Source organism: Octopus sinensis, linkage group LG2, assembly GCF_006345805.1.
Source record: "Octopus sinensis linkage group LG2, ASM634580v1, whole genome shotgun sequence".
NCBI lineage: Eukaryota > Metazoa > Mollusca > Cephalopoda > Octopoda > Octopodidae > Octopus > Octopus sinensis.
In genome coordinates this window covers 84,385,412-84,656,015 of record NC_042998.1, presented here as the reverse complement: position 1 = coordinate 84,656,015, position 270,604 = coordinate 84,385,412, and the positions used below count along the sequence as shown (strand labels likewise).

The following is a 270,604-nucleotide window of genomic DNA, read 5'->3' as shown; positions in this document are numbered from 1 at the left end:
AAAAGGATCCTAGAATGTATTCTTTGAGAACATTAGTGTTGGGAAGTAGATGAGGGGATATTTTACAGTTATATACCAGAAATTGATACTAGTTAGGAATGTAAATGTAGAAAATTTGATGAGTTTGATGTTTTATTCTTTAATCATGCAGATTAGTGCTAAAGTTAGCTTTATTTCTCCTTTGCCATACTACTAAGTTACTGGGATGTAAACAAACCAGCACTGGTTGTCAAGGTGGAGGTGATAAAGGCAAACAAAAAGACATGCACACACATACACATTCATATGTACATACATACATACATTCATACATATGTATATACATATATGCATATCTGTGTATGCACTGACATACATGCATACGTGTATACATACATACATACATACATTCACACATTCACACTTCTATGTATATACATATATGCATATCAATGTATGTACATACATGCATACATGTACATATACATACGTACATACATACATATATACATACATACATACATACATTCATATACATACATACATTCATACATACATACATACATACATACATACATACATACATACATACATCATACATACATACATACATACATGCAGTTGCAAAGTGCACTTCTTAACCACATAACAATACCTGCATCTAATAGTGATTATTTAATTTCATTTGAATTGTCACATATTCATTCACCTGAGTTTTTATTTGTTCCAACTTACCAAATTTAAAAAAAAAAAAAAATTGTGAAATAAATCATGTGACCAACAAAATATTTGAGTGAAATTCCTAAACTAAGCAATTCATTAGACCGGAAATTTTATCAGAAAATCAGTTTGTAACAATATTCTGAGATACAAACTATTATTCATTAAATGTCACAGTAATCAGTCACAAATTCATTGCTCTCAATCTGAAGTCGATCACTGTAAAAATCACCCGTGCGTACAAACCCACTACCTTCTCACTTTATACTTTCATTAGATAATTATGAAGCAATTCATGCGTACCATGTGGTCATGTGATGGGGAACAAAAATTACTTTGTTCTATGGCTTTCTCTTTTCTCGTTTTCTTTTTTCAGAATGTTAGTTGTGATTTCACAAAAGTATAATTCAGAATGAGAGCATTTAAGCTTCAGATCCTCAACATTAAAACAGTTCTTAATATAGAAAATTAGGCCACCATGTTTATTTTGTTTTCTAACAGCTTGACTGTGAGAAACAGGTATAGCTATCTATTTTTAGATAACTTTCCTCAAAATCTTCAGGTATGTAGCATTCCAGAGAGTACATTATAAAATATTTAAAATTTATTTTAAAACAAAAATTTGATTGTGTGTGTGTGTGTTGCTCAATACCACATAGATGAGAAGGCAATGCTTAATACATGTTGTACAGGATATAGCTTTTATTAAAATTGAAGCTGAGGGTTTGTCTCAGGATTTGAGTTTCATGTTGCTGCAACCCTCTGGCAAAACAATCCTCTGAGATTTCCTTGAAGATCACAGTGGCATGAAACTTAAGATGCAAGACAAACTTTTGGCTTAATCTCTATATTATAATTCTGAAATACAAAAAGTTTGTTTGTCTGGTTTTGGCATTGAGAACAGGTTAAAGGCCACTAGATCCTGTCAGATTGACTCCAAAATTTACAGGGACATGTAAAATGAGGTGAGGATGCAAATGGGCTAGGTTAGAAATCCCCATCTTAAAAGGTGTCATTGCTAGGGCCAAAAACGCACACTTTGACAAGTCTCCTCTCATTCTTTTATGTGTCTGTCTTTCTCCATCTCTCACTCTCTTTCCTCCCTTCCTTTCACCTTCTCTCTATAACGTTGTTTCACAGCGTCTACCTCCCTTCCCTTCAATTTCTCTCTATAACGTTGTTTCACAGCATCTACCTCCCTTCCCTTCACTTTCTCTCTATAACGTCTACTATCTTTCCTCCGCCACCTTCGCCAATGCTGTCACACACTCTCTCTCTATATATATGTCTGTCTGCATTCATAGAGAGAATTATCATCGCCTCCACCACCACACAATCATGAGAACAAATATTATGAATCAGATATTTATTGGGTTAATTTATATATGTGTGTGTGTTCTATATATAAATATGTATATATAATGTATATATACAAAGTGTATATATCTGTATTTATATGTATGTATATATATATATATAATTTGTATACATTTGTATATAAAATGCATACACACACACACATATATATAATGCGTATATATGTACACATATATATATTTAATGCGTATATATGTGTGTGTGTGTGTGTGTGTGCATTATGTGGTCGGTTGAGCTGAAAATATGCACACCTATGTTAAAAGTGCTGGCGAGTTTGCATAACAACTATTTCTTTCCTCAAATGAAAGGCGTGACCTCTAGGACAAAATTCCTCATCTTATAAAATGTGGTCCGAGTAGACCCAAATGAAATCGGGTTATATTAACCAAAATGTGAAAAAGGGTCTAAATGGGGCTGGAAGAGGATTAAAATTTACAGGAGTGGGTGTTTAGGAATTCTCTGTTACATCAAGCTAAAAAATTTGCACCAGCCTTTAAATTGTCAATGTGTTGCCGTCCATGATGAAGAAGTTTTGAATGCTTGCCATGGTGAGTCTACTGTCGTGAGAAAGAATCACTTCAAAACTTGGTGTTTAGAAATTTTCTTTTACATCAAGTTCAAAATTTTTTTGTCAGCTGTTAAACTACCGTTACGTTGCTGTCCATCGTTAAGAAATGCCAGCCATGGTGACCCTACTATCCTCAGATTCTATCCCTTCAAACTTTGATTTCCAATATTTTTTCATTTTTATTCAGCTAGCAAGTTCGTCTGTCCCTTTTTAATTGTTAGTGTTTTGCTATCTGCCTTGAAGCAGACCTTTCCGTTGTCACTGCCTGATATTTATGATTCATCTTTCAAACTATTTTCTTTCTCAACTTTCTCAAGATCTTTTGTTGTTTATAAATGGGAGAGAGATAGATAGAGAAAGATAGAGAGTAAGAGAAAGCGAGGGAGAGTCCGAGAGAAATGAAGAGTAAGAGAGTGGGAAAGTGAGAGAGAAAGGAGAGAGAAACAAAGAGGGAGAATGTGGTGATAAAAAACAGAAGGGAAGCAACAGAAAGTAACAACCACACTCTTACCCGCGCGTAGAGCCAGTCACCTTAAGCTAGTTATATATATGTATATATATTTCACTTTTATATTATACTATGGAAGACAGCAGGGAATATAATTTTTGTACTTGTTGAATTTATTTACTGATACAGTTGCACATAGGGTAAATGTGTTTAAAAGTTGTGGTTTCTTTGGTCTGTTTGTTCCCAAACAATGCATATTTTAGTGCTGTTGACACCGCCAGATTGGATGATACTGCCCAGGTGTTGAAACCATAGTGATATCGGTGGGGCAGCTGATGATGGAGGTATGTTAGATTGTTGGTATGGCTAATTTTGTATATGTAGAATAGAATTAAGACACATCCTTTTGATATATATATATATATATATATATATAGTGAATGGAAGAAATGGAGTTGAACGAAGATTGTACAGAATTCCTTTTATTACATTCTACACATGTTTCAAAGGCCACAAATTTCCAAATTCTGATTAAATAAGGGTACCATATTGTGGCTTTCTCTTCAGGAAAAAACAGGAATTCCGTTGACAGAACAAAACAAAACAGAGGCGCAGCAACGCAATTCGAACGAGGACGCTCCTTAAGAGCCCATGGCTAAACCCTTGTTCAACGGAATTCCTGTTTTTTCCTGAAGAGAAAGCCACAATATGGTACCCTTATTTAATCAGAATTTGGAAATTTGTGGCCTTTGAAACATGTGTAGAATGTAATAAAAGGAATTCTGTACAATCTTCGTTCAACTCCATTTCTTCCATTCACTAATAATATTAAACTTCAATTATCCGCACCAACGCACGGTTGCAACACCAAATGGTCTTATCTCCAACCGTGCTTTTTTCTGCTGTGATTTTTGCTACCCAGGTATCGGTTAAACTTTTGAATAATCTGTAACAAGAAAATTCATCTTTCTATTTCAACAAATATATATATATATATTATATATATATATATATATATATATATATATACATATATATAATTATAAGATCCAGGGATTTAAGTGTAGGAAGTTTGTAAGCTTCAAGCAGTCCATGGTAGGTGTAAGAAACAATATTCAAGAACAATGATAATTCCTTAGTGTCAAAGTTTGTAAGCTTTGCCCAAATCAAAGTTCGATAAGCTGAAAAAATTTTTATACCACAAGGTTAGAAACTTGAGTTGCCATGAATGCGAATAAAAATCCAAGTTGAAGGAGTAGAGCAGGTAAAATCCAAGTAACATGTGTATCCTAGCTAGCAGATCCTCTGATGTAATAATTACTCAATGAGAGATATTAAGGTAGGTGTTCGCCAGGCCGAAGATAATTATATGAAGGCTACATTGTCATTAAAGAATCTCAAGTTAACTTACCAAAGATATCTTCATATAATTAAAGTATCTTTGGTCTGGTGAGTGGATATCTAGGAACCCCTCATTGGGTAATTATATAGCCTGAATTTTACCTGCCCCATTGCTTCAATTTGGATTTATATATATATATATATATATTATATATATATATAAAACCATTCGAGCATGGTCGATGTCAGTACTGCCTGACTGGCCCTCGTGCCAGTGGCATGTAAAAAGCGCCCACTACACTCTTGGAGTGGTTGGCATTAGGAAGGGCATCCAGCTGTATAAACTTTGCCAGATCAGATTGGCGCCTGGTGCAGACTCTTGGTTTGTCAGTCCTCAGTCAAACTGTCAGTACCCATGCAAGCATGGAAAACAGACGTTAAACAATGATGATGATGATGACGATGATTTATACATACATACATGTATATATATATATATAGCGACGTACGTACAATTTGGTCTCTTATATGTAAGTATATATTTATCTAAATCTTGTATGACTCTATCTTCTTATTCTTTTATTCTTTCCTTCTTCTATCAGCCCTTTCATGCTTATTTCATTCATTCCGCTCTTCGTTCTTTTGTTCCCCCTCTCTCACATTTCATTGCCTTCTCTTCATGCTCACTTTCCCTCTACTTTTCACTTCACTGTGTCCCTGTCCTTTTTTTCGTATATATTCACTGCTTTCTTCCAAGGAATCTAATGCTCTTAGCTTAGATTTTCCTTGGGGCTGGCCAGATTGGCACAATCTCGAATATAACCAGCCAAAATTGTTTTCTTTGTATCATCTATCTGGATGTTTTGTTGTCCCTTTCATGTATCACCTAACTGTCTGGATGTTTTGCGTTCTTGTCTCATTTTGTATTTTATATATACTCTTTTACTTGTTTCTGTCATTTGACTGCAGCCAAGCTGGAGCACCACCTTTAGTCAAGCAAATTGACCCCAAGACTTATTCTTTGTAAGCCTAATAGTTATTCAATCAGTCTCTTTTACCGAACCGCTAAGTTACGGGGACGTAAACACCAACATCGATTGTCAAGCGATGTTGTGGGGACAACACACAAACATATACACACACAGACACACAAACATATACACACACACACATACATACATACATATATATATATATATATATATATATATATATATATATATATATTATATATAATATATATATATATACACATATGTGGCAGGATTCTTTCAGTTTCCGTCTACCAAATCCAGTTACGGGGACGTAAACACCAACATCGATTGTCAAGCGATGTTGTGGGGACAACACACAAACATATACACACACAGACACACAAACATATACACACACACACATACATACATACATAATATATATATATATATATATATATATATATATATATACACATATGTGGCAGGATTCTTTCAGTTTCCGTCTACCAAATCCACTCACAAGGCTTTGGTTGGGCCAAGGCTCTAGTAGAAGACACTTGCCTAAGGTGCCATGCAGTGGGAATGAACCCGGAACCATATGGTTGGTAAGCAAGCTACTTACCACACAGCCACTCCATCCTGGTGAGCTCATATTTTATTTTTAAAGGCAGTGCTCCAACATGGCTGGAGTCTAATGACTGAAACAAAAAAATATATATATACACTATGAGGATATTAAAACCTCTTATAGAGATAGTTTTATCCAAGATACCCTGGTTTGATATGTTTCATTTTGAAGAGATATTTCTGTTGGAGTACTTCAATTGAGATCAAAATGTAAACTTTGTAATGTCCATTTTGCTCTGAAGATCTTACACACAGGGTACTCAAAATGCAAACTTATACCATAATATATGTTTTGTAATTTAAATTGAGTGTGAAGTGAAACAATTGTAGGCAATATTAAATAATTAATAAATTAATTTATATCCATTGAATTTCACCATTTTCAAACTTATTAACACTGTGTTTAACCCCAAAAGTGAAACCAATTGGTAAGATCAGCCATAATGGATATATAATACTGTGCACCTGGATTAATATACTAACCATACTGACAGGTGTACAAATGCATATTTTCCTGACTCAAGGACTCTTAGATGGCTAACACACACACACACGCACACATGAGTATGTACATGTGTGTATGTATGTATATATGTATGTAGGTGTGTATGTATCTATTCTTTAACACCTGATAGCTCATTTAATTTTCAAGTTTTTGTTTCTTTTAGATGAAACTTACTAAAAATAATGAGGGGAGCCAAACTAAACTTGAACAAAGGAAATTTATCTCAAAGCTATATTGGAAGTTTGAAAATGTAGTCAAAGTGCAAGTACACTTTAGGGAGTTTTAAACAGATCCACCAACACCACTCACATTAGAGGTAAGTTTAGAGCAGATAGAACTGTTCAGAATGTCCACAAGAGACATTCTAGAACACCATGTTACATTGACAAACCTCACAAAGCAAGAAAGGGCACTAGAAATGTATTGCCAGTTTTCAAGAAAATGTGTGACAAGCAAGCCATGAGATAGGGATCTCAAAATTAAGCGCCCATTGAATTTTGAAAAGTGTTATTGGAAAAATTACACTCCAAGAACAAGCTGGGTTTTCAATGATGATGATTCAGACTGACGAGTGTCATTTTGAAGAGTGTACTTGGTAAGATGTATTGAAGAGTTGTGTAGAAGATGTGTTCTTTCCAACAAATGTGGCTACATTTAAATTAAACGGTTAGATTAACTGTCACAATTGTACCTACCATAGACCTGACACTACATATATTGGAGGAACATCATGTTAATTTACCAGGAGTTAGAGTACGGTGTGGCTTATAACCAAAAGGATTAATTGCACTGCTCTTTTTCAATAGTTTTGTGATTGTTTCCATTTACTTGAATTTGCTGAAACAACCTGAAATGCCAAGGATTCAAGAGGAGTTTGTTGATGTGGAATCTTATAGATTCCAGCAAGATGAGGCACCCCTGTACCATCATAGTAATGTAAGGGCTTACCTTGACAAGTTCATTGGACCTCACAGCACAAAGCTATTTTATATGGGGGTACTTAAAAGATAAAATTTACTGTACAAAGTCGGCAACAGTTGACAAATTTTGGTTTGTCATTCAGTGAGAAAGCTCACAAGTACCAAACAAAATGTTTCTAGATGTTTACAATTCCATTGCTATGTGATATAAGCTGTACCTGGAGCAGAATGGACATCAATTTGAAAACAGGCAATAATAATAGAAATCAAATTCTGTATGTAGATTCAATTGAATTTTGAAAATGAAATGCATTTAATAAACATTAACTCTATAAATATACATTTTTGGGGAAGATTCTGCTTACATATTTAATTTTTGACCGAAGGTTTCTTTTTATCCCAATATTTATATGCTATTATTTATAGCTTTATCTGCTACAATTAAAAACAAATTATTTCACATTCTCTCAAAGTTTCTAAATTCTTACACACACACACACACACACACACACACACACATGTATGCATGTATGTATGTATCTATGTATGTATGTATGTATGTATCTATGTATGTACATTGGTGATGAAAATAGAGTTATAATTACTTTCTGACTTACAGCTTTTACAAATTAGTAAGGCTGAAGTTTAAACTGCTTTGTGATTTGAAGAGGAGCTTTCATTATGTTCAAGTTGAGAATTAAGAATTTCTGTCAGAAAAGTCTTGCTAAGAACCTCCTAAATATATTTCAAAATTTCACCATGATATTTCAAGGGCAGTCTGTTATAGTTGTTTTTTAGCGACAGTACTGGAGGGTATGTAACAATTACTTGACTGTTGTTACTATAATCATGCATACACAGATTTTCCAAAATATTTGTCATAGCTATGCCTTTTGTACAGAATATTTCCAGTTTCACCAGTCATGTAGCATATCTACATTCAAATTTAAACATCCTGTCATACAATATGATTTACAGTTTAAACAGGTGTGTCATATCACTTACTAAACTATCTTTCCAGTCAAATTTAGCTCTACTTTATAAGCAAAAACCACAAGTAGCTGTGAGCTGTCCTGCCTTATGAATGGAAGTGTTTAACTACATTGACTGGAAGATCCTTTATCAGACCAGAACTTAATATTAACTGATCAAAAAGAAGCTCCATATCTTACTTGAAAATCTTTATCTTTTAAAAAGCCTATACACCTTCAGGGACTGTATAAATCCCAAGAGTGAAACTTACTCATCATATCCACATTTTACAAAGCATATTTTAGAAGGAATAAAAGGCAAACCACCAGATAGACTATAACCCAATCCAATGTTGCCTTACAAAACTTTTGCCTCTCGTAATAGCTTGCCTATATTTGTATGTGTTTAATAATGTACCTAATACAGAAACACACACAGAGTCAGAGAGACATACACACTCATACACCCACACACATACACTCAGAGACACATACACATTCGTATATGTGATGTCATCATCATCATGGTATAAAACGTCCTTTACTATTTCATACATATTGAATGCGCGAACACACACACATTAAGTGAAACAATATTATTGTCTTATCACATTAGAATAAGAAGTGAAAGAATAAAAGTGAAACAATGTTATATCACACAAGGAAGTCAATTTGTAGACAGAAATTACACACCCCATTTCAGTGCATAAAAGAAAAGAGGTTGTGTGAAAGAACTTGAGTCACTTTAGGATATCTTTTTTCTAACGCATGAATGCTCAGTGGCATGTTTCAGTTCTCATTGGTTAGTAATGAAGGTTTATTGCCTGTATCATAACGGTTTTTGATAGAGGAAGAAATGTAAATAGTGTATTTGTTGCCAGTGCTGCTGGACTGGCTCCTGTGCAGGTGGCATGTAAAAAACACCATTTGAGCGTGGCAGTTGCCAGTACTGCCTGACTGGCCCTCATGCTGGTGGCATGTAAAAGCACCCACAACACTCTTGGAGTGGTTGGTGTAAGGAAGGGTATCCAGCTGTAGAAACTCTGCCAGATCAAGGCTGGAGCCTGGTGCAGCCATCTGGTTCGCCAGTCAAATCGTCCAACCCATGCTAGCATGGAAAGCGGTTGTTAAACAATGATGATGATGAAGTAAAATAATGTTCTAGGGAGAACGTACAAATAGCATGAAGACAAAGATATTCATGCACGACAGAGAGAGAGAGAGAGTGAGAGACAGACAGAGGGTGAAAGAAATAGACAAAGACTTAAAGAGAGGAAGTATTGCAGAGAGTGTAAATGGAAAAGAGAAGAGATAGAGAAAGAAAAGGGAGAGAATCACTTGAAAACTTCAGAAGTCAAAGGGAGAGAATTGATTGAAAACTGCAGTTTTTACAGAAAAATCTATGTGAAAAACCCGTCAGTTTCTCACATTATTTGGGAGCTCTGGGCAAAATGTTATAGTCCATGACCATCCTTGGCACATAAGGAATGTGTATGTAAAGTTTAGTGAAAATTGGTTGAAAACTATAGATATGCATATGTACTACACACACAGACGCACACACACACTTTATTTTATACATATATATAGATCATCATCATCATCATTTAATGTCAATTTTCAATACTGGCATGGATTCGACATTTTGATGAGAGCTGGCAAGCCAGAGAACTGCACCAAGCTCCATTGTCTATTTTGACATTGTTTTTACTGTTGTATGCCCTTTCTTATACCAACTACTTTACAAAGTGTAGTGGGTGGTTTTAATGCAGTACCAGCACCAGTGAGGTTCGTTTTAGCATGATTTTTATGGTTGTATGCTCTTCGTAACACCAACTACTCTACAGAGTGAACAGTGTATTTATATTATACGAGCAAAACACTAATGGACAGTGCTCAGTTGTCAAACATTTAAACCAAATTTTCTCAAAACAACTTGTCTGACCGTCCCATATGCCTCCCCTTTGAGAAACACTGATTTAATCTAAATTTGAGACACCAGCAAAAGAAGAAATAAAGATAGACTCTTTTTCTATTCCAAAAAATACTTTATCGATCACATTCTCACCTGGAATCGACTTTTATAATTTTTTCAAGACTTATACACTTCCTGATACCGTCGGGTATATACATATCAAATTTGAGCACAATCGGATGGAGGATGCCTGAGATCCTAGAAGACACACACACACACACACACAGACAGAACAGATTTTACATAATAGACTAGACATAAGTTTCATAAACAACAAAATATAAATATCCATACTCCAACACTTGAAATGTACCTGTTATAACTCTTTATCTCAATTTGAATGTATGTGAGGGTATTTAGAATGACCAAACTTATTTCTGAAAATGTGGTAAGCACTGATGCTGATCATAGTTTAATCAATAAACATAGGAGTGAGGTAAATGCAGTAGAAATAGGGGCATCTGTGAGGCCCCATTTAAGTGGCCCTTCAGAAATTATACCTCCTTACTCCCTGTAAATTATACTCCCTGAGAGTTCATGGTATGAAATTCATTGTCATTTCTCCGATTTAGTTGCCAATGTAATGTATTTAGTTTAAAATGCAGTTAAAATGCCCCAAATAGACAGCCTTTAAGAAAATAGACCCCCTTAGGACATTCCTTGGGATTAGGGGAGTTGCTGGTTTGAATTTCGTTGTCCTTGCACCAACAGTCTAAGAGGGGTTAATGAACATAAAAACGTAACAGACAGAGAAACATTACTCTGATTTATAAAAGTATTGTATTCTATCATATATCATATTTGTATCATGGAGAATTGTGTTTTTTAAAATCTGGACGTTTTTGTATCTTTTATTTTTTACTTATTTCAGTCATTTGTAATTGGTTGCAGCCATGGTGGGGCACTGACTTAAAGGTACTGACAATTTGACCCCAGGATTTTTTTTTTTTAAAGCCAGGAACTTATTCTATTGGTCTTTTTGCTGAACCACTAAGTTATGAGGTCATAAACACACCACAAACACCAGTTATCAAGTATTGGTGGTGGAGAACAAACAGACATAAAGACTCACACATCTCTACATATATATATATATATATATATATATATATATATATATAGGTGCAGACATAGTTGTGTGGTAAGAAGCTTGCTTCCCAACTACATGGTTCCGGGCTCAATCTCAATTTGTGGCACCTTGGGCAAATGTCTTCTACTATAGCTTTAGCCCAACCATGCCTTTTGAGTGGATTTGGTAGAGGGCAACTGAAAGAAGCCCATTGAATATATATATGTATATCTTTGTGTATCTGTGTTTGAATGTCTATGTTTGAGTGTCTCTGTTTGAGTGTCTCTGTTTGTCCCCCCACTATCGCTTGACAACTGATGTTTGCATCTCCATAACTGAGCAGTTCAGCATAAGAGACCGAGATAGAATAAGTACTAGGCTTACAAAGAATAAGTTCTGGGATTGATTTGTTCGACTAAAGGTGGTGCTCCAGCATAGCCACTGTCAAATGACTGAAACAAATAAAAAATATATATATTTGATATACATATCAGGCTTCTTTCATTTTCTACCTATCATACCCACTCACAAGGCTTTTGGTTGGTCTGAGGAGAATTTCAAAACTTAATCTTCAGACTAGACAAAAAAGGTGTTAAACATCTTCATATTGGAGATTGAACAAAAAAAGTAAGATCATATTAACAGTGTTAATAAATAGCATTGCATTCGGTTATAGAAGGCTGGAAGCAGGGAAGAGCATCAAACAAGCTGAATCTATTCTACCCCTTGATGGTGCTTTAAACAAGCTGCTACAAACTTGAAGGGTCTGGAGGAAAAGGCACAATGAGACTGGTGAAAGTTGCATCATTAAACTGTTGCAAGTCAACACTTGCAGGAAAAAACATGAGTAGGGAAGGAATTCCAGAAGGTCAATATTCAGGGTACAAATTTTTAAGTTATATAATAATAATGAAATTATTGTATACAGTGCTCAGGTGCACCACAACTTGTCAGAAAGTGCATATAAAGTGTATGCAGTAATGTACAAATGTCTGGAAAGCGGACAATGTATGAGTCAGATACATGCTTGTGTGTGTATGGAGGGGAGGAAATCAGGTGTAGTGTTGGCAAATCACAGGAAGCATGGAAATTTTGAAGGATACAGTGCTCCGACAACTAACAACTGATGCTGGCACTTTGTTCCATGCTTCAGCAACTCTCAGCAACTCTCATCGGGTCATAGTTTGTTTATATTGTTGATTTATTACATTCTTTCAATACCAATACAGAACCTGAAAATAAACCAATGAATGTCTTATCTCTAAATTCATCATCATCGACATTATCGTTATCATCATCATCATCATTAATGCTCACTTTCGCTTGTTTGCATGGATTAGACAGAATTTATTGGGGCAGATATTTTCTATAACCAGTTGCCCTTCCTGTCACCAACCCTCACCTGTTTCCCAGCAAATGATTATTTTTTCATGGCCAGACATGTTTCCACAGGATATTGGAAATAAATGACACTACATGAATAAAAGTGACGCTTATTTGCATTTATCATGCAAAGTCAAAGGTGCCACACAGTGGGACTGAACTCAGAACCATGTGATTGGGAAACAAACTTCACAAGCAAATTACACAGCCACAATTCTTTCTGTTAGAATCATTAACTCTTTAGCTTTCAGATTTCTTTGTCAAATGTAATTAAAAATTTTTTTTTTTATTTCATTTCATCTAGTTTCAGCTCACAAGCTGTAGCCATGCTGGGGCACCGCCATTTGGTGTTGCTTCATAATTTTACTTCCGGAATGCCTTTAGCAATTGACATTTGGTGCATGAGGGAGTTTGATGCAGCTGCCCTCATCTGCACCTCCTGTCACGAAGTTGGCTCATCTGGGACACCTGACAGGAAGAGGTCCAGCTTTATTTTGAAGACACCTACATCCACCCTATGCAAGTCTCTCAGGACCTTCATAATGCTTATTTATTCAAATTGTTTTAAATCAATCATGCATTGTCTTGTAGCTTCAATGGTGTGTTTGTATACTTTTAGAATGACACTGCATGGTAGGTGTGAGAGATTGGATCTGGTGAGTTTTAACAGAAAATAGGTAGAATATTTGTGCCAGATATGGCCAGATTAAATGCTAAAGGGTTAAGGATAATAGAGTGATATCTTTCCTAAGATGGTTGAAATAAGTATCAGAGATGCTTTGCCCCACACAGAAACTACAGGAGCTACTCACAGCTATGGCAGGCTCTTCAGGTGGTGACTAAAGACATTGTAAAGCTGGAAACTCTTTCTGTATCATCAGCAGGAATTTCAGGGTTACAAGGATTTCTGCACATTTCATCTGAGTAAGGCTATGAGGACTGAATTAGTCATTACCAGTGGAAGGGTTCTATATGTATTCTTATGCTACTCACAGCCACTTTAAGTTGGTTTCAGCTACTGTGCTTGTTTCTTTGGTGGCTTTCTTCAAATTGAATAGGAGCACTGAACCAGTTGACAACAAAGGTTTGTGACATGCTAGTTCTGTATTTATAAGATATTATAAATACTCATACTGTTTGCATAACTGAGCTAAAATATCAATGCTCACATTTGTCCAATTGTCACCAGGAGAATACGCTACTATTTTGAACAAAGAAGAAGAAACTCAATGTGCTCTGAAAAATTTCTTTTGTTGCCACTGAAATCTCTGTTTTAAGTGAACCGGATCCCTCTTCTTGAGTGACACACTGCTAGGAAAATAAAATTTACTGAATTAGAGAGAAGGAGAGAGAGAGAGTGAGTGTGTGTGTGTGGTGTGTGTGTGTGTGTGTGTGTGTGTGTACATACATACATATGCATCTTTTATCTTTTACTTGTTTCAGTCATTAGATTGAGGCCATGCTGGAGCACTGCCTCAAAGAATTTTTAGTTGAATGAATCGATCCTAGCTCTTATTTTTGTGAAATCCGGTACTTACTCTATCAGTCTCTTTTGCTGGACCACTAAGTTACAGGAATATAAGCATACCAGCACCAGTTGACAAGCGATGGTGGGGGACAAAACACACACAAACACACACACACACACACACACACACACACCACACGCACATGATAGGCTTCTTTCAGCTTCCGTCAACAAGATCCACTCACAACGCTAGAGCTGGCCCGATTCTATTACTCTCTCTTTTACTCTTTTACTTGTTTCAGTCATTTGACTGCGGCCAAATTAACCCCAGAACTTATCCTATGTAAGCCTAGTACTAATTCAACTTGTCTCTTTTGCCGAACCACTGAGTTACGGGGACATAAACACACCAGTATCAGTTATCAAGCGATGTTGGGGGGACAAACACAGACACACAAACACACACACACATATATATACATATACATATATACGACAGTCTTCTTTCTGTTTCCGTCTACCAAATCCACTTACAAGGCTTTAGTCAGCCTGAGGCTATAATAGAAGACACTTGCCCAAGGTGCCACACAGTAGGACTGAACCCGGAACCATGTGGCTGGTAAGCAAGCTACTTACCACACAGCCGCTCCTGCGCCTATAGGAAAAAATAGTAGAAGATGCTTGCCCAAAGTGCCACGTACATGCCTGGAACCATATGGTTGGGAAGCAAGCTGCTTACCACACAGCCACGCCTGCGCATACATACATACATACATACATAATACATACATACATACATACATACATATACATACATATCGGCAACCAATCTTGAAATAAACTGAATAAAACGCAGGAGTGGCTGTGTGGTAAGTAGCTTGCTAACCAACCACATGGTTCCGGGTTCAGTCCCACTGTGTCATCTTGGGCAAGTGTCTTCTGCCATAGCCCCGGGCCGACCAATGCCTTGTGAGTGGATTTGGTAGACGGAAACTGAAAGAAGCCTGTCGTATATATGTATATATATGTGTATGTGTGTGTTTGTGCGTCTGTGTTTGTCCCCCTAGCATTGCTTGACAACCGATGCTGGTGTGTTTATGTCCCCGTTACTTAGCGGTTCGGCAAAAGAGACCGATAGAATAAGTACTGGGCTTACAAAAGAATAAGTCCCGGGGTCGAGTTGCTCGATTAAAGGCGGTGCTCCAGCATGGCCACAGTCAAATGACTGAAACAAATAAAAAAAAATGGCATACATACATAGTATCGAAAGTTTCCCTAGAAAGTCAGAATTGAAACAAGAGCACTCTATATAGTCAAAAGAGCTGAATATTATTACTAATATAGTCTACCGACTAAGTTAGGGATTCCTAAAATTTCGAAGTCCGTATTTGTGGTTTGTGATTGTTCAGGTATAACAACTTAAATGGATAAATTAATAACTTTATAGGTCGGATAAATATAAGTGTTTGAAGGGAGACAATCCTAAAACTTTCTTTCTAAAGTTATTTCCCTTTACCTTTGTTTTTAAATATTTTCCGGGAATTTGTGTGTGATATATGTAGCAAGTAAGATGTAAACGATCTGACGAATGTGTTCTAAACATATATTTGTTACTTTTCGCAGCTACTACTGATCATTATCCTGCCTGCTTTTAAAGTATGAGCAGTCATGTAGCTTTTCTACAAGAGCCTTTTCTGCCCCCTCCTTTCTCTCGTACTTAAACCTCTCACGTCTAACATAAAGCTGTCATCCCTATTCCTCAGGTTTTATAGTCTTGCGAATTGCATGGCGACCTAGTAATGATGCCATGAAAAAAGCACTTAGTACATACTGTAAAGCGATCGGCGTTCGGAAGAGTATCCAACCATGGAAACCGTGTTGAAGTAGACACTGGTGTGCGATGCAGTTATAATGGATGGCAAGGTTTATGATATTAGGAGAATATCACCTTCCTCCATTATCTCTTTGTGTTCTTCGTGTAGTTCAGTCTCCGGCAGGCGAAGAAAGAAGACTTCAAGTATAAATGCAATTTACATCTGGTTTATTTACAAGTTTCACAGGATAGGTGAAGTGTGCTGCTCTCAGCAATCATCTTTAGCTCTGTGTGTTGTGTAGTAACTCCGATAGTGCGGGCACATTGCCTCTGGAAGTACAACATACAGACAGGCCTAGCCAATGGAGTTTGCTCCAGCCAGCGCTGCTGTTAAGAGGCGGGAAGAGAGGCGGCAAAAGAGAGCCAGCAAAAGAGAGCCGGCAAAAGAGAGTGAATCTGTTTCTGTTTTGCCCTTATATACAGTTTGCCATTGGGAACCTGGTTGTGATCTCGTGCATGGCAAATGAATGCAGGTGAGGTGTCGCTCCAGTCTTGGAGATGGCAATAGCTGCCGCAAGATCTCATCCAATATGGCGCTGACTGCTTGTGCTGCTACACAGTCTTCAGATTCTTGATACTACTTAAATACAGAGGTCTTGACACATCTACATAACCCTAACTCTAACCCTAAACCTAACTAAACCTAAACCTAACTATCCCCAATCCTAACGAGTGTGCACTGTAAAAACATATCATTACGTAGATGCATCAGGACCTCTGTATTTAAGTAATGCCAGATTCTTTGGGTCCTGTCAAATCACACAACCCTTGCATAGTGTAACATAGACTTTAAATGATGATGATAATGATAGTCATAATAATAATAATAATAATAATAATAATAATAATTGTGTACAGTGCTCAGGTGCACTACAACTCATCTAAAGTGTATATATAATCAGGTGTAGTTTCGGCGGATTTCGGAAAGCATGAGGGCCTTAAAGGATGCAGTGTCATGGCAGTCAACAACTGACGCAGGCAGTTTATTCCACGCTTCAGCAACCCTGAGCGTGAAAAAATGTTTCCGAAAGTCATGGGAGCTGTGTTGTTTTCTGACTTTGTAGGCATGTCCACGTGTGTTAGACACATGGAGATCAAAAAGGTGTTCAGTGTTGTTGTTGGTGAGGTGGTTGATAACCTTGTGGGTGTTTACCAAGTCCGTCGCCAGACGCCGGAGCTTCAGTGAATCCATGCCCAGGGAAACAAGGCGCTCAGAATATGGTAGGTGTCTGATGGAGGGTATGCGTTTGGTTGCACGTCTCTGGACAGATTCCAGGAGGTCAATGTTCTGAGCAAGATAGGGATTCCCAACTGATGATGCGAATTCCAAGTGTGGTCGTACCATAGCTGTATACAGTTTTAAATAGATGGCTGGAGAGCGGCTAACAAAAGTCTTGCTGAGTGATGCCAAGACACCCTCGGCCTTCTTGACAATTTTAGAGATATGCTTTGTCCAACGCAAATCACTGCTGACAGTGATGCCTAGGTCACGCTCGCAAGAGGATTTCTTGATATCAGTGTTGTGGAGGGAGTATGTGGACGCAGATGATATACATAGATATATACACACATGATGGCCATTTACCCTGTAATACTGGAGCAAAGTGGTTGATCCAACCCATATTATCCAGATTATGATACAAATACCATTATTTCAACACATATAAACATCAGCAAATTACCTCTAAGCTACTGACTTCTGATGAGTTCATTAATTGCTTATTACTTTCTAAAGCGGCAAGCTGGCAGAAACGTTCGTGTGCATGGAGAAATGCTTAGCCGAGGTCGACTTTGCCTTTCATCCTTTTGGGGTAGATAAATTAAGTACCAGTTGCATACTGGTATCGATCTAATCGACTGCTCCAAAAATTTCAGGCCTTGTGCCTAGTGTGCAAAAGGTTATTTTCCTTACTCAAGCACAAAACTGATCTTTGAATAGAATAAGTTGTTTGAATATATACCTTTATATTTAATAAAATATCAAGGCCCTAAGCACTTTAAAGATTTTGGTGCCCCCATAAAAGATTATGTAATCTAAAATATAAACAATAACAAACCATAAAATAAATTTTTAATTTTCAAAACGATACAAAACAATAAGAGGGAAAATAATGTTTATTTTTGTATACTTCCACTTTATTTATATTTGAAAAGTTTCCTCCTACTTTTTTGAATTGCAAAGTCTTTGATCAGATCCTCAAAATTAATTTTAGGTACCACATCAGCATCTATACTTAGTAGAGATAATGGCATCCCGAATATTATTTTAGCAAGTTTAAAGTGATTTCTTTTGTGCTGTAAACCATTTACTATTTCTGTGGTGCCCCTTCCTTCTCTTGATGCCCTAAACACGTGCTTATTTTGCTTAATGGTTAATTCAGCACTGATTTTATTGAAACTCTGTGAGAAATGAAAGGCAAATTCAACTTTAGGATGATTTATCCCAGAACCAAGAAGACTCGTAGTTTACAGTCTTGTCTTTTGTTGTGTTTTTTATGTATTAATGGTCACTGTAAAACATTTGACTGGAATGCTTCAGTTTTGTTAAGCTTTTCTTTCATGATTAATTGTGGCATAATTTTAGCAAAAGTAGAATGAAAATCAGGTTAGATCTCCTTCTTTTATCATTTACCTTGAAGTGAGGGGCAGGGGATTGGTAGAATCATTATAATACTGGGCTTGCAGTTCTTATTCTGGCTCTTTACACTGCAAATTCCAATCTACCAAGGTCAATTTTACCTTACATTCTTTCAATGTCAATAAAATAAAGTACCAGTTAAGCACTGGGATCAATATTAACAATTAATACCCTTCCCTTCAAAACTGTTGACCTTGTGACTAAGTCGAAAACAATTATTTAGTCAAAAGTATGGGGAAGTGGATTGACAGTTTCATTAGAGTGCAGTTTATGTTAAGAGTTGAATCCTGTCAAGGTCCACTTTAGCTTTTAGCCTTCTGAGGCTGATAAAATAAAGAGCCAGTCAAGTGCTGGGGTCAATATAATCAACTGTTTTCCCCTTCTCCATAGAATTCCTGATCCTGTACCTATGCTAGAAACTATTTAGTATAAAGAAGTGTGGCGGTGCATCCAGCTGTTGCAGGCCATTCCTGAGTAACGAGATTGTACATTACAATCTCATTACTCAGGAATGGCCTGAGTATTTTTGTTGTCGCATCATAGCAAAGTTGTGTTATGGCATACTCCAGCCAATCAGGGCTGGGTGTGTATGAATACTCAGGGCAGTTCTCTGCCCAAGAAGAGAAGCAGGAGTTTTAAATCAGTTAGCGGACAGACATCAGAAAAGTAACATCTCTCTTTCAACATGGAATAGTCTCTTTGTTTTACACACCAACTTTGCATCAGCTAACTCTGAATTATATCATATTTTAGCTTGCAACATCAGGAACAGCATCTTTGTTTTTCACATCAACTTCTTGCAGCTAACTCTGAATTATATCGGCTCTCGACTCACCGCTAAATCCATATTTCTAATGTAAGTGATAACAGCCTTTTATGACTCGCACATACACAGGCTAGACTGTTACTACTTGTTAGCGCTCGTTAATTAAAAAATATTTTCGTTATAAAAATTGCCTTCTGATATTTTTCCTTTTACTAACTTTTGCACCACAAATTAGTGCCTGCCCTCACTAAATTGATGGCATTATAAATGCACTCACACCAAACTAGTGACCTCTTCTACATTGGTGACTTTTTAAAGATAAACTGAGTTGAAATTCTACAAAAGTCAACAGTGCTTTTTTGTCCTTCAAAAGCACATAAAATGTGTGTATGTCATTGATTTTAATTTGGATAGATGACACAAAATTTGATCAGGTGATTAGTCAAAAGAAATCAAGAGATCATTTGAAAGGAATACAATATCTCATCAATAAACATTGGCTTTCAAAAGAGGATGACCTCAAATGAGCTTGATATCATTAATGTTCCAGTTAAACTGCTGTGGTTGAACGCTTACAGGAAAGATATGAGCAGCATAAAGATTCCAGAGAGATAAGGTTCTGGTGAAAAAGGAATGTGCATGATTAGTGCAGAACTAGCAGTGTAGTGGATGCAGTATAGGTGATGAGAAGTGGAAGCATTCTTGCTGTTTTCTTAGATCCCTGTAAATGTTTTCCCATGGAAGCATCTGGGTTTTTTACTTTCCTAATCGCTAGTGGTTCACTGCCTTTGTCATCTTCTGATATGTTAGAACTCCTAATTATCTTCCCTATCTTGAGGGCAGGAGCATTTGGAAAGGGCTTTGCAGTTTACCCCAGTTTTATCTACATTGTTGATATCATTAATATTCTGGGGCAATTTCAACATCAGCTAGGTTTGCCTCTTATCATCATAAAGCTTCATGAATCTGAAGTTATGCCATAATATCCACTTGTAGGGTTGAACTCTTCTTTATATAGATCTTCTGCAAAGTATCTAGCCTTCATTAACAGGTCTGGTTCAGATAACAGAATATCTCAAGATTTGGCTGAAGTGAGCAAAAGCAGTGTCTGTTTTTCATTGCATTTTTTTAATAAGTAGCTGTAAGTTACTACCTTCCTCATCTCTGTTTCTTTCTATCAATTGGCTTATTTTAATACTCTTGATGAGGTCATTGCAGGTGTAACTAGTCAATTTTTTCTTCACTCTGTTTCACAGAGAGAGAGAGAGAGAGAGAGAGTGGGGGTGGGGAGAGCCCTGTAGTTTAACCTCAGGGTCTATTGGTCAGTGAAGCTAATGTGTTTTTAATAATTTGTGGACCAGGAACAAAACATTTGACTCATATATTCACAAACAGCATTTAATGTTTTACTGTGACCATTTGACACCAAACGAAATAGAGTTTCTGCCTTTGGTGTCAAAACCATGTTAATATCTGTTAGGCAGCTGACGAAGACATTTCCCCAGTTGTGTTATATTGGATTTCATTCAATAATTCTGATTGTTGTTATTGTCTACTAGTTTGCTTTCTTGTTGTTTATTTATTTTTTGTCTTGATGTATTTCAGTGGGATTATAGCAGTTCTTAGGGAAGAGAGGGAGAGAGAGAGTGAATGTGAGTAGCACGTTTATACATTTAATTTTACTTTATCACATTTTCCTTATAATCCTAAAGAGTTGATTGACAGTGAATTATATGATAACAGTCTTTAATTCATAGTAGAATTAAATGGTAAACAGGAAATATATTTACTGGAACACTTGAAGAAATTATGTTAGCATACTGATTATAAATTTTGGCAGCTTTCCAAAATTGAGTCGCAAAATGTAATGTACCTTTATGTGGATTCAGTGCAAAATATATTAATAAACAACACTGATCATCAGTTAAATCTGAAATATTATCAAAATTTCACAATGATGATGATGACGGCGATGACGACAACAACGACAATGATAATAATAATAATAATAATAATAATAATAATAATAATTACACAAGAAGGGACTACACAATAAATTCCATGTAGCCACAACAGAAGTTGCTGGAAAAAATAGTGGGATTGGCTGATGAAAGGATCCCTAAAAAAAGGAGACCAAGAGCACTATACTGGCAGTGCAGAACCAAGCTTTTGTTTGGAGGGTCAACTTTAGGAATGAGCAAGTGCCTCCGCTGTGCCACATCTGCGATAGAGTGGATGAAACTATTGGCCTAGATTTGCCAAAAACCATTACAAGTAGTGGCGACATGACCAGGTAGTGAAAGTGCTACATTGGAAACTGTGCGAAAAGTGGGGGCTAGAGAGAGGCAAGACGCCGTATGAGCACAAATTGCAGAGAGTGGCAGAGTCAGAGACTAGCAAAATCCTCTGGGAGTTCCCAATTCAAACAGATCAGGTGCTACAGCATAACAGACTGAACCTAGAGGTGGGGGACAAGGTGCACCACATATGCTATATAGTTGACATTGCGTGTCCCTTTGACCCACAAATAGTCAAGAGAGAAGACGTAAAGATAGATAGATACAACCCTGTTAAGTACGAAATAGTCCAGCTATGGAAAATGAAGAAGTTGAAGGTAGTGCCAATTATTGTTGGGTCCTTGGGAACAGTATCAGAAGGCATCAAGAGGAATATAAAAGAAATTGGAATAGAGTGTCCAGTAGAACTGTTACAAAACTTTTGCCTCCTTGACATGGTCAGAATAATCAGAAAAGTATTAGATAGCTGAAAAGAACAGATAGCATGGTACTGTAGGCTGCAGGTAGTAAGCCTGCTGTGTATGCAAGACTCAAAGAGCTCCAACAGAACCTGTGATAAAAAGAAATTAAAAATAACAATAATAATAGTAGTAATAATAATAATGACTGAAACAAGTAAAAGATAAAAGGTAAAAGATATTAGCATAACTAGGACTGCATCTCAAAAAACTATCCTTTTTCTTAAGGGCCAGAAGATATTTCTGCTCCCAGTAAAAGATATTATCTTAACTAAGACTGCATCTCAAAAAACTATCCCTTTTCTTAAGGGCCAGAAGATATTTCTTCTCCCAGTAAATGATATTAGCATAACTAAGACTGCATCTCAAAAACCTAACCTTTTTCTTTAGGGGCAGAAGATATTTCTCCTATCAGCAGCTGATACTCTATAAAGATCAAGCGTTGTCCACAATAGAGTATTACACCCACATGTGGGTTTGTGCTGCCCAGGGCTGGATTAAGACTCATATGCCCTTGCATGTAAAAGATTTTGGTCCTGCATATATATATAATTCAAAATACAAACAATGATAAACCATAAAATAAATTTTTATTTTTCAAAATGAAAGAAAACAAACAGTAATATGGAAAATAATTATTTTTCTTTTTTTTTTTGGTTTTACTTGTTTCAGTCATTTGACTACAGCCATGCTGGGCACTGCCTTTAGTCGAGCAAATTGACCCCAGGACTTATTCACTGTAAGCCTAGTACTTATTCTATCCATCTCTTTTGTAGAACTGCTAGGTTATGGGGATGTTAACACACCAGCATTGGTTGTCAAGCAATGTTGGGGGGACAAACACAGACACACACACACACACATATATATACACGACAGGCTTCTTTCAGTTTCCGTCTACCAAATTCCCTTACAAGGCTTTGGATAGCCTGAGGGTATAGTAGAAGGCACTTGCCCAAGGTGCCATGCAGTGGGACTGAACCTGGAACCATGTGGTTGGTAAACAAGCTACTTACCACACAGCCACTCCTGCGCCTAATGTCTATTTTTGTATATACTTCCACTTTATTTATATTTGAAAAGTTTTCTACTTGTTTTAAATGCAAAGTCTTTCATCAGATCCTCACTATGACACCACAAACCCTTTGAAATTATATTTCCGATCATGTAAACTGATTTGAATATTACTTTAGCAAGTTTAAAGTAATTTCTTTTGTGCCATAAACCATTTACCATATCTGTAGTACCCCATACCCTGCCTTCCCTTGGTGCCCTAAGCATATACTTATTTTGCTTAATGGTTAATTCAGCACTGGTGCAGCTGCCACACACACTGACATCTTGGATTGCAACCAAGGAAAAGTTACCCAGCTGACTGGCACCCAGTTGCTAATGGACACATTCCAGCATCTAGCTGTCTCTCACCTCTGTCTTTTTTTTTTATCTCTACCACAATGGTCTCTACTCTTTGAAGCTAGCTGGTCTTGTACCTCTATAACTCAGGCACCCATGTCTCAATCATCTCTTCATCTCTTAGCATCCTTGGTGCATCTAAATACTTTTTCCTTACACTAACCATTATGCCCGGTCCTTCATCCCTAAAACATTTTCTCACTGGAATTTCTTCCCTGCTTACATCTTTCAAGCAGGTGTTGGCTTGTAAAAGCTTAAACCAGACATTAATGGCATCACTCACATTAGTCTCAGAAGGCCTGCAAGGGTCACAGCATCTGTCCCTTTCCTCAGATTCAACAAGTAAACATATGAACACACACACACACACTCACACACATACACACACACTATTCCCATAACATCTTTTGCTATATTTTTTTGCAATATACATTGAACACCATACTTTAAAGATTCAAAATAGAGCTAAAATGGTAGGACAGACGGGTAAAAATCATCATCATCATCGTTTAATGTCTGTTTTCCATGCTAGCATGGGTTGGACGGTTTTACTGGGGTCTGGAAAGCCAAGAGGCTGCACCAGGCTCCTGTCTGATCTGGCAGTGTTTCTACAGCTTGATGCCCTTCTTAATGCCAACCAATCTGTGAGTGTAGTGGACCTGCCAGGGCAGGTGGCAACGACCACAATCGGTTGGTGCGTTTTACGTGCCACCGGCATGGAAGCCAGTAAAAGTGGTGCTGGCATCAGCCACATTTGGATTGTGCTTTTTATGTGCCACCAGCACGGGTATCACAACTACAATCTCCATTTGATTTTTATTTTGATATTGATGTACTTGACTCAATAGGTCTCCTCAAGCACAGCAAGTCGCCCTACGATCCAAGGTACTTTTGAACGGGCTGGGGCTGGTTATGTGAAACTGGTGTAGGATACAGCCATGAACTCTCTTTATTTGCCAGGTCTTTGCAGTCACAGCATATCTCCAGAAGTTTTGGTCTTTTATCATTGCTTCTGTGAGGCCCAACGTTTGAAGGTCATACTTCACCATGCTTATCTCAGTATTATTCCTCACATACACATACATATATTCATCATATTTCTAACCAGCAGAGAGTCATAAAAGTGACTCAATGGCCAAAACTTTTGGGCATACACCACTTGCTAAACTGAGAGTTTGTAAATGGAATGAATGAAACTCTCACTCTTCGAGTCACTTTTGTAACTTTCTGTCACTCCAAAAGAATACGAGGCAGTGACAGGACCAAAAATTAACCAAGGAAAGTCAGTGGGCCTGCAGCACCATGCCATCCAACAATATTGTGGGATGCTGAATAGAGGAGCCAGTTAAATTGCTTGGGGTCTGATTTGGTTCAGATGTCCAGTTAGAGACATACTGTGATGAGGTGATGACCATAGTGGCCAATCTCACCTAGAAATGGACTGAGAGAAAGCTATTCCTGAAAGGTCGGGCAGAAGTGGTGAATGCTTACATTGCATCCATCATATATTACCACCTGAACATCATACCCTGCCCTAGTTTTTGTCTGACCAAACTGAACTGCATACACTTCTGCTTTCTGTTGACGGGACACATTTCACTAGTTAGGCACTTCACTTGCTGTCAACACCTACTGAATGGAGGAGTGGGCAGGCTGTGGCTACTGATATGCAGACATGCACTGAGGCTATGGCATCTCTAGCACTTTTTTGACAGTGAGCACAAGTGGTTGCCATTTGTCAGACTCACAACTTCTCTCTTTGAGCTGCAGACCTGGATCAAGTGCAATCTAAGGCAGGGTGCCTGGTACCTAGTGTGTTGTCAGGTACTCATAGTCCTCTATCAGTCAGGCAATACAGTTGGGGAAAATTCTAAACTAGTGTTCTATAGAGGGTTAGTGGTGGGAAAGTGTGATGATGTTCTTAGGGAGATTCTGTGTCAATGAGAATCATTTTAGAGGATTTTCAAGCTGGGGCCTATGGACAATTTCCAGGAATCCTTGATCTGGCACTGCTGTCAAGGGGTGGGAGTGCAGTTGGAGATAAAATCTACAGGCATGGAAGTCCTGTTCATCAGGCTTGCCTGAAAGTGATGAAACAGCTCTGTACACTCTTGTCTAGTGCCCGAACATTGCTGACTTGTGAGTTTATGTCGAACACCTGCAGTCACAAGTAGGACAGATCCAGCTATTGGCTAAGTTCATTGTGAAGATTGATCCACTGCCTTCAATTTGGCTGGGAAGGGCAGGTAGTGTTGCTCTGTCTGATGGCTTTAGCGAAAGAGGCTGTTTGGCAAGGCAGCGAGCTGGCAGAAATGTTAGCACGCTGGGCAAAATACTTAGTGGCATTTCGTCTGTCTTTACATTCTGAGTTCAAATTCCGCTGAAGTCGACTTTGCTCTTCATCCTTTCGGCGTCGATAAATTAAGTACCAATTGCATACTGGAGTTGATCTAATTGATTGGCCCCTAGAGTAGAAAAGGAAGAGGTTTTGTAGTGAACCAGAGTGAAAGGGCTGAAAACAGATACTTTCCTCATTGGCTTAGCTCTCATCAACTTTTTCAAGTTTCACTTGAAAAGGAAAGTGAGGGTAGAGAGAGAAGTACTGTTCCCCACCCTTGCAATTTTGTTACAAGGTGGGTGAATGTGACAAGAATGGTATGAGTGAACAGGCCTACTCTAAACATGTGCCAGTAGACAATGTGTAGAGGTTACTTGTCCTAGTGGTCAAGGATTTGTGAGGTTTCCATGAGCAGCCCTAGGTAGTGTCCTTCTTTTGGGGTATTATTCTTTGTTAAAATTTATATATTTGTAAATTTTACTTTTTTATACACCTTTCATGTAACCCCACATTGTATTGTCCTGTACTGACCCCAACGATTTTTATGAACCTTTTGTGATTAATGAAGAAAACATTATTAATTTCATTTATTCAATCATATATTGAGTCCTCTTTATCCTATTTGTTCCACCAATCTATCTATCTATCTATCTAGATAGATAGATAGAGACAGAGAGAAAGAGATAAACAGATAGATAAAATAGTATTTTACTCTATTTTTTTTGTATTCAAGTGGTCTTTTTTTCCTTTTTGTTTTGCACCTATGTGCTTGCTTTTGTTAGTATGTGTGTGTACAAGACATATACGCGTATTAATCAATATTGAAATTTAATGCATCTATTGTTTGTTTTTTTACCTTTCCCTATTATCTTTTGCTTGTTTAACGTATAAAAATTTTATCTGAGCGTCAAAAACTTCTAAAAACAATAAGATAATATACATGTTAAGTAATATATCTTGAAACTAATGACTCGCTGCATACTTGAATAAGAGTTGGTCGGTTCGTGTGCTTAACGCTATGCAACAATAGCAACCAGCTGATTTAATTCTCAGTTCGTTGTCTTCCCGACAAGATCTCTATTTTTTTTCGGCCAGCCGCCCGTCCCTCTGGAGTGATTTCAATAAGAATCTTCTCCCCTACATAACGTGTGCGTATATTTTCGTCGTCAGCCACTGAGAGGAAACACGATTTACTTCTGCAGCTTACTTTTTTTTTCTTCTTTTCTTTCTGTATTTAACTCTCAACTGCGTTAGCAAGTAGTTTTACCTCAACCTTTATTTCTTTATTCTCTTTCGTATCTGGCAGCAGTAAAATTTTTTTCCATCCTCACTAAGTTATTTAGTTCCCTATAACAACCAACTTTATCTGGCGCACTCGGCCTTTTATAATAATTCCAAGTTCAAAACAAAAACAAAACAAGGCAAAACAAAACAAAAAACATTTGACCTTTTAGATAAGAAATTTAAAGCGACCGTACTGCAAAAAACAAAAACAAAGGAAGAAAGAAAGAAACTAAAAAAAGGAAAACGAAAATTAATGAAATATTTCAAAATCGCTAATCATAATATAAAAAAAAAACAATAACCATGATACAGTCACACAACTCATTGTGAGAGGAAATTTTGTTTTGGAGCCTCCGATGTGATAATTTACCGTACATTTACCGTGCTAGGATTACTGAAAAACCTTACATCTTTTTTGAAGGGGACGACTAACAGAAAACGAGGATTGAGCAGTGAAATTCTTATCAGTGAGGATACTAAGCTACCTGATGTAAAACTTATAATAATGTCTGATCTCTAGGGAAACCCTGGAAAACAAAATAAGGTAAATATGATATTTGTTTCGGAAGATTTATTTTTTATTCTCCTTTACGTTTTATGATACCTCAGGCACGTCGCAAATTCGTTTGAGAATTTGTGTTCGCACTTGCATTTTATTTATTTTTGCGCCTTTCAAGAACTTCGATAATTAAAAATTTTTTGTTATTTTTATATGAAGTTCTGTTATCAAAGTAAGGAAATTTTGAAGTTTATTGGGCAAAGTTTAGGGCCGAATAAAGGAGAGGGGGTGAATACTCTTTTGCGGGCTTCTTTCAATGTAAATAAGTTTTTAATGCTCAACAAGTTGACCATTAAATTCTTTGATGCAAAAAGAGTATTAATGCTTTATTAATTCCCTACATATTTCTGGTTCTCTCATCTACACTAGCGAATTGACGAATTAATCTATTACAAAACAAAATTTAAGTATTATCAGCATTGCTTGGAAGTGAATGAGTTCAGGTTTCGATACCTGTGGAGGTAGTTATATCACTTTCAATATCCTCGAGAAACTATGTAAAAAGAAAAAAATTTTTAATTGGAAAAATTCTTTTATTTTTAGCTTTTATCAAATTTCTTTGTCACCTTTTCGTTTTTCTTTTCTTACAGTAAATGCATGCGCTATTTAAGCTTTCTAATATTGACTCACAAAATATGTAATTCGTAATAACGAAACAAAATAAACGGAGAAATATTTGTTTAAATGTCTTATCAAATCGATAGATAACAGATATCTTACTCGGTATTAAGTGTGAGAGTGTGTGTGTGAGAGAGAGAGAGAGAGCGTATTTGTCTGTGAGAACGAGTTTGTGTGCGCGCGCGTGTTTGTGTGTGTTTGTATGAGAGAGATACTCTCACAGACAGAACTCGTATTTTCCGCTTGATAAATCTTGTTAATTGCTGTATATACTTAAACATACACTGAGTCATTCTATCTGTTTCTCGGTGTCGTTAGAAGATTTTGTTGTTGAGACAAAAGATTTCAAAGAAATAAAAGTTTAAACAATACAACTCTACGAATACTAAATGATGATTTAAGAAAAAAAAAAAAAAAGACTCAGATATTTCAATCGGTGAAGTTAATTTTCATACAATCATTCAATATTTGTTGCCGGCTGAAAACATAGGAAACAGCTGTGATTCCTAAAACTAGACAAGTTATAATAAAACGACTTATAGAAATTGATATGAGAGAGAAAAAGATATGTATGGAGGAAAGGGTTTTCAGACTCTTGGATATCTTCATTGTATATTTTTCCTACTCAAGTTATTAAAGTTGCTATTTGGGCGATAGGAGTGAGCTAAATCGGAACAGCGGTAGACAAAATGCTTTAGGGGTATTTCGTTAGATCTCTAGACTTCTAGTTCAAATCCCACCGGGATTAACTGCGTTTTGTTTTTCTTCTCTCTCACTTATCTTTCCAGGACCAGCAAAATATATACCTGTTTATATGATTAATTAATGCACTCGCCCAAAGTGGGTGACTTTTAGGCCAATATTAAATGAAACCAGTTTGGAATAGCTTCCTTACTACCTCCATGGGAAAGAAAAGGGCACGGAATTGGATGGGTGGAGGGAATGTATAAAAGGCTGAATAAGAAAAAAAAATAACAATCGTTCTTCTCGTTGCATAAAACACAAGGAACACTTAGATGAGATAGAGAGAGTGGGAGTGAGGAAACGATCACCCTATTCCTTTTCCTTTCTTTGAGGTAGTGAAGGCTATTCCGAAAGTCCGTCGAAATCACTATTCTTCTATTTTCTTCGATTCAACAGCATAATCTAGAAAGCAAAGAAATAAGTATTTATCATGCTTTGTTAAACGAGAACACTAATTTACATGTAGCAAAGGTGGTGGGGTTCGGGAATAAATGTCCCATGCCTCAAGGGAAAGGAAATCGGTTGTCTTTTTTACCTTCCTTACCGTTTTCTCCCCCCCCCCCGTATTTCATACAACGGTAATTATGATTCTGAAAAAGTTTCTTTAAAAAATTTCAGTTTGTTTCCATTTTGTCTTCCTCTCTATTTCCGTAACTCTACCTTCCCCACGAAGGACATCCATTCCGAAACTCTGTCCGTCGTATAGAGTATATATTTTCAAATTTTAAAACAGAATATTTAACAGTCTTTTATCACAAAGTTACAGCTCCAAAGTAAATATAGACTTTGATAGATAAGGTAAAATTTCACAAAGGATTGAAACAAAATTAAAAATTCATCTAAAGATGAGGGCTCGATTCTAAAGGGAAGTCTGTTCTCGTTAGAATCTGTAGGTTATGGTTTAAATCATATCCAGTCTTTCCCCTCTTCTGTTTAGATTATTGCTGCATATTACAATTCGATTTTGAATGTTCGTGCAGGGTGGGGAGAACACGATTTTCTGACCTCCATAGAGACTGTATGGACTGATGGTGTGGGTTGGCCACATTGATAGAGTAGCAGACGACAGCCGAAAGGTCGGCGGCTTGTATTCTGCCATTGGCTCTGCTTTCTGTTCGTGACTAAAGCAATTGACATAGAGTCCAGTGTTTCTCAAACTGATAAATACTAGCTTACTACCACTATTCCAAATAGGTGGAAATTTTGCCATTTCTCCACTGCTCAGCATCGAGAAGACAAAGTAGTTTGCATCAATATCTGTTCTTCAGGCATTGAGGTTGCGTGGATTTTAGTCGCCCTGTACAGTAAGCCATTTAAGTCCACCCTTCTTCCTTAAATATGACATACCTTCGACTACAGCAAACACACGTTTATAAAGCATCTGCCCTGAACACTCTGCACACCCAACGCTATACCACTGGACACTGAGGAAGTTTGAAACCATTTGAATTTTATTAGAGTAATTTGTTTTCTTTTTGAATCCCATCAGCATTCCACTTGTGTGAAATGCACTGGACTCGTTCGCCCGACTTCAAACAGAATATCGCATGATGGTCACAAATCACTACTCCGAGGTAGCACTGTACGGTAAATAAACTTGCGGTTCGCTGGTTTGACTTTAGCGCAATTAGTTTTTCCCGGGCACCATGAAAGTGAAAGTATTTACTTGATCAAAAGTAGATATTTTCCAGCGCAAAAAGTAGGAGTGTGTTCTTACAAAATGAAACTATTAAGGAATGAAAGTAAAATAGTGAATTGTTGAATGCTGGCTAAATACCACTAAGCATCCAGCGTGATTGTCATTCTCTGTTGATGTTGAATCCATCGTATGTATTAAATTCCTAATTAGTGTATGCAAAGAATCGCTATTAATTACTCGGATCTTTTCATTTAACTAGGAAAATCTGGCCTTCAAAATGAAAAGATCCAATTACTCTATATCAAATGATAATGGATTAGAGAGCGACGAACAGCAAATACAAGAGGCACTTTCCTGAAAAACTATGGCTTTCTCCATCACAGTTATTGTGGTGATAGCGAAGCCATTTTAAGGCCGCAAGCAAGTCAATGCTCTGAGCTCTATATTAGTTATTTACTGGTCTCAAATTTTGGCACAAGGCCAGCAAGTTCGGGGAAGGGGATAAGTCAATTACATTGATCCCCAGGGCTCGACTCCCGAAAACATGAAAGGTAAAGTCGACCTCAGCAGAATTTGAACTAAGAACGTAAAGACGGATGAAATGCTGCTAAGCATTTTGTCCGGTGTGATAGTCATTTATTAACAGCTAGCTTCAGTCTGATTAAATCAAATAGGACACCTGTACCTGTGCGCCCCTACCATCCCGTGACAACAGCCCAGTGTATCCATGTCTTAAGACGGTATTGATAGTTGTACTGAAGGTGTCGTAAGAAAGTCGTTGCGAATACATTTTCTTCGAGGAAATTTGTCTCTTATGCAAGTCATTGAGCTATTGTATTGTTTGGAAGAGTGACATAGCTAGCATCAAAATAAGTCTCTAAAACAAATATTTTTTACTTTCCCCTTCAATAACTGACTTTTTTTTTGACAAAGGTAAAAGAAAAAAAAAAGCACGTTTTGATGTAGAAAACCTCTACTTTCGACAAGGTAAATGGTTTAAAATTCATGGAGCTCTAGAAACTAAGAATCGATGATTTTTTTTTTTTTTCGTTTTCCTTTTGGTCTGTGTTCCACAACCAATTTGAGTCGAAGGACTCTTCAGTATTATTAATGTTGATACAAGGACATATATTTGCAGTGCCTGAACATAGCTGTTCGAATCGAATAATACATGACTAAGGCGATCTTTGAGCTTAGCTCATGGAGAGGAGTGGTGGTATCTAGTTTCATTTTATCAACCTTTCGGACCTTAGCGTACCCCTAATTCCTAATACCTATTTCCATCGCTATTAAGGTATCACTTAGTTTTATCAATCAGGAATGACAAAAACGAAAGTCCGTCCTAAACGCAACGGTCATCAATGACCGATTCTTTTTATTTCATCAACTCCAGAAGAATGAAAGGTAAAACTAACATCGGCGAAATTTGAACCAGGAATTTCATTTAAAAATTACTATTTCTTAGATGCCTCAAGCTCAAGATCACCACTTTTGGAGGATTGTATAGTCGGTTATAACGGCTCTAGTTTATTTTATTTTATAGATAAAAGACTGAAATTGACTTCTAACGGGATTTGAAGTAAATACTGTAAGTCAGTTTTATTAGTTCTCTGCGGATTCTGCCATCTATTGCTATCATCGCTAGTGATCAACTTTTGGCTGATGTTAAAATGGTTTCTGAGTGTTCCAAATATTTTTCCTAATTTTCAAATTGACTGAACTGATTCCATTTCTCGTTCGAATGTTTGCTACTACCACAGAGATCTGCACCCGTGATCGGCTTCACTCATGTTCTATGATACAAAGTTACTGTTTTAAAAATGATCTAAATTAAAGCCTTCCATCAAAATTTCATTTTAAATTATTCCAAGCATCAACTTAACCGTGACAGCCATTTTAATAAATTGTTTATTCTGAAAATTAATTGAATGAAAAGCGTCTTTCAAGAGAAATATAGTAAACAAGACGAAATATCTCAACAGATCGATTCTCATCATCAACGCTGCGGCGTATTCTTTAAGGAAATATCTTAGTAATTCTCAATTGTCTCAACCTCCTGAGTGATAAACAAGTACCATAGAGACAAACAGTTCAGTACTGCAAACAGCGGATATGATATCAGAGAGTGAGGGGAGGAGAGAGGAGAGGAAAAGAGAGTATTCACTATAGCAAATAGCAAACAGTATTTTTTTCTTTTGTTTGTCATTTGAATGCGGCCATGCTGGAGCACCGCTTTTTAGTCGAACAAATCGACCCTAGGACTTATTCTTTGTAAGCCTAGTACTTATTCTATCCGTCTCTTTTGCCGAACCGTTACGTTATGGGGACGTAGAAACGACAACATGTGGTTAAAAGTACTCCGTCGGTTACGACGACGAGGGTTGCAGCAGATACGATCAACGAAACGGCTTGCGGGGAATACGAATCTGTAAAAAAAATTGGCAAAAATAGACATTTCTAAATTTCCACCCCCACCCCCTTTTCCTTCATTTTAAACTTTTTTTACAATTTTTTTCCAAAATATGCGGAAAAATATGGAGATCAAGATTCTGAAAAAATTTTCCAAAAATCCTTGTAAAATTTTTTTCGAGTTTTTTTTTTCCTCCTAAATATGCGGAAAAATACGGACATCATGATTCGGACAAAAATTTCAAAACATTTCTGTACTTTTAGGGAAAAAAGTTAAAATTGAAGAAGTTGGGGGAAGGGGGAAAATTTCACAATGCCGTTTATCCGGAACTTCCGTATCCGAAAACGGAGATTTTGGCAAAAAATTACAAAAATAAACAAATTTGGGAGAAAATGGGGGGCGGGGTTGAGTCTTTCCAAATTCTCTTGAGTGGTTTTGTTTCCAGGTTCATAGGAAGGTCTTGAACAGAAAACAACAAAACAGTGTTTCTGTTGCGTGCCTTCATTAGACAGTTTATTAAAGATTAAAATCAGAATGAGGTGTTGTATGCTTAGGCGTTCATTAAAGTATTTATTTATGCGCCCTTTTCCTGTGGGGTATGTGTTCCCCCAACTGGACGGGACGCCAGTCCATCGCAGCGTTCCTCAAGAAACCGGAAGAAAGAGAGAAAGTTGGGGCGAAAGTGTACAACAGGTATTTTCGCTCAATAAACACATACAACGCTCGGTCTGGGAATCGAAACCGCGATGCTCCGACCGCGAGTCCGCTGCCCTAACTACTGGGCCATTGCGCCTCCACATATCCAAGTAGGTATGTTTTATTTGGGCCTCGTATCTCTTTGTCTAGGGTTTATGTATTAGTGGGCAGTAATTAACTGCAAACATTTATGGAGCAGGTCCACGTCGGTAGAGAGGCAATTGTTAATTGGTATAAATATTCAAGAGATATACGTGTGCTATGTGGTTTATCGACAAGCTTGTGTAGATTTGCACAATTTACAGTTTACACAATTTGTTAAATGTCTTCCACAGTATTATCCTGTCCAATTCTTATAGTTTAGTTTATTATTGAGCAAATCATAAAATAAATCAAAAACATTTTGCAAAAAAAATAAAAATCAGATTTTACAATTATCCTTTTGTTACATCAGGTTCATATCACTTATTTCCTTTCAAAGAGAACTATTCTTCCATATTCCTGCTGAGTTTCCGGTAAATAATGATCTCTACGATTGCAGTAGTTTCACTTTCTCGTTCTTAAAACGAACCTTGTCGTTTTGACTCATTTCTCAACTTTTAAATTGTTTAGATTAAAGTAATAATAAAGTAAATATATCTGAAATACTTTAATCATGCATAGGTTTGGTCAATAACCAGCTGTTACTGGGTAGGTTCGATAATGATATACCAATTGTATATTAATGTTTGCAGAATTTGGGCACAAATCCAACGAAAAGTTATGAATGTTGTTGGAAGAAATAGAAAAAAAAACCCCAGCGAACCTGTTACGGCAAACGTAGAATTTGAAGATGACTCTCCCGTTACCCCACCTCTGTATGAAACATATATAGGATTGTCAAGGGAATTCTACATACCCAACTTCTTCCCAGCATCTGGGTGAACTCTATGTGGAGTTGTCATGCCCCAAACAAAACTAATATATTTAAGCTAACAGCAGCGTACTAACTGCTGAATCGGCAGGGTACGGTAGTCAGCCGTTCATATCCTATATCCAGTTGTGGTGAGATTGTAAATTTGTATTACAAAACGGGAACCCCTCTGTTGCTACATTTATATTGAAGTACATAGTCTTTGTATCGCCTGGCATGATGAAGAATTTGATAAAATGATTTTGTCTCTATTTAGTTGATATTTGGACCATATTAAACATGAAATTTTGGAAGATTTTAATTTAGATCACTTTTAAGTTTATATTATAGAACCAGGAGTGGTCGCAGGCGGATTGGTATCCAAACAAACCACTTTCCGTTTATACTATTTTGCGGTTAAACTAACTTTTTAATGTATATGAATAAAAAGGAATCATTGTTTTCTTAAGAACCCGAGTTGAATCGCAACATGGTTTCGATTCCCGCTTGTCATGTTAGGAAGAGACCTGAATGACACAACTTGATTAGAGACGAATATAGAGATGAGCGCTTGACCTCCATAGAATGTAGCCATTATACTTATCTACCCTTTAGTTTTTGAAGGCTCAAAATTATCAAAACTTTACTTCAGATTATATTTTTCGTATTTGTTACGTACTATTTGTGTTAGTGACTATCATCCTTGTAAATCGAACTACTTTGACCCATAGTGTTTCATTAAGAACCAAATATGTCTTCTGTAAGACTTTGTTAATTTCGTTTTCGTTATTAATGAAATGTGACGTATTTATTCAAAAATAGATTTTAATGATATATTTCTTGTCTACGGTTTAAAAAAAGTAAAATATGGCGACGTATTTACGGAAAACTATTCATAGTTTTCACGTGTACTCCTATTTACAACTGTACTTTATATTCACCTTTGTTGCTTTAATGCTGAGCCTCAGGCCAGCACCAATGGAGCCGATCTAGGATTAAAAAAGCATTCTAACCGTGACCGTCCTGTCACTTTACGAACACAGTGATGAGGAGAGTTGGGTTATTAGACTAAAAGACAACAACGTGTACAACTTATTAAAATTCTAATTCCATTAATGCAGCCTACTACCACTGAATCCTATTTATATTTCTCTTGGTCAAGTTTAATCACAAGATAGTTATGTTAAGCGAAACTACTGACTGGTGAACCTTACTTTGAAATTAGTGGCTTTTCTCCTCTCGTTCTCCCTCTTGCCGTCCGTTTGTTCGCTAAAACAACATGATGCTGTCATAATACTTTTCTGAACATAACTACCATGTTAGTCACGTTAATTTATTTTAGTATCTATAAAAGACAAAAAAAATTGCTGCAAGCAAGAAACCCTCTAAATGTTAGCGATAATTTGACAAGTGTACATGTGCGAGTATACACAATATATGACGTTAGAAGACTTTTATTTCGTTTTTTTTTTTTAATTTCTCTCTCTCCAACTATTTATATCTGTATGTCTGTTTTTCTTTTTTCCATTCATCTCAATTCTACATTTTATTGTCTGCTTTTTTTTCAAACCACACTTTCTCACTCGTCTATTTTTATACACCGTTTTGATGTTAACTCGCACTATTTGTCTAACCGTCTTAAGGCATGGGCACACGGTGTTGTTGCCCAAGGGCGAGCACGAATCAAGTGACCCAATGCTAATCTGTGACTTCTCGATAAATACTCTAGGGCCTAGAACATTGCTTTGCCTCAGGGCCTTCCGTGATTTTCATTCTTTTGTGCTCCTTATCACCAAATGGTATTTTCCAAATGTTCCCCAATCGTTTTGAAAGAAATAGAAGATAATTTTGATCAGTGGCTTAGCTATAGTTTCTGCGTGGTTCTAAGACAACTGTCCTTTAGATGAGAAAGAAGACGGGTAATTCTTACCCTTAATTTTTTTTTTGCAGTTTTCTTGTGTTTAATACATTGTTCTTTTGAATATTGCCTAAAATTTTATAGACTTCATTAAAAAAAAAATCAAATCACTAGATGCCGATTGGAAACTTCTGCATATCGTTTTTGACCTAACTTTCTCTGGGTGCAAGGATGAGGATTTTTCACATCCTTTACTGACGAAATTTTGTCTGCTTTTAAAATCGAAAATAATTGTCAATGAAAAAGAACCCAGTGAAAAGAAGCTTAAAGTTTTAAAACCAGCACAGTAATATAGATTTGCTTAATTAATGAATGTATAAAATGTAAGATCTGTTTGTTTTCTCCACACTGATGCCCTCTCCACAGGTTCTTTTTCAACTCGCTTGTGGTTTCTAAAAGGTTTTTCACCCTTAGTTTATACAAACTAAAGCTGGCCGCTTACAATGTCTTTTCCTTTTTCTTCTTTATTTCCTCTATCACATAAGCTATATACGGTATATCTACTTTTAAAAGGACCCTCCAAGAAGAATTAAAACCTTAGAAAGAGCGTGATACAAAATTACTCAAAGCCACCAGCCTTTAATGATGACTGCCACTAAAGATTTCTTACACAGGCACAAGCATTCATTCGATATTAGTGTAAGTGTCAAATGAAAACCCTAATATCGAAAGAATGCCTAGGCGGAATATAACTAAATTTGTAAGGGAGAAAGGTATAGTCGATTAGTCAATTCAGTACGTGTCTGGTGTATTGATTTTAATGTCCTTAGGATGACAGATTCTGCTTTAGTTTGATTTGAACTGAGAATATTAAAGATACTAAATATAGTATAACGGAACCCATGTAACCACATTCTGTATTAATTTCTTATATCAAATGGCAACAAATTTGAAGATTCATAACTGATGGAATTAGTTCTAAAATCGTGCCTAGTTAGTGCCGATCGGAGAGGATACCATCATAGTATTAACCTCGGATGGCGGTGCTGAATTCATCCTATTGTTACCATATTTCTGGGATCTTTTCCTTTTGTAACAAAATTTCTAGGTAACTAAAAAGTTTTAAACTTCGTATACTGGTAGAATGTGTTTATAAAACATCATTTTCTCTTGGCTTTATTGAGAAAATTCTATAGGTTGTAACATATTTCGTCTAAAATTTCTTGCATTTCGGCAATTTTAACCAATCACTGGAGTCCATTTAGGTAAATAACATTCTGTGCATAATGAATATGTCCCTCCTTTAAGAAACAGATTGGGTTTATTTACATTTGTGAAGAAAAAAGATACCCTCCCCCCACCCCTAACTCTAACCCTAAATCTAAAATAGATTGAAACGCAATAGATCGATACTAGGGTTATAATTATGGGTGACAATTTCATACGACACCGCTATAAAAAAACTTAGCAGTGTCGTATGAAATTGTCACCCATAATTATAACCCTAGTATCGATCTATTGCATTTCAATCTATTTTAGATTTAGGGTTAGGGGTGGGGGAAGGGTATCTTTTTTCTTCACAAATGTAAATAAACCCAATCTGTATCTTAAAGGAGGGACATATTCATTATGCACAGAATGTTATTTACCTATATGAACTCCAGTGATTGGTTAAAATTGCCGAAATGCAAGAAATTTTAGACGAAATATGTTACAACCTATAGAATTTTCTCAATAAAGCCAAGAGAAAATGATGTTTTATAAACACATTCTACCAGTATACGAAGTTTAAAATTTTTTAGTTACGAACAGTTTTTCTTGTACCGAATGCCACTTAGAAGGCATTGGTCTGCCCAGAGTTGCCCCAGTGTAAAAAACACCAGTCCTATGTTCCCTGGCTTTAAAGATGTTGATTCTAAGTCAAAAACCTTTTGGATACATCACATCACTTACGGCACCAAGCATTTCTTTCCTCCTCCTACTGCTCTTCATTTCTCTGATTTTTCCAATGCAGAGCAAACTCTGCCTTTGTGCATCTTTATGAACACCTGGGTTACTGTACATCATTCTGTGCACATATATAAGTCTTTCGTGGAGTTTAACATTTTGTTCCTAAGTATATATGTGTTTTATATTGTATTATATTACCTGGTTGGGTAGACGAAACGGCTATCCACGTCTGTGTTACCTAGTACACATCTCAGCAACTCGTGGGTGGTAGTGGTGAAAGAGAAATGTAAATAAATCCTGCCACATACAAAACTAAATATTGTTAATATTTTGTCTAGTGTTCTGATTCTGCTTTTTCTGCCATACACCGTAAAGAATGATGATTTTTTATTTTACCATGAAGAGAATGAAATCTGCCGAGCAGGTGAAGGTATGCTAAAACAATGTGACAATGTGATTCCAGGATGAGAGCCAAATAATTGTTGTTTATTCTTTTGAAAAAGTACCAAGCATATATTAGGGGAAGGCCGTTCGATTTCTTCCTGTATATTTTTTTCTTATTCACCATTCTGTGATGCACTTGAGCACATCATCAGTGATAATTCCTGGAGTTCGATGACTCCAGGTTTCGAGTTTTTCAACAATGACGCTCGGCGCTGGATTAACCATTAAGGAAAATAAGCACATGTTTAGGGCATCAAAGGAAAGAGGGATACTACAAATATGGTAAATGGTTTACGACACTAAAAGAAATCACTTCAAATTTGCTAAAATAAAATAATATTCTAAGTATAGAATGTTCTAAGTATGGAAGCAAATGTTACATAAGATTAAATTTGAGGATCTGATCAAAGACTTTTTACTATTAAAGAGTAGAAAACTTTTCAAATATAGATAAAGTGGAAGTATACAAAAATATTTTTATTGTTAGTTTTATTTCATTTTGATAAATAAAAAATTATTTTATCGATTATTGTTTATATTTTGAATTGCATTAGAGCACCAAAATCTTTTAAGTGCTTAGGGCTTCAGTATGGCCCTGATGACATTCGTACCCAGACGACCCAGCCAAAGTTGATCAAACTTGGCAAGGTGTGGTTCCATAATGTAGGATGCAGAGATTTTGCAAGCCAGTTCCTTTGCAGAATACGTAACATGTTGGGCATCACAAAGACCAGTAGGTGAAATGCCATCAAGTTGGTTGTGGAGTCAGCGGAAGTTGTCTCAAGGTGACTGTTGTGAGTTCTAGAAAGGGTTCTGTTAACTGGGCTCAGCTTGACGCTTGATCATCTTTGATTTGGTCACTTGGGTGAGGGTGTCTAATAATGGAAGACTCTAACACCCAATGACTCCAGAAAACTTCACTGACGATGTGTCCAGAAACATCAATGGATGAGGTATGGTGGTAGTGGTGGAGAAATGTATAAATGAAGAAAGTCAGTTGATCGACCTAATACATGGTTGGTACGTTTACGTGTGTGTGTGTGTGCCACTTCGAAAGGGTGACTGGTAATGATCTGGCTCTGGAATCATTTGAAGATTTGGAAAAGACAGACTAAAATCTAAAATGCCTAAAGGTGATGCCGAAATTTCAGTAACAGTTACATAAATGTTGAAGAGGTAAACAAATAATGCATTGCTCTTTATAACGTACATCTACGACGTCTCACTCTCTATATTCTGTCCCTACTATAACAGCATCTGCTTCTATAAACTTCTTAGTTGTCTACCTCTTCTATCAAGGCTCACTTGGCATATTCGCCTTTTCTCATGTCACATCTCCTACGTAGCCCTGTCTTTATTAACCTCCTACTTGGTCCAATATTTCCACTGTAGACCGTTAACCTATTGAAATTCCCTTCTCATCCGTTTTACCTACAGACATTGTTTGATTTATATACGTTCAAGGTGAACATACCAACTTTATAGAACTCAACGATCTCAGAGGGCTTACAAAGGTCATGGGCACAGCTCCACCTTCAGACGAAATTGAAAAAAAAATACTTAAGTCCGTTAGTAATAAATGCATAAAGAGTGCATTGGAATGTCTGGCAGACTTACAGGAAACCAGAATCTAAGATACACTACATGCACTTGAGTAACAAGAGCACCAGACAGAATTCAGTGGTGTCGGCCGTGAACTGTCGACCATACACTGTTCAGATGGCTCACGGAAGTAGGATATCTTCTTACCTGTCTGACATGATGTGTTGGATGCCAAGTGATAAAACATAGTGACTAGGGTTAAGAAAGAAAAAAAGGAAGTTTTAACGAATCTCCCTCTCACCACACGTTCTTATATACCTCATTCTTTCTCTCCATCTTTCCTCCTTTTCTTTCTCTCTATCCTCTTCACTCTTTTTCTTTATATGCATTCTTCCTTACGGCAAGTTGATTCAGAAATCTCTAGCATCTAGAATATAAAAAATTTAACTATTTTGTTACAATTTTGTTTTATATATTTTAGAAAAATGTTAACAGTATGTCCGTCGTTTCCTGTCTCAGTTGTAAGATGTTGTCCGTCACTTTTTAGTCCTTGCTTTCCATCACCTCAATGATATTGCTTCCTATCACTTACAAAACCAGAGTATCATGGATTTAAAGTCCTTGCGTTTTAAACGCACCGATATCTCGCTGAGTTTGGTCTCCGTGGCTGATGAGAGGATTTCTGTTTATTTGTCCTTTTCCGTATCTATGCACACACACACACACACACACACACGTGTGTGTGTGTGTGTGTCCGTGTGTACATGCGCACGTAAATTCATTTACGGCTGTTACTTGGAATCGAAAATGACTTAGTAACATGTAGTAGGCTTTCGCTGATTGCTTTAGGTCTGTATGTAGTCACGTTCAGACAAAGACATTGTCTCGGCCCCCCTAATCATGGGCCAGCAGAACATCCAGGATGTAACAGCTTGCAGGACAGAGAATCCCAACAGAATGGTTGATGCTCGGTTTCAAGTGACTCGACTGGAGCAACGTGAAACAGTGCTTCGCTCGAGGACGTAACGCGTCACTTGGTCCAAGGGATTGCGCTCTATATTTTGTATGTGTGTAACTGATTATTGCATTTAACTCTGATAGGCTATATGCAATAACTAGTAATATATTGTTCTCCAATAATAATTTTTTTTTCTAATTTTGTCATGAGTAATTTTGAGAGGAGCGGCAACTCGATTACATTGACTTCGGTACTTGACTGGTACTTTATTTTATAAACCCTGAAAGGATTAAAAGCAAAGTTGCCAATTGTGATATATGAACTCGGAACGTAAAGTCGGAAGAAATGCAGCTAAGCATTTTGTCCGCGTTTATATTAATAATGATGTTGATAATAATAATAATAATAATTATTATTATTATTATTATCATTATTATTATTTCTTTATAACCATGAGAATTGACAAAAAGATCAAGGACGATACATTGTGAAATTACATAAAAGCGTGTAAACATGGAAAATAAGACCAAAAACGAAATTCAAAAACAAAATCCCCTCAACAGACCTCCGAGGGCTACACGTGGTAGTGTCACAAAAACACTGTGAACTCTCTCAGCTGTCCTCTCCTCTATCTTTCAATAAATTAAGAGGCAACACTTCCTTCTCCACTCTCATTTTTCTTTACAAGTGAAATTTGAAAAAGTTGAAGGCTTGACTAAATAGAAAGGTGTCTATCTTTAGTCCTTTCCGTTTCGTCCACTATACAACCTCTAATTTCTTTTTTATAATACCAAATATATAAAACTGCCAATGTATATACACAAACACTCATTAGAAATGTTTTTTAAACCAATATATAAATCGCTTTTGTCTGTAGCAATAATCATTCTCGTACTTTATTTTCTGCCTGACTTTCACTTTACTTCGTCTCGCTATGTTTCTTTTGATGTTAATCTAGCAATCTCTTGACATACCGATATCTTTTTTCTTTTTGTTTTTTGTTTTCTTTCTACGTGTTTATTTATATTTTTTGGCGCAGCCCGCCAACCGTCTTGTTTGCTCTGCTTTGTTTCTCTCTCTCTCTCTCTCTCTCTCTCTCTCTCCTGTCATATTCTCTGCATCTTTCTCTCTCCTCTCTTTTTCTCTGCCTCTCTCTCTACCTCTGAAATCAAATCCCTCTTTCAACAGCTGAAGGTCTCTGGCGAGGAGACAGGAATTAATATGATACCACTTGAAAGTTTCATCTACCAACTCGGTTGCAATTTAGAACTGGTTTGCTTGGAGAGAGACTTGGAAAATGAAAATAAAGATAATATTGTATTTACTAAGTTTGTGTGTATATGTTTGTGTTAGGAGTGAGGTACAGCAACAAGGGATTTCTTTATATGTTGAAGGAAGGATTGGCTGATCCCACACAGTGGAAGTCGTTTCGCTGACGTCACGTTTTGGCAACCATCTTTAGCAAAATGGTAAATAAAACCGAGACACAAAGACGGTTTTATTTTAGTAAGAGTTGAGGCTAACTTCCAATCGTTATGGAATACTGTGAAGACACAATATCGCTATTTTGAAGGTTAAATTCTTTTTTCTTAGATTAAATCCTTACTGTTTTCATTAATGATTACAGTGATGATCTAAACCAGTGTTTCCCAACCTTTTTTCCCGGCGCCCCACTTTTTCATAGCAAAAGTTTTTACGCCCCACCTTTTCCCATATCCACTCACATTTACAAGTACATGTGGGCCTACTTACAATTGAAAAAAAATCAAAAAAAATTAAAAATTGTATTCAAAATACAAAAAAAATAGTTTGAGAATTGAAACAACAGGCACTGAAAGTGCATAACACCCAATAAATCGATAAAATTATTACGATTTCTCATGTTTTTAAAAAATGTCAATTTATAAAGAATAAAGAAACACGTTTTTTCAGTTCAATTATTTGACGGTCAGCTCGACTAATTTAGTGAGAACCCTGTGCCTGGTGCATACAGCACAAGTTTTTAATTTGAGGAGACAACTTTGTTAATTTCAGTCGTAAATCGCCACGTTTTGTAATCTCAAGCCGGTTCTCTTCTTGGCTTCGAGCAAATTATCAACTGCACTAAAACCACATTCGACCAAATAAGACGAAGGGAAAGGAATCAGTAGCTCTCTCGCTGATGTAGAAATTTTAGGATATTTTCTTTCAACCTCGTCATATAGCCACATCTTTGTACCTTTCAATTTAAACAAAGTCTTCACTGATTCATCATGTTGTAATTCTGATAACTCTTCTTGGTATTGGATTGTAGCATCAGAAACGTTAATCAGAAGCGGTTGAGTTAACCAAGAAGGAAAATTCATTGCCTTTAAATCGCAAAATCTGTCATTGAAATCCTTTATCAAGATATTTAAATGATCAATAATTACAATGCCAGCATCATTCGTTATTTCACATTTACTCAACCAGTAAAGTTCACTGAAATTTCTTTTGGAAAATTTCTTTTTCCATAATTCGAGAGCTGTAATAAATCCAAAAATCTTTGCTTTTGCATCAATAAGTGTCATGTTTGCACCTTGAAGTTGTTTATTCAAGTTTCCAAGTTTCTCAAATATGTCTGTCAAATAACTGACAAATGCTTTTCCATCCGTTGTTGACAGCAATTTCATTTCACATTTATCACTAAGAAAGTCGTTAATCTGATCAAATAATTCCATGAACCTCTTTAAGCAGTTTCCACTTGATAGCCATCTTACTTCTGTATGAAGCAATAATTGAACATGTTCGGCACTTTGATTTATACAAAACTGCTTAAAAAGACGTTCAGATTTAGAATTTCTTTTAATGCTGTTGACACACTTGATCACACTTTGAAGAATCTTGTTAAGAACAGGGGACAATTTCTTGGCAACCAAGTTTTCTCGGTGTATTACACAATGGACAGTCAACATGTTTGGATTTTCATCCTTCATCATTTTTAAGCATCCCGTATTCTTCCCCATCATGGCAGGTGCACCGTCTGCCGCACATGCCAGTAAGTTTTCCTTTGGTATTTTGTTTGCATCCAAATAATGTTTGATTTTGATGTAAATATCATTTGCAGTTGTGGTGGTTTCAAACGATTCGCAGAACAGCATCTCTTCCTGAAACTCCTCGTGGTCAATATACCTCACATAAGTCAATAACAGAGCCTCACTGTCCCGGATTGTGGATTCGTCCATTTGTAATGAAAACTTATGCAATTTTAATTTCTCAATGAGCTGGCTTTCAACATCTTGCCCCATTTCATCTATTCTGTTCGAGACAGTGTTATTACTGAGTGGCATAGTCCTGATATCTCCATCATCTTTTTGTAATACAGTTTTTAAGAATATTGAGATAGCAGGTTTAATCAGTTGCTCTCCAATAGTGTGATTCTTTCCATGTTTTGCTATAAGCAAGGAGATTTCGTAGCTGGCTTCAAGGGCACGAGTATGAGGCGCTTGTTTTGCATGAAATAGTGAAGTGAGTTTTGTTCGGTTTTTAAATTTTTCTTTCAATGATTTGAAGTATTCCAAATCTAAATTAGAATTATTAGGATGTCTTACCTTTAAGTGCGCTTCCAGCCTACCTGCCTTCATTGACTCATTGCTCATCGTCTGATTACATAATAAGCAAAACGGTTTACGCTCATCATGCTCATCAGGAATGAATCCAAACTTCAAAAACTCCACCGCGTATTGACGAGTCTTCTTCTTGTTTGGTTTGCTCATTTTCAATAGGGCTAACAAAAGACTAATTGAGGCAAACTAATTGAGGCAATTGATTGGCTTATCTGAATAGTAAGTTTATTGCTCAGTGCGGGATCTTCTTTGTCTTGCTGGGGTGCGAGAGTTTCCGATGTGGAGGCTTCAAAGGAAAGACGGAATCTAAGGTTGTGCCCGCAATGACCGCTCGTCATGTACAAATATTTTCACAGCCCACGTCTATGCCCCGCGCCCCACCTGAATTTTCTCAGGCCCCACCAGTGGGGCGTACGCCCCACCTTGGGAATCACTGATCTAAACGAAACCCTAAAGAATTCGATCAGTCTAGTAATGGGAGTTTGTATTGACAAGAATCAGTTTGGATATATACAAAAGGGAGCAAATATCAGCTTCATATCCCACATATAAAAAAAAAACAAAAACAACTTTAACATACTTTTCAAAGATTTGCTTTTTTTTTTTTTAGCACCGCCACCACTTGAATGTAGTTTGCGTTGTGATACATTTCATATCGTGGAAATGAAAAAGAACGTTTTCAGAAAAAAGCAGAAAGGAAATTTAAATTTGATAGTTCAAATGTATAGTCTGTCTCAACTAAACCTTATTTTTTCAGAAAAGTAAAAAAATTTTTTTCTCCTGTTGAAAGGCGCTAGGCAGATCGTTAATTTCCACCACCTCCACCCCTAAGAAACATCAACATATACTGTTTATATCCTGCATCTTTTTATCCCATGAAAATTTCAATGTTTAAGTCTCTTGCTTCAATATTATTTGAATAAGCCTAATGATTTATTCATAAGCAACTCGGATAATATATTCTTTTAGCCCTATCCTATGACTGTCTGATGAAGAGGCAGCAACAATGTGAATTTGGTTTCAGTTCCAATGCTTGGCTCCTACTGTTACTTGTGTTTACATGACTATGCTGTGAGGCCATGTATTTTTTATACAGATTTACATACTTTTACTCCTCAATATAGGGTCAATGAACAGAAAAAATATGAAGGCACCTGATCTTAATATTGTAAATGAGTACCTTTCCCTATAGGAAAAAGGTAGGTATGATCAAGAGAACAGGATCAATAGAAGCTTCTCTGTAGTGGGCTGTGAATTTGGTGTTAGTGAATCAACCATTTGTTCCATTTGTGAAATGCACAGAGACGATTCATTTATCAGTGTTTTTTTGTTTTTTTTAGCTAAATCCCTGTCAGAAATGAGTGTGTGTGTGTATATATATATATATATATAATAAATATTAGGGAATGAATCCAAAATTACAGGGAAAAATCAGATTTAGGGTTAAATCCATTAATTTATATTAAAATTTTATGTTTTGATTAAGTCTTTCCTTGTTTGGTTTTAAAATAGTGGTTTTGTCTCGAATTATATATATATATATATATATATATACACACACACACATACATACATATACATGAGGGGAAGTCAAAAATTATCCACACTTTTGCCATAACATATCTTATTGTTACACTGCCTTCTGCGCATGCGTGCTTATAGTTGGTGCTATTGGCTTTACAGTGCAAGCATGGCCGATCCATCAGCAATGTGCACCAAAAAAGAATAAAGAGCAGTGATCTGAGAGATGGTAATGGTGAACTGGTTCAACATTACCATCTCTCGAGCTTGCTGAATCTTCTTGTCAGTTGTAGAGGTTGATGAGTGTCCTGCTACCTCTTCATGCATCATGCTTGTCCATCCACTTTTAAACTTCTCAGTTCACTCATCTACACTTCTATGTGGTTGTGCACTGTCCCCGTGTTGTACTAAAAGCCTCTGATGAATTTCAGCAACTGATACACCTTCCGACCAGAGAAATCCGATCACTGCTCTTCGTTCTTCTTTGGTGCATATTGCTAGTGGAGTGGCCATGTTTACACTGTGAAGCCAGAAAGAATAATGGCACAATTAGGCTCAAACTTTGATCACTTGACCACAATAGTAACAACTATAAGCATGCATGCGCATAAGGCAGTGTGACAATAATAAAAATGTTATGGCAAAAGTGCAGATAATTTTTCACTTTCTCTTTATTGTGTGTGTGTGTGTCACAATATATGGATTCAAGTAATCCAGTAGTACTTACAAAAAAAGTTCCTTAATGTATCATTCTACAAAACAAAGTATAGTACAATTTTTGGCATTAATACAGACATGTAAGTAATTTATTTATTATCAGATATAATAATATAAATATTTACGTGTTTTTAACTTACAAATCAATTTGTCATATTAGATTTTTCTTATTGTTAAATAAAATTTCGTCAAACTATTTCTCTGTCATTTATGACTTTATGTATATTTGGTTAATGAGAGATGGAAGATAAAAGAATTTTTATTAATCACATGGGTGGGATACAAAACAATGGGTTCAGGAGCATCTGGTGGTGCAGATGTGTTTTTCAGGTGATAGATATAACTTGTTAAAATAACAGTTCCGCAATGTATCTTCTCAGTTTGTGTAAAGAAAAGCAGTGAAATAAAGGATATAGCTTCATCAAAATGAACACACAATACAGTGAAAAAAGTATTAATGCTTATTTTGCTGTATTGTGTGTTCATTTCTGTTTTGCATGTTATTTTATTATTGATCTTCTATATAAATGAAGCTATATCCTTTATTTTGCTGATTTTGTTTACACAAAATGGGAATATACATTGTGGAATTGTTATTTTATTGAGTTATATCTACTTATCACACAAAGAGACACATCTGCACTGCCGGATGCTCATGAAACAATTATGTATCCCACCCATGAGGGATTGATGCTAGATGGCTCAAAACAATTGTAGTGATTAATAAAAATTCTTATCTTCCATCTCTCATTAACCAAATACATAATGGACATTGTGAAAGTGGTTGTTCTTTATCAGTGAGCTACCAGATATAAACCATTCATTTTACTATCTAATAACATATATGTATGCATGCATGCTTTGTAATGGTTCACTGGTGTTCAGAGAAACTGTCAATGGTGGAGTTTTTCTGCACATAGTCTGCCATTTGCAATCCCTTAGAAAAGCATTTCCTAATCTTTTTAATTCTTGAGGAATCCTTGAAATACATTCCATTCCTCAAGGACATACTTTCATGAGTGAATGTCTGTTAGCTGTTTTCATGAGGGAATGTCTGTTAGTTGTCTGTGTATTTTGAAAATATAATTTGAGATTAGACAAGCTATGTTAACACCTGAGAGTCTTAAAAAACATGTTTATTCATAATTTTGTTTTACACAAGTATAATTAATAAACCAAAGTGAACAACAGTGCTATATATTTTTTGTCTTAAATTTCTAATTTTAAAATATTTTAATTTTTGTCTTTGTCATGAAATCCTCAAAATTTGTGAAGCACTGTTTTGTAATCAAGCAACCTTCTAGAAATAGCAGCCTATTCTTCTTCATATTACATCCTACTGTTTTAAAAAAAGGGAATGATGCTTTAAATAAGATTGGCTTAGATACATTATCTGGAGAAAAATAAAAACTGATAATCTCTGAAGGTGGTTATTAGTTGGTAATGGTTAATCCAAAGTTACACTACACATCAATACTGAAGCAAAATAAATTTATTCTTTATTCTGATATCGTATTTAGAGGAAATGCATTTCAATGATCTTATCTCATGCTTGGTTACAAAACTCTGAGAAAACACCTTAAACTTGTGATTTTAATGGAAAAATTGACAAAGGCAAGAATTTATACATTCTTTCCTCTATTCTCATTTGTGTAATAATTTGTTTTGAGTTTTAAAATTTTATTTCTTTATCATATTTAAAATTAGTGTTTCAAAATAAGTGCTTATCCTAAATTAAATTTCACTTTCAATTTAGACTTCTGTTTGGGTTGACTTAGTGTATTTATCTATGGCTAATAAACTTTAGTTTTCTTCTTGAGCAAACTCAAAAGGTCTGGTTGCTTCACAACAGTTTAAATATTTCCTTTTTGTCTTTTTACTTTTCATTGTTTCCTATTGCAGGGCTGGTGGATTACCAGAATTGTTAGTGTTGGACAAAATATTTTATGCCTTGCAAAATACTTTATGCCTTCCTACTTTTTATTTTCTAAGATCAAATTTCACCATATTTAATTTTGCTTGTCCTGTTCTCAAGGTTGACAGAACAAAGTAAACAATTAAGAGCTAAGGGTCAATACAATCTTTTAACCTCTCAGTCTTAAAAATTGCTAGCCTTGTGCCTACATTAGAAACAAACATTTTTTATTGTATTTAAATTTCTAATAACTTAATTTTATGGGGCAGGTGGAGAGCAATATCTTCAGATGGAAAATGTCAAATATTTCTTGTACAAATAATTAAAAATCACTGTAGTTGACATGACTAACAGTATTCCTTTGAGTGATAAGAGTTGATATTGGAAGGTACCTCTCTTCAAAATATTAGAACTAATGGTTTTTTGGCAACAACAAGACTATATTGGATCTGACATTCATTGAAAGCTACTATGTTTAAGATGTGTTCATAACAGCTACAAGGAAAAATTCTTTGTGAAATTTACTCTGTCCCTCTGTTCTGAGTTTAGATTCTACCAAGGTTGATTTTTTTTTTTCTTTCATACTTCCATAGCTGATAAAATAAGTGCCAACCAAGAATTGGAGGTTAATTTAATTATCTGTCACAAATTTTTAAAAAATAGTTTTAACATTTTTCAAAAATTTTTCTCGTAATTCTAGAGATAACAGGTTTGGCCACAGCAAATGATGTTCTTTACATGGATGTGAGGTGGGTTTGTATTTATAGTTTGGAGTTATTCACATTTTTTTCTTAAAATTCTGCTGGAAGCGAATCGAAATCCCAGTAGTATAACTTTGCACAGATGATACGCATTATAATCTTATTCATCGTACAAAAGCAGTGAAAGTGTTTATGTAGGTAGGTAGATAGATAAATATGTAAATAAGTAACAAATGTGAAAGGAAAACAAACGCAACATAATTTGTTTGGAGTGAAACTGAGTGAAAGACACTGGGAGTGGTAATGGCTATATATTGCAATTTGTTACAGGATAGTTTCAACAGGGATGCGATGAAACCTAAAAGTTATGACAAATAGAAGCTATTTCTTTCTTTTATCTAAACAGTTGGACAACTTTTTGTTGTTGCTGCAGTGCTCATGATTTGATTTTATATTTGTTTTTCTGCATCAGCCTGTTGTTATTAATGAAAGCAGAACTGCTATTACTACATACCATATCATATCATATCCCTTTCTGTACTGCCAGTCCTTACCTCCTCTCCCCTGAACCACTCTCTATTGACATCTATCCCTCACTCATATCATTGGCTTATTCACCAATGACTACTTTCACTCCTTAATTCCTCTAACCACCTTTAGCCCTTTTTCTATCCATCACTTCCATCCTTTACCACACACATTCTTGTAGCCATTACCCACCCTTCCTGATCCCTCTGTTACTGAGCTCTCTTTTATTCAGCTTCTTGTGTTTCTTGTCACTATTATTTTTATCTCTCTGGCTTTTCTCCTACTCTTTCTGTCTTTTACTTGTTTCAGTCATTTGACTGTGGCCATGCTGGAGCACCACCTTTAGTAGAGCAAATCGACCCCAGGACTTATTCTTTGTAAGCCTAGTACTTATTTTATTGGTCTCTTTTGCCGAACTGCTAAGTTACGGGGACGTAAACACACCAGCATCGGTTGTCAAGCGATGTTGGGGAGACACACACACACACACTTATACGTATACATATATATATATATGACGGGCTTTGGTCGGCCCGAGGCTCTTCGGTACCGCTCATCCATATAAATATAATGCAGGAGTTAATGCTGCATCTAATAATAATAGTAAACACAAGTTTGGCTGAAAGGGAACAGTTAATTATATTAATCCCAGTATTTAACTAGGACTTTTTATCAATTTTTTTTTATCAATCCTGGGAAGATGGAAAGCAAAGTTGATTACAACCAAATTTGAACTCAGAATGTAAAGAGCCAGGAAAAAAAATCTGCAAAGCATTTTATCAAATGCTGTAGTGATTCTGTCAATAATAACAATAGCATTCATAATAATGATTTTTAAAATTCAAATAACATACATAACATTCTAATTTATTATTCATTCATGCATATGTGTGTGCATGGACACACAGATGCATGTGTGTTGTTTGATACTTGGAGATATGTGCTGGAGGTGAAGTTTTTTCATCCAAAGTCAATCATATCATAGTAGACTTCCAAAGCCAAAGGTATTCCATCTATGTCCATCATACTTTATTTTCAAACTATGCATATACAAGTCTATATTATATAGACTTGTAATAAATAAAAAAAAAAGGAAATTTTAAATAAACGACAGATGAAAAACGTATATGCATAAGACACCGAGGGTCACCAATTCTTCATCAGTTATCAGCCAGAATGGTAATACTCAGTTTTGCACTTTCATGATAAAACTGAGGGGATTCCCATCTGCGTATTACCATTCTGGTTGATAACTGAAGAAGAATTGGGGACCCTCAATGTCATCATCATCATTGTTTAACATCTGTTTTCCATGCTGGCATGGGTTGGATGATTTGACTGAGGGCTGGCAAACCAGATGGTTGCACCAGGCTCCAATCTTGATCTGGCAGAGTTTCTACAGCTGGATGCCCTTCCTTTTGCCAACCACTCCGAGAGTGTAGTGGGTGCTTTTACATGCCACTAGCACAGGGGCCAGTCAGGAAGTACTGGCAATGACCTTGCTTGAATCTTTTTACACATGTCAGCGGCACAGGTGCCAGTAAGGCGATGCTGGTAACGATCATGCTTGAATGGTGCCTTTTACATGCCACCAGCACAGAAGCCAGTTAGCCGCTCTGGCAATGATCACGCTTGGATGGTGCTCTTAGCACCCTACTAGCACGGGGCTCAATATATTTTTTGTGTCGTTTATTTACAATGCATTTTTCATTTATTAGTAACAGTACGCAACACACACCAGACATTTAAGTGTTTATATTATCTAGTGTCCTGTTCTGTCAAAAACAAAAATTTCAGTGTGTGATTTAAATGAGATTTGGTTGCTATTTGTAAGGTGCTATTTCAGATTCAGCAATCACATACAGACCCCACCTTGATGGGGTGTGGTAAATTACAAAGATGTTAGTTGCTAATCACTGTAATATAATGACTGTAGCATCAACAGGAAAGGAGTAAACCTGATTTTAGAAATAATATATTATAGTCATAATATCATTTGAGGGATTGGACGGTGGTGATGGCACCTGATTAAGCAGATCTATGGTTAGAGGCATTACAGTGATGCCCATCCCTGCCTACATGGGCACAAACAGACCTATATTTAAAGACATTCCAAGGACGACCATCCTGTCTTCAAGGGAACAAGCAGACCAGTGATTAAAGATATTCTAGATTTCTAGGAATTACTAAGTTATCTTTTTGAGCATTGCATATCTAGGACTACCTTATTCAATGTTTCCTGTATTTTCTTTTTAGATGGCAAGATGTAATTATAAGGAGGATTTGGCTGCTATTTCTAGCACCTCAATTATATTGAGGTTCCCTTGCTATCTTAGGATAGTTTACCATAGGTAATTTTTTTTAATCCTCCAAATGTCTGATATCAATGTTTTGGTGACACGTAAAAGTACCAACCGATCGTGGCCGTTTGCCAGCCTCCTCTGGCCCTGTGCTGGTGGCATGTAAAGAACACCCACTACACTCACGGAGTGGTTGGCATTAGGAAGGGCATCCATCTGTAGAAACACTGCCAGATCAGACTGGAGCCTGGTGCAGCCTCATGGCTTCCCAGACCTTGGTCCAACCCATGCAAGCATGGAAAACTGACGTTAAACGATGATGATGATGAAGTGACCCAATAAAATGGTCCCTACAAGGCTGCTTAACTTGGCAAAAATAGCAGCTAACTCTCCCTCAGAGATCACACCCTACTATCTTTAAATTTTATTTCAAAAAACAAAAAAAAAGGTAGTATGTGGTTGTAACAACTTTTTGGTCATAGGCCTGCATGATCAAATTGGCCTAGGGTTAAACAAAATAACTCGGGTACTGAGCATTGGCTGACTGGGTTATTTACTAACTTAAATCATTTAAGGTTAACGGTGTATTGTAAAGTATTTAAAATTAGAATTTGATTATCTCTTTTCTCCAAACCATTAAGTTATAGAGATGTAAACAGACTTGGAATATTTATATATTGGAGACCATTTGATCAACTTGTCCTTTCAAGGAGTGCCCCAGCATGGCCACAGTCCAATAACTGAAACAGCTGAAAGCATGAAGTAGTATACTCATGCAGGTTCATATAATTAAATTGCACATTTACCATTTATGTGAAGACCATTTGTCTTTTAACAGGTGTCAACTGATAAAAGAAATATACACCAAGAAGAATGTTTGTGTGAGAGAGAGAGAAAGAGAGAACTGATATATCAGTCTCCCACTTCCATTTGTTTTTAATATGATTCCATATGTTATCTAGGCCACTGTAATCTTCATCGGGAATGCATCAAGTAGTTCTATGTTTTTGTAGAAATGAAAGTAAAAAGATAAAGAATACATACAATGTGATTGCATGTGTTTATATACACTGTGTGTGTGTATGTATGTGTGTGTGTGTGCATAGAATGTGTATATTGTAGTTGAATGTTTATGTATCTCTTCACACAGACACATGTATATATATATATATATATATATATATATATATATATATATATATATATAAGGATCATAATATATATAAGGATTATAATATATACATAGAAATAAATATTCATATAGATACACATAATACACACAAGCACACTTACAGTTTTGCTATAATATTTTTGTTTTATATTATTTTTTTTTTGTTTCCATAGAGATGTGTCATCAGACATATGGGGAACCCACCTAAGCTACACCTATTATGATGAATAGGTTTGATACTCCAAACTATTTTTATCTTGTGCTTGAAAACTCTGCCAGCATCTAAGTTCCTGCTCAGCTAGCATTTTGGTTGGTTCTCTTGAAATAGTTACTGAATTACAAAAGAAACAAAACAAAAGGGAAATTGGCAGATTTTTATGGCAAACTTCTGTTAATCTTATTACACATGCTGATTTGGTTTATTTATCCACCATATGTGAAAATAATTTCTACTGTTCATTGAGTAGATAGGAATAATAACTAGATGGTGTTTTGATATTCTTCATTCTCTCGTCATTATTTTGTGATGCAAAGATTAGTATATATACTAATTCAAGATTTTATCATATATCAATACTTTGTTATTGATAATGAAATATTGAGGAAGTAATTGGTTTATTTATTAAATGAGTACTATTAGATATAATTGAGCTTAGAGGAATTACTCAAATCAGTCGATAGGTACAATACTTAAATCATGTGATGCATGTGATGCATGTGATGCACCATTTAAGACATTTTTACAGGCGTCATTCAGTACAACATTATTTTGACATATCCTTGATATCATTGAGTACATATTGATATATGTGCATACCTCTCTCTCTCACTTTCTTTCTCTCACTTTCTTTCTCTCTCTCTCTTTCTTTCTCTCACTTTCTTTCTCTCTCTCTCTTTCTCTCTCTCTCTCTTTCTCTCTCTCTCTCTTTCTCTCTCTCTCTCTCTCTCTTTCTTTCTCTCTCTCTCTCTTTCTTTCTCTCCCTCTCTCTCTGTATATCTACTGGTATCTATAGATAGGTGTATAGATGTGTGTGCACATGCATTAGAAAGGGCATCCAGCTATAGGCACCATACTAAAGCTGACACTGAAGTCTGATGCAGCCTTACAGCTCACTGGGCCTTCTCAAACTTTCCAACCCATGCCTGCATAGAAAGTGGACATCAAATGATAATGACATGGATCTAATGGTAAGCATACACTAAGCATATGGTCTAGTGATTAACACTTTCAGCTAATGATCATAAACTTGTGAGTTTGAATCTTGGACATAGCAACACATTGTGTCCTTCAGCAGTGCACTTCAATTTCTTTGTATAAGCCAACTCAGACTGGTACAACATGAAAATGAGTGTTATCCTAGTGCTGGTGCAGCCTTTTCATCTTTCAGCTGTTACATCCTTGATGTTCCACTGGGGGAGAGTAAAGATGATACTTGTGATTACATAGCATCCTTAAACAATTAGCAAAACCATGGTACACGCTACCAAATGATAATCACTTGTGAGTGATAGTCTTGTTTGTTTTTTTTTATACAAATGGAGGCATGGCTATAAATACTAAGCACTTACAACAATTTATTTTGAAGAAAGTAAATATTCAAGCTGGTAACAGATTGTAAACCTGGTCTGAAGTAGGCCAACAATGAGCTGTTGCTGCTTTCAGTGTTGTTGTCGTTATTGTTTATTAACCTTCGACCTCTATATTCAATCAACTGAGGTTGATGTGATCTGTGACGTGGAAGTATTTGATTGAACAATCATTTAGTCTGTATCTTAATCATAGTCCTCTTACAATTTTTATAGAAAATAAGTCTTAACATGCAGGACTCTGGATATGTGGTCCTGTTTCAAATAGGAAGTCTATGACGATGATTATCTTTTAATATATATATTTTTAACTAATCTGAAAAACTGCATTTCAGTATGTCATACTTGATCCAGTTTCGTCTCATTTTTCTTTTATCCTCTTAGCTTTAGTTTATTCATTACTTCTGTGTCTACTTAGATTTACTTTATTTCTACTGTGTAAACCATCCATTAACCTTTTTTTCTTATGCCATCCATTTATATTAAATGTCCAAATCACTGTAGTTTTTTCTTTTACCCCATTTATTATGAATTTAATTAAAAATATGGTCATTATTAAACTGGGGTTGATACAAATTAACATGAAATTTTGATAAAAAGCTGTAATTTAAATCGCTTTAAAACATAGTTTGTATCATTTTGCTGACCAACTGTTTATCAGCAATTCCATAATGTGTAGAAGGCTCAAATTAAGTATAAAATAATGTTTCTCAAAATTTCTTGTAGATTTTTTTTCCTATAAAATAACAGTTGAATTATGAAGCATATATATATATATAATATATATATTTTTATGTGCCCTTTTCAAGCCTATCCAGGTTCATGGGCCTGGTTTCCCGGTTTCTATGGCATATGTGTCACGTGGTGGAAATGAACACAATTATCAAACTTTTATTCATAAATCCAATTATTATTTCGTTCTTTTGTACATTTGTACCCAGAAATTTTCTACAACTGCATGCCAGGAGAAATGGAAAAATGAGTAATTTTATCTCCAAAACATTCTATCCTGCAATAAATGAAAAAGTTCTTAATATTATACCAGAGGCACTTAAAATGACTGAAACAAGTAAAAGAATTTAAAAAATACCAGAAAAATGTTCCCTACCTCTAAACCAAGAAGGTTCTTTGAATATATACGATGTATTTTAAGGTTGAATAGTAATCCCATTTACGTTTGTGTAACAGATATTTTGGTTGGATTATATAGTCATTGGTGTTACATTACTTTCTATATTCTGTAACTGTCACAATATACTTTTCTAGGCCTGAAATTTTTGTGGGGAGGGGCCAGTTGATTAAATTGACTCCAGTACACAACCCCGAAAGGATTAAAAGTAAAGTTGACCTTGCCAGAATTTGAACTCAGAACGTAAAGACAGGCGGTCATAATATGCAAACATTTCTCATGGCACCAGTACTCTGTTTACAGATGCTTACATTTTTTATGTTTTCTGTGAATTTTTCACAGGTCCAGCTAATTATTATTATTAGTAGGATTATTACAGCATTAGACAAAATGCTTTGCAGAAAATCTTCCAGCTCTTTACATATGGAGACTAAATCCTGCAGTGGTTAGTTTTTGTCTTTCATTCTTTTGAAGTTGAACTTGAATCTGTTGGTTGTAAGGTTATTTTCTTTCAATCAGAAATTGATTACAAATGCTGAAAGAATCTAAAATCTTTTTCTAATATTAAGAAAAGGCAGATAAGTTGATATTTAGAAGTTTTGATTATTGGCCATAAGCACACTAAATTATGTTACTAAATAATTTGATATGGACCCACTACTTTCTATCAATATCAATTTCTTATACAGAGCATGGGTGATAGTAGTCAAATACCCAGAATTATTGGGGAAAGGATGGAAATACGCTTGTTCATGCTACTAAGGGCATTAGAAACTCGAGTGATCATAACTAAGAATTGGAATTGGGTTGTGTGCATGATTTTTATCTTTGATTTTTATTATAGCTATATCAGGGATTAAGTGGAAACAACATAGTTGTAAAGACACTTCAGCATTTTCAAAGATATGGCCACCTTTCTAGTGTGGGTGCCTTGATAAAATACATCAAGTACACTCTGTAAAGTGATTGGTTATAGGAATGGTATCAATCCATATAAACTAAGCCAAAAATGAATCGTACAAGTGAGATATGGTTCTCCCAATCTGTGCAGAAGGGCAGCAGCTTCAAATAATTGACTCTGCCACAGAGACCCATCCAATTCATATCAGACTGGAAAGAAGATGTAAAATAATGATATGAAGAGAGGGATTAAGAGGGTTGTAAAGATCTACCCATCCCAAGGAGGTTTATTTGTGAAAACTCACAATCAATCATAGTGATATAATATTGTGTGTTTTTATCATTGAGTAAAACAGTTTTTGGATATCTAATTTAAAAAGTTAATTTTTCTTCCTCTGTTTTATTGGAAAGGTAAAATTGAATTATTTTTGTCAGTGTCCGACAGTAATTAACAGTGTAGTGTAAAGAAATCCAATTACTTTAATGACATCTTAAATGAATATGTATTCTGAGACAACTAGATTTAAGTGTCAGTCTGTTTAATTGTTCACTGAGACATGAAGGTTAACAACTCTTGTAATTCCTATAATTATACATGATTGACTTTGTGAATGGAATTAATTTCTGAAAGTTCCTTCTAAGTACAGTTTTGATTTTTTTAAAAATAGAATGAAGTTTTATCAATTAATTTCTCAAATAATGTATCAATGTATTTGTTTCTATTGGCTAGTGAGTAACGAAAGGCAAGGCTAATCTTTGTAGAAAATAATAAAACCCTAAGCTACATTATATAAAACAGGACTGCACATCATATTAGCCTAAGTGCATGTATTGTTTTCCCATGTAGCTTATTGAGAATTTAGAAATAACCTGTTTCTAAGAAAAATAAGTAATGTGTGTTTGGATAAGTATTAAGCTGTTTATATGATTAGAGGAGTGAGACACACATCTTCTGATTAGTCACGATACATTGATTTCTTAAGTTTCAACATTGATTAGTTGATTTACATAACACTTAATATTTACTTCATATATATGAAAAATCAGTCATATAAAATACCATAAAGTGTATGAATAAATAAATTCTATGTAAGAATTTATATCTAGATTTACTTTAGAAACTAGACGCAGGAGGGGCTATGTGGTAAGTAGCTTGCTTACCAACCACATGGTTTCAGGTTCAGTCCCACTGCGTGGCACCTTGGGCAAGTGTCTTCTACTATAGCCTCAGGCCAACCAAAGCCTTGTGAGTGGATTTGGTAGATGGAAACTGAAAGAAGCCTGTCATATATATATACATACATATATATATATATATATATCTATATATATCTGTAAATGTAATATCTGACAATTATTTGGTAGCCATAAAACTCTGAGTTTCAGATGCCGGGGTGGAAATTACAGTAATTTTCCTTTGTTTAACGGTCATTTTTTCCGATGGCTGGATAACTGAAGAGATGGCTGTTGTTTTATCATGGCTACTGAATAATTGTCACATATTACATTTACAGATAAATTCCTCTATTTACATAATATAATATCAAGGTCTCTTTCATTCTTTTGTTGTCTTACCATTTTTATCAATATATATATATATATATATATATATATATATATATATATATATATTTATTTATTATGTATATGTTTGTGTGTCTGTGTTTGTCCCCCCCAACATCTTTTGACAACTGCTGGTGGTGTATTTATATCCCCATAACTTAGCAGTTCGGCAAAAGAGACTAATAGAATAAGTACAAGGCTTACAAAGAATAAGTTCTGAGGTCGATTTGTTCGACTAAAGGCAGTGCTTCAGCATGGCTGCAGTCAAATGACTGAAACAAATAAAAAAAAAATACCATGTGAGTTGTGAGGCAGACCTCATATGCACCCATGGGTATTTAAGCAATGTGCTCGTGGACAGTTGATGGGTTGGATGTGATACCGATGAAAGAGCAATAACTCTTGAAATTTGCATTTACACCCGTTACCTATGTTTTCTATTTTCAATCACATTGTTTACATAGACATCGTAATTTACAGTGCTGGCTCTGGGTTCTGTGGGAAATCTACAGGTGTAGTTGTGGTTTTGTGGTAATAAGTTTGCTTCTTAATTGCTTGGTTCTGGGTTCAGTCCCACTGTGTGACGCTTTGGAAAATGTCTTCTACTATAGCCTTGGGCTAACCAATGCCTTGTGAGTGGATTCGGTTGATGGAAACTGAAAGAAGTCCATTGTGTGTGTTTCTGTCCGTTTGTCCCCTATGACCACTTGACAACTGATGTTGGTGTTTACATCCTTGAATTTAGCTCTTCAGCAAAAGAGACCGATAGAATAAGTACTAGGCTTAAAAAGAGAAATTCGTCAAGGTCCCAGCATGGCCACAGTCTAACAACTGAAAAAAGTGAAAGAAAAGATAAACTTAAAAATAAATTAACTGCACTGCTAACACAAGATAAGACACAATATTCCGAAAAGCTCTACCTGCGACGATTTCATCTCAATCGAAGGAGAGGAGCTTTCTCCATCCGGGTTGCGGATCCGTGGAACAAGCTGCCAGACGAGATGGTGAAGATGCCGACGACCGCTTTGTTCAAAGTCTCCCTTGACCTCAAGTGGCCTGAACTCTTTACATGAACACCACCCTGTACTTAACTCCATGTCCCCCTACATGGCCTTGCTTTTTGCTTTTGAGCCAAAAAATTAACTAACTTAACTAACTAATATTGACTTGTAAACCTTTATTATACTTGGTAGTATATTGTTGCAAAATGAAATACTGTGCCTTTACTAGTGTTATGTAGTGTGCAGGCAGGCAGGGCCTTGTGGTTAAGAAATTTGCATTGCAACCACATGGTTTTGAGTTTAGTTTTACAGCATGGCACCATGAATGCTATGGCCCTAGGCTGACCTTGCAAAGCATTTTTTCCAAAGTGATATGTAACCCTTTTGGATTTTTTTGGTTATGCAGCATCTAGCCAATCTATATTGTCTCTGCTATGGAAAGAAAGGAAAAAACAAAATGAGAAGAAAAAGCTAGCTAAATGTATTGAAATTTATAAACGGATAAATTCACAAGAATTCTAAAATTGTGGTTGCTTTTTTTTTCCTGAGAAATGAGATTTGCATTAAACTTGTAGAAGAGTTTACTTTCTACATTAGCCATGAAGTGTATAATGTTTGGTAATGTGTTTGTTTATTCTGTAACTGTGTTTACAGTATTTTATAAACACCTGTCTGTTCCATATTACTTTGTAATGTCTGACCAGTTATGTAAGTTCAGGAAAGATAAATGGATTATGAATTAATTGAATTAATAATCTGTCAATTCATAATTTGATTCATGGGGTTATTTCCCTGTTGTAGATATCAAACTGCGGTGAAGCACCTTGTTTGTTATGTTGGACATTAGTAGAATATCCTATTCTGTTAGCACTAAGTGGCTGATAAATTATCTTGTGGAAATAAAGTAGCAAAAATAAAGACTTACAATATCTAAACTTGAAATAAGGAATGGCAAGTGATCTGTAATGTAATAAGTAATGTGGTTAGCCAACAAGCAATAGGTATGTGGTTTGATTACCATCGGTGGGTTTATTGCTCTATTCTGTTTCAAATTGCTGTCTATGAAAATCAAGAGAATAATTTTATCTCAGATGAAATATGTTTTCTATTCATTATTTTCAATATTTTAGTATGGAATAGGTTTTGTTGAAGCAATTAAATTTACATTAAATGTTTTACTGTTACTAATGACTAAACAACGAGGAAGGAGTGGAACCTGTCACTAAACTATGTAGGCAGCATTTCAATCTTATAGTTTTGTGTGAATGTTTGTTTTCTTGTGCATATAAATGTCTTTGTGTGTTTGCTACTTGGGTTATTCAAATAAGAAATTGCTGGAAAAAAGTGGGGTTTTTTCTTTCTTTTTTCCTTTTGTTAATTTCAGACTTAGATTCCTTTGTTAATAACATTATATATGTTTTTTTATTCGTCCTCCCACTACATGATTATTTACTGTCTCTTGGGCTTTAGATAAGGCTCTCTATAACTGTCCTTTATGGTGATGTCACATGAAGCAGCTACTGCAAATAAGCGCTGTATATCAATATTTTCCACCTGCACAGCTTGAGACAAATCCTGGATATCAAATGAACTGAGTTGCCAACATTGAGGCCCTGGTTTGTGTCCAAATACACAACCTTCTCATCTTACTTTAAACAATCAGTCTTCCACTGGCTGGGTCACTTACACTGCATGTCATAAAAGAATATAAAAAGACCTGCCGTATGGTGAACTAGCCTCTAGCAAGTGAAGACAATTTCAAAGATGACATGAAGTCCTTTACATGAATGTTGAAAGGTGTGAGGATACAGTAGGGATCATTCCTACTGGAAGCTGGAACTAGGCAAGGGTATAAAAGGACAAGAGAAGAGGCTGATGAAAAAAAAGACAAAATTAATGAATAAACTTCACCAGGACAAGACTGGCAAAATAGTGCCTTCAAATGCAGTGATTATAAGAGGGCCTGTCACTTACATGTAAGTTTCTACAATCAAAACAAGACTTTGCAGATTCATGGTTTCATGATACTAACAGACATCTCCAATATCCTTATGTCTGTATTACTTATGTCTTTGTCATTTTTCTTAAATGACCAGAATTGCCATTAGGAAGGAAATTTAGCCATGAAACGCTGCTTCAAAAACTGCCCAAAATGGTAATGATGACTACTTAATTATTTGGCATTGGCAAGAGATGCATGCTATGAAACACTGATTTGGTTATAAAATTAGATATGTGCATCTCTTCAACTTATGCAAACAGTAAATAAATACATACATACATCAAAAATAAAGCCAAATAAAGTCACTATAAACAACTGCTTAATCTAAAATTGGAATCCTATTTTCTGCTTCATTCTGGCACCATTTTATAAGTTTGGGCTAATTGCTGTTAAGAATCATCTTATCTTGTTTATTTGATCTCATTGCAATGTTGTTATTGTAGTTGCCACTCCTCCAAAAGAAGTTTAGTGTTGCAATTTGATTTGAAGTGGCATAATGGTTTCAACTGGAATTGACTTGAAAGATTTGAAACTTCTACAGAGAAACTTCTCCATGCAGACTATTGCCTCCAGCAAATATGGCAGAACAATTTGCATTCCATTCAGAATATGGTTCTACATTGAAATCAATGTTCTATTAGAACCATCTCATTGCAGACACTTGTCGCTTTTATATCTCTCTCAAAACTTTTGCACAACAGTGCAATATGTACTTGAGGAATAAGAGATGTTAATTTGGTTTTATTTATACATTCTGTTTGCTATATGTAGGAGTGTGTGTGCAGGATTATACAACACCTGGAAATGGCAATGTTGTTTTGTGCTCTAAAAGAGAAACAATTACAAAACCAGTGATATGATGTGAAGGTAATATTTTGCATCTTTAACTTTAGATTTTTAGCCTAAATGTAATTTCTATTTTAGAGAACATCTGGCTCATTTGTCAGGCTTCCAGCCAACTGGTAATTAGATTAAGAGTGCTAAATATTCTGTTAGAAAAATTAAGAAATTTACCTATATACCATCTCCAGAACTATATGTAGCCGGTTTATTAGGGTTCTAGCTGACAGTCCAATCGCCATTTTCTTTGTCTTTTATCTTTTCACTTTTAGTTTCTCTTCCATTTTGCTTATCTTTCTCTTTTCTGTTATCCTCCTTTTTTTTTTTCACTCTTTTCTTTCTCCTTCCCTCTTCTATCAAACACATTGTGTGTGTTTGTGTGTCACACAAACACTAGCACAGGCATGGCTGTGTGGTTAAGAAATTTGCTTTCCAGCCACACAGTTTCAGGTTCAGTTCCATTGTGTGACACCTTGAGCAAATGTCTTCTGTATAGCCCTGGTCCAACCAAATCCTTGTGAATAGATGTAACGGACAGAAAAGAAGCCCATCATGTGTGTGTGTGTGTGTTTGTCTCCTTGTTTAGACATTGTATGATAGCTGCAAGTGAGTGTTACTATTATACATGCAGTACCATTCATTTCCAATATTCTGTGAAAATATTTCTGGCCATGGGAAAATATTACCTTGCTTGGAAACAGATGAGGGCTGGCAACAGACAGGGCATCTGGCCATAACTTTGCCTCAATAAACTCAAACTCTGTCCAATCCATACATGGGAAAGTGGACATTAAAATTATTATGGTGTAGTATGCCCTGTGTGTGTGTGTGTATGTGTGAATGTTAACATTTTGCTTGTCGACTCTTGAGTGAAATGGTGATGTTCACATTCCATGTTGAAAATATGTTCTTTGCTTTCATGGGTTGGAGACTGAATGAGCATCTGGGCATAAACTCTTGCCTCAAAATCAATTTCTGTCTGAGACATATTGGCATGAAAAAAATATATGGACATTAAACAAACATCATCATCAGTGCTTGTGCCTCCTATCAGGCATTCACTGACAGGGAGAAATAAATAAATCAAAACTGAAGTGTGATTATTAAAAAGAGAAAAGGAACTCTGATGTAGAGTTAATATGACAGACATAACTTAGTCTAGGAATGTCAGTTCTGTACATATCGGTATTTGCAGTTCCAGTATGGATTTGTGCACTTTGCTGCACAAGACAGTTTTAGTATATTGTAAATGTGGATGTAAGAAGATGGTATCCTTTGCTATTCTTGTATATAAGGCACAGGCTGGTTGTGTGGTAAGAAGCTTGCTTCCCAACCACATGGTTCCGGGTCCAGTCCCATTGTATGGCACCTTGGGCAGGTGTCTTTTAGGCTTGTGAGTCACTTTGGTAGACAGAAACTGAAAGAAGCCCTATTGTAGGTTTTTGTGGCTGCGTTTTTCCCCCTCCCACTGCTTGACAACCAGTGTTGGTGTGTTTATGTCCCCATAACTTAGTGGTTTAGTATAATATAGAGAATAAGTACCAGGCTTTAAAACAAATAAGTACTATGATTGATTCATTCAACTAAAAATTCATGGCAGTGCCTCAGCATGGCCACAGTCTAATGACTGAAACTAGTAAAAGATAAAAAATATGTAATCATTTTACACTTACTTTATATATTGGCTGAGTCAGACAGGTCATGATGGTCTGGGTCATTTCTTATTCAAAGTGACTTCCTTCCTGGATGTATCATTTATACATTCTATTTTTGATATGACTTCTATGGCTAGATGCCTTTAACACCAACAACTTTACAGAGTGTACTGAGTGCATTTCATCCTGGTACTTGTACGAGAGAGATTGTCATGTCTTTTCAATGACTCTTCTAACTTTATCCTCCTTCTCCAGATTGTCTTTAGGTCTGTATAGCTTTTACTTTAAAGTCACTAATCATTAGCATATGTTGAATGGTACATTCTTCACCAGAGGAAGACTTAACTTTTCCAACTGTCTGTCTATCTTATTTCCTGGTGAATACAAAGTTTAGCTAGCTCCCATGTTTGCTTGATTAGTTGGCTGGCTGGCTGGCTTCCTGAAGTTCATGTTGCAAATGATGAATTCAGTTACATAACAGGAACCTTGACTTGTTCTCTGTACCACATAACCATAGCCTTCATGTATGCCAGTGAAGCCGACATAGTGGTCTTTGTGTTCATTTAAATCACCAGCATTGATAATGAGGTTGTTGCAGAAAAAAAGCAGTTCTCTTCATTTGCCAGCCCTTTTTGTGGTGCATCTGAGGAGGTAACTGTTATTGTTGGTTTACCTGTGACTAATCTAAGCTTAATCTATTACTTATGTATGTATGAACATGCATATGTGAGCATACATGCATGCATATATTTGCATTGTATATACACATGTATGCATTTGCACATGACCAATGTCTTCAGATAGGCACAGACATGACTACATGGTAAGAAGTTTACTTCCCAACTACATACTTCTTGGTTTGGTCCTACTGTGTGGCTTCTTGAGGTAGTGTCTTCAGACCCAAGTTGACCAAAACCTTGTGTGTGGATTTGGTGGATGGAAATGGAAAGGATCCAATTTGTGTGTGTGTGTGTGTGTGTGTGTTGCATGTTGCCTCAACTACTTTATCCATTTCTCTGCTAACAATATGCCAATGTCACTCCTCCTATCTGAAAACTTTCCATCTTTGCTCTTGTAGCATAGCTCAGTGATATCCTCATTGTTTGAGAGATATATTAGAAATAATGTCATAGCAGATAAGTTAACTTTTGGCTCCTATTTGGACCCTGTTGTGCACTGCTCTGATTGATTGGCATTGGCATAGTTTGTCTCTTGACTTATTTCACGCCAATGTGTGAACCAACCAATCAGATCACGTGACACAGTCTTTTGGATTTTCTCCTGGAGCCTCTAGCATGTTATAAAAGGCCCTAGCATTCACGGTATCTATCTTTGGTTTGAGTCCTTCTCAGGACTAACCTCTGATCACAGAGCGACTCAGCCAGTCCAGTTCCAGTGACAGACAACATGCAGCAACTCAGGACCGTTCTCCACCATCGCCATCGTCGACTTCAACGATGCGTACACAACATTCGCCCAGGATAACTTCTCACTGTTTGTGACTACTTCACCAAGGTTAACAGTCCAGAACTACCTGCAAGAATTCTATATCAAGTAACCCAGCACAGCATAATAGCCACAACCTCTACGCAACACGTATCGTAACCGGTTCTGCCTCATGACCTCAACTTCTTGTACAGGACTACAACTATTGTGTGACCTTACTACGAACTGGTAAATTAACTCCATCTTGTCTGAAATATCCTGAGAGACTCATTCTATGCTCTGTATTGTATTCTATCTCACATGCAAGCACCCTATTTGTACTTCAGTCGCACACACGAACACACAGACACAACCACTTGTTGCATGCACTCAGACACTACACTCTGCTAGCACTCACACACGCTTTTATCACTATATACACATCTGTAAAATAAAGTTCTTTCTTCTCTCAAACAGTAGAATGGTTGTGTTTTTCTTCCTTACTCTTTACTGGCTCTCATATTCTTTATACCATGTATTCGGCAATATTCTTCTGTAGGGCAACCATATGGCGTTTAAAAGACATTTCTGTCACCAACTCCTTTACGTACGGTCGTTTTACTACACTCTCTAGGCTGAAACTGTCCTCCAATTTTGTCCCTTGAATACAACACACATTTTTTTCCCCTGACTTTCATTGTTCCAATGTTAATCATGGCAGTCCTTAAGTTTTAAACTTGACAGGAAGTGGTCTGTGCCCAGTGGTGAATGGGTAGATCTATATTTGTTTTCTACATCTGAAATAAAGTTTGTGCAGTCATTTCTCATAACCAGATGGGGTGTCCCCCAATTCAATTCACTTTTATTCCTTTTCTTTGTAGTGAATTTCTACAAATAATTATTAATGCCAAGATGCAAAATATGGCTGTGTGGTGAAGAAGTTCACTTTTCAAGAATGAGGCTTAGGGTTCAGTCCCACAACCTGGTACTTTGGGTAATTATCTTTCAATATAGCCCAAGATCTTGTGAAGGAATTTTCTAGACACAAACTGAGCAAATCGTGTGTGTGTGTGTGAATGTTTACAAAACTATTAAGCTACAAGTAGTGGCACTGACGTCACTGTTTATGAATCAGCTATAAATGGTGACATCATTATTTGTGTTTGAGCTGCAACCAATACAGTTTGTTGATGATTTCTTATCAACAAATTTATCTGTGAATTTCTTGCTCTTCGTTTCCTCTGAGATAAAAGAAATTCCTTACTTGAAAGACAAGTACAAGTTGATAACAGGAAGTGCATCTGGCCATAAAAATCACATCTCAAATTTTCTCATCAAAATCATACTAGCATAGAAACATGGATTAAATGAAATGCAAAGATAGATGGTGGCAGTCTTTATTGCCTTTTTTTTTTAAGTGGCAATGATTGAAACAATCTATGCTTCCTTGGCCTTATAAAAAGCAATGTTGCTCTTGACACCAGCAAACCTTTGACACTGTGAAATGCAGAAGGGCCTCTCAGATAATTGTACGCCAAAATTTACTTTCATCTTTCAACAAAAGTTTTCCATCAGACAATTCCGTCACTTAGAGAAGCAAAACATGCCCTCATATATCTACTGCCTCTGTAGCAAATGACAGAGAAATACAGGAGAGGTTCAACCACCTCAATACCTGTCCACTCACCCAGCTCAAACCTCTGCATCACCTCACTTATTCTCATCACCCACAATGTCCCTGAAAAGCATGACCCAACACATCTTTATTATCTCGCTATCACTCTCTTTATCTTACTATCTAACTCACTCTCCTTTCGTTTTCAACTGGGGTATCATGTATCTACTGTACAGCAAGTTACTTATCTCTGTCCCTTTATACCCTTAATCTCTCATTTAGCACAAAGCCACACCCTACTCAATACTATGCCCCACTCTCTGTTGAGGCTCTCTTGTTTTACAAAGTACTTGGTAACCCTGATGGCGCTGGTGCTATGTAAAAAGCACACAGCACACTTTAAAGTGGTCAGCATTAGAAAGGGCATCCTGCTGTAGAAACCAGGTCAAAACAGACAACTGGAACAAACTCCTGGCTTTGCTAGTTCTTGTCAAACTATCCAACCCATACCAGCATGGAAAATGGATGTTAAATGATGATAATGTCCTTTTTTTTTCTTTTTCTTTTTGCATTTTCATTATGATGAAATAAGTCAACCTATTAAGAGAGGCAGAATTATCTATCAGACTAATTACAGCAGGCATTAAAAATGAAGCTCAACATATTTAGGCTCTAAACTTCATTAGGCAAATATGTATTAGCATAGGGCCATAGATTGGCTCCCATGCTGGTGACATGTGAAAAGCACCTATTGAGCGTGATCGTTGCCAGCATTGCTTTACCGGCATGTGCTGGTGGCATGTGAAAAACAACAGTCAAGCGTGGTCATTGACAGTGCTGCCAGACTGGCTCCCATGCAGGTAGCATATAAAAACGCCTTTTGAGTGTGGTTGTTGCCTGAACCTCCTGACTGGCCCTTGTGCTGGTGGCATGTAAACACATCCACTACACTCTTAGAGTGGTTGGTGTTAGGAAGGGCATCCAGCTGTAGAAACTCTGCCAGATCAGATTGAGCCTGGTACAGCCTCTGGCTCACCAGTCCTCAGTAAAACTGTCAAACCCATGCCAGCATGGAAAGCAGATGTAAAACGATGATGATTATATATATAGAATGTGTGTGTGCGTGTGGTTCAAGTTTGATAAACATAGGAATGTTGGTGGTGTTATAAAATGTGAATGTATACAAGGGAGTAGCTGGTACCATATGTATGCTTGTATGGGGGTGAGGATGGGAATCCTGTGCATGCAATTTTCAGAATGATGTTGATGCAACAGCACTAGTTTCCAAACAGGTACATCATGGCAGATATTTGAAAAATGGCAATGGTAGTGGAATTGTGTGGGTGCACAGCAGGAAGAGAATAGGTTTTGCATATGCTATGAAAAAACATGAAAACCTTGGGAAAGAAAAAAAACTCTAAGGTAAGTAATTAAGGGACATGCTAAATTAAATATAAAAAAGTTAACTAATTAACTTCATTAATTCACAGATGAGTATATATACACACTCACACACACACACACACAATTTTTATAATGTAGATTTGCATGGTTTAGGTTCTTCAGAGTAAAAGTGAAATATTGGGAAAGTGAGAAATTAATTCAGATAATTAGTTCATTTGTCTTCTGAATAATTAAGCTTGCTTATATTTCTGAAACCAGGCTGTTAAAAATGTGACTGATAGGAAAGTTATTGACCCAAGAACTAAGAGATAAATATCTTCCATTGGGAGGCCCTCCATTCTACTTATGAAGTCCAGAGATTCTGTTTTATTTTGCTTACTATGTATGCACTTTTGGTTGTCATTGCTGTCTTTCTTTACTTATTACTGCTTTCTGTCATCATTTGTATCCTTTTCCAATGAGTTGTATTGCACCTGAGCATTGTATACCAGCAGCTCATTATCATAAAAACATTGATTTTCTCCAAGTTCTCCAGGCCCAGAAATCAGCTGTTATAGTTTAACCGTAGCTCAGCACTGATCAAATCCATCAATAATCAAAATATAGTCCAGATGTGATCATTGTATTTTTCTTTCTATTTTTTTTTACTTTCAGATTCAGTATATTTTTGACCACATTATCCCAAAGTGTTCTTAACTTTTTATAAGACTTTTAGATTTGGCTGCTATTTCTAGCAGGCTGAATGACCAGGTAGAAGTTCTGGTCATGGATTTTATGTCCTAGATTTTATCGACGTTGTACCAACACAACAGATGTTATGTTGTTATTGCTGCTGTTGTTCCTTCATGAATAACTATTTTAAACATTAGTTTTACAATCAATACTGGTTTCCAGATATGAAAACTTTATTCATCTGACAATATGTACTGCAGTTTGTGATTATGGTGATAACAGTACTTAAGGAATGAAAAATAAAAAAAAAGTTTATAATAAAAATGAAAACTGCTCTTTTTTAGGTTTTCTTTTGCTAAATTGAAAAAAATGAAGTGGTTAGTTTTGACATGAATCTTTTGCAGATGTTTTATTTTAAAGCTGCTTGTTAGAATATAGTTTTGTAGATAGTTTTTATTCTTCTTTGATGAATAGTTGTGAGACTTAGAAGTTAGCATCATAAATGTAATTTCAAGTTCAGTTCCACAGTGTGACATGAACAAAATAATCAGTTAAAATTGCTTAAAAATGTTGCTCATAATAATTGGTTTTAGCAACAAAGTTCCTTGTGCAAGTGTCTTCTGCTATAGCCTTGGGCTGACTAATACCTTGTGACAGAGTCTGGCAGTCAGAAACTCTCTGGAGCTTGTTTAATGTGTGTGTGTGTGTGTGTGTGTGTGTGTGTGTGTGTGTGTGTGTGTGTGTGTGTGTGAGAGAGAGAGAGAGAGAACTTTAAGTTAGTTAAAATAGGGTTGACATGTTTCAACTTCTAAAAGCCAAATCCATTGCAGTTTCTGTTGAGTAAAACATATTCTAATAAACCTAAAATTCATTTATTCCCAATCACTGCTTGATGCTGATGACATATATATATATATATATATATATATATATATATATAAACAGACGTTAAACAATGATGATGATGATATATATGTGTGTGTGTGTGTGTGTGTGTGTCCGCATTTACTTTCCCAGGTCAGACGGAGTTAATTGAGGCAGATTTTCTTTGGTTGGGCGCTCTTCCTGACACCAACTCTCATGTTTCTGTGGGGTAGTGGAAGTGTATGGCACTTTTTGCATGACAGTGACACACATAACTATCATGTTATGTCAAGACAAAGAAGCATGTGCACGCACACAAGCATAGATGCAACGAGCTTCTTTCAGTTTGTCTCTGCTGAATCTACTCACAAGAGCTACTGCAGGCGTGGCTGTGTGGCAAGAAGTTTGCTTTCCAATTGCATGGTCCCAGGTTCAGTCTCACTGCGTGGGTAAGTGACTTTTCGTGATTTTATAGGCATAGGAGTGGCTGTGTGGTAAGTAGCTTGCTTATGAACCACATGGTTCTGGGTTCAGTCTCACTGTGTGGCAGCTTGGGCAAGTGTCTTCTACTATAGCCTCGGGCCAACCAAAGCCTTGTGAGTGGATTTGGTAGATGGAAACTGAAAGAAGCCTGTCATAGATATGTGTGTGTGTGTGTATATATGTATATATATATGTGTGTGTGTGTGTGTGTCTGTTTGTCCCCCCAACATGGCTTGATAACCGGTGCTGGTGTGTTTACGTCCCCGTAACTTAGCAGTTCGGCAAAAGACCAATAGAATAAGTACTAGGCTTACCAAGAATAAATCCTGGGGTCGATTTGCTTGTCTAAGGGCGGTGCTCCTGCATGGCCACAGTCAAATGATTGAAACAAGTAAGAGTTTCTTTTCTTTTTTTTTCTTTAGAATGTTTGGGAGATTATTTATTGATATATTAACATGTGTGTCTGTGTGTGCATAATGTAAACAGAATAATAGACAGGCCGTTATGAAAACAATGTGTATGTGTGTATAGGCATGGATATATCAATGATGGAGAAAGTGATTCTATAATGAGAAGTTAGATGAATGTTCATAGACATATGAATGAGAAATATCAGTTCATAGCCACAACTTCTTGATACAGTATTTCAATCACTGTGTGCAATTGACTATGATGCAGACTCGGTTGTGGTACGTGTTGTATGAAGTTATAGTTGTAATGCTGCTACCTGGGTCACTTGTACAGGAGTTCTTGCAAGTTGTATATTCCACTGTTAACCATGGTGAAGTAATTCACAAACAGTGCTATGTTGGAGCCTGTGCAGTCTTACTTGAGCTGTGTACATAGAGAGCTGATGTTGATGATGTTAAGAAGATGATGGTGGCAATGAAGATGGAGGTTCACTCACATGTCTTTGGTTGACCTAGAGCTATTGTAGAAGACACTTGGCCAAGATGCAATGTAGTGGGATTGAAGCTAGAATCATTTTGCTGGAAAATGAACTTCAATCCCATACAGTTATGTCTGCCCCATTCCTAAATGAGAAAATATAATTTTGAAGCAGTTTCTCTGCAACAAATTGCTCATAATGTTGTTCTACAATCAATATGGATTTCAAAATCTTCCTTTTGGTGACATACTCTCATAGTTGTGGTCTATTATATATTGCAACTGAATCTAGCATGCAATTATCTTGAATAAATATATATATTACATCATAATCTATATATTTAGAAAATATTCTTAGTTTATAAATAGCATAAAAAAAAACATAAGTTAGACAGGAATACTATAAAATGTGTCTAAGTAAGCACCTCATATCTACACATCTTAAGGTAGCTTCATTACCAGTGTTTCATCATCAACATCATCATTTAACATCCACTTTCCATGCTGGCATGGGCTGGACAGTTTGACTGAGGACTGGTAAGTCAGGACACTGCACCAGGCTCCAATCTGATCTGGCAATGTTTTTATAGCTGGATGCCCTTCCTAATGCCAACCACTCCGAGAGTGTGGTGGGTGTTTTTTTACATGTCACTGGCACAGGAGCCAGTCAGGTGGTACTGGCATTGGCCTCGCTCAAATGGTACTTTTTACGTGGCACTGATATGGGTGCCAGTCAGGTGGCACTGGCATCAGCTTTGCTTGAATGATGCTTTTTATGTGCAACTGACACGGGAGCCAGTCAGGTGGCACTTGCATCAACCTCACTCAAATAGTGCTTTTTACATGTCACTGACATGGGAGCCGGTCAGGCAGCACTAGCATCAGCCACGCTCGAATGATGCTTCTTACGTGCCACCAGCAAGGGTGCCATCAGGCAGCACTGGCATTGGCCATACTTGAATCGTGCTTTTGCAATATGTAAGACTATCCTTTTAAACTTTTTGACATCAATCAGGCAGAGACTACCCTTATGACACATGCTTCCTGTTTTAAAGGGATGTAAACTAAAATGTTCCATCAAAATTTCATGTTATCTACCAAACGCCTGCTTAATGATGAGTTATTTTACTGAATTGTTCATTAATTTCAAAATTAATTGAGATGAAGGTAGTTTATTTCAGCAGAAATAATAGTCACAAAATGGTTAAAACTTTCTTCTCACTTACATTAACTTGCATGTTCCTCAGGTATCTGAAATTACTCTGATCATTTTCATTCATTCTTAAAGCTTAATACACTCCTACAATAATAACACCATCTGCTACTTTTCTCTTCAGTTTTACTCAAAACAATAATTTACTCATTGCGATAGCATCACCAGAGCTGCCACACATGTTTTGCAGTAGGGTTGCATCAACATAATCAGTAATATTTTGATTTTGGAGTTGCTAAATATAATTAACTTGAAACAGAATTGCATTATTACTCTTCTATCTCTATGAATATTTGTGTGTGCGGGTTTGGGTGCATGTGTGTGTGCGTGTGTGTGTGTGTGTGCATGTGCGTGTGTGTGCGTGTATACACACTCACATACATACAGGCACAGACATGGATATGTGGTAAGAGTTTGCTTCCCAACCACATGATTCCTGGTTCAATTCCATTGCATGACACCTTGAGCAAGTGTCTTCTTTGCCTCACACTAACCAAAGCCTTGTGAGTGGATTTGGTAGACAGAAACTGTGGCGAGCTGACAGAAATGTTAACACCGGGTGAAATGCTTAGCAGTATTTCATCTGTCACTACGTTCTGAGTTCAAATTCCGCTGAGGTCGACTTTGCCTTTCATCCTTTCAGGGTCAATTAAATAAGGACCAGTTATGCACTGGGGTCGATATAATCGACTTAATCTGTTTGTCTGTCCTTGCTTGTCCCCTCTGTGTAGCCCCTTGTGGGCAGTAAAGAAATAAGAAACTGAAAGAAGCCTGTTGTATATATGTCTGTATGTGTCTTTCTATTTGTTTGTCCCCAGCAACCACTTGACAACCGGTGTTGGTATGTTTACATACCCATAACTTCGCAGTTTGGCAAAAGAGGCTAATAAAATAAATACTAGGCTTTAAAAAAAAGTCCTGGGTGAACTAAAACTCATTGACTTAAACCCTTTAAGGCGGTGCCCTAGCATAGCTGTATTCAAATGACTGAAATGAGTGAAAAGATTTTTTTAAAATAAATAAATTTATATATGCTAGCGAGACCCTTGAATATTTCACTTAATTAATGGTAAACGTTTTGGGTTATTTACTCTTTTACTTGTTTCAGTCATTTGACTGTGTCCATGCTGGAGCACCACCTTTAGTCGAGGAAATCAACCCCAGGACTTATTCTTTGTAAGCCTAGTACTTATTCTATTGGTCACTTTTGCCGAACCGCTAAGTTATGGGGACATAAACACACCACCATCGTTTGTCAAGCGATGTTGGGGGGACAAATACAGACACACATACACACACACAACGGGCTACTTTCAGTTTCCGTCTACCAAATCCACTCACAAGGCTTTGGTCGGCCCGAGGCTATAGTTGAAGACACTTGCCCAAGGTGCCATGCAGTGGGACTGGACCAGAACCATGTGGTTCGTAAACAAGCTACTTACCACACAGCCACTCCTATGTCTATTTCTGAAAACTTGATCCAAAAAATCTGAAAGCATAACCTGTATTGTATTTGTATCAAAAGATAGCCATTCATCTGCAAATAATTGAAAAGTGAATGAAATTGGAATACAATGGTTACTTAATGCATTTTATATACTTTATATACAATCTTATAAACTTAATACACAGCACTCTCCCTCTTTCTTTCTCACTCTTTGCCTTACCCTCTTTTTCTTTCTCCTTTTTCTTTCACTCTTCGCCTTTCCCTTCAACCAATCACATGAAAGTGTTACAGATGGGCTAAGTAATGGAGGATACTTCAAAAAAAAAATTACACATTTCACCCCCCTCTCCCCTTCCTCCTTCCCTCTCTCCCCCTTCCACTAATCATATGGACGTGTTACAGACAGGCTAAGTAACAGAGGAACAAGCAGAATTATAAGATTGTGAAATATTCCTATGTAGGTGTGTGGTAGGAAGTTTGCTTCCCATCCACATGGTTTCAGGTTCAGTCTCATTGCACTACCTGGAACCTTGGGCAAGTGTCTTTTACTAAACTTCTAGAAAACTAACCCCCTGTGAGTGGTTTTGGTTGAAAACTGAAAAGAAGCCTGTCATATGAGTGTGACTCTGTTTGTGTTACCTTCTTTATGTCTTGACTTTGTGTGATAGTTGTAAACAAGTGCCACCATTATGCAAGCAGAGTCCTTCATTTCCAGTCTTCTATGAAAACCTGGTCATAGGGAAATATTGTTACTTGGAGACAGGTGAGGGTTTACAACAGTAAGGACATCGAGCTGTTGAAAATCTATGACGAGAAATTGTGCTTGATTCACACAAGCATAGAGAAGTGGGCATTAAAATGATTTCACATGTGCACACATACATCACATACATACATACATACACCACACACACAACACACACACACACACACACACACACACACACACACACATGCACACTCTGCATGCACACACACCGCACGTGCACACACACCACGTGCACACACACACCACACGCATGCCACACACCATACATACCCATATTCTCAAATTGTTTGTCTTCTATATAGTGAAAACTGCATCTTGAGCATTTGATGTACCAGTCTTAAACAGATCCTTATTGTTTCCATTTCAAGACCTATTTAGCTTATTCTCAATTTTATCTCCAAGTCGTCACAACTAAGATAACATTTCACTATTCTGTGTCAGGAGTGTTTATTGAGCGAAAACACCCAAAGCTTCACGAGGCTCCGGCAGTGGGTGGTGGTGAACTCTACTGTACTCTTTCACCACAACTTTCTCTCACTCTTTCTTCCTGTTTCTGTTGTACCTGTATTTCAAAGGGCCAGCCTTGTCACACTCTGGGTCATGCTGAATCTCACCGAGAACTATGTTAAGGGTACATGTGTCTGTGGAGTGCTCAGCCACTTGCATGTTAATAAATGAGCTGCAACGTCACTGGTGCCAAGCTGTATTGGCTTTTGCCCTTCCCTTGGATAACATCGGTGGCATGGAGAGGGGAGGTTGGTATGCATGGGCGACTGCTGGTCTTCCATAAACAACCTTTCCCAGACTTGTGCCTCGGAGGGTAACTTTCTAGGTGCAATGCCATGGTCAGTCATGACCGAAGGGGGTCACAACAACACAACAAGTATGGCCTGTTATTACCCCACATTGAACAACAATATTAGAGGTGGGTGGATTGCATCTTTAAGTCTCCTCTTTGGTCTTATGCTCATTTGAGATGTTTTGAGCCTTCATGAAAAGCTTTGTGAACTTACGAAGGTGATTTTGAAGCTCTTTCATAGTCCAGGTTCACAAATACAGATTCATCTGAAATGGTATATCTAGTCTGAGCTACAAATACGCCCTGCATCACACAGTTTGCAAGAAATAGCAGTCAAATTTCTCTCATATCCTATACTATAGGTGCAGGAGTAGCTGTGTGGTAAGTAGCTTGCTTACCAACCACATGGTTTCGGGTTCATTCCCACTGTGTGGCACCTTGGGCATGTGTCTTCTACTATAGTCTCAGGTCGACCTAAGCCTTGTGAGTGGATTTGGTAGATGGAAACTGAAAGAAACCCTCATATATATGTATATGTATATATATGTATATATGTATATATATATGTATATATATATATATATATGTGTGTGTATATGTTTGTGTGTCTGTGTTTGTCTTCCCAACATCACTTGACAACCGATGGTGGTGTGTTTACGTCCCCGTAACTTAGCGGTTCAACAAAAGAGCCTGATAGAATAAGTACTAGGCTTCCAAAGAATAAGTCCTAGGGCCAATTTGCTCGACTAAAGGCGGTGCTCCAGCATGGCCACAGTCAAATGACTGAAACGAGTAAAAGAGAGTAAAAAGAGTATTCTTTGTAAAGACACTAGAGTATCTAAGTAGTCTTAGATATATTAGATAAATCAGAAAATAGATGGTCATGCTTGGATTGATTTTGATTATAGGTCTCTTCAGTCAAGGTCGACCTAGAGTTAAGCAACAGCCATGTCTACATCTACCTTGTCATTGTCATCTTCTTTATTTCTGAACCATACGTCTGTTCATAGCACTGGCACTTATTTGGCTTCTATAATATCTAAAAATTAGACTAAGTTGCCCATCTGTTGCAAGTTTGTTACTCAATCTCTGTTCTGCACTAACAGAATGTAAACTCAAAGCTGCAAGCCACCAAAACTGTTATTTTAAACATTTCTAAACATTCAGTCAGTTTGTCATACCATGTTCAAGCTACTTCTTATTTGGTGAAAAGACTGTGTATATACTGGAACAGTGTGTGCTAAATGTAATAATCAAGTAAAACTAGACAATACTCTGATAAAGCAAATGCTCTATATTTAAATGACAGAATTATGTTTATAAATAGTACAATAGACAGACACATGTATTATAAAATGTACTAATAGCTCATCTTGAATACAAATATCTGTTTTTATGATTGCTTCCTTACTGTTGCATAAGTAGATAGCAGCATTTCTATCATGGCCCTAAAAAATCCTTCAACTTTAAAATCATTACATTAATTATCTATAATTAATGAACAGAAAACAACTCTTTGTGATGTTACTTTTGCTTGAAATAATAATAATATCTTTACACAGTTCTACTTGTTGGCGAACCTTTCAGCTATGTTCATGCATTCTACCTTAACCAATTTAGTTTTACATGAGGTTAAATTACTAAAGAAATGGATCCTGTTAGTATTCATGAAATGAAATGGTATTTACATGAATATGGTATTTGTTAAAGTTAAAAAAATTATGGTGTTAGTCTTAAACTAAGAATTGCTGTTAGTATATTAGTTTTTCTCATCAAGGCGACGAATTGGCAGTCTTTGGAGCTTTAGATAGAATGCTTTATGTAATGTGTTTTGTGTTGAGTTTTGCCTTTCATTCTTCCAGGGTCAGTGTCTCTTCTTCTAACTAAAATATTTTTAAAAATGGAGTGCTCCAGAAGAGCCACTGTCAAATGCTGAAACAAGTAAAAGAATAATCTTTTCTACTCTATGCCCCAAATTTTGTAGGAGCGGGGTGCCAATCGATTAGCTCAACCCCAGTATGTAGCTGGTACTTAATTTATCGACCCCAAAAGGATGAAAGGCAAAGTTGACCTTGGCAGAATTTGAACTCAGAACATAAAGACAGACGAAATACCGCTAAGCATTTCGACTGGCATGCTAATGTTTCTGCCAGCTCACCTCCTTAAAAGTAAAAGAATAATAGAGATATAAAGAAGGTGGTGGAAATATGGCTCTTTCAATCAGTACTGATCCTTCTATTCCTCTGGGGATTAGATAGCTGTGAAGATAAGGTATTGAACTGTTTAATTTTGAATTGATTTCTGTTTCTGGTATTTTAATGTGTTTCTGGGAATGACACACACAATTCTTCAGTCTTGGTTTAATCAGCTGTTTATGGGTACCAGATGATTATCTGAAAAAGGGATACCTCTGATATCCATTTTGTCAACAAAAAGTGACATCAGAACCATCCATAGACTGGTGTCCTATCCATATATATATATGACAATTTGCAGTTTATATTTGCAATATTCCAAAAATATTTACTGGTTAGGGTGAGGTAGATCTTCTTTTGACAATAAATAAATTAATTGATTAAACAAATCAAATTTTGATTTCTTATAATTTATTTTGAAGAAATAAACATTGTGTTGTATATAATTATTTTTTGGTTCAATTTATTTTAAAAAATTCAGTTAATACAACTGTCTGCCAAAACATTAAATTTAACTTCTGTTTACTACTTAGCCTAAATAATTGCTTACTTGAAGGCAACTGGGAAACCAGACCAACGTACTTTCTCTAATACAGAAACAAATTTACAGATATATTATTTCAAGAAAACATCATCATTGCTGTTTTAACATCTACATTTCTATGCTTGTATAGCTCTGACAGAATTCACCGAAGCAGGTTTTCTAAAGTTAGATGCCTTCCATTGCCAACCCTTACTTGATTCCAAGTGAGGTAATATTTCCACATGGCTAGACATGTTTCCATGAAAGACTCCATTTGAATAACTGATGCTCATTTATAACTATCCCATGATGTCAAGGCACACACACACACACACACACTTTTAATTTCTGTCCACCATATCCATTTACAAGGTTTTAGTCTGCCAAGGGCTGTAGTAGAAACTTGAAGGTACCATGCTGTGAGATTGTTTCCAAGCCATGTGATATTGGGTTCAAACTATTTAACTACAGTCTTGCCTTGCATAAACCATTACTTGCAACAATGTTTTTACAAAATATTTTCCTTTTTCTAATTATTACATTCTTTTCTGTAAGTTTATACATAACCTATAAGTTCTCTAAGTTTAAATATAGTCTATTATCATTCCAAGTCTTATCATATCTAAGTTTGTCTGTGAAACCTGCAAAGTGCTGATCATTGGTGTAGTTGTTATTTTAGAACTGAGAATAGTAAGTAGTATTTATTGTACATCATCATCCTCATTTAATATCTGTTTTCCATGCCGGCATGGGTTGGACATTTTGATAGGAGGTGGCAAGCCAGAGGGCTGCACCAAGTTCCAGTTGTCTGTTTTAACATGGTTTTTATGGCTGGATGCCCTTCCTAATACTAACCACTTTACAGTGTGTAGTGGGTGCTTTTTATGTGATGCCAGCACTGTAACACCCAGCAAAAATATTATTCTGTAGAAATAGAAGTCAAAACTCCCTCAAGTAACTCTTGTCTTAAAGGAAGGAAAGATGCATTGAGTATTTACTCAATAGATTGTTGTGACTAAAATTCCTTTGACTTTAGATTCGCTTGATCAGAGTTGTCTTGTGGATAAATGAAAACAGATGCAGTTTTTAGTTATTCCACCTTGCTCTCCAAGTTGGGTTTGAATTTAATTTCATCACGCTTTGGTCCATAAAATATCTTTGTCATTTCTTTCAAATTTGTGACCTTGTGAAAAATCATTATGCCAATGTGAAAAGTCATTGCAGACTTGTAGCCTTGGTCAATTCTGCTCAGTAAATATAGCAATAATATTACTTACTGATCAAATGTGATTGTTAAATTCAATACCTTTTTGATACACAGAAATAAGACCTGCTTCATGTCAACTGGTTTTGATGCTGGTCACCAGGTTTTATATGAAGGTGAATGGCCTAGTGGTGAGGATTTTATACTCAAGATTATAAGATCATCGGTTCACTTTCTAGTCCAGGTGGTACATTGTGTTCTTGAGGAAGACACTTCATTTCATTCTTGCTCCAGTTCACTTACCTGCAAATGAGTTGCAGCAGTAGCTGGGAAGTTAACTCTGTGAGAGACTGATGTCACATTCAGGTGTGTGTCAGGTGAATGTCATAGTCTCATTCACTTGTGTCACATTCAGATGTGAGTGGGGGTAAATGTCATAATCTCATTCACTTACATGACCTGGAAAGTAAGTCTCCAAGTTTATATTGTGAGAAAATACTCATCTTAAGATTCTGTCCTCAGATCCTGTGATTTTCAGTTTAAATTCACTGATAGTTTGTTTAGTTACAATTTAATTACAAGGAGATAAATAAACAGAAAAGGAAAAGAAAGGAACAGGATTAAGCAACAGATGGGAGCAAAACAAAAGGTGCACACTCTAGAATAAATGGTATGTTTAGTTGTACTCCATAGTCATGACTGCAATAGCACTGTTAAGGAGAATGGTCAGTGATACTTAATGCAGCAGCCTCTGTACCACACAGGGCTCATTTCTCATTTGTTTAGGGAGATTTGACTGTTGTATTCAGCAGATCAAGCTACACTGTAGAAAACTTGATATTATAAGCCATTGTAAGTGCTCCAGTTTTCAGTCCAATGTTTGTGTGGACAGGAAAATGGAAACCCAAAACTTCTGATATTTATATATTTTTTCTGCCATAAAATTCACTGGCAGTAAACGTTTATATGTATACATGGCTAGACACCAAGAAATATCTTGGAATTATTTTTCCTATCTTCTAAATTTTATTTTCATTCTATGTTTTTGTCTGCAATATGAAATTTTTTTTATTTAAATGTTGTATCAGAAATTTATTTATATTTCATTATCTCAATTTACTCACAGCATGCCAAGACACTTCAAATGATTCATCTTAATTAAATGACGGTACCTACATATGAGGTATCAAAAGTTGTATTATTTCTGAAGAAAATTAAGTAAATCTTTACTGAACATTAGTTACATCTTGTTTTAACATTTGTGTTTGAATTTTCTCAATTTTTTTTATTGTCATAATAAATTTTACACCTGTTTTATAAGTTGGCATGAGTATTTGTAGAATTTGTTTTCTCTAATGTATTTTGTTAATGTTTTGATAGCTTGATCTTCTAAACTGTCTAATTATCTTGAAAAAATTATTTATAATATCCTGTAACCCACTGTATTTATTTTGGGGTACTATCTTGAAGATTCTGTCTTCATGGAGAGATTCTAAGATGTAAAATGACTTAGGCCTATGGGAGGATTTTAGTTCAATATTACAAGCCTAATGACTCAGTCATCAATTATACATGGCAAATCTCACCAGCTCATACTAATGTATATGTTCAAGCTTGCATGCACATAAATATGTACTCTCCATGTACATAAATCCAGGTATGCAAGCATGCAACAGATTTATACGCACGTGTGTGTGTGTATGTATGTACAAGTATGTATATGTATATATATATATATATATATATACACACACACACACACACACACACACACACACACACACACACACACACACACACACACACATGAGCATACATTTATGTTGTGTATGTACATATATGTATTCATGAACCCCTATGCACATGAATGTCTATACATATAGGCACAGGTATGGCTGTGTGGTAGGAAGTTTACTTCCCAACCACATGGTTCTGGGTTTGGTCCTACTGCATGGCACCTTAGGCAAGTGTCTACCGCTATTTTCCCGAGCTAACCAAAGTCTGGTGAGTGGTTTTGGCAGATGGAAATGGAACAAAGTGTGTGTGTGTGTGTATTTGTCCCTCAACACCATTTGACAACCAATGTTTTTTTCTTATGTCCCTGTAACTTAGTGATTCAGTATAAGAGATTGATAGAATAATTACCAGGCTTAAGAAAACTGAGTACTGGGTTGATTCGTTTGACTAAACCCCTTGAAGGCAGTGCCCCAGTATGGCTGCAATTTAATGAGTGAAACAAGTAAAAAGATGAGATACATGTTCATATGGCACATCATACATAAACATTTATGTTGAAAGTATGTACAAATATGTATCTTTGTATATATGCATATATATGCAGAAGCATACATGCATAGATGTTCATATGTTTGAAAATGTGCATTGCCATATGTACAACTCATGTTCTCACATATGCTCATGAATGCACATTCACTAAGATGCATTTGTGTGCACTGCTTAGTAAAAATAGCTCCACTATGCACACATGTCTCTACTGCAATAATATTGTGTCTAAAATTTCATTTGTGATTGCTATAAGGCTGTCACTAACCTACCTACATTATGTATATTTATATATATTCAATCAGTTTGCTAGAAACAAGGACCAAATCTCTTTCAAATTACACTCTGTTATCTTAACGGATACACTAGATATTGTGGTTCCTGATATATGAAAAGTCATGTTTGGATCATCTTTGAAGATGAATTTACTTGATCAGAATTGACGTAGGTTTGAATAATGCTGCCAAGTGGAATGTACTTAATCTTGCTACATTTCTTAATGTTTATCTATGTCAAAATTAGGTTTTCTTTTACACCTGTAGAAAAGATTGCAGCCACTTAGTCCTGTTTTGTTTTTCTTTCCTTATTTTCTGTAATCACTCCTAATCCATTCACCCCAGCTTAGTTAAATATAATGATGATGATTTGGCTAATAAGCCACAAAAGCTCCAAAGCAGACAGACAGACAACATAATAGGACAAAATACAAACATGATGGTGATGGGGAGAAAAAAAAAGGTAACAAAAATAACAAATTTCTAACAAAAATATTGTCCAATGGGGGTGGGGAAAGCTGCAGGACTAATTAACTCTACAAAAGCCCTCGATGACTGACCACCAAGGACAAGTACTCTCTCTCACCTGTAGGTGTCATTTTCTGGCACCTACAGGTGCATACTCAGAGTAGATAATTTTCCAATTTTGGATAGTCCGTTAGATTTTCCTTGCATTTTACCAATGGTTCCTTTATTGATCCCTTGAATAAGAATGGTAAAGTCCTCCTTAGTGGAGTAATTAATATTAAGGTATTTATAAAATAATTTCTTGCATTGAGAAGCAAAATCATGAATTTGGAAGCATGTTATGTAATTATTTGATCAGTATATGACTAGTTCTTCTTATCACACACCCACCCTCCACTTGATTTCATATGGCCTGAGAAAATAAAAGGATGTAATTAAATACCACAAGGTATTTAATACTTTTTTTCTTTCTACTGCTGCTCATACCACATCAACACCTTAGTGTCAGGAATAGTAATAATCCTTTCTAATATAGGCACAAGGCCTGAAATTATGTGGGGAAGGGGATAGTTGATTGGATCCAGTACTCAACTGGTACTTATTAGGTTGACTCCAAAAGGATGAAAGGCAAAGTCAACCTTGGTGGAATTTGAACTTGGAACATAAAGACAGGTGAAAGCATTTTGTATGGCCTGCTAAACAGTTCTGTGAGCTCACCACCTTAAATAATTCTTTCTACTATAGGCACAAAGCCTGAAAGTTTTGCGGGAGGGGTCTTGTTGATTATATCAACGCCAATGCTCATCTGGTACTCATCGATCACAGCAGCATTTGAACCCTGAACATAAAGCTGGAAGAAATGCCAAGCATTTTGTCCAACACAGTAATGATTCTGCCAGTTTGCCATTTTAATTATAATTATGGTTTCAAATTTTGGCATCAATGGCAACAATGTTTGATGGTTGTAGGCCCGTTACATCAACCTCTGTGTTCGACCAGTACCTATTTTATCAGCTTTGAAAGGTTGAAGGGCAAAGTTAATGTAAAGAGTCAGAAGAAATACCACTAAGATTTTGTCTGGCGCGGAAGCAATTTTGTAAACCTGGTTTACCTCATGCACATACAGAAGGAGAAGCAAAGTTAGTTAATTTCCAGTATGTTACCAAGACTAATTCCTCCAATTCTGGAAGGATAAAGTCCAAAGTCAACCCAGACAAGATTTGAACTCAAAAAGATATAGTCAAATATAGCAAAGCATTTTCTCTAAAACTTGGCCAATGCTGCTACTCTGCCTTAGGGTTGTTTGTACAAGGATGATCATGATCATCAACAACAGAGTTTCTTTAAATTCTTACTTATCTCTTCTCTGTCAAATTTCTGGTACAAAGTAAGAAATTCTGTGAAGGAAAGAGAACAGGTAATTTGTTGGACCCCACTTCCTGTCCAAGATTCTTTGAAAGTATGAAAGACAAAAGTTGACCTTAGAAGTATTTGAACTCACAACATAAAGAACCAAAACAAAACAATTTTCTCTGATGCCTTAAGAATTCTGCTATTGCTTTTAAAAGCCTTAATTATTATTTTAAGGTTATTTTAGAAGGAAATTGTTAGCTGAAGTAGATTTACTGTTATATATAGAACAGGAGCAAAAAGGAAATATTTACATGGTCAATTGACCTGCTTGACATAGTAAATCACACCCTAATGTGTTTGAAAAAGGAAAAGATGCATTAGAAAATGTAACCCTAAATATATCTAAGACAGGATGGTCACAGCTGGAATCAGATTGTAAGCCTGCTCCATCAAGGTTGACTTAAGGACTAAAAAGACAACTTGTACATACTTTATTGCCTATTAACTGATAGTAAATAAATGAAAGGTAGTTTATCTTTGGCAGGATTTGAACTTTGAATATAGCAAATTAGAACTATACACCATTCTAAGACATTTAGATCAACACTCTATGATTTTACACTTAGTCACTTCCTTCTGAGATAATAATAGCAATAAAAATGATGGCGATGATAATTGTAATAGAAATAATGGGATTAATTGCTTACTCGTGATGTAATTGACTATTTTTAATGCTCTCTTTGTAGTTGCTAACTTGAGTCCTTATGGTAGTTTGACCTTGCTATATCAATCAAGCCTTTCTTCAATGTATAAAATTAAATGTGTCTGTGTGTGTATATAGTCATTGTTTTAACATTTACTACTCCATGCTTGCATGGGTCAGACAGATTTTGTTGAGGTAGATGTGTTAACCCTCACCTGTTTCCAAGCAATGTAAAAGTCTTAACCTATTCAAATAATAAATTAGCCTGGATATGGTTTACAAACCTCTTGTTTACAAAAGTCATGCAACATGTCAGAAGGCCCATGCATGCTTTTATGATTGATTGTAAGTATGCAACACTGCCTATGTTTAATAGAAAGGGTGTATGTGTGTGTGTGTGAAGGTGTATTGCTCTGCAGTTAGCATGTCAGGCTCACAATCATGACATAGTGAGTTCTATTCCCAGACCAGCTGTAGAAATGAGTTGTGACATCACTGATGCCAAGATGTATCAGCCTTTGCCTTTCCTGTGGATAACATCAGAGGCATAAAGAGGGGAGGCTGGTAGGCATGGATGATTGCTGGTCTTCCATAAACAACTTTCTCTGGACTTGTGCTTCAGAGGGTAACCTTCTAGGTGCAATCCCATGGTCATTCATGACAGAAGGGGCCTTTACCATATATATAATGAAATAAATGGATCTCTTGCAGTCTTGATGATGAAGATTGTTGCTTGCACATGTTTACCCCAGCACACTTCCTCAATTATATTACCTAGGCTCAAGTACAGGTCTTAGGTTATTGCTTCCTCTCTGTACTTATGGCATACAAGGCACTCACCCCTCTGTTATAATGAAAAGCCTGCCCTTCGCACTTAGTGATTAGTGGGTGAGTTGATGTCCCTTAGTCCTGTCTCATTGATGACTTGACAACCTCCTTATGCTGGTGCCACAAAAATGCACCAAGTACACATAGGCACAAGGCTAGAAATTTGGAAGGAGGGAAACAGTGGATTATATCACCTGCCCTCCCCTCAGCTAAAAGGAAAGATGACAGGCAAGATGAACCTCAGTGGAATTTGAACTCAGAATGTAGTATTTCAAATTATGCTGTCCTCAACTTTGCCTCTCAACAATGATGTAAGTGATGGTTAAAATTAATTAACACAAATGAGTAGAGAAAGCATAGGGCTGTAAGGTCCCATTAGCCCTGTCTTTCTGAGGACTTATAAAGCTTTCTAGTGCTGGTGCAATGAGATAATATGCCATGTACACTTTGTAAAGTGATTGGTGAGAAGAATGTCACCTGACCTTAGAAACAACACCAATATAATATAGACTAGTACCAGTGTATGTAACTGCTCCTAATTGAAAGTTGACATAAATTGATGGTAATGATGATAATAATGAGGTATGTATAAAATTAGGATGTGATTTTTTATTAAAACAATAGACCATAGGCTGGATAAAAGAACCATAAACTAGTTGATAGTAAATTTAAATTCATTTAAATCTTTGTTGACAAATAGATTGTTTTGTTATGTAGAAACTTTGAAAAAACATTAGTTTGAATACTGAAATGTGTTTATTTATAGAAATTAGGAATTACAAAGATGAATAATAAGCAAGAAAGGGCAAAGGAGATGAAGTGAAATCTAATATGAATGTATTTTAGAAGAAACAAAATAAAGACAGATATATTTGAAAACTGAATATGAGAAATAACTCAAGTGTTACATCTGTTAGCAACCCAAATATTAACATATACACATGCACACATATGCATGTATACACCTGCACACATACACACACACACAATCTGACTTCATGATGTGTCTAGGACTATATTATTTTTCGTGTGGCTTTGATTAGTACTGAATGACAAATGAAATATTTCATTTACAGTATAATTAGAATGTAATATTCATATATCAATTTATCTCACCTTAAATTTGTTTTTCTATTATAGCTCATCGGAAAGTAATTTCATAGTAGAATGGAAACTTACTATGCTACAATTCTTCACCAGTTAAGATGTGAACAAATACTTGAAGCAACAGGGAATTACACAGTTAGTTTGCAAGCACTTTGCCCACTTAATGGTGAAATTGTTCATATTTATTAACACTTGGAAATAATATATACGATTCCAACTTTCTCTTTCTTTTTGCGGATAAAAACAATTATTACTTTATTTTGGTAAGTTATACAATATTTTATTTGGCTCTAATTGAAATTGTTTTGAAGTTGTACTTCTTTTGATTTATAATTTTGACTAGTGGATTAGAATATCTGTGACTAGGCAGTCGCAGATCTACATTGGACAGCCTTTGATGATAATGTGGAATAGTATATCATTTGGAACAGAACTTGAAGTAGGTAAAGCTATAAATAATAGCATGTAGAATATTGTTTTTTTAAAAAAAAACACAAAAACCCATGAGTTGTAAAAGGTCAGTTGCCGAGAGTTCTACTGTTAAAAATGACTCTTCAAATCCCAGAAAGTTTCTAAATTCTTATAATGTAAAAAACATATCTCAGAGATGTATTTGTCTAGTAAGCAATTTCAGTGTGATAGACTCATCAACGATTCAAAAAGTGTTAACTGAACTTGAATATTATTTGGTGTTAAAATTTTCATTGCACCATCAGCAACTGACACAGTTACACCGAGTTGCAGTAGAATTGTATCACTGACCAGGTCACAGTTCATGCGCTGAAAATTTTGGAACCAAATAGTGTTTATATAAAGTTGTCTTTATGTACTTTTGAATGGCCATCATGTGTCTTACATGTTGTAAAGATTAGCATAATATTTTGAAAGTATAACAAAAATTAGTATAATGATAAATGTGTGTTTTAAGTAATTATTATGATTATCATGATGCAAGATGTTATTTTTAATGAAAGAATTCACACAAAAACACTGAATCTTTAGAATCTATTCCTTGCTCATGTCTTCATTGTAAATGCATCTGGCATTTTTGCTAGCCACCCCTAGGATGTTTTTTTTTTTGTCTCCCTCTGGATACATAGTGTTTTAAAATGCAGCACTTTCACAAGAGACTTTATCTCAGACAAAAGCTTCAGTATTTTGCCTGTCAACAGGGTAGATGCAATTAGAATTATAATATCAACTAAAACTAAGTTTGGTGAGATTTGAAACCAGCAATGTTGCTGGAATGATAATTTAAAAAGTATTTATTTTGGCACTTTACCATTTCTACCAACTCACCGATCTGAATAATTGCCTCTTTAGCTTGCAGCACTAAATTCAAATCATCCAATAGACTTGAAGATAATAGGGAAACCATTCCAATGTTTTGTTTTTTTTAATTCTTCCTTTGAATCTTTACATGAAGGCTGTTTTCCATAGTGGTAGTGATGCCCTAATGACCTAATATATTCCTGAACATCATTCTCTCTCATCTACTATCTGTCTTTTTCTATGTCTATTTATCTATCTTTTTCTATGTCTATCTATCTATCTTTTTCTATGTCTGTCTATCTATCTTTTTCTATGTCTATCTTCTTTTGTCTGTCTATATATCTATCTATCTATCTTTTTCTGTCTGTCTATCTATCTATCTTTTTCTGTCTGTCTATCTATCTATCTTTTTCTGTCTGTCTGTCTATCTATCTATCTTTTTCTGTCTGTCTGTCTATCTATCTATCTATCTTTTTCTGTCTGTCTGTCTATCTATCTATCTTTTTCTATGTCTGTCTGTCTATCTATCTATCTTTTTCTATGTCTGTCTATCTATCTTCTTTTGTCTGTCTATCTATCTATCTTTTTCTGTCTGTCTGTCTATCTATTTATCTTTTTCTATGTCTGTCTATCTATCTATCTTTTTCTATGTCTGTCTATCTATCTATCTATCTATCTATCTTTTTCTATGTCTGTCTGTCTATCTATCTATCTTTTTCTATGTCTGCCTGTCTATCTATCTTTTTCTATGTCTATCTATCTATCTATCTATCTATCTATCTATCTTTTTCTATGTCTATCTATCTATCTATCTATCTATCTTTTTCTATGTCTATCTATCTATCTATCTATCTATCTTTTTCTATGTCTATCTATCTATCTTTTTCTATGTCTGTCTGTCTATCTATCTCTGTCTACCAAGCTGAAAATAGTGCTCCCTCTTCCTTCACATCTGAGTGGTTGCTACTCACATATGTATTCAACTGTAAAACACCTTTAACATTCCATTACAGATTTACAAACATTTCAGTACAACTCCTGCAACAGAAGAAAAAAAAATGTCCAGCCCACCTATCTACCCATTTACCTGTCCCGCTTACTTCCCTGTCTGTTTACCTGTCTTCTTGCCTACATATCTACCTGTCTTCCCTTCTACCTGCATGTCTGCCCATCTGTCTGTCCGATAATATCTCTAGATCTCTATCTCTCATCATTATCATCATCGTTTAGCGTCCATTTTCCATGCTAGCATGGGTTGGACGGTTCTACTGGGGTCTGTGAAGCCAGAAGGCTTCATCAGGCCCAGTCAAATCTGGCAGTGTTTCTACGGCTGGATGCCCTTCCTAACGCCAATATATATATATATAATATATATATATATATATATATATATAATATATATATATATAAGCCTGCCAAATGTTGACCCAGTAGAGGGACCAGCTACCCGAATAGACAGCTCCCTTGTAGATAAGGCAATTAAGGATATGAAACCAGGCAAAGCCCCTGGCCTATCAGGAATCACTGCTGAATCTTTACATGAAGGCTATGTGGGCTATGCCATAGTCACCCGCATTGTAAACCAGGTAGTTCACAATGGAGTCATACCCAATGACTGGTGCAGCAGCACCATAGTCAACTGCTACAAGGGTAAGGGTGATGCTCTAGATAGAAATAACTACAGAGGTATCAAACTGTTGGACCAGGTGATGAAGGTCTCAGAGAAGGTCATAACCAATCTCATTAGGGAGAGAATTTGTTTAGATGAAATGCAGTTCGGTTTTGTACCAGGTAGAAGCACCACTGATGCTATATTCCTGGTCCGACAACTGCAGGAGAAGTACCTAGCTAAAGATAAACCCCTCTACATAGCTTTTGTAGACTTGGAGAAAGCCTTTGACAGGGTTCCCCGTTCCCTTATCTGGTGGTCGATGCGGAAACTGGAGATTGAAGAATGGCTAATAAGGGCTGTACAGGCTCTATACAGAGAGGCTGTCAGCAAGGTTAGGATTGGCAACGAATATAGTGAAGAATTCCGGGTAGAAGTAGGTGTGCACCAGGGCTCAGCCCTCAGTCCCCTTTTATTCATCATAGTCCTTCAGGCAATAACAGAGGAATTCAAAACGGGATGCCCCTGGGAGCTCCTCTATGCCGATGACCTAGCTCTCATAGCAGAATCACTACCGGAACTAGAAGAGAAATTTCGGGTGTGGAAGCAAGGGTTGGAATCAAAGGGCCTTAGAATAAATGTAGCAAAGACCAAAGTATTAGTAAGCAGCAAGAGGTACTCAGCACACACCCCCTCGGGTAGGTGGCCCTGCTCAACCTGTAGGAAAAGTACAGGTAGAAACTCCATAAGATGCACCCAATGTAAGTTATGGACACATAAGAGGTGCAGCAACATTAAAGGGAAATTAACAGATAAGATAGCTTTCATGTGCGGCAGATGCACAGGGACAATAGACACAACAGACACTCAGAAAACAGATTCCATCACACTCCAGGGAGAGAAACTAGAAGTAGTTGATAGTTTCCGCTACCTGGGTGACCAAGTTAGTAGCGGAGGTGGATGCACAGAGAGTATCACCACTAGAATACGAATAGCCTGGGCAAAGTTCAGAAAGCTCCTACCCCTACTGGCAACAAAAGGTCTCTCCCTCAGAGCAAAAGGTAGATTGTATGATGCATGTGTGCAAACTGCCATGCTTCACGGTAATGAAACATGGGCTGTGACTGCAGAAGACATGCGTAGACTTGAAAGAAATGAAGCTAGCATGATCCGCTGGATGTGTAGTGTCAGTGTGCACGCAAGACAGAGTGTAAGCATCCTGAGAGAAATGCTGGATATAAGAAGCATCAGATGTGGTGTGCAAGAGCGACGCTTGCGATGGTATGGTCATGTGCTGCGGATGGATGAAGAGAGATGTGTGAAGAAGTGCCACTCCCAAACAGTTGAAGGTATCAGGGGGAGAGGTAGACCCAGGAAGACATGGGATGAGGTAGTCAAGCATGACCTCAGAGCATTGGGCCTCACTGAGGCAATGGCGAAGGACCGAGATCTCTGGAGATATGCTGTGACTACAAAGACCCGGGCTGCTTTCTGCAGCAATTCCACATACCCCCTACCCCATACCCCCTACCCCATACCCCCTACCCCATACCCCCTACCCATTCTAAGTACCCCGGATCCCCAAAGTACCCTGGATCCCCAAAGTATCCCGATCCCCAAAGTACCCCGGACCTTGTTGCCCCCGTGCCGCTGACACGTTAAAAGCTCGAACCGATCGTGACCGATGCCGGACCCTCCGGCCCCTGTGCAGGTGGCACGTAAAAAGCACCCAATCCACTCACGGAGTGGTTGGCGTTAGGAAGGGCATCCAGCCATAGAAACTCTGCCAGATTCAGACTGGAGCCTGGAGCGGCCCCTGGCTTCCCAGACCCGGTCGAACCGTCCAACCCGTGCTAGCGCGGAAAGTGGACGTTAAACGATGATGATGATGATGATGATGATATATGGAAAAAAAGTCAAGGTAGAAAATGCTAAAATAATTTTATAAAAAACATTTCAGTACTGGTTTCAGTCATTGAGACTTTTTCAACTGTAAGTATGGAAAACAATTAAATTTTGAAAAAACTAAAAGAAAAGTTTTTTCAAAGAATATTTGTATAGTATTCAAATACAAATGGCATTTCTCATGTTTTTGCCTGTCTCTGTCTCTTGTGGGTTCAAGATTGTTGTGAATTCTTGGTAGGGAAGAAGAAGAACTCCCACAATGAACTCCCACGTCGCATCAAAAAAGAATTCATGATAGAAGGGCTAAAATTCATCCTGAAAAATAACTACTTTGTCTTCAAAGACAACTTCTCTCAATAAAAATCGGAGACTGCGATGGGTATGTGAATGGCCCCCTCCTTTGCTAACCTAGTCATGGGATATCTAGATGTCTTTATTGAAATGTTCTAGAAAAATACAGCAGCCCATTCTCCCTCTACATAGAAAATAACTGGAAGAGATACCTTGATGACTGTTTCATTCTTTGGCATGAAAATATAGAGAAACTTAAAGAATTCCAAGTACATATAAATGGACTTGACGTAAACATTCAATTCATGATGGAATATAGCCATCAACAACTTCCCTTCCTTGACATCCTCATTAAGAAATCTAACAATGTAATAGAAACTGATATATACTATAAGCCCATGGACAGTAATATCTACTGTTCAACTCATGCCACCCCAGACACACCAGAATGAATATCCCCTTCAACCTAGCAAAAAGGATATGTACTATTGTTTCTAATGCAAACACCAGAGACACATGGCTACATGAACTAAAGGATTAGCTCATCACCAGGAACTACCCACCTTCACTAATTGACATATGCTTTTGTGCCATTCAACTCAACATCTAGGAACTCAGACATCCCAAATTAAAGGATTTACAACGAAAAGCCCTACCATACATATCCACACACAACCCTCTTAATAATGAAGCCTTCGACACCATCCCTCAATACATTCCCCTGCTAAAAAAGGACCACAGAATGAATTTAATCCTCCAAACACACACCATCATAAAAAGCAAGAGACAACCCAAATCTATGGAAAGTCTCCTAACACAAGCCCAAACACTCTCAATAACAACACAGCAGCCCTCAGTAAAAAAATGCGGAAGACCCAACTGTGGGATATGCATCAATTTAATTGAGTGATCAGAGTTCTCCTTCAAACAGGGACAATGTTTCACAGTGAAAAGCAACTTCACATGTGCTTCAGAAAACCTGATATATGCACTAACCTGCTCTGGGTAAATACATAGGCCAAACAAAAAACAGTCTATGTAAAAGAAAGGCTCTGCACAGATCCCAGATCAAAATTCCCCAAAACAGAAAAATAGCATTCAGCTAACTCATCGATCCAAGCTTCAGAATTTTCCCCTCTACCAAATCAGTGACGATACAACCTGTAGCCAACGAATTAGTAAAGAGACTCTCTTTATTACAAAATACAGACCCCTTTTGTTTGCATCTACAACAAACGACATATCGCCTTAGAATAAACACAAATACACACGCAAATATTAAAAATGATACACTCAAGAGATTCCCAAGAATTCATTAAAAAACCGTCCCAATCACTGCTATAATCCATAAGGATCCACTTTTAGGTCACTAGACCATATTCCTACTTATTCTCCCTTCTCTTTCTCCTTCATCTTCTTCCTCTCTGCCACCTCCTTCCTAACTTTACCACTATTGCTGTTTAGAATAACACTTACGCAAATTTTATAAACAAAGCATTAAAAAAAATGTCTCAAGAATTCAATCACTACTACCATCCACAATGGGTCACTTTCGGGGCACTTGACCATTTAACATACTATTCTCATGGCACTCCCACATTCTTCTTCTTCCTTACCAAGAATTCACAATGACCTCCAACTCACAAGAGTAAACAAGAGACAGAGACAGGCAGAAACAAGGAAAATGCACTTTGTATTTGAATACTATACAAATATTCTTCAAAAAAAACTTTTTAATTTTTCCAAAATTTGTTTTCCATACTTACAGTTGAAAAAATCTTAATGACTGAAACCGGTACGGAAATGAATTTATAAAATTGTTTTAGCATTTTCTACATTGACTTTTTTCCATATACATCAACTCATATGTTTCTTTTCAACCTTGTTTGTATGTATGTATGTATGTATGTATGTATGTATGTGTGTGTGTGTGGTGTGTGTGTGTGTATGTATGTATGTATGTGTGTGTGGGGGGAATGTAGGTGTGTGGGGGGTGTATGTAGGTGTGTGGGGTGTATGTAGGTGTGTGGGGTGTATGTAGGTGTGTGTATGTATGTATGTAGGTGTGTGTATGTATGTATGTAGGTGTGTGTATGTATGTATGTAGGTGTGTGTATGTATGTATGTATGTAGGTGTGTGTATGTATGTATGTATGTAGGTGTGTGTGTGTGTGTCTTTATGCGTCTCTCATCTCCCATTATTTTTGTCAATCTAATACTGTCTCTCTATTTGTCACCTTGTCATTCCCATTCACTCACTCACTCTCTTTCACAGTCTCTTTGTCACTCTGTCTCTGTCTGTTTGTCTGCCAGTTTGTCTATCTGTCTGGCAGGCTGTCTGGTTATTTGTTTCTGTCTCTTATTGAGCTCCTGTCAACTTTGACCAAACATGTCATCAAAGGCAATCCCACCATGACAGTAATGCCTTTTAGGTAGCTATCTAGGTGTACATTATTTAATGTGTCCAACTGTCTTTTAAGATGGTGAGGTATAATTTGAGGGAGATTTGGCTGCTGTACTTTGCAAGGTGAATGATTATATGGAGAACCCTTTGTTGGCTTGTTCCTCACAGTTATTGAAACTGCTGGAAATAGCAAGAGAATTTCCCTCATAATACACCTCTCTATCTTAAATAAATACAGACAGATTGGATAATGTAATTCTAGCTATGCTTTGTCTGAAAACAGTTGGGATGATTGTGGTTGGAACTCTTCAAGCAGAGCTAACCCAGAGCAGAACAACACCACCACCATCATTTCCACAACCGCTACCAACACTATCATCGTCATCATCATCATCAATACCACTACCACAAAATCTAAATTCTAGATCAGTGTTAAGATTACGTACACACACTCATATGTGCAGAGACAAGATAATTGTGGTTGGAACTCATAGTTCCATTCAAGCAGAACTAACCCAGGGCAAAAGAAAACCATCGTTACCACCCCCAGCATCATCATTACCACCACTGTCCTGTGTCCACTTTACATAATGGCTTAAGTTGAATGGGTTCCTATTCTCCGAGATGTTTACAAATTGGTGATCACAAGGGAAATACAAACTCCATGCAGCCATGTGTGTGTATATATATATATATATGTGTGTGTGTGTGTGTGTGTGTATGAAATGTAGCAGGGTTCATTAGAATCTAGGTATTTTAACATGTAGGCGGTCTAGATAGGCCAGGTACTGAGCTTACAATATGCTGGAGCAACTTAAAGTTCTTGGTTGCTGTATGCTGTAAGTATGCATAGGTACCCAATCCAATATAAACTGTAGATCCAACTCAAGGATGATTCCAAGTGAGACATTATAAAAGAACAAAGGACATAAGTGGGGTTCAAAATTTTGAACCCCACTTGTGTTCTTATATCTCAATTAATGAATGCCAAAAGAACAAGAGTCACTCTCATTAGCTTACAGCTATTTCTGTTATAAGAAGCAGGAGTTGGAGCTGGGTACTTGTAAAACATCCTATAGCTTCCTCAGAGCCATTAAAATGAAGTATATAGGATGTTGCACAAGCACTTGACACTGTCACCAACTGTCATGACATTTCATTCGCAAACACTGTATAATCTGCCTTCACTCAGAAAGCTAAATTCTTTATTGCTACCAAAGATTATATATCCCTAGTCTGGCTCCTATGCTATCAATATACCCACCTCTACTACTAATTATCTCAACAAGGTAAATGAAAGTTATCAACTACTTTTTGTGAGCCTTGTAAGTATTTGGTGTAATTTATTATGCTTGTACTGTTACTACTAACTGCTCCAGTACATCTATCACTTATAAAAATCTATGTTCACTGTCAGTCCAAATCTGGTCCCACTACACATCTTATACATACATAATCTACATTAGATATGCTGTATGGAATTTCTACCTGATACTTTCTCATATCAAGCACAGCATTCTTCTGATGATAGCAGGGTCCTGTCTTTCTTTTTTACTGAAATTTTAGTATTCTCCTAAGTTTAGTTGATTTTTTGTTTGATAAAAACCTCTCTGTTTAAAAGATGTATATATATACACACACACACACACACATTCACTGCTCAGTTCTTTATTAATCACTGAAATGCTGTTTAAAAGATGTATACATACACACATTCACTGCTCAGTTCTTTATTAATCACTGAAATGCTATAAAGTCTCATCATAGTATGTCTGTGTGGTTAAGAAATTCCCTTCCTTTTGATTCAGCCTCACTGTGTGGCACACTGGGCAAGTGTCTTCTTCTGTAGCCCTGGGCCAGCCAAAACCTGAGTGTATTTGATTGCTGAAAACTGAAAGAAACTCTGTGTGTTTGTGTGTGCGCCTCTGTGCTTGTGTACATTTTCCACTTACTTTGCCTGGCATTCTTCTTGACACTTCTGTTAATAAAACTCCTTTTTTGCTTCATGCATATGAAAGCACGTGGAATAAGAAAACCTTTATTTGAAACCAGGGAATGGTTAGCATCAGGAAAAGCATCTGTAAAACAAATACTTCAGTAAGATATTTGTCTAACCTGTGATAGCATGACAAAATGGGTAGGTTTTATACAAAATGGAAAATTATAGTGTGTGGTGGGTAACTGACACTTTCATTACCAACCTGGCCAAAACCAGCTCTGGCTCTGTAGTACAAATGTCTTGTTTTCATAAGTTTTGCATTAAAATATACCACCAAACCTTAGTCGCAATTTATGTTCCTAACACTAGCTTAATGATAACTAAGTTATTTTACTAAATTCTTTGTTATATTTAAAATAATTGAATGAAACATAGAGCATCTCAAAATAAATACAGTAATGAAAGGGTTAAACAATTTACTCTGCAGTCTTGAAGGCTAATGATCAACCTTATAGTGTGGCACCTTGAGTAAGTGTATTCTACTATAATCTTGGGTTAATTTAAGCTTTATGAATGAAAACTGATGGACAAAAATTGTACGGAAGCCATGGTAGTTCTGTTTCAAATGTAGCACCAACCTTGTCCCACACCATGTCAGGTATTTGCCTGCCTGCCTACTTGTTTGTCTGTCTTCCTATCTGTCTGTCTCTGTCTTCTATTCATCCACACATACACACACTATCACAGTATCTGCTCCTTGTGTTTAGATGGTTTTTTTTGAAATCACACAGTTGTCATTTCATCTTTCCATTTTCCTGCATAAATTTAAGCAGGAGTGGCTGTGTGGTAAGTAGCTTGTTTACCAACCACATGGTTCCGGGTTCAGTCCCACTGCATGACACCTTGGGCAAGTGTCTCGCGCCAACCAAAGCCTTGTGAGTGGATTTGGTAGACGGAAACTGAAAGAAGCCTGTTGTGTGTGTGTGTGTGTGTGTGTGTGTGTGTGTGTGTGTGTGTGTGTGTGTGTGTGTATATGTGTGTGTGTGCATGTCTGTGTTCGCCCCCTTCCCCCAACATCACTTGACAACTGATGCTGGTGTGTTTATGTCCCTGTAATCTCGTGGTTCAGCAAAAGAGACCAATAGAATAAGTACTAGGCTTACAAAGAATAAGTCGTGGGGTTGATTTGCTCGACTAAAGGTGGTGCTCCAGCATGGCCGCAGTCAAATGACTGAAACAAATAAAAGAATGACTTAATATACTCAACAATGTATTGCTCAAAGGCCCTCTTTAATGGGTTGGTTTAATTAATTTTCTGTGATTAGAAAAACAAAAATAATTAAACCCCAAGATTAAATTAATTGAAAGGACTGGCTCATTTTTTTTACTCCTAACTCCTGCACACCAACCTATGTTTAATTAGTAATTGTTTGCTATTTGGAAAATGTTTGATCATGTATTTATATGTTTATTAATTCATTTGCAATTTGATGGAATTTCGTAACTGTCCAAACATTCAGCAAATGGGGAATGTTGACTGTTTGGATCAACAGATAAATATTTGTGAGACTCGATGAACTTAAACAATTAAGATCTTCATTTTTCCTTTTTCTTTTTTTTCTTTTTTTTTCACTTAAAACGATTCAGATCAAAAATATTTCCTTTTAACAATTTCTTGCTGCAATTTCCAGGCATGTGTGTATGTGTGCACATGTGTGTGTGTGTCTTTGTGCAATTGTGTATGCCTTTGTGCAATTCTGTGTGTTTTTGTGCACATGTGTGTTAGTGTGTGTTTGTGTATCTTTGTGTGTGTGTCTTTGTGTATGTGTGTGTTGTTTGTCCCTAACCACAGCTTGACAACTAACCAGTATTGGTTTGTTTGTTCCCCTATCCTAGCACTTTTGCAAAAGAGACTAATAGAATACATACCAAACTTTTAAAAAATAAGTACCAGAGTTGAATAACCTTTGGGTGTTTCCTATTATCTCCACCTTCCCTCCTTAGGTGCCTAGTAGAATATACTTTTAATTTCTGCTGGTAGATTTCTCTACCTCATTAATTTTTTTTCCTTTTGTTTTTTTGGATTATATTCTACTTGAACTTTTCCTATGTTTTATTTTTTTTGCCATTCTTGTTGATAGATTGATTTGTTTCATTCACATGGCCATTCATGTGCAATCTGTTTCTGGAAAGTTATTAGCTGACAAAAATGAATTTGTCAAATGTGAAAATTCCAAAAATGGTCAATCAGTAATATACTGAAGATTCTGTAAATGTGTGAAAGACTTCTAGAATAACAGAATTACCCTGAAGTAATGTCTATAATCCAAGGCCATACAACAAGAATGACAAAGATGAGTGTTAAATCTGTTATATAATGAGAGGTTTTGTTGTTCCTAGACACCAATTAAGGAGACCATAGATGACGTTAAGCAAATTTAATTTTTGATATTCAACAAAGCAGCAATTTTGTTTACTTTTTGATCCAAAGTGTTTAAATGCAGTAATTTATTCCAATTATACTCCATTTAATGTGACATTGACTGAATGAACATCCACCATGAATATTTTGTTATTGTCAGCATTGATATTTATTTGTGAAAAAAAATAGCAACATTAGTTGTAGGTTTCCATTGAGACAATAATTGTTTCTCTGCATTTCTGATGGTGATGGTGGCAAGAGAGTGTCTGTGGCTTGAACTTCAGTCACTATGTGCAAGTATTTTGCTGATGAAGGGTGAAAAATGTGTTTATGTGTGTGTACATACACACGTGTATGTGTGCATATACGTGTGTGTGTGTGTGCATATATGTATGTTTGTGGATTGTATTGAACCACTTACACCTTTTATCATCTTTGCTTCACTCCTTTAATATTACCATTATCACCGTCATCATTGGTTTGAGCTTGCTCACATTCTCATAACTCCGATCCTCCACCCCTCTCTATTTTTCATAGGATGTGATATTTCCTCTCGATTAAAACCCAACATTTTCTCTTAACTGATCTATGTATCTCGTTGCACAGCAGCTAATGTGATTTCAACTGTCATGCTGTCCAAAATAAGGTCTCACTAACCAACTCTCTTACTTTTTGAGACATGCCCATCAAAGAAAATTCTTTCTCTAATGATGTCTGATACTTCTTGTACAATCTTTCTTTGGTAGTGTTTTTTCCAGAACCTATCCAAAATAGCATGAAGTGTGAGTATTGTAGGTGCAGTCTAGCATAGTTTCAAGGCTTTTTGTTTGTGCCAGATGGAAGAGACAAAAAAAAAACCCCACAAATTCACCAAACAACTTATTAGTGATTTTGGTTAATTACTATTAATTGCAAATAAGCAGTCCATCATCATTTAATGCTCATGTTTTCAAACATGCATGTGTTTGTTGAGGCAGATTTTCTATGACTGGATGCTCTTCCTGACACCTGCCAATACCTGTTTGCAAGCAAGATATTTCTCATGGTCAGACATGTTTTCCACAGAAGACTGAAAATCAAACAACCTTGCTTGTATGAGGATGCTCATTTGCAACTATCACACAGGTTAAGACAAGGGTACAAATGCATACATACAAAACATTTTTCCATTTTTACTTTTTTTTTAGTTTCAATTCCCTCACAATTCTTTGGTTGGCTTGGAGTCATAGTTGCCATGCAATGGGACTGAACTCAAGGCCACATAGTTGGAAAGCAACCTGCTTAACCACAAGTGCTATAGACCTTACCTGTACCTAGCAATGCTTGTGTGGTTTCAAAATTCTAATTCACAATCCCACCATCAAACATATACTGAAAGAATACCAATCCAATGGTGTTTTTAATTAATCTAGTCACATGTTTATACAGTTGACACTGTTAATCATGAATTTACAAGACCAATCATCATCGTTGTTTAACATCCGCTTTCCATGCTAGCATGGGTTGGATGATTTGACTGAGGACTGGCAAACCAGATGGCTGCACCAGGCTCCAATCTGATCTGGCAGAGCTTCTACAGCTGGATGCCCTTCCCAATGCCAACCACTCTGAGAGTGTAGTGGGTGTTTTTACATGCCACCGGCATGAGGGCCAGTCAGGCGGTACTAGCAACAGCCACGCTCAAATGGTGTTTTTATGTGCCACCTGCACAGAAGCCAGTCCAGTGGTACTGGCAACGATCTCACTCAAATGTTTTTTCACGTGCCACCAGCACAAGTGCCAGTAAGGCGACGCTGGTAACAATCACGCTCGAATGGTACTTTTTACATGCCACCGGCACAGAAGCCAGTTAGCTGCTCTGGCAGCAATCACGCTCAGATGGTGTGGTCAATGGTAGCTTGAAACAACTCTTCTACTTTTTACTTGATGACTGTATAACAAGACCAACAGACACATTGAATTCATTCATCTGTCTTTCTCATTCTTTTTATGTTTCATGCAGAAAGCTTTTTACTAACATCTCTTTTACATCTTTTCCTGAACTGTCATCCTCCTGTAACTCTTTCATAGTAATGCTTACATTTTAATTACTAAATTGTATTTGGACATAAAACTGTACTAATATTCTATTTTCTCCACCCACCTGATATCCAGAGAGTCAACACACCTCATCACCACTATTTACCCGCTCTGGACCTTTTTTTTTTTTCATGCTTTAACCCCATCTCTTTGGGTTCATAGTCTTTCGAACTGCATAGTAACTTCATTAGTACTGGTGACATGAAAAGGCACCCACTACAAGCAGTAAATTAGTTTGTATTAAGAAGGGTATCCAGTTGTAGAAACCATGTCAAAGTAGACACGAAACATGATGCAGTCCTTGGGTCCCTTGGATGCTGTCAAATAGTCCAGATCATGCCAACATAGAACATGATGATGATACCAAATTACCTGAAATTATCCCTGGTTCTACAAAACAAATTCTCTATTTTAAAATTACCTTAAAATCTTCATTGATATTCAAGATTACTATATGTTCCAAATACCAGCTTAAAGATGTGTTATTTTAATAAACTCATTTTTTCCAAAATTTATTGAAAGACTTTGTATTTTAGCAAAAACATAGTAATGAAAGGCCTTACTTATTGTCATTCTTTTTAATCCATCAAATACAATATTCCTTTTCATTAAATTATACAAAGCTTTCTTGCAAATCCTGATCATTACATTGTGTGAGCATGTGGTGTGTGCACGTGCATCTTTATTCAGCCCCACTCCATGCTTACAAATATTTGTACAGACGTTTTGACAGGAATGTTCTAGAAGACAGTTAGGATGAGGAACGTAACCTTTTGGTTGTCTAATTTCAAACTTTTCAGTATTTTCTGAACAGCTGTCAAGTTTTGCTTTTCAGAATTTGACTTCTTTCATAACCCAAATCATAACCTTTTGAATCCAAACCCCATTATTATTGTAATCTAATATTTTTTTGACAATAAAATAAAATATCTATCTATCTATCTATCTATCTTGTTCTCTTTTTATATCTATCCATCTATCTATCTATCCACCCAACCACCCACAAAATGAGGAAAATATTAGCCAACACAATGTCTCTTTGTTATATTATGAGTTACAACACATTCTGAAATAGGTTAGGTAGACTGGAAGCTAATTATTTTCAGATAAAATAATTAGATATAAAGAAAAAAAGAAAGCCATTCAATTGTTTTCCAAGATTACATGTGACATATAACTGCAAATTTTATGTGGTGAGTCCAACTTCCTTTGAACACTGTACGTACTGAATGCATATTATAAATTTATATGGTCTTAACGAGGAGAGGTTTTTTTTTATCATTTCTGCTCCCAGCAACCAAATCTTCAGTTATCATTGTAAACATTTCACTTCTGACCCACATGCCCTGAGAAAAGAATGAAAACCAAATTTCATTTCCCTTTTCCTATAAATATAAACTCTTGTTGTGACCTTTATAAGAATAGTCAAATGGTAAAAATTATAGATCATTTATTTGTTCATTTGTTTTTACTTGTTTTTTTTTCATGCTAGCATGGGTTAGACAAATGGATTCATAAGGTATTGTTTTACAGGCAGATACCCTTTCTGTCATTAACCCTTTCTTGTTTTTCATGTAAGGGATCTCTTATTTCACATGTCTTTAAAGGCACAAAGCCAGCAGATGATGTGTTAACAGGAAAAATAACTATTACAACTTATAGCTTGGGTTTATTGCAAATGTAAGCAAACACATATGTACATGTATAAATACACATATAGCATGTGTACACTTGTGCAATTGCATGCACACATGTACATAAATACAATGGGTTCTTTCACTTTCCATCTATGGAATCCACTCACAAGGCTGATTGGCCTAGGGCTACTTTCAAAAACACTTGCCCAAGGTGCTATATAGTTGGACTGAACCCCTAACCACAGGGTTGGTAAGCAAATTTCTTAACAATACATGCCTGTGCCTAAATGCAAAAGAGCTTTTAGTTTCACCTCTCCACATTCTGAGTTGAAATCCTGCAAGTGTTGATTTTACACTTCGTTTTTTTTTTTTAGGATTGATAATGATAAAAAAAAAGTGCAGGCATGGCTGTGTAGTAAGAAGCTTGCTTTCCAACCACATGGTTCCGGGTTCAGTCCCACTGCATGGCATCTTGGACAATTTTCTTCTACTATAGCCTTGGGTTGACCAAAGACTTGTGAGTGGATTTGGTTGATTGAAGCGGAAAGAAGCCCATTATATATATATATATATATATATATATATATATATATATATATAATATATATATATATAGTATGTGTGTGTATACTTGTGCGTGCCTGTTAGTTCCCCACTCCATCACGTGACAACTGATGTTGGAGTGTTTACGTCCCCGTAACTTAGCAGTTTGGCAAAAGAGACCGACAGAATAAGTATTAGACTTACGAAGAATGTCCTAGGGCTGATTTGTTTGACTAAAGGTGGTGCCCCAGCATGGTCACAGTCAAATGACTGAAACAAGTAAAAGAGTAAGTGTGTAGTTAGTTATTGTAACACTCATTTTTAAATGAGTTAACAATGTGAGAAATTAATTATGAGGGTTTTCTTGTGAAAGCATTTTGCTTGGTTGGTAACAGCTCCTGTATCACCTCAGAATTAAGTAGTCAGCTGTAAACAGGGAATCCAGCTGTAAAAATACTAAATCTAAAAGTATGCAAATATCTGAATTTACATAAACCATTTTACACACAACTGTATGAAAATCACTTAACATGAAGAAAGACTCCTTTATATGTTATTAAGAAGTCTCTTCATAGCTACTTAATCTAGTAGAAACAGCAGCCAGATCTCCCTCATATCTCACTTCATCTAGCTTTTTTGCCCACTATTCCCGAGAGGGTTGTTAGGATAGTCTTTAGATGCCTCCTCCATGAAGTCCTATCAGAAGTAACTCATTACATTTTCTTATTCCCAATCACTAATGGTTGTTCCCTCCTCGACCAGCTTTGGGATTCTGGGTTATGTAACTTTTATTCTCCCATGTCATGGCTCCAGAACAAGTTGCAGGTATATTACTAGTTGTATTGCTATATATCTTTTTTCATAGCTTAAGCTTTTTACTGTGGAAAACAGGTATACCACTCAAAATGTTCTTGCCTTTAACTGCAGAAAGCTGTTTTATATACCAATCTATCTTTTGTTGTGGAATGTCATGTTTGAAAATATTTTATGTTGAGATATGTCAAATTTACTGAAGTAATGTGATTTGCATAAAATACCAATTTTATTTTTTGGTAGACATTCAGCATCGTTACTGAAATAACTATGAACTTTTGCAGTAAACGGGTTAGTTTTCAAGTTATTTTACAATGTTCTGTGGCAATGCACTTCATACAGCCACAGTAGTAGGGAAAAAAAATTTCTTTATTCTCCACACGATCAAAGTGCCACTTAGTGGGATTGAACTTGAAACCACAAGGTTGCAAAACACAATTCTTTTAACCACACAGCCACATGCTTAGAGACAACCCTAAATTTTGAATGTATTTAATATGGTGCTCTATTGTTCCTACCAACTCTCACAGTGTTTTAGATGATTATGATGACAATAATGATTCATACTTGTTCAGTTAAATTATGCAATTTGTCAAATTAATTTACATTCTTCCTTTTCTCTTTCTAAACATGGTGCATTGACAGTTTAGGAGACAGCATAAATATCATAGAGGAAGAAAAACAAAGTTGAAAGTATAGAAAATTAATGCTGTTGTAACGAGAAAATCATTGTTATTGTAGATATCAGACAGTTATTATTAGCAATTGCTTAAATCATTTCTAATATTAGAATCATTGAACATATTAAGCAAATAGTTTTAGATCAACTGTCTACTTTTGTTTTGATAGTTACAATATTGCTTGTTCTTTATAAAAATACTACTATTTCTTTACTATATCAATTCAGAAACAATTATTTTTGTTTTTTGGATCATGATTTTGTCCTGTATCAGTTTAATATTTGGTGTTTTACAACCAGATATCAAATTACCATTGACAGTTTTTTCAAAAACAAAAAAAAAGTCTGTTGTTATATTAAAGCCCTCAATCAACTGATATTGTTATGAATTAGGAATGTTTGAAATCTTAAGTGGTGGGGGGGGGCGAAGTATGGAAGATAACTGAAAGATCAGTTGATTGAAATTTTTGGACTACATAGAAAATCCAGATTGGAGTGGATTTGATCTTTAAAGCCAATTAGTGAAAACAATAGACATAATTCACTTTTATTAAATTTCCATAGCCAGAAACTGGGAATAGGACTGGAATATGCCCTGTTGCTTTTGCCATTAGCTTTGAATTTCAAATCCACTCAATTTACAATATCAGTGTTATCCAAATATTTTAACAACTTAATCTTACAAATGTGATTTGCTGTTTGATTTTTTTTTTTTTTTTTACGATTTTAGATTTTAAACACCCTTTGTGGGACTTGTTGTTTATTAATTGCTTGAATAATTTCTATTAAAGTATCTTTAATAATTTCTGTTAAAGTTTCTAATTTACTCCATTACATATGTAACACTAACTTATTAGCACACCAGACAAAATGCTTAGCAGCAATCTGTCTGTATTCATGTTCTGAATTCAAATTCTGCCATGGTCAGCTTAGCTTTTCATCCTTTCAGGGTCAATAAAATAAGTACCAGTTGAGCACTGGGGTCAATATAATCAAGTATCCCCTCCCCACAAAATTTCAGGCCTTGTACCTATAGTAGAAAGGATTATTTAATCCTTTAGCATTTAAACTTACCATATCTGTCCCAAATATTCTGTTTTATGTTCAAACCTCTCACTCCTACCCTACAATGTCATTCTAAAGATAAACAGTCACATCATTGATGTATGGAAGGTTTGAGATAATGCATGAGGAAGCCATTTCTGCCTAAAATGCTAAATACTACGAAATTTTTGACAGCACATTAAAAAATTTTTTTTTTCAACATTTCAAGTGGAGATTGGTATTTATGTAATTACCAATATGGCTTCAGTATGTAGCAATTCTGACTTGGAAGATTTTATACTTAATGACATACAAAATGTAGGGAAAAAATAGAAAATACCAGTGACTTGTCTTTCGGTGAAACAGATTTAGATGTTTCTGAATTCTTGCCCATTGAAGATGAGCATTTTGATAGCAGAAGCGATGGCTCTCAGGATACCATTTAAAATATTATAGTGACACAATTAAGCAATAAAATACCAGTACATAAACCTGATTTTATTGAAAAAAATGTAATTGTAAATCATTGATTTTGAAACACCTGCTGATAATTCTCCTAAGCATGATTAATTCAAAACAAGGTGATTTTTCCACTCTCGCCTCCCCCATCTCCCAACACCATCATACAACACCACACATCATATCACAATACCATCACGCACACATCAGCACTGACCACTTCCCAGACACACATTTTCACATCTACACATACACACACGCACACATCAAGATCACCAGCCCTCTTCCACATGCACATACAAACTCTCTTATACACATGCACGCACACCTTCGTTTTGGGATCACTGCTACTTTATTATCTCCCCTTCTTCCTTGCTCTCCTGTGTGACTCTTCTGTTCAGCATTCGCCATGATAGATCACTAGCAACTATACATTCTTTATTTTCCCTCATTATTTCTTTCTGTGGAAGAGCGTAGGCTCAAAATGTTAAAGACTTTTTCACTTCCCGAGCGTTATACTGATACATTTGTTCATCTGTTTGTTGTCTACACCACCTGTCTTCGTCTTTTGTTTTTTTGTGAATTCTTTCCTAAATATATAAGCATTACATTTAACAGTAATCTAAATTCTAAAGAGTTAAAAACATACTGTCATTTGTATGTTGGTTTAATGTCTATTTCTGTTTTTTCTTTGTTGGTATTAGTTTGGACTGGGAGTTATATGAAGCAGAACTTTACAGCCAGATGCCCCTTAACTGTTTTCAAATGAGGGATAAGGCTTTGAAAACTCAGTTACTGGTGGTGTGAACAAGGAACATCATCTTCATCATCACTTCACTCTGGCTACGAATGCACACACACACACACACACACACACACGTGTATGCATGTATGTGTGGGAGGCTTCCTAAAGTTTCCCCTCTCAAATCTCCTTAAAGGTATTCATTGCCTAGTCATTCTTGATATATGTATATACACCCATCCGCAAAATCCATTAAATTCTCATTAATCTATTAATGATGATTCTATTTCATGAAGAAAATTAAAGCTACTGGCCGAGAATATTTTTACATGCATACTTATGTGTGTAAAGGTAAAATGTGTTTAAATTCCACTTGCTAGTTATTATTGAATCCTTGTGTATGATTCAAAAAGTGATTATTTCTACATTTTCTGGAAGTGATCTGTACTTTACAGTTTTCTAATTTTCAGCTGTGTATTTTCAAGTATTAGTATCCGGTTACAGTTGCCAACATCTCAAATCCCTTTCTTTATAAGAACATTTTACTTTGAAATAGATAATTTTACATTCGCTCACACACGACATTTATTCTAGTAAATGTGTGTGTGTGTGTGTGTGTGTGTGAGTGAAATATTTTCTTTGATCACCTGCTTAAAACACTAAGCTTATTTCTCAAAACATGAGCCTTATCCAAGATAATAAACAGCTGTATAAGATTGTGTTTTAGGGTTTTAGTTAAAATCCTTGGCAAATATAGTACATTTCAGAGCAGACTATTTAATTCTACATTTCCTTGGTTGTCTTAGTTGTGAAGAATAAATATCAGGGTTTTGTAGGAATGTTGTCTGTTACAGGCTAATGATCTTCCTTCAAAGGGCTTTGCTTCTCATTCCACTTTGCGATATGAAAACTGGAGTTGAACATTGGTCTTATGGATGCTTATGATTCACAAAAGGAAATTAGTGGTATGCAACCCCCACTCCAACTGTACACTAATTAAAAAAGTGATGGCATGCTTGACGTTTTATTGTTGGTGGCAGATCAAAAAAGGTCATATTGCCTCAGTTGTTGTTACAGTTCTGTTGAAGAATTTGCTTAGATAAATGATCTTGCTAGCTGGATGCTAGAAGTAAGTGGGAAGTAGGTTTTAGGTGTGTGATTGTAGCGGACATGTTACAAATTTTTCTTTTATTACCCATAACAATTTATCTGAACATGTGCTACACAGATAAATTGAAGCTCTAATAACCTAATGAGTTTTAGAAATGCCTTATTATTACTTGTATTTCATTCTGTTGTTTTCATATCTTTACCCTATGCTGTCATGTGTCAAGTGGATTTGAAATCTGAAACATGGCTACTTTTCCTGATCCTGTATTTTGTCTGTGAAGCCTGATGATCTGATATTTGATGTTATCTCTTATTTCCGTGTCTATCTTGATCTTCCTTTTGCTATGGATACATTCCACTTGGAACACGTGTCACTCTTTCATCTACCAGTTGTTGGCAATTCGTATTGTACATATATAACAAAGCAACTAATTACTTTTCTATATACGTGAAGTGATGTTATTAATGCCTTGCTACATTCAGCCTGAGAAGATATTTTGTTATTAAACATTCAGATGGTACAGAAATTCTGCGCTGTGAAATCCTGTGTCCACTACTTTAATATTTTAATATATAATTATTTCTGTATTATATGGCATTCAATAGGCAAAGTCTTGTTAGAGAATTAGAATGTTTTCTGATATTTGTTTCAGCTCTCTGTTCTCTGAATTCAAATCATGCGGATGTGAATCAATAAAGAAGTATCAGCTAAGTGCTAGTGCAGCCTTCTCTCTCCCTCCAGCTGTGACATCTTTGATATTCTGTTGAGTCAAAGTTGGAGAGGGTCAGTGTTTGCTTGTGACTACATGGGCATCTAAAACACCTATAGATGCTGGAAAGAAACCAGTTGCATATGATGTTTGGATGTGTGATGTTAAATTACTTGAAACGTAGAGCAGAAGAGGGTTTAGGAGATCAATAGGTTATATACAAGAGAGATGATGATATTGATAGAGATGTTGACTGCTGGTTTAGAATGTTCTGGAGTGAGAGTGTGATGTGTCCATGGCAGAAGAGGCTTGAGAAAAGTGGTCATCTCATCATCTTTGCCCACTTATTCCTGGGAGTATCATGGAAGCTCAGTCCTTAAACACACCTGTCAGAAGCAGCTGTCTCCAATGGATTCAGCTGGATACCCAAGCAAGATCAACTGAGCTCGTGGATGCTATCCAACCATCTTGCTCATGTTTTACTCTTGGGGCTCCTGCCTGTTGGTTTTGCCCATAAAACCTGCCCAGTGACTCTTCACTAAGACATTCTTACCATGTGTCCATAGTATTAGAGTTGTGATCTCTCAATTCAACGAGCACGGCTTTTTTTTTCTTGAAGAAAAGTGGTTGCTAAATTTAAGGATGTTGAGCCTTGCAAAAAATCTTCTGAAAGGTTGTAACATTTTATGAAAAATCTGTCCAGCTCCTACACAAATGGATATTAAAATGAATTATGATACCAGATTTGGTTGATCTGTTTACTAAAATTGCTAATATCGTCTCAGTTTTATTAAATGTTTTCAACATATATTTACTCTGATTTTCATTTAAATGCCTCATTTTAAATTTTAGCTAAAGAGATTTTTATTTCCAGCAGAAAATTATCAAAAGAATGTTAATTCTTGTCTTGTCACTGTAATCACTTTGCCTCAAGTTTTGACTTGCATACCAGTATGAAAAGTTTGTATCATTGCCAGCTAACTTGGTTAAGAGAATTCTTTACTGAATATTGTAAATTTTATTGCAAACCAACATGGAACTGGTAGAACCCATATTTGGGAATTACTTAGATTGTCTTGGAATGTTGTTATTCAAACACCATCATTTCAAATTTTGTATTTTTTCTTCTTTTGCATTAAATATTAAGTATATCTATGAGTGTGTGCCTTTGGGTGTCTGCCCAATTACTTAATTTATAAAGGGGTCTGGAAAATAGGATACAATAGTGATGATAGAAGAGATAGGTGAGACTGAGAGGGTGTATGAAGTTAGATAGTTTCAAGAAACAAAGGTTGTTATAATTGTGGTAATAGATAACACAGCAATGGATGTCCAGGTAGAAATATAATCAAATGATTATCTTGGTTAGATAGATCCATGCTATATGTCTGCTTAAACAAGATATTCAACAGCCACAATTACAATTATAACCACAACACTTGTTCTTTACAGTTAATTTTTAACAAATAATGTCTCACCTGAAAACAGAAGGAATCCTGTTGGAAAAGAATCTACAAACTTGGCCTGTAGTCTAAAAACTTACTACACCAGTATATCTTCAAGGAAGCCTCTATATAGTTGTTTGGATTATTGGAAATAGTAGCCAAATTTCCCTCAGATCTTATCATTACTGCCATAGATAATGTATGTCTTTGGAAAATGCTCTGGGAAAATGTTTTTATTAGTTTTGTTTGATCAAAACTGACTTTGGATTTAAACATTAAAATACTATTACACTGTTGTAAAGTAAATGGGTGTTATTAATGAGTCTGACTCTGTTAATTGCCAGACTAGTTACTTTAAGCTGTCTTGCTTGATGCCTCGCACTTTTTTTACATTCAATTTTGTAGAGGATCACTCAGTAAAGTAATATATACTAGGAAAGTATACCAAGTAGCTATAATAACTTCCTGTCTAACTGCCTGCCAACCAGCTATATGCTTAAGATGAAAAGAAACTCTGGTCAATGTTATCTGAAGTCTTAATGTAATCATTAATGCTTGTTAATTAGTAAAGATATTTGAGATGAATCTTCAAATAACTGAATCATTAAATGAACATATATTCCTCATATCAAACAACTTGGTAAGTAGTTTGTATTTATAGATTTTATTATAGCAATGCAAATCATTATACTAAGTATCATAACTCTATGGGATATCTAAATACAATCATTATAATAACTGTGTTTTTTAGTCTTCTGTTTCCCATCCTAATTATCATTTGTTAGTTTCATGCAAATTTACAGCCAACAGATATCATTCATTATTATAACAAGTTCATATTTGTTCAGTCTTCTGTCATTTCAGCAGTGAATTTGTTGACACTTGATCTGTTTTGAAAGTTCACATTGGAAGCAGATCTCAGTTATTCAGTGGTGAGAATTCAGTTGTTTGATCTATTGAGTTACCTTCTCCTGAATTAACATGTAAGTGGCTGGTCATCCCACAGACGTGTGCTCTTAATGTAATTCTCAGGTAGAATCTGCATGACGCAATGTGACGATTCTATATCTTATGAATTACAAGTAAACTGGCACTTGTTGGTAATGACAAGGAGTTCGGTTGATCCAATCAACAGAACAACCTGCTTGTGAAGTTAACAAGCAAGTGGCTGATTAATCCACGAACACACATACTCTTAATGTAGTTCTCTTGAAGATTCAGTGTGACACAAGATGTGACAAACCCAATCCTTTAAAATACAGATACTACTCGTTTTTGCCTGCTGAGTGAACTGGAGCAATGTGAAATAAAGTAACTTGCTCAAGGACATAATGTACCACAAGGAATTGAACTCATTACCTTCAGATCATGAACCAAATACTCTAACCACTAAGTCACATGCCTTCACTAAATTACCAGTAAAATCCACCTGACAGGCTTCTCTACAATTTCCATCTACCCAGTTTCACTCTCAAGGTGTAGGTTAGCCCAAGGCTGTCAAAAAAAATAGGAAAATGCATTTGTCCAAGATGCCATGTAGTAGGCTTGAACCTGGAACCTTATGTTCAAGAAGCAAACATCTTAATCATTCAGCCATACAACACCTACAAAAGCTCACATTACGCATCAAATCATATACTTTGTCTAAATTTAACTTGACCACATTTTTCAGTTTCAGAAAAACTATTTTATTTTTGTTTTGCTCTGACTACCAGGTCACTTCTAGCTTTAAATATACACATACCTTTCTATTCCGCTCCATTCCCACTCTTTTCTTTGTTTCAATTATGCCAGAATATTTCAACTAAATTTTAAATGAATCAAGCATTTTATAACCTGATTATTGGTAATTCCACCAGTGGTGAGTGATGTGTTATCAAGTAGGTAGTAAGGTCCTTTTGAGCTGAACCTTTGATCCAATTTCAATTTCCAGCAATAGCTTGATTCTCTAATTTATTACAAAAATAATCAAGAAGTGTCTACTTGATTGTTCAAGAAGTAGTTGCAAAATTTCCTAAAAATTCACACCACCATCTTAAAAAGGATGGAAATGTTGAATGATGAAACCTTAGTTCCTTTATTTTGTCTTAAACTTTCTAATACCAACCTATCATAGACTGCTCTTAGGCCTATGATATAAACTTCATGTTTTAAAGTGAAATAAATGAAATCCTTCCATCAAAATTTCAGGTTTAAATTATGTTCCAAATACTAGGTTCATAATGAATCACTTTATTAAATTATTCTTTACTCATTTCAGTCATTTGACTGTGGCCATGCTGGAGCACCACCTTTAGTTGAATGAATTGACCTCATGGCATATTCTTTGTAAACCTAGTACTCGTTCTATCGGTTTCTTCTGCTGAACTGCTAAGTTATGGGGACATAAACACACCATCAGTTGTTCAGCGATGGTGAGGGAACAAACACAAACATATATATATACATACATACATACATATATATATATATATATATATATATATATATATAATCATGTCAAAGGGAAATGGAATTTAATTAAAATTAAAACATTCAATCAAAATTTACATTTCCAGTGGTCTAACGTGCAAAAAAAATTAGTCAAGAAGACTATATATTAGTCATATGATATATTGTATATTTAAACACATAAGGAATCCACCTATAGGGAACTCAACACGCTAGAGAGAACAGCTAGGTTCTGTAAACCACAAAAATAACAGATAAAATTTGACAGGAATAAATTTGGAAATGAAAAACATTTACCATCTAGTAAAAAAACATTTACCATCGGCCCAAGGCTATAGTAGAAGTGGGAGTGAACTCGAAACCATGTGGTTGGGAAGCAAGCTTCTTACCACATAGCCATGCCTGTTCATTATTTAAAAAATTAATTGAAAGTTAGTGTATTTCAGCAGAAATATGGTAACAAAAAGGTTAAATACCTTTGATTGGATTATAGATTTTCTCAATCAAAGCTAAGCTGGCACTAAACCACTTATTTTAGAAAAACTTCATTTATGCTCATAATGTCCTTGTGTAGCTGCATACTTATCACAACCTCAATCTTCTCTACTAAAATCTATAGGGTCAGTCACCCTTTCAAGTAATTTGAGTCTCATACTGTTGTGGTGGTGGGGCAAGCAAGAAAAGGCAGCTCATAATCAGATGGAATGTGTTCCATGACATTTAGAAAACTTTGCTTTGTTTATGTACTTTTGTAATGTAGAGTATAGCATAAAACAGATATTTTATACATATTTCTTCTGTTGACACAAGATATATTAGCAAAACATTCTTCAGTTTTCTTCAAGGTTATTGAATGTTCTGTAGTTAAATATAAGTTAAACTTTACAAAAATAAATAAATAAAAATGCAGTAATTTGATAGAAATTAATACAAAGTAAGTTAGCAGTCTTCAAAGAAAGCTGTAATAAATAAATTTTGGTATTTGGGAATATATTTAGTTTTACTTTCAAAGAATTTTCTAAGTTAAAAGCTTTGTAATGAGCAACTAGAGAATCACAAATTTGATTTAACTTGCTGCCAACATCAACTTTTGATTTATTAAAGTCACTTTTTGGCTAATTGATTCTCTTTTCACTTCACTCTCTCTCTCTCTTTCTGTTCTCTCTGTCTTACCCTCACTTTCTTTCTATTCTTTCTGCCTTACCCTCACTTTCTTTCTATTCTTTCTGCCTTACCCTCTCTTTCTCTTCTCTGTCTTACCCTCTCCTTCTCTTCTGTCTTACCCTTTCTTTCTTTCTATTCTCTCTTACCTTTTCTCTCCTACCCTTTCTCTCTTTCTATTCTCTCTTTCTATTCTCTCTTACCCTTCCTTTCTTTCTATTCTCTCTTACCCTTCCTTTCTATTCTCTCTTACCCTTCCTTTCTATTCTCTCTTACCCTTTCTCTCTATTCTCTCTTACCCTTCCTTTCTATTCTCTCTTACCCTTTCTCTCTATTCTCTCTTACCCTTTCTCTCTATTCTCTCTTACCCTTTCTCTCTATTCTCTCTTACCCTTTCTCTCTATTCTCTCTTACCCTTTCTCTCTATTCTCTCTTACCCTCATATTGTTTCTCTCTTTTCCCCCTCTCCTATCTTTAACTCTCACACCGCCCTTTGTTTTTCTCCCTTTTTCTTTCATTTATCTCTCTCTCTAATTCAGATTTCTTCACAGTAATTGTATATATTTCCTACACTGAACATCTCTCTGATTGCATACATACGCATGCATGAGTGTGCATATGTAAAATTCTATTATTTTATAAATCTTTTATCTTTAAAAACATAAAAGAAACCATTTTATTTGTTTCTCACAATATATTTGTGCTTAAAGTCATACTGAAATAGAAACAAGTACGTTGCATAAGATTCATGTTAGCCATTTAAAACAATCAGCAGCAACATTGCATTAACATCTAGTTCTTCATGCTGGCATGGATCTAGTGAAATTTTTTGAGGCAGATTTTCTATGGTCAACCTTTTTGTTGCCAACCCTCACTTGTTTCCAAATGAGTAATATTTCACCAAGTTCTTCACAGACAGAGCAATGATTAGACACGATTGCATAAACGAGTGCAAACAAATTGGCCCAGGAGTGGCTGTGTGATAAGAAGCTTGCTTCTCAACCACATGGTTCTGGGTTCAGTCTCATTGCGTGACACTTTAGGCAAGTGTCTTTTACTATATCCTCAGGTCAACCAAAGCCTTGTGAGTGGATTTGGTAGACGGAAACTGAAAGAATCCCATTATGTGTGTGTGTGTCCATCACCATCGCCTGACAACTGATGTTGGTATGCTTGTGTCCCTGTAACTTAGTGGTTCGGCAAACAAGACCGATAGAATAAGTACCAAGCTTACAAAGAATGTCCTGGGGTCGATTTCTTTGACTAAAAGGCAGTGCTCAAACATGGCCACAGTCAAATGAATGAAACAAGTAAAAGAGTAAATGATAATGCTTGTATGATGGTGACATTTGTTTGCAATTAGTGCTTAATGTCAAGATAAGGAGATATGAATGCATGCATGAATGTGCGCACACGTGCATAAATGCAATTGGCTTCTATCAGCTTTCAGCTACCAAAGTTACTCACAACACTCTAGTCAGCTCAAGGTTATAGTCAAAGACATATGCCTAAAATACAGTGTAGTGGGGACTAAACCATGTGAATGTGAAACAAACATTTTAGCCATGCAGCTTTGCCTGCATCTATAAACACTTATATTCACTTGTCTTCTTTTTAGTTATAGCAGACTGGCAACCACGTGGTACATGTACAATAAGGAAATGCTTTAGTAATAAATATATAATGTTAGTAAGGCAGTAATATTTAATGTTAGTAATTAATATATAATGTTAGTAGCAGAATCGTTAGCTTGCTGGGCATTTTCTCTGTCATTGTTCTGAGTTCAAATTCTGCCAAAGTCACCTTTGCTTTTCATCCTTTTGAGGTTAATAAAATAAGTACTAGATGAACTCTGGGGTTGATGTAATCATCTTACACTTGCCCCTGAAATTGCTGGCCTTGTGCTAGAATTTGAAATTGATATGTAATGATAATAAAACGTAAAATGTGAATATCTCAGTAAGTTTTAAGGGGTTCTTGCAACGACCACAATGTAACTGTTTTTGTAGTATTGTTTTTTTTTGTTTGTTTTTTGTTCTAAGAAGAAAGATATTGAATTGAAATCAACTTTGTTGCTTCTAACACTAAATTCTTCTATATGGATATTTCATCGACACATTTTTACCCATATTGTTGAATTGTCAAATATACTCCTCCCCACCTCCCACTAGTTATCATGCAGAGTATGTCAAGCTTTTGAAATTCAGGGTGAGCAAGTACTTTACCTAATATTTTTTTCCCCTTTCATTCTAATATTTTTCATTCCATTAACACCTCATTTTATTTTATTAGCTCATTTGTTATTTCATTTACAGTCAGTTCTTTCATCTGTTTCTCTCATTTTATTAGCTCCTTTGTTATCTCATTCTCTCTATTTTATTGCAGTCAATATTTTTATTACCTTTTCATTATATTTTTTTAAATGTTATGTTTTATGTCCCTTTTATATTCATTTTATATAGCCATTCACACTCACACACACTTTTATTCTTTTACTTGTTTCAGTCATTTGACTGTGGCCGTGCTGGAGCATCACCTTTAGTCAAGCAAATCAACCCCAGGATTTATTCTTTGTAAGCCTAGTACTTATTCTATCGGTCTCTTTTGCCAAACTGCTAAATTACGGGTCATAAACACACCTGAGGTTTCCCATCCATAAAGGGTCTTGGGATCTGGCGATACACCATAAAGCTAAATCCTTTAGGGACAGGAAACCTAGGGTAATCCCATAAATTGACCTTCCCCATTTTCTGAGGGGAAGACCCATCAAGCTGAGCAAAATCACAGTTGTGGTAGATACCAGTGTCATGCAAATGGCAGCTATGCTGGTGGCACTAAAGAGCACCCATTACACACTCTGAGCAGTTGGCATTAAGAAGGGCATCCAGTCATAGAAAACCATGCCAAATCAGACTGGAGTCTGGTGCAGCAGGCTAGCCCAGTCAAACCGTCCAACCTATGCCAGCATGGACAACAGATGTTGATGATGGTGATTATATATATATATATATATATATATATATTATATATATATATATACACACACACACACACGCACACATATTAATAGTTATTCGCCAAACTAACATGGCAGTCCAATTGATTAACTTCAAGAGGCCATCGCCTCTAGCTAGCTATGTGACACACAAACCTGTGTCTGAGAGATTTAGAAATATTGATGTTTCTATTTTCTAAAACCAGTGGATGTATTCCACTGAATTTTGGTAAATAATCCTTCGAACAGACAGTCAGCACATTGATAAGGGGCAACTACCCTGAAACTAGTCTGTGGATGCCTACCCTGCAAAGGGAAGCTGCTGACCTCTGTTTGAAGGTTATAATGGACACAGGTTTTATGTGTCACCTAGCTAGCTAGAGGCGATGGCCTCTTGGAGCTAATCAACGGCAGCATTCGTCCTATTTTCGTGGTCTGCCATGTTAGCTTGGCGATAACTATTAATATCCAGTACCGGCGCCATAGTCTCCTTTAGAGAGATTGAGAAATATTGATATATATATATATATATATATGACAGGTATCCCTACAGTTTCTTTCTACCAAATTCTCAAGCAAAACATTAGTTTACCCAGGGCTATAATCTGATACTTGCCCAAAGTGCTATGCAATGAAAATGAACTAGAAAGCAGAGGGTTGCAGAGTAAACATCTTAACTGTATAGTCATGCTTGTGCCTATACTTAATGATTTTATAAAATAAGCATTAGACTAAAGTATTGGGGTTGTTGTTACCAAGTAAAACCCTTGGAGGCATGTTCCAGTTTAGATGCAGTCAAGTGACTGGAACCAGTAAAAGTAGTGACACAGTTTTTAGATATATCTTTCACAACCTTTCTTTTGTTTTTAAAATATTATATTGTTTTTCTTTTTAAATATGAGGACTACATGAACAAATGAAGACAAAAAGGATAACTATTCTAGAATAATTGCTAACAAGAAACCCTCTACATGGCTTCTCAGTCTACTAGAAATAATAGCGAAATTTCTGTTGAATCACAATCTACTATTTTAAAAGATGGTGTGCTTCCAGATACATTGTCCGGATAAAAAGTTGGGATGATCATAGCTCGAATACATTTCTAGCCATGATCATCAGGGTGGTCTTTGGTCCAGACAACAATAATCATAAAAAAAAAAAACCAAAGTTTTTTTAATAGCTACAGCAATGACTGAGGGACAGTTTATGAATCTGCAACTCTGTAAATCTATGTCAAGAAAGGAGGTCAAGAAGCTTCCTGATATTCTGCTAGAGAATGCTTACCAATTCTCTTTTAGCTGTTGGTACATTTAATTTAGTGATGACATCTATGTTTTATTTTAACATAGTGGCTCTCAACCATTTTTTGCCTGTAGGCCCCTTTGATTCCTATTATATTCTGCTGGACCCTAATAAACATTCAATGTTTAAAACATTTCCATTATATCTTTATAATTAGATATTATTAGAAATTGTATAAAAATATTTTAAATATTCTGTGTATTGTAGAAGTATAAGTAATTTATTGCACATAAATATTAACAGCAAAATCTTAAGTGGACTCCCAAGGGCCATGTGGATCCCAGTTGAGAACCACTGACTTGGCAGGATAATGGCACAGCCATGTGTGTAGGACACTATTAATATGTGGATAACAGGAATCAGTGTGTTTGCAATAAAGAAACAATGTTGATTTACTCAAATTAGAATTTAAATATATCAATGAGATCTGTTTGACTTTACATTTTCTTTTTATCAAATATGAACATAAATTATTTTGTTACATATTTATTTGTATATATTTGGTATAACTGAAGTAAATTAAAACCGTTTTTCATATTCAACTTTCTCTTTCTTCAACAACATCCAACAAATATGAAAGGATACTGGAACCAACATAATTTGGTTCATGCTGGATTAAACTTATGCATACTCTTTACTTGTTTCAGTCATTTGACTGCAGCCATGCTGGAGCACCATTATGATTTTAGTTGAGCAAATTGACATTAGGACTTATTCTTTGTAAGCCTAGTACTTATTCTATCAATTTCTTTTGCCGAACCGCTAAGTTACGGGGACATAAACACACCAGCATCAGTTGTCAAGTGATGTTGGGGGGGGGGGACAAACACAGACACACAAACATATACACACACATACATATATACGACGGGCTTCTTTCAGTTTCTGTCTATCAAATCCACTCACAAGGCTTTGGTCGGCCCAAGGCTATAGTAGACTTGCCCAAGGTGCCACGCAGTGGGACTGAGCCTGGAACCATGTGGTTGGTAAGCAAGCTACTTACCACACAGCCAGGAAGATGACTACGTTACAGTGAATAAAAATTAGTTTTGTGATCAAATGTTTTTGTTGAAATCTTCAATGAAAAAAAAACAAAAAAAAACTGAAAATCACATCTTAATTAAAAACCCTATCAGAATTTTCTAGTTAGTGGTAGACTTTAATAATTGCTTTTTTTTTTTTTTTTTTTTAGTAAAAGTTACATATTCCAAACTAAGAAATAAACAGCTTTCTTTACTATAGATGTCTGTTTGTTGCAGTGTGGTATCGATCCTTAAAATGTAGTTATTGTCATTATATATACGTCACCATTTTCATACTTTGTGAAAGTCATGAACCACACCACAGCTGTCTTGACTATATCACAGCCCTCCTTTCTCCAGGGGGAAAAGCAATGCATTGTGGCCTCTATAAATGTAATCACATTACACATGGATTAAAAGTGGGCTAAACCTGTGCACCATCCAAGCTTTAAATTATCTAAATTTGATTTTCTTATAAGTAAGTACATGCATGGTCATATAGTTAAGAAGTATGCTTTGCAAGCCTACTATTTGAGTTTCAATCTCACTGTGCAGCACCTTGAGCAAATGTCTTCTTTTATAACCCCAGGCTAACTAATACATTGTAAGTAAATTAGGTAGATGGAAACTATGCAGAAACCTGTTGTGTGTGTGCAGAAACCTGTTGTGTCTGTGTGTGTGTGTGTGTGTGTGGCTGTTTCTTGTGAGACAATTAAGCCTGTTTTATATTAAACATATTCATAGAGGTGTATGTCATTTTGTGTCTACATAGGAAATCAATAATATATGCAGCAGACATTGTCAGATTTATCACATTCTTGATGTACGATGTCAAGAAAACTGTTATAACAACACATATAAAAAGAAGGTGGTAATAGTTTAAAGTTGTTTGCTTGGATCTTCTAGATAGCAGAAGCTGCTTTTAGCACTTGAATTGTTTTTATTGTTGTTTTTCAGCACTCTTAGTGAAACCAAGATATATTTTTTAGTAATATGAAGCCATGGCTATGGTACTACAAATTTGGTAATGGCAGTAATAAATCAACAATAATCTGGTGAAGGATAGTTTATACCAGTCTAGTGGATTTGTGGCTGAAAGATAGTTTACAGAACTTTTTCATTCATACTGTGATAAACATTTTGTTATTAAATATCAATAGTCTCACACATATGTTGTATTTATGAACAATTTGGTGTTAAAAAGATTTAAGTCACTACAAGTTTGCCAAATACAAGAGTGAAAATGATAGATATATAGGAGTGAGGTGGGATGTCTCAATAGCCAATCAAATCTTGTGTAGATGTTTTAGTTCACTGGGATCTTATCACTGTTGTGTTTGCCATTATTGTATTGCATGCGTGTGTGTGTGTATGTGTAAACATTATTAATCACATATATAATATTTTAATTTTATGCACACACACACAGTTTTATTCTTTTACTTGTTTCAATCCTAGGATTGTAACCATGCTGGGGTACCACTTTGAAGGGTGTAGTCATTCAAATTGACCCTGGTTATTATTCCCTTTTCGTATCTTTTTTTAAGCTTGTTTCTTCTATTTCTTTTTTGCTAAACTGCTGCTTTAGTGGGAATGTGAACTAATCACCACTGGTTGTTAAGCATTGAAACAAATACCAACATGCATGCACAAACGTGTGTATGTGTCTGTATACATGTGTATATGTGTGGGCATGTATGTATGTATGTGTGTGTACACAAAAACATACACATAGCAGGCTTCTATTATATCATGTCTGCCAACAATTCACAAAGTATTGCTTGTCCTTAGGCTGGACAAGACACTTGCCTAAGGTGCTGCACAGTGAGACTGAACCTGGCACTATGTGGCTGCAAAGTGAACTTCTTAACCACTTCTTAACCATGCTTGTGCTGATTCTAAAAAAAAAAAATCATGAATTTTGAATATAATGGCACAGGAGTGGCTGTGTGGTAAGAAAATTGCTTCCCAACCACATGGTCTGGGTTCAGTCCCACTGCATGGAACCTTGGGCAAATGTTTTCTACTATAACCTCAGGCCAACCAAAGCCTTGTGAGTGGATTTGGTAGACGAAAACTGAAGGAAACCCATTGTGTGTGTGTGTGTCTCCCCACTGTCATGTGACAACTGATGTTGGTGTGTTTTTGTCCCTGTAACTTAGTAGTTCAGCAAAAGAGGCCAATAGAATAAGTGCTAGGCTCACAAAGAATAAGTCCTGGGATTGATTTGTTCAACTAAATAAAGGTGGTGCTCCAGCATGACCGCAATGACTGAAACAAGTAATAAAAACTAAAAAAAATAACTCTCATCATTCAACGTCCATTCTCCATGCTGGCATGGGTTGGACAGTTTGACCAGAGCTGGCAAGCTGGAGAGCTGGACCAGTCTCCAGTCTGCTTTGGCTTGGTTTCTATGGCTGGATACCCTTCCTAATGCCAACCACTTTACAAAGTGTGTTGAGTCCTTTTTATGTAGCACCATGCAAGTGCTCTTACGCAACACTGGCACGAGTGCTTACTACTTGGTACCAGCACAAGACTCTTGCATGCCAATCTTCATCGGGGAAGCAGGCTTAATTATTTTAAAATTCCCAATCTGACAGGAAAAACTTAACCAAACAGCCATGCCTGCACCTGGGGTTATTGTTCTTATGCTTCACTTGGATTCATTAGATTCACTGCATGCCTGATGGTTCTAAAATACAGTATGGCAAGCCATAACTAATGAGTGAATATGTTTGATAACATGTACCATCCTTTCACTAATTTTTTGCTTGAAGTGCCTGTGTAGCCATGAACAGACATACTCTCAGAAGTTCACTTCTTGAAACCTTAAAGAATTCCTCACAGCAAACCAATTTATTAAACTTCTGAACTGTTCACTGAATTCACTTGCATTTATTATTATATTCTTGGTAATTCCAACCCAGGGCCAGCAATTTCAAGGGAAGGTGGAAGCCAATTACATGAACTCCCATGCTGAACTGCTACTTAGCTTATCCACCTCGAAAGGCTGAAAAGCAAAGCTTATTTCAGCTTTTGCACTCAGAATGTAAAGAGCTGGAAGATATACCGCTAAGCATTTTGTCCAGTAAGTTAACTATTCTGCCAGCTTGTCACTTTTGTCGTGCTTATCATATTAACTGCTATCATAGAAACTTCTTGATTTCCCGCCTAACAATAGACTGTTTAGTGAGTCATCAACTTGGGCGGAATAATAGCTCTTAGTATTACAATTTTTAAGTATTGTATTATTCATGGTGTTGGATTGGCAAAACTGTCCAGTGTCATAGACAAAATGTCTTTTGGTATTTTAGTTCTGTTCAAGTTGTTAGTTCAAATCCTGCTGGAGTTAACTTTGCCTTTTAATCACTCTGGCAGGTCAATAAATTGAGTACAAGTCAAGTGCTGGTAGAGGATATAATTAACTATACCCATCTCTCAAAAATTTGTGACAGTGTGCTTGTATATGAAACTGTATTTTTTTTTACTGCTGAATCATAACTACTGTTTCATGTCATTCTTTTTGTTATCTTTTATATTTATCTTATAGGAAACTGACTTGTTACAGTTTTGTAGTGATTTAATAGATATTCTTGCTATAAAACCATGCTAGTTACTGATTAAATATTATAAGGTCTAGCATTTCTTTTAGTCTGCTCACTTCAATGCTAATAATACTGACACACTTTATAATATATATATATATATATATATAACCAGCGTTACCTTACTGGTGCTTGTGCTGGTGACACATGAAAAAAATTTCAAGCGAGGTTGTTGCCTGTGCCACTGGACTGGCTCCTGTGCAGGTGGAATGTAAAAAACACCATTTGAATGTGGCCGTTGCCAGTACTGCCTGACTACCCTTGTGCCGTAAATGCATCCACTACACTCTCGGAGTGGTTGGCGTTAGGAAGGGCATCCAGCTGTAGAAACTCTGCCATGTCAGATTGGAGCCTGGTGCAGCCATCTGGTTCGCCAATCCTCAGTCAAATTGTCCAGCCCATGCTAGCATGGAAAGCAGACGTTAAACGATGATGATGATGATGATATATATATATATATATAATATAAGACAAGGTAGAAAATGCTAAAATAATTTTATCATGTAGTACATTTTAGTACTGGTTTCTGACTTTTAGACTTGTTCAACTAAGAGTAAAATAAGAAAAACAATTAAATTGGAGAAAAAAAAATTAAAATTTTTGTAAATATTTCCATTGTCTTCAAATAGTCAGTCTGTCTGTCTGTCTTCCTTTGTGAATGCTTGATAGGTAGGTAGGTAAGTAGTAGTAAATCTGAGGGAATAGTTTTGAGTATAGAGAATTGATGGTTTAAGCAGGCATAGCTGTGATGAGAAGTTTGCTTCCCAACCACATGATGTTGTGTTCAGTCCCACTGGGTGACTCTTTAGATAAATGTCTATTACTATAGCCATGGGCCAACCAAAGCCTTGAAAGTGGATTTGGTAAATGGAAATTGAAAGAAACTTGTTATGTGTGTGTTACTGTTCACTTGCCTGTATATTGCATGATAGTTGCAAACGAGTGTCACTGCCATACAAGTGGTTTCTTTTGCTTTCATTCTTCTATGAGAACATGGCTGAGCCTGGGAAGTGTTACCTTGCTTGGAAATGGGTATGAGTTGGTGATAGAAAGGTAGCTGGCTGTAGAAAATCTGCCCCTCAAATTCTATCTGACTCATTGAAGCATGGAAAAGTGAATGTTTAGACAATGAGGTATGTATGCATGTATGTATAATCTTTTTACTGGTTCCAACAAGCAAGCTATAATGATGCTGGGGCACTAATATCAATCCTTCTGCTGATTTTGTTTTAGTTGGTATTTGAGGGGTATGAATACCACTACTGCAACATGTCAAACTACAATTTAGGTTCATTCAGTACCTTAGATAATGCATGTTTCTAATGCAAAAATATCTACACCATGATTGATCTAACCTGTTTGAGAATCATGGAGGCGATGATTGGTCATATGCTGTGCTTGAGAAGACCCATCAAGCCAAGCGAAATCATAGTTGTGGCCAGTGCCAGTGTCATATGACTGGCACCTGTGCCAGTCACACGTGAAAGGCATCCATTACAGTCCTGGAGTGGTTGGCATTAGGAAGGGCATCTAGCCTTAGAAACCATGTTGAATCAGACTGGAACTTAGTGCCACTCTCTGGATTGCCAGTTCCAGTTAAACTGTCTAACCCATGCCAGCATGGAAAGCAGATGCTAAATGATGATGATAATGAAGTGCAGTTTTTAGTTACAATCTAGGAGGAAACCAGAAGTTATATCTGTTGGCAGGAGAAAAGGAAAGAGATGTTGGGTAAGAACTCAGTACATAAGACTCTGTGTGGGTGGGGTGTAATTGGCTATAAAGTTACATAAATGACTCGAGGGGTAATAGTTTTGTGCATGGCATATACCAGACTGATAAGTGCCATGCTCTTGAAACTCTTGGTTCTTGATTCACTTAGGTAATTATAGGGTTCAGTCCCACTGTGTGGAACCTTGGGCAAGTACCTTCGTTAGGTCCAGGCTAATCAAGCCTTTATGAGTGTGTGTTCCTTGCCACCACTTGACAACTGATGCCAGTTTTGTTCGTCCTTTTTACTTAGCAGTTCAACAAAAGAGATTGGTAGAATAAGCACCAGGCTTAAAAACAAAGTAAGTACTGGGATTGATTTGTTTGACTAAACCCTTCATCAATGCCCCAGTATGGCCAGTCCAATGATGGAAACAAGTAAAACATAAGATACATATAACATTATATATATACCTTAGAATAGGTCTCTACATCCTATTTACTTATATATATATCATCATTGTTTAACATCTGTTTTCCATGCTAGCATGGGTTGGACAGTTCGACCAGGGTCTGGGAAGCCAGGAGGCTGCACCAGGCTCCAGTCTGATCTGGCAGTGTTTCTACATCTGGATGCCCTTCCTAGTGCCAACCACTCCGTGGGTGCTTTTTATGTGCCACCAGCACAGGTGCCAGGCGAGGCTGGCAACGGCCACAATCAGTTGGGGCTTTTTACGTGTCACCGGCACAGAAACCAGTTAAGGCGGTGCTGACATTGGCCACGTTTGGATGGTACTTATATATATATATATAGTTATATGTACATTGTAATTTACTTGAAGCATTGTAGAATGTATTTGTTTGTGTGTGCTGAAAAGTTCCTGGCTTTGGGTAAAAGGAAATACAAGAGGATCGGTTAATTATGATTTTATTGAACATATTCCCCTCTCAGATTCACACACTTCAGTTTTTCTAAACCCTGTAAAAGAACTTGGAAGGTTGGGCCTCTAACCAGGCCTTTCACAATACCCTTAAAGCCAGGAACTTTTCAACTCCCCCTTGTGTGTGTGTGTGTGTGTGTATCATCATTCAACTATTTTTATCTTAACTTTTGAATAAAAATACCCTTTCACAATGAGGGAATGGGGACAGGAGAATATATCTGAATTCAAACTGAATATGGTAGTAATATCATATGTGGACAAAGTGAGATCAAATATGATATTGTATGAGAACAAGGAACAGTGGGGAATGGGTAGATTATAACCACATGTTGTTGAAGTGTAGAGAAAATGGGATCAAATGCTGCACTGTATGGGTGTTGGATATCTTCTCCATGTTGTTACTCTTTAAGACGAAGTATTTTATCATAAAATAATCTGATCATTAAATCTTGAAGGTGAAAATTTAATATTTGTTTACATTTAATATTTTCCCAAAAACATTGGTACAGCTTTCTTCATTACAGTTTTATATAAATATTTGTCTATTTTAACAGGTATTCACTTATATTTAAACATAATTGTTTATAAGTTGAAACCTATATATATATATATATATATATATATAATTAAAAATTTATTTAAACATAAATATATTTATTTAAACATTTTTATATCTAAGCATACATATATTTTGTTTAAACTTACATATTTCTGTCTCCCCCATCTCTCTCTCTACACTCACACACAGTTTTTGGTCTCGCACACTTAAGCCAATTCTTCTTACATTTAGTTTTTTCTCTCAGTTTACTTGTATTCCATCATTTATGCATACTAACATTACATGTACATTAAATCATGCTTGCCTCATTTCTTTCTAGTCTTTGCAAATCCTCTGCATACATGGCCCATGTCTTACTACCATGCTATATTGCTCTTTCTATACGAACATCATACTATCTATAGTCACTCAAAGGAGAAACCTTCAGTAGAAGTAAGAGCTCCCTGAATTTTCCCCACCCAATTTACTTTGGTTTCCTGTGCACCCACCTTAACTGATAATTAGATCACTGTACTATGAAGAAAAATTCTCTCACCTTATCTTGAGAATGACTTTGAAAAGGACTCCTCAATCATTGAAGCTATGATTTCATTCGTTCCAGCTTTTAAAGAAAGCTCATGGAACATTCCTGCATGGAATTTACTTTAGAAAGGAAGCATTTGTGCCAGGCCTGGGACTTGCAAGCTGGAGTACAGTGTTTTGAAGCTGCAGAATTTATCTTTTAGTTGTTCCTGTCATCAGACTGTGGGCATGCTGGAGCATTGCCTTGAACAAATAACACTCAACATTGCCATGTTGAGTATTATTTACAGTCAGCTTTGTATTGCTTGATTCTTCCTGCAAAGACCTGGAATATTAATGACTTGATCTTAACTTTATCAGAAACTAGAATGTGCAGAGACTCTTATTGCAGGTCTGTTTTAACAAACCCCACTCAATCTCAAAAGAGGCCTCTCAAATTTCCCACTTCTTCTCCTGATAGTCAGGTTCCTCAGTTGAGCCCTTCCATCCTTGGAGCATGACCCACTCTGTCACAATCATCTAGGTAATGAAAGTTGTTAATCACTATGGAGTCTGCTGAGAATTGGAAGAAATTTATGTATTTTTTACTTTTAACTATTCTTGTATATTTGTTTCATATGACGTCTGCCTCCTTTTTTAGCCTACCTGGGAACCCATTATACTCTTTTGTATATCCATAGTTTAGGAAGGATACACCATATGGAATTTCTACATACCCTTTGTCTGCATATCAAGCTTAGCGATATCCTTGATTGTAGTAGTTTTCTTTTTGGTGTTTACTAACACTTCAGTTTTTGCTAACTTTACTTTGAAGCCTCTCAATTCTAGACTTTACTCTCAGAGCTAGAATTTCTCTAAATCTTCTCTAGATTCAGCTTCAAGAACTAGGTCATCAGTATACTGTTTTGGTTTAATTTATTATGTTTATTATAAGAATTGGACTGAGGATTGAGCCTTGTTGAACCTCTGCCTACATGTTGACAGAATTCACTGCTCTCAACTGGCTGACTGTGCCTCAGTACAGGGCTTGTATGACCCTCACAAATCATTCATCTATCTCTATTTCCCTTAGCAATCACTGGATTACAGAATATGGAACTGTATCAATGCTTACTCCAGATTACTTTTAGCTAAGTACTTCCCCTGCAGTTATTTCACTTGGAAAATGACGTCAGTAGTACATCTTAGATGCACTTTTGTATATTTTTCTGTTGTATGCTTTGAAAATATTTACAATTTGAAGCAGAAAACAAGTATCAAAGTAATATGAAATCTGATTATGTAATCTTTTAAAGATGAAGAAACGAATATTGTTTATTTATCTTTATCACATTCCTGCTTCGAAGAATTTTGGTACATGTTATTTCAATTTCATTTTTTTTTCCCCTCCACCTAACTCGAAATATTGCTAATTGCTAGATTTACTGTAACATCTACGTTGCTGTTTCAAATTCTGTTTGTTCAGCTGAGATGTACTTTGAAAGCAAACAAAACTTGTTTGAAATGTCTTCTCCATTTAAATGTAATTGATCACTGGAAATATGAATTATCACATTTGATAATATATCATATACTCATGCATGAAGAAGTCACTTTGGTAATATATATAATTTAAACAAAAATGAGCTAAGAGAAATAGGTCAGAGTAGTCAAGGCATGTATTTGAACAGCGTAGACAAATACAGGTATATGAAATACCATACAACATATAAAATAATTTATTAAATTTATCTCTGTCTCCTCAGTTTAATTTTGCTTAAATTATGCATATTAAGTAGGCCATAAATGTGTTCTACTCCTTTTTGTATAAGTCTGAGTCCCTTGGCTATTGAAGATACTGTCAGACCATTGTTGTACTGATGATGGTTATTAAGCATATGACGGTCATCTAATTTCCAATTCTTTTTCTTAATGACATCTCAACTTTGGAGAATTCTTGATTCTATCTACTCATCTCAAGTAGAGCAGATCTTAATTTCCATTCAATAATTATAACACATCCTCTACAGGCACAGATAATTTTAATAAATCAAGAATCTTTTGTATGGTATTTAATTTACCTGTATTTATCTGTTTTAGTTGTGTGTGTGTGTGATCATCATCTGGCACACTGGGTGAAATGCTTGACGGTATTTCGTCTGCTACTCTGTTCTGAGTTCAAATTCCGCCGAGGCTGACTATACCTTTCATCCTTTCGGGGTCAATTAAATAAATACCAGTTACGCACTGGGGTCAATGTAATCGACTTAATCCCTTTGTCTGTCCTTGTTTGTCCACTCTGTTTAGCCCCTTGTGGGCAATAAATAAATATCATCTAACATCCATTTTCTATGCTGGCATGGGTTGGATGGTTTGACAGTAGCAGACTAACTGGAGATTTATACCAGGCTCCAAATATGTTTTGGTGTGGTTTCTACTGGTGGATGCCATTCCAGTGTTATGAGTGCTTTATACGTGGCACTGATAGAGGTGCTCTTTATGCAGAATGTCATTTCTAGCATATAGTGTGACTATTCAGAAGTTTTCTCATTTTCTCATATCTCTAACATTGAAAAGATATAGTATTCTTTTAAGCCCTTTGCATTTTGGATACCGGCTTCATTTATATGCAAACTATATAATAGACCTATAAACAGTGCTGATTTAGTGATTTCTCCATAAATTGCAAACATGAAGACCTTTAATCATTTTTTGAACCTTATTGGATTCTCATCAAAGGTGTCTACATTTTTTTTATGCTATATGTACTTCTCTTATCTTAGGTTTTTTTTTTATATTTCTATTACTCTTTAGCTTCTGTAACTATATAGTACATTGAAATATCTAAATAAATAAATGAATAAAATAGAATATAAATAAATTTAAAAAAATTAAAAAAAAACATGTCATAAAAGAGGATAAGTATGACTAAGAAACCAGTAGCTGGAGTTATATTTAATTTTAGTCTGCTTTCAGGTAATCCAGTTGCTGTTGAGTCTGAAAATAGTTTTGCACTCTTGTATTATTTCCATGCTTTTCCTTATTCCCCATTTCTACTTTAAAAAATTGCTTGGTTACAGCATACATAAAACACAGACACACATAGAAAAAAAAAAGGTGGATCAGTAATTTTCTTTATTCTCTTGTGTGACTTTTTCCCTTCAACATTTTTGCTTTTAATTATAATTCATGTTTGAGATATCAGTTGTGTCAGAGAAGGGATCAAGCAGATTATATATATATATGTATATATATATTATCTTGTTATAGACACAAGCATAGCTTTGTGGTTTAGGTGTTTGCTTCACAACTGTATGCTTTCAAGTTCAGTCCCACTGTGTGGCATCTTGGGCAAGTGTGTCTTCTGCCTTTTGAGTGAAATTAGGTCATTAAAATTTAATCCCCACCATGGGCACAACACATCTCAGGTGACCTTTTAGTACATTACTGACCTTGATATACATTACTCTAATGTAAAACTAGGGATATTTTCCCCAGTGACAATAGGTTACTAGTGGCTACAGTCTGTAATATTTTGATATGGTGTTGATTAATGCTATAATGACTATTTGCTGTAATGCTTATTTATTTATCTCTTATCTTGTTTCAGTCATTAGACTGTGGTCATGCTGGGGCATTGCCTTGGTGAATTTTTAGTTGAATCAACCCCAGTACTTTTTTTTTAACATGGTACTTATTCTATCAGTACCATTTTCAGAACTGCTATGTTATGAAGGTGTAAACACATCAACATTGGTTGTCAAGAGGTGGTTGGGGACAGACAGATACAAAGACACATTGACTGATCTTAGAACCATGTAGTTGAGAAGCAGACTTCTTACTACATAGCCACGCCTACACACACACACACACACTCACTTGTAGCTTACCATAGAAAGTTTGATTTCATATGCAAACTAAACCTTTGTGAAACACAATCATTATTTTGATGCTAAACACCAGTTATTGTTGCACTTCTTCTGAACACTCCATCAGCTTAGGTACTCAATGAAGCTAAATATACCAACAACCTAATTGGATTGCCAGTCTTGAGTTCAAATCTGCAGATAGCATATTGTTGTATTTGGGCACCTCACTTAATTTTTTATGGCTCAGTCAAGTTAGCTGTTGATAGCATATGCTAGGCTGCCCAAGAATGGATGCTAGGCTGCCCGAGAATGGATGCTAGGCTGCCCGGGAATGGATGCTAGGCTGCCCAGGAATGGATGCTAGGCTGCCCCGGGAATGGATGCTAGAGATGTTAGCTTGATGCTACTGTGTTGTTGTTTGTTCCTTCTTGAACCATGCCTGGCTCATCAGGGCTGGTTTCCCAGTTTCTTTGGCATATAGGTTCCCCACCTGGACAAAACACTGGTCTGTTGGAGGAGAGCTGCTAGATGCAGGAGAAAAGAGTTAGAGAAAGTTGTGGTGAAAGAATTAGAAGTTTACCATTACCTTCTGCCAGAGCCGCATGGAGCTTAGGTATTTCGCTCATAAACACACACATCACTCAGTCTGAGATTCGAACCTGAGATCCCTTGACTGCAAGTCCACTGCACTAACCACTAGGCCATGTGCTACTAGAGGTAGTTATATTTGTTTGATCTCTTACAGGTACCTGGTGACTGTATTGGGTTTAATGACAAAGTAGTGCATCTGATAACTGGTGAAGGGGGTCAATGGTTTGTAGCCTGATGCTGCATTGTGTTCATGATCAAAGCCCTTTTATTTTCACTGTCAGTTCAGCTATAAATAATCTGTACAAGTACTGCTCTCATCTGCAACAAGTGGAATCACTGTATAATTGTTTCGTTAGCTTGTGTTTCTGAGTTTATAATCATCAAAGTGTATCTTGGCCAAGATAGCATCGTTCATGTCATGACTCATTTTCAACCAATTCTAACACCATTGGTGAAAGAAATGATGAAGATGAGTGTGGAAGGAAATAGAGGTTGGGAGGAATGAGTGAGAGGGGTTTTGAGGATAAAGGAAAATGGAAAATGTCATGAGCAACTCTTGCTTCACTTTAGCAGGGAAAGTGGCCTTAAAAGAAACATTTGTTTAGGTTGACTGATCTCCATTAAACTTTATCTCAAACCATGTGTATAGTACAAGTAAAATATGCTTCTGTGGTTAAGTTTACTTTGTAGTCATATGATTTTGGATTGAGTCCTATTGTGCAACCTTTTAGACAAATATCTTCTATTATAGCCCTAGGCCAACCAAACCTATGCAAGTGAATTTGTGAGACAGAGACTGAAAAGCATGTTCTAGTGTTTTCATATATACATTATTTATCATCCTATTCTGTGTTGGCATTGACTGGATAACTTTACAGCAGTGGTTCCCAAACATTTTCAGGCTGCTACCCCCTTGATACCCAGGCCACATTCCAAGCACCCCCACTCCAGCTAACTATCACAAGTATAGACTTCTTTCTGAAGCAAATTCAAAGCAACGATTTCACAAATAAAACTTAACTTAATGAACTAATTTTGTTGTTTTTACATGAAACACTACCCCATTATCACCCCACTTCAATGTTCCCTTCGAACTTTTCACCACCACCAGTAGGGCAATACTGCCCACTTTGGGAACCACTGCTTTACAGGATCCAATACATCAGAGGACTGCATCAAACTCCAATTTCTATTTTGGTATGGTTTCTATGACTGCCCTTCTTAATACCAACCACCTTATAACATATATAATCTCAAAAAAGGAGATCGGGAAACATATTTAGTCTTATTTATTCACTATTGCATGTGTTTCATTTGCTAATAGGAGTTACAGAATTATTCATGTAAGAGAAACACACAAGATCAATCCTACTAGAAATTCTTCAGATAGTAGTACTGGAATAAACAGATGTACTTCAACAAAATGCAGCATGAATTTTAACCCTATCAACATACTAATATATATATATATAATCTTAGAAGGATAGCAGGATCCTTAAACAGATGCTATATGAGTAACTTGTTAAGGACTGTCAAGTCCCCATTAATGGCCTTTTTGACTGAAGACTTTGATGGTAGCTGCACCAGATATCAGACAAGGTGTAGGTGCTTCTATCATAGTTAAGAAACAATAAACTCTTATAATATGGTCATTTAAGGCTAATGAAACAAATTACTTAGTGACTCCACTTCTTACAGGAGAAAGTTGTAGCTATACATTATTTATAGCTGAACTGATTGTGAAAACTAAATGTCTTCACCATGGACAGTCCAGCATGTGTATGGAAACCACTGACGAATTCACCAGGAATCAGTAGACATAAGTGTACAATCTTTTAATTTTAGAATGACAGTTATAAACATATACCAGAAGCAAAGTACTCTATAGTTTGTTTTTATTTCATGATACATGTGACTTCTTGGAGACAAATTGGTAGTCTTGTTAACATTGGATAGAATGTCTGCACTGTGTGTTCAGATTCTACTAATGCCAACTTTGCTTTTCATCTTTTTGAGGGTAGGCAGAAGATGATGTTAATAAAATAGTACGAATCTAGAGCTGTGGATTGATGGGAGTGTTAGAGAATTGGGTGGATTTCCACAAATTGTATATGTTCCATGGTGGTGCCATGTAAAAACACCTGTGCGACACCACATAAAGGCACCCACGTGGTGCCACGTAAAAGCACCCAGCACACAGTGTGGTTGGCATTGAGAAGGGCATCTTGCCATAGAAACCATGCCAGATCAAACTGGAGTCTAGTGCAGCTTGCCAGCTCTAGTCAAACCTTCCAACCCATGCTAGCATTGACAACGGACATTAAATGATATATATATATATATATATATATATATACACACATAATATTTCAGCAAAACAATTTAGATTCAAAAGAATATGGTACTTAGATGCACCAGAATTTTTTTATGGTATTAACCATAAAATGATGTGGGGTGATTATAACCAAAAAATAAGCAACAAGAATGGATCAGTAGTTTAGTACAATTGTTTCATACTATAAACATTTTATTAAAGCTGCAAATATTACAGCAAATATAATGTCAAGTACTCTTCAGCTAAATTTCATATAGGCTTTCCAAACATCTTAGAGAGTGTAAATATCCTTATAAAGTTATAGAAGTGAGTGCTAGGAACTTGAAGTAAGATTCCAAGCAGACTATATATGTTTTCCAACAATACAAAGTTATTAAATTAATTATTGACATCTCAGAGAAGATGTGGATATAAATTTCAAGAAACATGAGGAAAGATGCCGATCAGACCACGGTTAAGTTCGCATCTAACTGTTATCCACATCTTTATGAGTAGATTTACCTTCTCTGAGATGTCAATAATTAATTTAATAACTTTGTATTGTTGGAAAACATATATAGTCTGCTTGGAATCTTATTTCAAGTTCCTGGAACTCACTTCTATAACTTTATAAGGATATTTACACTCTCTAAGATGTTTGGAAAACCTATATGAAATTTAGCTGAAGAGTACTTGACATTATATTTGCTGTAATATTTGCAGCTTTAATAAAATGTTTGTAGTATGAAACAATTGTACTAAACTACTGATCCATTCTTGTTGCTTATTTTTGGGTTATATATATATATATATATATATATATGTTTATGTTTATTTAGAAAGTGCATAGCTCAGTGGTTTAAGTGTTGCACTTATAATTGCATGATCATGTGTTTGATTCCCATTCTGGGTGTTGCATCTACTATGATTTTTAAGAAATGTGGTGAAAAACTAGCTCAGGAAGGTAGGGACACTACTCCCTGAGACCCCTTTCAGAGCCCCACTATATATATATTCTTTTACTTGTTTCAGTCATTTGACTGCGGCCATGCTGGAGCACCCTTTAAGCAATGAGTGCAAAAAAACAACACTGGAGGGACAAGTTTTAACAAATTTTGAATTAGTTTAATGCTTAAGAGGAGAAAGAATTGTAACATTTTGGAGACTATGCTTTCAATAGAAAAAAAGGTGATGGGAGAGTGAAAAAGAGGAATGATTTAGGGGTCAGGTAGGAATGCAGTTCTCTGTAGTTAGGGAGAAAATGCTAGCATGGGTTGGATGGTTTGATAGGATCTGACAAGCCACAGGACTGAACAATACTTCAATGTCAGTTTTGGCATGATTTCTTCAGTTGGGTGCTCTTCCTAATGCCAATCACTTTTGCAGTGTGTATTGTGTAACTTACAAGAAACGAAAAGGGAAAAAACCCTCGTCTGAGTGGGAATGTATTTGTGGGGAGGTGGCTATGATAGAGATTCAAGCACAGGTATCTTGATTTAAAGGAAAAATATGTCTACTCTGCATTATATAAGGCATGGGGATACCTGGGAAGAATATAAAGTTGGTAATAATATAGTACTAGAGTGAACTCTGAAGGTTCAAGAAGGTCAATATAAGAGAGAATATAGACAGTAGAGGGAGATGGAGGTACAGAGAGGGTGGATAATTTCATAAGAGTGTGAGGAGTTGAATTTATTGTTTAGAAGAAGGAAGTTGAAATGGAATGAAATTTATATATTTTTGTCAGTTAATTACTGTTGAGAACTGACAAAATAAATTACTTTTCAGACTTTTAACTTTGTTTTCTGTTTCATAAAAACGCTACATTTCAAATGGTTTGATTTAATTTCGTTATCAAGAATTTTATTTACTATGTAGCCTGAGCCTTTGTTTAATCGCTTGATGACCTAGTAAAGAAGAACACTGTAACCATTGTCAGTGTATTCATTCTAGTTCCTGTGATGATGCTGGTCCCAAGCTTTATTGGCTGTTGACTTTCCCTTGGAAATTATCAGTGGTGTAGAGAGGAGAAAGCTTGAATGAATGGATAGTTGATAGAATCCCTTTATTAAAAATTCTTTCCTTGGCCTGCATCTTGTTGAGAAACAGAAAACCCATGGTCAATCATGATGGAAGGAGTCCCTAAGTAATATGCCATGAGAAGGTATTGATTTGGTTTCAGAATGATATTTCTTTTAGCTGGACCTGTGAATTGTTCTTAACACAACAGCTGGTAGCTAAGCACTAGATGCTGAATCACATATCCACACACACACACAAACACATGTATACTCACACACACACACACCAACATACACACACACACCTGCATACACACGTACACACATGTACGTGCACATGCACGCATGCACATGTACACATGCACATAGACACACACATGGACACACAAACGTACATGCACCTGCACACACGCACCTACGTATACACATGCACATACATGCATTACACACATGCATGCACATGCACACACATGTACACACACACACACACACTCACTGAGTAAATGGTGAGCTGGATTATTTCTCATGAAATAATAAATGGTGGCAGATGTAGATACCAGATTTATTATATTGTGTATACAGATGGCAGTTTGATTGCTATAAACATTTGTTCAGTTTGAAGTAATTGCTTATACCGCAAAACTAGAATATCAATAAAATGCAACAGAATTAGATGGTATATTTGTGTGTGTACATGAGCATGCACGTGTCTACACATGCACACACATAATTTTAATTGGATTTATTAGTTGTTGAAGGGAAGGAAGTCGAAAAAAATGAAGTTTATATATATTTGCCAGAGAATTGCTGAGAACTGACTAAATAAATTACTCTTCAGGCTGTTAATTTTTTCTGTTTCATAAAAATTCTACTTTTCAAATGGTTTGATTTAATTTCATTATCAAGAACTTTATTTGCCATGTCTTGTTATGTACTCAGGCTAGGATTGAACTAAAAAAGCCTTTATTTAATGTGATGCTGCTGAGTACAAATTCATAAGCATATCAGATATGGTAATTGAAAGTGAACAGAGTTGCTCTTTGGGACTATAGCATGTGAATAAAGGTGTTGGGATCCTGTATGAAATAAAAAGCTCATGAATTCAATTCTAGATAAAATTACATTGTACATAAACATGGTAATTATGATAACTGGCAACAAATTGTAATTGTGGTGTTTTCCAAAGCAGGAAAGGAGATTTGAGAGGTGTTATTAGCAAAGTAATGGAGTAACTTGTTCAGACAACCATTGGAGTGGTTTAGGCTATGGAAATATTAAGTCCAACATTCATGCTACTATCTGTTTTATTGTCTCTGCTGTGATCAGTGAGTATGTTACATTTGTATAGCAATAGTCACATTTAATATAACACAAAAGTTGTTGCATTCACTTTCTAAAAATATTCAGTATTGCATAGATTACCAAACATCAAAGTCTTTTGTCATGCATTTATGACCTGATCACTGATTCTCTATTCCAACCATAAATTGTAGATCTATGTGGAAAGACTTTGATATTTGATAATCAATATGTTGTGTCATAAATGAAACAAAATGCATGTAATTATGTTTGTGTGTTTTTAAATAGTTTTACTCTGACACCATGCAATTGTTTTAGCTCCAACACATTTCGGATGAAATGGTTTGCTAAACTGATTAGGCAGATTGAACAAAGGAATTATATATACATTTTGATAAGATTTATAGCAATTTTAGTCAGGTATAGATAATATATATGCATTTATGTATGTGTTAAAATATATCTTCCACATACCACAATTGCTTGACAGCTTTAGAACACTGCTCTTCCACATGATAGTGTACTTATCAACACTACAAAGCTAGCATTTTGTATAAGATCTCTTATTTAGTTATTTAATATCCTTGTCCTTTGTGCTGTATGCATGCATGTAATGTTTGCAGGTACAAAATGCATGCATTGTAGTATTGTATTGTCATGTATGGTATAGACTTTATTTTTCTTCTAAAAAAAAATCTGAGTTTTTTGCTGAGTACCTTTCATGGCCTTTGCAGCACCCATCCAGGGGCCTACGAAGATAGATACAGCTGAGACACCTTTAATCATTAGCACTTAGTTAAGCATGGTTGACTAAATAAAAACATTTAGTAATATTGTGCAGGATTGCATCATCACAATCAGGTTCAGCAGATAAGATTTTTTTCATTCTTCTTTTCCTTGTTTCAGTTAATGGACTATGGCCATACTGGGGCAGTATCTTGAAGGGTTTAGCCAAAGAAATTGATAATTGATAAGGTTGAAAGATGGCATTTCAGATAAATGACATTCTGGGGAAGGATTAAACATAGTGGTTAATTCAAGGTCAAGGAACAGGTGGGTGAGTGGGTGGGGTACAATATTGGTTGAAAGGAGGAGGGGGTAATGAGTTGAGTGGTTATAAATGTAAATGACACAAGGTCAGATACCTAGATCAGGAGATGGGGGTGGCAGGATTGGCAGGTGTGAGGCAAACTGGACAAAATACTTTAAAGTATTTAGTTCCATTCTATATTCTGAGTTTAAATCCTCTCCAAGGCTGTCTTTGTAATCTCTTTAGAAATGATTAAATCAAATAGCTGACAAACAATTCAACTGATTTTATCCATCCACTTTGAGGCCATGTAGCAATGTAAACAAATCAATATTGTTTATTAAGACTGAATAAAAGACAGGATAGTCACAGCTGAAATGTCTTGGTTATTAGTCTACTTGATCAGAGCTGAATTGAAACTAAGCTATGACATGGATGTTGTTTGTGTAAATGTCAAGTACCATAGAACAAGGGATCATTTCATAGTGAACCAATATTACTGTGGGGTTTTGATTTTTTTGTATGAAGAAATATAACTTCACTGTTAATCCTCCCTGAGAAAGACATTAACTTTGCAATTTGCCATTTTCTCTTCCATTAAAATACAGACCATTTTTGTTTTCATCAATAGAAAAATACAAGAAACTTTGTTCTTAGATATTTGGGTAAACAAAATATGAAGTATGTATTGCTTTCAGTGGAAAAATTCAGCAAATATTGATGATTTTGATATCATTTTAATGTCCACTTTTCTCTGCTTGCATGAGTCAGGTGGAGTTTATTGTGACTCGGTGCCCTTCCTGTCACCAACCCTAAACTGCTTCTAAGGATGGTAATAGTTCCTCATTGTCAGATATGATTTTGCTGAATATTTGAAATTACACTTATTTGCAACATCAAGGCAAGCAGAAAGAGAGAGACACATACACACATGGGTTTCTTTCAGTACCAAGTCCACTCACAAGGCTTTGCTAAGTCTGGGGATATAGTGGAAGAACATGCCCAAGGTACCACACAGTGGAACTGAATCCTAAACCATGTAGTTATGAAGTAAATTACTTAACCACGCCATCCATACCTGCATCTCCATAACTAACATGTCACCGATTTTCACTTACATTTTTCCTTATATACTGCCCAATTTTAATTTCCTACTATTTTAAACTCTTCAAACTTTGTTGTTCTAGTTTCATCAGTTCACTACTCATGAATGGATATTGTGAATAAGTCAGTGACCTGGTCACAGAACTGCACTGAAACATTTTATTATTTTATGATACATTGTACTATTAAGAAATGAGTTGAAAATGAAGAAAACAAGTTTTATGTGTTTCTAATTAGACTGGTTCCTCCATTATGTAATTATTGTTTTGTTTTTAAGATAACTTTGTTAATTTCCTTAAGTTAAGAGAATGTAATGAAAGTGATTGTAATTTTTATTATAAATTTTTACAACAAACTTGTGGCTATTTTTTATGGCTCTTTTACTGCTCACTTTTCTGTCTTTATGTGCTTTACCTTGTGTACTATGTAATGAACTTTTGCTTATTCATTGCTGTCTTCCTTTACTTGACTTTTTAACATCTATCCTTCTCTTTTTATCCTTTTCCAGTGGATTGTAGTGTACCTAATCACTGTATGCAATAAGCTCATTATCATTATATTTGTGAAGGTAGTCAGCTGGCAGATTCATTAGCATGCCTAACAAAATGTTTAGTGCCATTTTGTCCCTCTTACATTCTGAGTTCAAATTCTGCTGAAATTAACTTTGCCTTTTGCCCTTTTGCGGGTTGATGAAATAAATACCAATCAAGTACTAGTGTTGATGTAATCAATTAGTTCCCTCCCACCAAATTTCAGGCCTTGTTACTATAACAAAGGATTATTATTAGATTTGTTATTCTTCATACTCTTTGCTCAATAAATTTTTTTGGAAATTTTTTAATCAAAACTAAACAAGGAAGAAAAAAACTATAGTTGGAATTTTTTGTGAATCTTTCCTACAAACTTGAGTCAGGTTCCTTTTTATGAAAGGATAAACATTTTGATAAGAGAGCTGATATCTATCAGCATCAGCTGTTTTTTTTTTTTTTTTCACATATGTTGCTGTATATATCTGCTTCAGGGAAGAGAGAAATACCCACAGGTATTGTTGAACAGAGACACAACAGACATGCTAGTTTATTAACATGGCATACCTCTGATTATCATCATCATCATCACCACTTTAGCGCTCGCCTTTCACTGACATATTTGGAATAGTCTTACAAGACATATACCACACTGAGCATCTTATTTCTGTATCATGTTATCTATCAGGCCTAACATAATTTCTACAACTGTTTAGGAAATGTACTTTTTTTTTAATACTACTGTTTTATATTTTAATAACACTAGTTATTATTCTTGTTACTCTGAATTCAAAATAGAATTCCATTCCAAACTGTTCTTTTGTAAACACCTGCAAACATTGTTTTATTTTATAATACTTGACAGAATAAATATGAGATGTAGGCAAAAATTTCATACAAGCATGAACTTTTCTAATATTACCAATCATTCATCACTGAAGGAATGTTATCTTGGGTGGTCTATTGTTATAATCAGTTTGGTAATAGATAAAGCAGTAGATTAACCCTTCAGATATTAATCCACCTGAAACTACCCTTGATTCTGTAATACAAATACCATGTTTTAAAGTGATTAAAATTAAGACTTTCCTTTAAAATTTTATGTTAATTTACACTCCAAACACCAGCTTAATAATGAGTTATTTTTATTAAGAACTAGCAGTATCGCCCGGCATTGCTCGGGTTGTAAGGGAAATAACTATATAAGCATTTTTAGAGAGTTATAGCCAAAAAATAGCAAAAAAATGCATTAAAAATTGAAAAAAAATTAAGGTAAATTTTTTTTTAAATCGTTGACACATCGTAGATATTTTTAGAGAGTTACTTCCCTTATATAAAAGCGAAAAAAATGCATTAAAATGGAAAAATATGATGGTAAATTTTTTTTAAATCGTAGACTCATCGTAGATGCGCGCTAATACCCAGAAGGGCTCGATATGAATCACGACTATAAGATACCCGCTTTTGGTTAAACTGCACCGCAAAATGTGGGAGTAGTTAGGAATCTAAATCGTAGGAGACAGACACACAACTTCACTCTTATATAAAGATGCTTTTTTTTTTCAGTCATAGAGTTAGATTTATGAAGGTCTTCAGTAGAAAATCCTTCGAATTCTGACTCGCTGCATGATATAATGAAATTCATATCCATTTTTTGTCAGAATTACAAATTTTGAAAACACAATAGGAACAAATTTCGGAAAAAAATCTCCCATAATTCACGGAATTAAAATTACACTTCGATTTTTGTACAAAACTGTAGTTGAAGTCTTTACGAAGTATAATACGTGTTTTCACGAATGTACTAAAGAGATTTGCTCTGATATTCTCATTTAAATATGAATAGGTAAATTCGGGCGGTTTGTTAACGAAAGGGTTAAACGGATGCATACATTTATTAATCTCTTATTATAATAACTATATATAAGTGTCGTCTGTTTATACATAAACACTGTTTCATACTGCAATTATATATACATATATCTATATATAATATTATATAATAAAATATATACAGAGTAAAATAAAAACCAATTTACCTTTTCTGTATTGTTATAGCAATTCCACCGTCCGTGTGTCTTTGCAAATGTGTTGGAATGATAAGTGAGTTGTGTTTTGGCGCCTTTTTACTAATAACAAACACACACGTGTTTGTATGTAGTTGTTTGAAACGTTTGTGTTTGCCACTCTCATATATGTATGTGTATGCGTGTGTGTGAGGAATGACACACACACACTCACGCACGCACACATGTACATCAATGCTTTCGGAGTGATATGTTAAAATATTGAGTTTTCTCGAATTTTGTCTTAATTGGTGGTAAAATTGAAAGAAATTTTTTATGGCATCACCCACTGAAGTACTCTGAAAAATCATGGGTACACTCTAATTGAAGAAATTGTGTGAGGAGTAAATCGTTATGTATTTATTTGTTTCTGTTTGCTGTGTTTTTTTATTTTTTGAGTAGTGGTTTAAATACTTTCAGTTTAGTCTTCCTCAAATCACTCTGTCGCTATTTACTTTCATTTTATTCGTTGCACACTGTGTGTGTGCGTGTGGTGTAAACCACATTAAGAAAAGCATTTGACATACACACCAGAATGTGAGTTTTCTGTAAATTTTGCTTAATTGGAGTTTAAATTTTAAAAACTGGACCTGGCATGACCCGATGCATTCTACTCTTAAAAATGTTAGGTAAATTGTAATTGAAGAAATCCTATATTGTAGATTTCTATAAGTTACAAAGGGAGGCAGATAAAATCTGCCTTTTATAATAAGAGATACACTATCATTTTAATTTGTAGAAACAAAGGCAGTATATTTCAGTGTAAATCATCATCAGTAAATGTCTGCCTTCCATGCTGGCATGGGTTATATGATAACAAAAAGGTTAAACATAAAAAAATAGAGCACTACAATAGCCTAAACATCGAAATATATACAATATAAAGGTGAAATAGCAATGGATGATATACTGGACTGCCATCTCTTGTGTTTTATGTTCAAATCTACATAAACTTCCCAGACTGCATACAGAAAAGAATCATCTGATTGGTTGTCTTAAAGGTGCTCAGACATACTCCAGCCCCTAGCCTGCAACTCTTTGCTTCAGTGAATCCTTTCTGATCCATGCATGTATGAAAAAGTATATTAAAATGAAAACAATGATATTAAGAGTGGAGAACTGACCAAATTGTATTTGGTAAACTATGTGACAGTATTAAACAGCTACATAGCCATTGTTCAATATTATTGTAATTTCTGCTTTTTAAATATTTTGTTAATTGTCTTTATTAATGAAAGTTCAGACACAGACTGTTATAGTGAATGTTTTATTATCCAGTTTGTAAACTGTAATTGTAGAGTCCTGTTCCTGTTAGTGGTAATAAAGTATAACCAATCATTTTCTTAGAGACAAGTCAATCATTTCTACACATGCCCTACAAATTTGTGGTCCTGTGCCAAGTTAGAAATTACTGTTGCATTACAAAACAGAAAGATTAAAGTAAAAATTACATTAACATAAGCACAGGTTTTTTTTTCCTCTCTCTCCCAACTGAATATCACTACCCAGGCTGTAAAAAAAATATGGCAAACAATTATCTTGCTTTTACAATAAGTTCTTTGACTGCATCTTGAATTAACATTTTAACAAGAGGGTAGAAAGATAGGCAGACTACTTCTTTTTTTTTTTTTGCTCTTTTAACTTGTAATAAAATAACCCTCAGACAAGATATACTGAAGTGGCCAACTATTTAACCCATTCAACATCTACCTGCCTGAAACTGCCCCAAGTAAAGTAGTGAAATTTAAATCCAAATCTTGGACTGATAAAATGAAAAAGATAATATATAACTTCAATATCTAAACAGTTGTCTAAAGTCTATTAACTTTTTCACACTTTTACAATTCTTGATTATTTTGAAAATTAAAACACACCCAGAATGTGTTTGTATTAAAAATATGGTCACAAAATGTTTAAATATGATGAAAGGTAACATTCTCCCTTAGTGCTTTGACTTTAAATGTTGGCAATAGCGTCTCAAGATATAGTTCATTACCACCCTAATATGCAAAATTTCGATGGAAAATGATGAAATTGGTTTCATTCTTCAAGTTGATAAAATATGTTGATCTAAATGACTATTGTCTTCATGAAAGTGTGCTGCATTGTAACAAAGTTAGAAATAATAATAATACTTTCTACTGTAGGCACAAGGCCTGAAATTTGGGGGAAGGGATTAAGTCGATCACATCAACCCATTTTGTAACGGGTACTTATTTAATCAACCTTGAAAGGATGAAAGGTAAAGTTGACCTCAGTGGAATTTGAACTCAGAATGTAGCAATGGGAGAAATACCACTAAGCATTTTGTCCAGTCTGCTAACGATTCTGCCAGCCCACCACCTCTAGAAATAATAATAATGGTTTCAAATTTTGGGGCAAGGTCAGTAATTTCAGGGAAGCTGGTAAGTTTATTATATTGATCCTGGTGTCCTTCTGGTACTTGTTTTATTAACTCCGAAAGGATGAAAGGCAAAGTTGAATTCAGCAGGATTTGAACTCGGACTGTAAAGACAGACAAATTGCTCTAATTATTTTGCCTAAAGTGCTAATGATTCTGCCATAATGGTGAGCTTGGTAGAATTATTAGTGCACCAGAGAAAATGCTTGGTGGCATTTCTTTTAGTTCTTCACTTTCTGAGCTCAATTCCCACCAAGGTCAATTTTGTCTTTCATTCTTTCTGGGGTTCATAAAATAAAGTACCAGTCAAGTATTAGAATTGATGTAATTACTTGCCCCCCTCCCATCAGAATTTTTGGCATTGTCAAAATCAAAAAGAATCATTATGCAGTACCTTTGCAGCTTTAATACTTCTGCTATGTACTAAACATGTAAATATTTAAAACGATGTCCACAATAGAGATGATATATATTCAAGGCTGTGTGGTAAGTAGCTTACATACCAAGCACATGGTTCTAGTTTCAGTCCCACTGCATGACACATTGGGCAAGTGTCTTCTACTATAGCCTCGGGCTGACCAAACCCTTGTGAGTGGATTTGGTAGATGGAAACTGAAAGAAGCCTGCCGTGTGTATAGATATATATATGTGTGTGTGTATCTGTGTTTGTCCCCCCAACATTGCTTGACAACTAATACTGGTGTGTTTTTGTCCTCATGACTTAGTGATTCGGCAAAAGAGACCAATAGAATAAGTACTAGGCTTACAAAGAATAAGTCCTGGGGTCGATTTGCTCAACTAAAGGCAGCACTCCAGCATGACCACAGTCAAATGACAGACAAATAAAAGGAAAACGTTTATATAAACCATTAATCAATTTGATCTCAGAAAATTCTTTCTTCCATATTGGTTGTTCCAGCAACATCTTTTTTTTTTTTTTTTTTTTTTTATTGTTCTAAATTTAAATACCTTTATGAGGGTGAGTATCTCTTGGGTCAGATAAATGTCAAGTATTGCTGAATTTACTGTGGAAAAATATAGCAAGTAAAGAATTTTCACACAGCCACATACCTCAGAATGGAAGGACCATTAATTACTCTCAGGAATGTAATTTTATTTTTTCTTCTTGGTTTTACATTCCATAGCAGCGTGAGTGAGATGGCTTTCATAAATTTAGACAAAAACCATTGGAACCAGTTTCATTTCTAATGTTAAACATCCAATCATGTTAGCTGGAGTAGAGTTAACGTATGGTTATCTTGTAGATAGGTACTGTAGAATGTCTGATAAAAGTTTGAAGCTATAAGTGTGTAGTCAATCATTGTGCCAGTACTTTAATCAATTAGTATCTTTTATCTTTTACGTGTTTCAGTCATTAGACTGTGGCCATGCTGGGGTACCACCTTGAATTTTAACCAAATGAATCAACATCAGCACTTAAGTTTTTAAGCCTGATACTTATTCTATTGGTCTGTTTTGCCAAATTGCTACGTTGTGCAGACATAAACACACCAACACTAGTTGTCAAGTGGTGGTGGGAGACAAACACAGATACAAAGACACATTAATATACACACATTTGCATACACACACACACACACATACACTTCCTTCAGTTTCCATCTACCAAATCCACTCACAAGGCCTATAGTTGAAGGCACTTGCCCAAGGTACCATGCAGTGGGACTGAACCCAAGATTATGTGGTTGGGAAGCAAACTTCTTACCACACAGCCATGCCTGTGCCTGTATACTTTATACACAATATACTTGTTACTTGTTGTTGCAGCTATGCTCGGCCTCTGCCTTATAGGGTTAGTCAAACAAACTGACACAGTACTTAAGTCTAGTACTTATTCTATCAGTCTTTTTATATATGCCGAATTGCAAAATTACAGGGACATAAACAAACCAACACTAGTTGTTAAGTAGTGGGGAGACAACACACACACACACACACACACATATACACACAATATAAATTCTAGCTGAATAGCCCATTGTTGCCAGGCAATTTTTACAATAGAATGTCTTATATAAATTTTTGTTTATTCCATGTCAGACCATGTCCTCTCTGACAGATGATTCAGTGTGATGACTCATGCAATGCATGCCAGCATGAAAAGTGGAAAATGATAACTGACAGGTGCATGCATGTGCATACACACAGATCATTTTTATTGGCTCCTCCTCCTCATCATTTTGATATCTATTTTTCCCTATTTAAATTAAGTCTAAGATGCAATATATCAGTACTCATCTAGCATTTTTTCTACCTTTACCAAAGACATCTTCCATAGTCAGCACACAACATTTTATCACTAACACTCATCCTCCATTATATCCATATAAAATGGTTGTCTCCTCTGCAGTCTTTGGCTAATCAATGGCCATGCAACCCTACTATTCATAAATCTATTATTATTATTCAATAGTCTTATTTTTATCATGTGCTGTCGTGGCATTACCAAGCACAGCTGTGTGTGCCTTGGGTATGTGCTGTGGTTTGTTGTGATGTTCTTATTTTCGTTGTATTGAAAGTGTTTTATGTAGGATGTGTGCGGTGCCCAGTAGCGTTATTTTCTGTATGCTATATATTATTACGATTACAATAAGGTGGTGAGCTGGCAGAATCGTTAGTATTCTGGGTGAAATGCTTAGCAGTATTTTGTCTGCCACTACATTCTCAGTTCAAATTCTGCCGAGGTTGACTTTGCCTTTCATCCTTTTGGGGTTGATGAAATAAGTACCAGTTACACACTGGGATGGATATAATTGACTAGTCCCCTTCCCCAAAAGTTCTCAAGGCTTTACTTTGAGTAGAAATAATTATTATTACCATCATTATTATTACTTCTACCTTAACGAAGGTGGAGGTATTGTTTTCAGTCATGTTTGTTTGTTCGTGGACAAGATATCTCAAGAACCGCTTGATGAATTCAGATAAAACTTTCAGGGATGTTTGGCCTCGTGACTGGCACAAACTGATTAGATTTTGGGATCGAACTGGTACCAAACAAGGATTCTGGATTAATTTTCTGTTTGTTTTTTTTTTTTTACTTAATTTTTGAGAGTGGTTGGGTTCATATTTGGTATTCTTGTTTGTGAGAGCAGTCGAATTTATTTCAGATAATCTCATTTTAAAAATCATCTCCAGCTAATCGTTGAGAGGACGTTGGTGTTACCTTGGCAGAGGTTTGCACTCTGAGTGATCTTGTTAATATTACTGTTATTGAGGTCAAGGAATCAAGCTGGCAGAATCATGAGCATCTGAAAAAAATCTCTTGCTTTATTTCTTCTGAAGCTCTAATAGTTCAAATACTACCAAGATCGATTTCACCTTTCATCCTTTCAAAGCTGATAAAATAAAGTATCATTGAAGTACTGGGGTTGATTTAATAAACTAAACTACTTTTCCTGAAAAAAACTGTTGGCCTTGTGCCTAATTTAGAAACCATTATTATTATCAAGGTGGCATATTAGTTTGATATAGTTAATGTTTGTAAACACATTGCTTGCCATACAGGAAATTGATATGAAGGTTTTGATTGTAAAAGGCTTTGAGTACTGCACAGAATGTTATAAAGAAACAGCCTTTTCTCTCTAAACATTCCAAGCAATTCTGTAGAAAGCGTACCTACAGTTAGAAATCTGACTACTACTTATGATTTTTTTAAGCTTTTTTTGGCTTTTTTTATTATCTTCCTTCAGGCTGGTAAATTAAGAACCGTTCTGTTTTTATTCTGCAAGTTTGTTGGAAAAGAAAACACGATTGATCAAAATATTTATGTAACTCTGATTAGTGACTTGAAAATCCTTGGTTTATCATAGGAAATATGTTGAGATAAGTCAACGGCTATTGTGTAACTTTGGTGCAGATGGAAAGCATTATTATTGCAAAGTAGAGCCATAAAGTACTGGTTTGATTTGACTTCAAAAAATTGTTTTAGATAAAGCTGTGAAGTTGGTAGACAACAATAACAACAAACTACTTGAATTGTTTGGTTGTTTGCCAGATTTCTTTTAGGTGCTGGCAACTTGGTTTTGTTACACAAGCCATTTCCTCTCTTGTAGACATCAGATGGTTATCAGAGATGGATCTGTGTGTGCAGTCACTGGCAGAGGAAATGGTTTACTTTAAGCTAGATGGATTACATAAGCCTCTTGTTGGATGAGGTTTCTGCACTAATTCATCATATTTATTACTGACCTGAAGTTCTGGAAATTAGGAAGGAAAAAAAAATTATGTATGTTAACTCTAATAAAACTCACACTGAGCATCTACAGTTTATATTCTGATAATATTTAGTGGATTTGCCCCTCCCTCCAATGAATATTACAGTATCAAATTTATTATTGCAACACCTGGATTGTATGAAAACACTGGTTTGAAATTGATATACTACTCCCTCATTTTACGCACGCACGCACGCACGCACGCACGCACGCACGCACGCACGCACGCACGCACGCACGCACGCACGCACGCACGCACGCACGCACGCACGCACGCACGCACGCACGCACGCACGCACGCACGCACGCACGCACGCACGCACGCACGCACGCACGCACGCACGCACGCACGCACGCACGCACGCACGCACGCACGCACGCACGCACGCACGCGCGCGCGCGCGCGCGCACGCACGCACGCACGCACGCGCGCGCGCGCGCGCGCGCACACGACGGGCTTCTTTCAGTTTCCATCTACCAAATCCACTCCCAAGCCTTTGGTCAGCCTGAGGCTATAGTAGAAGGCACTCACCCAAGGTGCCATGCAGTGGGACTGAACCTGGAACCATTAGGTTGGTAAGCAAGCTACTTACCACACAGCCACTCCCACACCTATTGTTTTAAACTCTGAGGAATATTAAGCATAATCTTGCTTGGAAACAGGTTAGGGTTGGCGACAGGATGGGCTTCCAACTATAGTAAATCTGCTGCATTAAATTCCATCCCACCCATGCAAACAGGAAAACTGGGCATTAAAATGATGACTCTAAAATAATATGATCTCAGAACACTAAAACAGTAAATTGTACACCTGGCTATATCTAAAGCATCCAAGAAATATGTAGATTGATACTAAAGGTTGAGATATAGGCGTAGGAGTGGCTGTGTGGTAAGTACCTTGCTTACAAACTACATGATTCCGGGTTCAGTCCCACTGCGTGGCACCTTGGGCAAGTGTTTCTACTATAACCTTGGGCCAACCAAAGCCTTGTGAGTGGATTTGGTAGATGGAAACTGAAAGAAGCCTGTCATATATATGTGTGTATATATATATATATATATATATATATATATGTGTGTGTATGTATATGTTTGTGTGCCTGTGTTTGTCCCGTCCCCCAACATCGCTTGACAACCGATGCTGGTGTTTACGTCCCCGTAACTTAGCAGTTTGGCAAAAGAGACCGATAGAATAAGTACTAGACTTACAAAGAATAAGTCCTGGGGTCGATGTGCTTGACTAAAGGCGGTGCTCCAGCATGGCCACATTCAAATGACTGAAACAAGTAAAAGAGTATATTTTTGCAGAGTTATCTTGTAGCCTTCTCCTTTCCAAGTCATATAGATTCATAGGACCAGTTTTCTGGTTTCTGGTCCATCACAGAAATACTCACTTTTGCTAGCTAAAGGAATTGTAGCAACATGAAATGAAGTGTTTTGCTCAAGAACAAAACAAATTACCCGGTACAAGAATTGAAAGTATAACTTGCAAGTATAGTCTAGTACCCTAACACTAAGCCACATGCCTCCACTCTTGTGGCTGACCCTTCAGTAATTCCTGTTTTTTCTTTCACTTCTCTCACAATTGAGATGTTGATATTTGGTTACCATTCTAGACATATTTACAAAATATCAAAGCTCCCTTTTATATCAATCATGTTTTCTTTTCCAACAAACTCGCAGAATAAAAACAGAATGATTCTTAGCTTACCAGTCTGAAGGAAGAGAAAAAGAAAGAAAAAAACCCAACAAATAAGTAGTCATATTTCTGTACTATTATATGTGATTGAATTTGACTTGCCTTTTGTTGTGTTGTATTCTATCTTTTATAAACTATAGCAAAATATAACATTCCAGAGGATTGTACGTAAACAACTCTAATATCATATTATTCAACTGTATTATAGTTAACCCTTTTGATTCCAATATGTCTGAGACTGCAAGGCAGTGAGCTGGCAGAGACATTAGCACACTGGGTGAAATGCTTAGTGGTATTTTGCCTATCTTTACATTCTGAGTTCAAATTTCACCAAGATCAACTTTGCTTTCATTCTTTCACGGTCGATAAATTAAGTACCAATTGCCTACTGGGATCGATCTAATTGACTGGGCCCCCCTCCCCCAAAATTTCAGGCCTAGAGTTGAAAAGAATATGCCTGAGACTGCCTCTGGTTCTATGATACAAACTTCATGCTTTAAAGTGACCTAAATTGAAACCTTTCATGGAAATTTTGCATTAATTTTTTCCAAATACCAGTTTAATAATAGCAAAGTTACTTTATTAAATTTTTCATTCTTTTCGAAATTGAATTAAAGATGGAATATTTCAACAGAAATCTGGTTACAAAAGGATTAAGTTCCTGTAGGAAAGTGACATATCTTAAGCTGGTTAATGTTTTAGAGTTCAAGTCAAAGCAACTACTTGTTGCATACAAATTTGTTTTCTTTTTGCTGGGTCTGTGGTAAGGGACAGTGTCATGACCTTTAAAGACACTTCATGATTAGTGATGTAGTTAAATGTTTCACTTGAATTGTTGGAATTCAACACCTGCAGGAAAAACATGAGGGCAAGCTGGTGAATCCAGAGGTTCAACATTCTGGGGAGAGTAAGCTGGAGGGTTGGACTCAACATGGGTAATGGGAGGAAGAGTGGGAGAAGTAGGAGGAGATGAGAGAATCTGGAATGCCCTGAGTTGAGATGACATGAGACCAGCCAGCTCCATATTTCTCATAGTTATTTTGATGTTATACAACAAAGTTTGTTAAAACTGGTGTTTGCTTCCTTTCCTCTTAAATGCTTGTTTTCTTCATTTCTTTTTATGTCCTATCTATCCAAGGACAATGTTTACATTTAATGCATAGAAATGTAGTCATTGAAAAACATTTTGACTCATTTCATTTTATTTTATTTTTCCCTACATTTTTGCTGCTAATGATTTTCACTCATGATTCCAGATCTTATTGTCCTGTTGTGTCAGTCGTGATATGCCAGTAACAATACTCAGAGTAAATAGCACTTTAACAAATTGATGCCAAATGTTTTTATATGTATGTATGCACACACATATGTGTGTGTGTGTGTGGTGTGTGTGTGTGTGTAAAATACCTAGCTCTACCCTAACAATTTGACACTGAGCTGCCTTAGCACCCACCAGTATTTGCTTTTGTCATTTTAGGAGGCAATTACTAGCATTATTTTTCCCATTACTAATTCAAGTTAATGTGTTTATTATGATAATTACTAATATGGATGGACATATTTACGAATTCTTGTCACTGCTACATAAAAGATACACTTTGACTAAAAAGCAAATATTTTGTTAAGCTTTGTTTGAGATACAGTGTTTAACAAAGGGAAATAAAATACCAACCAGCAAAGATTGTGATAATATTATCTTTTTAAGGCAATAGTCCACAATGTTTTATCAGTATTTGTAGCCAGATTGAACCTTTATAAATTCCTTTCTTTTATATACTTGTCTGACAAGTGTATAAGTCATTTGATCTTAGATGTATATCAATTTGCCACTATAATACTGTGAATCAACTGTTTTGGTTTCAACACAATCTAAGTTGTTATATTCACTTTTGGTTCATTATTTTTTCAGCTGTATATGTTGTGTGTATCAGTCATTCATCATTTACGATCTGTTCAGTTATACTTTATAATGAAGTAAATAGTTTCTTTTCATTATGTGAAAGGTTATATACACAAGGTGAAGAGGAAAATGTATAGTTTTGATGTTTATCCTGATCCCAGATGTATCAGTGGTGTTTCTTAAAAAAAATAATTTCAATCAAGAATTGAAAGCATTTTCTTCTGTGTATAAGTCTTAATCAATAGGCATAGACAAGGCTGTATGGTTAAGGCATTTGCTTCTAAACCATGTAGTTTTGGATTCTGTCTCACTGTGTGGTAGCTTAGGCCAGTGTCTTCTACTATAACCCTGAGCTGACCAAAGCCTTATGGGTGGATTTGGTAAATGGTAACTGAAAGAAGCCCATCATTTGTGTGTATTTTTATGTACCTTTGTCTTGACATTATATGATAGTTGTAAGCAAGTATTACCATCATATGAGTGTTATTCATTTCCAGACATTAAAAAAAAACATGCCTGGCTATGGGGAAGTATTTCTGTGCTCAGAAATAGATGATCATTGGCAACAGGAAAAGAATCCAGCCATAGAAAACCTGCCTCAACAAATTCCATTTGACCCATGCAAGTATGGAAAAGTGGATGTTAAATGATGTTGGTGATCCTGAAAAGATAAAATGCAAAGATCACATTCGTCATTGATGGAACTTGAAACCAAAATATTCTAAATATTGTGAGCAATTTTGTATTAAGAGGTCACTTTTAATCTTGTTTTGCTGAGGACTGGACAGCCTCTCTAATGCTGGTGCTATGATAAAAGTCCTGCAAAAAGCTGAACATTGTTAAAAAGACAATTCTGAAAATTGAAATAGGCAATTACTAGTAACTGAAGTTTATCATGTCTGTAGAATATATGGTTCTACCAATTTGGGGAACCTCTGCCTCTAAAGTCTACTTGATATGACTAAAATTGTAAACTTTCATCTTTTAACTGCCTGTTGCATGTATTGACACAAAGTGGAATTGCATATTTGACAATCATTCAAAACTTTGAATAGTCATTGACTTAGGAATTTCTGTTGAAGTAATACACATACATTACTCCATTGGAGCTGCTCTTTTGTAGATTGCAAATTTGTTAGTTGAAATTAAAATACTGACTGAAGGAGTAATTTTTATATTTTATAACATAAATAACACACAGGCATATGAGATGTACCTCAATTTCAGCAGCTCATATTCGTTGGTGGTGGTGGGCGTTAGTGCATTAAAACTTATAGGTATCCCAATTTCATATATAGGACATTTGAAAATTATGTGCCATTAATTATAGTATATATTCAAAATCATAATGGTGCCCTAAACTTCTTGACTCAACAAAAATGGTGGCAAAATCCCCATTTATTGGTTGACTACACTTTTACAAGATACAACAATAGATGTATTTCTTAATTCTGCTCATTAGCAATGTTTTAAACCAAATTCAGGCACATCATTTCAGTACTGTTGTCCTTTGTTTGGCACATTATCAAGTACTCTTGCCTATACAGAAGCAACATTTTAAGCAAAAGCAGAATTATTCCAATTTGCACAATTGCTGTTTGAAACTGCAAATGGAGAACTGATATTTTTGCAGCCTAACAAGAGTAAATGTTAAAGTAGTACCTAATTACTTTGATGTAGTAATATCTGGAGAAACTAAAAATATCTGACAAAATTGTGCAACAATGGCTAAATAAATGATAGTATTGTTACAGATACACCACTAGATATTGCAAAGCATTTTGTCCACCATACTACCAGTGCTGTTGTGTATTGGTAGTAAATGGGTTAAGAACAATGGTAAATGGACAAAGACTGTTAGGATAGCTTAAGCTTGTGATTGGTAGAAATTCATAGAAGCTCTTTGAATCCAATGCATGTGTAATTTTGGGAAATGACGAAAGACCGAGACCTTTGGAGATATGCTGTGATTGAAAAGACCCGTCAAGTAAAGTAAGATCACAGCTGTAGCCTACACCAGTGTCACATAACCAGCCCATTTAGAAAGTACCTTTGAATCGTCAGGCAACATGCTGTGCTTGAGGAGACCTATTGATTCAAGTAAAATCAAATCACGATCAAATGGAAATTGTAGTTGTGGCTGATGCCAGTGCCACCTGACTGGCTTCCTGTGCCGGTGGCATGTAAAAAGCACTATCCGAACATGACTAATGCCAGTGCTGCCTGACTGTCTCCCATGCCGGAAGCATGTAAAAAGCATCCACTACACTCTTGGAGTGGTTGGCGTTAGGAAGGACATCCAGCTGTAGAAACATTGCCAGATCAGATTGGAGCATGGTGCAGCCTCTCAGCTTGCCAGTCCTCAGTCAAACCATGCAATCCATACCAGTATGGAAAACAGATGTTAAATGATGATAATGATGTGTGTGTATTTTCTGTTACTTGTTTCAGTCATCAAACTGTAGCCATACTGGAGCACCACTTTGAATTTTCGTCAAATGAATCGACCCCAATTTTTTTTTTATAAGCCTGGTACTTATTCTATTGGTCTCTTTTGCCGAACCACTAAGTTACTGGTTATCAAGCTGTGTTGGGGGACAAAATTGCCTACACCTACATAAATGCACATATACAATGGGCTGCTTTCAATTTCTGTCTGCCAAAGCCACTTACAAAGCTTTGGTCAGCCCAAGGCAATAGCAGAAGACACTCACCCAAGGTACCACATAGTGAGATTGAACTAGAAACCATATGGTTGGAAAGCAAAGTTCCTACCTCACCAATTTGCGTGTGTGTGTGCATGCTCTGAATCTGATTCCTTTCACTTTTATTCAGCATTTTCATGAATTGATTTGAAAAGTAAGAAATTTTCAGAATTATGGGATAATTATCCATGTAATTAGTGTAACTTCTATAAGTTAACTTTAACCCTTTTGTTACCATATTAGTGTTTAAATACACTACCTTTATTTCGGTTAATTTTGAAAATAATGAAGGATATAATAACTGTCATTACTAAGCAGATATTTGGAACACAGATTAACATGAAATTTTGATGGGATATTTAATTTAGAACACTTTAAAATGAGAAGTTTTTTATCCTAGAACTAGGAGTTCTGTCAAAAGAGGGTTGTTATCAAAAGAGATGAATTTTGTTTTTAATTTTATTAGAGATTCAATCAATCATCCCCCAAAAAATACTTTTGCATAGCAAATTGAACATGGTTATGTTTTTATATTTCAGCCATAAGGTGGCGAGCTGCAGAATCATTAGCACTCTGGGCAAGATGCTTAGTGGCATTTTGTTTGTCGTTGCATTCTACGTTCAAATTCCGCCAAGGTCAACTTTGCCTTTCATCCTTTCGGGGTCGATAAATTAAGTACCAGTTGCATACTGGGAGCGATCTAATCAACTGACCCCCTCCCCATAAATTTCGGGCCTTGTGCCTAGAGTAGAAAAGTATATCTCAGCCATTTCCCTCGTTCCAGTTTCTATGCCACAATGTATATAAACAGCAACATTTATATACAAACCTCTTCGGATTTCCACTAATGAAGGCACCACATGACCATAAACCTCTATAAACATCTCTCTCTCTCTCACACATATATTTCAAATCTATTCATGTTGTAGATAACGGCAGTGAAGTTTGGCAGTTCTTGTTGCTTGTTCCTTCTCAAGCCATGCCTGATTCATAAGGGCCAATTTCCTCAGTTTCATTGGCATATAGATTCCCCACTTGGATGGGATGCGGGTCCATTGCAGATGAGCTGCTAGATGCAGGAGGAAAGAGTGAGAGAAAGTTGTGGCAAAAGAGTCAGCAGTAGTTTGCCCTTACCTTCTGCTGGAGCTGCATGGAGCTTAGGTGTTTCATTCATAACCACACACATCGCCCAGTCTGAGATTCGAACCTGCAATCTTTTGACTGTGAGTCCACTGCTCTAACTACTAGGCCATGTGCCTCCACAAGTTTGGCAGTATCTGATGTGAATTGATTCACAAGGCACCACATTAGATTTTGTAGTGCCAATGCCATCTTCACCAGACCAGTGTCTATATACATAAAAATAAACAATATTGACAACTGTTTTGCTCATCTTTGTTATGTTAATTAAAACATTTCTGTTATGATGTTTAAAGCCATAATTTCCTCAGAAAACAACTCATGCCTATTGTGTTCTTGTTTCCATATTCCTATTTCCTTCCTGCTTCATCCAAACTATAGCATCTGGTTTGATTTTGGCTTTGGAATTTTGACGACCTTGTTTATTTTAGTAACAACATTATGACGGAAATAGTATGATTAGTATTCAGTGTTTTATTTTTTGCTAAAAGTTAGGAAACTAGGTGAGTTTAAAAGATCACTTAGAAAATTGCGTGCAGTAATGTTTCTATTTCATGAAAAGTGTATCTAGGGATTTCTCTACTTCTATGACTGTCTGATTGTGCATGCACACACACACACACACACATGCACTCTCTCGCTCACTCAGTCTCTCTCTTTCTCTCTTGCTCTCACTTTCTCTCTCACTCTCACTTTCTCTCTCACTCTCTCTTTCTCTCACTCTCTCTTTCTCTCTCGCTCTCTCTCTCTTTCTCTCTCACTCTCTCTTTCTCTCGCTCTCTCACTCTCTCTTTCTCTCGCTCTCTCTTTCTCTTGCTCGCTCTTTCTCTTGCTCTCTCTTTCTCTCGCTCTCTCTTTCTCTCGCTCTCTCTTTCTCTCGTTCTCTCTTTCTCTCACTCTCTCTTTCTCTCACTCTCTCTTCCTCTCTCTGTCTCTTTCTTTTGCTCTCTCTCTCTCACTCTCTCTTTCTTTCTCTCTCACTCTCTCTTTCTTTCTCTCTTGCTCTGTCTCTCTCGCTCTCTCTTTCTTTCTCTCTTGCTCTGTCTCTCTCACTCTCTCTTTCTTTCTCTCTTGCTCTGTCTCTTGTTCTCTCTTTCTTTCTCTCTCACTCTCTCTTTCTTTCTCTCTTGCTCTGTCTCTCTCGTTCTCTCTTTCTTTCTCTCTTGCTCTCTCTTTCTCTCACTCTCTCTTCTTCTCTCTTTCTTTCTCTCTTGCTCTCTCTTTCTCTCACTCTCTCTTCTTCTCTCTGTTTCTCACTCTGTCTCTCTCTTTTGCTCTCTCTCTCGCTCTCTCTTTCTTTCTCTTTTGCTCTGTCTCTCTCGCTCTCTCTTTCTTTCTCTCTTGCTCTGTCTCTCTCGCTCTCTCTTTCTTTCTCTCTTGCTCTGTCTCTCGCTCTCTCTTTCTTTCTCTCTCGCTCTGTCTCTCTCACTCTCTCTTTCTTTCTCTCTTGCTCTGTCTCTCTCGCTCTCTCTTTCTTTCTCTCTTGCTCTGTCTCTCTCACTCTCTCTTTCTTTCTCTCTTGCTCTGTCTCTCTCGCTCTCTCTTTCTTTCTCTCTCTCTTGCTCTTTCTCTCTCATACACTCCTTCACTCACAAAAAGTAGAAGCAAATGTAATAAAATGAAGATCAACTCAGATTTTAATCTTGCCCTGCAATATGAATGAGTGCCATAGAGGGGCGGTTAGACACCTGACAATTGAGACTTACAATACAAGTTCAATTTCAGGTCAGAAGATTTCATTCTACTTATTTTTAAATTCATTTTATTCATAGTTAATAATTAGTAGCAATGGGCTCCACCTGCCTGGCTGACCCTTAATTCACTATTCAAAAATAATCTTCTTTAGTATTTGAACAACAAATTGAGGTTCCTCTGAAGGATTTTTGGAGTAACAGGCTGCATAGTTTGGAGATCAGGGTGTCTCTTCAGATTGGACTGCTATTTCTCTGCAGTGAGAGGTCACAGCCCTGGTACTACAGACTTATTGTTAGAAAGTTGCTAGAAAGAATCACAAGAGAGATTCTTCAAGCCAAACCAACTGGCAGAAGACCTAGGGGTAGACCAAGAAAGAGATTGCTAGATAATATCCATTGTCTTAGTTGGGCATGCTTGGGAATGTAGCCAGAAAGTGTAATGATAGTTGCTTCTGATAGGACTCTATGGAAGAGGTACCTGAGAACTCTACTCCTGCAACCCTTCCAGGAATAGTGGGTAGCAAAAATGAAAGGATGGATATAGAAAAATTTCATATTTCTTTCTTAATGTTAAAAATTATCTGACTCTGCCTTTTGTCCATTTGGATTGATAAAATAAGTACCAATTGAACACGGAGGTCAATGTAATCTACTTGTCCCTTCCCACAAAATTGCTGGCCTTGTGTCCAAATTTGAAATCAATATTAAATGATTTCACTGCTCCATCTCTTCCAGGACTGAATCATTTGTTCTGTGGACCACTCAACTGCTCAACAGCATTTGCATGTCACATCATCTTCGACATCCTCAATCCCTTGGTGTTTGCCATTCTTAGGGCCCATGCTTCACACCCATTAAAAAGGCTACTGGCCAGGCCAATGTTTTTAAATGCTTCAGCTTGATGCTTTTGTTGAGGGAATAGTCTCTCTTTGTTGTATTGAGTAACCTCAGAAATGTTGTTCTCATAAGGCTCCTTCACTCACAAAAAGTAGAAGCATATAAGCATATAGAAACAAGTGAGCAATTGAGCAAATGAGCAGATTGTCAATAAAACAGAATGGATGTGCAGGTGCTAGTTCCTTACGGCCGTTTCTGCCAAGAGGCAATGTAAACTTCCAGGTTATCTCCATCTCTTCAGTGTTATGCAGGAATGAGCAGATAAGGCTTGGATAATGAATGCGCCCCTAGGCTTCTTCAGAGGGTCTAAATGGTTGGGGGTGGGGGGATAACACATAAAAGTCAGTTAATAATAGCTACAGTGTATTCGTCTTTTTGAAACAGAGTAGAAAAAGAATAAGAGTAAGAATAAGAACAAGCACAAGAATACAAGTGATGTACATCATAGTATAATGATCTGGGCATAGCAAGGGGAAATAAGATACAGACTTCCTGTGATGTATTATAAGATTCATGTTATTTCATCCAGTGGTGGATAGGTGAATATAATCGTTCTCAGGAGGAATTTTTTCAGGAAAGGTAATTTTAGGCAGTAGTTCACATTATGTTTCCAAAGAACTTCAGTGATGGGTTTTTTACGGAGGTGAAAGTTTATAAGTGTCAGTTAGTAGATGTAACATTGTAGAGGGTGTGTGTGTGTATATATATATATATTTATATATATACTCACACACACACACTCACACAATGGGCTTCTTTCAGTTTCTGTCTACCAAATCCACTCATAAGGCTTTGGTCAGCCTGAGGCTATAGTAGAAGAAACTTGCCCAAAGTGCCATGCAGTGGGACTGAATCCGGAACCATGTAGTTGGTAAGCAAGCTACTTACCACATGGCCACTCCTGAAAAAGTAAGGGTTAATGACAAGAAGGGCATCAGGCTGTAAAACAATGCCACAATATATGTATGTAACTCATGCTAGCATGGGAAATAGATGAACAATAAATGAACAGATAGATAGATGTCTTTGAAATGACACTGCTTGGGCATTAGTAACATTTATGCTCTACAGCATAGGTTCTCAAAGTGGGCACTGGTGTCTAAGGGGGTGGTATGGGGGGTGACAGGCAGTAGAGAAAAAGGAGGCATTGGAAGGAAGGCAGTGGATTGAGGTACGCTATGAATTTATTATATTATAGTATTGTATCCAAATTATATAATATTAAATATCAAATGATTCATAGCATATATAAAATAGTAAAATATAAAATATTTATTTACACATAAAAATAGGGGAGGGGGTACTGAGGGTATTATGTGGTCATGAGGTGGGCAGTGGCCCAAAATGTTTGAGAACCTCTGCTCTACAGCTTAACATGCAAAGACCAGTAGGTTAATGAACTTTACTTCAAAACCAGGTTATATTTGGCATCAGGAAAGGAATCCATCCACAAAATACTGTCTCAAAATATCTCTTCCAGCCCATGTCAGCATAGATGAAGAGTATATAGAACCAATGATGATGATGGTGAATCTACGTACCCACCTTCCCTTAACTTCACAGTAACCACTGCCACTCTATAACAAATGTAATTTCGAGTGATGCTAGTCTTATTTATGACATGTTGATAAAATGGTTGTTTTTGTTTTGTTTTGTTGTATTTTGCTGGTTTGTCTTCTGTCTGCTTCCTACCAAACTAGCAAAGCAATGTAAACAATGATGCCACCATTCAATAGAAACAAACCTAATTCAAAAACTGGCAGACTTTCTTTCTTCAGAAAAGTAACATGGAATCTGGCAATGATTGCATTATGAACGAGAGAGAGGGGAAAGAGAGAGAGAGAGAGAGAGGGTGGGTGTTGGTGGATAGAGATTAGTGTGTATGTGTTGCTGTAACTGTACATCAATGTCATATATAAATAGTAACAAACAAACAAAACTGTGCAGCAACTAGTTAGATTCTTTCAATGTCATTCTCACCAATATTTCTGCGATTTAGAATTGTTTTTATACAAAGTTGTTGCCTCTCCTCTCCCATTCCCCCATATCTTGCTCCCCATACTCACCTTTTGCAAACACCTACCTGAAGTCCTAATTCCTCTGTCCCCACTCACTTCTACTCTCCTTGTAACTTGATTGGCCACCTGAACACTCATCACCAATATCATATCACTTTGAATCTCCTGCTGATCATTCTCACTCTCTCTTCTAAACGTGAGTAGCTGTGTTGCTCTTCTACAAGAACCTTCTCCACTACTCTTCTTTAACCACTCATTTCCTAGCATAATGTTGACCTCGCTAATGCCAGTGACATGAAAAATACAGTCAGTACACACTGTAAAGTGATTGGTGTTAGGAAAGGCACCCAGCTGTAAAAACCATGCCAAAATTGACATTAGAGTATGCTGTAGTCCTTGGATTCATCTGATGCTCTTGAACCATTCAATCTATGCCAGTATGGGACATGGACATTAAATGATATGCAAACATGGCTGTGTGCACCATGTGGTTTTGGGATCAATCAATGAGTCTGAATAATTGCAGGATTGTACACATCATGCTATATAATCTCATCTGACTATTGTATCATCAGCAGCATGAAACTTATAGTAGCTTGCATTTAATTTCTGTGTATATTAAATATCTATTTCCAGCTGGATCAATAACAGAATGCATCCCCCCCTCCACACACACACACACACTATATAAAGACACTGGCATGGCTATGCAGTTAAGTAGTTTGCTGATTTCAAACTCGGTGCCTTTGTGTGACACTTTGGGCAAGTGTTATTTTACTATAGGCTTGGATCACCCAAACCCTTGTGAGTGGAATTAATAGATGGAAACTACTATTGTGTTTCATGTTTTCTCGTCTTGACATCACTGTCACACAAGTCTCACTTCCAATCTTCTCGCAAGAAATGAAAAACATTTCTGGTGATATGGACATATTACCTTGCTTGAAAACAGGTAGGTGGGTTGGTGAAAGGAAGGGCATCCAACTGTAGACAGTCTGATTCAAATTCTCTCCTACCCATGCAAACATAAAAGAGTGGGCATTAAAATATTGTTGTTACACATAGAAACAATATATATATATATATATAAAACTCAACTTGTGTGTTTGTGTGTGTCTGTGTGTTTAACTTCCTGGCACATCTCCTCCTAGCCAACAAATTGTAGAACCACCAAAAATGGGTCACTTAAAGTTTAGGCGAATGAAAATTGAACTGCGCTATTTCTGTTCTGAAATTCATCTTGCAAGTGCAAAAATCGATAATGTGTTTGTTTAGGCCTTATCCCATGCATTGAATAGTGAACTTTACTCAGTCAGCTGTTTGACGTGAACTGTGTTCACCATGCGTAAATTGCATGAAAAATAAAAAATCATGATATAAAAACGAATCGCTGTAAACATTGTAGAAATTCGGCAAAGAAATGAATTTTCAGGATGTAGCCTGGAGGGTATTTTCGTATTAATCGTTTGGACTTTGTGAACACATACCAATTGTTTTCATAACACTTTTAACGCTTTGAATTAAATGTGACTATTTTGCGTTGAGTCTGCAGTTTGAATCACTTTAACCAAATTTTAGCAGGTCGGATTTTTGATCATCACGATACATCACCAGTGACTCCCTGAAACTCTCCCCTGAAATCCCCGTTGAGAAATACTGATCTAAAAGAACAACTCAACAATGCAATTATTTGATCAACAAAAATTTATGAACCGCTTCTACGTACTTCCTATTGAGAAAATGGAACACATAAGTGCAAAAATAGAGGGCATTAAATGCTTGATTTTAAAACCAAAATAATTGAATTTTGATTGAACTTCATCCAAGTTTAGATCTAAAAGAACAACTCAACAATGCAATTATTTGATCAACAAAAATTTATGAACCGCTTCTACGTACTTCCTATTGAGAAAATGGAACACATAAGCGCAAAAATAGAGGGCATTAAATGCTTGATTTTAAAACCAAAATAATTGAATTTTGATTGAACTTCATCCAAGTTTAGCTTAATTCGCGCATGCATAGAACGCATGAGCCGGGCAATACTGCTAGTATATATATAAAGTAAATGTTTACCAACAATGGTTTTTTACCAACAGGTCTGGTGATGACAGATAAATTTCCTACAAAGTGATTTCTATTTAATAATACTCTATTTTGATACTGACATGGACTTAGGTATTCATAATCAAATGTATTGCTCAAAAACATCACTGATGTACCAGCAATGGACTTGAACCCAAAATTATGAGCTAACAGTTCACTCATATGTTTGTATTTCAGTTCTACAGTGCATCATATAATGATGCTATGTAATTAATGAACATCGTAAGACAACTTGATATCATTTAGTTAATTTGCTTTATAATTTCAGATCTAAGAAAGAAAGATGTTAAATCACGGATGTAATTTTTGCTTTTCATTTTTTTTAAATGTATTTTATTTATTTATTTATTATTGGTTTAATTTAAAGGAAATATCATAAACACTTACATAGTTCTAATGATTCCTAACTTTGGCACAAAGCCATAAATTTGATTGAATCAACCTTCGTAATATCTGGTATTCGTTTCATTCATTGTGAATCTACAGAAGGCACGACGTGAACTTGCTATCCCAGCAAGTTTAGGTTTTGAAAGAATTATTTAGTACAGTAGCTAGAAAATAAAGTTAAACAACTGTGATTGGAAAGTGAAGGGGAGAAGCTAAATCAAGTTCAGAAAATCAGTAAACACTTGTTTTTAGCATCTTTGATACAATAACCCATGGGTATAATTACAAGTCGCAGGTTACACTTCATTCATTGACCACTTCACATGAGTTAATTAATGCTGGTCATGTCTTCTACTATAGCTTTGGGCCAATCAAAGCCTTATGATTGGTTTGGGTAAACAGAAACTGAAACGTGTGTGTGTGTGTGTGTGTGTGTGTGTGTGTGCATGTGTGTTAGTTTCTTGTTTTGACATTGTGATAGTTGTAAACGAATGTTATCATCATACAAAACAGTATCATTCATTTTCAGTCTTTTGTGAAAAGACATTTGGCCATGAGGAAATATTACTTTGCTTGAAAACAAGTGAGGGTTTGCAACAGGAAGGGTATCCAACAGCAGAAAAGTCTCTCTCAACAGATTCTGTTTGACCCATGCATTCATGGAAAAGGGTCATTAAATGATATCACAATCTTTTGTTTTCTGCTTGTACAAATTTCAGACTTGATATAGAGCTGAAGGATGAAGGTTTAAAGCACACCTAAATTGGATTAGAACCACAAAACATGCTTCTTCTAATCCATTACTGCCTTGTATGAACTCTGTATTGTTAGTTTGCCTTTTTTTAATGTAAACTTTGCCTTTCGCCCTTTTAAGATCAATTAAAAAAAAAAAGTACCAGTCTGAGGTGGTGAACTGTTTGAACATCAAATCAGATACCTTGCTGTATTTGTTCTGAATTCCAATCTCACCATGGTCTACATAGGTGGTAGACTGAATCAATTGGTTTAACACCCACCACCACATCCTGGAATTTTGAGTACCTTTAGTAAAATTCACTCTGTTACAGGCATTTGAACCTGATCTCTGCTCTGACTGTACCCTCCCACCCACTATCCCTCAATCTAGAAAGAGCTGTAAAGGGTCATGATCACTGCTTTCACTCCAGAGCAAAAATATAAAAGTATACCCCATTATGTTTCTGGGACTTGTAATTTTATCCATGGATGACTTAGATGTAGGTCTGTCATGAGCCTTAGGGCTTATATAGTCAGAGTTTAATCTGGTTTCCTTGGCATATAAAAGACTGAAAATAACAACACCCATCTCTGAAAGGGACACCAATTCATTGCAAAGTTAACTACCCAGGTCATTGCAGCGACTCATTTTCAGCTGAGTGGACTGCGGCAACATAAAATGAAGTGTTTGCTCAAGAACTCAATGCACCACCCAGCCTGAGAATCAGAACCATGATCTTATTTATGATCAGGAATGTTACACTCTGACCCAGTTGTTCTCATCTGGGGTCCACATGACCCTTGTAGAGTCCATATAAGATTTTGTGGTTAAAAATTTTATGCAATAAATTGGTTTTATTTCTACAATACACAAGATATTTTAACATTTTTTTATACAATTCCTCATGATATTTAACTATAAAGATATAGTTTTTAGAAATCAAATAGCTATGAGGGTCCACTCAAGTGAAATAGGAATCAAATGGCCTCTAAGCGAAATCCCTTAATATATGTTTGCAATAAACAATTTAGTCTAGTTCTTTACCATCAGGTACCAAACTTGTTTGTCATGTGTTGTTATCTGTACAGAGTTAAACACCTCAGTATTTTCTTGTAAATTCTGACTCATTCTGTAACTTGAGTAATATTACTTGAAGTAAAGAAATATGTAGAATAACTTTAACTAGGCAGGAATTATTTTCTTAAGAGAACCAAATATAAACCACTTTGCTGGTGTTACATTTCAGATGGATAGCTCTGATTCAGTTCTTTCCCAATGTGTTGGTTTACGTGTTGTGAGTAACTGTTATGTGTTGTAAATATGTGTTGTGTGTTCTCTATGTGTTACATGTTATTTACTGATGTATATGTGTTGTTTATTTTTAACACAACTGCTTCACCAAAAACTGGGTCTTTGCATTTGTTTGTGCTACATTCCTGGCAGCAGTTTCTATTAATTCTCCTTCATTTAACTCTAATTAGGCTACACTGACAAAATCTGGTGTTTTTCCCCATCCCCGCTAATGCTAGTAAATGAACCGATTGCAAGAAACGAGAGATACTCATACACATGCTTTCTTTTTGTTCTATTTATTGTATTCTTTGATACCTGTTATTGGACTGTGGCCATACTGGAGCATCACCTTCAAGAATTTTAGTCATGTTAAACCCAATAATCACTTTAGTCTGGTACTTGTTTTATTGCTTCCCATTTGTTAAACTGCTAAGTTATAGAACACACGCACACACCTCGGTGCCATTTCCTCCATGAATGCAAGACTTAAATGCATGGCTAAGATATATAAAGGAATACAGATAACAAATTAGATTTAAATATTTCATTATTATGACACTGCTGGAAGGTACATATGTGCTATGTTGTACATATATGAGCATAGATGCTACATGTATGCAACATCAATTGATTTTGCATGTTCTGGTTTAAGTAACAGGAGTTTCCTCTGAGTTTACTCTCTTTCTCTCTATGCACACACACACACACATATATATATATAACATCTCTTTTCTACTTTATTGTGGGATAGACAGGTCATTGTTAAAGTCTTATTAGGAGTTATTGACCTTCTAGATAGGTTGGGAAACCATATCTCACTTGTATGTCTCAGATTTAGCTTGGTTTCTATGCTTTGGTACCTGTTCTATTGCCAACCAGTTTACATGGTGTAGTGTGTGCATTTATTGCGGCATCAACTCCTATGATATTGTTTACTCTTTGATGCATTCATGCACTCAGGGTGATATGGCTGAGAAGGATATATATACATATATATATTTGTGTGTAGGGAGGTGAGCTGGCAGAATTGTTTGCATGCTGGGTGAAATACTTAGCAGTATTTCGTCTGCCGTTACGTTCTGAGTTCAAATTCCGCTATGGTTGACTTTGCCTCTCATCCTTTCTGGGTTGATTAAATAACTACCAGTTACGCACTGGGTCAATGTAATCAGCTTAATCCCTTTATCTGTCCTTGTTTATCGCCTCTATATTTAGCCTCCTGTGGGCAATAAAGAAATAAATGTATATTTGTGTATGTGTGAAAGGCTTGTACACACTTTATCTACCAAATTTCTCCCATATATTAGTCACCCTGAGGTTATGGGTAACTTCTGTAAAGAGCTGTATCATGGAATTGAATTTTAAGCCTAGTAGTTGCAAAGCAAGCCTCTTAACCAAATAGTGATGCTTCTTAGATATGGTTTGGAAGAATTGGGATTTATATTAAGAAGTATAAACTGTTAATTTGATTATATACTTTATATTGTTTACTAAAATAAGATCTTTTAGAGATAAAACTTTCAGAAGTTTGGCCTTTCTATTTATATTTAGCATTTCATTCTTGAACTAACATGTATTAATCCATTTAATCCAAAAGATATTAATTTGGAAGTATCATATCAGTTTGGCATAGAAATTAATCTGCCATAGCTTAAATATTTTATTTAATAGGGAGACTGGATTCTTGTCTGTTTAATACCGTGAAAATAAGTAGATACCAGTTTTGTGACTTAGAAAAAAAAATTTAACTTAGTGTTGTTGTTATTTAGTGTAGTGTTGCCCAGTTGTCTCTACTTGAAGTAACCTAAATCATCATCGTTTTAGTGTATACTATACAATGCTAGCATAGTTCAGACACAACTTATTGCAGTATATTTCCTATGGTTGGATGCTCTTCCTATCACCAACCTTCATCTGTTCCAAGTAAGGTAATGTTTGCTGTAGTCCATTAAAGCAGGATTACTTCAATATCAAAGCATTTTAAGGTATTGGTCAGACTAAGGTCATAACAGAAGACACCTGTCCACGTACTGCACTGGGGAAGTGAACCTTAATCCATGTAGTTATGAAGCAAACTTCTTAACCACACACCCATCTATGCCTATTTATGCTGATGTAGTAGTAGTTTGGAGGCCTGCATTGTAACAGCACATCGCTCCATCCACTATTTGTTGATTTCCTACTCCTGATGGATGACACTTTTGCACCATTCAGACAACAACCCTCCAACCCACAGGTCTGCTTGAGCAATCATTGCTGGTGAGGGTTTTTCTAGGTCAGAGTGTAAATCCTACCTCAACCTCTTTTAGTTACTTTTTTTACAACATAAAGGGAAACGTTGGGTCTATTCTTTGACATGCTAGTCTTCACACAGCACTAGAGAGATTCGAAACGCAACATGCTACCTGGTCCAGGAATTAAACTCACAATCATTTGATTGTGAGTGCAACACCCTAACCACTAGGTTAAGTGGCTTTGCATGTCGATATATATATATATATATATTTATATATCTTGATACTTAATTGATCAAACACATGGATCATCCTAGCTGGGGTTTATCCCATTTCCTTTTTCCGTTCTGTAGTCTTTTTGGTTAAAACAAAGGGTATATTTAAAAATGGTAGGGGTTGCAAGTATTTGGTATTTGTGGGGCACAATGGCTGAAATGTTAAGGTGATGGACCCCTGATCACATAATTAGTTTCAAATCTTAGCATAGCTATTGTGTTGTGAAATACACATAACTCTGCTTGCTTCAGTCTGTCTGTCTTAGAATAAACTGAATTGAATGTGTTAAAACTTAAGCATTGTTTTTCATGAGAATTAGAATTAACCCTAGGTTACATTAACTTACTTGCATGAGTAGCATATACTTAAGGCATCCCATATTTTCAGGGAATTCACTCTAAATACTTTATTCCTACAGTACTATGCTGTCTTCAACTTTTATGAATGACTGGTTGTTAAAGGTTGATCCAATATTGGGGATATTTTTAAGATCTAATATACTTTAAATTAAATGCTTACATGCCGGTGGCACGTAAAAAGCACCATCCGTTCGTGTCCGTTGTCAGCCTCGCCTGGCCCTCGTGCCGGTGGCACATAAAAAGCACCATCCATTCGTGGCCATTTGCCAGCTCTGTCTGGCACCTGTGCAGGTGGCACGTAAAAAGCACCCACTACACTCACGGAGTGGTTGGCGTTAGGAAGGGCATCCAGCCGTAGAAACACTGCCAGATTTGACTGGGCCTGATGAAGCCTTCTGGCTTCACAGACCCCAGTAGAACCGTCCAACCCATGCTAGCATGGAAAACGGACGCTAAACGATGATGATGATGATGATGCTATGGATTCAGATTCAATGATTCTGCAATTGGTCTGTTATGATACTTTGCTGCCTTCAGCTTTATAAATAAATGAATTTTAAGGTTGATCTAATACTTTAAACTATACCAATTACAATAATCAAACTAAACTGGTAATAGTAAATGAGCAGACATTTCATTTTGCCAGATGCCAATTAATAGACTTGCCATCCTTTTTCTCTAATTCAATGCCTTAAACACGTTGTACAATAATTAAGTTTAATTATTACTTTACTCATAAATAAATTTGGTTAAATGAACCATTATTTGTAACATAGATGCTGTAATGTTAACTATTCTTCTAAACCAAATTAGGATTTAAAAACTGATAAGATATATTTTATTGTGTACAATTTTTGTTTCAAACTTATGCTGTAAAGCAAAATTAAATAACAACTTCAAAGTAATATTGTTAAATATAGTTGAATAACAAGATTAAAATAATGTAGTTAGATTTTCAGTGTTAGACCACAGAAACAAATTAATATTATATTTGGGTTGTATATCTGTACTGTATGGGGGCCTGCACTGTAACAGCATGACACTGCATCCACCATTTGTTGGTGATTCCCTACTGTTGGCAGATATTTTTGCACCACTCAGGCAACCACCCTTCAACCCGTGGGTCTATTTGGATAGACCATTGCTGGTGAGATTTTACAAGGTTGGCATACAAATCCTACCTCAACCTCTTTTAGTTGCCTTTTATGAGATGCAGAGGAAATCTTGAGTCTATTCTTTGGCATGCCAATTCCCACACAACACACTGCCTGGTCCAGGAATAGAACCCATGATCTGATGATCATAAGTGCAAAACCCTAACCACTAGGCCACACACCTTCACAGCCTTGATTTTCAAACCATATTGGGTTCTCATCAGAAGTTTCTACTAGATCAATTTCACCAATCCTAAAGAAACAAGCAACCAATCTGTTCGACAAATCCAGTAGCTTCAGAGAACTGGTGCTACTTATTTGCATATCATGTTTAACCCTTTATTTAATATCAGGGGCTTGTCAATGGGGATCTCAGCTTAACATAAAACATTCCATTCAGACAAGGAAAATGTGATATATCATTATTGTTACCGCTGATTTCACTATGGAATGAGCTGGATGAGTCATCAAGATCAGAATGCATTTTTATTTGGTGTCACTGCCCTTGTAAATGGAATAAAGAACTACATCTTGCTCAAAACGCTTCATTTTTGGAATGGTTTCTATGGATACATATCCTTCCTAAAACTGTTTTTCAGAGTGAACTAGCTACGTCTTATCATGGTACCAGTACTAGAAGCAATCATGCCTTTGGGTGTACTAAAGGGTTCTCTCAGCCCCTGTGCTGTCTGCTTATTTACTAATCACTTTACAGCACTTAGACAATTTTTTGAAACTAAAATTTGGCTAAGGTTGCTTGATTGGACTGTTTAAATGATTGTATAGGTTTCCAATTGGTCAGACTTATTCAATGTTTTTCCTTTTTTTTTTTTGTTAGTGATGTACTAAAGATAATGCCCTAAAATGTTGAGATTTTCAGAATTATAAAATTAATTTCTAACAGACTTAAAACAATTGAAGCAAAAATGAATTTATGATTTTGGTAAAAAAACTAACAGGAAATGTCATACAACAAGCTGAAAATGTTAAATACAATATTAAACTAATTGTTTCTTTAAAATTTTCAGGTTTTGTATATTGGAACCCCTGGCATTTATATGAGTGGTGTAACTTCTGTTTGACTTGTAAAATGGTGATGATAGTGGTGATAAATCCCATAATCTACTGTGTTTTTAGGGATATGTATACGTATAAGTTCGCATCTACCCATGGTTAGACATGAACTTATGGCTGCAGATCAATGAAATACTTATAAATTGTGCAATATTGCTATCCTCCATGGTACTGCTTTACTGTTAGGTGATCTCAGCTTGTTAGAAGTGATTTCTTTGGTTATGAATACAACCCAGAACCAGTGATACAGTACAAGTTGTACATTTTTAAGTCAGTAATTCTTTTCATCTATTTATGGGCTGATATAATAGATAGCAGCAATATACAAGGGTTGATTCAGTCAACTATAAGCCCTTGCCAATCTATGATAAATCGATGTTGTTCCCAAGTACCATAACTTACAAACAGGGTAGTGAGATGATGAAGGACAAAGCACCATACTTGTATCACTTGCAGACACACTCTAGCCTGTGGCCCACAGCTGTGCTGTCTCCTCTCTCTGCTTTTTCTACTGTTACTCTAATAGCTTTTGTTCCTTGTCACTGGCCAAGCTTGTACCTTGTTTACTCAAGTCACTCCCAATGCACTAAGCTCTCTTCATATGTTCCTGCAGATCACACACTAACCAACACACCTAGTCCTTCCCCTGAACATCACCCTCTGGAATCTCCTCCCTGCTCATACTGTTCCTGCAAGTTTAAACAGGACATTAGCATTATCAAACTCACTGGTCTTGAAAGTTCTTCAAAAGCCATGAGCACTACTCCAGACTCAGCATATAAAAAGGAAAAAAAGCAGAACCGTTAAGGGATTTAGTTTTCTCCTTTCGGTGGATAACTAACATGCTTGAAAGCACCAATGGAGAACTTGTCTGAGAAAAGCCTAAATGATAAAATAATAAATAGGCTACTTTAAACCATGGATAGACATACCATGGCCAACAGCAAGCTAGCTATGTGAAACTAATAAAATTAGATATTAGAATTATGTTCTTAGATTTTTCACCATGGTTTTGGCTTCAGTCTCATTGCATGACATCTTGAGCAAGTGTCTTTTACTATAGCCCCAGGCTAACCAATGACTTGTGAGAGAATTTGGTTGACAGAAAGTGTGTGTGTGTGTCTGTCCCACCCTGCCACTTGACAACTTGATGTTGGTTTGTTTACAATCCATAATTTAGCAGTTTGGCAAAAGAGACTGACAGAACAAGTACCAGACTTTAATAAAAATAACTACTTGGGTCCTTTTGTTTAACTAAAACTCTTCAAGGCACTACCCCATTTTGACTGCTCTCCAATGATTGAAGCAAGTAAAATATAAAGGAGACCAATATAGCCTTCTAAGATTGTCTCTTTTATCCATAGTTTTCATTCTCTTAAATTGTTTTCATTAAAATGAAGAGAAAATTTATTCATATTTTTTTCCTTTTTCTTTTCAGCTGAAAGTGCTTTACAAGACTCTTCCAGATTAAACCTATTGGATATTTAACTTTTATAAATTTTACCGCCAAGATCTACAGAAACAATCATGTCGGCGTTACCAAGAGTTATTGATCCCCTTTTTCATTTCGAAACCCACTTTCCTGAGCGTATTTCCAAGCTTCACTTGAACCCAGAGTACCCAGCAGCACATCGGCGCACGAAGAAGCCAAAGTGTCGCGCTAGTGCTCGCTATAAAACTCAGCCCATTACTTTTGATGAAATTAAAGAGGTCGATGAAGAGAATATTGAACCTCCTGAAACACAAAACAAGGACAACCTCCGTGGACAGTTCCAAGCATTTTCTCGATCTATGGATGGCTTGGTCCCTAAAAATTCTCAGTCTCAAGGAAATAACAACAACAATAACAACAACAATAATACTGCTACAACTCCCCTCAAACCTTGCTTGAAAAAGCCACAGCAGAATATATCTCCACTTGCCCGTGAGTCACATCCTCGATCCCGACGGGAGCGTTCAGCATCAACCACAGAGGCAAGTACACAGACATTCTTTACCAACTTAGACCAAGCTAACAACAGCAATGGCGTAGATAACACTTCTGATCAACTAGCAGACAGTGCAGACAGCCATCTGACCTAAGGTTTGTCGAACCCAGCAGTCTGTTCCTCTGGAATTCCTTATTTTTCCTTTATTTAAAAAATATTTTTTTCAAGCATGGTTACATGAACAGATGTTTTCTTGGGGGGGACATATTATTCCCAAATGATTAAATCAAGAAAAAGAAAAATGTTTATTTGCTATAGGGAAATATAGACTGTTTTCCCTAAAATTTCATTGATGGACAGATGATCCAATATTTATTGAACGACAGGAAAAGTCAGTTCAGGGGTAACTGTTAGCTTTCATCAGATAAAAATTTGAAATATTCACCTTCAAGATGCCTTAACTGTTTTTTATTTTTTTCTTTACTTAAAAAAACAAAAAAATATTCGACAGTTATCCCTGAAAATGACTTTCTTCCTTTCGAAATTTTTCAAATATTATCTTTTTCTTTCTTTCTTTCTTTCTTTATCTTATTCAATTATTTGTTCAATGAATTAAATTCAAAAAAAAAATATATATTGACATTACTTTGCCAGAACTCTGCACAAAGGTACGGAATGAACATGCGTAGTTGATTCAGTTATTTCTATAAAAATTCAATACTGAAACTACTTTATTATTTATGTCTACAGACATATATACGAACAATTTATCAAAATTTTGTAGAAGCCGAGTTTTTTTCTCTTAAAAGACAAAAAAAGAAAAAATACAGGGCAAACAAAGAAAATTCAATCCTCAATTATTACAAAAAAATCCTTAATTTTTGTCTGTATTTATTTATATGTTCTATATTTTTCATTAGGAGAAATATATATTTATATATCACTTCTACACTGCTTTATTATTATTATTTTCATTGTTTTAATTATTTTCATTATTATTATTAATTTTTTTCTTGGTGGTATTATGTAGCCTGAAGGAAGTTTAAGCAAATAAAATATTCTATTGATATTCTGTTGAAACATGAGAAAAGATATGAAGTTTTTTTTGTTTTAATATTATTGGTTTCAAATTTTGGTAACAAGGCCAGCAAGTTTTGGAGATGGGGTAAGTGGATTACATCGATCCCAGAGCTCAGTTGGTACTTATTTCGTCAACCCCGAAAAGATGAGAGGCAAAGTTGACCTTGGCAGAATTTGAATTCAGAGCATAAACATAAATGGAATGCTGCTAAGCATTTTGCCCAGCATGCTAATTTCTGCCAGCTCACCACCTTGTTTTATGTTTTACTATTATTGGCTAATAAAAGAAATCATTATCATAATTATCGTCATTACGGTGGTGAGCTGGCAAAATCAATAACACATCAGAAAAATTGCTCAGCAGCATTTCTCCCAGCTCTTTACATTTTGAGTTTGAATCCCTTTGGGGTTGACTTTGTCTTTCATCCTTTCAGGGTCAATAAAATAAATACCAGTTGAATCTTGGGGATCAATGTAATTGACTTACCCCAATTCTCAAAATTACTAGTTTTGGACCAAACATTAAAAAGAATTATTTTAGTAATGTAACAGCATATTTTTTTCATAAGCTTTTGATTACTATTGTTTTGTTTTTTTTCAAAAGCTAGAAGTTACTAAACAAAGCAGTTTGTTTTCCCAATCAAATTGTTCTAGCTTTTCTAAGTGGCTTTATCAAAAATCTAATTTGAAGTACTTGTTTATATTTACACTAAGATATTTTATAAACATTCTTTCTATCAATTTCTTAGAAGCCACAGTTTACAGACTGACTTTGAAGTCTTTTTATTTTACAGATTCTTGAGTTCTGATTAAAACTGATGATGTTTTTATGGGGAAGAGAGAGCTGGTTATAATTCTTTTTTCTCCCTTTTTTTTTCCAGCTGGAATTAAGATACAATTTAACTGTCAGCATATTCAGTCCAATTTTGGGGCTTCAGGTTTTATCATTTCATTTGTTTTAATGACTCCTATAATCATTGCTTCCCACATAGCCCCCCCACCCACCCACCTACACACACACACACACACTCATCTTTATCCTCTCTCTCTCTCTCACACACATTATTTCCCTATCTCTCTCTCACTCGCCATCTCTCTCTCTTTCACCATATCTCTCTCTCACCATATCTCCCTCTCTCTCTTTCACCATTTCTCCCTCTTTCTCTCTCTTTCACCATCTCCTTTCTTTCTCTTTCACCATCTCCCTCTTTCTTTCTCTCAAGATAATTTCTTTTCTACTTCTCAACATATAATAGTTAATTAGTTCGGGTGCTTGAACTCTGGGTCTGTTAAGTGTTCAGTTCTGATTTTGAACAAGAATTATCTTTGTCAATTTACAAAGCTGAGAGTACTTGCTTCACCTTTCCATGGTGATTAAATGCTTTAATGTACAAAAATTGGCAAGAAATAAAACCACTGATTTCAAGAACATCTGTAGATAGGTTAGAGAGAGACAGAAGTAGGGGAGCTTCTTCACTGCCACTTTATCTACTCAATATAGCAGAAGAATTTTCCTCCCAGACAATGTTAACTCAGCAGTGTATAAACTCAGTCAGTTATGGTTCCATCCTTTTGTGCTCAATGACAGCAATTCTTAAACTAATGAACTCATCCCTGTCAATATTAGTGAACTTTTAGTTTCTCACTCACCTCTTTATTATTATAACAAGCTAAAATACAGTTTGCATCCATATAATTCTTTCTCCAACTACCATAGTGTTGGACAAGTTCAAAGTTTTAAATCCTCTTAATTTCATTAACTCATTTGTTTTCAACTCACCTGAAACTATCCCTGGTTCTATGGTACAAACATCTCCATTCTAAAGTGATCCAAGTTTTAAAATTTCCATCAAACATTTGTGCTAATTTATGTTCCAAACAATAGCTAACAAGTTTCAAATTTTGGTATAAGGACAGCAATTTTAGGGATGGGAGATCATTGATTCTAGTGCTCAATTGATACTTATGACCTCAGCAAAGTTTGAGCTCAAAACAAAATTGAAAGAAATTATGCTAAGCATTTTATCAAGCAAAGCTAACAATTCTTTGAACTTGCTACATTGATAATGAGTTACTTCATTAAATTCTTCATTTAGAACTTAATTGAAACCGAGATGGTGTATTTCAGTAGAAATATGGTGACAAAATCAGTAAACATGCTGTCTTCCTTTCTTGTCAGTCCTCACAGGTTCTTCTTTACAGAAACACTGTTCTGTAGTATTAGTATTTGATTGTAAATGTTGTTTCAAAGCTGTCAGTGAATTGTCATCAACAGTAATATTTAAAATATGATTGCTTCTGCCAAATTTCATGTCACCATATTTAAAATTTGAAAATTGTCTTTGATGTATGTTGGTTGTCAAAACATTTTTCCCAAATAGTTTACATAAGTGAACTTGTAACAATTGCAAAGAATTCCCATTTTGAAATTCATAAAGAATACAATATTGAAAAATGTCTTTTATCTACTGCCATTTTTTCTGTAGATGTCATAAACAAAGAGATAAGCTTTTTTTTTTTGTTATTCTAATCTACATAAGCAAAACTCCTATCTGCTTTGATATTCTTTTTCTTAACCCCCAGGTCAAATATGTTAAGCCTGTCATCTAACAGAGAAGACCAATGACCTGATTGTGATTAGGGGTAGTTTACATTGCCATTCTCAGTCCTACTAGAGGAGTCAAAGTCAGTAGCCTGAACTGAACTAATTGGTTTCAAAGTTCTGTACTGCCAAGCATTACAGTGATGAACTATACAACTCAGCTGCAAATATTTAGAGCTAGGAAAAATAGACCATTGTCTGTGACATGCTGTCTGTAGCCAATACACTTTACTCTCAGTGACAAGGTGCAAATCATTTGATTGTCTTTGTCACACACAACCCAACAAAGGAACTTCAACTTGGTCACTTGACCTGCTGTGAATAGTAGTTGTATCTTCATCAAACCACACCCTACTATCTTGAAAAAGAAATAGTACATTGGACTGTGTAGTCCAAGACATACAAAACCTATATGATCATGGAATATTTTTGATCATAGCTCAGCTCAATCAAAGTTCACTTTAGGCTAAACAACAATTCAGCCATACATGCTCTTTAATGATAATTGGTGGGGAGCTAAAAAATTAACAAAGATCAAAGAGCATTTTATTTTATTCATTTCTGCCATTAGACTGTGTCCACGCTGGGGCACTGCCATGAAGAATTTTAGTTGAACAAATTGACCCCAGTACTTTTTTTAAGGCCTGGTATTTATTCTGTGAGTTTCTTTTGCCAAAATGTTAAGTTACAGGGACATAAACACATCAATACTGGTTGTCAAGCAGTGGTGGGATGTGCACACACACACACACACACGATCGGTTCCTTTCTGTTTCCATCTACCAGATCCACTCACAAAGTTGGCCCAAGGTTATAGCAGCAGACATTTGCCCAAGATTCCACACAGTGAGGCTGAACCCAGAACCATGTGGTTGACAAGCAAACTCCTTACCACATAGTCATGCCTATGCCTTTTGTGTATAATAAATATTTCTTGATCGTGAATCTTGAGTTCAAATCTGTTGCAGATTATCTTTTAGGTATTTGGGGAAAATTTCTAATTGTATATATCTCAGTTCACCTGTCTGTTAGGAATAGCTCTGCAAATAACATTACCTACCATAGATTAGCATTCTATCAAGGGAAAAGACTTTATCCTTGCTTTTATTCATTTCAGACAGAGGCTGTGGCCATGCTGGGGCACTACTATTATAAATTATATTACCTGCAAGGTTCGATTGCTACATCTGCTGTAAACCGTAATAGTTGTTGCTAACCATTACACCAAAGTGATGTCTTTATTCAGTTTAATTCTATAAAACCATAACTAAGTACTGACCCCTTATGAGGCTATCAGAGATTTAGAAATATACTTAAATCTGTTTATACCCAAGATACAGCAATTGATTAATACTGTTTTCTTTTTCCTTCTCTTGCTAAACCCATGTAAGATAAATCAAGTGAAGTTAATTTGTAGTGTAGTGTTGGAATGACAGGGTTGTAAACTGTTGTACTGTAACACAGGGAATGCAGGAGGCTTCTATTTATAGAAATAAACATTACATGCAGCTGGTTCTTTCGTTAGCTTGGAACACCTTTAAATTGATTTCAAGACTAATCATGTTTTAATAACAATATTTTATCAGTGCTGAGAAGAAACAAGTTTACTCCTCCTCCTCCTCTCTCTCTCTCTCTCTCTCTCTCTCTCTCTCTCTCTCTCTCTCTCTCTCTCTCTCTCTCTCTCTCTCTCTCTCTCTCTGTCCCCCCTACCACCTCAGTTATTTAGATGTCTGAGTCAAACAACTGTATCTAGCAAGTACATTAACATTTGCTTCACATTTATTTCAGCTTAACAAGGATTTGAAGAACTGAAATTGTGGGGAGATAGTATTGCTGCTGTTGGGGAATATTTTGCAGTGGTTAGATGACTCGCTGACTAACAATGATGCTTCAACATAAGTTTAAGATGCATTGCTGCCCACCCACTATCATACACAACTTGAAATTAGAATAAAGACTTAACCCTTTTAACCTACTACTGTGAAAGTATCGTATCTTTATTTCAGTTTATTTAGGAAATAATGAAGGGTTTAGTAGAATAACTTTGTCATTATTAAGTTGGTGTTTGGAACAATTTAGCATGAAACTTTGTTAGGTTTTCATTTAGATAACTTTAAAACAGGAAATTTGTGTTATAAAATTGGGGGCAATCTCCGATTGATATCAAAATGGTTAAACCCAGGACTGGCCAACCTGAGGCCTACGGGCTGCATGTGGCCCACAGACTTTTTTATCTTGCAGCTTGCTTGATACCTTCTTGAAGGGTTTATTTAAACAAACATTTCTAAAATTTTATAAAAAATTAAAGATTGTAATGAAAAGTTAAAAAATGAAAGATACTATTTTTGCAACGATAATATTTCATGTTGAATCAACAATCATTCATTATTGTAATAATAGCATGAGAAAACAAAATGCTTTCAATTCTGTCAGTATATAAGCGGCCCTCAAAAAACTTTGTGATTAAAGTGGCCTGCAATGTAATTTGAGTTGGCCAGGCCTGGTTAAACCCAACAGTAGTGCTGACCTAAACAATCAATAATGCTGACACGAGGTTGAATATTTCATGGTGTTCTGTAGATTTCTTTTTAAATGTCTTCTCTAGATTTTGTTTTGTCTTGAATTCAGCACTACAAGCCAAGAAACACTTCTGTAGCTGCCAAATTTATGAATGTCTACCATGAACTAACAGTGTATTGCTAATAAAATGATATCAACTGTCAAATGTAGCAGTTGTAACCAAGCTACAACTTTGGATATATAAAATATTAATTTCTTTCTGAAACGACAAAGAACCTTCATTTTAAGCAAGAAGTATGCGGTGGTGGTGGTAGTAGCAGTAGCAATGGGATAACATTACATTCATGTTGTTTTCAAATGCTAACAGCATGAAGAAAAATAAACTTCAAGCAGTGATTGAAAGCGTGTCAGTCTCATTACTTACCAGTAGCTTACTTCTTGTCCTACAGCTCTCAGTACAGCTCTCAGTGTGTGTGTGATTTGTTGTCATATGTTTATCTTGAAATGCATTTTAAATGTAATGGAACATTTCAAGGTTGCAGTTATTCCTAATACTTTTGACTTTCTGATATTACTGGCACACTTTGTATGAAAAGTTTTTTTAAATGTTTTAAAGTCACAAATCTAGAAGGAAAAATACAGGAAACTATTGCACACCTTATCTTATTAATATTTGTGTGTAGTAAAATAGTGAATAATGTTTTTCAAGATGCTCATCTATTAGTATAGATTTTCTAAAGCTTAATTTTTTTTTTTAAATCCAGTGCAGCTATGTTCTGTGGCCTACCATTTGAGAATTACTGCTGTAAATATATGACATCTGGTGAATGTTTTAAAATAATATTCAGGTAGCTCCAATGTCTCCTTTTTTGACAAGGTTTCTATTGTTGAATGCCCTTTCTAATACCAACCATGTTACAGTATGTACAGAGTTCATTTTTGACATGACCCAACACTGTAGGGGTTAACTTGCTGTCAGTAAGATGGAAGAGCCCTCTCAAGCTCTGTATTGTGACTGCTTGAATGAATTTGCCAGTCATTTACAGAGTGCAATGGATGTTTTTGTAGCACCACAATTTTACGATTGCCTTGCAAAATGAAAGACGGCAGCCCATGATGAACGAAACAAATTTGTGAGAGGATGATAATAATGCAAGTCTTCTCATCCATTGAATCCTGTTGAACCTTTTTACCCATGTCAGTATGGGAAACAGATGCTGATAGTGTTGTTAATATTAACTTTTCAGATTATTAACTTCCTCTTCAGAGAGGTAAATGTTTTTTTAATGTAAAAATCTACATTGGTTTAATAGGTATCCATCAGTATCATACTTAACATATGTACAGTACCATACTTAAAGTATCATGGTGTTTGACCTGAGATAATGTCTCTTATGAATGTGCTGTTTTAAAAACAAATATTGTAGGGAGAAGTAAAAAAGAAAATCACCTCAGTAGGGGCCAACAAAAATACCAGATGCATTTCGGACCTTTTCAATGCAATGATTTGTTGTCTCCAATATAGGAAACAGTGAATAACACATATGCTGATGTGAACAAGTACTCAGTTGAATAGAATATCTGGTATACATCCCTTGTTTTCATATGTGTTTGCTGATTGTAAAGAACAACTTCAGTGTTTATGTAGTGTCATTTACATGCAGTCCACCATGTAACAAGACTCATTCGTTTGTTTTTAGTTTTCCATGTAACAATATCAGGGCTGTTTGCTGTTCAATAGATTGATGAATTATTACCTTGCTTAGAAATAGGTAACCGTTGGTGTCAGGAAGGGCATTCAACCATAGAAAACTCTGTCTTAGTGTGCTCTCATCTGACTCATGAAAGCCTGGAAAAGTAGGTATTAAAATGTAAGACTAAATATTGAAAGAAGTTTAAGCCAACACTCTATTATTCCAACTTCTTGATTGTAAAATAGTGGCATGTAAGAGGAGCATGTTAAAAATTGTCACTCAACAGCATAAATGATGTCCAAGACAAATGATGACCTTAAAACAGACGTTCCCTTCAGGATCAAATTAGTTAATCTGGGAGATGTCGGTAGTATTATTCTTTGTTTGTTTGCCTACTTTTTTTAAGCATTGTGAAATTACTGAAGACTGAGTCTTTGGATTAATTCATGTATGCAACATTATTAACAATAATTTCTGCTAATTCTTTCCAGGTATTTTTTCCCTTTTGATATGTTACCCAAGACTACAAAAGCATTAGGATTTCAAATATAGTTTGCCAGGATTGGTATAGTAAATTATATCAATCTCAGTATTTTATCAACTCCTTGAAGAAATGAAAGTAAAATCAGTGCCAACAGGATTTGAACATAGAATGTAAAGTCATAATCTCCCAAATATTACTGAAACATTTGCAAGTAAGTTATAAATATATAACAATAATAATTGTGAAGAACTGTGAAGATGTTACTTTGATAGTAGTAGTCGTATTTTATTGATATTTATTTTAACAATCCCTGGAAGGAATAGAAGAAAACTCAACTCCAACAGGATTTGAACACAATATAAATAGTCGTAATATTCTGAATATTATCAAAGTATTTGCAAGTAAGTTATGAACCAACCTAGTCCTAAGTATCAAGCTGTAAAAATTGCGAAGAAGAATAGAAGAATGGTAAAGATGCTAGTTTGATAGCTGGCTTTGATAGTAGTAGAATGATAACTATGTTTGGTAAGTAGAAATCGTAATATGTGGAAAAAAAAAAAGTTAGTTGTCTTAGCTATGCAATTAGTGACTATATAGTAGCATTCCTGGGATGTTAGTGGTGGTGCACCCACACATTAATGTGTTTAAAGTATGCCAGTGATGGGTGCAATAGTGAATTGGTTTTTATATTGTAGGATAATGTTCTATATATTTATAAAACCAGTGAAATGGGAGAAACAGAAGCAAACTAAATACTGTGCAGTAATTTAGTTCCAGCCTCTTAAGCTTGTTACAGAGTTCATATCCTGCTACATTGACTTTTTTTAAACGTTCATTTCTCTTGGAACAATAAAGTAAATGTAAATCTGTCAATGATTTGATGCATTCATCTACAAATCCAGTTTTGTGTTATTTTTTATGTTTCATACATTAGTCTGTGGCCATAATGAGGCATTACCTTGAAGGGTTTCCATCAAACAGATCCAGCTCAGTAATTTTTTTTTTTTATGCTTTTATATATTTCATCACTTAATGTCCACTTTTCCATACTTGCATGGGTCAGACAGAATTTGTTGAGTTAGGTTTTCTATGGTGGATGCTCTTGTTATCAACCCTCACTTGTTTCTGAGCAAAGTAATATTTCCTCATCGCTAGACATTTTTTTTTTATGAAAGTCTAGAAATGAGCAACACCTCTTGCATGATGGTGATGCTCATTTACAATCATAAGACAAGGGAACGTGTGTGTACAGGAGGGAAACTGGAAGGAGCCCATCATGTATGCACACACACACACAGACATATATATATATATATATATATATAAAATGGTTTCCTTTCAGTTTCTGTCTACCAAATCCACTCACAAGTCACTGGTCCTCCTGGAGATATAGCAGAAGACAACTGCCCAAGGTGCCACACAGTGGGACTGAGCCTGAGACCACACAGTCATGCCTGTGCCTATATTTAGTTTTCTCTATGGTTAGTGTTCTACATATCACCATTAACTCTAAACTTTCTGGTTGATACAGTACCACTTAGTACTGCATCAATCAGCCAGTCCTGAAATGCACAATATACACAAGAATCAGTAACTTTGCTTACATTCATTTTGAAGGAAGTAAGGAACTCCTTGTCCTAAGGGAGTAAACTTTAATCCCTTCTATCAGTCATTTCTGTTTGTTTAATAGAGTTGTTATTGGACTGGGTTTTTGACTTGGAAAATTTTCAACAAGATATTAAGAGTTAATGTACTGTACAATAGTTAGACTGATACTGGATTAGTAACAATGTATTCATTTATGTATAGTTCTGTCTTGAGCCCTAGGACTCATCAGGCTGGTTGCTTGGTTTCCACAGCAAATAAATGACTGAGATCATAATATTGCCCCTGAATGGGATGCCAGTTCATTGCAGGGTTATTAAATTATAGTTGAGTGAACTGAATCAATGTGAAATGAAGTGTTTGCTTAAAAATATAACACACTACCCAGCCCAGGAATTGAAACCATGATTTGATGATTATGAGTGAAATACCTTCACCACTAAACCATGTACTTTTTGTAAATGATAGTACAAACAGAAAAATTATTTCATAGATAGGTGCAAAGCCACATATTTCGAAGAGGTGAGTGGGATGTAGATGTACTCTAGCACTTGTTTTTTCAATCTCTGTTGCTGTTTTGGGGTGTGTACTGCTAAAAAATGAATTTGTTCTCTGCATGATTGGAATTCTAGAGGAATTTAATTACTGAAAAGTATTTAGTCTTTCACTCCATCCTATTAGCCAACCAAAACAATGATGTATTTACTTAAGTACAAATATCTAGAGTAGGTTTACAGTTAATTAAACTGACTCTTGTACACATCCTTGTGCTTATTTATTGATTTCTGATATTCGGGGTATTAAAAGGTACAGTTGATCTGGTGGGTGGGGGTGGGTTAACTAAAGGTACTAAACCAAAGTTGAAAGGTTAAAGCTTTATTTTTAGTTTAGCACTTTTTAGTTAACATTCCCCATGAGGGTGAACTTAATGAGAATCAACATCATAAGAACCATCAAAAAGAACATCTATTGATGGACTGACCACATAGCATGACTGAAGGACAACAAATGGACAATCGGGGTGACAGAATGGACATCATGATAATGGACAAGATCAAAAGGACAACCAAACACAAGATGATCTCACTTACTACCTAGGGCCTACATGACCAGAGATAGACAATGGTTGAATGAGTCCAGAGAGGGGTTCCTTCTTCAGTAGTTATGAAGTCCTGGATATTAGGGTTAGGACTAAACTAAATGCCGTAAGGCAGGAAATCAGTGTAACCTTCTGAGAAAAAAAATGTTTGAGAGGAAAATCATTATACTGGAATATATTTTTGATGTTATAATTCTATTTATATAAATCCTTTTAAGGGTCAAGTGGTGATGATAGTGATGGTGATATTAAACCAGGCAATAGATTGAGTTTACATCCTAAGTAGGCCCTGGTAGGATTTGAATCGAGATCGCAAAGAAACTGAACAAATACTTCTCCCACTCTGAGCATTTTTGCCAGTCCACTGCCTCAGGTTTTGTTATTTATCAACCCAGGAAGGATAAAAATGAAGTTGATCTTCAGCAGGAATGCTTCTCAAATCCATAAGAAAACAAAATATATATTAGTTTCAAATTTTGGCACAAGACCAGTAATTTCAAGGAGGAGGTAAGACAATTGCATCAACCCTGAAGGGATGAAAGGCAAAATCTACCTTGGCAGAGTTTGAACTTAGAACATGACGAATGAAATGCTGCTAAGAATTTTACCCCTGTGTGCTAATATTTCTTCCAGCTTACCAGCTTAAGAAAACAATATACAGGGGTTGGACAAAATAATGGAAACTCATAGCATCATAATTTTGAAATATCTATAAAACTGTCAAAAGTTTCTTTATTTTTATGTTTTTTGATTTATTATTAGTGTTGCTTAATGTTTTGCTAAAATTGCTGTTTCTTTTCAGATATAATCAGAAAAAGGTAATTAAAATTCATTAAAATCACAGATCTATGAGACTTTCAAAGAGGTCAAATTGTTAGTGCTAGCATAATGAAAACAGCCAAAATGTTTGGTGTATCAAGAAGTGTTGTCTTGAAAGTAATGACAGCCTTTGAGAAAAAAGGAAAAGCCTCCTCATCGAAACAAAATTCCAGAAGAAAACCAAGACTTTCAGATAGGGACCGTCAGACTCTTACATGAATTGTTAGAAAGGATCACAAAAGTACAGCTCCCAAAATTACTGCAGAGTTTAATGACCACCTCAAGAATCCAGTTTCCACAAAACTGTTCACTGGGAGCTGCACAAAGCTAGATTTCATGAGAAGGCTGCAATCAGAAAACCACTACTTTCAAAAACAAATGTTGCAAAGCATTTAGAGTGGAGTAAAAACCTACAGAATTGCTCCCTAAAGCAGTGAGAAAATGTTATTTTCTCGGATGAGTCATCCTTTACCTTATTTCCGACAACCAGCCGAGTATGTGTGTGGAGACAGCCAAAAGGAGCATTTGACCCAAATTACCTTCATCTAATTGTTAAACATGGAGGATGATCTGGGAGGGCTATATCTTGGAAATCCGCTAGCCCAATGGTTTCCTTTCATGGCAGAATTAATAGTCAAGACTATTTAAACATTTTATCTGATCAAGTTCATCCTATGGTTGTGGAACTGTTTCTTGAGTGAAACGCAATCTTTCAGGATAATAATGCACCAGTTCACACAGCTAAAGTTGTTACTGAATTGTACAAACATTTGATCACTACAAACAAATCATTTATGCAAGCCATTCGCCAAAAATTGAATGCTTGTATGTCCTTTTCAATGGTATTTTCCACCATATATACACACGCACACACGCATGCATGCACACACACACACACACACACAAGATGGGCTTCTTTCAGTTTCCATCTACCAACTCCACTCAGAAGGTTTTGACTGGCGCAGGGCTATAGAAGACAGTCGCCCAACAAAGTAGTAGGACTGAACCTGAAACCACATGGTTAGGATGCAAACTTCATGCCCACACAGCCATGCCTGTATGTGGCTGTGGGATTAAGAAAAGCTATGATACTGCTGCTTCTAACATTAAAGGAAATTTACTGTAGAAACGTGGTGGTGGTGATGGCAGTGGTAAAAGAATTAATGGTAATTCTGATGATGGTAATGGTGGTGGTGATGATTAGGATGGTGTTTATGATGATAAATACCAAATGGTATGTTAATTAAATCCACATTTTCTATATTGACCTGAATAATTCCTTCTTTGGAATAAATGTCCAATTTCCCTTAGTTTTCAGGAAGAAAAAAAAGGGAGTAAAGAAAAGTGAAATAATAAAAAAAAAACAATAACAAATTGGCTGTGTAGTATAATTTTGATGAAGCTAAGCTGTTTAGGCTTTGATGTTAGATAGGTCAAATGTGTCTGACAAAGTTATGAATACCAAAAAACATGTGCTTTGTGTGTTAAGATAACTCTGCCAGCAATCAGGCAAATGTCCAACTTTCTTCTATTTCTTCTTAACTGCCACTTTTCTCTCAGTAATATTATTTTCAGTACAGTTTCCATTGCAATAATAATAATATTAATAGTTTTCTAAGTTAGGCACAAAGCCAAAAGTTTTGAGGGGAGTGTACTTGACTGATGCTATATTTTATCAAAGGCAAAGTTGGAAGGATCAAAGGTAAAGTTGGGCTGAGTAGGATTTGAATTGAGAATGTAAAGAGCTGAGAAAAAAAAACAACTTTTTTTCCTTATGATGCTTGAATGATTCTGCCGTCCACCACCCTAATAATAATAATAATAATAATAATAGTAATAATAATGGTTTCAAATTTTGGCACAATGTCAGCAATTCCAGGATAGGGGATAAGTCAATTACATCAACCTCAGTGATCAACTGGTACTTATTTTATTAAACCTGAAAGGATAAAAGGCAAAGTTGCCCCCAGCAGCATTTGAACTCAGAATGTGAAAACGAACGAAATGCCACTAAGCATTTTGCCAAGCATGCTAACGATTCTGCCAGCTGTTCACTTTTCACTGCCTTAATATTAATAATAATAATCCTTTCTAGGATTAGAAAGCAATATAGAATGAGGCACAAGGCCTCAAATTTAGGGGAACAGATTAAGTCAATTATATCGACTCCAGAGTTCAACTGGTATTTATTTTATCAACCCTCATAGGATGAAAGGCAAAGTTGACCTTGGCAGAATTTGAACTCGGAATGTAGCGACAAGGAAAATACCGATAAGCATTTCGCCCAGTATGCTAACAATTCTGCCAGCTTGCTGCCTTAATAGTAATAATGCTTTTTACTATAGGCACAAGGCTTGAAATTTGATGGGAGAGGACCAGTCAATTAGATTGACTCCAGTATGTGACTGGTACTTAATTTATCGACCCTGAAAGGATGAAAGGCAAAGTCGACCTCGGCCAAATTTGAACTCAGAACCTAACAACAGATGAAATACAATGATGATGATGATGATATTAATGATTTCTGATTGAGGCACAAGGCCTGCAATTTTGAGGGGAGAGGATTTGTTGATACTATTAACTCTTGTACATGATCAATGCTTTCTTTGATCGATTCTCGAGAGATGAAAACCAAACTTGACCTCAGCAGGATTTAAACTCAGAATGCAAAATGACAAATCAAAAATTGCAAGGCATTTTTTTCTGATACACTAAAAAAACCTACCAATTCATGGCCCTAGCCACAATAACAATAATAATATTTCTATTATAAATAAAAGGTCTGAAATTTTAGTGATGAGGGCTAGTCGATTTCATCAACCACAGCACTTAACTAGCACTTATTTTATCAATCCAAAAGGGATGAAAAGTAGAGTCAACCTCAACAAGATTTGAACTCAGAACATTGACTGTGAATGCTTCTAAGTATTTTGTCTGGCATGCTAAAAGTTCTGCTAAGTTGCTGCCTTAACCCTTTCATTACTGTATTTATTTTGAGATGCTCTGTGTTTCTTTCAATTGCTGTAAATATAACAAAGAACTTAGTTACAATTTATGTTCCTAACACTAGCCTAATGATAACCAAGTTATTTTACTAAGTTTTGGTGGAAGATTTTAATTCAAAACTTATGAAAACAAGACATTTGTACTCAGAGCCAGAGCCGGTTTCAGCTGGGTTGGTAATGGAAGCATTAAACGATCCTTCCCAAGCCACAGTCTCGTAAGGCCAGATTCCTGGATTCTGTGGCATATATATTCTCTCCACCCCACCCCCCACCTCCTGGATGGGACACTGGTCCATTGCAGGGTTATTTATTTTTGCCATGTGAGTGGACTGGAGCAATATAGAATGAAGTGTTTTGCTCAAGAACACAATGCATTGCCTGGTCCAGTAATCAAGACCACAGCCTCACAATCATGGGTACAACACTCTAACCATTAAGCCATTGCACCTCCACATAATAATAGTTTTAAATTTTGGTACAAAGCCAGCAATATGGGAGCTAGGGGATTAGTTGATTACATTGATCTCCAGCACTCAGCTGGTACTTATTTTATTGTTCTCAAAAGGATGAAAGACAAAGTTAACCTCAGCAAAATATATATTAAGCCTTTTGTCTATAATAAAAAGGATTATTGTTATTGTTGTTAGGGCCATGGATTGCTAGTGTTTTTTAGTGCATCAGAAAAAAATGCCTTGCAATTCTTGATTTGTCATTTTGCATTCTGAGTTTAACTTTTTTGATACCAACCCAGCTGAAGCCGCCTCTGGCTCTGTAGTACAAATGTCTTGTTTTCATAAGTTTTGAATTAAAATCTTCCACCAAACCTTATAATTTATGTTCCTAACACTAGCTTAATGGTAACTATGTTATTTTACTAAATTCTTTGTTATATTTAAAATTAATTGAAAGAAACACAGAGCATCTCAAAATAAATATGGTAATGAAAGGGTTAAATCCTGCTAAGGTCAATTTTGGCTTTCATATCTCCAGAATCAGCAAAAATTGAACTCAGAAAGCAAAGAACAATAAGAAAGGCTTCTAAACACATTGTCTGATGTGCTAACAATTCTTATTTCACCCAAAAGAGAATTTAATATCCAGTCACTGTAGCCTTAAAGTATATAAGAGTATAAATGAGAAGGAAAAAACATCATTTTATCATAATTAACAGTTTATTTCAATTAATAATCACTGAACAAGGTAAATTTTTCTAAATGGAAGGAAGTTAAGTCCAATGATTTCTGAGCAGTGAGTTTGTAGATTAATCTCTTGTGGTATTATTTTACCATGTTTCTGAACAAGATAAAACTGTCAGAAAATGTAAAGCAAAACAAATTTGAACTCTATCATAACATAATTGGATGTTGTTTTTTTATGTTAAGACTTTTGTCAATGTTTTTTTCTACAATATGTTTAGAATATAATGGCATGTGGCTAATTAAAGTGTTTAGCTGGTGATCACCAGATCATGGGTTCAGTTTCTGGAGTGGGTGGTGGATTGTGTCATTGAACAAAGAACTTCACTTCCCATTGCTTCAGTCCAGTCTGCTGAAAATGAATACAAGCAACAGTGGGAAGGTAACCTTGTAATGAACTGGTGACACATTCAGTGGTCTTGTTCTCTTGGTCAGTTATATAGTCACAGAAACTAGGATAAAATCCAGTTTAATGAATCTGTTGACTTTAAACAAATTTAATAGGTTCTAAACAAAATACTGACATACATTATTTACATTTGACAGATATTTTTCCTCATCTTGTTTGTTGTTAACACAAAGTTTCAGCTGATATACCCTCCAGCCTTCATCAGGTGGCTTGGGGAAATTTTGAACCTGGGTTCTCATTCCTAAGGTATTCGTCGTTGTTGTTGTTCAGGTCACTGCCTGGAATCAAACTCGGAATCTTGGGGTTAGTAGCCCACACTCTTAACCACTATGCCAAGAATGTAATTTGACTTTATTGATACTACAGTTGTACCTGTTAGAACCACATCGTTTCACTTGGAGGAAATACTCAGGAAATACACCACCATCACCAATTCAGAGTTTATTTACTTGTTACTGCAATGTTTATATGATAATCATGTAAAAAAAACAAAAACAAAGAATATCTTCATCCATTGCTCAGCCTGCAAGTTCTCTGATCAACACATTGCAACCAGACCTTCAGGTCCTCAACCAAAATGTTTCCTTGAATGAGAAGTATTAGTTGAATAGTCACTAATGAAATGGGCTCTGTTAGCAGTACTATTGCTTCCAATTCTATACTCCCATATATACACTCAAAATTTTCTCAAACTTTCCTCCTCCATGATACATATGCACAATTGTCAAAAAAAAGGTTAGGATTAGGGAAAACTTCAGTGTAATACTCCATCTGAAGGGCTTGCATATAATTTCTGTATACCTAATTCCATTTGCAAGGTTTGGGTTGACCCAGACCAATAGTAGAAAAAACAGTGGGATTGAACCTGAGACTTCATGATTGTTAAGAAAATTTCTTAACTACTTGGCTAAGCTGTGTCCACATATCATTTAAATACAGCTCACATATATCCTTGGTCACAGTCCCCCACCTCTCATAAAACAACCAGCAATCAAGCTAGTTATCAAAGATTTGTTTACCATGTTTAGCAATCGCTGACTCACAGTTGCACTCTTTCTTCTCTCTGCCTCTCCTCCTACTCCTGTAACAGTCTCTGTCACTTTAAGCTTGAAATAAGTGTACCATTGTTGCCTCAGCTCACTCAATGCATGTCTTTTTGCTTCTCTTTGTCTCTACTATGTCTCATGCCTTAGATCCTACACTAAGCATGTTACCCAATCATTGTTTTCACTTATATTTTAGTCTGGTGGGAAAACAGTGGCCATGACACATTGCTGGACCTCTGAGATTATTGGGAAAGAGGGAGGAAGGCTTCGTTAAGCTAGAAGCCTGGCCCAAATACTTGCAGCAAAGTGGATTCTGTTAAAGGTGTCAGATGATGGTGTTAAACTGGGCAATGGATTAAATCTACTGCTCAAGTTGGCTATTAGAGATTTGAACTCATAAAGAATCAGAACAAATATCATGAAACAATATAATCTGATGTTCTTACAGTTCTGCCAATCCATCATCTTTGCTTGGTACAATTTTATCAGCCCTGAAAAAATGAAAGGTAAAGTTGACTTTGGTGGAATTTGAACACAGAATGCAGAGAGTTAAAACAAATACCATGATGTATTCTATCTAATATTCTAACAACTCTACAAATTTGCCTCCAGATTAACCTCAGAGCTGTACATCTGTGATGTATCTAACCCTGCTCAGTACACTTTTTCTACAGATGTCAACCTATAAAAGCAAGGCTTAGATTTGAAACCACATCAGCTCAGTAATGAGAAATAGGCCGCAGCATATCAGGTGATTTGTCCTGAATTCTAACCAATGATATTTCAACTGTAATCATACAATCAATGGAAACTTCCATGGTTTCCTTTCAAAACTTGGTTATAAACTGAGATTTGCACCAAGCTCTTGGGGAGCAGAGGAATAAAGAATTATGCAAAATGTGCAGCATCCCAGAGAAGGCTAGTGAACAGGGTTCTTTGATGCTGCTCAACCTCAGGTTAAAAAGAATCATTCATCTACCATATTTTTATCTTTCTTTTTTTTAATCCTTTTACTTGTTTCAGTCATTAAACTGTGGCTGTGCTGGAGCACCACATTTGAAGAACTTTCAGTCAAATAAATTGTGATGGGATACACACACACACATGTATATATGACAGTCTTGTCTCTGTTTCCATCTACCAAATCTACTTATTAGGTTTTGGTTGGCCTGAAGCTTTAATAGAAGACACTTGTCCAAAGTGCCATGCTGGGAGACTGAACCCAGGACCATGTTGTTGGAAAGCTTCTTACCACACATCCACACTTGCAACTATAACAGTATTCTCATTTCTCAAAGCATGTACACAAGACATTCTTTATTCTCACTTCTTTCCCACACAAGGATGTAGACCATCTAATTCTTGGTCAACATACATATGTAACTCAATGCTGTGATACAGCCTCCAGCCAGTAACTATTGTAATCATTGTAATATTTATGTAAAGATAAATGGTTTCCTTGAAAACTTCAGATGGACTTGGTTTTAATATAGGTTATGAGACAGTCTAAAACAGCCTGACCAAAATGTTGATAGTCCATCTAACAGTTCTAAAGACTCAGCCTCAACTATATCAATTTCACTAGTGAAGGAGACCCTACAAAGATCATCATTACTGTTCCCTTTCTTCTACTATACTTAACAAAGAAAATAAAAAATAAAAAAACATTTTATTGCTAGGTTATAGTTTAGAAACCCTTTCATAATGTTTTAACAATCAACTTATTGAACTAAAGATGGCTTAAGTCATTTAAGAACCAGAGTGCAGTGTATTGCTGTGTTTTTATTTTATCATTTTAGGTTTTGATTTCAAGTTTTCCATTTCTTCCTTCCGGCGTAAGTGCCAATACTTATTTACTGAAGTTGATTCAATTGTTTGTACACTTCTCTTAGAAAATTTGGCTCTGAGCCAAAGTCAGAAAAGTCTACTTATAATCCCAGCAGACCTCATTATAACTCCGCATACTTCATTAAGCAGGTTGTGTAGCTAACTTGGTCTTATTACAAGATCTTTTGCATTTTCCTCACAAAGATTCTCAATTTTTTTTTTTTTTTGTATTTCTAACATCTTCATGGATATCTACTGTTACTAGCACCAATAATAATAATAATTATAATAATAATAATGATAATAGTAATAATAGTTTTTGTTATAGACACAAAGCCAGCAATTTTGCAGGGAAGGAGATTAGTTCAATGCCATCAGTTCCAGTGCTTGAGTAGTACTTTAATTTATCAACCCCAGAGTGATGAAAGGAAAAGATTATGCCCAGCAGGATTTGAACTCAGAATGTGAAGTGCTGGAATGAATAATCCAAAGCATTTTCCCACTGCTCTAATGATTCTACCAACTTGCTAGCCTTTTTTAAATTTAGCTTGCTGCTGATGCCAGAGGAGGGATGTGAATGGAACTGTATGAGAACAGAAAGTGAGAAGAGATGCTGCTAGGGTGTGAGGCAGAGGGCTGTGGCAATGGTGTCAATGTGTGGGCAGATGAGAGGGTTGTGGCTACATTCAAGAACTTGCCAGCTGCATAGTCTTGAGGTACATAACCACATTAACAAACACAAAATAGCAGAGCACAGTGAGAACAGACCTTCCATTGCAACCTTGTTTGATTGGCAATAATAATGGTTTCTGGTTTAGGCACAAGGCCAGCAATTTTGACAGAAGAAGGTAAGTCAATACCATCACCCCTAGTACTTGACTGGTACTTTACTTTATCAACTCCTTAAAAGATAAATAATAATAATAATCTAACAGGCCCAAAGCCTGAAATGGTTGAAGTTACAGATCAGGGGACAAATGTTCTGTGCATTGGCATTTATCAAACTGGTTTCAAATCAAGGGAGCATACATTTATATATCAGTAGTAATGGAATTTCTCTGTGTTGTTCTGGAACAAATTATAAGAACGATTACATTATATGGCTAATGCATATTTTTCAAATGGTTTTCTTGTTTTTTATGAGCCCTCCAAAAACAACAACCGTAATTTTACCAGCACCCTCTCCCAGCCAATATAGATAGAACTAACACTACATTGTCTACTTATAGGTGCATAGATATGTGTATCTGTGTATGTATGTTTGTGTGTACATACTTGCATGTTTATATTAAATAAATGATTTCCTTGAAAAATGCAAACAGACTTGGTTTCAATATGAGTTACAACACAGTCTAACCAAAATATTGATAGCCCATCTAACAGTTCTAAAAACCCAACCTCAACTGTATCAATTTCACCAATAACAGAGACTCTACACACATGCATGTGTATATGAATACAAGCATATATGGGGACATGTGAGCATCCACACCTAATTATTATTTGTTAGAACATACTAGACGTTCATTGTATTTTTTATTTTATTTTACCCTTGCTCATCTAATGCATATACTGATATCTATGCATGTGTCCATAAGAGTGTGTGTACACATGTATGAGTGTTTGTGCATGTGTCTAAATATCCACACAAGTGCATATATATGTATGTGTGTGTGTATGTATGTATAGGAGTGTAAGCATGTTTATCACGTAAAAAGCACCAATCCGATCGTGGCCGTTGCCAGCCTCGCCTGGCACATAAAAAGCACCCACTACACTCTCAGAGTGGTTGGCATTAGGAAGGGCATCCAGCTGTAGAAACACTACCAAATCAGAACTGGAGCCTGGTGCAGCCTTCTGGCTTCCAAGATCCCTGGTCGAACAGTCCAACCCGTGCTAGCATGGAGAACGGACGTTAAATGATGATGATGTGTGTTTGTGTGTGTGTATATGTATATATGTAAGTCTGCATACATGTGTGTGTGTGTGTGAATACATGAATGTGAATATGCGTATGTTATGTATTCATGTACATACTGTATTTACATTTATTGGCAGTCTCATTGATGTGTGCCTATGCTTTTCTCACACTGAGGATGAGTAACTACCCAGAAACTTAGGTCTGTATCATGTAAGGTTAGAGACAGGAGCGATGACCTCTCTTGCATATACTATATGGGCACAAACTGTGTGTCGATAGCCAACTGGAAAAGATGTTTTCCTGAGGCTAAATAACTGTAACATCGTCCTTGTATAGGACTGCCACATTATGTTGGTAAATAAACTTTACTATGTATGCATACATGAACTGCATACCATTTGAAAAATATGCATTATCCTTGCAACATGGTAATTGTTTATCCAGTCTATTCCAGAACAATTCCTTGAGCAAGTGCTTTCCACTACATGCTGATCAATGCTGCCAGTAGAATTAATGGATGGAACGACATCTGGTTTTAAAGTCCAGCCTCAAATAAGGTCCCTTCCAAACCCTTGCTAGAATAGAAAAAAAGCCCTTAAACAAACACCAAATGTATATTAGAGCATAGGTAAAAATGATTTACATTCATTTTAGCACCTTACATTCTGAGTAGAAATCCTTCTTGGGGTCATCTTTTCCATTCATCACTCACAGGTCGGTAAATTAAAGTACTACTCAAGCACTGGAATTGATGGTATTGAACTAGTCTCCCTCCCTACAAAATTGCTGGCTTCATGTCTAAACCATTATATTATTATTATTATTATTATTATTATTAGTTTTATCATTAGTACTGGCAATGGTAGATATTCATGAAGATGTTAGGAATACAAAAAAAAGAAAGAGAGAAAAAATTGAGAATCCTCACAAGGAAAATGCAAAAGATCTTGTGATAAGACCGAGTTTTCTACACAACCTGATTATTGTAGTATAGATCCTTCCTGAGTTGTATACATTCACAGGTCCAGTTTCCATGGCTCATATATTTCCCCCTGAATAGGATGCCTGTCCATTGCAGGATTACTTATTTTTGCCGGCTGAGGGGACTGGAACACCATTAAATAAAGGGTTTTACTCAAGAACATAATGTGGCATCTGGTCCAGGAATTGAAACCACCAACTTAGGATCATGAGTCCAACACCTTAACCACTAAGCTATGCACCTCCTCCTTTAATAAAGTATGCAGAATTATAATGAGGTCTGCTGGGATTATACATTTACCATGGGTCCTCAATTTCGTAATGGAGGCATCAGTGAGATGTACAGCAGGTCTTGAGTATTTTTGGTAGAACCTATCCTAGTCCAGGTCCAACCATAGCCAATTTGTTCCAGAAGAGAGAAAGTCAGAGACACAGAGAAGGAGAAAGAGAAGAATTGGCCTCAGTACTAAATGGTACTTTATTTATCAACTCTGAAATAATAAAAAAACAAAGTTGACCTTGATAGGGTTTGAACTCAGAATGATCACTACAAAGCAATCTATTCGGCATTCTAACAACTCTTCCATCTGGATGCTTATGTATGTGATTATTGTTCCATGTAATACAAATATACAAATTAAGATATATCAACTTATTTTTCTTTTATTGTTTTTAAGATTTGCCAAAAGCAGCCTTTACCCAAATATTTCCAAATCTTGGTATGTTAATATAACTCTGTGTCTGTGAATTGCTACTGATTTAACATAACTCTAAATATAGATGGTAGAATGCCAAAATGAAAAATAAACAAACATAATTTGCATTCCTACAGTTCCAAAAACCATGTTAATGTATATGGCAATGTTGTAAGTAAAAAGAAGAGCAGGTATTTAGAACTATGGCATGGTATATGGCTATGAATATGCAGAGAATTGTATGCTAATTCTTCTTATAAACTGTGTTTCCTTATAAACTTTACTGCAAAGAGATACAAAGCGTTAGTAAGCAAATGTTTTAAATTTTGGCACAAAGCCTTAGAATTTTCAGGGGAGGATGTTGGATGATTATATTAACTGCGGTACTTGGTTGGTACTTATTTTATTGACCCCAAAATGATGAAAGGCAAAGTTGACCTTGATGGCATTTGAACTCAGAATGTAAAGAGCCAGAAGAAATACCATTGAATATTTTATCTGACATGCTAACAATTCTACCTGCTCACCACAACTATGATGATTATGATAATGATGATACCAGGCACTGGCTCTCATGGCTTCTGATCCTAACTGATTGGAAGTGTTATCATGTACATGTTTTGTCTTGGTGTAAAAGATGGGCTACAGCAAATATTTTGCTCAATATCACAGATTTGCTTGTTGGTTGTTTGACCGTAACCAGTTGAGCATGTCCCTTGGTGGCTGACGATATGTGCATCTCTGATCATGAGCAGAAGTAATGGGGGAGCATCATAGCCATGTGTGGAGAGGAATTCTTTGGGGTTTGAATAATTCACCTCTGAAAACATGGATGTTTTGTTCAACATCCTTAAACAACCCTCATTCAGGGACCTTTTGAGTAGGATAGGCTACTCAACCTAACAAAGATTCTAACTGGTCCCCACCTGCTAGATCATGTACTGTTTGTCTTGATATGAGATCACCATGTTGCACACGTATGGTTGTGATGCATGTGCCTGGTGTATCCCCTTATCAGATGGGTAATCATGATGGGTATATTGGGCTTCATATATTTGTACCCCAGTGTCACTTTGATAGGACGTAGTGCTCTCTCACTCAATGATAATAATGATTATGATAATAATATCTAATCTAAGCCCAAGGCCAGCTTAGTTGGAACAGAGGTTGATTGATGCTATCAACTTGAGTACCTGACTTTATTTTCTTGACCATAGAGGGACGAAAGGCAAAGTCCACATCAGTGGCATTTGAACTCAGAATATAAAGAACCAGGACAAATATTGCAAGACATTTGGCCTAAGCCTAATGGCTCTACCCATACCCCACTCTGAATAATTTGTAATTTAGGAGAAAGCATTGGGTTTCATGGTGAAGGTGCATGGCTTAGTGGTTAGAGTACTGGACTCATGATTGTAAGATTGTGGTTTCGATTCCTGGAATAGGCAATGCAATGTGTTCTTGAGCAAAACACTTTATTTCATATTGCTCCAGCTGGTAAAAATGTGTTCCTTTGACAGACCAGCATCCCATCCAGGAAGGAATATATATGAGAAACTGGGAAACTGGCCTTATCCTCTTTATGGAGTAATGCGGACTACCCATTGGCTTTAATGGTCAGTGTGCGGTCATGGAGCTGGGCACCTGAAAAGCTATTTGATGGTATAAAAGGCACACAGAATCATTAGTATGCCAGCTAAAATACTTAGTGGTATTTTGCCTATCTTTGCACTCTGAGTTTAAAATTCCACCAAGGTCAGCTTTACTTTCAGGGTCAATAAATTAAGTACTAATCAAGTACTGAGGTTGATGTAATCAGCCATCACCCCTACTTCAAAATTTCTTGCCTTGTGCCTATAGAATAAAAGATTATTTTCAAATTTAACTGAAACAGAAATACAGTAATGAAAGAGTTTGGGTTGGATTGGTTTGGATTGCCTATGTCCAGTCCATTGTAGGATGAAGGCTTTGCATGCAGGCATGTGGCTATGGGGTGCTCAGCACCCCTGGTTAGAATCTCAGCCCCTCCACCCCAGTATGAGAATTTGTTTTATCCCCTTTTGTCACCACCTTCTTTTTTCTCATATCTGAAGTTGCTAAAGATGCAATAAATTGAATTTCTATTGATTTAGTAGTTAATCATATGAAAATGTAGGTAAATTAGAGCTGGTCAAAGTGTTTGTTGTAGCTGTAATTGTTGTCACAGAATTGGCTGCTGACCCTGTCATCAACTGTTATTGTTGTTGTTGTGGTGCTGGTGATTGTCCTTGTTGCTGTTGAAAAGTATGTGAAGAATTGTTGCTGTAGTTAGAGATTTATAGTAGTAAACGCATCACTACACATGTATATATATATATGAACAGAGATGAACATTAGAAAGTCATTTTATTTCTAGAAAGTCATTTTATTTTTCAGGTGAGAATTTTCACTGAATAATTTTTCTCACTCTTTGAACAAACTTTATACTGAAATTATTTTGTCTTGAACTAAAAAAGCATAACTTTGAAGAAATTGTAAAAAAAAATTGCTTGAACCGAAATCTCTTTCGAGTTTAAATTTTAAAATACATGGATTTTAAGAAATTGTTACTCTTACTACGATATTCTACCTTAGAATTAATTACTGCGAATATCAGTGCCCAAAAATAATGAATCACTGCCAAAAAAGAAAACTGAAGCAATCATTGCAGATTTTCCAATCTGATTCATCTAATAATGCTAAACAGAAGAGAATTGCAAACGAAGTTTCGCAGCTCAAGGGAGGTCTTGCAAAGTCTTTGACACCTGGATGATCTAGGACAAGGTCGACTGCCAACCAGTGCAGCCAGTTCTAGCAAAGTTTGATCAAAAAATTTATAGAAATCAGAGATGTGATTTCTTGTCAAGCTGGTATACTGGTTGTTTATAGTTAGAGTATTCTCTTTCAAAGAAAGCGTTGTTTTGTTTTGCTTGTTGGCACTTTAATACTTCTGCTCAAGCTGATATTTGTTTTATTAAAAATGGATATTCTAATTGGCATCATGCAAAAGAAAAAAAACAAAGGTTTAAATAAGCAGGCAAACTCTGCATCCCATATCCAAGCTATGGTAACATGGAAGGAATGCCAATAGTGTTTATCCACAACATCCGTGTCTTCAATCTTGCAAAATGATCAGTTGAGCAAAAACCGTTATTATATCAGTTCCGTTGTTGATATTGTTCATTTTCTTTATGCAAACAAATTGCCTTTTTGAGGAAATGAAAACAAAGCTTTTCAGGATCTTTATTCGGAAGATTATATGTAGCCTTGTGGTCTTTTTATGAAAGTATTCCAGTACACATTAGAGAAAGACTCAAAGCTAATGGAATATTACAGCACGATTCCAAAAAATGCGACCTACACCTCAGCAGCAATGCAAAACGAAATCATCGAATTGTTGAGAAGACACACTGTCAGCCTCGTGGTCGATATTTATTTGAAATTATATAAAAATAATGTTTAAAGATTTGGCTGTTATCTCTAGCATGTAGAAATACCTTTTAGGCTTAACTATGTGCTTGTTGAAAATCCTTTTTAAAATATTGGAGTCGATACATTCGACTAAAAATTCTTTGAGGTGATGCCCCAGCATTGCCTCAGTTTAATGATTGCAAAAATAAAATGAAAATAAAAACAAAATATATCAGAAGTTTTGATCAGGTTAGGCGTCAAGAAATGTGAAAAAAAACAAAAAAATAACTGAAAAATATAAGCATGGGGCTTTTGTCCACTTCACACTTTTGTCCGTACGCCTGTTCAGCACCCCCAACTATCAAGATAGCACCCCCAGTTGCAATCGGCTGGCTACATGGTTGTTTGCATGTTCTCTTCACCAACCACAGACTGGTGTGGAGGCCATGAATTTGAGCTTGAGATCATACTGGTTTGATGAGCTTACTCTGTCACACTAGCTCAGCATGGCTTGACCTTGAAAGGATGAAAGACAAAGCTGACCTCAACCAAATTTGAACTCAGAATGTAAGGACAGACAAAATACTGCTAAGCATTTCGCCCAGGTTTGCTAACAATTCACCTAATGAAAGTATTAAAGCACATTAAATAGGCCCAACTTTGCATATAGGATCTAGAACAATTCTTTGAGTGGTGTGGAAAAAAGTATGTTTTGTGTACCTTCAAATATGGTATGGAAGGGAGTGCTGAAAAGTCCTTGACTTTGGGTAAAAGAAAACACAGGAGGAACAATTAATTATACTTTTATTCAATGTATTCCCCTCTCAGATTTACACACTTATTGCAGCAGTCCTTCAGTTTTTCTAAGTCTTGTAAAGGAACTTGGAAGGTTGGGCCTCTAACCAGGCCTTTTGTGATACTCTTAAAGTCAGGAACTTTTCAGCAACCCCTCATATGCCTCCCAGCTGCTAATCTCAGGGATGTGTTATCCTACAACTTTGGTTTGACTGTAATCTATTTATTGACTTCCTCCACTATGTACTGAATAAGCCAAAAGGCCAATTTATTTAACCACCAATGCTAAATGCTCTTGCTGGCATGCGTTAATTACCACTGCGTCAATCTGACATGAAAGTAGGTGGAGGTAAAACTCAGTATGTCTTCTTGTTAACTTATAACTGGTTGACATTGATGGCATTTAGTTTTTGAACAGCTGAAAATATTTTATCATGTGATTTCTTCCAGCAAAGAAGAGAGAGAAAAAAAGAAAGTAAAGAAATATGATGCTAGTTTTTGAAACTGGAAGTTGGCTGCATTTGCAAAGTCTACAAACAGCAGTGTTGCTGCAGCAAAGAAGAGTTAAATAAATGAAAAACTGGTGCATGATTGGAAGAAAAGTGATACCTCTCTAAAGATGATGTATAGGAATAAATATGTTAAGTTGAATTGGAACATTATGCTGAAAGTTAAGGTCAAAGAAGACTGTCAAATAGCTCTAAAGTTAACACATCATCATCATCTCTTAACATCCATATTCCATGCTGGCATGGGTTGGTTGGACTGTTTTACAGGATCTGACTTGTCAGAGGTCTTTATCAGGCTACAACGTCTGCTTCAGCATGGTTTCTACAATTGGTTGTCCTTCTTAATACCAATCACTTTACAGAGTGTACTGGGTGCTTTTTTGTGTCACTAGCAGAAGAGATGTTGCAATAGTTTACAAGACAAGACTCTTAGATTGTGGGGATAGAGTATTGAGGGAGGTGGCTTTATACCAGGTGATGAGAAGCAATAAAGTAATTGAAGGATAGGAACAGGTTTTTACTATAGAGGAGATACATGGTCACCAAAGGTGGAAAAGGAGATGGCGGTGATGAGGTATCAGAACATACCTTCAAAGTAAAAGAGGGTGAATGAATGTAAGGGGGATAGGGACATGAAGGTGAATCTGAGGGAGGGAGGGACAGAAGATCATGTAAGTTCAGAAGAATGTGAAGTGAACAACAGATGGGAAGAGGTAGAGAAGCAAAAATATTTAAGTACTTCAGTGAGTGAAAACATACACCCAGATGAAAGTAAAGGTGTTTAAAGCAATTGGAAACATATTTTCAGCTGACACCCTCTTCTCAGAGCTGTTGGTTTTGTGCCTAAATCAAAAATTATTTAGGCCAATGGATAGGCAAAATTATTACAGCATTAAAAAATTACTTTCCAGTATTTGCTTCAGCTCTTTACATACTGAGTTCAAACCATACTGGGATCTACTTTGCCTTTCATACTTCTAGGGTTGATTTCAATCCCATTAAGAGTGGAATTTGTTCTTTATTTGCCAAAAATGGACAAAATAATTACCATTAACCCTATTCTTTTTCTCTCTTGTAAGAGAAATGAATGCACTGGCATGATCATGTGCTGTGTATGGATGGGGACAGCTGTGTGAAGAAGTGTCACACCCTAACAGTGGAGGGAATCTGTGGAAGAGGTGGTAGATCCAGGAAGACCTGGAATGAGGTGGTGAAGCATGATCTTTGAATGTTTGGCCTCATAGAGGCAATGACAAGCAACTGAGACCTTTGGAGATATGCTGTGCTTGAGAAGACCCAGCAAGCTAAGTGAGATCATAGCGGTGGCCGATGCCAGTGTTGCATAACCAGCCCATTTGGAAGTATCCTTCAATTGTCTGGCAATACACTGTGCTTGAGAAGACCTGTTAAATCAAGTGAATCATTGTTGTGGCCGATGCCAGTGCCACCTGACTGGCATCTATACCAGTGACACATAAAAAGCACCATTTGAGCATGGTCAATGCCAGTGGTTGACTTTAGGAAAGGCATCTAGTTGTAGAAACCTTGCCAGATCAGATTGGAGCCTGGTGCAGCCTTCTGGCTTGCCAGTCCATTGTCAAACCATCCAACCCATGCCAGCATGGAAAGCAGATGTTAAACGATGACGATGATGATGAAGCTACTTGGCAACTTAGCTTATTGCTAGAAGCATGAAAAAAAAAATTCCCAGGACACTATATTGTCTCTTTTCATTGCCAGCCAGGCTGCAGAAGAATGAGGCTAGTATGTTCCACTGAATGTGTAATGTAAGTGCATATATGTTTGACAGATTTCTAGTGTATTAAGAGAGAAGTTAGGTAAGAGAGAAATTAGATGCAGTGTGTGAGAGAGAAGACTGCACTGGTCTGGTCATGTGATGTGGACAGATGCCAACAACTCCATAAAGAAGTGCCAATCTCTCAAAGTAGATTGGACTTGTGGAAGAGGGAAAATGGGACAAGATACTGAAGGACGACCTCGGGACATTGGACCTTTGAGATGAGATGACAAAGGAGCAAAATATCTGGTGCCTTGCTGTACTCAAAAAGACCCATCCTCTTCAGCAGAAGTATTAAGGCCACTTCCTCTGGTCAAGAGGATTAGCCTACAAGAGTCCTGTGTCGATGCCATGTAAAAATGCTCATGCTGGTGCCACATTAAAAGACCCAGGACACACTGTAAAGTGGTTGGTATTAAGAAGGGCATCCAACTGAAGAAACCAAGCCAAATCACACTGGAACCTAGTGCAGCTCACCAGCTTGCCAGCTCTAGTCAAACTGTCCCACCCTTGCCAACATGGAAAATGGATGTTAAAGGATGATGATGATTATTTTAGCATGTACTGAGGCACTTTATTATGGCTCCAGCACTAGTGCAGTTTCTTTGTATCCTGCAAGATTAATGAATCGTCCCCACTCTCCATCATCACCATTCATTCGGGGCAAATGATCAAGAGAGTGAATAGAAAAGATAGCAATGACAGATGAAGTAGGGATGAGAAGGAGAAATTAATGAGAGTAAGATTGAAGAAACAGTGAGTGGGTTGATAGCATGGCAGAGCAGGGAGAAATGAAAGAGACAGTAGTTGAGGAAGGAGTAATGGAAGAGAGATTATAATAGCAGAGAGCAATGGGGAAGAGATGGTAATGGCTGTTGCATGGTTGCTGATAAGAAAGCAAGAGAGGGTAAAGAATAGTGGTAAAAATAGTCTATGAGAAAGAGTGATTGATGCCAATAATGTATGACCTAAAGGGGAGGGAGACAGAATGGTAGATAGGAGTCCGGAGGGGTTATGTGAGCTGAAAATAAAGAGAGAGCAATAGATTGTCTTGGAGATGAATGATTATATAAGATAGTGTCAGAGAATGATGGATGTCAGAAAGGAGTAACCTGGACACACCTCATGATGGGAAAGGAAGAGAGACAGAGTGTTATAGATGATAGCCATGATAAAGGGATTTGATTATCAAAAGATATCATGCATAAATAAATTGATTCACCATTATTACAAAAGGGTAATTTTTTTATCTTTTAATCAGAAGAGAAGGCAATACACATGACCATTTACAGGGAAGAAAACATTCAAACAAGAGACCGACCCAAATGCTTGCAATAGAGTGGACTCTGCTAAAGGTATCCAAGAGCTAGGTAGTGATGTTAACATTTTAACATTTAACCCCTTAATGGATCAATTATTTTGATATGGCATTTCATTTCAGAGCATATTTTTATATTTCCTTGTTTATTTCTATACACTTTGTTAATTACAAAAAAAAGTTTTTTATCTTGTTTCTTTTATTTTTTATTATAGAAAGTAAAATGTACTTTTACTCATTTGGATTTAAACGAGTTTGGATATTGAAAAAATAAATATAACTTATCTTCGATTTTTTATAAGATGTATTGCTTTTAAATCAAAGGAAAATTTTTTTTTTAAATGAGATAGTTTACTTAGAATGATAATTTTTAAAACAAGGAGTTACACACAAAGTTATCTTGCCAACATCACACATCTATCTGCTTTCTCTTTGAATCTTCTTTCCTTTAGCGTCTCTCTTCTCTGCGCATTTTGCACACTGTCTTGTAGGGTTCTTTTTCTTATCACTTGGTGGTATTTCCATGGGAAAGTGACCAGCTAGGGCAAATCTTGTTGGATGTGGGATCGATGATGGTCTTCCTGGTTTTGTGCGTAAATAATTCTCTTATTTGTATAAATAATAGAGAATCAAAACGAGACAGTTCTAAAATGACACCAACCTTCTCCTGAATCTGAGTATGCACTGAAGTAAAAGTTCAAAATTCAGAAGCATAAATTCTTTGAAATGGCACCAGAATATGTGCTGCCAGGCATACGACAATGTGAGTAAATTCGTGATTGCTCAAAAATGAAACTACACAAAACAAATAAACTCATTTGAGCGCTAAGATTAAAAGTTAATTTTGACCGAGTATACTCGTCTGGTTCTAAAAAGATACATTTGCAATGCACGAGTAAACTCGGGATAATCCATTAAGGGGTTAAACCAGCCACATCAGGCCAAAATATTCTTCTTCTTATATGTTCGAACCAGCCAGATCCAGGTCACTCATACCTACCCTATAATGTCATTCTAAAAATAAACGATTACATCATAGAAATCTCAGAAGCTGAGAGATAACATATGATTAATTCCAAACAATGTGAGTAAATGAACATTACATTTGATGGAATAATCTGGATGCTAAAGGGTTTAATCAGCAAGGAATTAAACTGGTAGGGGAAGGTATCCTCAAAGAAGGGACTGACCTGAATGCTTGTAACAGAGTGGACACTGCTAAGGGTACCCAAAACCTGGGTAACGGTATAAAACCAGGTGAGGCATTAAGTCTATCACCAAAGTAAAGCATTTACGTCTTTATAAAAATTTCTTATTTAATGCATCTAAAACAGTGGCTGTCATCCTTTTGTGGCTCAGCACCCTCTTTCGTGATGTTTTATACCCCCACCCCAATTCCTCATGTTATGAAAAGCCCTATCCCATTTATGTCTCATTTTAGACATTTCATCCAGCATATTATCAGGACATGGTTTATACCTAATGGTTTATACAAGTGTTTAGTAGCAAAATACATTTAACCATCGTTCAATGACGTAGGCTACCTGGCAGTAAATAGACTCAATGATGACAAACAATATCAAATGTAGCACAGGTGTCACAAGGTAAGCTCAGTGTGGATTTAATCCTTAAATCCTTAAAAATGTTTCAGCCTGAAAGCTGCGGCCATGTTGGGGCACCACTGTTGATTGTGCTACACTAGTATGTGAACCCCCCCCCCCCGATACGTGGCACTTGGTCAACAAGGGTGTTCGATGCTGCTGCCCGCATCTGTGTTCCCTGCCAAGAGGTAGGTTCATCTGGAACTCCTGACAAGAAGAGATCGAGTTTAGTTTTAAAGAAACCCACATCCACACCATGCAGGTCCCTCAGGCATTTAGGAAGGATATTGAAGAGCTGTGGGCCTCTGAAACCCAAGCTGTTGCAGTATCTGGTCCTGTATTTTGATGGTGATGTTGGAATCTTTGGCACCATGTAGTGGCGCCCCATTTTGCTGTTGGAATAACTTTCAATGCCAAAATTTGGGACAAGGCCCTCAAGGATTTTCCAGATGTATATCACTGGATATCTCTCCCACCTTCTTTCCAGGGAGAAGAGTTTTAATATGCATGTGGAACAAAAGGGCAAAAGCTCAATTTCAATTTTAGGTATTTAAAGACAACAGTAGGGTCACTGTATAATTTACAAGTATTATTTTTATAAGCTTACAATGATGAGCATCTTCAAATTCTTCCATGAGCAAAACAACCTGATGCATCATTAGTAAATAAGGTACTGTAATGATGGAAAGAATGCTGAAGAGTCTACTATGAACACCGCCCTTACCTCCAGAATAGATATGCTGATTTGAAAAATAATCAACCCAACAAAAATATTTGATAATATTTTATGATAAAATTAAAATTTTAATGATGAAAATATTTTTGTGCTTCTTTTTCTTCATCAATGAAATTATTAAATTGTAATTTCTTTTTGATTATGTTTTTTTTATTCATTTTTTTTTTATTTTTTAAAATATTTTTGTCCGTATTTTAGATTAATTGGAACTTTGTTTTGAAATATCTGTGAAAACATGTCTGTTTATTTTCCATTTGTTTAAAGTGGTGTTAAAAAGTTGACTCTAAGCCAAAATTCTTATTTATTCTTATCTCAAATATCTTGCTTTGATGGGTTGCTTCAACATAAAACAGAACAGTTTATACTGTAAGAAAAAAAAAAACTAAATGTTACTCAATATTGGTAGACAAGTTCTAATTTGGGGTTAGTTTATTTAAAAAAAACCTTATTCCTATATTGTGTATAAGTGACACCTCTAGTTTAGAGTTAAATCTTGCTGCAAAACTTTTCTCCTTCGTGGTTTTAGCATTGTCCCATGTATAAGTCACACCACAGTTTTTCCAATTAAGATCAAGTATCAAATAGTGTGACTTATATACTGTAAATACCATAATTTCAACAGTTAAGCTCATTTTGATATTGAGTCCTAGACTTTAAGTGACAAACGTTATACAGTGTTTGAACAACTTTGATCACAAATAAATCGTGCTTTATATATACATATACATATATATATATATATATATATATATATATATATATATATATATATATATATTTATATATATATATCCGTAAATATAAGAGAGCCAACTTTGAATATGTTAACTCTAGTGCTAGAAATAGCTCCACCGGTATAGTCGCCAACGACAATTCCACATATTAATCCATTTTTTAGTTATATTTCAATTTCATTACGTTGATTGTAGTGCTATTTCTATGTGGAATTGTCGTTGGCGACTATACCGGTGGAGCTATTTCTAGCACTAGAGTTAACATATTCAAAGTTGGCTCTCTTATATTTACGGATAAATATGAATTTGTCTCCCTGGTTTATTGTGCTAGGTCGCTCGGTGTTAAAATAAGGGTATTATTGAATTAATATCTATAATTTTTTTCACCCTCATTATTGAATGTATATATATATTTCGTATATTTTCATTTGTCTTGCTTATTTTTAATGCTTTGGTTTGTGCTGAGTTTTTTATTTGTGAACACTTTCTTTGTGGAAAATAGCGATTTTGACGTCTATATCTAGCATGTTTTCCGTCCACTTTTAGTAGTCAGTCCTTTAAATTTTATATGTAAAAATATTTTAATCTTCGGATTTTAATATGCTAGGCCACTGGTTTTAATTAATATCAATATCTACCCTTATTAAATTTTATATATATGCGCAAGAGTGGCTGTGTGGTAAGTAGCTTGTTCACCAACCACATGGTTCCGGGTTCAGTCCCACCGCGTGGCACCTTGGGCAAGTGTCTTCTATAGTGTCTTCTATAGCCTCGGGCTGACCAAAGCCTTGTGAGTGTATTTGGTAGAGAGAAACTGAAAGAAGCCCACTGTATATATGTATATATGTATGTATGCGTGTGCCTGTGTTTGTCCCCCAACATCGCTTGACAACCGATGGTGGTGTGTTTACGTCCCCGTAACTTAGCAGTTTGGGGAAAAAAGGCCAATAGAATAAGTACTAGGCTTACAAAGAATAAGTCCTGGGGTCAGTTTGCTCGACTAAAGGTGGTACTCCAGCATAACCGCAGTCAAATGACTGAAACAAGTAAAAGAGTATGTATGTATGTATGTATGTGTGTGTGTGTGTGGTGTGTGTGTGTGTGTGTGTGTGTGTGTGTATGTATGTATAGATAGATAGATAGATAGATAGATAGATAGATAGATAGATAGATATAGATATAGATATAAATTATGATTAATTCATGATCAGAGTTGTTTGAAAACCAAGGTTCTATTGTAATTGTTAAAATAAACAATAAAATCTGAGGAAATAAGTAATAGTCTGCAGTGACCTCCCACTGCCTTTTTCTTCATTATTTCCTCTCTCTCTACTTCCACCCTATCTGTTTGGCACCACTTGGAAACAACAGTCTCTAGTGAAAGATACTGAGAGAATCAGATTAATGCAAGAACTCTAGAGTGCCTCGGGGTCTTTAGAGACTACGTAAAAAGCTATTTCATTCGTAAATGTTGACTCAAAGTATAATTACACTAAATTATCTAATTAGAAAAAAGTTGATATTTTGTGTGTGTGTGTGTGTGTTTGTGGCAGTATGTTTATCCACAAATATATACATACATACATATATATGCATATATAAATGCATGTAACAATATATATGTACATATATATGTACACACACACACAAGTATATATGCATGTATAAGTGCATGTATACATACATACAAACATGTATAGCTGTATGTATGTATTTATGTATCAATAGTTGTATGTATAGCTGTGGGTAAATGTACTTCTGCAAAAACAAACTCTTACCCCAGTTTAAAAATATTACTGGAACCCCTCACAGTTCCTGCAGACTAGGGATTCATGAATTCTAAATCTGGCACTGGGTGCTTGAATAATTAGATATTTTCTTTTCCTTGTGGTAAACCAAACTATTGCACTTTTGAACTGTTTTAAACTGTTGAACTAAAAAAGGGAAAAGGGAAAAAAACTGATGAGATAGGGGAAAAGAAGATATAGAAGTAGTGAAAGAAGATGATGATGATGATGATAAGGATAATAATGAAGGAAAAAAGATGCTGAAGAAGAAGAAGAGTATGAGATACAGCCTGGCTATAATTAAGATCATATGCAGTTACTATTTAATTTCAATCTGAGGGAACATATAGACAAGTACTTATAATTTTCTTTCTGTAAGATTAATATACTAACCTAGTGGTAAGTGTGTTGGTCTCTCAATCAGAGAGTCATAGACAATGTTCCCTCTTGTATTTTGCTGTGGACATATGCAGCAACTTCATTGTGTCTAAATTTTGTCTTTCTTTGCATCTGTGTGAGTGTCCATCACCAAAGTTTCTTTGTGCCGTTGGCACATAAAAAGCACCATTCAAGCATGGTCGATACCAGTACCGCCTGACTGGCCCTCATGCTGGTGGCCCATAAAAAGCACACACTACACTCTCAGAGTGGTTGGCATTAGGAAGGGCACCCAGCTGTAGAAACTTTGCCAGATCGGATTGGAGCCTGGTGCAGCCTTCTGGCTTGTCAGCCCTCAGTCAAACTGTCCAACCCATGCCAGCATGGAAAGCGGCTGTTAAACGATGATGATGATGATGATGATGATGATCCTGAAGACAGTGAGTGGCGGAATCATTAGCGCATCAGACAAAATGCTTAGCAGCATTGCTTCTGGCTCTTTATGTTCTGAGTTCAAATCTCATTGAAGTCAACTTTGCCTTTCATCCTTTCAGGGTTGGTAAAATAAAGTATGAACCAAGTATGGGGTTGATGTAATCACCTTGTTCCCTCACCTCAGAAATGGTTGGCCTTGAACCCTGCAATGAACTGGCATCCTGTTCTGGGATAATGTTATGATCTTGGTCACTGAAATGCCATGGAAACCAGGTGACTGACCTTACAACCCCTAAGGCTTAAGAAAAATTAAATCAAGTTAAAAGCTTTTTGTGCATGTTTCTTTTCTTTTCCCAGTTATAAAGTGTGTGTGTGTGTGCACGTGTGAGTGTATGTGTGTGTGTGCATGCAAGCATATGTGTGTGTGTGTGTGTGTGCACATGCGCATGTGTGTGTGTGTGTGCACAAGTGTGAATACTGGTCATATGTTTGATTCCTGGACTGAGTGGCCCATTGTATCCTTCAGCAAGTCACTTCATTTTGTATTACTTCAGTCTACTCAGCTGAAATTAGTACCAATCTTGTGCTGGCAATGGCATTTCTCCCCACTCCCAGCTGCAACATCTTGGATGTTCTGCTGCATCAAGAGAAGAGTAGGAGGGTTGAGAGGTGCCTACATCTTCCTTAATAACATGGACACCTAAAACAATTTCTGAAAGCATACAAGACATTGTAGTCATTTGTTTCACTTTGGGATTAAAGTTCATGTATATGTGTGTGTGTGTACATTATATATATATATATATATAATATATATATATTGGGTATGGTAGATGAGTTCAGCAAAAATTTAGATTCAGATGAATATGGTACCAGAATTTTGTACAGTATTATCCATACAATTTCAAAGTAAGGTGATAAAATTCAAAATAAGCAGCAAGGATATCCAGAGATAATGCAGTACAATCGTTTCATGCAACTCCATTTAATTGGACAATGTAATCATTACATCAATTTAAAATGCAGAGCAATCTTCAGCTGCACAAAGACATAGAATTTAATTAAATTAGAACAGATGGACACATTAGTATAATTATACCTAAAATCTTTAATTAAATACTTTAATTAAATTCTATGTCTTTGTGCAGCTGAAGATTGCTCTGCATTTTAAATTGATATAATGATTGCATTGTTCAATTAAATGGAGTTGCATGAAACGATCATACTGCATTACCTCTGGATATCCTTGTTGCTTACTTTGATTAATATATATATATATATATATATATATATATATATATATATATATATATGTGTGTATGTATATGAGTGGCTGTGTGGTAAGTAGCTTGCTTACCAACCACATAGTTCTGGGTTCAGTCCCACTGTGTGAAAATCATGGGCAAGTATCTTCTACTATAGCCTCAAGCTGACCAAATCTTTGTGAGTGGATTTGGTAGATGGAAAGTAAAAGAAGCCTGTCATAATATATATATATATATTGGGTTGGTGCATAATTATTGCAGCTTTTTTTCAACAAATTTTATTTAACAAAAACTATAACAGCATGTAGCAAAAACATCTTTAAATGATTATTCCGGAGCATATTCCCCATCTATTTCAATTACTACTTCCCATTTGCTTGGCAGACGGCCAGACCATCATTTAAAGATGTTTTTGTTAAATATTGTTATTGTTTTTGTTGAATAAAATTTGTTAAAAAAAGCCGCAATAATTATGCACGAACCCAATATGTATGCATGTGTGCGTACATGTTTGTGTGTCTGTGTTTTTCCCCCCCAACATCACTTGACAACCAATGCTGCTCTGTTTACGTCCCTGTAACTTAGCAGTTTGGCAAAAGAGACCAATAGAATAAGTACTAGGCTTACAAAGAATAAGTCCTGGAGTCGATTTGTTTGACTAAAAGGCAGTGCTCCAGCATGGCCACAGTCAAATAAAACAAATAAAAGAGTAAAAATTAGAAGAGTATACAAGAGGTGTATGAAAAGTTTTGAGCCTTCAAGTCTTATACCTTCATCAGAAGTCTTGTACTATGTTTTTTTTTTTTTGAGGTTCGAGACTTTTCATACACCCCTTGTAGAAAACATAAAAGTGGAGAAGAAGCACACTCTAAGATGTAGAGCAGTCTATATTGTTTTCTGGAGAAGGCCGGTTTATGGGATTACCTTGGGTTTCCCATCTATAAAGGGTTTAATTTAATGGCGTATCGTCAGACCCCAAAATCTGTTGACCTAAGACCTCTTTGAAAAATAATTATATAACACACACACACATGCACGCACGCACATGCACACACACACACACACACACATAGCTATATTTGGAAAAGGTCTTAGGCCAACAGGTTTTGGGGTTTGATGATACGTCATGAAGTTAAACGCTTTATGGACGAGAAACCCAGGATAATCCCATACACTGGCCTTCCCCAGAAAAATATGTATACACTCACACACACACATATAGGGCACAGATATATATATAGGCACAGACATGGCTGTGTGGTAAGAAACTTGTCTCTCAACCACATAGTTTTAGGTTTTGTCCTGCTGTGTGGCACCTTTGGCAAGTGTCTTCAACTATAGCCTCAGGTTGTGTGTGTATGTGTGTGTGTGTGTGTGTGTGTGTCTGTCTGTCTGTCTGTGTTTGTTGCACTACCACTGCTTCACAATGAGTGTTGGTGTGATTATGTCGCTGTAACTTAGCGGTTTGGCAAAAGAGATTGATAGAATAAACACCAGGATTTTAAGAAAAGTCCTGGTGTTGATTCATTTGACTAAAATTCTTGAAGGTGGTGCTCCAGCATGGCTGCAATCTAATGACTGAAACAAGTAAAAAATATAGATTTATATTTATGACAAAGCAGAACATTAAGGGTGTGAAAATAAGAGGGAGGGAAAGCTGCCCCAACATAAGGCTAGAACGCATTTATAGACTGGAGCAACATGAAATGAAGTGCCTTGCCCAAGGACACAACACACTGCCTGCTCCTGGAATTGAACCTTCAACAGTATGATCATGAGTCCAACAGTCTAACCACTCAGTGAGATGCCTTCACAGTTCTGTGTAATGTGTTTGCTATTTTTGTTTTATACTGACACATTTAATTTCCCTCTTAAATTTGATTCTCTTTAAAATAAAAATAAAATTACATTTGAAAGCTCCTTTGCATCTAATTCACACCAATAGTGTAGTTCTACAGTGTTTCCATAGACTGCGGTAATGAACTGTGGCATGCCTTGAAAACTTGACGAGAGAATTAAGCCAATTAAGGTGTCAGATTAAAAGAAGGAGAAAAAAGAATGTGCTTAAAATATCCCTGCTTTAGAAATATTACAAAAATGAATAGTGGGTACCTGAAAGCAATGGACTGCACTGGTAGATGAAATAATAAATAGTTTTCGACAAAAAGTATTTACCATGTTGCCTGTTGTCAGCTATGTTCATTGTTGATTAAGTGGTCAGAAGCAGAAAAGAATGTTAATGAGAATTGCAGGTAGACTGACCTTAAAACCAGATGAGATGAAACATTGGATATTTAAAAGTACATTCAGGTAAGTAGAGTAACTGGAACATTAAAACACTGGGCTAACCCTTTTGTTACCACGTTTCTGTTGAAATATATTGTATTCGTTTCAGTTAATTATGTTCTTGTTTCACTTAATTTGTTTAAATTAATTGAAATAATTATGAAAATAAAGAAGAAAGTAATTTGCTGTTATGAAGCTGATATTTGGGACAATAAATTAACATGAAATTTTGATGGAAGATTTTAAATTATATCACTTTAATTCTTTTGTTACCATATTTCTGTTGAAATATATCTATACTGTTTATGTTTTAGTTAAATAATGAAGAATTCACAGAAGTAGCTTTGCCATTTCTTTTATTTGTGTCAGTCATTTGACCATGGCCATGCTGGAGCACCGCCTTTAGTCGAACAAATCGACCCCATGACTTATTCTTTGTGAGCCTAGTACTTATTCTATTGGTCTCTTTTGCCAAACTGCTAAGTAACGGAGACATAAACAAGCCAACATCAGTTGTCAAGTGGTGGGTTGGTGGGGGTGGGGGGCAAACACAGACACACAAACATATATATATATATACAATGGGCTTCTTTTAGTTTCCATCTACCAAATCCACTCACAAGGCTTTGGTCAGCCTGTGGCTATAGTAGAAGATGCTTGCTTGCCCAAGGTGCCACACTGTGGGACTGAACCTGGAACCATGTAGTTGGGAAGCAAGCTTCTTATTTCTTTATTGCCCACAAGGGGCTAAACATAGAGGGGACAAACAAGGACAGACAAAGGGATTAAGTTGATCACATCGACCCAAGTGCACGACTGGTACTTAATTTATCAACCTGGAAAGGATGAAATGCAAAGTCAACCTCGGCAGAATTTGAACTCAGAATATAACAGCAGATGAAATACTACTAAGCCTTTTACCCGGCTTGCTAATGTTTCTGCCAGCTCGCCACCTCTTGCCACACAGCCATGCCTGCACCTATATTATTAACCCTTTAGTGTTCAGATTTCTCTGTCAAATGTAATACTTAATTATTCATGTTTTGTTTTCAATTAGCTTTAAGATTTTGATGATGTGATTCTTTATTTTTAGAATGACATTGCAGGATAGGAATAAGAGGCCAAATCTGGCCAGTTTGAACATTAAACAGGTAGAATATTTGGGTTGGATATAATTAGTTTAAATGCTAAAAGGTTAAGCTGATGTTTGGGACATGGATTAATCTGAGATTTTGATGAATTTGGATTACTTAAATCTTTTGTTACAATTTCTGTTGAAATATACACTGCTTTTGTTTCAGTTAATTTTTGAAAATAATGAAGAATTTAGTAATGTAACTGTATCATTCTTAAACTGGTGTTTGAGAAGAAATTAACATAAAACTTTGATGGAAGATTATATTTTAGATCACTTTAAAACATAAAATTTTGTCATAGAACCAGAGGCAGTTTCAAGTGGGATGGTAGAAATAAGGATAAACCTCTTTATGTGATGGTGACGCAGTAGGAATTCCTGTAACTCATTTGTAACCATATTTCTGACATTAGGAAGGGCCTCCAACCATAGAAACCATGCTAGAACAGACAAAAGAGCCTGGTGAAGCCCTTGGCCTTACTAGCTCCTGTCAAACCACCCAACCAATGCCTGCATGGAAAATGGACATTAAATGATGATGATGATGATTTCTGTTGCAAGACACTGCCCCTTGTTTTAACCAATTTTTTAAAATAATGAAGAATTTAATAAAACATCTTTCTCATTATTAATGCTGGTGTTTGGAACATAAATTAACTTTGGGTTTTCACAGACAGGCTGATATAAAAAGGGTCTGAAATCGCAAAAAGAATGTTATCATGTGTGTTCTGTTGCTAGAACCAAGTTAGTAACAGATAAAACAATAGATTAACCCACCTGAAACCACCTTTGGTTCTATGATACAAATTCCGTGTTTTAAACTGATCTAGATTAAAACCTTCAATCAAAATTCTATCTTAATTTATGTTCCATACACCAGCTGAATAATGAGAAAGTTATTTTATTAAATTCTTCATTATTTCCAAAATTAATTAAAAGTTTAGTTTCGTCTCCTTTCTCAATTCTGAGTTCAAATCTAACTGGAATCTATTTTGCATTCATCTCTCTGACAATAGTAATATAAGTATATTTTACCCCCAGTTTTTCTCATTGGCACAAAGCCAAAATTTTAATTCAAGTACCCATCTCTGGTACTTATATTAAATTTTGGGCAAAGTGCCAATGTGAGAAATTTACAGTAAAATAAAGTGAATCTGTTCTTTAGACAAAAATGTTGCTTATGATACAACATGTTGTGCTAAACTATGTATTGCCTTGATGTTTTGTCTTGTGAAGAATGGATGAAAACAATATGTTTTCTATTGAATAGCTGCTGCTTACTGGACATTCTGAAATCATTATCATTTGTTGAGCATATGTGTTGCCATCCACAACTTCTAAAGCACTTTGTATGTACGCATGTATGTGTGTGTGTGTGATCATCATCATCATCATCGTTTAGCGTCCACTTTCCATGCTGGCATGGGTTGGACGGTGCAACTGGGGTCTGGGAAGCCAGAAGGCTGCACCAGGCCCAGTCTGATCTGGCAATGTTTCTACGGCTGGATGCCCTTCCTAACGCCAACCACTCCATGAGTGTAGTGGGTGCTTTTTACGTGCCACCGGCACAGGTGCCAGACAAGGCTGGCAAACGGCCATGATCGGGTAATGGTTTTTAACTGGCCACCAGCACGGAGGCCAGGCGAGGCTGGCAAACGGCCACGATCGGATGGTGCTTTTTATGTGCCATCAACAAAAAAGTCAATGTTGCTCACAGATTGTGCTCATGGATCCTCAGAACTTTTCAATCTAGGGATCATGAAACCATCATCCTTCTCTTCTCCACATTTGCTAGGCCCCACCTCGAATACTGCTGCCCATTGTGGTCCCTCTACAAAAAACAAGACATAATGAGGATTAAAACGTCACAAAGACTTGATTATTGGGCTCAACTTAAACAGCTGAAGCTCTATTCTCTGTAACACCACCATGAATGATACATTATTTGCATCATGTGGAATATATTCCACCAATATTATCCAAATGATATTGGTATTGTGTTTACAATTCACCCAAGACTAAGCCCCCATACAATACATCCTCTACAAAGATCGAGATCACATCACATAAGAACATTGCAACACAATTTCTTCACTGCAAATAGTCCTGCACTTTTCAATGTTATCCCAAAAGAAATTAAAGTAGTAAAAGACTGCCACAACTTTCAAATGGTACCTGGACAAATTCCTTCAGAAAATACTGGATAAACCACCTACACCTGGATACATCTCAACCAATAACAAATCTCTGCTTGAGTGGTCCATGCTGTTCTGAAATAATTAACTAAAAGACTTTTCCAGGTGGTGCTTTTGAATTAGTCATGGTCTGGGCTGATAATGGCCAAAACCAATCAAAGTTATCTCAGTTATCTAAATTATATATATCGTCTGTAAAAAACATAAATCCGAAAGAAGAAGCACATTCTAAGATGTAGAGCGGCATATTGACCTTCCCCGTTTTTAATATATATATTATATATATGTATATATATATATTATATATATATATATATATATTATATATATATATATATATATATATATATATATATATATGGCGGTGCCCCAGCAAATGGCGGTGCCCCAGCATGGCCACAGCTCATAAGCTGAAACTGGAAAAATCAAAATCAAAATCAAATATATATATATATGCATGTGTGCATTCACACTTATATGCATGTATTCATACATATTTATGTATATGAATGTGTGTGTGATATATGAATATATTTATATGAAGTACATAAATTTTTAGAGTATGTCTCTTTTTAGATTTATGTATTGCTGACTGATTATGTATATAAATATATGAATGTCTACACATGTACGTACATGTGTGTGTGTGTGTGTGTATCATCATCATCTTCTAACGTCTGCTTTCCATGCTGGCATGGGTTGGATGGTTTGACTGAGGGCCGGTGAGCCAGAAGGCTGCACCAGTCTCCAATTTGATCTGGCAAAGTTTCTACAGCTGGATGTCCTTTCTAATGCCAACCACATGTACACACATGCATACATGCACACATGTATTTATAGGGATGATATTACCTAGCCCAGAAATAAGTGTGGGTTGGTAACAAGAAGAACATCCAGCCATAGAAAATATTTATCAATGATTCTCATCTAACCTATATGCACATGAAAAAATAGATATGAATTCAATAATGATGATGAAAATGATGCTGCATTTATCAATTATTCCATTTACTTTTTCATGTTTGACCTTACTGACATGAAATGACCCAGCCAGAAGATAAACAATTCTTGTACCAACATTGCCACCTTCAGGTTCTTTGAAACATGGCATATATTATTATGTCCATTTCAATATGGCAGTAGAAATACAAGAGAGAATTTGTAGATGTTGCTCGTTGATGTTATTGTTGTGTTGAGAGCAAATGATGCAGTGCCAAGATGTTTAATAATCTCAGACTTTCAACCAAATTTCGAATACATTTGGAAATTAGTTTCACATTTCCAGTCATTAATTCTTTACTTGTTAGTTGTTGACATATTTATTTTACTTGCCCACATCCCATATCATCTTATCTCTCTCTCTCTCTCTCTCTCTCTCTCTCTCTCTCTCTCTCTCTCTCTCTCTCTCTCTCTCTCTCTCTCTCTCATTGCATTTTAGTTTGTGTATGTAAGTGTATTCAATTATGCTTTATACATGCCATATATACATTTACTGTGCATATATTAGTATGTATGTATTATGTATATGTGTGTGTGTGTATATATATATATATATATATATATATATTATATATATATATATATATATATATATATATATAATACATACATATATTATATATAATATATATCATCATTACCATCATCATCTTTTAACGTCTGCTTTCCCTGCTGGCATGGGTCGGATGCTTTGATTGAGGACAGGCAAGCCAGGAGGCTGCACATGGGTCCAATCTGTTCTGGTAAGGATCTACAGCTGGATGCCCTTCCTAACACCAACCACTCTGAGAGTGTAGTGAGTGCTTTTTACATGCCTCCAGCACAGGCTTGAATGATGCTTTTACATGTCACTGGCATGGGAATGGTACTTTTTACATGCCACTGGCATGGTAGCCAGTCAGGCAGCACTGGCATCCACCATGCTCGGATGGTGCTTTTTACATACCACCAGCACAGGAGCCAGTCAGGTGGCACTGGCATCGACCATGCTCAAATGGTGCTTTTTGCATGCCACCAGCACAGGAGCCAGTCAGGCGGCACTGCAGATACGATCTCACTTGGCTAGCTGGGTCTTCTCTAGCACAGCATATCTCCAAATGTATTGGTCACTTGTCATTGCCTCTGTGAGGCCCAATGTACAAAGGTCATGCTTCATCACCTCATCCCATCCCATATATATACATATATATATATATATATATATATTTTCAAAATATGACCGCGTGTGTACCGTTGGCAATTTTTTTTCCTCTGTCTTCCCTTCTCTGGATCTTTCCTTCTCCTATGTTTCCGATGAAGAGCTCCGCTCGAAACGTCAAACCCTCCTTCTTCCCTTCCTTCCTGAGCGTCCAATAATGCTATATTTGTTCCACGTCCTCACGTTGTTGTGTTTTCTCTTTGTGTTTTCATGTTTGGATTAACTTTATATATATATATATATATATATATATATTATGTGTATGTATATATATACACACACACACCACACACACATACAGACGCAGATGCATATATGATCCATGCACCCTCACAGAGAAAGAATGACACACACACACACACATACGAAGGGGTGCTGGAAAGTTCCTGGCTTTAAGGACATCGTGAAACTAGTTAGAGGCCCAACCTTCCGAGTTCTTTTACAGGGCTTAGGACCATTGCAATAGTGTGTGAATCTAAGAGGGGTATATTTTGAATAAAATCATAATTAATTGATCCTCCTGTATTTTCTTTTACCCAAAGCCAGGAACTTTTCAGCACTATCTCATATATTTTATTACATACAAAAATATCCTCCGATTAGAGCAGAATGAGTGAGCAACACCACACCTGAAATATTAGTAGAATATTCTTGATATACGCAACAGAAAAAGAGCAATCTACTCCACATGGATTTAATAATGGGTCTGGCTTAAAGTTCTAATATGTGAGGTACCTTGAGTGCCGGTACGGCTCTTTCTCTCTCCTTCCTCCGCTCTATCCTCACCAACTACACACTGGATGTATTACTGTGTCAAAGGATGGGAGAGTCAAGAGCATATTTATATCTACTTATTACTACATCATCATCATCATCATCATCGTTTAGTGTCCGTTTTCCATGCTAGCATGGGTTGGTACATAATTACCTAAAACAATTAGCAAAAGCACATTCATTTGTGCTTGATGGCTGGGTCTTTTATAAAAGGGTAAAGACCCACTAAGCTTATGAATGACCACGGGATTGCACCTGAAAGTTACCCTCCAAGGCACAAGTCCAGGCAAGGTTATTTATGAAAGCCCAGCAGTTGCCCATGCATACCAGCTTCACCTCTCCACACCACTGATGTTATCCAAGGGTAAGGCAAAGGCCAATACAGCTTAGCACCATTGACGTCACAACTCATTTCTACAGCTTAGTGAACTGGAGCAATGGGAATTAAAGTGTCTTGCTCAAGAACACAACACACAGTTTGGTCTGAGAATTGAATTCACTACCTAATGATTGTAAGCCCAACGCTCTAACCACTAAGCCATGCACCTTCATGGGTCTTTTATAACTGTATATACACACATACATATATATGTGTGTGTGTGTGATGATGATGATGATGATGATGATATATATACATATTCCGAATTCCTTTTGCCAAGTCTGTCCGTAAACGAAGTGATCCCAAGATAAGAAATCTTTGAACTTTAATTCATCCGTATCTCTATTTATTATTATTATTTATTAATTATTATTATTCTGATCCCCCTAGTCGCCACTCTGTTTACTATTTCAGCCTCGCCTCGTTTTTGCATATTCTGTATAATTCACTAGTTATCGTTATAGATATTTAAGATCTATCTCCCTTACAGGGCTGATTAGAAATTGGCTGCCGGTTCTTCGCGGGGTTTCTCTCCCCCTCTTTTTACATTGTTGTCTGGACTCCTCTTCCTACTCCTCGACATGGCTATGCATACTTAAGCTAGTAACCTGCCTCACTCTTGATTCCGAATTCCTTTTGCCAAGTCTGTCCGTAAACGAAGTGATCCCAAGATAAGAAATCTTTGAACTTTAATTCATCCGTATCTCTATTTATTATTATTATTATTATTATTATTATTCTGATCCCCCTAGTCGCCACTCTGTTTACTATTTCAGCCTCGCCTCGTTTTTGCATATTCTGTATAATTCACTAGTTATCGTTATAGATATTTAAGATCTATCTCCCTTACAGGCTGATTAGAAATTGGCTGCCGGTTCTTCGCGGCGCGACCGCCCTACCCACCCCCACCACCAATACCGGATATCTCTATTTTTCTCCAACTATACGGATGTCGTTTCTCCCACCATTATAGGTGTCTACTCTTTGAACCCCTCTCGTCAATACGCTATTTCACCATGCATTACCCCTCTCTCGATATCCTACGTTCTACTTGCCTAGAACCTGTCCTCTGAACCACCCCTCCCACTGGTGCTCCCCTATATTTCTGCACCCCCCACCACCATTATAGGTGTCTACTCTTTGAACCCCCCTCTTCAATACGCTATTTCACCATGCATTACCCCTCTCTCGATATCCTACGTTCTACTTGCCTAGAACCTGTCCTCTGAACCACCCCTCCTGCTGGTGCTCCCCTATATTTCTGCACCCCCACCACCACCATTATAGGTGTCTACTCTTTGAACCCCCCTCTTCAATACGCTATTTCACCATGCATTACCCCTCTCTCGATATCCTACGTTCTACTTGCCTAGAACCTGTCCTCTGAACCACCCCTCCCACTGGTGCTCCCCTATATTTCTGCACCCCCCCCACCACCATTATAGGTGTCTACTCTTTGAACCCCCCTCTTCAATACGCTATTTCACCATGCATTACCCCTCTCTCGATATCCTACGTTCTACTTGCCTATTACCTGTCCTCTGAACCACCCCTCCCACTGGTGCTCCCCTATATTTCTGCACCCCCCCCCCATAAAAAAGCACCATCCGAACGTGGCCGATGCCAGACCCCTCTGGCACCTGTGCAGCTGGCACGTAAAAAACACCCACTACACTCGCGGAGTGGTTGGCGTTAGGAAGGGCATCCAGCTGTAGAAACACTGCCAGACTAGACTGGAGCCTGGGGCAGTCCCGAGCTCTCCAGACCCCGGTCGAAACCGTCCAACCCGTGCTAGCGCGGAAAACGGACGTTAAACGATGATGATGATGATGATGATGATATATATATGTGGAAAGAAGAGGTGTAGTCCCACGTAGGAAAAAGAGGTGTAGTCCCACGCTTGAAAATGCACCTGAATTTGGAAAATGTATAGTTGTTTTCAAATAGATTTATTCACATACATACCAAACTAGTTTCAACAATTTTTTGTTTATCAATGGTACAAATGTATATAAAACAAGGGGAATTTAATAGAGTTTAAAATTACGAAGTAGAAGTCGAACAAACATATTTAAACAATCAAATGTTCACATAAAATTTAATGAGTTTCACAGTGATAGATAATATCAAAGTAAATGTTTGCCGAAGAATATAGCAAATGTACATTACTAAAAGTTTGGTTATATTGTGTTTTTATAGAATACGTGAACAAAAGAAAGAAAAGAAAACAAGAGAGTAAAAAAGTGGGGTTTTTTTACAGTTTCTGTTATCATGTGTGTAGTTCCTTTTTCTGTCACGTACTAGGCTCTTTGCTTTTAATGGTATGTTTTGGTGTTTGTTTTTTTATATACCTTTATACCATTGATAAAGAATAAGTTGCTGAAACTAGTTTGGTATGTTTGTGAATAAATCTAGTTAAAAACAACTACGTGTCTTCCAAATTCAGGTGCATTTTCAAACCCCCAAAACAAATTCTCCTATACACACACACACATATCCCATGCCAGCAGAGAAAACATGTGTTAAATAGTAATGATTATATATTTTTCATATACACATACATACATACATCTACATATATATATATATATATATATATATATATATGGTGCATATTATTTTTAATCTTTTAAGAATTAAGGATTGGAGATTCTATACATTTTTTCTACATGTATTCCTTTGTAATTTCTACCCTGTAATGAAACATGTGTAACACGGAATTTAAAGCATATCATATTTCCAGTTTTCTTTGAATTGTGTGTGTGTGTGTGTATAAAGAGCCACTTCTATCTTTCTTTCTCACCTTACCCACCTCCAGACTGATATTTCTCACCAACTTTACCACCTCCCTTGTTCACTCACTATATTCACCTCTACCCTCATCTCTAATCATTTGTTTCTCTCTTTTCACACTCTTATGAAATTATCCTCTCTCCTTCTACTTTTCTATTCAGAGTACACATTCTCTCATTTACACACACTTTCTTTTACCTTAAGAGTTCACTCTGACACTTTGTCATCTTCTTTCCAACTACACCTACCTTTAAATAGTCTGAGGTGGCCATGTATTTCTTCTACAGCAAGACATCTATACCTGTCCTGATGTCATACTTTAACTCCTCAACACCTGGCATGAATCCCCCTCCCCCTCTCTCAAATATACTCCTTCATGCACTCAGTAGAGGGTTCTTTTTCATTTTCTATTTTTGTCTGCTACATTATGTGGTAACTTCACTGATGTTAGTGGCACATAAAAAAGCACCCTATATACACTCAGTAAATTGGTTGGCATTAAGAAGAGCATCCAGCTTTAGAAACATTGCTAAATCTGACATTGTAGCTCAATGCAGTCCTGCAGCTCATCAGTTCCTGTTGAACCAGCCAACTCATGCCAGCATAGAAAACAGACATTAAATGTTGATGATGAGAATGATGATGATGTTAACTATGACACAGATGTGTGTGTGTGCTATTTCTACATTAATTTATGCTTTCAAAGTTTTGTTTGCCATATTTTGATTATTTGCTGTTGTATTTTCTAACATTGAAAGAGAATCCCAAGAAAATTTGTGTGGTAAAAATAGATTGCAAAGGATTGGAGATGAATTAATTAATTTTATATTTTCTGTCTGAGATTTATAATATGAGAAATATTTTAAATGCAAATCCAGATATAAAATCTTACAAGGAATTATCATCTTCATCATCATTGTTTAATGTTTGCCTTCCATGCTAGTATGGGTAGGACGATTTCACAAGAGCCAGCTCAACCGAAGCCTGAACCAGACTTCTGTGACTTTTTTGGCAGGATTTTTACAGCTGGATGCTCTTCCTTACACCAACCACTCAACTGAGTGGACTAAGTGCTTTTTACGTGGCACAAGCACAGGTGAGGTCAGTTTTGGCAAGGTTTTTACAGCTGGATGCCCTTCTAAACACTAACCACTTTACAGTTGAGACTGGATGCTTTTAAGTGGCACCTGCACTGACACAGTCACCAAGTACTTGCAAGACAAAAAAAAGAAAAAACTTTCAAGAGGAGAGGAGGCATTGGAGGAGGTGATCTTGTGTTGGATGATGAAAAGGTTATAGTGAGACAGAGAGACAGAAACAGGTGTCTTGCTGTAGAAGAGGTACACGGTTACCCAGCCAGGGATAGAGAAAGATCAGGAATGAAGACAAAAAGAGGTGTGCTACTTCAAAGGAAATACATGGTTACCCAACCTGAGGGAAGTGCAGGAGAAGAGGAGAGAGTGGGAGACAGCAGGATAGAGATGGTGGCAAAATGCTGGGTATACTCACAAGGAATGAGGATGAGAATATAAATGGGATAGTTGAGTAAAGGAAGAGAGAGATACAGATGGTGGCAGGTGCCAGGGCAACCCTTGAGGTTCAAATGCCATAATATAAGTGGTAGGATTTTGCGAGGGAATGTGATTAAAGAGTGCGAGTAAGTGGCAAAAGACCTGGGTATGTATAGAGTTGGGGGGGGGTACCAGATAGCAATAATACAGAGGAACAAGGGTGTGAGGATAGGATTGGGGAGTAAGGGCTAGGCATAGTGTATGAAGGAGTTATGTGTGGGTGGAATACACAGATTGGGGGCTAGCAGATAGATAGCAGAGTGAGACAGGGCATGTGAGTAGAAGACATAGGTTGGGGGCAAGTGGAGAGCAATGTTACAGTGGTACAGAGCCAAAAGAATAGAATTGAGGAGTGGGAGGTAATTAAAGTACATAAAGAAGAAATGTGAGAAAGAGAAGGGATGTAGAGATGTAGTTTGGTTTGTTGCGGTAGAGTGTGTGAGAAGTTTTCTTGTTAAGTGTGGGTGGGACACACAGCGCTTCTAGAACTCAGTTTCACTGATGTGGGCAGGTCTTCTCAATAACTTCATATCATCAGACATCTTGGTCCATTGTCATTCCTCTGTGAGGCCCAACTTCCTGAGACAGGTCCTTACCACTTCACCCCATGTCTTCTTGGATCGCCCTCTTCTATGGGTACCATCCACTTTCAGTGATCAGCACTTCTTTATGCAGCTGTCCTCATTCATATGTATCACTTGTTCAAACCAACATAGTCTTCTCTCTTGCATGACACATTTGAATCCTCTTATGCCCAACTTTTCTCTCAATACATCTGCACTTTTGCCGTACATGTGCACTGATGTTCCAGATCCAACGGAACATACTACCTTTGCTTCTCTCCAGTCTACACATGTCTTCTGCATTCAGAGCCCATGTCTCACTACCATGGCATATAGTTGTTCATACACAAACATCATATAGTCTACCTTTCACTCTGAGAGGAAGTCCTTTTGTTGCCAACAGAGGTAATAGCTCTCTGAGCTTCCTCCACCCAATTCATATATGTCTTCTATTGTGTTATGCAAGACCTTTTTTGCCATATATATATATGTGACCGCGTGTGTACCGTTGGCGATTTTTTTTTTCCTCTGTCTTCTCTTCTCTGGATCTTTCCTTCTCCTATGTTTCCGACGAAGAGCTCCGCTCGAAACATTAAACCCTCCTTCTTTCCTTCTTTCCTGAGCGTTCAATAATACTATACTTGTTCCACGTCCTCGCATTGTGTTTTTTTGTGCTTTCTTGTTTGGATTAACTTTATATATATATATATAATATATATATATATATATATATATATATATAGACACATGCATACATACATATATATGTATATAGAAATATAGACAGACAGACAGATAGATATGTGTGTATACAAGTGAGTGAATAAGTGAAATAAGGTAGCACTCGACATATTTTGGTTGGAGTTAAATGTTTTTAATAATAGTTTAATTCAGTTCCACATTATAGTTCCGAGGACAGGGATCACATCTACCTCATCAAAGACAGAATGAAAAGAATTTGAAGGAAATTTAAAATGGCATCTTCATATCTATGTTTCTATTGGTCAGTCCATATCACATGGTGGTGCTTTTGCTATCACAGCAGCATCAGTTATTTTTTATTTTTGTTAGATCAACATGGTGCTGACAGGGTGTTGACATACTTTGTTGACATTCAGTGACACCAGTTCTTTATAATGGATATCACACATGGTAAGGAAGGCAAGATGTCATTTAAGTCATTGCTCTGTAGGGTGTGGTACTTTAGTGATGACAGTTATTGTGATGGATGTGGAGATAGCTGATTCAATGGTGACATTATAAACCAGTTCAGTGACTGACATTAGTTTATCTCATGGCAACTACTGCAGTGAAATTGCTTCTAATAGAACATCCATGTTTAAGTGGGGATAAATATGACATTATCAGGTTATCTTTATGGGCAGCAGTATACTCTGCCAGTATATGTGTGGATCAGCTAAGCCTGGAGTGGTATATTTAGGATGTCAGTAACCAAAACCTTGAAGTTCATTAATAGGGTATACCTCTGGTAGCAACAAAAAGATCCACTATTTTCCCTATTGATGGATACTGCAGGTTAGTAGTGTATGTGCAGTTTCTCATAGAGGAAGAATTGGAATTGCAAGTAAGGAATGGCCTTGTTAAGAATGTTCCATACTTTGTTAAAGTCTGGTGCAATTCTGTCAAAGGTTTTTCTGTCCATTGATAGATTTGAGATTCTTCTGTTAATGTCAATAATTCGGTTTCTAATTACAATAATTAGGTTTCAAATTACAGTTTCTAAACACAACTGGTTTAGGGGTGGAGTGTTTATGAATATAAACAATTTCCTTGTTGGGCTTTCTAGAAGGGTAGTACTTGCCTATCCTGATGTCTTGGGTTACATCCAGGAAGTTGCTCTTTGTTTAACCCTTTAGCATTCAAATTATTCTGCCAAATGTAATGTTTATTTAATTACATTGTTTTGAATTAATCAAACATTATCTCATAGCTGTGAAATTTTGACGATGTGATTGTATATTTTTTAGTATGATGAGGCCAAATCTGGGCAGTTTGAAAGGAAAACAGGTAAAATATTTGGGCTGGATATGGTTGGTTTAAATGCTAAAGGGTTAATTAGTAGCAACAGTCATAGTTAAGCTGAATTCTTTGAAGATGTGTGTAAGATTTTTTCTGACCATTCAAATGACATGAGTTTGTCAGACTGTCAGACTTATACAGAGCCAAACATTATTTGTATGTATGTCTTTTTAGGGCATCTAGGAAAAATAACACAAGGTCATTGACCTCAGCCTCCCCATTGTACTCCTTGTAGATACATGTTGCTGTTGCTATTATTTGGCCCCTGGACAATCCTGATTGAGAAAACATATTCTCAAAGACATTCCAACCAAGGACATTTTAACATTTTTATCTCATGTGTCCTTACTTTTCCTTTTTTTTCCGTTTATTTGAAGATGATAACAGGGTATCATTTGAAGGATATTTGACTGCTTTTTCCTGCACATAGAGGTTCACGCTTGTTGTGACAGTAAGCGAAGTATTGTTTATCAGACATATAGTGATACGTAGTTTTAGTAAGTAGGAAAGCAGACAAATCACAAATCCCTTAAGGTAGATTACCCTACTTGATCTGTCGAAACTCCATAAGATGTACCTGGTGCAAGCTATGGACACATAAGAGGTGGAGCAATACCAGACGAAGATTAACTAAGAAAATAGTCTTTGTGTGAGGAAGGTGCACAGGTACACTAAACACTAAAAATATACAGAAAATAGATTCCATCAACTGCCAGGTGGGTAAGCTAAGGGTAGTTGATAGCTTCCATTATCTAGGTGACCAAGTCAGTAGTGGAGGTGGATGCTCTGAGAGCATAGCTGTGAGAATAAGAATAGGCTGGGCAAAGATCAGAGAGCTCCTATCTCTGTTGGCAACAAAGGGCCTCTCCCTCAGAGTGAAAGGCAGACTGTATGATGCCTGTGTGTGAACTGCTATGCTACATGGTAGTGAAACATGGGTTGTGACTACCAAGGACGTGTAGGCTTGAAAGAAATGAAGCTAGCATGCTTTGGTGGATGTGCAATGTCAGTGTGTATGTACAACAGAGCATAAGCATCTTGAGAGAAAAGCTGAGCATAAGAAGCATCAGATTTGGTATGCATGATCTTCAAATGCTGGATCTCACAGAGGTGACCAAGACCTTTGGTGAAATGTTGTACTTGAGAAGATCCATCAAGGCAAGTGAAATCACAGTCATGGCTGATGCTAGCATCATGTAACTGGCACCTGTGTCAGTGGCACATAAAAAGCACCTTTCAAGTGTTGGGCCTCACAGTGGAAATTTAGCCAATGCCAGTGTCTCATAACTAGCACCTGTTCTAGTGGCATGTAAAAAGCTCCTTTCAAGCACTGGGCCTCAAGGAGGCAATGACAAATGACTGAGACCTTTGGCAATATGTTATGCTTGAGAAGAAGACCCTTCAAACCAAGTGAAATCATAGTCATGGCAGATATTGTACCATGCAACTGGCACCTGTGCCAGTGGAAAATAAAAGCACCCATTACACTCTTGGAGTGGTTGGCATTAGGAAGGGCATCAGCTGTAGAAGCCATGACAAATCAGACTGAAGTCTGGTGCAGCTCCTCAGCTTGCCAACTCTGGTCAAACCATCCAACCCATGCCAGCATGGACAATGGACATTGAAAGATGATGATGATGATGATGATGATGATGATGATGATGATGATGATGGATTAAAATGTTTGTACATATAGAAGCTCCTTTGCATTTAGTAGCTTCTACTGTGGGGTGAAGCAAATCCCATGTCCCAGATATATGTGCATTTCTCTAAAGTGGGACCTGATACCTTTCTTCTTCCAGATATGTGAACAGTACTCTAATGGAGGTTAGCAGTTTTCTTGTCCTAGATATTTCAACAGTACTCTAATGGCATGGTAACTCTCTTGGCCCAAATACATGAATAGTTCTCTTATATATGTGTGTAGTAGCACTTCTGTCCCAGATATACAAGTAGTACTCTAATAGGATTAGCAGTTTCCTGGTCTCAGCAATAGCTTTGCTATATATTTTTAGAATTTCAAACTTCAAAACAGGATTTTGCTTTTAAGCTTTCTTTTGCAAAGTGTTTCAGTTATTTTTACATGATTTCTATCTTTTATTTTTTTTTATCATTTACTTGTTTCAAGTCATTAGACTGTGGCCATGCTGGTGCACCTCTTTGAAGAGCTTTTTGTCGAATGAATTGACCCCAGTACTCATTTCATTTTTTTTTTTGAAGCCTGGTACTTAATCTATCAATCTCGTTTGCTGAACTGATAAGTTATGGGACATAAATGTACCAATACTGGTTACCAAGTGACAGAGAGGGACAAACACAAACACAAAGACACACAAACACAAAGACACACAAAGACACACACATATAAGACAGGCATCTTTCAGTTTCCATCTACCAAATCTACTACTGCCCAAGAGTATAGTAGAAGACACTTGCCCAAGGTGCCATGCAGTGGGACTGAACCTGGAACTATGTGGTCCAGGAGCAAGCTTCTTATGACACAGCCACATCTGTGCCTATCACCAGCTTCTTCATATTATTTAAAAATTTTAAACTTTAAAACATAGGATTTTTTTATAAGCTTCCAAGCAAAGTGTACCAATGATTTTTCTTTTTACTTGATCTCCATGACTAACATCTCCTTTCCTCCTTTCAGGGTCAATTAAAAACAGGGAAATGGATTAGTTAAACTGCAAAAATGTCAGACCAGATACCTTGTGGTGTTTACTCTGGCTCTTTGTGTTTTGAGTTCAAATCTTTCCATAGCTTACCAACTTGAGTGGGAGACTTAATTCATCGCCCAGTTTAACACCGTTACCTGGCTCCTTGGATGCCTTTCGCAGAGCATTTGGAACCAAGTTTCCAGTTTGAACATACCTTTCCCTTTCCCTCCCCAGCACTAACCTTAGAAACTCTGCGAATGGTCATAAGCTTCACTAAAAGATAACTTATATATATATTTAAAAAAAATCTAGTGTGTTATACAGTTAAATGGATTGAGAAGCATTGGTCTGATCTAGACAGCCATGGAGGAAGAGGAGGAAGAGAAGGAAGAAGAGGAGGAGGAAGAGGAAGAGGAGAAAATGATAGTGATGACGATGATGATGTCATTGGGAAAGTGATGTTGATGACAACAATAATCTTGAGCAGCAGTAGTAGTAGTAGTAGTAGTGATAAAAATACTTTTAAAAGTGGAGCTTGCTTTTTCTACTCAGCCTCTTTTGATCACTTTCCACTCACACACACACACACACACTCTCTCTCTCTCTAATACACACACACACTTCTTTACTCAATCCTTTTCTCATACCCAAGTGTAGATAGTACTCACACACGTGCACACACACACTCACACACATACATACACACACACACACAGTCATTCAGATAACACATGCACACACGACCATGCACTCATTTCTTTGCTTAGTCCCTTGTTCTCTTCCATGTGCATGCCTGCACACACACACACAACACCCTCTCTCCTTCTCTCCCCCTCCGTCTCTCTCCTTCTCTCACACACACACATGCACTAAAATTTATCTATATTTACATGTATATTTTTATTAACTTTGTTATTTTTTTTCATACAGTGAATTTATATATTTTATCATATTTATCTATTTTGTTTCAGCTTTGGCAAAGTTTCAAATTCTACCTTCTGCTGTTGATGCTTTTAGGCAATGTTAGCTGATGTTACATAAGTTTTGCATGGTGAAACAAATTAATTTGCTGTTATTTACTCATCGACACTCATCTCATACTTACTCTAGCCACCTTTTTTTTCTTTTCATCTTACATCCCTCTCACACCTATTTTATCTCTCTTTCTCACTCTCTATCTGTTTGTTTGTCAGTTTATATCTATTTACCTACCTATATTTCTAACTATCTATCTATCTATCTATCTATCTATCTACCTACATACCTATCTCTGTCTCTTTATCTACCTACCTACCTATCTCTACCTACCTACCTACCTAACTACCTACCTACCTACCTATCTCTCTACCTACCTATCTACCTACCTACCTACCTACCTACCTAACTACCTACCTACCTAATTAACTAACTAACTAACTAACTAGGTACCTACCTACCTACCTATCTATCTATCTTGGTCGTCCTCGATGTCGACAGCAGCAATGGGTGCGCTTTTAACAAGTCGACTGGATTTCTTTCGACGTCTAGAAGTATTCCTAGGAACGTCTCGTCCTTTACTTTTAATGGGGGATTGGAATGCTACCTTGGACACACATGTAGAATACATAGGCAGAGATAGGAATAGACGGAGATGCAAGTGCCTCAGAGACCTGCTCAGACACTTTCAACTGTCTGACAGGTACCGACTCGACCACCCAAATGCGTCAACGTGGACATGGAGCAACCACATCGGGTCGTCAAGATCATATCTAGATAGGATACTGTGCAAGACAGTAGATTGAGATAGCGTAGGGTGTCCACAATTCCACATAGTCAGCTACACGGATCACAAACTTGTGACATGTATGCTAGACTTAGGTAAGACACATAGGCAGGGTTCCAGGTACTGGAAACTAAATGCGTCTTTCTCATCGAGAGAGGTTTTCAGAGACTGGATTAGCACGCTAGTAAAGAGGGCTTTGACAGGAGCCATCATCAACAACAAATGGTGGTTTGCCCTCAAGAGAGTCATAAAAGCAGAAGCGATTATTAGGTAAAGCAAAGCACTAGCCATAGAGAGAAACAGAGTAGAGGGTGAGCTAGTTAAGAAGCTAGAAGAGGCAATTAGAAGCGGCATCGCATCCGACGTTTTGGCGGCGAGGTTGGCCCTTGACCAACACTTCAACATCAAACACGAAGCGTGTGTTGTCAGAGCTAGGATGTGTGCTCTAAGGAACGAAGGTGTTGGAGTCGCATGAGAGGCCCGGGTGGCAGAGGTGCAACAGGGCAACAAAGCCACCATTCTGTCTCTGGTAGATGAACAGGGGCGCGAATTACTCAAGCCAAGTAAAATGTGTGAGGCCTTTCAACAGCATTTTGCCCAACTGTTTGGGACAAGTGGCGGGCAACAACGTAGGATGGACTTCAGTGCCTACCTACACAAGCTGCCACGACTCTCGACAAGAGAGGCAGGGCACTGCAAAGGTGCCATCATAGTGGCAGAAGTGTGGGATGTGATGGCAGAATGCTCGAGGGACAAATCGCCGGGTTTGGATGGTCTACCCTACAAGCTTTATAGTTGTATGCCAGACTTGTTTGGAGATGTCTTGGCAGCGGTGTCCTGCAACTGGCAGCAAAACGGGAGCATCCCCGGTTTTGTGAGCCGAGGAGCCATAACACTGCTGAAGAAAGATCCAAACAAGGGGGACATAATAGATAACTTTAGGCCCATCACTCTGCTTAATGCAGACTTTAAAATTTTGGCCAAGAGGTTGGTGCTTGTCATCAAGAAACTGGTCGACAAGGTGCAAACATGCATCATGCCAGGCCAGAGCATCCATGACAACCTCCATCTGATGCGCTACATCATAGACAGGGCAGTTAAAGAACCTGGCATGGGTAGGGCCCTGATCAATTTGGATCAATCAAAAGCTTTCAATAGGGTAGACCATCATTACTCGGTGGCTGTCCTCAGAGCGGCTGGTTTCGGTCCCGTCTTCCATGGCTGAATAGCTGCTTTGTACAGAGGCATCCGTTTGGTAATTCGCGTAAATGGACATCTATCGAGACCTTTCGACATTGCATGTTCGGTCTGTCACTTCTATACATATTGACTTTCGAGCCACTACTGCAGAAGCTTGCGACTCTGAGGGGCATCCTGCGAGAATTAGGATGTGGGACAAGCGTGTCTGCATATATGGATGACGTCACTGTCATAGTATCTAGCCACGAGCACATCGAACTGGTCGGTGAGACACTGAATGACTACGAAGCGGTAACAGGAGCGAAAATCAACTGAGAAAAGTCAGTGGGCTTGCGGCTCAGCACCTGGAGAAGCAAGCTCATGCCATCCACCAGCGCTTCCGTCGTGGGAAGCTGGACCGACAGTCGGTCGAGTTGCTCGGGGTCTGGTTTGGTCCGGACCTCCAAATGGAGAAAAACTGGAACAAGATAATGAGTAGGGTGGTCACTCTCACTCGGCAATGGGCCGAGAGGAAACTGTCCCTAAATGGTCAGGCGGAGGTGGTGAACACGCACATCGCGTCCATCATCTACTACTGCCTGACCGTCATGCCTTGTCCTGACCCTACTGTCACCAAACTAGAATGCATTATCTTCTACTTCTTGTGGAAAGGATGTGTCCCGATGGTCAGGCGATCCATTTGCTGTCGACACCCATTAAAAGGAGGGCTGGGCATGCCGTGGTTGATGATGTGCAGACATGCGCTGTGACTGCGACATCTCCAGCTCTATGTAGACGACGGTGAACAGGTGTGGTCGCCGTTTGTGAGGCACGCTTTCCTGCAGCTCATCTTCATGACCGAACTGCAGTCATGGATCAAAACGAGGCCGAGGAAGGGTGAATGGCACCGCGAGTGTCGTATTGCTCTCAAGCAACTATGCTGTCCCGGGTTGACCTTGAGCAACTTCAACACAACCAAAGCATTCTATAGGGGATTAGTGGAAGGGAGGTACGATGACAATCTCAGGGCAAACCTGGGCGTCGACGAGGAATACCTGACTTGCCTGTTCAAGATGACTTTCGGGCCAGGACCTATGGACAACTTCCAGAGATCCCTGGCCTGGCAGTGCTACTGAGAAGCGCTACTTGTTCAGGATAAGCTTTACAGAAACGGCTCGAGAAACACGGGGCCGACCTGCCCGAGATACGGTCAGAGCGATGAAACCATTCTGCATGCACTCGTGCAGTATCCATCCATTTCCAACCTGTGGGCTTGTGTCGGACGATTGCTGTCATGTGTTGGACGAGTTGGTTTATTAGCCAAGTCTATCGTCAATATCGTCACGCCTCCTTCCTTCAAATGGGAAGAGCTATTTTCATCATACTTGTGGCTATGGCAAAAGAATGTATCTGGTGGACGTGTCTGAAAGAATTAGAGACAAACACTTTCCTCTCTGGTCAATCTCTCATCAACTTCTTCAAGTATCACTTGAAAAGGAAAGTGAGAGTAGAGAGGCAAGTTTTGTCTAGCGAATGTTTCAAAAAAAGATGGGTGAATGTAGCAAGGATGGCACGTAAGAATGACGAAGTCACCTTGAGCATAATCCTATGAAACCGGAAAAATTTAAAACAGAGAGTTACTTACTTGTAAATAAATGTGTTAACATGTGACATTATTGACTGAGGTTACTGTGGTCTTTTCTGTAGGCTTTTCTTTCCACAGATAACCCTTATCTGTTTCCCCCTCTTTACACTTTACATCATGACATTTTTGTGATAAACAATTCCTACTGATCGTTTTTTTCTCATTTTTTTTCTTTTTTACGATCCCTTTTGATCAAAAACCTCCCCCCTCTGTTTTCTTTCCTTCTTTTTTTCTCCCCAAAAAGAAAAGCTCTACTTTGTAATTTGTCCCCTCTATGTTCATTCCTGTGTGGCTAATAAAGAAACATATCTATCTGTCTATCTATCTATCTCTCTGCCTGTCTATCTATCTCTCTACCTATCTATCTGTCTGTCTGTTGTTTCTGTTAGCTGTTTTATTTTGTTTTTGGTTTTGCTATTCTTTAAAAGCTTTGTGATGAAGAATATGTGTGTGAGAGTATATTTATACACATGCATTCACAGTGGTGATAGTGTCACATAAAAAGCACTGGTGCTGGTGTCATGAAAAAGCACTTGGGATCATGTCACATAAAAAAGCGCTAATGCCAGTGCCATGTAAAGAGCATTGCTGATGGTGCCACATAAAAAGCACAAGTACTGCTTCCAAGTAAAAAGCACTGACTGTGCTGGTGACATGTAAAAAGCAACCGGTACACTCTGTAAAGTGGTTAGTTTTATGAAGGGCATCCAGCTGCAGAAACCATGCTGCAAAAGACAATGAAGTCTGGTATAACTCCCACCCAGCCTTACCAGTTCCAGTCAAACCAACCAACTCATACCAGTATGGAAAACGAACTTTAAATGATGATGGTGATGGTGGTGGTGATGATGATATATAAAGGTGCAAGTGTGGGTGTGTAGTTAAGAACTTTGTTTTTCAACCACATTGTTTCTAGTTCTATCCCACTACATTGCACCTTGGGCAAGTATCTCTTTACTATATAACCCTGGTATCTCTTTTCTATATAATCTCCTAAAGCAGATTTAGGAGACAGGAACTGAAAGAAGCCTGCTGTATATATGTATGCATGTGTATACGCATGTGTGTGTGGTCCCCTTTGTCTTAGTATCATCCAATAGTGTCCTTAATGAGTATCCCCATCATACAGTCAATGTCATTTGCTTCCAGTCTTCTTTGAGAAATGTGTTTAGCCATAGGAAAATATTACCTTGTTTGGAAACAGGTGAGGATTGTTGGCAGGAAGGGTATTTGGCCATAGGAAATCCATTTCATGAATTCTATCTAACCCATACAAACAAAGAAATCTGGACATTAAAATGATGATATGATATATACATATATATATATACATACATACATATATATACTCACACATACATATATACAATGTAGGCAGGGTTATAATCGTAGCTGTGTCCTCTTGAACCACTTATTCCAATCCTCCAAAGTTGTATGTAGATGTTATATTTGTGTGAGGTATGCATACAAGTGGAAAAATACTGGAAAATATCTTTTGCAGATTAATTACATATCAAAACAGGAGATTGGAAAACATATTTGGTATTTGCTGCTTTTCATATCAGAATATTGCTCTCTTTAAGATGGTCCCAAGTGCACTGATCACAAGGGTTATCACACTTACTTTTGAGGCTCTATGGAGGTGTTTCACTTCCAGTGCCCAGTCTTGGTATTTCAACTTTCTCTTTCCCTGTTTTCACAATAGCTACGTTGATGAAGGTCCATTCTTTGGACTTATTATTATTATTATTATTATTATTATTATTATTATTACTATTATTATTATTAAGGTGGCGAGCTGGCAAAATCATTAGCACACCAGGCAAAATGCCTAGCAGTATTTTGTCTGTCACTATGTTCTGAGTTCAAATTCCGCCGAGGTCGACTTTACCTTTCATCTCTTTGGGGGTTGATGAATTAAGTACTAGTGAAACACTGGGATCAATGTAATCAACTTGTTCCCTCCCCACAGATTTGAGGCCTTGTAGCTCAAGTTGAAAGGATTCTTCTTCTTCTTCTTCTCATTATTATTATTATTATTATTATTACTATTATTAAGGCATTGCCGCCTGACAGGCTCCTGTGCCAGTGGAACGTAAAAAGCACCATTCAAGCATGGTCAATGCCAGTACTGCTTGACTGGCCCTCATGCCAGTGGCATGTAAAATACACTCACTACATTCTCTGAGTGGTTGGTGTAAGGAAGGGCATCAAGCTGTAGAAACCTTGCCAGATCAAATTGGAGCCTGGTACAGCCAACTGGCTTGCCAGTCCTCAGTCAAACCGTCCAACCCATGCCAGCATGGAAAGCAGACATTAAATGACAACGATGATGATGATGAATGAGTTGGCAGAATTGTAAGCACACCAGGCAAAATGTTTTGTGGCATTTCATTTAATTACATTCTGAGTTCAAATTCTACCAAGGTCGACTTTGCTTTTCATCCTTTTGGAGTTAGTAAAATAAGTAACAGTTAAGCGCTGGAGGTCAATGCAATCAACTTGCTCCCTTCCCCAAAATTGCTGGCCTTGTACCAAAATTGGAAATCATTATCATTATCATTATTATCATTATTATTGTGCAGGTGGCACGTAAAAGACACCCACTACACTCGCGGAGTGGTTGGCGTTAGGAAGGGCATCCAGCCGTAGAAACACTGCCAGATCTGACTGGGCCTGACGAAGCCTTCCAGCTTCACAGACCCCAGTTGACCCGTCCAACCCATGCTAGCATGGAAAACGGACGCTAAACGATGATGATGATGATGATTATTATTATTATTATTATGACTATTATTATTATTATTATTATTATGATTATTATTATTACTGTTATTATTATTACTATTATTATTATTAGTATCATTATTATTATTGTTACTATTATCATTGAGCTACTATTTTTGTTGGTAATGAAGAGCTTCTCCTTCAGAGTGAAAAGCAGATCGTATGATGCCTGTCTATGTACAGCTATGCTCCATGGCAGTGAAACATGGGCACTGACTGCAGAGGACTTGTGGAGGCTTGAAAGAAATGAAGCCAGTGTGCTCTGCTGGATGGATAATGTCATTGTGCAAATATGACTGAGTGTAAGTGATTTGAGAGAAAAACTGGGTATACGAGGCATCAGATATAGGGTGCAAGAGAGAAGACTGTGCTGGTATGATCATGTAATGTGTATGAATGAAGACACTTGCATCAAGAGGTGCTGATATCTAATTGTAGAGGGAACATTTAAAATGGTAGACCCAGGAAGACATAGTGAGAAAGGATCTTCAGACATTGGGCTTCATAGAGGGGATGACAGAGAATCAAGACTCTTGGAGGTTTGCTATACTTGAGGAAACATGTCAAGCTAAGTAAAAACATAGTTTTCCTTGCATACAGGTATGTCCTCTGCATCCCATCCCTCTTTGGCAGAGTGTTCCTGATCTTGTGGTTGTGTGGGTGCTGGCGTCACATAAAAGGCACCCATACTGGTTTCATGTAAACGCAGCCATGTCTGTGCTGTGCAAAAGTGCCCAGGACACTCTGTAAAGTGGTTGGTGTTAGGATGGGCATCCACCATAGAAACCATGTCAAAACAGACATGGCACCCAGGCAGCTCTTCAGCTGGCCAGCTTTTGTCAAACCATTCAACCCATGTCAGTAATGATGATGATGATGATGATGATGATTCTGAGTTCAAATTCTGTTGTGGTCAATTTTGCCTTTCATCCTTTTGGAGTTGAAATAAGTACCAGTCAAGTACTGGGGTCAACCTACTCCCCAACAAATTTCAGGCATTGTGACTATAGTAGAAAGGGTTATTATTTTCATTATTTTGGAGCTTGTCTAGCAAGATGCATTTAGTTGTCTATATATATACATCATTTCCACTTAAACATTCAGTTTGTTGATATTTTGCTTCTTCTAACAACTGAATGTTTATTTTCTTTATCCTATCTTGCTGATCTGCTTCATAAAATAATGAGTTTTTTTTCCTTTTTATGTCTTCCTCTGTTTACAGGAGAAAAAGAGACATTTTTGAATATTATTTGTTTTGTTTTATTATTTGCACTTAATCAAAATAGCCACGAGACATAGAGACAATACTTCCAGAAAGAAGCATTTTGAAAATGACGACAGCTACTCAGAAAACAAACAGCCAAAAAATTTGAACAAAAATATTTCGCAAAGACAAGAGTAAAAGAAAAATAATAAATGAGAATTTTTGCAGACAATAGCAACAGTATGAACAACACTAACAATGCTTTTGGAACCAGCAGTAACAGCACCCAACAACAACAACAACATCAAAAAAAAACTTACTCATCAGTTTTGCTGAATGAAAATAATGCAGATGATGTGAATAACTATGGAACAAGTTTGCTTTCATTATTAGAGAAGGTATCATCCTTTCAGGGTCGATAAAAGTACCAGTTGAACATTGGTGGGGTCCAATGTAATCAACAAGCCCTCGCCCCCAAAATTTCAGGCTTTGTACCTATAATAGAAAGAATTATTGGTGAAGGAAGGTAGGTTTTGGAGATGGAATGGATCCAGTCAAAGATGGTGTTGTGGTAGTAGTATGTTTTGAAAACATGTCTCCCTGCTTGAGGAATTTATTCAAGAATGGGCAGGGAGAAAAGTGACTGCTTTTACTTCTCAAAAAGTAAAAGGAATGTTTAGCATATGTCCTCAAAAGGGTATTAGAAGAAAGCCTTGTCTGATGTGTGGGGTAATGTGCTCAACTATTCTTTGTCATATTCCATGCATTGAAGATTATTGGGGGCTAATGTAGTTTCGCAACCTCTCCTTGAAAAATGCAGTTTTTTGAAAACATTTTTTCGGATTCCTACATTTTCTTTTTGCATATTTGTAATCTCCAACATCTTAAATGTAGGAATCCATAAAGATTTTTTCAAAAAATGCATTTTTCAAGGAGAGGTGTGAAACTGTATTAGCCCCGGTTATTGGTACAGATTTTATTGCCACACTCCATCAATAAAATCTTGATTATTTTGATTGCAAAGCCTTTATTCTTCCATAGCTTTTCAACTTTCGTCCAAGCAAGGAAATTTGTCAAATAGTAGAGGCTTCCATTTATGCTTCCATTTCAAGAGGCAGAGATATGTCACTTTTACCACCACCACCACTACTCCTAAACTCATACATCTCGAGATGCCTCCCCAAATTGCAGTTGTAGCACCAAGGACAAAAACAGATCTTTATCTATCAGAATATGAAGACATTGTCTGTGTTGAGAAAATGTATACCAGATATATACTGGGGTACCTATACTCCCTTCATCTATTGTTTGTGGCCTTGTTCCCAGGAAAATTTATTGCTTGGTTATGTGCAAAGGCGCAGCAGTTTTACATACAAACATCTTTGACCACATCCAAAAGAAATCTGTCCAACTCATTGGCAACACTCAATTACCAACACACTAATGTCCCTTAGTCACAGATGAACCTGTTTTCAGCCATGCTTGAGACACAAGCTGATAAGTAACCCAAAACTACAAAACCTTCAGCAATGGAAAACAGGGTTCAGTGGAAACCAATTATCAATGAAGCCTGATAAAGATAAATATAATTATGATGATGATGGAGATGGGGTGGTGGCAGTAGTGATGATGACAGTGATGATCAGCATCATCATTTAACATCTGCTTTCCATGGGGGCATGGCTTGGACAGCTAGCAAGGAGCTGTCCAAACTCCAACTGTCTGCTGTGGCATGGTTTCTATGGCTGGATACCCTTCCCAATGCCAACCACTTAGTAGAGTATGCTGGGTGCTTTTTACATGCTACTAGCACTGGCATGGGTGCATTAGTGCAGCATTGGCACCGGTCTTTTTTAAGTGGTACCGGCATCTGTAAGGACAAGTCTGTATATGTGGAAGACAGCGATTTTACTTAGCTTGACGGGTTTTATCCAGTACAGCAAATCACCGCATCTCCCAATCCCTTGTCATTTATTCAGTGAGGCCCAGCATCCGAAAATCCTTTCTCACCACTTCACCCCACATCTTCCTGAGTCTACGCTTTCCACAGGCACCCACCACAATTAGAGATCAGCACTTCTTTACACAGCTGTGCTCATCCATACTCATCACATGACCAAACCAGTGCACACAACATCTGATGATTCTTATAGATGATATTTTTGCTGTTGCAGTTGTTGTTTATCAACGGGTCAGCACTTAATGACCACACCAATCTTTTTTTTTTTCCTTTTCGTGGACAACATTATCCAACTTGTCCTTCAAATTTTAATACCATAGTGTGTGCTTTGAGGGATAATTGGCTGCAACAACTAGCAGGTTGAGTGACATCTTTTGCCAGGGTTGATGTCTGATTTTTTAATATGAGTCAGAACATGCAAATGTTATGTATTTTATGGAAGGTTTAAAATACAAAGTCAGTTATAATATTCCATATCATTAATCATTCTTATAAATCAGGAGTAATAATTCTTTTTGCTTCGTTAATTTAATTTTTCTACTTGCCTGCTTGTTGACAGCATTTTATGAAATTACCTTGAAATTGCATAATGTATGTATGTGCGTGTGTGTATGTGTGTGTGTGTATATATATATATATATATATATATATATATATATATATATATATATATATATATATAATATATATATATATATATATATATATATATATATATATATATATATATACATACAAACATACATACATATATATGCATACATATATATATATACATATATATATATACATAATATACATACTTATATACATACATACATACACACACACACAACATATATTATATATATATAGAGAGAGATAAATACATATATACACACACATACACATACACACTCACACACATTTGTGTATGCTTATATATAAATGTGTTTTGATACACAATTACATACATTCAAACACACAAATATATGTGCGTATATATGATATATATATATATATATATATATATATATATATATATATACACCTCTCCTTGAAAAATGCATTTTTTGAAAAAATCTTTATGGATTCCTTTATGGAAGGCAGACATATATATATATATATATATATATATATATATATATATATATATATAATATATATATGTATCATCCTCATTTAATGTCTGCCTTCCATACTGGCATGGGTTGGACAGTTTTACTGCACCAGGTTCCAGTCTGATTTGGCATGGTTTCTACTGCTTGATGCCCTTCCTAACGCCAGCCATTCCAAGAATGTAATGAGTACTTTTTACATGCCACCGGCAGATGTGCCATTTAAACTAGGATTTCAAAGGTGCCATTTACGTGATATTGGCAACAATCATGACTACAATTTCGCTTGGCTTAAGCAGCAATGGCCATGACTATGGTTTCACTTGGCTTAACATGTCTACTCAGCACAGCATATCGCAAACATTCTCAGTCTTTTGTCATCACCTCCATCACACCCATTATGGGTAGGTAGGTGGAAGGTATGTGACATCCATAATTACTCAGGGTAGTCAGTTGGTGACCTGTATCTAGTAAAACACACAAAAAGTGAAACACAGGTGCATGACTGAGTGGAAGGCAGATTTACTTCTACCTTTATAGCACGTAAAGAAAACGGTGTTGTAGAACTGTATGCAACATGTGTACTACAGCAGTTCTATGTGTAGCTTAAATACTGAGATTTAAAAACAGGAGCAAATTAAGCCTGCCTAATCTACAAAAAAATAAAATATCTTGCATTTTATGCATCGTAATCAAAGTAACCTTCATAATTTTATTGAATTAGGTGCATATTTTGCCATAAAAGGTCTTGGTCATTGCCTCCGTAAGGCCCAACATTCAAAGGAGTTCAGCCACTTTGTCTCTATGAAGCCCAACACTCAAAAGGAACTTGGCCACCTCACCTCTGTGAGGCCCACTCAAAAGAAACTCAGTCACTTTGCCTCCATGAGGCCCATCGTTTGAAAGGAACTCAACCACATTGCCTCCATCAGGCCCAATGCTTGAAACGTACTCAGCCACTTTGACTCTGTGAAGCCCAATGTTCAAAGGTTGACTTTTTTTGTGCAACCAGTGCAGGTTCACTTGGCTTGACAGGTCCTCTTAAGCAGAGCATATCACTAAAGGTCTTGGTCACTGGTCATTGTCTGTGAGGTTCAAAGTTCGAAGGTCATGCTTCACTACCTCATCCCATGTCTTCCTGGGTCTACCGCTACCACAGGTTCCCTCCACAGTTAGAGATTGGCACTTCTTTACACAGCTGTCCTCGTCCATATGCATCAAATGACATCACCAGTGCAGTCGTCTCTCTTGCACACCACATCTGATTCTTCTTATGCCTAAGTTTTCTCTCGAGATGTTTACACTCTATAATACACATACACACACACATATATATATATATAATATGCATATATATATAAAAAAATATGTATATATGTATATATATATATAAAATATGCATGCATATATATATATACAGAGATGGCCATAAGTCGTTTTACATCTCATTATTATTAGAAATGGGTAAAGGAACTTATGGTCATCCCTGTATATATACATATATATGTATGTATTATATATATATATATATATATATATATATATATATATATACATGTATTATATATATTTATCATATATATGTATTATATATGCATATATATGCATTATATATATTTATTATATATAATATATATATTTATTATATATATATATATACATACCTACATACATACAGGGTGAGTTAAAAGTAGCACCCAATTTCTGTTTTAGGGTTGATATGTATGACTTCCAAATATTCTTGTTCCTAATTTTTGTTTGACAGGTTGGGATATCAAAGAGTATCAACAACATGGTACATGATCCAGATTTAGTATCTTTCAAAACTGTCTGTAATAACCTGTAAAACAACAAAGAAAGGCATGACTTCCCAGAAACTGGGCACTACTTTTGACTCACCCTGTGTATATATAAAATTTATAATATATATGGAGAGAGATGGAGGGAAGGAGAGAGACAGACAGACAGACAGAAATAGATAGATAGATAGATAGATAGATAGATAGATAGATAGATAGATAGATAGATAGATAGATAGATAGATAGATAGATAGATGATAGATGTATACATATATAGGGCGTGGTGAATGAATTTTTGTCTAAATTACGCATCTCATTTTGACAGATATTTACCAAAATTACATTAAAATATCTTGAAATACTAAAGAATAAATTTATTCAATAAAATCGCCATTGGCTTCAACCATGGCCTCCAGACAACTTTGGAATCTCTTGCACCTCTTCTGGCCTGATGTTAGAGGTGATGTGGTCGCAGAAGTTGTCTGACAACAATGACTGGGTTTTCCTGCTTGTATGGCATGGTGCAGAGTCCTGTTTCAAGACATAGGATCTTCCAGCAGCCACCCTCTTGACCCAGGGCAGCATTACCTCCTCCAGGCATTTGATGTAGGCCTCCATGTTGATTCTGAGGCCGTGTGGGAAGAGGAATGGAAGCATAATGTTGCCATCACTAGTGATCGCTCCAAACACCATGATGTTGACTGGATGTTTGATTTTTATCACTCTCAGTACATATCCTTAGATTGACACTCAAACACTCTGAAATGTTCATATTGGAGCTTCTGATGCAAATGCCAAGAAGTACAGCATGTTGTTTCCAAATTTCTTGCAGAGTGAATTGCATCATGGTGCTGTTTTTCTCGCAGATGGCGAACAAGTGACCCTACTATACTGTGTAGTCAACAAAATCAAAAACAAACAAATGCACATACATGAAGTTAAAACTATAAAATGTTGACAATTTACCCATCTCATCCTATATCTCCTTGTGCTTCCTCATTGCCAATGACATTTCTGCCTTTCTGTCCATGACCTTTCAGATGACAAACCAGTTCCATTGAAGCATAGGTGACAGTTGAAAGTTGTAACTTATTGTGCACTTCCAACTGATTAAGTCAGCATACATCACCACTTTTTCATTGCTATAGAACTTTCAGTAAATAGAATGACAAATGAGGTCACTGGATTAGAGTGATAAATGCTTGTACAACATGAGTGCCAACTGAATTTCCATGATTAGCAATTAATGACACGCTGCAATGAGGTGAACAGTAATCACATGAAACTAAGTTTTACATCAAAGTGTTCCTAACCCATGGTAACAGCAAGGGGTTCCTCACTCCCAGTTTTTTTTACTGTATGCCATGACACCAGCAAAGGGTATTTCTGTGTCCCCACACTCAGATGGATTGTCGTCACATCATCATCCTCATTATCATCGATTTACGTCCGTTTTCCATGCTGGCATGGGTTGGATGGTTTGACTGAGGTCTGGAAAGCCAGCAGTTGCACCAGGCTCCAATCTGATCTGGCAATGTTTCTACAACTTGATGCCCTTCCTAACGCCAACCACTCCGAGAGTGTAGTGGGTGCTTTTTATGTGCCACTGGCACAGGAGCTAGTCTGACAGGCCTGGCATCAATCACATTTAGATAGTGTTTTTTACATGCCACTGGCATGGGAGCCAGTTAGGGGCACTGGCATCGGCCACATTTGGATGGTGCTTTTTACATGCCAGCAGCATAGGAGCCAGGAGCCAGACAGGCAGCCCTGTATCAATCACATTAATGCTAGTTAATCCAAAGCTGGGACCCTGACAGATGCTGCTACTCAGGATCAGAGAAGACATGGGAACAAAAGTAGCTGAGGAGTGGTTCCACACTCCTCAAAATGCTGGAACTCCTGAACCAAATTCCTGCTACTGGATGCACTTTAAAATCATACTCAGACATACATACATACATATATACATATATGTTTATTTATCTATACATGCATACACACACTCACACACAATGATACATGTACACAAGTATTGGCATCATACACATATAATATAACAATCTCACGTGTCATGCTGTAGTAACACACACACACACAAAACATGTGTTTACAGTGACTTTGCATTACACAACCTACTCCACCCAAGTCAGTATAACAGTGTGACTGATTCAATGAAATAAACACTGAAATTGAAGGCGAGATTGACACTGCATTCAATTAGAACAAATAAGTCATAAGAATTGTTCTGTTTCCTTGTTAGAATTAAGTAGCGTAGACAGACAATAATACTGTTTAGTAACAAACAGGAAGCTGGGATGTTTTTCTTTCTCTTCTCTGTATGTGACAAGACAAACATTAGTTAACTGCTGGCTTTATTAGTTTGAAGAATTTCGAACAAGCTGAGTTAACAGAAATAATAACAATACTTGTAAATAAAAATATCTTTACAAACAAACAACGTTTCTGTTAACTCATGATTTATGAATGTACTTACAGACAGCTGTAAATAGACAGTATAAGACATAAATTGAATCATGAACTATGGGTAATCTTTCAATGTAAGTACATAAAATGGCCGTTGAAAGTTTAGTTGGTGTTATGTCCACAAATATAAAAGTATTTATGATATTTGTGTATTGTATTAGACATTACTACCATATGTAATCATTTTGTTTCAGTTTCTGGAATGTGACTAAAAGAATTTTTGTAAATAAATCATTTGGATTTTGGCAAAGAATAAAGTAATGTGTTTTCCATTACACACATACTTACACTTTCATAATAAAAATAATGATAAATAATAATAATAATAATAATAATAATAATAATAATAATAATAATAATAATGATAGTAATAATAATAATGATAATGATGATGATGATGATGATGATGATGATGATGATGATGATAATAATGATAATAATAATAATAATAATGATAATAATTCTTTTATTGGCTACAAGGACTTACATAGAACAACATAGAAGGACATAACAGGATGGTACAAACAGGTCTAAAAATGTGTAAAGAAAAGCAGCAATTACAATTAAACAAATAAACTTCCATGATGATGATGATGATGATGATGATCATCATCATCATCGTTTAACATCCGCTTTCCATGCGGGCATGGGTAGGATGATTTGACTGAGGACTGGCGAACCAGATGGCTGCACCAGGCTCCAATCTGATCTGGCAGAGTTCTACAGCTGGATTCCCTTCTTAACACCAACCACTCTGTGAGTGTAGTGGGTGCTTTAACATGCCACCGGCACGAGGGCCAGTCAGGCAGTGCTGGCAACGGCCATGCTCAAATGGTATTTTTTATGTGCCACTTGCACGGGTGTCAGTCCAGCAGCACTGGCAATGACCTTGCTTGAATGCTTTTTCACGTGCCACCGGCACAAGTGCCAGTAAGGTGACACTGGTAATGATCACACTTAAATGGTGCTTTTTACATGCCACCGGCATGGATGATGATGATAATAATTTTGGTACAAGACTAGCAATTTCGAGAGAGGAGTGAGTAGATTACATTGAATTCAGTATTTGACTGGTACTTTATTTTATCAACCCCAAAAGGATGAAAGGCAAAGTTGACTTCAGCAGGATTTGAAACTCTGGACATCATGAGCTAAAACAAATACTGCAAAGCGACTTGTCTGATGCCCTAGGCATAAGGCCCGAAATTTTGGGGGAGGGGGCCAGTTGATTAGATTGACTCCAGTGTGCAACTGATACTTGATTTATGAAAGGCAAAGTCGACCTTGGTGGAATTAGAACTCAGAAAGTAAAGACAGATGAAATACTGCTAAGCATTTCACCCAGTATGCTAACGATTCTGCCAGCTTGCCGCCTTTGGTGCTCTAATGATTCTGTCTTTATTAGTATGCAACCAATAAAGGATTTCATACTTACATCACCTGGCAAATACAAATCTCAGAAGACATATCAGGAAGAATTTCCCTCAAAGAAAGAAGCTTTTCACAATCAGCATGTGAAAATGGCTGAATGACATTTAGAATACACCAAACAACTTCAACATTTATTTATGAAAATAAAGTTGCATTACAAAATCAGATTGGACCACCGCCAGATATATACTGAGGTACCTGAGCATCATCATTTAACATCTGCTTTCCATGCTGGCATGGGTTGGATGGCTTGACATGGAGGTGGCTAGCAGGGAGCTGTCCAAACTCCAACTCTCTGCTGTGGCATGGTTTCTATGGCTGGATACCCTTCCTATTGCCAACCACTTAATAGAGTATGCTGGGTGCTTTTTATATGCTACCAGCACTGGCATGGGTTCAAAGTGTACCCATGAAGATAGATCAGATAGATCCTGTGAACCTTTTCCAGCACTTTCTAATCTGTGCTGTCCATTTCATTGAGTAGTATAACTTACTCTGCCTAATATCATCCATCGTTATTGCTCTCCTCCTTCTCAGTCCTCTCCCTGTATTCTATCCTCTAGCACTGTGTGCATAAATCCCTCTGATCTCAAAATATGTCCTATCCATCTCATGTTTCTTCTCCAGATGGTATCCATTAAACATCACTTCTCTCCAACTCTCCTATGCACTTTTTCATTGCTCACATGGTCCATCCATCATTTCACAACTTTCCAATTTCCTAGCATCAACATTTTTGAAGGTCCATGTTTCTGAGTCATAGTGGTGCACATTCCATGCTACAGTTTTTGCCAGCTTTTTCAGGTAATGCTTCAGGCCTTTCATGAGCAGTTTATTTTTCTTTTTTGCTTTGTTTCTTGAACTCGTATTTGGCCAAGGCAATTCTTGATCTGATTTCCTTCTCGTTTCTTCCATCCTCTCTTAGTACGCTTCCAAGTTATTTAAATTGCTTAATCTACTCTGATTGATTTCCAGTGATGTTGATTTGCAGATTCTCATCTCTGCTCTTTCTAATTTTCAATACTTTGGTTTTCTAGTTTATTCTCATCTTGTATCCTTCACTAGACTTATAGTGGCTTACAAGCCTTCTGTTTTTGTTGTTGTTGCCTGGTGGTCTGCAAATGACGAGAGAGGTGAGGGAAGAAGTGACAGGAGTGAAGGTTGGTGGATATCTGATACAAGCTATGAGATTTGCAAACGACCAGACTGGGCTACATTTTGAAATATGGGATAAGAAATAATCAGTAACTGAGACACGTCAGTTTGATCAATGTATAAAAAAAAAACAGAGGGCTCAGGAAGAATTACTCTTTGAAACAGGAAATTCTTATGAAAGTAAATTCCTATGAAGAAAACGTTATTATCAAATATGACTGAACTGGACATCTGCCAGTTGAAATTAAATATATAATCCAATCCAGATAAAACTTCCCTTAAAGATTCAGTAATATTACTTCCTAATGTTTAATCTTCATGGGATTCAAACAGCTGAGAGAATCTCGAAGTAAATAATCCAACTTAGTGACGAAGACTGTCAAGATAAGCAAATCTCTGATGGCTGTTAAGAACAAACTCTTGCTCAACAGGGAGGTCATATCAGTCAGAATATATGTCTACTAAAAATAAGCCAGTAGAAGCAGCGCCAGAAGTAACTCTATGTTGTTTCAATCGGTTAAAGAAAAACGAAAAAAAAACGAACCTGGCAAAACTCTTCTTTTTACGATCTCTAAGTGCTTCCCCGACATTGAGAATGTTATAAGTCATCGCTCTCATTGAAGTTCTCTATATCATAAATAGTTGAACTAACTAGGGCTGGGAGAGAGAGAGAGAGAGAGAGAGAGAGAGAGAGAGAGAGAGAGAGAGAGAGAGAGAGAGAGAGAGAGGGAGAGTATTATATTTTGTTGTATATTGTGTTCCACTTTTATGTATATACTGTAACATTATTGCATATTTTACCTTTCATATTTTTAGTACTTCTTGGTTTTTAGTATCGTACTTAGGTAACAATTAAATACAATGAACATAAAACAACGTACAGTAGCGTAGTTAGGGAGGGGTGGTCTTCCTCCTCTGATGTTTTTACTGGGGTGGGGGGCACGTTTGAGATGTATTTTGTTGGGTCGTATGTTGCATTTTTTGAGGGTGCTCGAAAAGAAGGAGATAGAAAACACAAGGGCTACCTCGGGTATCACACTCTCGAGCGATGTCACCCGTGTTATATAAAAGTAACTGCAGTGTTCAATAACCTCGCTAGTCTCCAACATTCTATAGGGACCTACTACACTACCAATAAGTGCAACGCTTGGACCAGGACCCATTCTACCTAATTGCTCTTTACTGTTACAACCAACAAAAGTCGTCAATGTGAGATCCCGCGAATCACACTCTACCTTCTTTTAAAACATTCAATGTTTTTATTTAAGCTTTGAAAAATGACCTTTCACAACTTGTGATTGGAAATGCAACGGTAAGCAGTAATATGTTTGCAATGCACGTGATAGGGAAGACATCCCTTCCAAACTGGAATAAAAACTCTGCAGAGGTCCTCGACCAATTTTTTTTCTATGGACCCCTTTGATTACCATTTTATTCTGGTGGACCCCATAGCCATTCGATGTTTAAAAACTAATTTTATTGATACTTCGTTCAAAATTCCTATTTTGCTTTTCACAATTTAATTTGTGTTAGTTGAACTATGTAAAATGTTAGAGAAACTTTCTGTTTCTTGCAATACACAAGTATAAATTGAAAAAATTTTTCAAGGGCCCTTAAAATATTATTGTGGATTCCCAATTTACTATTTTGTTATGTGGACCCCCAAAATCCTATATGGACCGTCAGGGGCCTATGGATCCAGGTTGAGAACATCTGCTAAAGAGCATCTTCAGATTCAGCTGTGAACTGTACCCACCCACCCCCAGCTCGAAGGAGCATCACAAAGTCAATAGTTATACCATACAACGGAATGGCTACATTCGTTCTGCATTACGCAAACGCGACTTAACGATTTCTCTGGACTAATTAAATTTGTTAGCTCAATCGTTACCGACGGAGTGAGAGTATATTATTTTAATCTGCATCACGCACAGTATTTACATGTAATAGGTTATTTACTTTGACCTTAACTATTAAAACATGAATTCGCATCCACACCAATTTGTGAGACTATGGGGTAGATTGTACAACGAAGTTAACAGAGGTAATAAAAAAAACAATTTTAATTTCATTTATTGATTGAATGCCCCACCTGAAATGGACGCTCGGAACTATCGCCCCCTCAGTCGTTCTTTCTTTTCATTTGTAATATCGGATAGAATAGTTTGGTACCATCATGCCATAGTTCACGACTGTAGACAACAAAAGAAAAAAGGAAAGTGAATTTCATAGTTCACAGTAGTTAAATTAATTTGCTTATCTATCCCTACCATAGTCTAGATCTACACAACAAAGAAAGATGGCTTGACACTCGGAGCTATATCTGGATTGCCAAGTTTGATATTTTACAACAATTACAGCGACACCAAAAATATCCCGTCTACCCTTTCTCATACCTAAAAATTATATTGTGAAGGTCACTAGACACTTTAGCAATACAATGGTCCATTGTTGACGCAAAGGTGCTGCATTATTAACCAATATTTCGTTGGCGTACATTGGTGTATTGTATTTAAAGTCTTCAGTTTGCAAAACAAGTACAAGACATTATTTCAGTAACAGTTTCCAAAAACGACAGCGCTATCACTGTACTACTTTGCAGTTGATCTACAAAACTTACTAATTTGTCTTAGAACTTTTGTAAAAGTTCAGTATTTCTAAAATGAAAACATTCATCTTGCTTTGAAATTTTCTCCAGTCACCAGCACTCTAGTTACAACGACAATAAAACAATAAAAAGAACAAAAATAATAAACATAAGTTGAATAAGAACGAAAAACAGAAAAAAGTGTTTAGTTTGCATACTTCTCTAATGCCAAACAAATGGATAAAAAATATACGCATAACGATTTGGGGAATGTTTAAAACTTAGAAGTGTTTTCCACTGGTTAAATAACAGTCGCAGTTGAAACTTGAGATTTAAATGAAATAAAAATTATATAAAAATAAAAGAAAAAGTATTTAACAATTATAAAACAGAGCCGTAAATGGGAACACAAGAGAAAAGAGAAGAAGCACTTTCTTAAATTGGTTGGCTCTTGTTTACCAGTTCCATTTCACATTGTGATAAACTGACGACCTTTCAACGTTTGTTTCTTGAAAAGAAGCGATGTAAGTTAGGATATTTTCCTTTATTTTTCTGTTTCTATTACCTTGTTTTTTTTTTCTTGCATGAATTTGTCCAACCTTGTAAAATGGATTGTTGTTTTCCTTTTCTATTTTGTTATATTTTATTTTTGTAAAATATATCTTGACCGCTGTTAATTTTTTAAATATAAACGTATAAGCCACGCATGTAACAGGGCACATATACAAAGGAAAATCGCATCCATCCCCAAAGATGTGCAAAAACCAAGCATAACTTATATCCAACTTTTGGTACCTTTAAACAAAGTGGTTAAACGTAATCTAGAATATTGTTGGTTTTGAAGTATTATTACAGTATCGACCAGACCATCAGATATTATACATCGCTGATCACAATACGCTTCCAATTTTTTTCCAGTTTTTTTTTCTTTCAGTAAAAGTTGCATAATTCCAACTAATTTGCTTTTTTGATTATAGTATTGCAAGATTTGTGTGCTTCGTGTATATGTATGTGTATATATATATATATATATACACACACACACACACTCACATCATAGAGACACGTATATATGTATACGTGTCTATATGCAAATGCATGATCAAGCGTCATATTTTAATAGCTACGGGTAGACCCATACGTTGTGAGTGAATTTGGGTTGATGAGACACTGTTGAGGCCCATCAGATGGTTTGTACTTGTAATTCAAAGGTACAATTTAGTCACACATTGTGTCTCGCCGATTCAGCCAGAGAATTCAGTTAAGGGTAAATATGTCTGAGGAATGCTCAGCTATTTAAACGTTAATTCTACGAACAGTTTATTCAGTTAATCGAATAATTGTATCATGTTTGCTCCACCGATTTGATGATGTCACATGATATAAGAGTTTGCGTGAAAGGCATGGCTGCCAAGTGACAGCATGTACTGTAAAAACTCACCTAACAAGTTATTTTGAATTTCTTTTAAATTCTCTTTACACTGACTTCGAACATCTGATGATGTCGACGTGTTCTACGTCCACGAAACTTAATGTGTAGTTGAGTCAAACCGTTATGAAATACATAAAAGTTCAACTTTAATGCGTTTAGAGAGTCTATGCTTGTGAAAGGAAACACACAGTTTGGATGTCAGAGTGTAAAACGACAATGCGACAACATTAGCGAAGACAATTTCTCTGACCAGGACCCGGCGCACTTTGAGCTGAGCCAGTGCAAGGTTGAAGAAAAATTTGGCTTCAAACTTTGAGCTTTAGGTACAACTTTGACACCTACACATATAACTAAAGTAACGTAGTTTTTCTCCACTATTATTAGTGTTGTATATAATTTCCAATATGAATTAAGGGTATTTCTTTTCTTTTTTAATGATAACTGTAAATCTCAAAATAATTCAAAATATATTCACCAGAGCCACCAAAATCAATGTACAGCATACTGAATTACTCTCTCTAAGGCAGCAAGGAAAGACAATATGCATGTCTACTTGGTCAGTTTCAATCTGCTATATTCACGTTGGATACTGCACATCTGGAATGGTCGTGTTCTAAACAATTACATACATCTCAGTATGTATCATTTATTCATACTGTGACGGCATGAATAGCTTGGCCACGTCTGCTGCATTAAGATGGTCTCATCCCTAAAGATACCTGTGTGTAGAGCTCACTACAAGCACAAGATCCCAACCTACATGGCGCTCTTCTACGAGACAGGGACGTTGAAAATTTTAAACAAATTGTTTAATTTTACTTTTTGCTATGTGTAATTTTTGTCCGGAGAGACTTTTGTTCATATAATTACATTGCTGTTCATGCACTTCATGCAAACTTCCAGAACCATTAGAGCATCGTATTTGTTGCCTCTCTTTATGTTCTGATTCCAGTTCCCGCTGGGGCAACTTTGCCGTTCACCCTTTTTGGATCAATAAAATAAAGTACCAGTCAATTACAAAGGTCGATGGTATTGACTAACCCCTTCCTCAAAATTGCTAGCCTTGTGCCTTATTCAGAACCCATCATTTCAATATTACAGAATAAATATTACAGATGAATATGAAACACGCTCTGAGAATAACTCGAAAATGTTAGCATCTATTTAATACCATAAGGATGAAAAGATATAAATAACTATCCCTTCCATCTTGCAAGCTTATTGTGTGACAGTATTTATGTTTACAGTTTCTGTTCGTTTAAGTTGTGTTCAGTCCATCCACTCAGAAATCGGTTTAATTTCTGCGCAGACAACAAAAGCAGTTCTTTTGATAACTGATCAAACAAGTATAAATGTAACGATTATTGTCGACCCTACTGTAACAATGGACAGTTATGGCAAGCATTGTTGATACTGCTGTGAAGCAATCTGCTCGGATCAATCAAACGCATTTGTAAACTAATGGAACTTAACCTACTAACCTTGTATTGCTATGCATGATGTAAACATGTCTAACGTGAGAAAAAAAAATATTGAAGTGATATTTCAAGAATGGTAAATGATATAAAAGCGGAGCGGAGAGTGTAGAGAATATGATAGTTGATACACATACACCCACACGTATATATGCATACATACACATGTGAGTGTGTATGTATTTATATATATGCGCTAGTACTATGCTACTTGTTGAATCCTTAACACATTTTATACACATACACACACGCACGCACACATGTTTGTCTTTAATATTTGTATGTGTATTACATTGCGCAATCTAAGAAACAGAGCAGCTAAATGTTTGCATATGGGTATGTTTGTTATTCCATTACAAATAACAGTTGTGCTTGACGAATTAGATACGACGTCGAGAAGATAATGAGGATGGCGATTAAGAAACCTGAGACGTTATTATTCAATCATTTTAAAAGGGATTAAGATTAAGTAAGCAATTCAATTTACGTTTAGAAAATGTTCTATGTCAGTGAAAAGATAATTATTTAAAAATTTATATCTGAAATCTGTGCTGTTGGCCGATTATTCTATATTTTAAGATAAATTCACTATACAGTATTTCCCACGAATTACTATAATAATGAATAAAGGTTATTACAAATTATAAGAAATAAAGATAATTTCTATTAAATAAGAGGATATTGGAACACTTAAGTAAATCTCAGTGGGTAAGATATTGGGTGACTTGCTCCATGAATAAATGGCAGACAGTGCTGCAGCTCCAAACAAAAGAGGGACTCGTGAAAACCAAAGCAATCCCCTTTAGAAGAGGAATATTCCAGGGAGACACGCTCTCTCCACTCCTTTTCTGCTTAGCACTGACATGCTAAATAGAACAGGATGCAGATACAAATGTTACGGCAAAGCAATCAGCCACCTTTTATATATGGATGACCTAAAACTATACGCTACAAATGATAAACAGCTGAAAACTACTATAGACAGTACATTGATTTACCAAAGAAATAGAAATGAAATTTGGATTAGAAAAATGTGCCAAAGCAACCCTGAAAAGAGGAAAACTAGTTAAGAGTAGCAACATCACACTAGATATAGCCAATGAAATAAGAGAATTAGACCAAAGCCAGACATACAAATATTTAGGAATCTATGAACTAGATATGATACAACACACACAAATGAAAGAGAAAAGAAAGGAAGAAAACTATAGACGAGTTATATCAACACTAAAAACAGAGCTCAATGCTAAAAACAAGATAATAGGTATTAACACTTTAGCCATCTCAGTTATAAGTTACAGCTACAATATCCTAACTGAACACTAAATGAACTAACCAAAATAGACAGGAAAACAAGAAAAATAATGACAGGATCTATGATGCACCACCCAAAATCTGACATAGAAAGGCTATATATACAACGTATAGGAGGTGGTAGAGGCTTTGTACAGCTGGAAAACCATTATAAAATAACCACCATAGGACTGCAAAAATACCCACTTCAGAAGCAAGAAAAACTAGTACAAATAGACACAAAACACGAGCAAAACAAAAAACCGTTCTCAGTATTTAAGGAAGGTGACAAATACAAACAAGAAATCATACTACCTAACAAATATGAAGAAGAAGAAACAGCAAAAGCTATAAAACAAATGAAATTCAAACTAAAACTAGAACATCAACGGACCATGATAAAACGATGGCAAGAAAAGCCCCTTCATGGCAAATACTGGACTAAACTAAATGCAAAAGAAATAGAAAAATCCCAGCAATGGTTGAGAAGCTCAGGACTCAAAGCAGAGACTGAGGGGTTTTTAACTGCAGCACAAGACTAAAGCCTCCCCACCAGAAATTACCAAAAACATATAATGAAAAGAAACATAACAAGTAACTGCAGAATATGTGGAGATGGACAAGAAACTATAAATCGTATTATCTCTGGTTGCCCAATCCTGGCTAAGAAGGAATATAGTCACAGACACGACAGAGTTGGGACCTACATACACTGGAAGCTATGCCAACACTATGGAATAACAACAGAAAAAAGATGGTATAGGCACACACCAGAAAAGGTCACAGAAAACGAAAAAGCAACCATATTTTGGGATATGCCAATACACACGTATAGAGAAATTAAGGCCAATAGGCCAGATATAGTTGTCAGAGATCATGAAAAGAAATTTTCTAATTGATGTATCAATACCAGCAGATGACAACGTTTCTCTAAAAGAAATGGAGAAACTTTCAAAATACAAAGACCTGGAAATAGAGATAACTCGAATGTGGCATCTAAAAACAGAAACACTTCCTATCACAGTAGGCGCATTAGGTATGATAAAAAATATTTAGACAAATACATAACAAAAACACCAGGACTTACAAATATATATAACATACAGAAAATTGCACTACTGGGCACTGTACACATCCTACGCAAAACACTTTCAATATAGTAACCTTAACAGCATCACAGCACGTACCAAGGCACATAGAGCTGCGCTCGGTAGTGAAGTGAAAGCACGCTATAAAAATAAAACTACTGAATAATAATAATAATAATAACAACAACAATAACAATAATAATATATTTATAAAAAACGCCTTTTCCACTCCTACATATTTTCGCATTGTTCAATGAAAGACTTAACTGATTCTGAATATTTTAAATGTTTTCGAAATAAAACTTTAATGATTTTGCCAATTAGTTAAAATGTTAATTTAACGTTTCACTAATTTCTAATTAAATAGTTATTATATCACAGGACAGGCCGTATAAACCACAACGATATTATTTACTGCAAATGAATTGTGACGTTCATATATTTCTAAAACGTAAATTATTTTTGTTTTTTAAACGGCCGTTGTGTAAGGCTGAAAAGTACAGTGACGTAGCTAATGTGAGCACTGCCTGGGGCAACCCTTGAATTTGCCGCTCACAGATGAGCTTCCACAAAAATACATATTGTACAGAGCTTCTTTTTTAAAATGTTATATATATGTATATATATATATATATATATATATATATATATATATAAATAAAGGAAATGAAGAAAATGCTGACAAAATAATTTAAGTAGGGGAGAGTGTATTTAATTAGGTGAAAGTTCTTTTTACCGGTTGCGCATTTGTTATGCTTATCAGAAGATATTTTTTTAAGAGAGATAGAGTTCCTTTCTGATAGATTTTTTTTCTCTTATCTGACTTTATGTTGGGTTGCTGTCTCTTATATGTGAAAAAAGAGGCTCCAGAGTTGTTAAGATTTGCTTGGTTCGCGCCTAAAATTTATGTGGACAATGGTCAATACAATTTTGATTGGTCATTATAAAAGGGTCACGTGAATGTTTGAATGGAAGTTGGTGTTGGGGTAAGAAAATAGGCTCCAGAGATGTTAAAATTTGGCTAGTGTCGCGCCTAAAATTTCTTATTGGTCATAATAAAGAGGTCACGTGGATGTGGTCATAATAGAGAGATCACGTGAATGTTTAGAATGAATGTTGATGTGGGTGGTGTATGGAGTTTTCGAAAATAGCGTTGTTGAAAATTCTTATTGTTCAGGCTGGTCAGTAGACGTCATGTGGATATTTTAAATAGCTTTTTAGTGCGTAGTTAAGGAGTGTATTTTCCGCTTGACTGAATTTGAGCTGGATAAGTAAGTTCGTTTAGGACAGGAAGAGCTATATGTATGTATGTGTGCGCGCGCGCGCGTATGTGTGTGTGTCTGTTTATATGTATGTTGGGGCGCGCGCGCGTGTATATATGTGTGCGTGTGTGGGTACAATTTTCAATATTTATAGTTCTGCTGGCCTTGTGCCTGTATCGGGAAGCAACGTGTTTGTGTGAAGTCAATATTTACAGTCATATAGCTCTTCCGAACTTACTAACGAACTTACTTATCCAGCTCAAATTCAGTCAAGCGGAAAATACACTCCTTAACTACGCACTAAAAAGTTATTTAAAATATCCACATGACGTCTACTGACCAGCCTGAACAATAAGAATTTTCAACAACGCTATTTTCGAAAACTCCATACACCACCCACATCAACATTCATGTGACCTCTCTATTATGACCACATCCACGTGACCTCTTTATTATGACCAATAAGAAATTTTAGGCGCGACACTAGCCAAATTTTAACATCTCTGGAGCCTATTTTCTTACCCCAACACCAACTTCCATTCAAACATTCACGTGACCCCTTTATAATGACCAATCAAAATTGTATTGACAATTGTCCACAAGAAATTTTAGACGCGAAACCAAGCAAATCTTAAACAACTCTGGAGCCTCTTTTTTCACATATAAGAGACAGCAAACCCAACATAAAGTCAGATAAGAGAAAAAAATCTATCAGAAAGGAACTCTATCTCTCTTAAAAAAATATCTTTTGATAAGCATAACAAATGCGCAACCGGTAAAAAGAACTTTCACCTAATTAAATACACTCTCCCCTACTTAAATTATTTTGTCAGCATTTTCTTCATTTCCTTTTTTTATATATCACAACTCGTGTTCCACATCTCCTTTTTAAATATATATATATATATATATATATATATATATCGTTCGTAGAAATACATAAATCCGGAGGAGAAGCACACTCTAAGATGTAGAGCAGTTAATATTATGATGGAAAGAGGTCTTAGGCCAGCAGTGTTTGGGGGTCAGAAGATATACCGTAAGGCCCACCTTTTATGAGCCACGTCTGCGCATATATATATATAAAAACACACACACACACACACACTAGGAATTCAAATAATCAGAGCTTACAGTAAGATCTATCGTGATTAAGGCTAGGATTTAACCTCACCGTCGTGTTCTGAAAATCTAAGAATCCCAATGATGAAGAGCATCTTTTACTTGTTTTAGTCATTAGACTGCGGCCAAGCTGGAGCACCACCTTGAAGATTTTAGCCAAATAAATAGACCCCAGCACATTATTTTAAAGCCTAATGCTTATTCTATCGGTCTGTTTCGTCGAACTGCAAAGTTACGGGGATGTAAGCACACCAAAACTGGTTGTTAAGCGGTGGAGGGGGACAATTCACGTAAGAGTCCGACGGTCCCTATCTGAAAGTATTGATTTTCTTCCGGAGTTTTGTTTCGACGAGGAGGTGTTTCCCTCTTTTTCAAAGGCTGTCATTACTTTCGAGACAGTACTTCTTGATACACCAAACATTTCGACTGTTTTCGTTACGCTAGCGCCTACCATACGAGCACCAACAATTTGACCTGTTTGAAAGTCCGATAGATCTGTCATTTTAATGCATTTCAATTACCTTTTTCTGATGATGTCTGAAAAGAAACAGCAATTTTAGCAAAACATATTAAGCAACATTAATAATGAATAAAAAAAACAAAAATAAACAAGCTTTTGACTGTTTTATAGATATTTCAAAATTATGATGCTAGGTGTTTCCATTATTTTGTCCAACCCCTGTGTAATATATATATATATATGTATTTGTGTGTTGGATGATGTAGCGCTTATGTAACTCACACAAATACGAAACATCTGTCAAGTAATGGATGAACTCCGCATCTCCTTCGCACTCAGAGTGTGGGGACTGTGATGCCACTGTGGTAGGCCTCTTGACCCCACAGATCTTCACGGTCTGTCTTCCACTTAAATGTTGGCCGCTTCGCTTGTCACACCGAGCTAAACCTAATCATTAAGCGAACCCTGGTTCGGATTAATATCCCCTCAATTCTGGAGCCATAGGGGTTATCCAGAAGTGATGGAAAGAGACCAGATTGTCTTACCCTCTGCCTCCGGGTTCGAGGTAGGTACCTCATTTGGGACACCACTGTCAGCGACACCTTTGTTCCTTCCCACATCCTGGATGCTGCAATTAATGGGAAGGTCACTGCTTCCGTAGCCGAACGGAAGAAAACCCTGAAGTATCGGGACCTGACAGTGAATTATTACCCCCAACCTGTGGCGTTTGAGACGTTCGGTGGAATTGGGTTACTAACCATGAAGTTCTTGTCAACGTTGGCGGCTCGCCTCGCTGATCGTGCTGGTTTGCTTCAGTGGGTTCCGTTAAACCTTTTAGTGTGTGACCAATTGCTGTGATAAAAAGAAAATTCCCTTCAAATGGTTTCAATACAGTTTCAACAGAAAGATTTGGAAGAATTAGATGAAAGTTTTCCGATAATTTTTCATGTAAATAAATGTTTGTTAATTTAAAAATTTGCCAGCAAAATCTTATAAAATGACAATGTTCTAAAAAATGTACATATTTATATGTTACATATAGAAAGTAATGGAATAAACATCCATTCTCTCACTTAGCTTCTCTTATTTGGTCAATTTTTACATACATAACGACAGATAGATATAGATTAACTACGTTGTATACCATTATAATATTATTTTCACATAGATGTAGTATGCTTTAAATACACATAAAAACGTCACTCGGGGTGCCACCCACCACCTTGCTCCCCTCTACTCGAGTTACGCAACAGCTTAAGTACGTCATGGTTTTAAAGTTGGCAGTTTTAAATTTATTCGTTTTCTCTCTTATTCCATCTAAGGAAAGAGTTCATCAAAGACTGTGATATGTTTTATCTTCTCCATCTTCGCGCCTTCATTCCTTCTTGAGTATCATTTCATTTCCTTTCTGTGACACACATACACACACACACGACACTCTTATACTTAGATGTAATGTGCGTAGATCCCCATTAAGTTTGCGTCATTCATGTAAGAGATATTTTGAAGAGGTATCTATTAAATTATAGTTCAGCTATTACCGGAAAATGTAGATTTTCGAATTGCAGAAATATTGTAAGAGAACATGTACACTAGAAGCAAAAGGCTAGAATATCTACATTTCAAGAAATTTAATGAATATTGAAAATTCACAGCTGAAACTTGATATCTCATCGAGTTAATATTTTCGATATTTGCTGTTCTTTTATCATCTTACTTGTTTCAATCATTGGACTGCATTCGTGCTGGGGCACTGAGGAATTTAGTCAATCGAATGAGTACCACGTATTAAAAAAAAATTAGTCTATCAAATAGTTACCATACTTCAGCGTTTTTCAAACTTTTTTGAAGGGTCGGCACCAAAGTTTGAAAAACGCTGCCATTCTCTATTTGCCGAAACGTTAGGCTTCCGTGATGTATGCAGACTAACACCACAAAACTGCGCACACATGCATGCATGCATGTGTGTGTGTGTGTGTGTGTGTCTATATATATATATGTATGTATGTATAATGTCACCTCCCAAAACTAGAAAGCATTAGTTATCATGCTACCATAACATTACCAATGAAGATAATATATGTAATCAGTATGAGCCCTTAACAAGTTCGAAGGATAACTCAGAATAACGAAACCCCAAGATATATGAATATTCAGACAATGACCATATCGAACATGCATTCTCAAGATCAACTGCTTAACCGGTATCATTGTAGTTTCGACATCTGGACAGTATCATTCAATTCGACGGTGTCAACGGTATATTATATGTAGTATTAGTTTAAGTATATATTCATTAAATTTGGCTGAAATTGATGGGCGAGCGTTTGGCCCAATCGTATGAGCAAGGAGCCGTGTTAGCGGTGATTTGAGGGTTAGTTCGTAAATTGTCGCTTCAAATCGGAGAATATATATTATTATAAAGTTATATATATATATATATATATTATCTCTATATATAGAGTTTAAAAAAACGAAAAAAAGGCACAAGGAAAAAGCAAGAACGCGAGGCAATGTATTAGAATATATATATATACACACACATACATGTATATACATAGGAATAGGAAAATCATCTGGTTCACACCTCCCTACTCATCCGAGGTGACCTTCAATATAGGCAAGTGTTTCTTAGCACTGATAGATAGACATTTTCCAGTCAACCATACTTACAGGAAGCTCTTCAGTAAACTCAGCTTAAAAATCAGTTTCAGCTCAACTGAATATAATCGCACACAACACAAAAACCACAATACAAAAATAGCTGTTCATGCAGGGATAAAAAAGCTTGCATGTCCTAGACCATCATCTACGAAGATACCGTGGGCTCTATACCCACTAAAGACACAGTTTCGACGAAGAAATACGTGGGCCTTACAGAGGGTAATTTCAAGGCCAGGTTCAATAATCACACCTTGAGCTTTAGGCTCGTTTTCCTGAGACAAAAGGAAAACGACAAAATTATCCAGTCATATATGGTCATTAAAAGATAAAGGTGTCTGTTACAACATCCATTGGAAGATTTTAGCCAAATGTAAGCCCTACACCAACGGTAGTGGAAAGATGGCTCTTCTGGAAAAGCAGCTTAGATCCCGCTACATGTCTGAATTCAAGGATAGAACTTTTCGGATCATGCCCATATGTGGCCAAATTTTTGTTACGTTTTTGGTCCCCCCCGAGACTACAGATAGAACTTGCCTTCTATATTGTGTCCACGCACAAGTTTTTTTTATCTCATTATACTTTTTACTTTTATTTTATTTATATATTTTTTATACGTATATTTCTTACATATTATAGAGAATTTGGTTTATATATATTTTTTACACATAATTTTTTTCTGTACTCTACCTTCCACCCTGCATTTTCCCCTGTATCTATATAGATGTGTATATGGAAGCCTTTGTGCGCGCGGGTGGATGTGTGTATATAAATGTGTGCGTACATGCGAGTACGTGGTTTACTCTTTGTGTAATCCCTTATGCCTTTTTTCTCTATTGTTACCCTTTACCCTGTTTTTTCTTGTGCTTGTACGTATGTAGACGTATGTATGAACTTTTACGGTGCACGTGTATGTGTGTGAGTTTGTATGTATATGTATATACATTTGGCGAAGGATGCGAGAGAAGATGTGTACGTTTTTTTAGTGAGGGTGGATGAATGTATGCGTATCCACGTGAGTGTGCGGGCGCACATGTGTAGGTATGAACAGGCGCGCTTACACGAATACTATGAACTTTTTACCCCCTTACCTTAATTAGCGGTCATTCGAATAGCTCTTTTGTCTTATTAGCGGTCAATAACACAGTAATTTCCCTTTGTATAACGGTCATTTTTCATAGCGTTTTTCCGATGGCCGGATAACTGAAGAGATGGTGGCGTGGATCCGAAACTCAGAGTTTTATCTTGGCTACTGAATAATTGTCACATATTATATTTACAGATAAATTCCTCTATTTACATAATATCGAGGTCTCTTTCTTTCTTTTGTTATCTTACCGTTTTTATCAATATATATATATTATTATTATTATTATTATTCAGTAGTCTTATTTCTATCACGTGCTTTCACTGCACTACCGAGCGCAGCTGTGTGTGCCTTGGGTATGTACTGTGGTTTGTTGTGATGCTCTTATTGTTACGGTATTGAAAGTGTTTTACGTAGGATACTTGTAAGTCCTGGTGTTTTAGTTTTGTATTTGAATGTTTCTTTTTACCATAGCTAATGCGCCTACAATATTAGGAATTGTTTCTGTTTTAAGGCTCCACATTAGATTTAACTCTATTTCCAGATCTTTATATTATTAATATTATTATCAGCAGCTGACACGACTTCTTTGGGCGCAGATCTATGGCCTCTCGAGACCGATGGATGCTTACTACTACTACTGCAGTGAAAGCATGTGATAGAAATAAGACTACTGAATAATAATAATGTCAAATGTTTTGGTGCATGACTTTAGACCACTCTATATGTGTGCGTGTATGTGTAAGAAATCGGTTTAAAATAATGGTCATTACATACTTTCCTTTATTGGAGCAAATTTGGCTTACAGCTGTTTCCAGTAGTCATTATAGGTTCATTTCTGATAAGTTTACTCAATTGGTCTATTGATCAATTAAGGAAAATTGAACGACCTAAGAAAATTAATGCTACTTTCATCAGAGCCATTTCTGGTTATAACCAGAAATGGCTCTACATCCAAAGCGTTGATTGATTCATACAACTAAATGTCACACGGAACAACCTTAAAGGCTGACTCACTACGAAGTCTCCACGATGTAGAGTTACTTCAATTTCAATACATGGTCTCAGATCAAGTCACTTTGAGACTGTGAATTGAAACGGAAGCATGTACATCGTGGAACAGACATACTAGCCATCTAATCACGCGATCACTTGATCGACCGGGCTATAGGATGTTAATACATCGCTGGTTACAATGCGCTTTGCATCGTTTTAATTTTCGAATGATGCCACCTCATCGCAAAGCTGAGTGAACTGGAAAAACGTGAAACGAAACTTTTTGTTCAAGAACACAATTCGCCGCCCGGCTCGGGTATCGAACTCACAATCTAGCAATCGTGAGTGCAACACCATAACCACTACGTCATTGCTTTTCACAACCATTTAATAATACACAAAATCTGTTATATTTACTTTAATTTTATTATATGAGTTACCAAAATTTTCGTCTCACAACTGCAACCTCGTGACTGATTCAATTGCAGTAGAACTGTATCAGAGACCAGATCAAAATTATGCGACGAAAATTTTGACATATCAAATAAATTCAGAGTGAATTTAACGGCTTCATCTTTACACATTATTGTCTCGAGTCTCTGACAAAAAGGGCCGGTTACCTGGTTTCCATGGCGTATAAGTGACCGAGATTACGACATTCCTCTTGGACAGGACGCCGGTAATAAAGTCGTAGGGAAAAAAGTCAGTTATAAAGTCACAATTTTGGCTAGAAACAAAAAGTCGCAATTTATGGGATCCGGACAAAACCCTGCTAGAACACCACCACCCCAAGACAAAACATCCCTAGAACAAAAACTCCTCGGACAACCCCCAGGCAAAACACCTGTGCCTTTTTTTTTACCTGGATTCGGGACACCAGTCCATTGCAGGGTTAAACTCATTTTTAACTGAGTGGACTGAAACAACGTGAGACAAAGTGTTTTGTTCAAGAATACAGCACATCGTCCGGTCCAGGAATCGAAACCACGATCTTGCGATAAGTGAGTGCAACACCCTAACCACTAGGCCACGCACTTTCACACTTTATGAGTTATTAGATGGTTTCTCTGCGAGGCAATTGTAATACTTTTATTCATTGGTTTTCCTAACTTTGAAGATAACATAACCAGTCTTTCAACATGGATAAACAAACGTTTAAGAGATTCAAAACATAGTTTACTGTTACCTCTTTTAACTACGGTTTTTATGAAATCATCGAAACTAATTTGACATAACTCTACTTTTATACTTTACAGAGGCATCCATCTTGTCTTCGCGATATGACTGTTTTATCTTTTACTTGTTTAGTCGGACAAATCGCCCCAGTACTTACTTTTAAGGTTGCTACTCATTCTTGCGGTCTCTTTCTCCCACTAAGTTATGGAAACGTAAAACAACCAACACTGGTTGTGAAGTAGTTGTAGGTAACAGACACACATACACGACAGGCTTCACACAGTTTCTGTCTACCAAATTCACTTCCAAGACATTGGTCGGAGTGGAGCTTATAGTTGCAGACACTTGCCCAAAGCACCGTGCAGTGGGACCGAACCTGGAATTGCTAGAATTAATAATATACTTCAGGCTCATATTCATACATCGTTTTATTTAATGTATTTCTAATGTTCGTTTATTTAGTAACGCAATATGTTTATATAGTTGAAATACCTACCGTTTTATTTTTCTTCATTTAAAGAATTTCAATTGCGGCGTGGAAGATGTTTATAAGCCATTTAAAAAGCACACAAAAACTTAGATTCACTTCAACATTTAAATTTTATTTGTCATAATATTTTCGTCGCTTTGAGACCGCAACAAAATTCCGTGCTGCATAAAATAATTTCATTTAATGAGAAAAAGCAGAATTTGTTTCTTCGGGTCATACGCAGTTAAATTAGGCCAATTTTCTTCGCTCAGAATACTAACCAAAATATTAGCATAGGAAAATGGAATACATATAATTATAATATATTTTGAATTGTCAGGGTGTTTTATGGTGATCATATATATTACAGATTAGTGTTTCGACTAAACATTGTAAAATGCAAATTATACCGCTGAATAACAGGCCATCACGACTTCTTACGAACAGTCATTTCCACACAACTGTGTTCCAACTCGGTGTTGAAATGGTGATTAAACTAGGTCAAATTGATCTAAGGTTTAAAATGTTTTCTTCGTGATTGTATCAGTAGCAAAATGGATGGCCAAGAGCGAGAATGAATTCTGAGTTTAAACAGGTTATTAAATGAGACATGGGTCACAAAAAGTTGAGTAGAACCTTTGAAACGGCTTTCTGTCTCCATCGTAGATATAAAAAGAAAATTGATTACAAGATTGTCAGCAATAAGAACAAAGCAAAGCTAAAACCTAAACTAAGCAAACTAAAAGGTTAGTTGACGAATCTCAGCAAGATTTCCCGTTATAACATACCATAATAATAACGGCATTACTCTTCTTCAAAATGCTCTCTCTCTCACATACTGCCCAATCATCATGTATGACATTGTTGTCAACTACAAGTGCTTTCTCAGATTAGGGCGCAGTAAGTGATAATGGAAACGTTATGAGCGGAGCCATAACTAAATAGGTGGAAGGTGTTATTAACCATTTTTCATTTGTTTATGGTGTCCTCTATACAAAGGTCTAAAGTCGGTAAAAAGGCTAAAGTAATATAAGCTAAATAAGAGGAGTCAAAAAGTAGAAATATATGAACGTAATTCAAATTCAAAGGAAAGAATAAAACTACGTAAATATGTCAGTTAGCAAGCGATGTTTGCGAAAATATAGCTCTGTACTCACACAAACTCTTTGGATTTCATAAACAAGACAATTAGAGAATGCTAGTCATCAAGTGTGTGTGTGTGTTAAATTAAGGATGTTATTAACAGAAATAAAATGACTGACGAAGCGGATGAAACTTTCGTCAAAATGCATCACTATTTCCGTTTTTTACGTTTTACTTACCTATTTATTTCTATATTAAAAAAGAAAAAACGCCGGATACATATTTTAGCATGATGGTAATGGGTGGTACTAGTTAAATGACGGAATGGGTTGCGTATTTTAGAAAGTTTAAGATAAACAAATGTTATAAAAAAAACATAGAGAAGTAGTTTATCGCATGTAATGACGATCATAAGGAGGATGGCGATAAAGCTGACGACATCGACGATAAGAACGATGGCATCAACAACAATGAGGATGATGATGCTGATGACGGTGATTGTAATAGTGTAAAGAAGGGAAATAACTCCGAGGCAGAAAATTAATTTCAAAATCTGTTTAATACAGATGTTACATTATCATTGAAATAGGTTAATGGAAATGCTATAGAAATCAACCTGTTTCACTCAGAAAGTTTTTTGCTTTTTAAGGTTTATTCAGAGGAAAAAAATGAAACATTGAAAGATGTTTGGCAATAATAAGGAAATGATAATGTCACGAAGGACAGAGTTTATAAGTTCATTGTTCATTATCAAAAGCTTGTTGAATCATTATTTCAAAACATGGGTGAAAAGGAAAAAGAAAGATGACAGAACAAGAGTTTAAGAGATCAAAGGGTTAGCGATCTGGAGTTGTTTGAACATACAATTGTCCTCTGGTAAGGTAGTGAATTTCATCACTTTTTAAAAACTTTTTAGTGACCAAAACTAGCTCTCAGATTTTAGATTCTAAACGAGGTATCAACAATTTCTTTTCTTTTTGTAATGACTCATTTTTAATTTTTTTTTTTTGCCCATGGCCTGCATATATATCATATATCTTACATGTAAAAAATATTCCCGTGTATTCTCCACCATTTCTTTCACTTGCAAAAATTAAACAATTCATGATCTAAAGACTATTTAAAAGTCATCAATGGTTCATTGACCCACAAATACATTAAATTTTAAACTTTTCAGAACAGTTCTGATGCCCATGGACAACAACATCTCAGTGTACCATTTGTTGGCTGCAGCCTGACTGCTGCTGGTCCCTATTCTAAACTTTGCACTATAAGTTGATACATATGGTGATTGGTCAAAAACAGCCAATGAAGTACCAAAAGCAAAAATTAATCAGTAATTCTTTGAAAGCAAAGCTGTTTGATAAACCACAAAACAATAATTTAATCATGATTGAATGAGCTGCAAGACAAAATATCTATGCAAGAGATACATTTTATATGAAATGAACATTTTGTTACTGACATGCCTCAAAAATAACAAGCAGAGTATATCATCATTATCATTTAGCATCTGCTTTCCATGCTGGCATAGGTTGAACAATTTGACAGGATCTGACGAGCAGCAGGACTGCATCAAGCCTTAATTGCAGCTTTGGAATGATTTCTATGGCTGGATGCATTTCCTAATGCCAACGACTTTACTATGTGTCCTGGGTACTTTTCCATATGACACCAGTCAAGTTTTCCATGTGGCTCGGGAATGGTAGATCAGGAAGTAGGGAATGATGAGTGAAGTGTAGCAGTAGTGGAGAGGGAGATGTAAGGGCACATAATAGTGTATTTACTTAGCTTGACATGCCTTCTCAAGCATAGCAAACCACCAGAAGTTATGGTCCCTTGTTGTTCCATCGCGTGAGAACTGGTGTTGGTTTATTTGTGTTCTGTAACTTGGTGGCAAAGTGCCAGGCATACTCACAACAGACGGGGATCAGAATATAAATGGGATGGTTGAGTAAAGGAAGAGAAAGATATAGATGGTAGTAAGTGCCAAGGCATACCCTTGAGGTTTGAAGGTCATAATATACATGGCAGGATATGTTCTGTAAAAGAGACTGATAGAATAAGTACCAGACTTGAAAAAAGTACTGAGATCAATTTGTTCAACTAAAACCTGTCAAGGTGCTGCAACATTAATTAGTTTTTGAGTAGTAAAAAGATTGTATCCTTTTATCATCTCAAAAGAAAAAAAAAGGACTTTATTTCTCATTGCAGTTAACCAAAAGTGTTACTCCTTCATTCCCCTCCCCATCTAAAAAAAACAACAAAAAATTCTCCCAATTGCTGGTGTCCTTTATCTTCTTCCAGCTATGCTACTCTGTGTGTGTGTGTGTCATCACCATTCAGCATCAACTTTTCTGTGCTTGCATGGCTGAGATTGAATTTATTAAAGCAGAATTTCTATGACTGGAGGCCCTTCCAGTCAACACTCCTCACCTGCTTCCAAGCAAGGTAATATTTCTTCATGGTCAGACATGTTTTTCATGAAAGACTGGAAACGAACATCAATTGTATGATGGTGATAGTTATTTACAACCATCACATGATGTCAAGGTAAGGGTATATACAAATGCATACAACACACACGTGTGTGTGTGTGCATATATACCCATATAGTAGAAGACACTTGCCCAAGGTGCTGTATGCTGAGACTGAACTCTGAAACTACGTGTTTCAGAAAAAGCTTCTCAACCATACACCAACACTAGAAAAAATGGGATACATTTAAAACTATTCCTCTCTACCACAAGGAAATCACTGTCTCTTCTAAATCCTGGCATTAATGAAAACACTAGAACAAAGAGAAGAATGGCATTCACTGGAACTTGTTAGACTACTGGCGATTGTTTGTATTTGCAAGAATCAACTTTATAATAAACACTTAAAGGGTGTATATTTTTCATTCATATCCATTCACCTAATTTCTTCTTTGATAAAGAGAGCTGCTCAAAATGTTATTTACTACTTCCTCCTACACCACAACATATAACTGCAAATTTCAATCACATTCTACAGAAAGGATGGTTGAGAACAGAGTTGTAGGTAGCTATTCACCAATGTACACTAAGTTCACTGTGGCTACTTTTAACAGCCTCATACAAAGCCTGGATTGTTCTTGTTACTAATTCTCCCACATATAGCATTGAATAAAATAACATCAATGTAATACCAAAGATGGTCTTTTTCTTTCTTATCATTACTTGAGGATATCAAATAAATACATAGAATTGATTTATTATGTTGACACAAAGACTTAAATTAGCAATAGAAGGGAATGGTTGACTGAAGAGACACCGGTACATGGCTAGTACTTATTTTATTGAAATAAGGGAATACAAACATAGCTGAATGGTTAAAAAGTTTGCTTTGCAATAGAGAGGTTCTGAGTTCAGTCTCACTGCATGTTATCTTGAGTATATATCTATAATCATAACCTCAGGTTGACTCATCCTTTCTAAGTGAAATTCAATAGATGGGAGCTTTTTGAAAGGCTGTTGGGTGGATTGTTCCTAAGGTCTATATACATTGTGTCATGCTGATTTATTACACTAAGGCAGTGTTTCTCAACATTTTACCTTTGTGTAACCCTGAAAATAAATTACATGTCTCAAAGAACTCCTGCACAAAAACAAAAAATTATGTATCATATCTTTCTCATATTTTTTATTTATAGTTTATATAGTAAATATCATATATATATATCATCATCATCATCATATCATCGTTTAACGTCCGTTTTCCATGCTGGCATGGGTTGGACGGTTTGACTGGGGTCTGGGAAGCCAGGAGGCTGCAGCAGACTCCAGTCTGTTCTGACAGTGTTTCTACAGCTGGATGCCCTTCCTAACGCCAACCAGTGAGAGTGTAGTGGGTGCTTTTTATGTGCCACTGGCACAGGGGCCAAGCATCAACCACATTTAGATGGTGCTTTTACATGCCACCGGCATGGGAGCCACTCAAAGCAGTGCTGGCATCGGCCACATTCAGATGGTGCTTTTTAAATGCTACCAGCACAGGAGCCAGTCATCTATATATATATATATATATATATGTGGTTATATTCTTTTGAAAACATAATAGATTAGATAGGATGATGTCTACATTACAATAACTAATAATATGTTGTGCATGTATAGTAATATTATGGTCATGAAATTAGCATTAGCTTATCTGACTCTTTCTCATGGAACCCTGGTTGAGAAACACTGCATTAAGGGTTCATATGTGGAATATTCAGCACTTACACATTAAACAAATTGAACATTTAGTCTATCAAACAACAGATTGATCATCAGAGAATCTATCATTTTACTGAAATCAAAGAGGGTGAAATACAGTTTACTTAACTGGAATACCTTCAAAAATCCAGAGACTGCAAAATATTTAGTCTGATGGTTGTGCTACTGTTAGAAATAGCAGCCAATCTACCTCAAATCATACCCTATAGTCTATATATCCCACCAGACCATGGGATATGTATTTTGGAGTGGTTATCCCCATTCAGCCACATAACCCAGAAAGGCAGGCACTGTGAACTGACATGAGAGACAGGACTTTCTTATGATATTTCTATCATTGTTCAATGACTGGTTGTGCTATTCAGTGGCTCACCATAAATAAAATATGGGGAGACAACACAAAAAAGTGATGTGTATAAATATAAACGAATGAGGAGAGCTGCATAAAGAAGTGATTGTCACTGAAAGTGGATGGTACCTGTAGAAGAGGAAGACCCAGGATGAAATGATAAGGACCAATCTTAGTATGCTGGACGTCATGGAGACAATGACTATGAACCGAGATGTCTGGTGATATGAAGTTCTTGAAGAGACCCACCCCCATCAGCAAAACTGAGTTCTAGAAGCGCAGTGTGCCCCACCACACTTAACAAGAAAAATTCTCACACACTCTACCACAACAAACCAAACTACAGCTCTTCATCTCTTCTCTTCTTTGCATTTCCACTTCATGCATTATGCTTACCTTCCACTCCCCAATCCTGTCCTCTTGGCTCTGCTTCACTGTATCATATCATTGCTATCCGCTAGCCCCCCGACTTGTGTGTTCCACCCACACATAAGAAAACTTTTCACACATCCTACGCCAACAAACCAATCTACATCTCTTCTCTTCCTCACATTTCCTCCTTCATACACTATGCCTACCTCTCACTCACTAATCCTGTCTTCACAGCCCTGTTTCTCCATATCATTGCTATCCAACAGCCCCCCACCCTCACTCTATATATACCCAGGTTTTCACCACTCACTTACCTACCCCTCCACACTCTCTAATCCTGCACCTTTCACAATATCCTGCCATGTATATTATGACCTTCGAACCTCAAGGATATGCCTTGGAACTTGCCACCAGCTATATCTCTCTCTTTTTTTACTCAACCATCTCATGTTTATTCTGATTCCCATCTGTTGTGAGTATGCCCGGCACTTTGCCACCATCTTTATCTTGCTGTCTCCCACATTCTCTCTCCTTCTCCTGCACTTCCCTCAAGTTGCATAATCATGTATCTCTTTGCAGTAGAACACCTGTTTCTGTCTCCATTCTTGATTTCTCTCTCTCTCTCTCTCTGGCTGGGTAACCTTGTACCTCCTCTACAGCAAGACACTTGTTTCTGTCTCTCTGTCTCACTATAACCTTTCATCATCTGACACAAGATCACCTCCTCCAATGCCCCCTCTCCTCGCAAATGATTTTCTGTCTTGCAAGTTACTTGGTGACCCTGTCAATGTAGGTGCCACTTAAAAAGCATCCAGTCCACACATTATAGTGGT

General features: G+C 36.5%; 2 protein-coding genes and 1 long non-coding RNA gene across 3 annotated transcripts in view; 2 read left to right on the top strand and 1 right to left on the bottom strand.

Annotated features, from left to right (window-relative positions):
- The first annotated feature begins 27,135 nt into the window (after positions 1-27,135).
- On the top strand, positions 27,136-172,835 carry LOC115232489 (putative uncharacterized protein DDB_G0284695). Its single transcript, XM_029802390.2, has 3 exons — positions 27,136-27,939; positions 87,371-87,600; positions 171,261-172,835. Exon 3 carries the CDS (start codon positions 171,350-171,352, stop codon positions 171,902-171,904), a length of 555 nt encoding a protein of 184 aa, XP_029658250.1. The 5' UTR covers positions 27,136-27,939; positions 87,371-87,600; positions 171,261-171,349; the 3' UTR covers positions 171,905-172,835.
- Positions 43,736-45,439, bottom strand: LOC115225112 (SCAN domain-containing protein 3-like). Its single transcript, XM_029796054.1, has one exon. The coding sequence runs from the start codon at positions 45,437-45,439 to the stop codon at positions 43,736-43,738; it is 1,704 nt and encodes a 567-aa protein (XP_029651914.1).
- Positions 172,836-249,447: 76,612 nt separating the features above from the next.
- LOC115232511 overlaps positions 249,448-270,604 on the top strand; it is a 26,528-nt gene continuing 5,371 nt past the window's right edge. The window contains exon 1 of the long non-coding RNA XR_003883637.2: positions 249,448-249,732. This is a non-coding gene — a long non-coding RNA (uncharacterized LOC115232511). The remainder of the gene's footprint in view (positions 249,733-270,604) is intronic.

Bases quoted from the DNA above. Each gene is read 5' to 3' on its own strand.
- LOC115232489 (XM_029802390.2), top strand. From the start codon at position 171,350: ATGTCGGCGTTACCAAGAGTTATTGATCCCCTTTTTCATTTCGAAACC.
- LOC115225112 (XM_029796054.1), bottom strand. From the start codon at position 45,439: ATGAGCAAACCAAACAAGAAGAAGACTCGTCAATACGCGGTGGAGTTT.